The sequence below is a fragment of the Plasmodium malariae genome (assembly GCF_900090045.1).
Source record: "Plasmodium malariae genome assembly, chromosome: 6".
Lineage (NCBI taxonomy): Eukaryota > Apicomplexa > Aconoidasida > Haemosporida > Plasmodiidae > Plasmodium > Plasmodium malariae.
Window position 1 is genome coordinate 177,873 of NC_041780.1, and position 206,996 is coordinate 384,868.

At 26.9% G+C, this 206,996-nt stretch overlaps 34 protein-coding genes and 2 non-coding genes across 36 annotated transcripts in view; 11 read left to right on the top strand and 25 right to left on the bottom strand.

Annotated features, from left to right (window-relative positions):
* Positions 1–13,820, bottom strand: part of PmUG01_06013100 (conserved Plasmodium protein, unknown function) — a gene marked incomplete at both ends in the record, with an annotated part of 20,812 nt that extends 6,992 nt beyond the window's left edge. The window contains 3 exons of the mRNA XM_029003697.1: positions 1–5,489; positions 5,688–12,930; positions 13,620–13,820. The exon at positions 1–5,489 is cut by the window's left edge and continues 5,710 nt beyond it. Coding sequence (XP_028859790.1) covers positions 1–5,489; positions 5,688–12,930; positions 13,620–13,820 — 12,933 coding nt within the window. The remainder of the gene's footprint in view (positions 5,490–5,687; positions 12,931–13,619) is intronic.
* A 2,867-nt stretch (positions 13,821–16,687) lies between these two features.
* SEA1 (schizont egress antigen-1, putative) lies at positions 16,688–24,441 on the bottom strand (the record flags this gene model as incomplete). Its single annotated transcript, XM_029003698.1, is given in 6 exon segments — positions 16,688–16,727; positions 16,899–17,023; positions 17,176–17,271; positions 17,639–17,694; positions 17,896–24,115; positions 24,130–24,441. 6 exon segments carry the CDS (start codon positions 24,439–24,441, stop codon positions 16,688–16,690), a joined length of 6,849 nt encoding a protein of 2,282 aa, XP_028859791.1.
* A 2,577-nt stretch (positions 24,442–27,018) lies between these two features.
* On the bottom strand, positions 27,019–33,093 carry PmUG01_06013300 (conserved Plasmodium protein, unknown function; the record flags this gene model as incomplete). Its single annotated transcript, XM_029003699.1, has 1 exon — positions 27,019–33,093. One exon carries the CDS (start codon positions 33,091–33,093, stop codon positions 27,019–27,021), a length of 6,075 nt encoding a protein of 2,024 aa, XP_028859792.1.
* A 6,698-nt stretch (positions 33,094–39,791) lies between these two features.
* Positions 39,792–44,738, top strand: PmUG01_06013400 (RNA-binding protein, putative; the record flags this gene model as incomplete). Its single annotated transcript, XM_029003701.1, has 3 exons — positions 39,792–41,271; positions 41,435–42,997; positions 43,147–44,738. 3 exons carry the CDS (start codon positions 39,792–39,794, stop codon positions 44,736–44,738), a joined length of 4,635 nt encoding a protein of 1,544 aa, XP_028859793.1.
* Positions 44,739–46,673: 1,935 nt separating this feature from the next.
* Positions 46,674–47,636, bottom strand: PmUG01_06013500 (conserved Plasmodium protein, unknown function; the record flags this gene model as incomplete). The annotated part of the gene is made up of 2 exons (XM_029003702.1): positions 46,674–47,218; positions 47,399–47,636. 2 exons carry the CDS (start codon positions 47,634–47,636, stop codon positions 46,674–46,676), a joined length of 783 nt encoding a protein of 260 aa, XP_028859794.1.
* Positions 47,637–48,286: 650 nt separating this feature from the next.
* Positions 48,287–50,700, bottom strand: PmUG01_06013600 (conserved Plasmodium protein, unknown function; the record flags this gene model as incomplete). The annotated part of the gene is made up of 3 exons (XM_029003703.1): positions 48,287–48,349; positions 48,686–49,400; positions 49,595–50,700. 3 exons carry the CDS (start codon positions 50,698–50,700, stop codon positions 48,287–48,289), a joined length of 1,884 nt encoding a protein of 627 aa, XP_028859795.1.
* Positions 50,701–52,556: 1,856 nt separating this feature from the next.
* PmUG01_06013700 (stearoyl-CoA desaturase, putative) lies at positions 52,557–55,638 on the bottom strand (the record flags this gene model as incomplete). The annotated part of the gene is made up of 2 exons (XM_029003704.1): positions 52,557–54,320; positions 54,544–55,638. The coding sequence occupies 2 exons, from the start codon at positions 55,636–55,638 to the stop codon at positions 52,557–52,559; spliced, it is 2,859 nt and encodes a 952-aa protein (XP_028859796.1).
* A 2,143-nt stretch (positions 55,639–57,781) lies between these two features.
* PmUG01_06013800 (conserved Plasmodium protein, unknown function) lies at positions 57,782–58,350 on the bottom strand (the record flags this gene model as incomplete). Its single annotated transcript, XM_029003705.1, has 2 exons — positions 57,782–58,065; positions 58,269–58,350. 2 exons carry the CDS (start codon positions 58,348–58,350, stop codon positions 57,782–57,784), a joined length of 366 nt encoding a protein of 121 aa, XP_028859797.1.
* Positions 58,351–59,482: 1,132 nt separating this feature from the next.
* On the top strand, positions 59,483–59,998 carry TCTP (histamine-releasing factor, putative; the record flags this gene model as incomplete). Its single annotated transcript, XM_029003706.1, has 1 exon — positions 59,483–59,998. The coding sequence occupies one exon, from the start codon at positions 59,483–59,485 to the stop codon at positions 59,996–59,998; it is 516 nt and encodes a 171-aa protein (XP_028859798.1).
* A 1,527-nt stretch (positions 59,999–61,525) lies between these two features.
* On the bottom strand, positions 61,526–61,667 carry PmUG01_06014000. Its single transcript, XR_003751934.1, has one exon. It is a non-coding gene; the product is annotated as an uncharacterized ncRNA (small nucleolar RNA).
* Positions 61,668–63,268: 1,601 nt separating this feature from the next.
* PmUG01_06014100 (WD repeat-containing protein, putative) lies at positions 63,269–66,703 on the bottom strand (the record flags this gene model as incomplete). The annotated part of the gene is made up of 12 exons (XM_029003707.1): positions 63,269–63,349; positions 63,437–63,494; positions 63,571–63,652; positions 63,849–63,936; positions 64,025–64,114; positions 64,219–64,379; positions 64,600–65,239; positions 65,391–65,464; positions 65,579–65,664; positions 65,768–65,919; positions 66,106–66,221; positions 66,418–66,703. 12 exons carry the CDS (start codon positions 66,701–66,703, stop codon positions 63,269–63,271), a joined length of 1,914 nt encoding a protein of 637 aa, XP_028859799.1.
* Positions 66,704–67,298: 595 nt separating this feature from the next.
* Positions 67,299–68,357, bottom strand: PmUG01_06014200 (conserved Plasmodium protein, unknown function; the record flags this gene model as incomplete). The annotated part of the gene is made up of 1 exon (XM_029003708.1): positions 67,299–68,357. The coding sequence occupies one exon, from the start codon at positions 68,355–68,357 to the stop codon at positions 67,299–67,301; it is 1,059 nt and encodes a 352-aa protein (XP_028859800.1).
* An 8,821-nt stretch (positions 68,358–77,178) lies between these two features.
* On the bottom strand, positions 77,179–77,258 carry PMUG01_06014300.1. The gene has a single exon. It is a non-coding gene (tRNA).
* A 3,518-nt stretch (positions 77,259–80,776) lies between these two features.
* On the top strand, positions 80,777–83,443 carry TopoI (topoisomerase I, putative; the record flags this gene model as incomplete). Its single annotated transcript, XM_029003709.1, has 1 exon — positions 80,777–83,443. The coding sequence occupies one exon, from the start codon at positions 80,777–80,779 to the stop codon at positions 83,441–83,443; it is 2,667 nt and encodes an 888-aa protein (XP_028859801.1).
* A 492-nt stretch (positions 83,444–83,935) lies between these two features.
* Positions 83,936–85,291, bottom strand: PmUG01_06014500 (conserved Plasmodium protein, unknown function; the record flags this gene model as incomplete). Its single annotated transcript, XM_029003710.1, has 1 exon — positions 83,936–85,291. One exon carries the CDS (start codon positions 85,289–85,291, stop codon positions 83,936–83,938), a length of 1,356 nt encoding a protein of 451 aa, XP_028859802.1.
* A 2,219-nt stretch (positions 85,292–87,510) lies between these two features.
* SIP (stripes inner membrane complex protein, putative) lies at positions 87,511–88,566 on the top strand (the record flags this gene model as incomplete). Its single annotated transcript, XM_029003712.1, has 3 exons — positions 87,511–87,690; positions 87,848–87,953; positions 88,115–88,566. The coding sequence occupies 3 exons, from the start codon at positions 87,511–87,513 to the stop codon at positions 88,564–88,566; spliced, it is 738 nt and encodes a 245-aa protein (XP_028859803.1).
* Positions 88,567–89,748: 1,182 nt separating this feature from the next.
* PmUG01_06014700 (peptidyl-prolyl cis-trans isomerase, putative) lies at positions 89,749–92,076 on the bottom strand (the record flags this gene model as incomplete). Its single annotated transcript, XM_029003713.1, has 1 exon — positions 89,749–92,076. The coding sequence occupies one exon, from the start codon at positions 92,074–92,076 to the stop codon at positions 89,749–89,751; it is 2,328 nt and encodes a 775-aa protein (XP_028859804.1).
* Positions 92,077–98,663: 6,587 nt separating this feature from the next.
* PmUG01_06014800 (conserved Plasmodium protein, unknown function) lies at positions 98,664–107,302 on the top strand (the record flags this gene model as incomplete). Its single annotated transcript, XM_029003714.1, is given in 2 exon segments — positions 98,664–106,295; positions 106,310–107,302. The coding sequence occupies 2 exon segments, from the start codon at positions 98,664–98,666 to the stop codon at positions 107,300–107,302; spliced, it is 8,625 nt and encodes a 2,874-aa protein (XP_028859805.1).
* A 2,291-nt stretch (positions 107,303–109,593) lies between these two features.
* PmUG01_06014900 (conserved Plasmodium protein, unknown function) lies at positions 109,594–113,194 on the bottom strand (the record flags this gene model as incomplete). Its single annotated transcript, XM_029003715.1, has 7 exons — positions 109,594–109,659; positions 109,871–110,004; positions 110,218–110,415; positions 110,575–110,800; positions 110,956–111,239; positions 111,463–112,713; positions 113,083–113,194. The coding sequence occupies 7 exons, from the start codon at positions 113,192–113,194 to the stop codon at positions 109,594–109,596; spliced, it is 2,271 nt and encodes a 756-aa protein (XP_028859806.1).
* Positions 113,195–114,191: 997 nt separating this feature from the next.
* On the bottom strand, positions 114,192–115,217 carry PmUG01_06015000 (conserved Plasmodium protein, unknown function; the record flags this gene model as incomplete). The annotated part of the gene is made up of 1 exon (XM_029003716.1): positions 114,192–115,217. The coding sequence occupies one exon, from the start codon at positions 115,215–115,217 to the stop codon at positions 114,192–114,194; it is 1,026 nt and encodes a 341-aa protein (XP_028859807.1).
* Positions 115,218–116,567: 1,350 nt separating this feature from the next.
* PI4K (phosphatidylinositol 4-kinase, putative) lies at positions 116,568–122,984 on the bottom strand (the record flags this gene model as incomplete). Its single annotated transcript, XM_029003717.1, has 4 exons — positions 116,568–116,657; positions 116,949–117,037; positions 117,322–117,637; positions 117,948–122,984. 4 exons carry the CDS (start codon positions 122,982–122,984, stop codon positions 116,568–116,570), a joined length of 5,532 nt encoding a protein of 1,843 aa, XP_028859808.1.
* Positions 122,985–126,079: 3,095 nt separating this feature from the next.
* PmUG01_06015200 (conserved Plasmodium protein, unknown function) lies at positions 126,080–128,461 on the top strand (the record flags this gene model as incomplete). Its single annotated transcript, XM_029003718.1, has 7 exons — positions 126,080–126,165; positions 126,392–126,610; positions 126,905–126,961; positions 127,089–127,436; positions 127,555–127,631; positions 127,920–128,194; positions 128,327–128,461. The coding sequence occupies 7 exons, from the start codon at positions 126,080–126,082 to the stop codon at positions 128,459–128,461; spliced, it is 1,197 nt and encodes a 398-aa protein (XP_028859809.1).
* A 300-nt stretch (positions 128,462–128,761) lies between these two features.
* Positions 128,762–131,270, bottom strand: AsnRS (asparagine--tRNA ligase, putative; the record flags this gene model as incomplete). The annotated part of the gene is made up of 2 exons (XM_029003719.1): positions 128,762–130,602; positions 130,994–131,270. The coding sequence occupies 2 exons, from the start codon at positions 131,268–131,270 to the stop codon at positions 128,762–128,764; spliced, it is 2,118 nt and encodes a 705-aa protein (XP_028859810.1).
* An 891-nt stretch (positions 131,271–132,161) lies between these two features.
* PmUG01_06015400 (conserved Plasmodium protein, unknown function) lies at positions 132,162–133,355 on the bottom strand (the record flags this gene model as incomplete). Its single annotated transcript, XM_029003720.1, has 1 exon — positions 132,162–133,355. The coding sequence occupies one exon, from the start codon at positions 133,353–133,355 to the stop codon at positions 132,162–132,164; it is 1,194 nt and encodes a 397-aa protein (XP_028859811.1).
* A 3,251-nt stretch (positions 133,356–136,606) lies between these two features.
* On the top strand, positions 136,607–145,761 carry RNAPI (RNA polymerase I, putative; the record flags this gene model as incomplete). Its single annotated transcript, XM_029003721.1, has 3 exons — positions 136,607–145,025; positions 145,244–145,360; positions 145,661–145,761. 3 exons carry the CDS (start codon positions 136,607–136,609, stop codon positions 145,759–145,761), a joined length of 8,637 nt encoding a protein of 2,878 aa, XP_028859812.1.
* A 1,544-nt stretch (positions 145,762–147,305) lies between these two features.
* PmUG01_06015600 (conserved Plasmodium protein, unknown function) lies at positions 147,306–148,093 on the top strand (the record flags this gene model as incomplete). The annotated part of the gene is made up of 2 exons (XM_029003723.1): positions 147,306–147,530; positions 147,854–148,093. The coding sequence occupies 2 exons, from the start codon at positions 147,306–147,308 to the stop codon at positions 148,091–148,093; spliced, it is 465 nt and encodes a 154-aa protein (XP_028859813.1).
* A 1,070-nt stretch (positions 148,094–149,163) lies between these two features.
* On the bottom strand, positions 149,164–151,208 carry LRR2 (leucine-rich repeat protein, putative; the record flags this gene model as incomplete). The annotated part of the gene is made up of 5 exons (XM_029003724.1): positions 149,164–149,360; positions 149,507–149,957; positions 150,291–150,453; positions 150,847–151,018; positions 151,133–151,208. 5 exons carry the CDS (start codon positions 151,206–151,208, stop codon positions 149,164–149,166), a joined length of 1,059 nt encoding a protein of 352 aa, XP_028859814.1.
* A 956-nt stretch (positions 151,209–152,164) lies between these two features.
* On the bottom strand, positions 152,165–156,862 carry SMC4 (structural maintenance of chromosomes protein 4, putative; the record flags this gene model as incomplete). Its single annotated transcript, XM_029003725.1, has 1 exon — positions 152,165–156,862. The coding sequence occupies one exon, from the start codon at positions 156,860–156,862 to the stop codon at positions 152,165–152,167; it is 4,698 nt and encodes a 1,565-aa protein (XP_028859815.1).
* A 4,869-nt stretch (positions 156,863–161,731) lies between these two features.
* Positions 161,732–163,964, top strand: PmUG01_06015900 (soluble NSF attachment protein (SNAP), putative; the record flags this gene model as incomplete). Its single annotated transcript, XM_029003726.1, has 5 exons — positions 161,732–161,879; positions 162,137–162,259; positions 162,654–162,831; positions 163,020–163,098; positions 163,596–163,964. 5 exons carry the CDS (start codon positions 161,732–161,734, stop codon positions 163,962–163,964), a joined length of 897 nt encoding a protein of 298 aa, XP_028859816.1.
* A 917-nt stretch (positions 163,965–164,881) lies between these two features.
* On the bottom strand, positions 164,882–175,173 carry PmUG01_06016000 (conserved Plasmodium protein, unknown function; the record flags this gene model as incomplete). Its single annotated transcript, XM_029003727.1, is given in 2 exon segments — positions 164,882–168,261; positions 168,276–175,173. The coding sequence occupies 2 exon segments, from the start codon at positions 175,171–175,173 to the stop codon at positions 164,882–164,884; spliced, it is 10,278 nt and encodes a 3,425-aa protein (XP_028859817.1).
* A 4,349-nt stretch (positions 175,174–179,522) lies between these two features.
* On the top strand, positions 179,523–180,347 carry SSB (single-stranded DNA-binding protein, putative; the record flags this gene model as incomplete). Its single annotated transcript, XM_029003728.1, has 1 exon — positions 179,523–180,347. One exon carries the CDS (start codon positions 179,523–179,525, stop codon positions 180,345–180,347), a length of 825 nt encoding a protein of 274 aa, XP_028859818.1.
* Positions 180,348–182,109: 1,762 nt separating this feature from the next.
* On the bottom strand, positions 182,110–186,486 carry PRP5 (pre-mRNA-processing ATP-dependent RNA helicase PRP5, putative; the record flags this gene model as incomplete). The annotated part of the gene is made up of 1 exon (XM_029003729.1): positions 182,110–186,486. One exon carries the CDS (start codon positions 186,484–186,486, stop codon positions 182,110–182,112), a length of 4,377 nt encoding a protein of 1,458 aa, XP_028859819.1.
* A 2,248-nt stretch (positions 186,487–188,734) lies between these two features.
* On the bottom strand, positions 188,735–189,523 carry PmUG01_06016300 (conserved Plasmodium protein, unknown function; the record flags this gene model as incomplete). The annotated part of the gene is made up of 1 exon (XM_029003730.1): positions 188,735–189,523. The coding sequence occupies one exon, from the start codon at positions 189,521–189,523 to the stop codon at positions 188,735–188,737; it is 789 nt and encodes a 262-aa protein (XP_028859820.1).
* A 2,450-nt stretch (positions 189,524–191,973) lies between these two features.
* RCC1 (guanidine nucleotide exchange factor, putative) lies at positions 191,974–199,476 on the top strand (the record flags this gene model as incomplete). The annotated part of the gene is made up of 1 exon (XM_029003731.1): positions 191,974–199,476. The coding sequence occupies one exon, from the start codon at positions 191,974–191,976 to the stop codon at positions 199,474–199,476; it is 7,503 nt and encodes a 2,500-aa protein (XP_028859821.1).
* A 354-nt stretch (positions 199,477–199,830) lies between these two features.
* Positions 199,831–201,733, bottom strand: PmUG01_06016500 (transcription factor IIb, putative; the record flags this gene model as incomplete). Its single annotated transcript, XM_029003732.1, has 4 exons — positions 199,831–200,667; positions 200,875–200,955; positions 201,174–201,366; positions 201,681–201,733. 4 exons carry the CDS (start codon positions 201,731–201,733, stop codon positions 199,831–199,833), a joined length of 1,164 nt encoding a protein of 387 aa, XP_028859822.1.
* A 2,214-nt stretch (positions 201,734–203,947) lies between these two features.
* PmUG01_06016600 (triose phosphate transporter, putative) lies at positions 203,948–204,979 on the bottom strand (the record flags this gene model as incomplete). The annotated part of the gene is made up of 1 exon (XM_029003734.1): positions 203,948–204,979. The coding sequence occupies one exon, from the start codon at positions 204,977–204,979 to the stop codon at positions 203,948–203,950; it is 1,032 nt and encodes a 343-aa protein (XP_028859823.1).
* Between the last annotated feature and the right edge of the window lie 2,017 nt (positions 204,980–206,996).

Consider the following 206,996-nt stretch of genomic DNA (forward strand, 5'->3'; position numbering starts at 1 on the left):
TTTGTGATAAATTTTAAAATTACCAATTTTTTCTATTTCTACTGGGCTAGTATAGAACAGGTTAAAGAGCTCTTCTTTCTTTTTCGACAAACTGTCTGACTTCTCTCCATTTATTATTGATGTATTTCTCGACTTAATTATTTTCTTTTTTAAGTAATGACTAAACATATTTGTTACTTCATCCTGGGTATTTATAAATTCATAGCTTTCTCTATTTCTGATGAAATGCTCATCTCTTAGATAAGAATTAATATTCGTGTAAGAAAATTTTAAGTAACACTTATTTGTATTTTTAGGATGATAATAAAATGATTCGTATGGTTTTATTTCTACTATGTTATATCCCCTCTTTTCAAACGTCTTGCCCTTTTCAAGCTTCTCATCCTTTTCAAGCTTCTCACCCTTTTCAAGCTTCTCACCCTTTTCAAGCTTCTCACCCTTTTCAAGCTTCTCATCCTTTTCAAGCTTCTCACCCTTTTTGTCTTCTTCCTTACCTTTTCCGTTCTCTTTCACACTGAGTGGTTCGTTGTTTTCCCCTTTTTCCAGGAATCCCTTTTTCGTTTCCTGATTGTCGTCTTTTTTGTCCACTACCCCTGACCTGCTTATCTCTCCCCTCCTCATACAGCCTCTCATATTATGACCGTCTGGATAACCCTGTTCCGTTTTCCCCCCCTTACTGCTCATTCCACATCCATATGTATCACCATTGTCGCTGAAGTCACTAGTAACAATGTTGATCTTTTCCGTCGGTTTGTCATTCGATCTCATATCCTTTTTGTGTAAATTTTCCAGTGAAAAGGAGTAATCATTAGAGAAACATTTTTTGTCTTTTTTCGTTATTTTGAATTCTTTACTAACTTCCTGTACATATAAGATTCTGTTTGTATTATTTACAATGGTATATCTGTTGTTCAGAGTGATCGTTTTGGTATTATAAATATTTCCATTTAAGATAATACTCATAGAGAGAAAGATGTTTTCCTTTTTATTTTTACTTGTAAGAATAATTTTCTTATTTAAACAAACTTCATTAATTTTTATTTTTTTTGATATAAATACTTTATTATTACATGTTATTTCAAATATGATTTTACTATTTTCTATATCCCCAAAAAACATACTGGACTGTTTACTTATTTTCTGAGTATTTCCATTGGACTTCACTATTAAATCTTTGTCTAAATTATTTTGAAAAAAAAAGGAAGAATAAATTAACAGCTGCAAAACATTACTATCAATCATATGCTTAAAATTATTTTCATAATTTACATTTAGAACATCTGTTTTTTTCCTGAACGTTAAATTTAAATAAAAAAAATTGGGAATTTCTTTACATAGCTGTTCATAATTTTTTGATTCTAAATATACATATTTTTTATTATTATTTGTATACTTCTTTTTGTTTCCTCTATTACTCATCCTTAACAAATAACTAAACTTAAATTTTTTTTTTTTATATATAATATTATTTTCATTGTCATTAATATACCCTATGTGCATTTTTATTTTTATGCTCTTGTCATGGGCACTCGTTAACTGTTGTAGTTGAATTTTTTTTGAAAAGAAATTAAATACATAATTCTTATTATTAAAAACGTAAAAAAGTTTTATATAATCTGGTATTATATCTAAATATTTAATAGATTTAGGTAATACTACTTCTCTTTTTATTCTCTTTATTTTCTTCTGCATGTTATTTAAGTAATATTTTTGGCAATATCCTATTTTTATCTCTTCGTACATAAAATTATGAATTTCAAAAATGTAGTCTATAAATATGCCAAAGGAGTATATCTTATTCACTTCTAAATTTTTCTGCTCACAGATTATTGTGTTGCTGTAGTTACTTTGCTTTTTCGCAGTGAAAATAAGCTTGTTCTTATTCTTCTTCACCTCTTCGTCCTCCACACCGCTCAAACTTATTACGCTGTTACCCAAGTTAGCGGTATTAACCAAGTTAGCACTGTTTGTCATGTTTGCGGCATTAGTCTTTTTTTCCATGCTTGTCACGTTTGCGGCATTCCTAGCGATACTGCTTCTTATATTTCTTGTGGTGCTCCTCACGTGTGAACTATTTGCAAGACTGGCTAAGCTAATCTTGTTCCTTCCCCTGTCATTGAAGTTGTACGCGGCAAGTACAAGCTCTCTACTGCGTATGCTCTTTTTACCTCTGCTTCTCCTTTTCCCTATGTCGCACTTTATCATACTGCTTAACGTCGATCTCCTCTTGTTGCGGTACAGTTTGCTCAGGTATCTTTCATTCACCTTGTACCTATCCACCTTCAGCAAGACTTCATTAAAATTGCCGCTGCTACAGCGATCATTGCAATGGTCAACGCTGTTACCATTCTCGTCATCGTTCCTGTTGTTGTAATTACTGGTGGTATAATGTACATAACTGTTCAAGAGCTTGGACAAATTTCCGTCCTCGCTGTTTGGACCCCCTTCAAAGGGTTTCAGATCACCGCAGTTATTGTTACTATCATTTTTGTTGGTACTACAGCAAGCTTTAATATTGCCTCTAACAGTGTCAACACTGTAATTGGAAGAAGGCTCTATCTTTGCCTCTAACCCTCTGGGCAAGTGCTCCGCCCTCTTGTGCTTCCCATACTTGTTACCCTTGTCATAACAAATAACCTTCATCGTTTTCAACTTCAGCGTCTGTGAATAAATCTTATATTTTAAGAAATCAAAAGAATGCCTACAAATAATTTCTTTTATACTTGAGTTACTCAACAATTTCCTTGCACCACTTTTTATTAAAAAATTAAAAACATCAAAATAGGATTTTCTGTTCTTTTCAAATATATGCATATAATAATCAAAAAATTCTTTTTTGACAATATATATATAATTAAAGTTTTTATTATTTTTACTCTGAATTTTTTCATTGATATATTTTTCTAATTTTTTTAAAATCTTCTTCATTTTTGCTTTATTGATTTCTTTGAATTTGTTTAAATTAACTGAATGGATTAGCTGTTCATAAGTGAATGAGTTTTTTCCCTTGAAATTTGAATATTTCGACACATTCATGTAGCTATTTCCAGAATTGATCTCATACTGTTTTAACTTTATATTATTAGATGAGATGCTCTGAAAATTGTCCAAATGAGTATTATTACATTGGTTGCTACTACCATGTATAGTGCTAACAGGATCTATATGTCTGCCATTCGTCTTAATATAATTTGCATGCACATGGTGATCATAATAAATTAAACTTTCGCTGTTGTGTTTCTTCCTTCTTTTACTTCGAAAACTTAGTTCATTATTCCCTGAAAAGTTGTCAATACCATTGTATTTATTTTGCGTGTTCATATTATCTGGGTATACATACTCCTTATGGTTCTCCTCCCTTTGATTGTTCTTCTCTGTCTCTTTCCTTTTCTTTCCTATGCTGTAACTATCATTACGACTTGGTGAATGTCTACTACTGTCAAGGATTTCCTCTGAACTGTTTTTTCTCTTCAAATAATCATACAAAATTATAATAGGAACAAATGAAATAAGTGGAAGATAAAATTTTTCCCTCGATTTTATAGTTGTAACACCGGTACTCAAACTGAATGTTTTTATAAAATCAGCGCTTTCAATCTCATGTTGATGATGGACATTACGTTGCTCAGTAAATAAAAGAAAATAATAAAGTACAGGATGAAATAATAAAACAAAATTACTATTAGTAGTATTGTTAATAAATAAGTTTGATGAAAAATATATAGACACAACTCCCTTTTCATCAATATTCGTCTGAATGTATAACTTGATAAAGGTTTTGAATGTTTTGTTTCGAACTGAATGTTCATTGTACATATCACAATTAAGATCATATTTTTTTATGGTAATTTTTTTTTTCTCATTTTTTTTCTTAAGTTCATATATAATTGGTAGGAATCTAATATCACAAGTATTCTTATTCCTTTCAATGTCTACTATTTCAAATATATAATTAAAAATTTTAATGATAACTACCAGTTCGCATACTTCTCCATTTTCGTCATTAAGTAACCCTCCATGTTCATTATTATGTAACTCATAAAAAAAATATTTGTTTTTATTTTTATTATTATTTGAACTATTGTTCTGTATTTTATTTCGTAGCGATTGTTTAAATCTAACGTTAATTGAAATACCCGTGTAATTATATATTTTAGACGTTATGACGTGGGACAGGGTAAGTTTCTCCCCTTTTCCTTTGCCCCTGTTTATGCTTACGTTCCATTTTTTTTTTTTATCCATTTCGCGTATTTCATTCATTTCACTCATTTCACCCATTACGCCCATTTCACTCATTTCACCCATTTCACCCATTTCACCCACTTCACCCATTTCACCCACTTCACCCATTTCACCCACTTCTCCCATTTGATCTTTTTTCCTTTTTACGATTATCATATTATTTAACGTGAACGTGTTGTGTCTGCTCATATGTGCATGCTTCACAAAACCAGATGAAGGGGTAACCAACGGCATGGTACCATCAACTAAAGATTTTATAAGATCAATGATTATATTCTTACTCTTGTTCGTATATAAAATATTTATATATGATGTTTCTAATTTAAAATTTAAAAAATTCATTTTCTTTTTACAATTTTCAAAGGTTAAAAATAACTCCATTTTTTCCAACAAACTTTCATATACAATATTGTAACTATCATACACATCCATACTCAAATGAAAATTTAAAAAATTATAAATATTTATATCTTTTTCAAGAAACAACTTCAAGTTATATAGACTGACTACTATTAAAGGCATATTTCGATTACTATTTCCATCGTAAAAATTTAATCGAATATCATCAAGGAAATACTCAAATAGTAAGTCGTCCATCTGGTTGTACATGTAATACAGCAAGTCCATTATTGCTCCCTTGCCGTTGTTGCTATCTGCGAGGTTTCCATTTGTAATTACATTGCTATGGATGCGGTCATTTGCATGTACATTTCCACTAATCACACCAATACCACCATCACTGATATTTCTAGCATTAGGACAACCTCCACCTTTCACATCCACGCTACTACAACAGCTCAAAAAGTAGGAAAAAGTATTATAAGATATAATAATATTTTTCAAAATTTCATTCGAAAAATTTAAAATTATATGGTCATTGTAAAAACTAATAATATCTCTTGATTCATCAGACTTTTTCATACTTTTCCTATTCGAAACAGCTGAAAAATATGTATTTAACGACGTACATCTATGTTCAAGGTTTAGTACCCCGTTCATATTTCCACAGCTAATATTATTATTTCCTTCATTTTCCTCATTTTCACAATTTACTTTTCTTTTTATGTATATTTGAAACCTTAAATCATTTAAAATCGTCTCGTTATTCTTCTCCTTATCATTAAACGTTAGAACACATATACTGCAATTTTTATTCACTTTGTGTTTGTAAATGTTTATCGAAGGCATCATGAGTTTGCTCCCCAAATTTCGCACCTGTATTGATTTTACGTTTTCTGATTTCTCTGCTGATTGGGAGGGGGGAAAAAAACAAAAACAGCATTAGACGTATATATAATTACACGTTAAGCAGTTAAATGTGCACACTTATACATCATGCATACACAGTAACACATCGTCCATACACAAGAACAAATCAAGAATGCACACATGAGCCGAAAACAAAAGAGGCCATGTTTTCCTACCGTTCTGTGATCTATACGAACAGGAATAATGAAACTCCAAAACGGGCAAAAGTGATAGGTACGAATTGTTTTTTAGGTTGTCATAATAGGTATACTGAGAGATAGAAAGGCTGTATATTGGGACACACACTCTATTATTTTGTAAAAAGATATTATAATTATATTTGACAGTTACCTCATCCAGTTTAGTATTCTCATTCGAGGTATTATTACTAGAAGAAGTAAAATCTGATAAATCTCTAATTTTTTGAAATTTTCTATTTATTTTATTAAACCACGTAATTAAATTTATAAAATATAAATAATCTATAATGAATTCTGTATTAATTAAATGGAACTCTATATTTTTAATATTTTCATTTTTTTTTGTTTTAACTCGTGTTTCTTCCTCTTCGTCGTCCTCCTCTTCATTATCATCATCTTCTTCTTCTTCCACTTCGATATTATTACTATTACTAATGGTGTTATTATTATTATTATTATTATTATTACTATTACTAATGGTGTTATTATTATTATTATTATTATTACTATTACTAATGGTGTTATTATTATTATTATTATTACTATTACTAATGGTGTTATTATTATTTATATTATTATTTATATTATTATCACTGTTAATATTACCATCACCCTGCCGATGCTCCTCTCCATTACAAATCTCGTCATACTCCTTATTTTTGCTGCGTATCATTAACGTCGTTGAAGCACTGTTCTTAAAAACATATGTCGAGTTGCACTCACTACTTCTCATCGCATCACTACTTCTCATCGCATACAGACTATGTGTTGTACTCAAATTTGGAGCATTACTAAGGATGACATTAACATGTTTCAGTTTCTTGACATCCTTAACCTTAATTTCGAATTCTGTGCGCCTTTTATTTCTTGTAACCGATTCTTTTACTTCATTTCGCGCAACTTGAGTGTTGGCAGCAGTAATGCCTACAGTAGAACTATCAATAGCAGCAATGCCAACAGCCGTAGTTGTAGTCATTGTGCCATTGGCACTACCTCTATCATTCTTCTCTTGTTTGTCGTCCAAATCGTGGCCGTGACTAGCTCCTTGAAGATCATTTTCACGCATACATACATTCATCAAACTGTTCGTACCTCCACTTTTACTTGGATCTCCCCCACCTACTATTTCATCCATATCCTCGAAGCAACTCCTATATCGATCATTTCTGCAGTCACGTAGGTTCTCTTTATCTTTGTTATTATCATTATAAAGACTATCCTTATTTGTAATTTCTTCTTCATCATTAGCAATGTATTCGCTCTTTAACTCTAAATGAACATCCTTTTGAATATTTGCAGAAGGTACCTCTACAGTGCTCACTTGGGCATACTTGTCATCTTCCACACAACAAGTTTTCCCCTCTGTACTGTCATTCAACTTAACAATTAAACTTTCTTGTGCTCCCTCCTTTTCGGCAACCACCTCAACAGACTGATCGCCCCCCTTATTATCATTCTTGACATTACCATTCTCCGCATTAAAAGTAAAATAATCAATGTTCAAATTTTTGTAATAACTCGTATTCAAAAAATCAATGTTTGTACTGTTCTTCTTATTACATTTATTTATCTTCATCCTTTTTCTGGGTTCAACTGCTTTTTCCGAGTAAAGATTATACAACGTTTCATAGTCATTTGTTGTAAACTGTCTAACGTGTCTTAATTCTTCGTTTTCTTGCTTTTTATTTGAAAAATAATTTTTCTCTTTTAATGCTTGATTATCTATGTTACGTTTGTTTTTACAATTTGTACGAGTAGTATTCGGTAGACTGTTTCTTGATGAGTATGAAAAAATGAAGCATCCATTATGTACTAGTTTAAATATTGTATTATAAAAATAAATTCCATTATTTATACTCATCCTTTTTTTCTTATCAATTTGTTTTGACATCTTTTTATTTATCTTATTTGATAACGTTTTACTCTCCATGAGCGAGACAAAGCCATTACCAATGCCATTGCCATAACCATTGTCATAACTATTACTACAATTATTATGACTACTATTACTATTATGATTATTATTGCTAATGATGTTATTGTCCTCATTTAATAAACAATTAAGAACGCTAAACTTTTTCATGTTAAAAAGGAATGTTAAAGTGTTTCCATCATTATATATGTACAGTAAAATGTCCGCAAGATGTGCTGAAACCATGCGTTTATTTTTTTTATAATTATTCAAATGCACTTTTATCTTGTTTACAAAACATATTATTTCTTGCTTTACTCCATTACATGACTCACTATTATTACTATTACTGTTCTTATTACATGCTCTTACGTTATGTTGCTCTTCTCTTTTTTCATACGAATAGTAGTTCACCATGCTTTCTGTGCATTCCCTCTTTTTTTCTCCTTCCGTCTTTGGAAGATCTGTCTTTACATTTTCACCCTTTCCACTTCCATCCTTTCCATTTCCATCCTTTCCACTTCCATCCTTTCCACTTCCATCCTTTCCATTTCCATCCTTTCCACTTCCATCCTTTCCACTTCCATCCTTTCCACTTCCATCCTTTCCACTTCCATCCTTTCCACTGTCAACTTCTACATTCTCCAACCCTACACTCCCCACATCAATAACAGACTGGAATTTTTCATGAAATACACCAACATCTTTGTCTTCCTGGCTGAGTGCCAACGTGCATTTATTTTTCATCGTACTTTCAAAACAAGTATCACTTTCTCCCTTCTCGTTATACTTATGAACAAAGCTGTTTTGTCGTTCATTACAATTATTGGGATGATTGCCACTGTCACGTTGATTAACACTATTATGATGATTTCTACTATTACATTCATTACCACTATTATTATGATGATTGCCATTATTACAAGCTTCTCCACCCTGAGGGGTCCACTTTTCATTTTTATTATTTGTAACTGCATTATCTAACAGTATTTGTAACGTGTTATAACTACGTATATCAATAGTATTTAAGTTCAGATAGTTCGATGCTTCCTTGTTTTCAAACTTTTCAAAGATGTTATCTATATAATTTTTATAATGGTAATAAAAATAAATCAATTTAAAAATTATTTTATCATCTATGTTAAAACTTAAATAATGTTTATAATTACTATAAGCAAAAGTTAACTTCTTATCATTTCCATCTTTAAAGTTGTATGTTATTTCATCTATATACAGTTTTTGTGGTTTTAATATATATTTTTTATTTGCTTCGTTTCTTTGTAATAGTATTGTTTGAATTTTTTCATTGTTATAACTCTTAAGAATAAAAACAGAAAATTCAAAACTTATCCTTTTCTGTTCAATTGTACTTATGGGACTTTCCTCCCCCCCAGTCTCTCTCTGATTTACTTCTTTTTTATTATTCACATTCTCATTCATGTGTTCTTCTATATTCATGGTACTGTTGGACTCTATATTTTCCATGCCCACCTCGTTCTTTTCACTACCAAAATTGTACCTCTCACCGCGGACTTTGCCATTATTACTATTATTATAATTGTTATTACTATTATTACTGTTACTATTACTGCTACCACTACTACCACTACTACCACCATTGTCATGCCTCTTTTGAGGCCCCTTTGACTCGCAGCTATACAAAGCGCTGTACTTGCTACCGCTATTGAGATTATCGCCGATGTTATTGCCTGTATTGCAGTTACCACTGATATTATTGCTTCTATTACAGTTACCGCTAATCTTGTTTCCATTAACCTTAATCCCACTAACCTTACTTCCGCTATCCTTTGCGATGGGGTTTCCCCTGGATAAGCCGTCCTCTCCGGTGGTGCTGAAGCTACAGTATGCATTGCCCATGTTTGCCCTTCTGACCGCCTCTATATCATCTAACTTGTTATGTTTCAAAAAATCTTCATAATATTTCCTATATTTCATTGTCACTTTGTTATCATCATACAAATTACTGTCAAGCTGTACATTAGTTCTAGAAGTATCAATATCATTCGTGTTGTTGCTTAAATTTAAGTTGTTCCCCTTCAGATCATTTCCTTCTTTCATACTTCCCCAACCTCCACTAATATCATCGGTGCCAAGTTGTGAATTAACTAACACCTTTTCATTCATCTGATTAATATTTCGATTGTTACTTCCTCCATCATCATGACTATTACTTATTTTTTCATAACAATTGTTGTTATTTCTTCTTTCACTATGCTTGTCTGTACCACCTCTACTCCTTTTGCTTTCGCTAATTTCGTTGTCATAATACACAGATTCTACCTCGTTAGCCGATATGCTACAAGACGAAGAGTCAAAGTCAATGGCAGAACAGCTTCCTTCATAGTCGAACTTTTCTTGTACATCTTCAGCCCCTTTATTCATTTGCTTATACTCAGTTATCATCATCAATCTGTTAAGATGAGTTCTCAAATTAGTTTTTGTAAAAAAAAAAGAATTTAAAAAAAAATTTTTTAAACGTATTAGAAGAAAGTAATTTTTGTTAATAATAATATTAACATATATATTGTTCATAAAATGTATATTCATATCTACAAAATTTTTTTCTGATGCTATGTATAATTCTTTGCAATACTTTTTCCCTAATAAATAATAATAATAAAGACTCTTAAAACTTTTTATTTTCTTTTCTAAATCTATAGTTCTATAGTCATAATTTAAATTCAAAATATTATATATTTCTTTTACACTTAGGGTAACTATTATGTTTTTATTACATTTTATATACATTTTACTTTGAGAAGTATCAAATATTTTATAAACAAATAGATAAAAGGAAGGCTCTCTAACCGAGTCGTTTGACGATAATGATGCTTCTTGTACATATGTATTCTTTCCTTGGTTGTTATTATTTAAATATATACTATCCGTTCTTTCATCCATGATATTTTTTATTTTCTGCTTGTCTTTATTTTTCGTTTCACTTGTTTTTATATTATCGCTAGAGAGCGTGCTATTCGCTTCGTTCTTTGTAGGGACCACGCACTCGCTGCTTTGGAAGGAAGAAATATTAGCATCATTATTACCGATAGCACCTTTAGCAGCATCAACATCATTTGTTGTATTGGTATTGCTTGCCAGATTAACATCACTAAGCAAATTGACACTGTTCATTCTGTTTATACTACCAATTGCACTGTTACACAGGTTCATGTTGAACAAGTAGTTTTTGCTTTTTCTTTTTGTTTTTTTTAAACTCTCCCTATTTTTATCATCTTTTTTGCCTCTTTCTGATATGGTGTTACCTCTTATCAGTTCTAAGAGAGGATATTTCTTATCTTTATAAATAAAAAAAAGGCTAACATCGTTTAGTAATACATGATAAGCAAAATCATTATTAATATATGCTTTAACTATATGTTCAAAATGATTTACATTTAGTTGAAGAATTTTATTAGTTTTTCCAAAACTGTATATATTTAAACAAGCTTCCTTAATAGTAATTTTAAGGCTACAATTAACTGATATGTCTTTGGTCCGTTTTGTAGATGAATTGGTAGTAGTAGAAGTAGCAGTAGTAAACTCTCCTCTTCCCTTTGTTGTTTTTTCTACTAGCTTCTTTAAACTTGAAATGATTTGGAAACTATGTGTGTATTCAAATTTTTCAATAAAATCTTTATCGTATTTTTCTTTTTTTTTCTTTTTATATAATTCTCTTTTATATATTAATATATCCTTTATCTCAGGTATATTTAACCACTCTTCTAAACTAAGTCCATTAACACAACAGCTGTACACAACATAATAATTTATTATTTCAAAAATGTAATTTAGTTGTTTAAAGGATAATCTAAAATTTAATTTATCTATCTGTAACTCAAAATTCATGTATTCATTTTCTCTTATATTTATATTCTCTTCCAAAACGTCAATTTTTTCAATGTGACACTCGTTTTTATCTCGAATTCGGTAGTACATACTTCTCTTACTTATTTTATTCCTCTTATTTCTTTCATTCATTTTGTTTCTTTTCTTGTTCATTTCGTCTTTTAATTGTTCATCATCTATAATTTCCGGCACTTTTTCACTATCCTGTGCTTTCGTAATGAAACCCTTTGGTATATCATTCTCAGCGTAGTACGGGTTACTGTTTTCATCTTCCACATGGCCCATATCTGTGGGTCCACCCTTGCCACTGCCATTAGTACTTCCATCGATGTTGTTACTCCCACCGATGTTGTTACTCCCACCGATGTTGTTACTCCCACCGATGTTGTTACTTCCACCAATGTTGTTACTTCCACCAATGTTGTTACTTCCACCAATGTTGTTACTTCCACCGATGTTGTTGCTCCCACCGATGTTGTTGCTCCCTCCGACGTTATTACTCCCACCAATGCTGTTATTCCCACCAATGCTGTTATTCCCATCGACACTGTTACACCCATCGACGCGGTTACACCCATCGACGCTGTTACTCCCGCCGATTTGAGTGCTCCCTCCTGCAGTGTTCTTAATTTTTTTTTGTTCTATTGCTTCTAATGCAGAGTTGTTGTCGCCCTTGCTCTTCAGTTCTGCATGCAACTCTTTATTCCTTTCTTGAATTTTTTCTTTTGTTATAAATATATTTTGAAAAATATTCTTATCTTGTTTGATTTGTTTACATTGAAAAAGGTATTTATGACAATGAGAGCAAGTTAAATCAAAGTAATTGTTTTTTTTAAAAATAAATTTTGCATTGTTGTAAATATAATCCGTACAATTACTTATACAAAATTTAGTACTGAATATAATTCCAGGGATAGCTGAAATGATATATTTATTTTTATGTAAATCATTACAAACTTCTTTTATTTTATTGTACATTTCTTCTTCATTAATATTTTTTTTATTTTTTTTTTTTTTCCTTTTTTCCTTTTTTATTATTTTATTTATTGCATATTTAGCTTTATCATCTTCCATATAGAATATAATATCAACAAATGAAAACTCTTTGCATATCTTATTTCCAAAATTATGACTCTTAACGCTAGTAATATTTTTTACAAATAAACCTACAATATTTTTTTTCTTTTCTGAGCTCTCTAATATTATTTCCACATTTTCAATATCAATAGACATATTATTATACAGTTCATACAAAAGATAATTTATTCCTTTATTTATTTTCTTATTTAAATCATTTTCATTATTATTAATATCTTCAATTTTTAAATTATTCTTTTTTGCTTCTTTTATTCCATTTATTTCTTCATCTATATTGAAGTCATTGAAATTCTTTTCGTTCACAACTATAACAACATCGCTTATTTTTAACGTCGCTTTTTGAAATAGGTACAACAAGGGGATCTAAAAAATGGTCAGTAAATACGAGGCATAAGAGCACGTAGATGAAGACGTTCAAGAGGAGATGAAAAAAAAAAATAATAATAATAATAATAATAAGGAAAAAATTTATATTACGAGATAAAACTAAACATATCTGCTGCAAGGCAGAGCATGAACGAAGTGGCTGCAGCCATGCAACAACGTAACATGGTAATGAGAAAGCGTAAGTATAGCTGAATAAGCAGTTTTGAAAAAAAATGTCTACGATGGTAGTATTGTTTCCAAGCGTGTATATATACATATACACACGTATATATATACACATGAATATATATACACATAAATATATATACACATTAATATATATACACATAATATATATACACATTAATATATATACACATGAATATATATACACATAATATATACACATGAATATATATACACATTAATATATATACACATGAATATATATACACATAAATATATATACACATATATATACACATGAATATATATACACATAAATATATATACACATAAATATATATACACATGAATATATACACATAAATATATATACACATAATATATATACACATTAATATATATACACATTAATATATATACACATTAATATATATACACATAAATATATATATGTGTGTTTTTTTTTTTTTTTTTTTTTTTTTTTTTTTTTTACTACCCACCTGTAAGTCTAGCGAACGGATGTATCCATACTTGATGGTATAAGGCAGATACAAAAAATTACAGAAATTTTTTTTAATTTTTACATTTTGTAAATGTACTTTTCCTCTTATCAGAGATGTCTGTAACTGCTTTTCTTCAATATTTTCAAAAAAAGACGATAATAAAAAGTTAACTATACTTTTGTACAGTGCCTTTATCATTATTTGAAAAGGTTATACATTGATGTATTCGTTGGTGTGTATCTGGGTGTATGTCTGGGTGTATTGTCTAGGTGTATGTCTGGGTGTATGTCTAGGTGTATTGTCTAGGTGTATGTCTAGGTGTATGTCTAGGTGTATGTCTGGGTGTATGTCTAGGTGTATGTCTAGGTGTATGTCTAGGTGTATGTCTAGGTGTATGTCTAGGTGTATGTCTGGGTGTATATTTGTATGTCTATATTCATATGTAATGCTTTTACATATCTGTGCACGTTAGTTCATGCTACTACGTAATAGTACGTGATGGTACACGCTTGTGCATGTTATTATATATCAGTGCGTATCGGACTGTATCTGTACATGTCTATACATATACACAAATTACGTCAAAAAAAGGAAATAGCGAAATACGCAAATACTTAAATAATGTAATGTGAAAATTGTATATACCCTTCTTCTATTTTACTCTTTTTGTTACTATTTTAGACATAATAAAAAAAAAAAAATTTCTATATTAGCATCTTTAAATAGAAAACCTTATAAATCAATGGTACGAGTAATATGCTTATGCATTTATGCATATATGCACATATAGAGATGTATTTTATAATATAGGCGAAAGAATAAGCAAGCTGTATAGCTTTTACTCTCTGTATATTTTTAATTAACAAATACATGGAAAAAAAAATTTAACATATGTATAAATATAAATATACACATAAAATTGTACGTATATTTACACATACGTATCTGTGTACCATATACATATACCAATCTATGTATATTTACGCACACATATATAAACATGAATCGTTACTAAATATATGAGTTTTAAAAAAAAGGAGGATATACTATTAAAAAATTTTAAATGAAATAAAAACTTTTCTAAATAGTAATTAAAATGGAGTAATAAATTATGCAAATCTGTAACTGCTTATCAGAACATCAATATGTTACATCTATATGTATATATACATATATATATATATATATATATATAAATATATATGCACATGTTTACTACACGCACAAGTTTACTATACGTACATGTTTACTATACGTACATGTTTACTATACGTACATGTTTACTATACGTACATGTTTACTATACGTACATGTTTACTATACGTACATGTTTACTATACGTACATGTTTACTATACGTACATGTTTACTATACGTACATGTTTACTATACATACCTGTTATTATACATACATAAACACTGTACATACATATATAAACACATAAATGTACGTTACGACGTTACTTCTATGAAATCTATATATAATATAATAATAATATATTGTAAAATTTCATAAAGAAAAAAAAAAATAAATTAATAAATATAATAAATAATTAAATGAATAAATAATTAAATGAATAAATAATTAAATGAATAAATAAAGTAATAAATAATTAAAGTAATAAAATAAATAAATGAATGAATGCCATCTACAAAATTTTAAAAAATAATGCATTACTTTTAAATTATATTTTCAAATAAAGAAACGGGAAACAAATAAGTTTTCAATTATTTAAAATGACGTAATAATATTTTTAAACTAATAAAAAATAATTAATTTTTTTCAATAAACACGTTGAAAAGTTAGAAAAATAAATAAAATGATTTAATTTACAGAAATGCATTATTTAATAACACGTTATTGTAATATTACCTATACGTATGTACATGCAATAATGTACGAGTAAATAATATTATATATGTATATGTATACATAGTTTTTTACATAATGTATATATACATATATATGTTATACGTACCTATATAAACTTATACATATATATATATATATATATATATATATATATAACGTTTTTTCCACTCCCCCTTTTTTCAGAATATAGAAAGTTGTTACCTCTGTTGTGATATAAAACAAATATTACAATATTAATGAAGTTTTAATGTATATAATTAAATTTATGTAAAGTTAAATTGCAACTAAAAAAAAAAAAAAAAAAAGGGGTAAAACGTAGAAAAAGAAAATTTACGGAACAATTTTTTTTTTTTTTTTTTTACAATTTTTATGGTGTGCATATATATATATATGTGTATATATATATATTTCTCCCTCAATTACATGTATAATATATACGTATACATATACATATATACGTATACATATACATATATATGTTTACATATACATATATACGTTTACATATACATATATACGTTTACATGTATATGTATTATATATATATATATGTATACAAAAAAGGAAAAAAAAAAAAAAAAAATTTCGATGGAGAAAAAAAAATGTATATACACACATTCTTCATATTTATAACCGCGTATAATTTTATCATTTTTTACCACATTCTGCTAATATAAATATATATATATATATATATATATATATATATATATATACAAATATATGCATATAACTAAATTATGCTTTATAATTACATATAGACGGGGCTCCCCAATTTGATGATTTTCATCACATATTCTTATCTTTTTCATATTATTTATCATGTTTTTCACTTTTTATTATTATTAAAAGGCACATATATATATATATTCAATCAAAACGAGCACCTATGCCATTCAATGTTAAGTACAATTGTCTATTCTGAAAATAAAAATTCAGAAAAAGATTTATCAAAAAGCGTAAATTGTTATGTATATGTAAATATATATATATATATATATTTTTTTTTTTTTTTTAAATGCAATTTCCAGTTCTTTCTTTTTTTCCTTCTTTCCCGTATTGACAGGAAAACTTCATAGAAAACTTCCAAGATGACAGTTAAATGTAAACACCGAAAAATATTCGTAACAGGATATTAAACTAATATAACTGTTCTGAACAAAATATGAAAAAAATAATTATGTGCCTGCTCTTCACTTTTTTACTGGACAGACGTATAAAATACACTCGCATCTGGAAAAAAAAAAAAAAAAAAGAAAAAAAAAAAAGTACAAATAATTACAACACCAATGACAAATAGTAACAACTAATAATAATAATTATAACAGTAACAACGTGAAGCGAACATCACAAAGTACAGTTTATATTTATATTCATTTTTCCACCTCCCCCCCTAATTTATACCTGCTTTTATTAATAGCTAAAAAGTTTGAAAATGGAGGAATGTAAAAAAAATCCCCTATCTCATAGCATCTTTCCTGATTCTTCAAAAAGATTTTTATTTTTTCCCCCTTGTCGATATACCCTACCTAGAATTCAAAAAAAAAAAAAAAAAAAAAAAAAGAAAGAAAGAAAGAAACATATGGTAATGTAAAAACAAACAAATAAATATACAACCAAATCGAATGAAACGCAATTACTTTTGATGAAAAAAAAGAAAAATATATCGTTTTGGTTATACCAAATCATTCTGATAGGTAAATGAACAATACTGTCCATTTAGCTCCATCCTAATGCAGTACAAATTCAGGTCTAACTTAAAACCTCCAAGCAAACTCTGAAAAATAAATATATAATAAAATAAAAAATATATATATATATATAATAAAAATATATATATAATAAAAAAAAAATATATATATATAATAAAATAAAACAAAAACAAAATAAAACAAAATAAAACAAAATAAAACAAAATAAAACAAAATAAAAACCATTTAACGTGTGTTTGCTATATAACTTATCACTCCTTCCAATTTATCATTTATATGCTCCGTTTTTTAGCGACTCCTCCACATTTATTTTTATTGTTACTGTTATATTTTTATTGTTACTGTTATATTTTTATTGTTACTGTTATATTTTTATTGTTACTGTTATATTTTTATTGTTGCAATATTTTTATTATTGATATATGCTTAAACCTGTTGGACGAGGGGTAATCCTGCGCATGGGTGTAATCGATCATAAAAATGTAATCCTTAAAAAAAAAAAAAAAAAATTAAAATTAACACTAAAATTAACATTAAAACAAAAATGTTCACATACGCAAATATATAAGAATATATGCACATACAAATAAAATCGCGTCTAACGTACACACTTAGTTATATGTATCTGACTCAATATGACAACTGTGTATTGTTCAAAAGTTAAAATACTAACAATATAATAATAGTACCTGTTACAAAACTGTTCTGGGAACATACTAGAGAAATATCTACTTCGTTTACACAAGCACCTTTTTGTTGTTTGTTCGCATAATACTTTCTTGATAGAATTCCTTCTTCCCCTTTTTCCATTGCATATCTTATTTCTTTCTTTTTAAAAATAAAACCTGCTAACAATTTTGTAGGAGATTTCTTAATAATGCTTCTACTGTTTGTGTTGCTGCTATACGACTTCTTGAGTGACCTTTTGTTTGTATATTTATTTTTGCGGTCCGCACTTGGTATTTCTACAGCCGCTTCTACCTCTGAACCCATATTTTCTTTCGAAATAACGTCATTTATTAAATCACTATCTACACTACTATTTTCATTTTCACTCTCATTTACACTGGAAAGTATTCTTTTTTTCTTATGTGCCGGGTTAATATCCTCATAATAGTTTTCCTCTGAACTCATTTTATTTATATAACTTCTGTTCATATAATTTTTATTTGTTTTTTCTAGAAATGTCATATATAAATTATGTCCACTCGTGTTTTTAGAACTACTACTACTACTACCAAATGTGTTCTGGTCTCCTTCATAAGGTAGAATCGTGCCAACTGTGCTATCACCATTATTTCCATTATTAACTGGTATAACTTCATCAGCGCTCTGCGCTGCATCCTTTCCACATATAGAGGTGACCACAGTTTGTTCTGCACTATTACTATGCATGTGCACATGCAAAATAGTTCCATAATAGGTTGCATAATTTCTTGCATAATTACTCGCACTTCTATTACACTCTTCTGCATTAAAAAAGGTCTTTTCGCTATATTTTAAATCCTCATCCCAGTGCTCCTGAACATTGTATTCCTTTTTTCCCTTTAACTGATTATCCTCACTATCATTTAAGCTCTCTTTTGCATTTTCTTTTGCTTTTGTATTTTCTTTTGCTTTTGCATTTTCTTTTGCTTTTGCGTTTTCTTTTGCTTTTGCGTTTTCTTTTGTTTCTTCTTTTTCTTTTATTTTCTCTTCTTTTGTATTTTCTTTTTCTTTTAATTTCTCTTCTTTTGTATTTTCTTTTTCTTTTAATTTCTCTTCTTTTGTATTTTCTTTTTCATTTTCTTCTTCTTGTTTCAACTTCTTCATCTTCATCTCTTTCTTTTTTGCCTTCTTCTTACTTATGTCCTTGTTTACTCCCTTAAATTCGTTTTTCCTTCCCCTATCTTCCTTTTCTTTGCCTTTTTTCCCCTCATTATTTCTTTTTTCATTGGAGATACGAAAATTTAAATTTAATATGGATAGCTCTTTGTACATTTCATCTATTTTGCTGTCTTTTTTTTTTTTTTTTTTCTGGTTATTCACTTTTTTTTTGACTTTTTTCTTTTTCACCGACACGTTTACCTTTTTCTCCGCCCGTTCAGCCTCATCGACTTCTGCCTCACCTTCTACTGCTGCTTCTGCTTCAACCTCTTCTACTGCTTCTGATTCAACGTCTTCTACTGCTTCTGCTTCAACGTCTTCTACTGCTTCTGCTTCAACGTCTTCAAATGTTTCATCTTCTACTTCTACTCCTTCTATCTTTCCGTCATCCATACAATTCGAGTTATTGTCGTTCGAACAATTCATCTCTTCACTCACGTTTGGTTCGTTTCCATCTGCAACTACTGATGCTTTATCCACATCTGCTATATGAGCTACTTCCATATCCGCATCACCTACACCGTTCACATCAAGGAACAAATTTCCCTCATTCGAAGGAAGACTATCACATGCTACATCGTCATTTAATAATCTGTTTGTCCCTTCTTCCTCATACATATCATTGTACACTTCGTCATTTGTAGCTACATGCTCTATCATGTAACTTCCATCCGTTAGAAGATTAGCATTGTTGAATGTATTAGCATCGTTGTTCATATTAGAATCTTTACCCTTACCATTATTAACGTGTTCAGAACATCTACTTCCACCAATAGCCGTACTGTCTTTTTTAACATTTTGGTAGAATAAAATTTCTCCTTCCCTTTTGTCACTGCTTTTTATTAATTTTTTTTTTTTTTTTTTTATATAATTAATGATATTAATGAATTTACGTTTTTTTCGTTTTTTCCACTTTTTGTTATCATTAAGATTAACAGCTCTATTGGAGAATCGATTAGCTCTGGGTAGATTAGTATTTTTATCAGCATCATTGCTATTACTCCCCTTCATTGATGCTTTGTATAATATATTATTTTTATATTGCATATGTGTTCCTTCCTTATTGCGATTAACATGATGATAATGATAACGATGACTATGACGATAATAATCATCCTGAGTGGTGTTACTATTTGTTACATCGTTTAATCTGTTGGTGTACCCGTCCTCCTCTATAAACACATCGTCGTTTAATATCTTTCTTCCATAATAATTACTGTAATGCTGTTCATTCATTTCTTCCATATTAAAATTTTTTCTTGAACGGTTTTGTTCTCTTAAATAGATTTTCTTATATTTAAATGGCCCTATAATATGAGGTGATAGATCATCTATATTTTTACATTCACTAAACCCTATTACATCTATTTCCCCTGTTTCTGGATTTCTTTTTGTGAGTTCTCTTTCACCTATCCAGTATCGTAGCGTTTTGATTCTATTTCTCTTTGGGTACCTCCTCTTTCTATTATCCTTATCATGGTTAAGTGATGCTCCGATACTCCCTCTTGGTATTTCCTTTTCATTTATCCTTTTTAATTTTCTTTTCACTAATATTACCTCTACACTTTTTTTCCTTGGTGTTCTGTTTGTATTTCTCGAAACGTCTAGGGGGAAATCCGTCTGACACTCCGTGTTTTTCATTAATTCGGGAATTTTGGGAGGGCTGCCACTGTCGTAATTACTATTCCTATTACTATTCCTATTACTGTTCCTATTACTGTTCCTATTACTATTACTGTTACAGTTAATGTTAAAGTTGTTATTATTATTGTTCTCATACTGAGAGTCATGCTTAGCGCCATACTTCGTATCATACTTAGCATCATGATCAGTACCGTGATAATTATTATTCCCACTGATATCACCCACGTTAAATAACGAATTGCTATCCATATGCACATTAGACTCATTAAGATCCGATAGCTTAAGTTCTGAATCTACAGGGGCATCATTACCACTAGTATTATCTATCATATCGTTGTTCACATATGCATCATGATCCGCACATTCATCATTGTGCCAAAAATTAGCATTATTGTCTTTCGAGTTTTTCTTCGACTTTCTCATCATTTCATTATCAACATGGGTAGTATTTATGACAGCATCACCTCTTCCATCATCGCAGTCATAATAGTAATCATTTACATGAACCGAATCGAGCAAGTCAAATGCTCGTTCGTCCCCATTATTACTCATATTGTTCATATTGTTTATATTGTTCGTATTATTGTTATTATTATTATTACCGCTATCCTCTTCATTGTTTATATTTATCTGGTTAGCCAAATCAGCTTTCAGCTTCTCCAAAAAGCTTGCAATTTCCTTGTCATCACGTACATCTATCTCTTCGTCCATTGTATCGCCATTTAGCGATAACTTCTTGTAATTCTTTTCCACCGAGTCATTATTCGAATGGTTGTTATCATCCCCTTCTTCATAAGTAATAACATCCATATTATCAAGGCATTCCTCCTCATTATTCAAACTACTATAAAGGAATATATCTTTTTTTAATAAATTTTTCGAAGATGTAAAATCATAAGATTTTAGATTCTCCAAATCATGCATCTTTAAATTATACAAATCGTACATGTCATTTTCTAGTAGTTTTTCATATCCTCCACTTATCCCCGCTTCTGATACTCCTGATATATCTTCCTCAACCCCACAAGGGTAGTTTAAGTCCTTCGAATGGTCATCATTAGCATCAGTGTTTGTGTCTACATTATGGTGTGTATCTTTCCGGGGAGTTCCTTCTTCTTGACAAACACTTCTTTTCTTTTGCTTCTCTTTTTCCTGGTCCAACTTTTCACTACTACATTTCAAACTTTTGCGATCATCAGATATTTCCATTTCGTCCTTCTTCAACGCTTCCTTTTTTAGATCGTTTGTACTTCCATCTTCTTTTGCACTGTTCATACTAAAAGATAAATTTTCAAGCTCATCAATTGTCAACATAGTTTTTTCATATTTTTTAATTAACAAGTCAAAATATTCTTTTTCTCCTTTACTATTTGAAAAACCTTCCCCATGTTCACTTTCTTCACCTTTAAAACTATTTACGTGGGGTACTAATTCATCATATGTATTACCTAACTTCTTAGGGATAGATAAGTCCAATGAACAAAATATATCATTACCTAATCGTATTTCTCCTTCTCTTAAATTATCATAACATTTATGGATTCTGCTCTTTTCCCTCCTATCATTGCTACTTTTGCTACATTTTAAGTCACTTCTAACATTATCAAAATTCTCATACACATGCCCCTCCTCACCAATCACTAAATCATGTTTTTCTAAAGATTTGCTCCTTTCTATCCCTTCTAAATCATCATATACGTTATTTTCATCTTTTCTTTGTTCAGTATTATTTAATAAGCCTTCACATGATATGCTACTAATTATATCAGCACGACTCTGATATATTTCTTCTACACTTTTTCTCTTTAAGTATATGTTATCATCTGCACAGGTTCTTCCTCCATTATCTTCATCATTTCCAGTACAAGAATTATTAAATCTATTTGGGACATTAACAACATTAGCAGAGTTCTTAGCTGTATTACTGACTTCTTCCATATGAGATGGATGCCAATTTATGCTGTCATCATACACTTCATCAAGGGAAATCCTTTCTTTTGGTTCGAATATTTGGTACGGATAAACATCATTTTCAACATGTTCATATATAAAATTTGCATCTTCATTCCTTAGATTTTGTTCCTTCTTTTTCTTGTTGATCTGTGTAGGTAAAGGGATAACATATTCACCTTCTGCTGACTGTTCCTCATAATTTCGCAAAGAATAGTTACATTTGTGTTCTTGTTCAATTTCGTTTTTCTCATAACTCATTATATTTTCTCTTCTTGACATGTCTCTATTTACATAAACATTGTTAGGTGCAACAGTTGTCGTATCATTATTCATATACTCTGAACGGACTACCTCATTTGATAATAACATTTCTCTTCGTTGAGAGTAGCCATATGCGTAATGTTCATAACGAGGATGATCAGCATGGTGATGACGATACTGATCAACATGATGATGACGATGCTGATCAACATGATGATGATGATGCTGATCAACATGATGATGACGATGCTGATCAACATGATGATGACGATGCTGATCAACATGATGATGACGATGCTGATCAACATGATGATGACGATGCTGATCAACATGATGATGACGATGCTGATCAACATGATGATGACGATGCTGATCAACATGATGATGACGATACTGATCAACATGATGATCACTATCCTTAACATCATCATATGAGGACACAAATATATGATTTGCGCGTTTTCTATTTTTTTTTAAATAAAAATTTTTTAAAGATGTTCTATCTTTTAATGTAAGCTCTTCTAATTCTATAGCATGTGAATCGAAATCAGACGTGTTATCCATGACATTTTTATTTGTCTTATGTTGTACCATGTGGAGAGGCATTTTCTTTCTATGCGCATTACTACTATTTTTATTAATTATACGACTGTGTATATTATTACGGAAGAAATAATCATTTTTTTTTTTTTTTCTGCAAGGCTTGAAATTATTACCATCATTCAGTTGAGTATTGTACGGATTTATCTCTTTTCTTTTTTTTAAGACATTTTCATGGTACCTAATATTATCGTGCCATCCTCTCTGACTATCACATGAATGGCCATATAACATATTACTGCTATGTTTTTTTTTTTTACTCCCAAAATTGTCATATATTGCTAGAAAAATATCATTATGATCAATATGTTCAATGGTAAGCTTCCCCTGCTTTCCCTTTATATCTCTTACTTTTTTTAAATTATGTGTATTTATATCTGCAATACTTTTGCAACATATATGATAAATTCTTTCATTCAATTTCTTCTGTATATTTTTATTATTTGATTTTGCCATAGAGAGTATTCCTTCAAAATTGTTTATCCTATTTTTATTTTTGATAATTATTATATTAATTTTTTCTTCTCGTGAGTTTTGTTGTTTCGTCTGTTTTTGCCCTACTTCACGCGTTTCCCCTATATCTTCGTTTTTTTTTTTTTTTTTTTTTCCCTATTCTTTTCTGTTCTGTTATGTTCTAAACTATTATTATTTTCCTCTTCATTTTTTGAAATAATTGTCGATGCCCCATCATCAATATAACTCTTTACGGAGCTTTTTTCTGAGTCTTCTTGATTACTTTCAAAATTTTGTAAAAGGGGTGGAATTTTATATTCACAATAATTATTATGCTCATTACAACTATATGAGGATTTACCATCAATCTCTTCCGTATAATCAATTAGTTCATTTATATCACATCTGTTTATGTAACAGAACAAGTCCAAACCATCAGGACATTTATATTCCGTCATGGTTTCATATTATTATCTTCTTTTAAAAAAATATCATTACAAAAAACTATTTCCAAAGGTACATACGGGAAATGAACATGGAAAATTGGCATGCAAAATAAAAGGTGAAACGTAGAAAGGTAAAAATTAAGAAGTAAAATATGAGGAAGTAAAAAAAGGTGACAAAAAATAGTGACATAAAAAATGGTGACATAAAAAATGGTGACATAAAAAATGGTGACATAAAAAATGGTGACGTAAAAAATGGTGAAGTAAAATAAAAATTGAAAGAATTTCCACTGATTTTTTTTTTATTTTATTTTTACTTTTAAATAATGTAAATTACTCTGAGGAATAATTAAAAACAGTATTATTGTACGGGAATATTTAAAAATAAAAAGAATAAATTGATAAATAAACTGATGGATAAATAAATAATAAATAATTACACAATAAATGAATAAATTAACAATAAATAAACGGCATATGAATAAAGAGGAAATACATAAATTAATAATAGAATAAAAATGGGAAAAAAAAGAAAAAAAAAGAATTACTCAGTTGATAATTCCAACAATTGATCGTCGGATAAATTTCTTTCCTTTTTTTTGCAGAATGAAAAGGAATAACACCCCAAAATCCAAAAGATTCGTATGTTAATTTTTTGTGTAAAGGAAAAATATTGAAATACGTTACTTTTTTTTTTTCTTTGTTATAAGTGTATGTATATATATATATATATATATATATATATATATATATGCGTACATACTTAAGCATAAATATTCATACATATACTTGAATATATATATATACGTGCATATATACATATACGTGCATATATACATATACGTGCATATATATACATATACGTGCATATATATACATATACGTGCATATATACGTGTACATATATAAATACATGTACATACATAAATACATATTTATTATATACATATAAATGCGTATACATACATAAATAAATACATGTACATAAATGTGCACAAGCATTATACACCCCCATGTTCATGGTATAGCTTGGCAATTATCTTTCCAGTACCAGCACAATGCAACATTTTTTCTGAACAAAAAAAGAAAAAATCAACAATTTTGGGAAATAAAAATTTGTTATATTATATTTTCCTTTTATTTTATTTCTCCCTTTACCTTTATATTTTTTTCACTTTATTTTTTCTGTGCTTTACTTATTCCTCAATTTATTTTTTTTGTTTTTGTTTTTCCTATTTTCCCTTTTTTGTCCTTTCACGCTCGTAGTATTGCGAATTTTTTATTACACACACATATATATATATATATATATATATATTAGTATATTAGTACATACTTATACACATTTACATACAGCTACCTGGCATAAACTTTTGTGAGATAATTCAAAGTGTAAAATTTGCAAAATAAACACATATATTATTATCACAGTCTGGATACCATATAATCAATAAAAAAAATATAAGAAAAAACTTGTATTTTTATTATTAGGCATTAAAATAAGAAAAATATACCAATTTAAATAATCTTCGGTTTTTGATGTTTTTCCCCCCTATTTTTAATTTTTTTTTTTTTCAAAATGTTAGTTAAAATTAGTCAAAATAAAAAAATTTAGTATTACTTTGTTTAGTTGTTTTTCCTTTTTTTCATGCAATTATTTGATTTAGGAGTTACTCAGAGAGCACAATTTTCACAAATACAAGTTGTCTAGTTTTTTTCGCTCTTTCGTTAAAATGTATTTAATTATGTATGTGTAAGTGTACGTGGGTGTATGTATGTGTATATAAATGCACTTCTGAGATACGAAAAAAAAAAAATATATAAAACTTTTACTTTATTTGTTCACACTTTTAAAGCAGCTATTTTTTTTTTTTTTTTTTTTTTTTTATAGGCAAAACACTTCAAAACATTAACTGTTCAGAAAAAAAAAAAAAAAAATTTTTTTTATTATACACCGTTCATGCAATTTTGCTGGGAATAAAAAAAGGGGAAATGTTTCGCTACGAGATATAAAGCGTATGTAGATGTTATCTGTACATATCTTTAAATATATATATATATATACATATATACATATATATATACGCAATACCACTTAAATACACATGTATGTGTATTCCTACAGTATGTTATTATCTGCACTTGCAGGAAACAGTTAAAAACGCAAACAGGTACATTCTATGGCTTTTATAAAATACATTAGCTCCAAAAGAGCACAAGTATTTTTAATGGTTACTTTCATTTCCTGTATTTGTTATATTATACATAGGACGTATTTGCACGTGAGTATTTTTTATAAATATATATATATATTTATTTATTTGTGTATTCATTTATATATTTATTTAAAAATATATCATAACAATATGCTTTCACGTTTATTAAAAAAAATAAGGAAATTTACCAAAAAGCTTTCGGGTGAGCGTTATGCGCTTTAATTTTAAAAAAAATGGGCGAAGAAGCGGAAAAAAAAACATAAAAATTGAAGAGCAATTTTTTAATATTATATATATATATATATATATATGCGTATATATACATATACATATAAACAAATACAATGTAAGCTGTACTCACTTAACCGTGAAGTTAAATTTTCGGGTAGCTATTGTAATACATATGGTCCAAATCGTTTAAAAGCAATTCCTCATTGTTCCTGTGATTATAATTATTTCCATAAAATTTACATAAATTATTTATTAAATACATATTTTGGCTATTTATAAAATTGGTGCTATTATTTTTTGCACCTCCCATATATTCATATGCGCTATTTTGCAAATTATGAATATATGAAATTAAGTTATTCTGATAGTTCATAATTTCTTTGTTAAAATGGGTAAAATTGTTGTCAAATTTAAAATTTTCATTATTTTTATTTACAGTTTTCTTCAGCTGGTATAAATGTTTCTTCTGGTATTGTGCATCATGCACATTTTTAAAATTGCCATAAACACTTTTCACTAAATTTACATATGCTGATTCAGCATTACATTTTTCGAAACATTTTGTGTTTCCCGGATTTATATCAGCATTAAGGTTTGCGCTTATGTTTGTATTCGCGTTTGTATGCGCGTTTGTATGCGCGTTTGTATGCGTGTTTGTGTATGCGTGTATATATGTGATATTGTTTTTTTTCTTTATTTTTTTTTTTTTGCTAGCTTTTTTGTTTTGATTTTCCGTTTCATTTGCAGTTGGATCATTTGATATATAGTTATTTTGGTTATTAAAAAATTTTAAATTATTTCTTGCATTGTTCAAAAGATGATCAGTAAACATATTTTTACTACTACTATAAGGAATGTTTTGATGCTCACTATTATTATATCTCACGGGGTAATTATAACTGGTAAAAGCAAAGTTACCATTAGTTCTGTTTAAAGTATTTTTCCCATCTTTTATTAACACTTTTTTATTGTTAGTAATGGAAGTGGCAATTTTATTATTCCTTTCTGAATAATCTGCGAATTGATGAAAAATTTTATTATCTCTGTTAATATTATTATTTGAAATGTTTTTCAAAGGATCTCTTCTTGTTTTCACAATTTTATAATTGCTTTTTTTCCTGCTGTGATCTTTTCCTTTTATAGTACATACTTTTTCCTCATTAGGATTGTTGTTATACTCTTTTTTTTTGTCATATGTAAAAGGATAATTTTTATTTTTCCCTGTTTGTAAAATATTATTACTGCTACCAAGGTGATACATCGATTTTAAATGTGTGCCTTCATTGTTATATGTTTGATACATCGCTTTAACTTGCGCGTTATCAATATTACTACTATTTAGAGTAGTATGCTTTATATTTTCTTCCTCCTGTAATAATTTCTTTTTTAATTTTCTGTATGTTTTTTTTTTTTCTTTTTCTTCTTCAACAATATAATCATATTTAAATTTCGAAATTATATCATTCTTATACATATATTTAATTAAATAGAAAAAAACTCCTCCATCGCTTCTTTTCCCTTGTTTATTAACCAAATTTATACCACCGTAATTCTGAATCAAAATTGTTTTTTCTAATAAACTTAAAGAAATATATACACCTAAGGCATCAACAACGCGTCGTATTTGATCTCTATTTGGTTCCTTCAAAATTGTGCTAATAGTTGTTGTCAAAATATCTTTAATCATTTTGTTGTCATTATAAAACTCTTTCGGATCCATTTTATTTTCATCACTGTCTCCCACTGCAATATTTTTATCATTCACGCAGTTTATTTCTTCATTACTTCCTCCCATTGTATCATCTTCATTTTTAGTTGTCTTCTCCAGTATACTACGTTCGCTCGGTTTGCGCTCACTCTGTTTATGTTCGCCTTGAGTGTTTTCATCCTGCCGTTTTTCCTCCTTTTCAATCGCTACACAGATTTTACCACCATCCTCTTTCTTGTCAACTTGATTATCTGCATTTACTGCACTCTCTGCATTTACTGCATTATCTGCATTTACTGCATTTACTGCATTCTCTGTACCCTTTGCATTAGCACCCCCTTTACCACTGCAGTCACTCTCAGGGTTAATCACATCCAGATCATGCGGATTAAAATTTTCATTGATATATTTCGTTAAGAATTTTCTAATAGATTTAAACTTCTTTATTCTTGCTATATCCAAAGGGCTCATATTATAAATGTCTTTTTTCTGAACGAAACTTCTATTTTCTACTAGAATTTTTACATTTTCTAAAACACCACCTAAACAAGCTGCATGTATAGGTAATCTATTGTGAACATCAAAAATATTAATATTTGCTTTTTCTTCATAAATTAAAAATTTTACATAATCTGTATTATTTCTATAACATGCATAATGAAGAGCAGTTCTATTCGACAAATCTGTGTCATTGATCTTTGCCCCAAACTTAAGAAACATTTTCGTTATTTCTTTGTTTCCTTTAATGGCTGCAAAATGTATACACATACTGGCCGTAGTTTTCCCTCTATTAGGTGACAAGGAATGAGGTAACAATGCATGTATGTTAGCACCATTCTTTAACAATAATTCTGTTATGTCTTTATGCATTTTTGTAACTGCAATATGTAAAGGAGTCCAATGTTTATAATCAGATATATTTACTTTTGCTCCATTTTTTATTAACAATTCACAAATATCATAATAACCACCTGCACATGCATAATGTAAGGCTCTTCTTCCAATTTTATCAAAATAGTTAACATCAACTTCTTTTTCTAGACACTTTTTCACAACAGTTATATTGTCCAAATAAGCACCATGTAGCAAAGCTCTATTTATATCTGGCAAACTTAACCCAGGTGGTATGGTCACATTCATTTTGTGACTCTCTTCAAATACGTTACTTGTATTCTCTTCATGTGTTTGCTTTTTAGAAGAGTCTTCTTCATTCTCTTTTACTTTGACAATGATATGTTCAAGAAATTTCCCCTCGTAGGACTGTACATCGGCTTGAGCATCGACCTGAATGTCAACCAGAACATCTGCTTGAGCATCGTCTTTTATATCAACATGAATATCAGTCAGCCCCTCCTTCTTCTCACTCGATTGTTCGTTCATTTCCCTTCCTGCTAATCGTCCTTCCACGTTTTCACTTATCAACATATTAAACTTGTCATATTCTTCAATTATAACTTTGCTGGAGTCGTCTAAGATATGTTCGATGTCCTTTTCCAAGGACTGCTCATTATTATTATTATTATTATTATCACTTAAAAAAGGAAAATTTTCTTTTTCATCTTTTTGCAATGTTGCAAGTGTATTCAAATTTTCATCATTTATACTCATTTTAAAAATATTGCTAAGTTCATCAAAATTTTCATTAATATTATTTAAAGAAAATTCATTTAAAACATCCATCAAATACTTATTTCCATAATATTTTACACAATAATCTATAAACTTATGTATTTCATGATTAACCTCAAAATTTCTTGTCTGTTCTTTTTCATCATTTATATTTGTAAGAATATTTTCTTTTCCCCTATTTACAAAGTTATGGTTATTTTCACCTATGAAGAATTTTCCGTTAGGGCCATTTCCTCCTACATCCCTTTTGTTTTTATTTCCATTTGGCATATTGTAAAACAGGAAGTTGTTATCCTTGTTATAGTACTTGTTCTGAACATCTGTGTAGTTGTAATTTGCACTGTTCTTGTCTTTGTAAAGGTGTGAATACATTCCGTCATTCTTCATTGCATTATTATTTACTTCAGGCGTGCGATAGTTCGCTTCGGTTTCATCCATATTATTGTAGTTTCCATTATAACTTCTAATACCGCTAACACCTCCAATGCTGCTAACACCTCCAATACCGCTAACACCTCCAATACCGCTAACACCTCCAATGCCGCTAACACCTCCAATGCTGCTAACACCTCCAATGCCGCTAACACCTCCAATGCCGCTAACACTTCTAATGCCGTGAATGTTACCTTTTAAATTATTCCTTTTTCTACCCCAATTCATGTTATATTTACTTGAACCCACAACACCATTTACACTCTGCTCAAGGTTACCATCTACTTGTTGCAAGTTTTTTCTTACATTATAGTAATAGCCTTTTTTCCTATTACCTTTATTAATGACTACCATGCCCTCGTTATTTTCATATTTAAAATTTTTACCACCTTCATAATGTACATGGTTGCTAATTAGGTCAGCCTTAGTCATTCCTTTCTTCATTTTATGAATATCATAATTGTCTTTTTGCAATTTTTGTAGTTCTGCATGCATTATATTTTTATCTAATTTCGCACTTAAGCCGCTAGTACTATATACATTACTACTAATGGTGTTCTTCTTCTTTTTTTTCTCATTATTATTATTACTATAACTGAAAATATTTTTGTTACCCATATTATTACCAATACAGCTCTGAATTTTGTTACTGTACATATTTTCATCAATATTGTACATCCTCTGCAACCGAAGTATACTTTCCATTAATATGTTTTTTTGATCATTATTTCCATAGTACATGTTACTTATATTTTTACATTCTCCCCCATCCATATATGGTAAATTATTGTACTCGTTTAAATTGTAAAACGTTTGAGCATTATCAGATAAGTAATTTAAATATGTCTGATTATTCATGTCGCTGTTATATTTCCTTTCGGTATTTTTTGACAGCTGTAGTAAGCTCTTTTTGAATTGACCATACATTAAGTTCATATGATAGTTACTAGGAGCATGTCCACTAGTGTCTACATTTTCGTTTGTGTTTACATTCCTGCAGAAGTTGTTATTTAACTTTTTGGAGTAAGATCTATATATATTATTGCCTCCACGAATTGTTTTTCCGAAATTTTCATTTTTTTCTTTATTTATATTACCACTTACTATATTATATGTTTGATAATTAATATTTGCGCCCTTGGTATAATGTTCACTTTTATTTTTAAAAGAATTTATTTCCCTATTTTTTATTATTCCTTTTTTCAAATTTTGACACATTTTCGATACTTTGTTTTCCTCCTTTTTTGCATCAACAGTTATACCATTGCACAAGTTGGTTCCGCTAACATTTTCCAGGACAGTTCCTTTTTTTTTCCTTTTTTTTTTTTTTTTTTTTTTTTTTTTAATTTTACTATCAGCATTACTACTAATTGCGGTGGTAATACTTGCATTTTCGTTCATAATATCACTGCGAACTTCTGTAATATTATTGATATTTCCAATGCTTATGTTTACATCTTTGCAAACTTGTTTAGTACTTTCGATGAGTTGATTATTATTTTTTCCTTTTTCCGTCGCTTTTTCTTTCCTTTTCTCCTTTTCTATCTCCTTCTCTGTCTCCTTCTCTGTCTCCTTCTTTGTCTCCTTCTTTGTCTCCTTCTCTTTTTCGTTCTCTTTTTTGTTCTGTTTCTCGTTATCCTTCCCTTTTTTTCTTTTTTTTTTCCCCTTCTTTTTTTTCGTGTTAGTTTCGTTACACACATTTTTATCAACAACTTGCTCATTTTTGTTTATATTATTCGTATCTGCTTCTTTACCATTTTCAGCTTTACTCAAAGAAACAATATTATTTACATTTTTTTTTTTTTCTTGTTCGCTTGACTTAACCTTTTCCTTATTATTCATATCATCCTTCTTTACATTCTTATCAATTTTTGTTATCCTCTTTTTAAAATACGTACAATTCGTAGGGGAAAAATGTTCATAACTGTAACTTTTGGTCGACCAAAAATTGGTATAATTCACTTTTTTACTATTATTATAATAATAATAATTATTATTACTATTATTATTACTATAGTTACTATGATTATAGTAGCACTTATCGTAGTTTTCTTTATTTTGAGCTTTATATTTACTGTTAATGATGTTGTCCTTTTTAATGCTTTTCAAATCCATTGAATTATTAGCTTCATTTCCCTTATAGTTGTTATTTTGTCTGATACTGTTACTACTTGTGTTATTTCTACTGCTAATGTTAGTACTTATGGTATTATTCCCACAGATCACATTAGTACTTCCGCTATCATTATTATCTTTCTTGTCCTTTTTGTCGTCTATCTTACTGTTGTTGCTTCTTTCTTCTTTATCATTTCTACTGTCTATCTTAAAACATGATGTGCCATTTTTACTACAATTGACAACTGTAGTAATACTACTACCGCTAGCATTGATGCACTTGTTTACCTCTTTTTTGTTAGTTTCTTTCTGTGAATTATTTTGTATGTCCATCTTCGAAATATATTCTTATTTTTCAATATGCTTACTTTATTTGTTAAACGTGGGGTATTGTGTATTGGGTATTATGTAATACACGCTTTTTGTTACGTACTATTTGGTACTTTACACGTACTGTATATTATGTCCTCATAACGTTCATATCATTTAAAAAAACACACATTTGTACGTATACATATATACATATGTGCAAATAAGTAGTTCTCAATATATTTAAGCTCTTTTGTAATGTCCTTTCTTTCTTTCTTTCTTTCTTTTTTTTTTTTTTTTTGTTTAATTAGAAATGTTCAGAAATGTTATTTCGGAAAAAGTTCTATTTATTTCATGAATTCATTATATTTTTTTATTTTATTTTCCAATTCCATGGTTCAAAAAAGAATTGTTTAAAATAACGATGGTGAAATATCGTTTTATTTTATAAGCGCGCATGCGAATGTATATGTATACATTTGTTCATGTGACCATACATGTATATATGTATATATCCATATGTATGTATACGTATGGATATGTGTACAGTTCGCCTTTTTGTATTTCTTAAAAACGTTTTAACAAAAAAGAAAAGAGAGGTGTTAAAACAAAATGCTATATAGCTAAATTTTTAATTATCAAATAACCTGAACAGTTCATATTTATACCTTTCAATATAAATGCACATTTTCTAAGTTGCAAAAAAAAAAAAAAAAAAAAAAAAATTCAATGAAAAAATTAATCCCTTATTATTCTGACGTGTTTTCAATTGTACATATATATATACATATATGTATATATATATATATATATATATATATATATATATATATATATATGTATATATATATATATAAATATGCTAACCTAATGTGTGAATATTACCAATACTTTTTTGTGAAAAGTATTTTTTTTTTTTTATCTTTTCATAAAGAAATATTGAAATATAAGTAGCATTTATGTGTTGGTCGTATTGTTTAGTAAAATTATATATATGTATATAAATATACATATATATGTAAATTATTTTTTTTTTCGCTTTAATAACTTTTGTAAGTTTTTTTTTTTTTTTTTTTTTTTTTGCATGTACGCTGGAAAATATTGTTCATAAGTTTTTGATAAAAAAATTGTATTTTTAACTCTTTATATTAAATTTGTACCACAATGTTCATAAGGAATATGCTTGTTCCATAATTAATTATGCATGTATATTTTTTTTTTTTTTTTTTTTTTTTTATCTATTAGAAATTAAGAATAATGCTATTTTAGCTGAGAAAATAATTTTACATGTGTAATTATATTTATCCAAATATATTTTTGAGAATGCGCTTTTTTCATATTTAAGCTTTGTTAATTATGTATATTTCCACTTTTTGTTTGATTAAAAGAATAGGAAAATTGTGAACTTATAAATGTACGTATATAAATAGATTGTACATATACTTTAATCGCAGAGATATATAACCTTCTTGGACATTTTTCAGCGATCTCCAAAAAAATAAGAAAATAAGAAAATAGGAAAAACAAGCATAAGTAAGAAGAAGTAGGCAGAACGGGAAAACATATTAATAACTTATTTATTATTTTTGTATGTAACGTTTCATAAGTATTCCTGCTAAGTTTGAGGAGTACAACTTATTTAAAAGTAAATGTTAATACCGTTCTATATAAATTCATAATAAAGATACCGTAATTTTTACGTTCGCCTTTCCATATAATAAAACTTTTATTTCATTAAACAAGAAATTTTTTTATATATTATATAATAAAAATACTGCGTTATAGTAACTAGTATAAAACTACTATTTTTAATATGCTTAACGCGTTATGTATACCTTGATTAGTCATAAATTTTAAAGTAAAATAAATTTAAAAAAAAAAAAATAAAAACACAACAGTACAAGCATAAAAGACCACATATAAAAAATATCATACATAGATCGAACTAATGGCTAAATAAAAAAAATTCCGCGTGTCATTGTATGTATATATATATATATGTATATATAAAAGTTAAATTTATTTTTTTATAAAACGCGTACAAAGGTATTTTTTACAATTGTATAAATACCGACTGAATAGTGTATGCATAATATATACTGTTGTTTTCTTTAATGTTTGCAAAACATATGAATTATGTACATATCATGTGCTTACGTGATAGTAATATATATAACATATGCTAATGTGTACAAAAAGTTTTAATAATAAATCGAAAGCTCTATGTAAGTACGAGCTCCTATATTTATAGACACAAAAATCGAAGGGTATTAACATGCCCTTTAATGATATAAATTTTTTTTTTTGATTAAAAGAATTTGTAATATTTTGTTATTTTCAAAAAGCAGCAAACAGTAAATGTCGTTATTTTAACAAACGATATTAACTATTTATATCTGAGACATAAGCACATAAACTAAAAAAAAAAAAAAAAAAAAAAACACACCAGTTCTTGAAATACTGTGTGTTTTACTTTTAAATTTTGCAAAAACATTCAAATTTATTTTTTAAAGCAACAAATGTATAATTAAAATTTTAAAGAAAATATAGCTTAAAATCTTGCATTACATAAATGCAATTATTATTTAAATTTTTACAAAATAATTGTTTGATAGGAAAGAAATATTGTATAAATATGTTATTTAAAGAAATTTGTCCCCAATTGTGCATATATATAAATATATTATATATGCATGTATAAACATGTGTGGGCAATATAACACATGTGTTCTTTGTGCTTTGTACTGTTTTTAATTCGCGATAATAAATAAAAACCATAATTTAAGAAAAAAAAAAAAATGGAAACATTAGTATAACATTTGTAAAAAATTTTACATAAAAAAAGGTAGCAACTACGGGTATATAGTGGTAACATAATTGTTCATTAATTTTAATTTGTTCTTTTTCTATTCGGTTGTACGTTTATATATATAATATTTCCGCTTCAGCAAACTTTTATTATAGCTGTTTTTTTTTTTTTTTTTTTTTTTTTGCAGAAATGAAATTGTATAGCAAGCTATAAATTTGTTTCCATGAAAATCTTGTTCTTTTGCTCTGATGTTATATTGACGTTTAAAAAAGAAAATAACAATTGTTAAAAATAAATATTTAAATAATGGTGTTATTTTTCCACTACGAATATTATAAAATCGATTTTTCACAGTTATTCATACAAATATGTAAGTATAAAAATATATAAATAAGTACATGTATTTATATATATACATATGTATAAATGTACACTTGCAGCATATACCCTTACGAACTTTTATTTTTTTTTTCTAACTTGCAATGATGATAGCATAAAAAATATGTGAAGGATACTCAGAATTTTTCAGAGTATTGAAACATAATAACGTAAATACTGTAATAAAGTTTTTTAAATATTTATTCCCCCTTTTTTGGCATTAATTTTTTATATAAAAAAGTTAAATTCCAAAAGGAAGAAATACTTATTTTACATATACGATGAATTAATAAAAAGAGAAATATAAGCACGCTGGTATAAATAATTACGACACGCAACTATACCTTTGTTCCATTTTAAAATTGCATGCTTTCACAAAAAATATTTTAATTATTTAGGGATTGTCATATCAAGAACAGTGCAATATAGTAATTTTATATCATTTATTTTTCTTTAACCACATTTTACATCTTTCGTTTTTAATAAAATACACGTTGAAAACATACATTACCATGGTACGAAAAAGAGCATACATACATATAAATATATATCTACGCAAAATATGAAATAATCGGTTTGAGCAAAATGTGTCTTAATATGTTTAAGTGAATTAATCTTCTTTCTAAGAACGTTTTGTTAAGCATGTATTATAACAATGTGTTCAGTTTATCTGCATTTCTTGTAATTTGTGTTTTTTGACTATTATAAAATATTATATATATTTATATATATACATATATGAAAAAAAAAAAAAAAAAAAAAAAAAATTAACAAAAAAGTTGAAATGTTTAAAAAAAAAAAAAAAAAAAAAGCTCGCTATAATATAATGGCAAACCAATCCAACTCCTTTACATTTTTATTATTTTTTTTATTAAAAGATGGTTAACGCATTTATTCTATAAATATATGACAAATATATTTTAAATAATTTCTTTTGTTTTATAAAAAATCTTATTTTCATAATATGCTCACTTTTTAACCACCAGCTGTTTGTGAATGAATATATTTATATATGTACTCGCGTAATCATTTATTCGGGAGCAACTAATAAATTAAGTTGCACGATAGTACGGACAATTTATAATTTAGTGGTAATAATATATACATAATTTCGTTTAATGTGGAATCATGTTATTATACCTATGACACTTCATATATCATCAATTTTTATATGTTTTAAAATGTATGTATTTTTTTTTTTTTTCTCCATAAATCTTATAGCCAAGTGAATATACGCGTATGTGAATATGTATGTATAGCGGACGTATATATATATATATATATATATATAATACATATATTTAGCACATATATACAATACATACATAAGAATAATACATACATATTTTGTGTATTATATATATACACATAATCATACTTTTGTATGCCATATGGATTAATGTATATGGCATAAAATCAAAAATCTGTTTTAGTAAACCTTAGCATATATGTTATTTTTTGCTTTTATTTTGAAAAGTTTTTTTTTTTTTTTTTTTTTTTTTTTTTTGTTTGCTATATATACATTTTTTTATTCTGTTGTATTTTTAAGTACATGTACAAACATTTTTTATTTTACATTAAAAACGTGAAGGATATAACCAAAATAGAATATATATACGTATATATATAAATGGAATGATTTAATTTAATTTACTTTTTTTTTTTTTTTATCTTTTCATTTAATTAATTATATATATCAATGTATATTAATTTATGTTAATATATGAGAATATATGTCAATCCATGTTAATACATGTCTATACCTGTAAATAGATGTTAACACATGTTAGCAAAAATTAGGATATTATGATATGCTTTTGTATATATCAGTTAATGTTATTATTTGTTCTTATATGTAAATATATATCAACATGTATTATTTTATATGAGTACAAGTTAATATTTGTTTGTGTATGTGCTTTGATATTATCTTTGCTTGAAGTTCCTAGGAATAATCTTTTTGCCTGTATCAAACTTGCATTGTATGTAAATAGATATATACATAAAGATATATATTTATGTTCTTTTTCATTTATCTTCCCCATATGTAAAATGCGATTATGTATACATACATATATATATATTTTAACTTCGTTTTTTCTTTTTTCTATTATCTGTTACGTATGAAAATGAAAAAATAAATGAGTTTAAATTAATAATAAACCAAGCAAAATATAAAATTCGTAAGTTATTTGCAACACCAACGAGAAATAAACATAATGTTTATCGACTTTTTTATTTTGTTTTTTAAATGTCACATTCGTAATGTGAAATGTATTAAAATACATATATTTATTATAAACATTTGTAAACCCTTACACATGTTTATACACTAATATATTTATATATACATGTTTTATATGCATTTAACTTTAGAGATTTACAATTTTTTGGGAGTTTGATACTTTTCATAATTCTACAGAGTAGACCTTTTTAAGTATTTGCAAGTATAATTATATGAATATCTATATATATAAATATACGTGTATGTAGATATAAATATGCATATATGTAGGTACATATGTATATATATATATATATATATATATATATATATATATATATATATATATTTATGTATCTTTTTTATTTTTTACAAATTTAGTTATAGTTTTATTTGTTAAAGTTATATAATGTCTTTTTCTTTTTTTTTTTCATTCTGCTACCACTTCATTCATTAGTAGCTATTTACTAATTATCCTTAATATATTGCATATATATATATATATAGCATTTATGACGTATATGTATTTATATGTATAATCAATTCCTTACCTTTATCATGTGAGAGGGCCTCTCATCTCACACATACATTATAAAGAATAAAGTTTTTATAAATTAGTGCACGCAATGTGGTTGTTTTGTATTGAACTTAAAATATAAACATATAAAAATACGAAAAAATGAATTAATTTGTTTTTAATGACGTTAAGGAGTGTGCATATATACTATACAGTTTATTTTTACACGTCCACTCAAATACAGTGGTTGCCTACTTATATGTATCCCTCATAAACAATAGAAGAATAATGTCAAGAAAAATTTTAAATATTATAATAATATTTTTTTTTTTTCTTCACAAATATTATAAGTATTGTTATTCATGAAAGAGATTTGTAAAAAATTAATTATTCATTTTCTTTTGCTAATATTTTAGAAATATGTGTATGTATGTATGTATATGTGAACGTATATGTAAACGTATATGTAAACGTATATGTAAACGTATATGTAAACGTATATGTAAACGTATATGTAAACGTATATGTAAACGTATATGTAAACGTATATGTAAACGTATATGTATATATAAATTAAACTGTCTAACGAATCACTTTGCTTATACGTATTATGAACTTTTTCACAACCCTTTCCAAATGATTACAAATGTATTTATTATATACACATTAATGCATTTATAAGATATCATGGATTCTTTTTTTTTTTCTTCTCGCATCCTCTCTAATCCTTTCTTTTAATATCCCCTTTTTTTAAATATTCTTTTTTTTTTTTTTTACCAAAAATATTATACCAAATGAACACAGAACATAACAATTCATATTTTAAAAAGTTGTACTGTAAAAATAATACCCCTTGTAGTATTCCAAGAAATTTTAATTTAGAAAATGATGTATTAATAAAAAAGTTGGAAGACAATCATGAAAATACAGCTAATAAGAATAATTTTAATAAAAATTTAGGAAATTTAATTTATAATATCTCCAAACTTATACTTGAAAATACAAATAAAAATAATACAGCGCCTGCTGAACCGAATTTACCACTAAGTAAGGATAGCAGTAAAAGTAATAGTAATTGTAATATAAATAATAGTAACAGTAATAGTAATAACAGTAATAGCAGTAATAACAGTAATAGCAGTAATAGCAGTAACAACAACAGCAGCAGCAATAGTAACAGCAATAGTAATAATCATTATAGAGAAATGAGCGATGCACCTGTTAGAGTTTATATTGATAGTTCAGAAAATAATAATTTATTTGTTATTGATGAAAAAAAGGAAGTTCATCAAATTTTAAACAACAGAACAACGGATTATTATAAAAAAGATGGGAAATTCAAATTTTTAAATAATAATAAATACAATGCTAATACTGTTAATTCTGTCACTAATGTGTTAAACGGTAGCATTAAAAATGATAATTCAAAAGGTGCAGAAAATAAATTCAACTTTTTTACGCACACGAATACCTGTAGGCACACTATTAATGAACAAAAGGGAAATTTTATTAAATACAGTCCTAACAATTTAGTAAACATGCCAAAATGTGAGGAAGAAAATTATAAAAGGGAAAATAATATTTTTTCGAATTTTCATATCAATGATACGAAAAATGGTGCAACAAATGAAGCAATAAATGGCGTAATAAATGAAGCAATAAATGACGCAATAAATGGCACAAAAAATGAAGCAAAATATGATCCAAAATATGACCCAATAAATGGCCCCAAAAATGGTGCAAAACTGGATTATAAAAATACGCATCTTCCAATTTATCAAAATTTAAATTACACAGAAGAAGAAAAAGCGGTAAAAAATTATAAATTACAAGATGAGAATGGGCCCCTTCCTATAAAAGAATACAAAGGGAATAATGAAAAAATGAATCATAATAATATGGACAACCAAATTATTAAAGACATTATAAGTAAATCAAATAATAATTTTAAAAGTATTGTAATAACCAATGTTTTCCTTGGGAATATACCACCAAATATAACGGAAGAAAGGTTAAAAAATGTGCTGGAGATATTTGGCTATATAATTCATATTGAGTATAAATGGTCTATCGATAAATGGTCATATGCATTCATTTATTTTATTGATGAAAAATGTGCTATAAATGCAGTTAATATTCTAAATCAGAAAAAATTTTTTGATAATTCCCCGAATCATAAATTAATATGCTTTATTGTTTCGAAACAAGTTCCTAATCAAAATACCTTGCATTATAGCAGAGCAAACTTTTCCTTGTTAAAAGATGGACCTCCAGGTACACAAAAAAAAATTATTTCAAAATGTTTATTTGTTTATTCATGTTCTTAGTAGGAACGCAATTTGGATTTATAATGTTGTCCCTATATATTATGAGCATATTGTTGTGAACATTCATCTTTTTTTTTTTTTTTTTTTTTTTTGTTTTTTTTGAATTTAAGGTGCAAACTTGTTTCTGTACGGAATACCGCTAAAGTGGACAGAGCTGAATTTAATACAGCTGGTAAATAAATATGGGCACGTTGTAGGGTTGCGAATTCCATACATTAATAATGATAATGATAAGAAACAAGGAAATCGAGGTTTTGGTTTTGTATCATATGACAATAAAAAATCATCTATTGAAGCTTTTGAAGAGCTATCAAAAATGTATATTCATGGAAAGCTCTTAAAAGTTCAATTAAAAAATGGTGAAGAGCATTTATTACCTGCCAAATTAAAAAGTATATATAATGCTAATAAGAATAAAGTGAAAGAAACGAATAATGCAAAAACTGCTCAAAGTTTAGTAAGTACAACTGATACTTTAAAAACCCTTAATTCCATAAATTCTACAGATATTAAAAAGAAGCCTAAAAACAACAAATATACTGGCAGTAATAACATAAAAACTACAAATTTTATAGTACCATATAAAAATAAAATAATTAATGAACCAAGTAATAGAGATACTAATAAAAATACTCCTCACGGTTCTACGTCTGACGCTAATTGTTCAATCGATTTAGTAGATAATGCATTAAAAAACAATTTTTCACTAAACAGTTCAAATGATTGTGATTTCCCTTCTTCCAATTTTTCAAACTCAAATTTTTTTAAAAATACTTCGTGTAATCTTCATAAATATGATACAGCAAATAAAAATATTAATAACCATATTCCAAATTTTTTATATAATAATATTTCAAGTAATGTATCTAGTGAATTTGATAGAGATAAAATATGTTTATATGACTCCAGTGAAGGCATCTATGAAGCTAATAGAGCAAGTAACGCTTATGATACGTGTAACACAAGTAATTTGAATAACGCGAAGCGCATATTGAACAACGTTTGTTTAGATTTCATAAATAAAGGTGAACATACGAACTCAAATTCAGGTGAAAATATAAGCGCAAGTGTAAACCCAATTAATCTAAAAAACGAGAATAACTATTTGAACAACTCTGATAACAAAAGCAACAAACCAAATATGAACAATGAGATTTCAACATATGATTACATGATATTCAATAAATTCGACTATTTTAATGTATGTGTGGATAACAACAACTTAATAGAGAGAGGGAAAAAATTTATATGGAAAAAAAGAAATATTCAGCCTGTAGAACAGATAGGAAAAAATATAAGTAAATCTTTTACGTATCCAAATAAAGCAGAAATAAAGAGGTATCACCCGAATGTAAGTAGTAGCAATAGTAATAATAGCAATAGCAATAGTAATAATAGCAATAGTAATAGCTATATTAATAGCGATAGTAATAGCTACATTAATAGCAACAGTAATAGCTACATTAATAGCGATAGTAATAGCTACATTAATAGCTATATTAATAGCGATAGTAATAGCTACATTAATAGCAATTGTAATAGTAACTGTAATAGTAGTAACTATATCAATAGTAATAGCAATAACTATATTAATAGCAATAGTAATAGCAATATAAATAGCAATAGTAATAGCAATATAAATAGCAATAGTAATAGCAATATAAATAGCAATAGTAATAGCAATATAATAGCAATAGTAATAGCAATATAAATAGCAATAGTAATAGCAATATAAATAGCAATAGTAATAGCAATATAAATAGCAATAGTAATAGCAATATAAATAGCAATAATAAGTACCCTAGCAACACCTTTTTTGAAGACAATACTCTTGATAAGAATCATATTACTAAACTAAATAATTTGAAAAATAAAACTTATAACATGCAAAAAGATATAACCTTGTGCAATTCAAATGAAATACAAAATATTAATGTCAATGTGTGTAATAATTTTTTTGTGAATGATGTCAAGATATTTCCACCTCCAAATAATGAGATGAATACAACTCAAAATGTGCAAGCTTATAAAAATGGTAATTCCATTTATCCTTTTAAAAAAACAAAAAGTGGAATGCAGTTGTGTGATAAAAGCAGAAACATAAGTTCTTTTTTAAACGAAATTTGGTATAATAGTAGTAACAATACTGGCAAAAACGATATGCATATTAATAAAAGAGATAATGTTTACAATGATGATGAAAAGAGCAGCAACAGTAAAAACAGTTGTAACAGTAGTAACAGGAATGGTGGCAGTATTCATAGCAGCATCAACAACAATATCAATAATATCAACAACAGAATCAATAACAATATCAACAACAATATCAACAACAATATCAACAACAATATCAACAACAATATCAACAACAATATCAATAACAGAATCAATAACAATATCAATAACAGAATCAATAACAGCATTAACAACAGCATCAGTAACAGTAACGATGATATCAAATATAACTATAATGCGCAAGATGCTCAAACAAAAGAGATGACTAATCTTAACCAAATTAAAAGAGATTTTTTCTCTAAAAAAAGTGTAAATAATTGCGACAACGATGAAAGGGAATATAACAGTAGGAATTGGGCAAACATATATAACAATAATTTTAGTATTAATTTTGAACATGAGGAACTCCGCAATGTGTTCACGAATAGTATTAGCAATAATAGCAGTAATGATAATAGTAGTAGTAGTAGTAGTAGCAATAATAGGAATAATAGGAATAACTACAACGATAATAGCAACAGCAGCAATGGGAATAGCAGTAGTAACAATAATAGCTTAAAAAATATGCAGCTCTTTTTCACCTTTTTAAACACATACGCAAAGGAACACTCATTAAATATAGATGATTATGTTAATAAGGAAAATATGCAATTGCATGAAGTGCTAAATGGTAAATATGACAATCAAGTGGATAAAAAAAAATTAGATTATTTATTAATAGCACATCTATTAATAAATAAGGAAAATAAGAAACAAAATGAAATACAAAATGAAAGACGAAATGGAATACATAATGAAACACAAAATAAAATACAAAATAAAATACGAAATGGAACACAAAATGAAAAATCACTTGAAAAAACGAACGATAAAGAACAAGAAAATTATAACTCCATTTCTCGTTTAAAACAAAGTGAAGTTGGTCATATGGTGCATTCAGGAAATACCGATATATGTTGTTCTAATAATTTGAACTCAAGTTTTTACGAACGTAAGGGCCCATGTAAAAATAATATACTTGAACAAGTAAATGCAAATTACGCAGAATACAATAACGACAAAATAGATCGTTACTTAAACGATATATATATGTATGGTGATTATATGAACAAGTATAGTTATGATAAATCTATGTTTACTAATGAAATGAATAATGATGATAAAAACATTAATAAATGAAATGAAACCATGTGATAACAACAAAATAACAAGTTTATTTTTCCAATTTTGAGAATAGTACTACTAATATATATACGTTATATCACAATAATAATAATAAAAAGATGATCATAAGAAATGTCAGTAAATATTATACAAATCAAATGTCAAAACGTTAGCAGGGGTTTCTTTGTATTATTACTATACAGTAAAAACATGGAAAATAAATAAATAAGTAATCAGGTAGATGGGTGGATGAATAGATGAATACATAAGTAGACAAATAGATGGATAAATAAATGCTTAAATATATAAGAAAAACAAAATGAACGTTCCTCTTATGTTAATTACGTAATTGCACATATTGGTAAATCATTTTTTAAATTATTAAAATGTGAGTTGTAATACTACGAGAAGAATATAGTTCTATGTCTTATATTACGCTATGTCATTATTAAAAAATTTTACGGATTATGTAAAATTATACATGATTAAAAATAGGCCTGACTTCGTACAATATATATATATATATATATATATATATATATATATATATGCATACATACATATGTACACACATATGTACACACATGCGTACATACAAACACACATACAAACACAAATACAAACACACATACAAACACAAATACAAACACACATACAAACACACATACAAACACACATACAAACACAAATACAAACACACATACAAACACAAATACAAACACACATACAAACACACATACAAACACACATACAAACACAAATACAAACACACATACAAACACACATACAAATAATTAAAATTTATGTAGATGATATTAGAAAAATTCCACATACGATTTTATAATTATTAATATATTCTTAAGTGTAAAGCTACTTTAAATATTTTAGTGTTTAATTTTTTTAAATGAATATTACACCATTATATATGTATATATATATATATATATATATATATTTTTGTGTATGTGCATATGCGCGCGCATACGTTCCTTATTTGCTTAGCAAAATATGTCCAATTTGTCCATTTTACAAACCACATATTTTCTCCCCTATTTTGCCCTCGAGACATATATATATATACATTCCTTACGTTAATAAAATATGTATTTGCATATATATATATATATTTGTATGATTTAAAATAAGTGGTATTATATAATATTTTATAATATTTTATAGTATTTTACAGTAATTTATAGTATTTTACAGTAATTTATAGTATTTTACAGTAATTTATAGTATTTTACAGTAATTTATAGTATTATACGGTAATTTATAGTATTATACGGTAATTTATAGTATTATACGGTAATTTATAGTATTTTATAGTAATTTGTAGTATTTCATAATATTTTATAAATAAAATAATATATTTATTCATATGTGATTGTGGTACATTTGTATTTATTTTTTAATATTATTTAAAACTAACATACAAAGGGTATCCTAATTTTATATTAACGTGCTATGGTATCATATATATACATACGTGCACATTCTGCAATACTAGTTTCAATTATGAATTTATAATAACATACATGTAACCTGTTTACATGATTAATTTTTATATTATTTGTGAAATATTTTTAAATGTTATGCTTAATTTTTATTTCCTTTTCCTTTTCCTTTTTTTTTTTTTTCTTTTATTAATCTCTTCCAAATATACGTAGAAAAGGAAAACTTCCTGCTCGGAAATAACCCGTTTTCGTATTATTTATTTACTTTTTTTTTATTTTGAAAAATGGTTAACTTTCTTAATGTTTTTAAATTTATATTAGAGTTAATTTAATAAAATAAAAAAAAAAAAAAGGAACAAGTAGTGAAGAATGAAGCATAAGACGGTTAGAATGAAGCATAAGCGGTAAAGAATAAGGAATACGGAATAGGCATATTTTAAATAAAACATTTTTACTCTTTTTTTATCTCTTAAAAAGAAAAAAAAAAAAAAGTCTACTCCTCAGCCTTATTTTTTGCGAAGGTTACTTCTACAATGTCTTTTGAATAAACAGATCTACCTAGATCATTGTGAATAATTCGAGCAGTAAATTTAAAATTTTTATTATTATTAACATAATCCAAAAAACTATTTGAGCCTGCTCCGTCTTCAAATCCAAAATAGTACGACTTGGTGCCAAAATATGCTTTCCCATTTTTTTTCATATTTTTTTTCAAAACTTTTAAAATGCTATAATAATTTTCTCTCCTATATAATATTTCATTTCCAATAATAAAATCAAAAGAATTCAACTCCATTTTTTTTAATGTTTTATTTAACTTATTCCATGGTTTATTAACAACTGAACATGTAATGTCTTCACCGCTTATCTTCATATAGCTCTTTTTCTCCCCTAACTTTTTTTTCTTTAGTTTTATATTCAAATTCCTTTTTATATTTGGTAATAAAATATCATTAATTACTTCTTTATTTAATTCTTGAAAAACGACGTTTCCCTTATCCAGCAAAATTTTTATTCCAGTGAGACCGTGTCCGCAACCTTAAAAAAAAGGAAGTAATAGATGTGAAAGAAGTTAAGAAAATAGTGAAAGAAGGAGTTCAGTAACAACAAAGGAAGCTGCGAATGAAGCCACTTAATATCACATAAAATTTAAACGAATTTAGCTCTAAAGTCAACGGAATACGTTACTACATATAACGAATTTAGTTTTATATTTACCTAATTCCAAAACATTCTTATTTTTAAAATCGAATTTTTCTCTGTGCAAGAATTTCAGCATGTCCCATGTACATTCCCATATTGTGTATCCCCCCTCGTACATGTTTTCTTTGACCAACTTTTTTTTTTTTTTTACATCAATACATCGATTTTTTAGAATTAATGAACTTTCTATTTCATCATTTTCTTTAGTTTTTTGAAATTGTTCCTCTTTATTTAAATAATAAACTTCATACATTTTTATATATGAGGTACATAAATGAAGTTAAAAAAAAAGTTTTTCAAAATCTTCTTTTTCTATATCTATATCTATATAGATATATATAGTTTATTATTTTGGCATATATGGTTTTTAAAAAATGTTTATTATCAAATTAAAGGTTTTTAAACAAAAAAAAATAAAATGAAGTAAAATTAAACAAAATGAACTTTATTAACAAAAGAATAATTTAAAATTAATATAAAATGGGAAAAATAAATAAAAAATAAGGTAAAAAATAAAGTAAAAAATAAAGTAAAAAATAAAGTAAAAAATAAAGTAAAAAATAAAGTAAAAAATAAAGTAAAAAATAAAGTAAAAAATAAAGTAAAAAAATAAAGTAAAAAAATAAAGTAAAAAAATAAAGTAAAAAAATAAAGTAAAAAAATAAAGTAAAATAAAAAAAAATAACGAAACGTACACAACAATAAAAATAATCCCTTTATAAGTGGACGTATATGCTATCACCTATGCATATACGAATATGCACATACGTACGTGAATATATATTTATGTACATATAAATAAATAAATATATATATATATATACATCTTCACAACAATTAATATTTCCATCTGTTTTAATAGGCTATAAAAGAATGTACACTTTTCGTCGAAAAAACTGCTCTTTACAACATCATATTTGAAATATTTAGAGGACTGCGATCAGCGTACTTTTTTCTTACGTTACCCTGAAAAAGAGAATATTAAATACGGATAGAAAATTTTACGTCGAAAAAAAAAAAATTATATAATTGTATATGCATAATACAATCGCACATATATATATATATATATAATGCACACATATACATATGACACATATGCAAAAGAAGATACCCAACTTGTTTACGCCACATGCTCACTATGATATATTAAAAAATAATGAACTTTAAAATAAATTAAAAAAAGTAAACTCTTTCCAGCTTTCAAAAATAGAAATATATAAACTTCATTTAACACTTTTTTTCTTCTATTTTTGTTATTTTTCAACTTTTTTTTTTTTTTTTCTTTCCTATTTATGTTACTTTAAAATTGTCAATTATGAGCCATTGGTCGCTATCCGAATTATTGTCAGATGAAAATTTAAATAAATTAGTTTTATTTTTTTTTTCATCATCCTTATATTTTTCTATCTTCATGCTTTCCTCTCTAAAACGAACAATCTTTTTTGACGATTTTACTTTTTCCTGTTTATTCTTAAATAATAAATTCGTATCGAAATAATTTTTTTTCTGAGATTTGTTTAACTTGATATCTATATAAGCATCCTTATCATTTAAATATAAATGAGATAAGCTAATAGTATTTAGGGAATCTAATGATATATTACAATAGTAAAGTAAACTAGCACATGTTGTTAAAAAGGAAAGAAGTAAAATTATAAAAACATTTTTTGACATATGCATTATAATATTCCATATAAAATATCGTTTACTAATTAAATTAGACAAATTAAAACAAAAAATATATATATTAATTATTGTTGATTCTAAATTTAAAGGCGCTTTTTCTATACATAACAGTAATATGGGAAGGGCTAAAATTTTAATAGATATATTTTGAACTATTATATTCAATAAAAATAAAAATGGACTTACATAAGTCTCACTATAATACAAAAAAATAAAGCTAACTATTTTAAGAAAGACATTAAATAATATTGTTATCATTGCATAACTTCTATAGCACATCTTATTTGTATATAATTGAAAAATAGCAATTCCTATTAATTTTGAAGATCTTCATTAAGGGGGGCGGGGTACGGGAAATCAGGAAAAAAAAAAAAAAAAAAAAAAAAAAATTAAAAATATTGAAACGATTGTCATAAGATGGGGATGACGATGTTAAAACTACAATTATGTACATTAACACATATGCATTCATGTGGCATATTTCCACATCAGCATCTGCTCTTGTATGTGTTTTGTTCTTACTGCGATACGAGTGGGATGTAATTAATCAAAGATTGGGGCCACCTGTAATTCTGAACACCGTACTGTAGCATCGAAAATTTCATATCAACAGAAGAATTAAATAAAACTATGAGAAAAAGTATTTTAAACAAGTTTTCATTAAACAGTATTTTCCTTAAAACGCGAAGTTGCGATAATAAATCTACAGTATTTTTTACATTTATATTTCCATTTTCACTCTTTAATATTATATTACGTTGTACTTTAAAATCATTGCTTAACAAAAGCGTTTCTTCGCTAGATATACAAGAAATGACAAATATAATAAAACTCTTTAAAATTAAAAAAAAAATACTTACTTTGAGAATATAAATATAATATAATATAAGAGAACAAAATATCTTAATACACATCATATAAGATATATAAAATATTTTTTCAAAGTGCGTTTGTTTCCTGCACCTCTCAACTACTACCCCTTCAAATACACATGACGTTAACAACATATTAGTAGATATAAAAAAAATTGTACTTAAGTAAACATAATAATTTATCTTCTTATTAAACACATATATAAATAATAACAATAAGGTTGTCATAAGCTCACTTAAAATCACATAATATTTTCTATTTAACGGTAAATACAAGAAGTTATCTACATAATGATTTTTACGTAAACTACTTTTTTTTAAATATTTAGACCGTAATAATTCATCTTTCATATATTTTCTACAAACGATTTTTAAAAATAGATATTTTCCGTTACATACTGCTCTGTTACAATGGTATAACAAATCCTGAAGTTGGCTGTAAAACTCATATATCTTTCTTGACAAAAAGGAGAGTATATTATTTATATTAAAATATACACTATCCGTTAAAAATGCAAAAAAAGGCTTTAAGAAATACAATAGTATTAATATATTATATATTTTTTTTCTAACATCTTCAGTTACTTCTGCTTTAAATGTTGTACTTAATATATAGTCATTGTAACGTAAAAATAGTATATATAAAAACTCGCTCATAAAAAACAGGGGGGAAATATTTCTCATTAACTGTGTTATCTTTGAGTCATCATATGTCCTCTTAAAAATGTTTTTGTTACTATCCAAAGGTTCCCTCATTTTTTCTGCTCATTTTTAGCTACAACTATATAGCATATATATATATATATACATATAAATTCATATATGCATAAATACATATGTACTATATGTATATGCATACATACGTACATACAGTACTTTAGATGTGTTTCTCACGCGTATTTTACTTCTATTTTGATATGTACTTGTTTAAAAGAAAAGAGAATATATACATACGTATATATATATATATGAAAACATCAACAAACTTCGTTTCATATTATATTTATTATAAACACAAGTGGTATATATACAAGCACACAATAAATGTTTATTTATTTTTTTTTTTATTTTTTTGGTTAATAATTCATCGTAGATGTTATGTGACGTTTTAAAAGAAAAATACCAATGTAAAAGTTTTTTCTTTTTTTTTTCTCTTATATCTCAGTGAATTTCAAAAAGCGTTTCTTCTGATAAATAAGAGCAACTGTCACAATTATATTTTATTTAACACTACTATTTTGTTTCTTCATTCTCTCTTTCCTTTTTTTTTTTTTTTTTATATATTTTATTTTTGAAAATGGAAAAAAAGGTTGATTTAAAGATATATATATATATATATATATATATATAATGTTACAACGTTTGCATCATTAGGGGCACACCTTTATTTCAATTAAAAGAAACAAAGGAAGAATAAGTATGTTTAATAAAATAAAACAAAAGTGATTATATATCAGGAAACAAAGCAAAATGAATAAGCTTTTGTACATTTTTGCGAATACGAAAATTTGGCTTTTGTTGCAAATTAAAAAAAAAATATATATATGTATATATATATATATATATAATATATGTATACCTTGTATATACATATGTACATAATTGTATATTGTATTATGTATATATGTGTATTTCACATAGGCACTGTATATTTTAATATATAAAGCAGCTTAAAAGCTAAGCATCTTCATATCATGTATTAAAATAAAAAATAAAAAATAGGAATAATTTTTATTAAGAAAAAGGAATAAAATAGAAAATAAAAAAAAAAAATAAAAAAAAAAAATAAAAAAAAAAATAAAAAAAAAAATTCTTTTTTATGAATGATGTTTTATATATCCCTTTCTTTAAATTTGTTATTCATCACTTTAGTGTTTATTGTAACAATGGATTTAAAAGACTATTGAAATAATACAGAGAAGTCCAGAAATATGGGAAAATGAAAAAAAACAAACAGGAAAACGGAAAATGCATAAAAAACATATTATAACGTATGTATATTTATATATATTCTTATATGCATGAATAAAAGGTATGGGGGTGGGGCCCTACCTAATGTGCAAATGTATACATCTATATATACGTATATCTACATATATCTATATATATATATAAATATATATATATGTACGCGTATTTGCTGTGTTTTTCAGCCTTCTTTTCAATATATTTAGAATTAATAAAAAAAAACTTAATCACTTTACGTGCTCATCTTTTTTTCGTATCACTTTTTAACGTTACTCTCATTTTTCTTTTTAAACAAATTAAGGAAAAAAAAACAAAGGAAAATGAAAATAAAAAATAAAATGAAATGTAAAATAACACAAAATAAAGTATAATACAATTCAATAGAGTACAATACAGTAAAATAAAATAAAATGATGTACGATTAAGTAAAATATTGTACAGTAATAATCTACATTTTTCTGAACTTGTCATATTTTTATGAAAATTCCAAAAAAAAAAAAAAACATATACGTATACATATACGTATACATATATATATATATATATATATATATGTAGCTAGGTCGCAAAACATTTTTCGAATGCTGGTAAAATTTACACATTTTTCACTGTTCACTGTTCGCTCCTTAAGCCCTTAATTTGTATCATAAGAATTGCTTGAGAATTTCCATAAACTTGTCATTGCGAAAGGAATTGTACTGATTCAATGTTTTGTCAAAATGCTTATACATTTCTTTTGATCGATAACTTGGTATTTTTGAGTTTATAAATTCCACAATATGTGTATAGCACAAATGATGATGTATAAAATTTATGAAGAAGAAAACCATTTTATACAATTTTTTCTGACTTTGATAAATTGAATTATTTTTTTTCCATTCAAGTAAGGACTGAAAAGCAACATAATTTAAAACACTTATGTCTAGGTCTTTTGTATCCATGTCTACATTCAAAAATGGTGGGTTGTTTAATAAATAGACATAGATTAATAGCCACATATTAAATACAAAATATGGAGCTATAAAAAATGTGAAAAAATAAAAATAGCCAAATACGTAGGTGACCATTCCATATAGTACTAAGAATACTGAAAATATAAATGTGTACATATCAAAATATATAGGTCCTTTTAAAATTTTAAAAAAATCTTCATTCAATGATTTTTGCAATGATTTTCTTGTTTTTTCTGAGCTGTATGGTAGTACAATAAAAGAAGATATTATACTACCAACGAAATTATTGCAAAACGCATTTTTAAATAGCAATCCTCTTTTACACTCATAAACCAATGAATAAAGACTAGCAAACATAGTTCCCATCGGTAGAGCATATAAAATAAAATGAAAAAATATAAATAAAGAAATAGAAAGAAATATACTGTTCCTCTGTATATGTGAAAATTTTTCTGATATATTTGAAAACATAGTTCCATTTCCATATTTATTATAACAATACCACACATGAATTAGAAATATGCCAATCATAATTATAATATCACTAAGGAAATACAAAATATACCGAAAGGTCGAGATATTTATATAATCATTACAACGTATTTTAAAAGATGTCATTAATTCAGTTATATAGCTTGTATCTTCTTTTTTCATTAATTCATTTTTAATATTCTCACTTAATAATTTATTTCTCTTTTCTAATTTTAAAGCTTCTCTTAATCGAACTTCTTTACAAATATTTTGTGCAGTTTTTAAATCCCATACTAATCCCAAATGATAAAAAAATTTTATTACATACTTAGTTGGATTTATACTAAGAATATAAAAATTTTCATTCATAGCATAACAATATGGAAATACATGATGATAGTTATGACAACCCTCTCCAAGTGCTACAATTGATGTAAAAATATTATTAGAAGCTTTTATATCACTATTATAAGGTCTATGACCAAAGGAGTGAGAAGCACTATTAATTGACCACGTAGCATGTAATGTTATGATCCACCTGAGTGCTCCTAATATGAAGAATCCATCCCAAAAACTGTTATACATATAATAAGAATATATACCCGGTATAATAAAACAGAAAAAAAAATTAAAATATGGATCTAATTTATGTTGTATTACGAGAAGAGGATTTTGTAATAAATCATCAATATAAATTTCTTTTTCTTTCTCTCTGACATATTTTGTTTTCTGATATAATAACCATCCAATATGACTATAAAAAAAACCATATCTTATATTATGAGGATCATATTTGGTATCACTATATTTGTGGTGTAAACGATGATTTTTTGCCCACACTATTACACTACCTTGATTTGCAAAACTGTTCAAAATTATAAACAATAATTGCACAAAGGAACCAGCCTTAAACGCTCGATGTGACCATAAGCGATGTGCCCCAAACGTTATTCCAAAGCCGTTTATCAGGTAAAAGATTATACACTGCAAGGGGGCGAAAAATAAAAAATATATTAAAAATATAAATTGTAGAATATAAGGTGCACAATATAAGGTGCAAAATATAAAATACAAAATGTAAAACAAAAAAAAATATATAATGGAAAGTGAAATGGGTAAAAATTAACAAGTATCCAAATTTTGGAGCAAAATAAATCCGCATATGCAAAAACGAACAGAAACGAAACATAAAGGACAGAGGAATAACCTGAATGAACAAAGACCTTCCATATGCATGGTAATATATTTTTACAGCTCCAATTAACGCAAATATATGAAAAAATAAAATAAAAGTAAACAAAGAGGATCTGAACTGCTTATGATAATTGTATATATAACTTGCAAAAGACATATATGTGTAATACATATAGAAGACGATAGAAATGGTTGAAAATTGCTGTATTAATTCTGAATTATCATCTGACGTATATAACAATTTCGTAAAAAATAAACTTATCCAAATCATATGTGCAATATTGAATGCATGCGCTATTCTATTTAATAATTTCACATTTGAATTATTTTTGAAAAAAATTGACGCAAAAGAAAGCAAACTTTTACTTAATTGTAAAGTTAAATATATTTTTATGATAGTAAAATTTTGAATAAACTTCCAATAAAAATAAAAGAAGATTACATAAAATGTTTGTAATGCAAAAATGTATATTCCATAAATATTTGCATTTTTCTTATTATTTCTTTTTTTGAGCTTCATATTATTTTTTTTTTTCATATATTCTTCTTCTTCTTTTTCTTTTTTTTCAATTTCTTCTATAATTTCTTTTTCTTTTAGTATCCCTTTATTTTCTATTAGGCTTTGTTCACTCTTTAAAATTTTCTTTGCGATGTTTTCTAAATGCTTTGACGTATCTCCTATTAATTTGCACTCATATTCATTATCTTTTTTATTCTCATTACTTAATTCATATTTATTTACTATGTTCTTTTCTTGGTCGAATGGTTTTCCATTTGATCTTTTGCTAAATTCCTCTAAAAAATTACACAGCTGTATAATATTATACACATGAAGTAAATTAATACTTAATATAGTGTTTAAGTTTAAATATTTCAAACTAATTAAAGAAATAATAGAAACCAAAACACTTTTGAAAATTCTTATGAAATGAATAAATTTGTCTGAAAAATTATTTCGGAAGATATAGAAGGTAACCAAACAGGTAACATAAGTCAAGTATATTACTCCCACATGTTCAGCATTCAAGTTCCTTTCGCAAAAAGCCTCCCACATATCTGTCGCCATTTCATTAAAATTTGTTGGTACGTACTTAGCGAAGTAATTCATTGATATCATGGTATATTTCTTAATTTTTGATAGATGTTACACTTTAAAAGTGTATTATCTTCATCCATATGTAAATATATGTTTATGTATGTATACGATTGTATGGGTATATATGTAAGTGCAAATTTATATATATGTAACCTAAATGTGTTGGTATAAATTCTTAAAACTATTTTATCCTTAAAAAATAACTTTATATTCTTTTTTGCAAACATGAAAACTATATAAAGTTATATTAATCATTAAATCATTAATTTATTTGTTGTAAAAACTTACACTTCAAAAAATATGACTGTTTAAAAAAAAAAAAAGAAAAAAATGGAAAAAATGAATATAATTAAAAATTTTTTTTTTTTTTTTTTAACTATAGCTATGAGCACTAATTCTGCAAAATTTATGAAAAAATAAAAATTTTTCATTATTACATTAAATTAATTGTATTTTATACGATAAATGTTAATTATTAAAAGTTTGGTTATTTCTTAAGTGTAACTGCTATTATTTTTTCCACTTTGTCTTTAAAAAAAAAAATAAATAAATAAATAAAACAACAAAACAGTAAAGCAATAAAGGAGTAAAGCACTATAACAATAAAAACAAACCAAAGAATTTTTTTTTGAAAAACAGGCAAATTACTTTTATGTAAAAATGGATGTATAAAAAATTTCATATACAAGTGTGTATATACAAGTATTTACTTACAAGTACTTCCATACAAGTACATACATACAAGTACATACATACAAGTACATACATACAAGTACATACATACAAGTACATACATACAAGTACATACATACAAGTACATACATACAAGTACATACATACAAGTATACATACAAGTACATACATACAAGTACATACATACAAGTACATACATACAAGTACATACATACAAGTACATACATACAAGTACATACATACAAGTACATACATACAAGTACATACATACAAGTACATACATACAAGTACATACATACAGTACATACATACAAGTACATACATACAAGTACATACATACAAGTACATACATACAAGTACATACATACAAGTACATACATACAAGTACATACATACATACATACATACAAGTACATACATACAAGTACATACATACAAGTACATACATACAAGTACATACATACAAGTACATACATACAAGTACATATATGAAAGTATGTAGACGCATGTAAGTATGTGCACGCACATATGCATGCAAACAGATGTATTATTTCTTAGCGAATAACTGCCTGTTATATTGCAGTTAGTTCCCTTTGTGCTATATTGAGGGATTCCTTTTTGTAATTATTATTTTATGTACTCAATTTTATTGTATTTTTTAGAAATTTATCTCTTTACATTCATTTCCTTGGCTTCTTTAGAGAACTTTTATATTAACACAGAACACAGTCTTTCACTATTTTTTTCGATTTTATCAGCATGAGTACATATAAATACTCATTTGAATATGTACAATATACATACATGTAAATGCATAACAATAACAACAAGGTTATAGTGCATCCTCTTTTAAGCTGCTAACCAATAAAAATTTCCAAAAAAAAAAAAAAATTAAAGAGTGTAATTTTGAGCATTTATTTCTTATAAAAATATTTCCATTTTTACAATTATAGCAGTAGTGAGAATAAGAATAAATGTTTATTTATATATAAAATTATGCTCTTCTTTAAAATACATGTTTCCGCGAAAAACGCTAAAATGTTAAAGTTAAAAAAGAAATTAACTTTTTGGAAGTGTAATGATATTTTATTGTATTATTATTTTTTTTTTTTTAAGTTCTTTAACTGACCTGTGCAGGTTTTTTTTTTTTTTTTTTTTTCGTTGTTTCAAAGTCTTTTTATGAAAATAAAAATATTTAACTATATATAATGAATAAGGAAGATACACAATAGATCAATGAACTAAATCATTGTATATTATCTTGGATAAAAATTAAAATTATAGACATAAATTTTGTTTCAATAATTTTAAATACAAAAAAAACAACAAAACAAACAAAATAAAAACAAAAAAAAAAAAAAAAAAATTAGGCAAAAAGCGCGTCTAAAAATGCATTATATCTACGCACATGAAAAGAAGATATAAAGCTACTACTTTTAGTAAGCAAAACAATTGTGCATTTTTATGGAACAATTTTATTTTTTAATTCTTTTGTTTCATTAATTAACAGATCTATTAATTTCTTCCTTAAATTCATTGTTTCTTGAAGCTCTTTCACAAAATTACAATGTTCTTTATACATGAATAGTAATGTTCTGTTTATTTTTTCATTTCCTTTTAAAACAAAATTATTTAATTCATATGTTTTATTCAGGTCAACGTGTAGGTTATATACGGAATTAGGAACTGGAGTAATATCTCCTAAGAAGTCACCTCCTAATGATATGCTCTTTTTTCCTTTTTTGCCTATATTTCGTTGGAAAGAAAAGAAAAAATAATAAAGTAATATAAAGTGTCTAACGCTGCGTATATTTTATTATTTTTATTTACAACTCCGGAAATTTGAATAGCCTTATAATAGTATTATAAATTTGCAATAAAGCAATAATATAATCTAAAAAAATAATAAAAACAGTAATTCGGAAATTATTCTTCTTTATGTTTTTTACCCTCCTTTTTCAATTTTGATTTGCCATATACTTTACTATTTAGTAAAGCGAAAATTATAATTATAAAAACAAATATTTTCATTTTGATATTTAATAACAGAAAAAAAAAAAAAAAAAAAGGTATGGTGTCCTATGTATTATAAATATATATCACAATTATAAATTTTGATTGTTTTTATAAAAGCACAGCCCTTATGGCATTTTACTCTTTTAAAGTATAGTTAAAATTGTTTGTTAATGTAACATTTAGTTTTTCCTCTTAACATTTAAATAATACCATAAATAAAATGTGTGTAATTTTTGCTGATCTGAGGGTATATATGTAAAAATTGACAAAACTTTGTTTATTCGTATGAGTTGGTTATAAGCGGAAACAATACACGTAAAACAACGTGTGGGTATATAAATAAACGTATAAATATACTAATGTTATAATTATATTTATAGTTTTAAAAAAGGCATATATTTTACTTTTTCCAGTAAAAATATTTTCCTCCTTGTGTAATTATTACTATTAATTATTACAAAAATGTATATATGTTATATCTTTATTGTTATTTATTTTCCCAACTATAATTACATAACAATTTATGCGCTTTGCCTAATCAATCTTTACTGTGTATTGAATTAATACTACTGAATAATGAAACGAAAAGTAAAAGTAAAACTATAAAAAAAAAAAAAAAAAAAAAAAAATTATACGTAAAATGTATTACTACTGTTGTCAGATGATTATTGAAAAAAAAAAAATTATAATATAATAATTTATATATGTATATATACAATTATATATAGTATACTTAATAATGATTGCATATTTCATATATCGTATATATTAATATATTGAAAAAAAACATTTTCAATTTTGATATAAATTATTGTTTTTTCTTCTTTCTTTTTATATCTTATTTATTTATTTTTCTTTTAATTTTTTTAATGCTACGAAGTGTATAACTTTGTAATTTATTAAATATACATACGTAAAAAAAAAGATTATACATATATATGTATATTTGTTATTTTTCATATATTTTATAAGATTCAAACCTTAGTTTTTTTTAAAAAGTGTTTCATTTTTGTCTTGTTTTTTAAAAATATTATTGATATTTATTGTTGTATAAACTTATAATTTATATCGATATATGTCCATGTATATATATATATATTTATATACACAAATATTTATTTTTTTTTCCTTCATTATATAACGCAAAATGAAAGTATATAAAGATGTTTTCACAAATGACGAAGTATGTTCCGATTCATATGTTCAAGAAGACCCATTTGGAGTGGCAGAATTTCGTGATATTGCTTTTGAAGTAAAATCAAATAAAAGAGTAAAAGGAAATGAGGATTATGGTATAGCTGATAATAGCGAAGAAGCAGCAGATGGAATGGGAGCTGATGTGGAACAAGTAATTGATATTGTTGACTCGTTTCAACTAACTTCCACGTCACTTAGTAAAAAAGAGTTCAGTGTTTATATTAAAAATTATATGCAAAAGATTCTTAAATATTTAGAAGAGAAAAAACCTGACCGCGCAGAAGTTTTTAAAACGAAAGCTCAACCATTTATTAAACATATTTTAACAAATTTTGATGACTTTGAATTTTACATGGGAGAATCTCTTGATATGGAGGCAGGTTTAACTTACTCGTATTATAAAGGAGAAGAAATAACTCCTCGTTTTGTTTATATATCGGACGGATTATACGAAGAAAAATATTAGATACAAGTAATATTATTAATAAACTGAAGATGTCAAAATAATGGAATACTATATTCATTTTGGTACATGAATAAATAAATGAGTATTTCTTCAAGTTAAACTGCGGAATATATATTATGTAGAAAAAAATTAAAACTCCTCCCTTGTATATTTAGATATATATATATATATATGTATGAAAAAACAGCCAATTTTGTAAATATTATATTATATAGTTTTTATAAATTATCATGCATAAACATTAACATATAAAAATGTTTTGGAAAAAGAAATTAATTCACTTTGAAGTTTTTTTTTTTTTTTCTTTTTTTTAATATCGTCTTGCGCCATTTTTTTTTGCATTAAATTTAAGGAAAAAACACAAATAACAGATTAAGTTGAAACAGAACAATAAATTTCAATCCTTTACTATATATATATATAAAGCTATTATCAATTACGAGATTGAAAAAAGAAGATATAAGAACAGACAGTATATGTCATAAACAGTGAACATACTAATATTATTCACCATACAGTTAAACACATTCTTTTATATAAAAACACTGGGTTACTATTTCCCTATTTTAATACATTTAAAATTTCTACAAATGCATTAGTAAAAATGTTTTGAATATAATAATCTTAACGAGTACCATTTTCTTTTACCATGTAAAAGATAAAGTAATATACTAAAACAGACATTACTATTTTTCTTGTTCTTTTTTTTTTTTTTTTCTCTTTTCCATTGTTGTACATACATGAGAATAAAAAATTAATATATAAATATACATTTTCAAAAAAAAATAAAAACATTATAAAGTATTTCCCACAATTAAATTACAATTATCAATTCACTAACTTGCTTTATTTTCCTAGAACAACGTTTAATACGTCTCACAACATTAATTGAACAAGTGAAAGCTTTAAAAAAAAAAAAAAACATTTCTTTTTTTACATTTATTTTTATTTAAAAACTTATAAGTTTTCATTTTACCTCTATTTGTGTAAAATAATACTATTACTTTTATCATAGGTAAAATTAGGTAAACTTTATATATAAAAATTCTTATTTTTATTAAAGAAAATTTTTTGTTAACATATAAACTATTTTAAACTAATATTATTCCTTTTTCATTTTTCATAATATCATCTTTATCTTTTTATTTAAATGTGTAAGTATAACAACAATGTAGGGAAATACAATAAAAACTACTCCATTTATCAAAGAAAATACTATCCAAGGGTAACTGCTCGTTACTGATGTATAATATATATATAAACTAATGCTGTTTATGCAAATCTACTTTTAAAATTAAAAGGAATTAATTAAGCATACAAGTATATATATATATATATATATATATATATATAACTAATAGTTGAAATGCCTAAATGTTTTCAATTATGCAATATCTTTTATTTCCTTTTTTTTTTTTGTGTTAATATATATACGTATATTGTTCCCTTTTTCTTTTTATGACCTTAATGATTTTTTTATATAAAAAATATGCATATATTATATATATTAATTTTAAAATAAACGAAAAAGCTCAGCTATCTTGCGTTTCTCATCCTAAATTATTAAAAAAAAATTTAATAATATATTTATCAGATGGTAATATTCACGCAATGTTTTCTTCATCGCCTTAATAGTCGTATATTAACGCTGCAGTCTCCGGTAAAGAAGACGACGAAAAAAAAGAAAAAAGAAAAAAGAATAAATTAAAAAAAAAAAAAATATATTTATTTTTCGTAAAAAAAAAGAAAAAACTTGACACCAAAGTGACGGGACCAAAAGGTGTAATTTTTTTTTTTTAAATAAAGAAATAACATATATTAGCTACAAATAAAAAAAATGTTCTAATTTATATATAAATGAATATTATTAGTGCATGCATTGTAAGTATATATATTACGCATACAACTTATATATATATAATATGCACATATGTATATAATTAGTTGGATATATCAAATGAAAGCTAATATAAATTTATTTTTACCTTATTAACGCATTTCGTTCGAAAGCATAACAAAGTAAAAAAATAAAAGCCAAAACTATTGATTATATTTATTAAACAAATTTATTTGAAAAATATAGCTACAATTAAACAAATATTCTTAAATTAAAAGAAAATTTGTGTTTTCGATAGTTGAGTTATACATATATATATATATATGCATATGTATACTTTTTTATATATATGCACAATTGATTAATTAATTTGCATATTAAGAGGAAACCGTTTTTTAGTGTTTCACGTATATATAATAATATATGTATACTTTATGCACCATGAATTAAAGAAATCGAACGACCATTAAAGAGTAATGAAAGATACATTATAGTATTCATGTGTATATATATTTATATATATATATATATATATGTATAACTTTTTATCTTTTTACCTTCGAATTTCCGCTTTTACAATATCTTAAAATTATTTTGTTCCAAGTATATTTAATAAATTTTTTTGTAAAAATTACAGAGATAAAATAAATGAAGATGTATAATACTTTTATGTAATAAATTATTTATCGAAAATATAATTTCAGATTATGCATTGTTATTTTTTTATTTTTTTTTATACCATTACATTTTCTGTTATAAATTATTGCGTTGTACGAAAGAAGCTTGTTCAGTTCAACGCGTAGCTACTGTTTATTAAAAGATGAACTAACCTTCTTTAAATATATTTAAATCTGTATAACGAAAAAATGTATATTAGCTGATAACACATATCTGAGTAAGGTTATATTATTTTTGTTTATATAATATTTTTTATTTGCAATGTATCGTTTCGTCCATGAAGCATAATTATGAACGATATGTAAAATAAAACTCAAAGCCAAACAAATGTTTTGTTGTAACTTTAAAAGTTTTTCATTTTGATATTATATCATACACCTGGAAAAAGTGCATTATGTTTTAAAAAAATTTTTTTTACAAATTCACAAAATTATCTGCATACAAATATGTACTTTAAATGTAACCGTTCGTTTTTAATTAAACTGTGAAGCATTTTATGTATTAGTAAAAAGTTTCATGTTTCAAAAAAAAAAACAAATACACTTTTTGAATTTTTTTTTTATATATAAGCATTCTTTTTTTTTTTTTTAATGAATGAAATAAAATCTTTAAAAATTCTATAAATTGCATATTTTATCTCATATGTATTTTGATGTTTTATTTTATTATTATAAAATTATCCAAAAAATAATTTTAAAAAAGTGTTTTGTTTATATATATATTTTAACTTTTTGCTATAAAAAGATATGTTGAATTTATTTCTCCATTTGTTCCCAAACGCAAATGTTTCCATTAGACAACGAACAGTATAGTTTGTTATTTTCTAATATAACGTTCTAAAAAAAAAAATTAGAAAAAGTAAATGTTTTAAATCATTATAAAAATGGCATTTTTTTTTTTTTTTTTTTTTCTTGTTTCTTTACTTTTATTGGAAACTCATGCTTTAATGCCCTAACAAACTTCCTTTCTGTAATGTCAAATCTAAAAAAAAATAAGAAATTAAGAATTATAATCCATAATTATAAAAAATTTATACGTTAAACTAAATTTATTTTACATTTTTATTGTGTGATCTTCGGAAGCTATAAATAAATATTTATTGTTATTATCCATTGGGCATTTATTTGCACTTGATGGTCCTAGTTAATAGTACAACAAAAAAAAAAAATTAATAATACTAATAATAATAATGTAATGAAAAAAAAGATAGAAAATAAAATTAAATGAGTACATGATTAATATGTGTAATATACAACAACAAAAAAAAAAAAATAAAATAAAATAAAATAAAACAGTAGAAAAATAAAATTAAGAAAATATGTTTAATGTAAAAACCTGCGTCTAGATTAATGAGACATTTATTCGTTCGGATGTCCCAAATTTTAACAACACCACCAGAATCACAAGAGTATATCCATTTTGCCTGAATATAAATGTTTACATTATTAATTTTTTATATTTTTCTTAGAAAGTATTAAATTTTTTCCATATTTTATGATTTAATTTATTACATCTGTGCTGAAATTAGAATAGCTGCATGGAAAATGATGTCCATAAAAAGTATTTTCGCACAGTCCACTTCTCATATCCCAGATTGATACCTACACAAAAGTGAATACATATTTTTCTTTTTATTTTTTTATTTTCTTCTCTCTTTAAAAAAAAAAAAAAAGAATTAATATAATAAAAATATATTTCGAATTACCGTTTTATCAACAGATGCACTAACGAGGGTACTAAAAAATGGATGAAAATTTACACAATTCACACTATCAACGTGCCCTCTTAAAATTTGTCTTTGTCGTAAACTATTCATATCAAATATTCTAATTGTTTGATCCATAGAGGCAGATGCAAAAAAATCACCTATGAGATAAACATTAAAATATCAGCTTGATATTACGTACGTTTGTCTTATGTATATATATACGTGGGTAAAAATATATGTATATGGATATATAAGTGAATACGTATTTATACTTGCTGGAATATAAACATCCTAAAATATTCTTACATTGCAACTATCATATATTCATATACATACATATGCAGATTCAATATTGTGTTTTTTTTATTTGTTTAAAACCTTCATAATGAAATGATAAACTCCATATAGGTCCTGTTGAGTTTTTAAAAGTATGAACACATTTTTCTTTAATCATATCCCATAATTTTATCTTAGAATCTCCACTACAAGTACATAAAATATTCCCTTCCTTATTAAAGCAAATATCGCCTATCCATTTTTTGTGAGCTTGTGAAGCCATCACTAATTCATAATTTGTTGCACTCCATGTTTTCCATTGTCCATCATCTCCTCCAGTTGCTAACAAATGAACTTTATTATTATATGCAAGACCTGACACTGCATTATTATGAGCATTAAAAGATTTTTCAATATTTAAGGAGAAAATACATAAATTAAAATTTTCTTTATCTTCATTTTCATTCATTTCACAAGGGGCACTTTCTTTATTAGGCCAAGGAGTATCTTCTCTTTTGGTGTCTATTTTTCCTAAATCTTTTTTATCCCGTTTTGAAGTAATATTCTGAGGTACATTATTACTGCTCTTTTCGTGGATGGAGGAAATATTAGCTATTGAAGAATCTGATTTACTACTTTCTAACAAATCTTTCAATCTTTCGATATACTTATTTAAGCCTTCAATTTTAGTGTCCCTTTTTTCTTTTTCCAGGACAGCAAGCATTTTTTCCTTAAGCACAGACTTTAAAATGGAAAAAAAAGTAATGCATAACGAACGTTACATATATAAATATATGTATATACACTATTTATATATGCCTTTGAATTTTTAATTGTTTAAAATTTGGTACTAATACTTTAGATTAAAAAAGAGATTTAACTTTTGCGCATACTTCGTATTTGGTTCTTATTTCCTCTACTGAATTTTGAAATTTTTCAATTTCCTTTTTTTGTTTCTGTATTTCTTCTATTAAAAATAAAAATTATTAATTTAAAATTATTATTTTTCATTGAAATAAAAAAAATGTTTTATTATTAATCCATTATTTAAATAGACTGAACAAATTATTTTAGTTATTACTATTTAGAGTCTCCTTTTCTTGTAGAACTCGCTTATGATGCATTAAATAGTAATCTCTTTCTTTTATTGTTTTTTGAACTTTTTTACTAACATAAAAAAAAAAAAAAGTTAGAATGTAAAAGGTTAATTATATGTAGAATGATTTAATAATTCTTTCTTTTAAATTTTGTTTCTACTACAAACTATTACTTTGCATCTTCCAGAGAATTTTGAATTTCTTTTGTAAATTTTTCATGATTCAAAAAATCATTTCTTAAAAGCTCATTTTGGGTAAATATATCTTCATGTCGTGTTTTCCTCAACTTATTAATATCATCGCCAAACTTCTTCACATATTCCTTCTAATGTAGAATAGTTTTAATATATGTTTCTTCCTTTTCATATTTTATTATTCTCATGCAAAAAGACATTTGGTCGTCATATAATAAAAGTCGAAAAAGGATGAAAAATGAATAAAGAAAATAATTGTAACTAAAAGAAATTTAAAAAATAAGATGAATACATAAAAAACAATATATGAATGCAACCTCAAACACTTCAAGTGATTCCACGAATTCGTGCTCAACCATAAAATTGTATATGAAAGATAATGCCATAGACACGTATTTTTCATCAATTGGAAACGTTTTTGAGTTCTTTTCTCCTTTGAAGAAGTATAAAGAAATATGTGACATATAAAAACATGTTAAAAGAATTATATTTGTTGTATACTTTTAGATGTTTCATATAATACTAAACTAAGTATAAACAATTATATATATATGTATAATACATATATTTTTAAAAGTTAATCTGTGCAAAATATATTGTATAACATTAAAAAGAATGTTTGCACTTGCCTGAAATTAATTCATCTTTATTAAAACTTGATATATTAACTACTTTAGCATTTTTCAATAACTTTTCAAAACTTTCTGAATCATCACTATCAGATTCTAAGTTTGAGTCTTCTTCGTACTTTCTATTATTTTCATCAGTTTTCCCATCCTCGGTATTGTCGATATTTGTTTCTTCGTTATCTGTTATTTTTTCTACTAAGGATGTTGCATTGTATTCATCATTATCTATTTTGTTTTTTATCTTCTTTTTGTCCACTGAAATATTTTCTTTTTTTATGTCTACCATTTTATAACTAATCTCAAACTGTTATACTTATTTATGTGCTATAAAATACTATTAATTTATGCAAACTTGTATTTTTATTTTTATAATAATTTATTTGAACATATATTTTTGCTGAAAATATATATATTTTTTTTTTTTATAAATAATTTATTCTATAAAAAAAATGTACATATATTTACCCATTTTCCTACTGCATTCCGCTAATAGAATATTATATAAATATATAGTAACGTTTTACGAATTTATACATTTTATTAAATATGTTTATAATTTTTTTTTTCTTAGTTTTATTTTCGAAATTTCCAAATTGGCAAATGCCAAAAAGAGAATGTACTTATATGTTTTCTTTAGAAAAAACAAAAGAAATGAATGCTACACAAAAAAAATAAATAATTCATAAATTAATAAAAAGATAAAAGAAAATAAAATGTGTGCAAAATAACATAAATGAAAAAAACAAGACTATTACTGTAAAAATAACATATCACTAACGGAATAAATAAAAAACAAAATATTTAAAAAGCGAAAACTTAGATATAGTTTAAAAACAATTAGAAGATTTATATAACAAAATAACAAGTGTCATTTTTAAATTCTATGTCTTATCACATGACATTAGAAATTGACAAGAAAAACTATTTAAACTTAAAAAGCAAGCACCCATATAGTTTTTTTTTTGTTTCTTTATTTTCTTGTCAAATAAAGGATTTACATGGTGAAAAATACTAAAATGTTGACTTGAACCATTATCTATTTCATTATTTTGTTTTACACTTTTTTCTATATCTTTTTTATGATAATCTGTTAAAGACAAACATTGATTTTTTTTTGACTTATCTTCATAGTTAATATGCAAAATTTCCATATCACCTAAATTCTTATTTAGCTTGATATTAGAATCATTATAAAATTTAATATTGTCCTTTAAATTATAATGTTCTGTCATTATACATGTATTATTTTTCAATATCTCATTATTTTCACGTCTTATTTGTGAATTTGCAATTTTTTTATTGAACTGGGCACATTTTATACCACTGTAATTAGTCATTTGTATCCTATTTGGGTATGGGTTATTTACAATGGAATTACTGTTTTTAGATTTTGGAACAGTGTTCATATGTTCATTTTTAAATGCATTGTACATGAAGTAATTAACATACTCTAAATTTTCATTCACTTTACCTGTGTTAGTATTTTCTAAATTCGAATATGTTATAGGCATTTTTCCTTCAAAACATATATTCTTCAAAGATTTATGCTTAATGTTATTTTTATATTGAATAGAGTTATATGATCCCACACAATTTTCGCACACGCTTGTCTTATCATATTGATGTTTTCGATCCTTATTATTTGAACTTTTGTATGTACCTTTCTTATTTTTTGATTGTGTTTTTTTTCTTAAAGAGAAAAGATTACTCGCGTTTTTTGAGTTTGCGTTAATGACATTAATATATCGTGTATCTACTGTACTTAATATGGTTAAAATGCAGCTGTTCATTATGCAGTAATTGTAATAAGAAGGAAGTACAATCCTTTTATTTTCTGGAACAATTATAGCTTCATTTTGTTCTTTAGATAAGTTACTTTCATTCTTTGTTTTATACATGTCACTAGATAATTTTTTATTCTTAAATAGTTGCAAATTCATTTCTTTATATTCTTTTATTCATGAAGTTATATATGTACATATTTTATTGATCAACATAAAAAAGCATATTTTGAAATGTTAATAATGAAATTGTGAACAAATATATATATATTTGTCATTTAAAAAAAAAAAAAAACGATTATTACAAAGTATTTACAGTAAAAACATAAATGAACAAACAATTTCAGACAGGAACGTGAAACATTTTTTTTATTAATAACAACTGATTATTTTTGAAAAAAAGACTTAAAGGAATAACAAATTAAAAAAAAAAAAATGATTAAATTTTTTTATTAAATATTCATACACATACACGTGTCATGCATATTATGAGAAATTTTTTTCGTATGTTATATATTTGATTTATTGTAAAAAAACACATAATTATATATTTCCATTTACTAAATAAAAATATTTTAGAAAAGTTCTTAATAAGACTTCAGAATATAGGACAAGTATTTACTTCTAATAACTATGTTCAAATGAAAAACTAAAATTTCCATTTTTGTTTTTATAATGTATACATAATTCACTGTTGTTTATAAATTGATATATGCACATATTTTCGTGCACATAGGCTGAAATGTATTTTTCCTTTTCATGTTAATTTAAATGGAAAACAGTATTTATTTATGAAACGTTTTTATAATTATATATATTAAATGCATAATATTAGTAAGCATTCTTTAATTTTAACATACTTTCAACAAGAAAAATATATACATAATATTTTTCTGACTATAGGAATGATATTTACATTTAATGAGAATAACAACATATGTAATATGAAATGCAGATTTCTATTTTTGCTTATAAAGATGAAAGATTATATAGATTTTGTTAACTTGCTATCTTTTTCTTTTTAAAATTGTTATTATAGGATACTTCGAAAAATTTTAAAGTAATTTCTAAAAACTAAAAAATACAAAATATTTTTTCAAGTTTAGTATAGTGTAAAATTGTTGTGAAAGCACATAATTTAAAAAAAAAATTTTAATTTCATCTATGCTTTACAGGGTTAGTAAATTTATATGTGTGTTTCTTCTATAATACAATTATTCTGAAAGGAGCATACTTTGAAATACTAAAAGAATACTTTATAGTTCATATATGTTTACATTTTTATAAATTCATTTTTTAATTTTACACTTCTGAAGGAGGGTTATTTTTCTGTATCATTAAAACTGAACCGAAGAAAACATTACTTTTTTGAAGGATAATAAAATACTCCTCTATTGATATATTCATTTTTTTTTTATATCTATAAAGTGTTTCCCTTTTTAAAAATAAAGGTCCTATATTAAGTTAGACATACACAAACGTACATTTTGTTTGCAATTTAATATAAATTATATTTAAAATAAAAACAATTTCTTAAATACTTTCTATAATAATAATCTTATCTATTAAAAGAACAGTACTAACTGTACATTGTAATTTTTATTAATTAACAAACAATTTTATGTAAAAGGAAGAAGATTTCATAGGTTTACTTATTACATGTAATTACAAAAATAATAATATCAAAAAGACATTCATTCTAAATGCTTACATATAAATATGTCAATATAAATTTTTGTTATATTAACATAGAAGCTTTAACATATTCAAAAATATATAGACATGGTGGAATATTTCTTAATCAATTTTTTTCCATAATATATTAAGGCTACATCCAATTACATTCTTCTCCTTAATAATATAATTAAATAATTATTATGTACTTATAATAAAATAGCATAATACTGCTCTAATTATGGTTAAACATCTCTATAAATTAAATGATACACTAAATATCTATAATGCATATATGGTTTATATATTCATTATTAATATTTTTACTTATTAAATATGTTTATATAATTAAAATTCATACACATAATAATTTTTATTACACAAAAATAAAACATATAATAAGTTATTTTACACAAACAAATTATTTATTTCATCTATTTATTTAAATTAATACATTAATTTAATTATTTTGATTTATAATAAATATTTAATTTAATTATTTAATGAAAATATAATTTATTTATAACAATTATTATTATTTAATTATTTAATAAAAATATAATTTATTTATAACAATTATTATTATTATTTAATTATTTAATGAAAATATAATTTATTTATAACACTTATTATTATTTAATTATTTAATAAAAATATAATTTATTTATAACAATTATTATTATTTAATTATTTAATAAAAATATAATTTATTTATATATATAATTAATTATATTATTTAAAATTAAATAACTTATTTATAATATATATCTATAATTTAAATATTTAATAAAATGTATAGAAATTCAATTAAATTGTTTATTAATATTTAATTATACTATTTAATAAAATATAATTATAAGATATATTTCTAATAGAGTTGTATAGTAAAATATGATTGATAATATATATTTAATTAAATTATTCAATAAAGTGTAATTTATTTATATATATTTTTTCATTTAAATCATTTAATTAAATATATTTTATATAATATATAAATTAAAATTAATTATTCAAATAATTATTTATTAATTATAAAATATACTATAAAAGTAATTTAAAAATATATAATATATATCAATATTTTTTGCTTAGCTTTGTAATATTTAACTAAAATGAATTAATTATTTAATTAATTAAAATAATTAAATATAAATTTATATATTTAAGTCATATTTTATTTATATGTTATAATTATAATTATGTCCATTTTTTAAATTATTTATTTTAATTGTTAATTATATTATCTAATTTATTTTAATAATTTTATTAACAAAACATTAATTATTATATTTTTTTTAAATAAAATTGTATTTAAATAACTAATATGATGGCTTTATAATTACAATATATTTTTTATTTAATATTAAAATTAAATTATTTTATTTTTTTATAATCATTTATTTAAATAATAAAAATATATTCTTTAATGTAAAATTCATATATTAATGATTTATATATAAATGTTAATTATTTAAAATAAGATATTTTATTTAAAAAAATATATTAATTTTAATTCTATTAATATATTTCTTTATATAAATTAACTATCTTAATATTATGTTAATAAATATTTTTATTTAAATATACTATTTTATTTATTTAATTATATATATATATATATATCATTTATTTCAAATTAATTTTATACACAAATACTTTTAATTTATGAAACAAATATTATTTTTAATAATAAAATTAATTAATTAAATATACAAAAACCAATTATTATTAGTATTAATTAAATTCAAATAAATTTAATTAATATTATATAATGATTTAAATATATATATTACGTATATATTTATATAATTCTTATTTTAATTAATTTTATTTAAAATACTGTTAAATAGCTTTTATAAATTTATTTAATATTATATTATTATTACTATTATATTAATTTATAATAATATAATTATACACTTATATTTTATTTATATATAAATACAATTTGTTAATGTATATAACTTTAACATTTTATTTCTTCTTTTTATATATCAAATAATATATAAAGAATTATATTATATGTTTTAGATTATTTTTATTATATAAATATATATAATTATATTTAATTAAATATATTTAAATGTGTTTATAAATAAAATTTAATTTTAATTTATTCAGAATAATTATATTAATCATTTAATTAATATTCTTTAAATTTATATTAATATTTTATATTTATAAACTGTATTAAAAAATTTATTACTTATATTAATTAACTATAAAAGAAATATTAATATTCTTATTTTACTTAATTTATATGATACATCTTGAATTAATTTTTAATTTTATTATTTATTTATTACAGTTTTATTAATTAATCATATTATTTATTTTTATTATTTTCTAATTTATTTATATTTTTATTATTTATCTATTTTTATTGATTATTTATTTAAATTATAATTCTTATTTTAATGAATTAATATATATTTATTAATTATTTGTTTTAATTAATTTATTTATTTTTTATAATTATTAATTTTTATTATTTATTTGTTTTTATTATTTTAATTTATTTATATATTATTTTTATTTTAATTTTATGTATATTTTTGTTAAATAATTCACAAGGTAATGGATTTTATTTTTTTAAATAGAATAATTTAATATATATAATAAAATTATATTATTTTTATAAATAAATTTTTTTTTTAGTTTGTATTTATTTATAACTTTATAATTTGTGTTTTACTTTTTTTTTTATTTTAAATTTATTATTTAATATTAATTTGTTATATTATTGTTAGTGTATCTTTTTCATTCTAAAAAATTTGTTTGTAATATATATATTTTTTTTATTATTATCGCCTTTTAACTTTGTGTATAGTTTTTTATTTTTTTTAAATTTTTACAATGTAATACAAATATATGCTACTACATTCATTTAAGAGATAGTATACTGCATATTAAATTATTGTCTATTTTATATCTCTATTGATGTGATCTCGAATTAATAAATGCGTATAATACATTATTAGACAAGTTCTTTAATGTCTTTTTGATATCATTGTTATATTTTTACAGTATAACAATATTACAATGAATCTATTAAGTCTTTTACTTTTTGGATTTGTTTTAATTTTTTGAACTAGTGTTTATTTTTCTTTTCCAAAATTTTAAGATAGGCCATTTTTTGCTTTGTCAATGTATTTCCCTTTGTAAACACTTTTATATATTTTTTTTAATGTATATTTAACATATTTTACTATTTGTAACAACTCAGTCTTTGTTGTGTAGAGTTATAAAAGCAACTGTAATAATAACATAATTATGCTATATTTGTTATGATATTAAAAGTGATCAAATAATTGACTAAAATCTTCAATATATAATAAAAAAATAAAACAACTGTTTACAGAATAGTAGTGTTTTTTTGTGCAAAAAAATGTTATATGCATAATTTGTATTATTCTTATAAGAAACATATAATTACATGTGTCTAGGACTTCAGTAATATTAATAAATGTGTAATATAAAATTTTTTTTTCTATTAAATGTTTAGAAAACAGTAGCTATCAGTATTCTGAGGAACTCCAAAAGAGTTGATATAAATAGAATTACGTAAAAAAATTAGTAAGCATCAATTAGAGTATAGAATTATTTTTCATATGAAAATTCAACTTTTTGTCCATTAGCATTCAAAAACAAAACAACTTGCAAAATATAGTTTATAAAAAACATTTTTTCTAATAGTTTTATATAAATTGTATTAACTTTTAGCTGCAACTAAACATTAGCATAAGATAGGAAAAACGACATTCAAAATATTTTTATAAAATTATTTGCAAATACTTTTTACACATTTATCTGTATCTTGAAAAACTGTAGACAATAAAATTCTTGCAAAAAATTAGCAGAATGGAAGCCATATATAAGAAAACTAAATTTTTTTACTTCATACCAATGCAAATAATTAAAAACAAAGAGCCTTGACAATGAAATAATTAATCAGTATTAACAATTAGAAGCATGGTTGTTAGGAAAAAAAAATTATGATATTCCTGTACAACATTATTTATCAATTACAACCATTTAATTACATTGTGCTATCTTAATATGCGCGAAATATAACATTTTTACACAAAATTTTTTTTGATTCATTTCATAAGTCATAGATTTTTGTAAAAACAATTTTACCATTCTTTGGATTATTTTATCTATATCGTAACAATGAATATATACATTCAGTATCTTTTATATGTGCTCATACATTTCAACCTAACATCTTAATATTTTGCTGTAATAAATATATATGCAATTTTAAAGAAATAAAGAAAACTTATTCTGAACTTATAGTTTATATTAGGGTTTTTCGTATTACTTAGTAACATCTAATATAAGAAAAAAAATTTTTTTAATAAATATTTACAAAAAAATATTTTTTCGTTTTCTTTTCGTGGTGTATGATAATGCCTCTTTTACTGAATATTAAAATTTATCAAATTCCATCTCAAAGAGATTTTTCCAAATGAAATATATTTTAATGACAAATTTTTAATGTAGCAAGAATGTACTACCTTAATGAAGATAGTATAGAATTGCTTTGTTCTATATTAAATATATAAATGTTTACGTCTTTTAGTTTTTCTGAGTTCGATTACCAATTTTATCTATAATTAGAAATTATTTTTATAAATTTTAATTTTCTAAAAGATATATTTTTACCTTTAATAGAAATATTTATATATAAATACATTCATTTGGGGCATAAGAATTTCGAGGAAAACATAGAATTTATTGAAGCAATTTAAATGTATGATGTGTTTCAAAGAAGACACAAAAGAATATGATAATGCTTATATAATTTAGCTTAAAAAAAAGGGAAATAAAATACAACTTAAAAAAGAAGAATCATTTGCCATCTCAATAAACAAAAAGTTTTTTTTTTCTAATATAGAAAATAAATTTTAGTTTTATACAATTTTGTTTTTCTGTGTTTGTTGTGAGTAATTTATTGAGCTTTATTATTATCTACAAACAGAAACTCAATTACATGTAAATGTTTGTATTAAATCTTAATATTATATTAAATAATTATTACAAATACATATAGTAATTGGATAATTATGCATTTAAAGTCAAATAATTTTCATGGTAAAAATTTTCAGTTATTCTAAAATGCGAATTGAAAAACCCACAAAGATATAAAATTAGAATATACATTTTTTGATAACGAATTATTTCACTGATATAATTTTACCTTAAATAATCTATTATGATATTGAACAAAAAAATACATCTTCATTTTAAATACACCAATAAATTTTATTAACATCAGATAAATAAGGATGTAAAATTATTTGTTTATTTGTATTATTATAAATTACAATATATAACAGTATGTTAACTAATTTGTAGAAAATAAGAAAAATTATAAACTGTTTTGGAAACCAGAAAACAGTAATAAAAAAGATTTTATTAAATTTTTATCATGAACACTTTTTTTAGCGCATAAATTATTATATACTAAGGTAATTATGTAAAAAGACATTTGCCAATGAAGATGAAGAACATATTGAAATACTAATAAATTCGCAATTGTCCAGAATTAATAATATTAAGATGAGCCAAAAAAAATTAACGTGTATCTTTTCTTTTGGCAATTCTGCTAAATATTTATTGTATAATGATATTATATTTACATCTATATAAATATATTATAATATTTATTTATTTAAAGCGTTAATTGAAATTCAAAAACCCATTTTAGGGGTTTTAATACAAAAAGCAAAGACAATAGAATTATATTTATTAACCATAATTCAATTAACAACATATAAAATAAAGATGTCACTTATATTCTACAATATGATATAGGAGAGTTCAATATATATAGGTCTTGTTCATTTTGAGTTGTTTCATTAATGGTTGAAACTCTATGTGATATGTTACTTTGTATGGAATTATAATGAAATATCTATTTTGTTTCATATTAAGAAAAAAAGAATAATGCATTTGATGTTTTAAAATATAGCTTACGATCTAAGGTATAATAATATATTATTTTAATATGTTTTTAATTTTTTATTAAAGGATAATCCCTTTATATAGTAATGTGTAAAAATAATAAAAAAAAAACTAAAAAACTTTTTTATCTTTATGAAATAAAATTGAATGATTACATTTTTTCTATAGTACAAATTTTGTTCATTTTTAGAATATCCATTATTTTACTGTTTTAATAATGCGTAAAATAATATTTATACAAAATATAATTATTCTTTTTTCTGAAATATAAACAACAAATAACTGTTCTTGTACAAGCGTCCCTTTAGTATATATCTATAACTTCCACATTGACCTAACATATAATATGGGAATATATTAGTGTGTCTATATTCTCATTTATTCGATAATATTTTTAACTTCTAAAAAGATCGGTATTTAAATGATCAGAATACTACTGTGTGAAGGATAATATTACGCATATCATAAATTGTGTTAAAATAAACTTTTAATCAGAATATTATATTTAAAAAAATGATTATTATAGCCTTTTTATATATAATATAATTAGAAGAAGTACAAAAATTATGCTTCTATATATACTTTAATTATATAATGTCATAGTCTCAATTTGTTTATTCTCTTAATTCATTCAAAACAAAATTTATAATATGATTTCTAATTTTTTGAACACAAAACATAACTTACAGAAAAATGTATTACGCTTAAAGAAAGTATATCTATAAGCACAAGTTATTTTAAATGTTAATAATAATAAAATGAAATTCCAGCTTATATGTTATAGAGTTAGCACTTTTCCTTAGTATTTCATATTTAATATCAGTTTGACCTTGTGTTTGTAAATTATAAGCATATCTATTTCGTAGACTGCTTTAATGTTCTTGTTTTACATGTTAAAAAGTTTTAAAGGATAATGTATTATTATTATTTATAAAAACTGATATAACAGAATTCTTATATAAAGTATATTAAAAATTAAATTTGAAAAATTATTTATGGTAAATAAATCATCTTGTGTACTGTTACAATGACAGAATATTCTTCTTTCATTAACTATAACTTATGTAAAAATGGTAAAAAAAAATTTATATGCAGTTTAAAAATAGTTTTACAGTTTCGATTTATAGAAAATAACTCGAAAAAGGTCTACAGAAAATGTAAAAATTTTATATACGTGAGTTTAATATATATTTGTTTAAACATATTATATATGTTGATTATTAACATTTTTTAGCTTATCTTGTTTTTATATATTATTCACAATTTATTTAAGTTTTATTTAAAAATTTATAAGAAAATTTAACGATAACTCTCTTATAGTTTCATAGTATTTTGTCAGGAGTGGGGTTCGAACCCACGCCCTTACGGACAGCGGCCTAAACGCTGCGCCTTAGACCACTCGGCCATCCTGACATCACTATTTAGTTGTTAATAAGAAAATTATTGTTACAATAATATGCTGTATAATGTGGAAATAACGTTAGCTATATGGTTTTAGTATGTTAAATTTAATATTTAATCATTATGTCTATAATTTTATCATTTTATTTTTCTTCTACAGAAACATAATGTTATATGTATTTATACTTTAAACAGTTTAATATATATTTTATTTATATTAATATGAAACAATTAAGTTTTCTTAATAATATAAATTCTTATTATTATCTATTGATGTAAAAAAAAAGGAAAGCAAAACCTAAAATTTTATGTTTTTTCCAATGCTTTTGAAGGAGGAAAATTTTTTTTCCTTTTTCCATGAAAGGGAAATTTATAGTATCTATTTTATTACTGTGCTCATTTAATATTCCACGGCAAAATTTTCTTAAAATTTCAAAAAAAGTAAATAAATATAAAAGTTTCAAGTGTCTAAAGTAATAGTGAATCCAATAAATATAAGGTTTAATTATATTTAGTACAATTATGAGTGAAACATAAATAGAATGAATATAATACCTTATAAAATCTCTATGTATAATAATATAGAATCCATAGAGTGGAAGGTTATCCAAAATATAATTTATTTATAGTATTTTTCGTATAATAATATATTTAAATATTTTCTGTTTTTTAATATATATTTTTTTCTTTTATTGTAATAATTATCGACAATTTATATACACTTGAATAGTTTTAAATATAAAATGTCCAATATATGGTGAGAATTAAAACTTAGTTTTAAAACACCAGATATTTATACATTCGAAAAAGATTTGTATCCTATTAATTTATATATGTATAGAAAAGGAAAATTTAAATATTTATAACAAATGTATTTTTATTTAATTTTTTTTTCATCTTTTAGCAGTATTCTAAAAAACAGTTTCAAAAAGACAAAAATAATAGAAAGAAAGTACTAAAATTATCATACGTTATATGACAACACACTTTTTAAAAAATAAGATGTCCATATCTTGTTATTCTAATAAATTTATATCACCATTTTAATAGCATTAAATGAAAACCACACGCCTTCATTCATAAAAAAAACTGCATTTGTAGTTTTATATTTACAACATATATTTAATTGAGAATAATTAATAAAAAAAGTTCATATTATATATAATAAATTAAAACGGAAAGCCCATATAATGATTCTTTTAATACAGAAAGAAAAAAATTATTATTTTACTATCGTATACTTCTAACATTCATAAGTTCGTTGATTTTTCCCTTTTTTACATTTGTTCGTAATATGGGTTATATATCAGAATGTTACTAGAATGTTTTTTTTTTTTTATAATACATTGTAGCTTTCTTATACAGGTATTCGTACAAATATGTATGTATATAAATATATATAGGTATGCATACATATATAGGGAAGGAATGAATTCCAGTAGGCTCATGAATTCCATTATAATAAAGTAAAACAGGAGGTTCTTTACTATTTTATTATGTTATTTTTTTGATATATATGAAAAAGATGATTTACACATTTTTATCTATTAACTTTGAACATGAACAGGAAAATATGTCTTTTATAAGGAAAAAATTGTAACATTTGAAATTACGGAATGCTATAAAAGTAATATTTTTTAAGTAGTTTTGGTATATTAAAGACATTAGTCATATTTTCATAATGAAAATTAATACAAACGCATTTTTAATATAGCCTAATATAATTCAGTTTTGATTAAAAATAAGATATCATTTTCTTATTTTAAAATATTTAATTTTTTATTTAAAATTGTATTTTAAAAAACTTTCCATATATTTCATTTGCTTAAACATACTATCATTCGTGGAAATGATTTTGTTGAAATATGTAACTAAAACTATTGGGAAATGGAATACTAATTTTGAAAAAAAAAAAAAGTAAAAAGAAAGAAAAATCCAAACAAGTATACATATAATATGTAATATAATAATTAATCTAAGGAAAAATCTGTTCATTATAACAAAAAAAAAATAAAAATAAAAAAGCAAACCTTTATTTTCATTAATATACCATGTTATAACTTAAAGATAGCATAAGAAAATTTTGATATTAATTATATATAATGCGCATTTTTTCTTTTCATTAACTTCTAAAACATGTTTAAAACAAATAAAAAAGGAAGAAAAAAAATTAATAAAACAAGGTAAAACGTCAACATTAAAAAAAAATTATTCTGCGTAAAATTACATTTTGAAAGATAAATATATGCATATATATGCTTATATGTATATATATATATATAACATATAATTTAAAATAGAATGACGTAAATTAAGGACATGCTGTGGCTTTAATAAACACAATTTGATGCATTTTAAATTTTTTAGTATTATCATATAATAATATATTTTTGCACATCTTAATTCAAAGAATTTTTTTTTCTGATTTACTTTTGTAAAAGGTCAGTTATTATTATAATTATTAATATTTTCTTTTTTAACAATTTTATTTACTATGGACAAATGGAATTTATTCACTAAATAATATTGAATAAAATATTTAACTAAATTGTTTTAAAAAGACAATCTAAAATCTATTATTTATTTAAAAAAAATAAAAGAGGTAGCATCAGGCTAAGCGGGATTAATAAGTACGGATAAATTTTTAAAAATTACACTATTTAAAAGAAATAAAAGATTTTCATTATGTACAATTAAATTGCTCATTTCTGTTTTGTTTTATATCTTTTTAATATCTTTTTTTTTATTGTGTCATAATAAAAGGAAATTATACATATATATATATATATATATATGCATACATGATAGCTTTATTTTTTCCTTTAAATACGTTTTAAGAGGAGAAACATTTAATATGTAATAATTTTTCCCTTTCTTTTGTAAAATGCTGTATATATGTATTTTATGATTTATTTTGTTTTTTTTATTTGTTATAAATAAGCCATTAATATTTCAAAATCATTCCCAAAAAAAAAAAAAAAAAAAGAAAAGAACGCCCTTACTTTTTACGTAAAATTTTGTCAAAATTAATATATATATTATGAATAAAAGAAAAGAGAGAAAAAGGAAAAAAAATAAAAGGTATAAAGAAAAGATGAAAGGTGTGAGTTTATGAGGAACATTTTACTTTATGCATGTTCTAAATCCTTTTTGGTACCATTGCTCTATTATGTATCATATTATGAATAAATTACTTTTTAATTAATAACTTATTTTTTGTATTTTTCTCTAATTTGAAAAAATTATTTTTAATTATAAACATAGAAGCATATAGCATATCATTTTTATGTTGTGTTTAAAATTGTTTGTTTATTTGTGACAATTTGTGGATTGCGTATGAGAGTTAAAGATATAGTTAACCTTTAACCCAGTAGTTGTTTGAACTATATATATATATTAACAATATAGTAAAAGTACATCCTTTGAACTGCTTAAAGTAAGTCACATACATATATATATATATATGTATATGTTATATTTAAAAATTGTTTTTCCCCTGCTCTCTTATTTTCTTATTTTTTTTATAAAAAATGGAAATAAAAGAGAATGATCATGGAGACGATGACAACACATCGGATGATGATCTATTAATTGACAGTATTAAGAAAAAACAGTGTTGTGTTAACATATTTGACCAAAAACCAATAAACGAAGGTAGCAAAAATGAAGACGTCATATCTGAAAAGGTTATAGCAAATAATAATAATACAACCCATGTAAAGAAGGAAAATGATGTTGTTGTTCAAAGTGTGAATAAGAAAGAACATATAAAAGATGATGTAAAGAAAAATCCAAAAGAAGAACACGACGTTCTTCAAAATGAGGGTGTACTTACTAAAACAAAAAGCGCATCTCATTCTAGTGATGAAACAAATAAAATTTTGAGCGCAGTAAATAAAAATGAAGATGATAAAAATAAAGAGTTATTAAAGAGCAATAGTAAAGGAAGTGTGAAGGTAAAAAATCAAGTTAGCAAAGTAAAAAAAGAAACAAATAAAAAACCCAAAAAGGTACTTAAAAAATCGGAAGAAAATTTTGAACCAATAAATAGATGGTGGGAAAAAATAGATGTCCAGACGGATCTACAATGGCAATATTTAGAACATAGAGGAATTATATTTGCGCCACCATATGTAAAACATAATATTCCAATTTTTTATAAAAGTACTAAAATAGAATTAAATGAGAAATCAGAAGAATTAGCTACCTATTGGTGTAGTGTTATAGGTAGTGATTATTGCACAAAAGAAAAGTTTATATTAAATTTTTTTAAAACATTTATAAGTACTTTAGAGAAAAATAACATTATTAGACAAGAAAATGAAAATAAGGTAAAAAAAGGAGATATATCAAATTTTAAATTTATTGATTTTATGCCAATTAAAGATCATTTAGCTAAATTAAGAGAAGATAAATTAAATAGAACAAAAGAAGAAAAAGAGGAAGAAAAAAAAATGAGAGCGGAAAAAGAATTACCGTATACCTATGCACTTGTTGACTGGATTCGAGAAAAAATTTCAAGTAATAAAGCAGAACCTCCAGGTCTATTCAGAGGAAGAGGAGAACATCCTAAACAGGGTTTATTAAAAAAAAGAATTTTTCCAGAAGATGTAGTAATTAATATAAGTAAAGATGCACCTGCGCCTCGGCTTTATGGTAATATGTGTGGACATAACTGGGGAGATACTTATCATGATAATAAAGTAACATGGTTAGCATATTACAAAGATAGCATTAATGACCAAATAAAATATACATTTTTATCCGCACAATCTAAATTTAAAGGGTATAAAGATTTAATGAAATATGAAAATGCAAGAAAGTTAAAATCTTGTGTTCATAAAATTAGAGATGATTATAAAAACAAAATGAGAAATAAAAGTATTTTGGATAAACAGTTAGGTACAGCTGTTTATTTAATAGATTTTTTAGCTTTAAGAGTTGGAGGAGAAAAGGATATAGACGAAGAAGCAGATACCGTAGGTTGTTGTAGTTTACGAGTAGAACATGTTAGTTTTGCTCATATGGTACCTATTAAAAATGAAAACGTAACTAATAATGGCGAAAAGGATAATGATAAAATTAATAGAATACCATTACCAAAAAATTTAGATGATATTTTGGAAGTAGATTGTTATATAACTCTGGATTTTTTAGGTAAAGATAGTATTCGCTATTTTAACACAGTAAAAATTGATAAGCAAGCATATATAAATATGATCACATTTTGTAAAAATAAAAGCAAAGAAGAAGGAGTATTTGATTATATAAATTGCTCAAAATTAAATGAATATTTAAAAGAAATTATGCCAACATTATCAGCCAAGGTTTTTCGTACATATAATGCATCCATTACACTTGATCAGCAATTAAAAAGAATAAAAGAAATTAATGGGAAATCAGATGATGATTTGTTTTTATTTGATGATTCGGATATACAGAAAAATAAGAGGAGAAAGTTAGGAAACGTAAGTTCTCCTACAAGTATCTCAAGTGATATTAGTGATTCAACGCAAAATGAAAAAAGTAATCCTGTTGAAGAAGATGTAATAAATGATAGCACATCATCTAATAATAAAAACATATTAAAGGAAAACAATGCAGAAGACAAGAATTCGCCCATAGAGGTAGATGTTTCGAATGTTAATGATCTTATTAACTTTTTCAATAATGCAAATAGGGAGGTTGCTATTTTGTGTAATCATCAAAGAAGTATTCCGAAACAACATGACACAGCAATGTCAAAAATAAAGAAACAGATAGAAATTTTTACCGAAGATATAAAAGAATATAAAAAATATCTGCAATACTTAAAAAGAGATAATAATAGTAATAATAATAATAAGAAGAAGAATAATAATCAAAATGTTGACAATAAATTTACCTTCGTTTCTAAGGTTGTCACGTTAGATGGAACCTTAAGACCGAACAAAGTGAAGGATAACATGAAAGAAGAATCTTGTAAAAAAAAACTTACTGCTCTTATCAAAAAAGTAGAACTTTTAAAAAATCAAATGAAAGTAAGAGATGATAATAAAACAATTGCTTTAGGAACGTCCAAAATAAATTACATGGATCCAAGAATAACTGTTGCTTTTTGTAAAAGGTTTGAAATACCAATAGAAAAAATATTTAATAGAAGTTTAAGGATTAAATTTCCATGGGCAATGTTTGCTACAAAAAATTTCTGCTTTTAAAATTTTTTTTTTAAATATGAAGTTTTAGAAAGGGCCCAAGTAAAAATAACCAAGGAATAAAAGCGGTACAAATATTGCAAACCTCTGCTCTGCCATAAGACAGTTAAATGGTGTTAATGTGTATATATGTGTTTATATATATCATGCATATTTGAAATGTATATTTTATTTTATTTTTTTTATATGTGCAATATTCACGTATCATTCTCTACACAAGAAGGAAACTTCTTCCTTTTTCGTGAAAATAAATTTTGAAGTTCCGCCAACACATGTTCATAGACATACATATATATATACATGCATGTTTGTATGTGTCATTAAAGACCTATCCAAAAAAATAGTTTTAAAATAACAGAAAAACAAAAAAAAAAAAAAAAAAAATAATTAAGGTTAAAAGTACAATCTCTTATTTGCACATGCGTACAATATTTTTAATTAGACAAAATAATGTACAAAAAAGGAAGTAATAATTTGCTACTGCTATTTATATTGCTAGAAAATTTCCAACTCAACATGCTCATACAAATACATATTATCAATAATGACGCAGTCTTTTTCACAAGTGAATATAATTACATTTCCTACGTTAAAATTATTTAAGATATTTTTTAAAGAATTTTTCTTTTTCTCATCAAGTCTTTTTTCTATCTCATATATAAAGGTTGAGAACAGTTGCAGTTCAAATACCAATTTATTTTTGCAGTGTGTACATGTCATTGTTTTCTTCTTTATATGAAACTTTGTGGACTTATACATGTAAAGAAATTTCCCATTGTATGAATATCTTAATATTTGGTTATAATTTTTGCTTAAATAAGAATAAAATTTTACGCATCCATTAAAATCATTTTCAAAACTTTCTTCTATATTATTAATATCATCTATATTATCATTTTCCTTGTCTATGTATTCCTCATCTTTCATAAAGTGTTTATTATGTTCATACGTTTCATGCATCTTTTTAGCTTTTTCATATAAATAATCCTTTCCATATTCTTCATCATCCTCCACTATGCATATATAATAACAGGGGAGTTTAAATGCACTGCTTCCGGTAACTTCATAAATTTTAGGATTCAATTTATCATCATGTTTATTTAATTCATGTACATTATCATCCATTTTACAACTGCAATTTATTAACTTGTCATATTTATTATTAAAATTTTCATAGGTATTTATTATATTACTGCTGGTCATACTACTATAACCATTTTTGTATTTTTCATTTATACAATTTAAGCTCTCCCTTATGGAATTACCAAGGAAAGAATCATTTAATTTTTGATCTTTGCTACTTTTTGAAAATAAGGAATTCCAATCAATTAGTTTTTCTTCCTTAGAATTAATATATTCTATATTTACGTCTTCCTTTTTTATATTTTCATTAGTGAAATTAAAAACACATTGTTTTCCTTTTTCCTTAGTACTACAATTATTACTATCAGTGTCGTTAAAAAATATTGAGTTATGAACACCATCTTTCTTTACACTCTCATTTTGATACATGTCCAACATCTTCAATTTATTTTTTTGCTCTTTTTCTTCAATATCATTATTTGAGTTGTCACATACCTTTTTCTTCCCTTTAATACATACCCAACTATTCTTATTCACGTTACATTTCGTACTATTCATGCAGCAAAAAAAATACAGTACTCTTACGTATTCGTCATATGATGTTGATATTTGAAATAAAAATGTTAAACTATTTTTACATATGGAACATTTCAAATTTAAACCTGTTGGTTCTTTTCCACATAACCACAGGGGATCACCCCCGAATTTTGAATCATTTTTCAAGTTAAAATTATTGTCGATTTCATGTGACAACAGTCCGATATACATATTTTAGTTGTCCTCAATTCACCAATCGATTTTTTACTTTTCTTGCTCTTTTTTGCTATTTTTGATTTTAGATAAATTTTAACAGTAAAAACTCATGGGAAACCAAAATAACAATAACGATATAAAGGGATAAGAAAAGAAGTAATTTTTTTTCCATGGGTGAGTTTTTCATTGCAGATTTGCAAATTAAAAGCTTTTTATGCATTACTTAGGAATGTAAAAAAAAAAAAAAGAAAAAAGAATTTGTTAATTTCGTATCTTTTTTTCTTCGCTAAAAATTATACCAAAAAAAAAAAATAAAAAATAATAAATATATCATCTTTATTTTATATGTTTTTCTCATTATTTTTTAAACACTTTAATCTGTTTCATGCCCGTTATACGAGTATTTTTTATTAGTGCAAATATTGTATGAGAATACATAATAATTTAATTTTATATATGATGTTGTTCATAGCTACCAGCCTTCGGCAATCCGTAATTTAATTAAGAAAGGTATTAATAAGTAAGAACAGATAAGAAACATAAAATAATATTATATTATTTGAGTGTATTACCATATTGTTTTTATACCCATGTAGTAAGGAAATAATTACAAATCACAATATGACATAATATGAAAATTGAACTCTCTCAATAATTAGGAATAGTTGTTCCTTTTATAACTTTTTTTTTTTTTTTTTGAATAAAATAATACATTTATTTAAAAAGAAAAAAAAAAAAAGACTTATAAAACTTAAAAAATTCGTAAAAATAACTTTTATAAACAAATATTTTTACACGTCACACTAATTATTTATTGATATTTTGGAATAGTACTTTTAAAAAACCGTATATTAAGAAAGATTACCTTATATACAAAATTTTATGCAAAATCATGTTCTATTGTTATATTGAAGTTTTTATTCTTTTTAAAATAATATATTTTCCCTTTGAAAAAGGGTCATCTTTTTAAAACTCGAATTGTGAATAAAGTGCAAAGGAAAATAAAACGTAAAAAATAAAACATGAAAACTAAATAGTTTCAATATATATTTTTTATAAAAAAATGTGTAGTATTTTTTCACTTATATTTTATTCTAATAAGAGAGCTTTTATGACTCCATAACCTTCAATACAAAGCATATTTTTTAACTGAATGAAATAAAACATAGATAATAAAAAAAATAAATATAAAGAGGCTTTAATTATGTTCGCTTATTTATTTTTTTTTAGAAAAAGCTTATTAAAACTTTATGAACTTTAAATTATAAAAAAAAAAAAAAAAAAAAAGAAGCAATATTTATTTGCAGTGTCCAAAATACACATATTTAAGAAATATCCTATTTGGTTTAATGAAAGCCTTTTCTAAAAATATGACTACGTTGTTCATTATTATAAAATTAGACCTTAGAAACATACATGTATGGATAATAATTTTTTTTTTTATTAACAGTTCAGAAAAAAAAAAAATGTGTAATGTATTTTCAACTTATTCACGTTAATTAAAAACTTCTTTCGAGGATTAACATTAAAAATAAACATATATTTTAAAAGAGTATACAGTTATTTGAAAAAAGTTAGCTGTACATAATATACAACTTCATGTGTAGTATTTTTCTATTGATCTATAATAACAAATGTGTATACATTTTACCAAGGTACCAATTTTGTTTTATATATATATATATATACAAAGATAATATATAGAACATTTTTATGTATAATATTTAGGACTTATAATAGCATTGCAAAAACAGAATTTTTGTTGCTATCTTTACATTTAAAAATTTATGATGTAAATAAAAAAAGAAATGATGAGAAATGTTAAAGAAAGGAAATTTTTTTTTTTTTTTTTACATTTTGCTTTGAAGTGAGTAAATGTAAACGTTCTGAACATGCAAGGAAATAAGTCTAAAATGATGGACTATAAGCATATATGAATATACATATAAATATATATATATATATATATATATATATATATATTTTTTTTTTTTTTATAAATGTGTTAAAAAAATTATTTATGTACAAAAAAAAAAAAAAAACAGATAAATGAAAAAATTGCAGCTTTATAAAAAACTTCTAAAAATTTAATTATACTGAAAAGAAAAAAAAAAAAGAAAAAAAACATGAATCTGCATATACTCTTTTATTTTAATTAGATAGTAAAGACTTAATTCAAAAAATAAATATTTATACTGGGCATATACATAAAAACATACAGAAGATTTTGAAAAATGTCCAAAATTTTTAGTGAGTCGCACTCCCATACGAAAAATAATTCCGATGAGAAATCAAGAATAGAAGATGACTTAATATCAAACTCAGGAAGTAATTCAAGTTCCATTAAATTAAATAGGAAAAGCGTTTATAGTAAAAATTCTAACGTTCAACAACTACTAGCAAGAATAGCTCAGGTAAAAAAAGGGGCATATTAATAACATTTCAAATTGAGACCTTATGTGTGTAAAAATATGAAGTGAAAAATGAAACATGAAATAACTAGGGGGTAATTATTTATATATGTATATATATAGGTATACGTATGTATATGTATATTTACACTTTTTACAGGAAATTGATGAAAGAAAGCCGAGCAATGTAATACACTTTATTGTTGATTTTTTATGTAAACACTACCCGAAGCATTTACATGGTTTTGAGGCTGTATGGAACGGAGGTTTTAATTATTTTAACATATTCATAAACATATTATGAAAATTGTAGATTTTGGAGCTACAAAAAAATTTCTCTAATACATTATTTTATTTTTGTCCTATTTTGTTTAATTTTATTTAATTTCATTTCACTTTTTTTTTTTTTTTTGTTCTATTTTTATAGATCCTGACTTGGAACAAGAAAGAATACTGGTGGTTGAATTTTTCAAGCATCAAAAATTACCAGTAGAAATATCTGTCCATTTTATCAGTGCTGGATTTGACACAGTTGAAACTTTATGTACATTATCTACGAATTCCCTTGATGATGTAGAAAAATTTAATAATATTAGATGGTTACCTGGACATAAAATTCGATTGCAACAAACCTTTAACGATATTACTAACAGAGTTAGAAATTTCAAAGAACAAAGAGATACGTTAGTAAAATCTCTGAAACAAGAATTCCTAAGTACATCATCTTTACTTAATTCTATTATAGTTCCAAAAAGAGTAAATCCTATGCTTATGCCAATTCTTCCGCGTGCAACTTCCCCATTTAATGTTTCTACTAGAACAGGCAATTATTTAACAATAGGTAAAACAATACCTACTTCCCATATTTTCAAAGGGTAAAGGGGAGTTTATTCATTCATTAAAATGATATATTTTTACTTGGCAAAAAAAAAAAATATATATTTATCATTTTATACTTTAAATAAGGAATATCTCATTTCATATGTTGTATATTGGCGTTAAATATATATATATACATACATGTTTCACGGAAAATGGGATAATTTTAATAATTTTAAAAAGCATGTTTTTATTTTGTTAAAATATATATATATATATATATATATATATATATATATATATATATATATATATATATATATATATATTTATTTATTTATTTTATTTATTTTTTTTTGTGAGTTTTACAATGTTACATTTTTTGTTAAATAAAAATTAAAAAGGGTATTAATTACGAATAAATGATTCACAAACATGTGTTTGTAAGTATTTGTCTAAGTACGCACATGCATAGAGATCCCCATTTTAAGTAAATTTTTTCCTGTACAAAAATTGCCTATTCTTTATTGTGTTTTAGTGAAATACCTTTTTTGATGTTTTACATTTTGTAGTATCGTTGAGTTTTATGAATAAACGCTTTAATAATAAAAACTTGTATTTATTATAATTTTGAATCCCGTCAAACTCCTTAAGTTGTAGTGGCTCATATACATTTATTTATTTTTAATAAATGCTGATTAATTATTTTTGATTTCCACATAATTAAAAAATATATATATTTTTTCTTTTTTATTAATACTTCGATTCATGTGAAAATGGTTTTGTTTCCATTGAATAAATGATTATACCGTATTATTAAAAATGGTAACTATGCCCTTTTTTCTTTACATTGAAATGAGTATAAATTTCAATTAAATAAAAAATGTGTAACAATTTATACTATAAATGAAAAGTATGACTCTTAGATTTCTTCTGTAAAAAGGTGTGTAAACGCAAGTCGTTTATATAGCAAATTATTTGAAGTGTCCAAGAGAATATTTACTTAAAACAAAAAAAAAAAAAAAAAAAAAAAAAAGAGCATATTTCACACACACATATAATTAAAAAAAAAAAAAAATTTTTTTTTGCAAAATACTATAAAATATTGTAAAAATATCTATTTTTGCACACAAAAGCGTGTTTACATAAAAAAAGAAAAGAAAGTATAAACATACATATATTCATACGGTACATATATATATCACACATGCAGCACACACATTTGATAAATATAAAAAACGATTAATGGTTAATTTTTATGTTTAAAATTTTGATATCCTCTAGGGGTTTGTCCTTCTTATCAGTACGGACTTTTTCTATATCCAAAACAACCTTAGTTCCCTGAGTTACTTTACCAAAAACTGTGTGTTTAAAATCAAGCCAGGGACAGGGGACAGTAGTGATAAAAAACTGGGAACCATTAGTATTGGGTCCACAATTTGCCATTGATACCATAAAGGGTTTGGAGTGATTGAGATGATCGAAAAATTCATCTTCAAATTCATTCCCCCAAATACTTTCTCCCCCTGTACCATCACCTGTGGGGTCACCAGTTTGAATCATAAAATGTTTGATAATTCGATGAAAAATACAATTATTATAATATCCATTAATTGAATGAACAGAAAAATTTTGCACTGTTTTCTTGCATTCTTTATGAAAAAAGGTAATATATATTTCTCCCATAGTAGTATAGATGACTGCACTTTTCGGAATTTTCGTGTTATTTTCAATGTTTTTTAAAGGTGCTGATATAAAAGAGTTTAAATCATTTTTGCTTGGTTGTTCATTATATATATCTCTTTCATCTAGTTCATGATCATTTAATAATTTTTTTGTAAAAATATAAAACCGACACTTTTTATATACAGTGCAAAATAAAGCACAATCAGATATGTTATTTTCATTAATATATAAAGACTCATGAATATTATTATTAATTTTGTTAACGGGTATTATTTTTTGATATAAGGAAAGAGACAAATATCGTAAATTTGTTTCGTTTTTTCCAATTATGTAACATAACTGATTAGTTATAAAGTTCACAACTTTTATACCAATAAAAGTGGAATATATAATATATTGATTTGATTCATCAAAAGTAATCATATCTAATTTTATATTTTTACTTTTTATATGTTTTTTTATTTCTTTCTCAATAAAAAGCCTTTTTCCAAAATCTAAACTATCAATATGTAATTCCTTTTTTAAAGGGTCATTTTGAGCCGTTAAATACATTTCTGTGCTTTCATCATATACCCTATATAACTTCATAGTTTTAAATTTATATATTCGTAAGAAATAGTTTTCAGATAAAATTGCCATAAATTCCCCATCTAAACTAATGTTTATGCATAGTGCATATGTTTTATATTTACACAATTCGTATAAATCAGTTTCACTTTTAAAGGAAAATTCTAATTTTTTTATCAGATTGTATCTTTTATTTGATATGTTTGTGTCTTTTTCATCACTTCTGTCCTTTCTCATCTCAGCACTTGTTGAAGCAGTAGCTGTGGTAGTAGCAGCAGTACTAACAGCAGTACTAGAAGTAGTAACAGCACTATCAGTAACAGTGCTATATCTGCTACTTTCATGATCGTACTTGGGGAATTTAAAATTTGTTACATCCACTATATCAATAAGTCCACTATTATCGCTTAGCACACAAAGGTTGTACATTTTATTATATCTTATTATTTCAATTATCCTAGAACTAAAATTTATTACTTGTGTGCATATATCACTTTCGAACGGTTTGTAAATATATATGCACGGTTTTTCATTTGATGATATAGCTACTTTTACCGAAGCAGAAAAAAGGGATGAAAAAACAAATTCTCCAGTTTTGGGGAAGAAATCCAATTTTATTATTATGTTCATATCAAAGCTACTAATATCAAATTGTTTATATGTTTTGTCTTTTGATAAACTTCCTAATAATTCTTCATCTTCTGAAATAAACAAACAAATAATTTCATCCGAATGAATTTTAAAATGTTTTACAAATTCGATGGATCCTACATTTTTATACCAGAATTTTATTACTCCATTAGCACTTCCCGTAACTATATATTTCTTTTTATTACTTACAAGGATGTGTGTTACAACATCCGTGTGCATGTAACTTACTTCGTAATTTTTATTAGTTGGGATATTCTTTAAGTATATATCATTGTTTATTTTTATTTTTTTTATTTTTTTTATTTTTCGTGTTTCTTCAATTTTTTCAATATTAATTTTTTTTTTTTTTTCTCTATTTCTTCTTATACCTTCAATTTTTCTTTTATGTGATGATGTATTCTCTTCCTTTTTTGAATGCATACAAAGAGGAGATTCCTTTTCCGCATTCTTTAACGCTTTCTCACTTTTATCAATATCATTATCATTATCATCATGTTCATCGTCCCTTTCTTTGTCGCCTTTGCCTCTGATTTCCTCTAAGGGCACTGGACCAAAACTACCATCACTAGATTCATCACCTGAAGAATTAAGATCTTTTTCTTCTTTTTTGTTATGGGTCGTAATTTCCTTCATTTCCTCCTCATTTTCTTTTTTAAAGAATTTCATAAGGGTCACAAGGATAAATATATATATATGTATATATTTTATTCAAAATAAATCTTGAACTGAGAGAAATCAGTCTCATTCCTTTTAATTAACGAAACAAGTTTAGAAAAATTTATCCATTTTTCGTGTACTTCTTGAATGCTATTTTCCCATCTATATAGAACAAATATATCTTCATAAAAAATTAAGAACAAAAAAGGAACATTATTGCATCACTAATTTATGAAGTTGACGATTTTTACTTAAAACTTATGAATTTAAATGCAAAATTAGCTAATTGAAAAGGAATTTATTTAAAAAATTAAAGTGAAAAAAACAAAATAAAAAACAAAGAATGCTTTCTTAAAATCCGGAAATTTCATCTCCAAAATGTAATTTAAATGATTTTTTTATAAATAACGAAAGGGCTAAAAAATGGAAAAATGAAAGAAAGGTTTGCTTTTGGCGGCATTTAATACGTTATGCTTTACGTATATATATATATATATATATATATATATATATATATATATATATATATATACATATGTAGTATTTGCTTATATATGCAGCATCTGTTTATGTATGTATGTGATAGGACATTTCTCAATTGCTCAGTGGATACCTCTTGTTTTTCAAAATTCAGTATAATTTTATATCTTTCTTCTTTTTTATGTCATTCGTTGTTATAATCATTAGTAAAAATATATGCACTCATATGGATTAGAAGAGGACCAGCTTAAAATTAAGGCTACATATTGAAAAAAAATTAAAATCTCAAAATATGAGGATTTTTCATTTTTTTTCCTTTGAAATTTAGAACGTATAAAAGATTATGTAGCACGACAAAAGTTAATAGATGTAGATTATTTCGTTTTAAATGGACCCGGATTAAACTGTTTTTTGACGCTTTGTTATTTATATATGCATACGTTTTGTAAATATGTACATATATTTATGTACATATTTATACGCATATATATATATATATATATATATATAATAAACAATTTTCACCTCCCATATAGTGACAGATTTATTGCTCCTTATGTCTTTACCGTGTTCAAAAGTTCTGTGCATACAAACTAAATCAGTTAATGATGAACTACGAACAATTCATATAATAATATTTCTAAGAACGCACTATTAGAGATGTACTGCTTTTTATTTGTAAAGTGGTTTTTCATTTTATCGTAATTGGAACATTTTAACTTATGTGATAACGTAAATTTTTAATTTTGTATGTACAAAAAAAAAAAAAAAAAAATTATTTATATTACCAGAATTTTTCACAAATAATATGCATATAAAGCTAACGGATATTATACAAATGACATATAACATGCACGAAGACGTATTTGAATGTAATAATTTTTAAAAATTTATTTTTGTGTAAAAAATAAATTGTCTTAAAATATGATTGTTCTTGTATAGTTCTTTTTTTTGTAAAAGATGTACAATAATTATCATTTTAGATTATCCCTAAATTTTACGATATAAAAAGGGAAAAGCAAAAAAAAAAAAAAAATATACATACCATAATTCTTAGTGTTTAAATATGCTTGAAAAAAAAGAAAAAAGAAAAAAAGTAATACAATTAATTGTACATACGTTTACAAAAAAAATTCAATAGCATTTATGACTAAATAGTAATAAAAAAAATTTCTGTAACTCACATTTTTTTTCGTTGTTTTTTTGGTGCGGCATACGGTAACTTTGCATTTGCACTCGTGGATATGCATACGAACATATCACTTAGTATATATGCATATATATTATTATACATATATATATATTATATGTACATATATGCTACTTTATGGATATACATACACAAATCTGTTTATATATGAAATCATGCATATTTATATTTGCACACGCGTACACATAAGAAAACGCAAACTTACTATATGTAAGATTTTGTAGCATACTTTTTCTCCAATAATATGTGAAACGCTCGACACTGTTAGTGTTTCATTTGTTCACAGCAAAAAGGATAATAATATAGAAATAAATTTACAAAAAGCAATTTTCTGATGATATTTTTCATTTAGCACAATCTTATAATTTAAAATATTCTCTCTATTTTCATGTTAAAATAAGATAACACGTGTGAATGGATTTAATTTATAAAATTGTGTATATACATAAATGTAATATGCACATACAATTTCATTTGATATTTATGAAGGAGAAAATGTACTCTTTTTTACTATATGTATTTATATATATACATATATATATGTTTGTACGTAATGTACAGTACAATTTCGCCAGGATATTTTAGAGCTCCTTGTTATTTTTTCTTTCAGCAAGAAAATTATAACTTAATTTTAAGGATTATAAAAATGTGCATTTTGGCGTATGCACATTTATGTATATATTGTCTGTTCTCAAATGTAAAAAAAAAAAAAAAAATTGAAAATATGAAATTATATATCATTAAGGGGAATATTATATAATTTCATTTTTAATTCTCTGTTAATTTTACTTTTATTATCGTATTTTTTACGTGTTTGCACTTTTTTTATATGTGAACATATCTCTTTTTGGAATATAAGTTTGTTTTTACGTTTTTTTGTTACAAAATTTTTATGTGTATATTTATATATACATGTATTATTTGCTATTGATTATATTGTGTAAAAAAAATTCTAGCATATGTTTGCTATTACAAATGAAAACGCTATAAAATTGAATCAAAAAAATATACACAAAACTATGAACATTTTTTATTTTCTTTATGTTCCTGAATTGTACATGCAAAAAAAGAAAAAAAAAAAAAAAGGTGTATTAATGTGCAAGCATTGGGTTATAAAAATTATATATAGTTATCAAATAAAATATATTATAGTTATTTATTCGTACAATATTCATGCACATTTTTTATTTTGTTATTCAATAACTTTTTTTTATTCAGCTTTTTATAATACATTTTATGTGAAGACATGTAATATATTTAAAATTTTCACTTATCTTTTAAAGCTTTTATTTCACATTTTTATTAAATTACTACTTAGTTTTAATATATTTATGTATAAAATATTAATATGCATTTTTACTGTAATTTTTACATGGCCATAGTTTCCTTGATATTTTGCACCTTGTTGTTCAGGTAAAAAATAAAAATATATATATATTTATATATAATATATATAAATTTCTTTGCACACGCTAAACAAATTGGTTGGAAATATGAAAATAAACTAGGTAAAATTGATACATGATCATTATTCATACACTTTTATAAATAAATGTAAAATATATATATATATATATATAATACGTACATATATTTAAACATATGTATGCAATATTATTATATGCATTTCTTATATATATATCCGTTTTACAATTTTGCTATTTTTACTTGTATTATTCATACATTTAAATTTAAGTGTATAACACATTAAATATTTATGAATAAAAAAATAAAAAAAAAGTGAAAAGTATGATCCAAAAATAGTTTTTGAAAATACAAAAAGTTTGAAAAAGGGAGAAAAATAATTCTGAATGAGGAAATTTTTTTTTTTTTTTTTTATTTTAAAAATTAAATATTATTTACATGTACAGAATAATTTAAAACATCTTTTCTTTTCTTTTTTTAAAATGAAACATTTTCTTATAAAAGTATGTATTACTTTTTGTATATAATTATTTTTAAACACCATATTATATAAATTGTTAAAGACATATAAATAATATGAAGCACTTCACCAGGAATACATTTTTATGAAATGATATAAATTACATTTTTTCCTTTTTTTCTTTTTCTTTTTATTTTTGGCATAATTTTTTTTCACCTTTTTAATGTTTTCAATTTTAAAAAAATCAAAATATAGCAACTTTTGTTTCATGAATTTTATAGTATGATAAATTTTTTAATAAATATTCTGAAAATACGTTAACCATATTGACATATATATTTATATATATATACGCATTTTTACATAAGCACATAAATAAGAATTTCTTTTTCCTTTTTGATCTTTAAAAAAATGTGTTGATTACACCAATATAATTTACTAATTTTCATTACCTTTTTCCAAATAATTTATGAAGACATTGCGAGAGAATATACTATGGGGGCAACCCCAAAATAATTTAATTTCCAACAATATTACATATATTTTTTTATTAATACTACTTATTTTTATTTTTTTAAAATGTGTTTTTTTCTTTTTTAGATAATTTTATTTCTTTAATAGTTATGAAACGTAAAAAACATGCAAAAGTACATGATGTATATATGTATTATTACGTATGGCTATCTATATAATTTTTCTTTATATGTATGTGTATAAGTGTACTTATATATAGTAAAGAATAACTCATTTTTGTTTATACATTATTATATATAAATACGTTTTTCCTTTTCCACATTTTTGTCAATTGTATCTGTGAATATATCGTAGAAAAAAAAAAAAAAAAAATAATAATAATATTGCTGCAAATATGTGTTTTTAAAAGTGTTGCAATTAGATATAAATTTTTATGTTTTCTGTTTTATATGTAATACACCAAGCATACTCATAAATGTTTGCTATATTTATTTTATTGTCAGTTTATGTTCATCTTTTTTCTTTTTTTTAAAATAAGAATTTTATTTAAATTAATTTATAAATGCATTATGATAATATAACATTAAAAAATTTGTGTGTCAAATAATTTTTTTTTTGAAGAAGTGTAATAATTATATATATATATATATATTATACATACTATGTTGTAAACTACTACATTTTCAATAATTTTTTTTATATATTTATGTAATACATAAAAATGTTGAAAAAATATAAAAATATAATTTATCTGAAATTTTTATATAAGTATATATTTTTATATATAAATTTTAAAAATAGTTATTATGGTCTTGTAAAAATTTATACTTTTTGAAATATGTATACATATTTATATTATCATCTTTCCAATACATACCTGATGGTGATATGCGCATATTTGTCTATAATTCTTTATATTTTATTTTTTGTATTGTGACATGTTATTTTGTATGTTAATTGTAAAAAATATTTCAAATATGTTATTGTAATTATGTATGTGTATATATATACGTATGTAAACATTTTATGGTTTTATTTTTTATTTAAAAAAAAAAAAAAGAAATCATAAAACGTATTAAAAAATTTTATGTTATTGTTTGTGATGAAATAAATATTAACAATGACAAAAAAACATATATCTGAGATGTATTTTTAAAGTGACTTTTTAATATTGTTTAATTATTTAGGAAGAAGTGAATAATTTTAAGCCTAAAGAATTATTCAGAGTATACATATATATATATATATATATATATATGTATGTATGTATATAAATATGTGTATATGCATATAAAGATGTATATGTATATTAAGATGCAGAAATATGTGTATATGAATAAATGTATATAATAACAAATGAACACATATTCATTAAATTTTATTTATATACATAAAAATTTGTTATTTATTAAGTATCACATTTCTTTGAGCAAAATTATTATCGGCATGTAGAAATAACATTTGTTGTTTTTGGATATTCATTTATAATATTTAATTTTTAATATTTTATTCTTTTTTTTTTTGTTTTTAATTTTTAACAAATTTACTATTTATTTCGATTTACATCAAATTATTTTTTTCTCTACAATTATATGTACATATGTGTATACGTATATATAAATATATGTAGGGTATTATATATATATATATATGTGTGTGTAGGGGTATTCATATATATGTGTGAATGTATGAGTGTATTTATATATGTGTATGCATAATTTATACCTTCTTATTTAAAATAAAGAGGTTACGGCAGATAATATTTAATTAAAGATAATGGAAAAATAGAAATAAAAAAGGATTAAAATGTATTAAGATTTTTATGTATTTTAGAACAAATTGGGCTTATAAAAAATAAGAACAAAACAACAATAACAAAAAAAAAAAAAAAGAGGAAGAAAAAGAAAAAAGAGAACACTACTTATTTTTGGTATGTTAGAGTTATTTTAATGTAAATTAAAATATGAAAAATATTCTATACTTCATTTAACTGTGTATTAATTACTATTTCTTTGTTTTATGAGTATAATAATAGATTAATTCTGTTATAATTAAATTACGAGATTTCAAAGTTTTCTTTTTCAAGATTATAAAAAAATAACATAACAACATACATTTTTTTGTATATATAAAAATATGTATATGTATGTATATACATATATTTAAAAGTAATTAAAAAGTAAAAAGTTGAAAATGACTAATTAAAACAAACAGCATAAAAAAAAAAAAAAAAAAAAAAAAAAAAGAAAAAGAAAAAGAAAAAGAAAAAGAAAAAGAAAAAAAAATATAAAAACAAAACAAAACAAAAATAAGGAAAAATTAAGAATGATAAAGAGTTTATATTTTTGGAAACTATATACTCACATATATATAATATATATATATAAGTATTTTCCATTTTTATGTAGTGTCCCACTTTTGTTTCCTTTTTTTCTTTTTTTTTTTTTTAAATGGAAAAAGCGCATTTTTCTGTAATTTATACATATTAATTTGTGTATTTGTATAAGTTTAAGTGTTTTTCTTTTCTTTCTTTTTTTTTTTTTTTTAATGGTAAAAAATAATAATAAAATGGACAAGAATCAGTTATTGCAGAAATCTGAGAAAGCCAACTTTTATAATTCAAAGATAAAAAATAAATCCAACGAAAATATAACAGACTGCAAAAAGGAAAGTAATATATTACAAAGTGATGTTCTACAGAATGTTAATTTACAAGGCAAAGTGCACATAAAAAAATATGTTGAAAAAACGACTAAATTATATAATGTGGAAAATAGAAATATAATAAAAAATATATCAGAAAATATTGAAGATGCAAATGATACGAATGTGAAGAGTGAGCAAGAAGAATTGTCACAAGGTAATTTCAGTGCCCTTTCGGAAAAACGTTTTGATAATAACAATAATAATGGTAATAGCTATCATAATAGAAATGGTAGTGGAAGTAGTATTAGAAACAGCAGTAGCAACAGCAATAGCAGTAGCAATAATAACGTATTAAGTATCGAATCAGGGAGTTGTAACCCTGGGAAAGTTGAATTTGTGGAAAATAAAAATTTTAGTAGCAGAAAAGATAACATTGAGAGCAACATTACACATTTCCATGATACTGGCGTTGCAGAAAATAATGAAATCACGAGCAAGTTGAATGATAAGAATTATTGTAATAATAAGAACTTTACTAATAATAACACATATTATAATATGATGTGTAAGGATATAAACTATGTTTGTAATTCAAACACAGGAACTATTAATCAAAATAAGAACAGTCACAACCAAGCTATTAATGATATAAATAAAAAGAGTAACTATCATACGAAATTTATATCAGGTAGTAGTTCAAATTTTGATGGGTTAAATAATTCGAATGATAGAAATAAAGAGTATTCCTCTCATCATACAAATAGTGAGCATATGAATAATGTTAACTTTATTGATAATGGTAACAGTAGTAGTAGTAGTGAAAAGTTAGGATGTATGTTGGAGAATACGGAAGAATATAGAGAAAATGTACAACATTACGATAATATTCAAAAGAGTTCGACAAATTGTAGTATAACTAACGAAATGAATAGAAATGAACAAAAAAATAAAAATTACCAAATGGGTGAGAATGAGAGTAAAAATGACCAAATAGATGAAAATGATATTATGCTAAAATCATGTTTTACCGACTCCAATAAAGTTAGTAATTACAACTTGAACGAAGAGAATGAATGTAATAAAGAAGAAAGTTTATATGACAATATTAAGGATAGAGTTTCTGAAAAAACTTTTTCATCATCTACTGATTTGAAGAGGCTCAATTCTTTAAATAATTCAAATAATTCGTTTATTTTTTCAAATAATATTCTAGAGGGAAAATATAATAATAATAATAATAGTGCCAATTGTAATTTTGAGAAAAGTAGCGAAAGGGGCAGTGAAAGGGGAAACGAAAAATATAGCGAATATGGTGATAATGACAAGATAAAGGGAAAAAATGAGAAGAAAGGAATTTGTAGCAACGACTCCTGTGTTGTTAGTGCAACTAAGGAAATGGAAGCGTGTTACAAAAGTTACAATAATAATGTAAATAATAATATTATAAATCAGTCCACATTTACTTTTTATGATAACAATTTAAATAGTAATGAACTAATGGCAAACAAATTACAGACATTAAATGAAGCAAAAAATAGTTCAGATTATAACACACATTCTGAACATGATAATAATAATGAAAAGAAATCAATGCTTTTTAAAAATTATGATTTTTCAGTTTTTGATTATTTAGATAATTATAAAAATATTTACAACAATGATAGGAAAGATAATACCCTTAGCCTTTTAGAAAAAGTCGATTCTAATTTTAAACTATTGAACACAAGTATAAATGAAAAGAAACATATCATAATAGAGGAGAATTATTACAATGCAGAAGAAGCAAAATTTTTTAATAGTTTTCTTAATGACATTGCCAAAAATGTTAGTGAAGAGAGAGAAGGAAAATATTTTAGTACCGAGGATACTATGTCCACACATATTTACAGAAACAGTAATATCATTGATAGTAGTATAAAGAACAATGTGCACTTGACTCATTTGAATAATATAAGGGAGTTGTATGCAAATTTTGATTCAACTTGTAATAATTTTAAAAAGGAAAAACATGGATTTATATTTGCAAATGGTTTAAATAAATGTGGTAGTGATTTATTTAATAAATATAATGATGAACGTAGTCATGAAGCTTTGAATGGAGATACAAAAGAAAGTGTAGAAAAAAATAAAACATATGATAGTAGCTGTCATAATCAATTGCTTAATAATCATAACAGAGATTCACAAACTAATGGAAAGGAAATAAATAAACAGAATGAGAGTTTTCAAAATTATGAAAAATGTAACTCAAGTAATGCACATACATTCAATAAGGAGGCTTCAAAATTTGTCAGTTTTAACAAAAACTTAAATTATGTTTTAATTAGTAAGACAGGAGAGGAGGAGGAGGATTGTTCCGGAAAATGTGTGTCAAGATACATGGAAAGGTATGTAGCAAATGAAGTAGTAAAAGAACCAGAAATCAAGGCAGCAAATGGTAACACCTTTTTCCAGGGGGAAGGGTTCAATAGTGGCAAGGATGTATACCATTTAACGAAGAATGGGAATTATACTGGTGTGAATAATGATAATGATATTAACTACAATGTTGATTATGATATTGACGACGATATTAATGGCAGCATTAAAGCCAATATTAACGACAACATTGACGACGATGATGATGGTGGGGATGTGGACATGATTAATAAAAATAGCAAACTAATGTCAATTATTGGAAATAGAATCATGGATAGTTTAGAAAACATGGATGCCGGTGATGCAACGGATGCATTATATGAAATAATGATTATGAGAAATAACAAACAGAGTACTTTTCATTGCATTAATTCTATGGATGATTCTTTAAATACAGCTGATAGAGAAATTGATAGTGAATTATATATTAAGCAACATTTTGTAAACTCAAAAAATCTACTTTATAATAACTCTTACATGAAATGTAATAGAGATTACGAAAACTGTTTTGATAGAAATGAGATTGTTCGTGTTAGTAGCTTCAACAATCCAAGTAATAGTAGTGTCAATCAAGGGGAACAAAGAAATATGGAGTACAGTATTACATACAATCGAGTCTCCAGTAAATATGATAGTGAAAATGATATCAATGATTGTCATAGAAATGGAGATGAAAAAGAAAAAGACAAAAAGTATTGTGAAAAGGATTGTGAAAGGGATAACAAAAAGAACGATGAAATAAACGTGGAAAGAAATATAAATTACAAAAATAGCGAAACAACTAATGTAAGTTTTAGTGTTCTCGATAACAATAATATCATTAAAAGCAACGATAATATTAAGTTGTTAGGTAAGAACTTTATAAAAGAAAATACGACAACTGCAAATAGTGAACATAGTGAACGTATTAAAAATGTTGATGATGGAAAGGATGCGAAAAATGATAAAACAAACTTTGATTACTTATTTGATCATGTTATAGATAGTAATCTTAATTTATTCTTAAACAGTGAAGAGTTAAATTATGATAATGTGTTATATACGAATAAGGATTCGGGGTGTAGCAATAATAACAATAACAGTGGAAACAGTAATGTAAGAAGCAGCATAAACTACAATAAACATAGTTATAACAATAGTAACATTAAAGATAGTAATAGTAACAACAGTAACAGTAACAATAGTAACAGTAACAACAGTAACAGTAACAATAGTAACAGTAACAATAGAAACAGTAACAATAGTAACAGTAACAATAGTAACAGTAACAATAGTAACAGTAACAATAGTAACAGTAACACTAATAACGGTAATAGCAGTGATAACAACTACAGTTATACGAGTGACATACACAATTTTTTGAGACAAGAAAATTTAAATAAAGCACAGAACAATGTGAGCAATAATTTATATTACTGCCCCAACAGCCCCAATGTGAGGGTAAATGCAAATATGAATAATAACTCCTTCATGAAATATATAAAAAATTTTTTAGAAAATAATTATATAAACGACCAAAAGAATTACATAGACTTATACTATAAAACAAAAGAAAATAATAATAGCACAGGGGAAAATGAGTTCCCTGATGCAAGTAAGGAAAATAATATGAATCTTACCATAAATAATATTTATAAAAGTAAAGACGTGAATGTACATGGTAGTAGAAATATGAAATATGTTGATGGTGCTTATTTCCATAACAAACAAAGTGTCAGCACTGCTAATACGAGCTACGATTCATGTAGAATTGGTGTATCTAACACCACTAATGCAAATAGTGCGAATAAAACGAATAGTGCAAATAAAACGAATAGTGCGAATAAAACGAATAGTACGAATGGGGTTAATAGTATGCTCATTGGTGGTCATCATCTTATCAGAGATTTTAACAATCATTCACAGGACATTTTCGATATGGCAAGCATTAAAAGTACTAAAGCTTTTGCTGAAGTGCATAATAATAATAGTAATAGTAATAATATAAGTGGTAACAATAATAATGGTAATACTTATTATTGTAGGAGTGGTATGCCTCGTTTGGACGATGCAAATGTATGCATTAAAAAAACAGGTGCTCTCGATTACTCCAATATTTACAATTTAGTTCATGATATAAAGAATGACGAAGATGAGCATGCCTCAAAGAGCAAGTTGAATAGTAAACATCCGTTAGAAAGTGATTACTGTGGCGGCATATATAATAATAATAGCAGTAGTAATAATACAAACAGTAATAACAATACTAGTAATAGCAATACTAGTAATAACAACACTGGTAATAACAACACTAGTAATAACAACACTAGTAATAACAACACTAGTAATAACAACACTAGTAATAACAACACTAGTAATAACAACACTAGTAATAACAACACTAGTAATAGCAACAGTACTAAGAATAGTCGTATAACTAATGGTAGTTATTACCGTATGAACGATCTAAAGAAGGAGGGAAAAAATATGAACATTATGAATATTCTAAAGACAGAGGGGGGTGATAGCCATATACATAGACGGGGTAATAATGTTACTTCATTGCAGCTACATGATGATAATAGCAAGAGTAAGTTATGCATTAGTAAGCACGAACACTACACAAACGATGATAATGATGATGTTGGTAATGATGATAACGATACATCTATATATGTAGGGAAAAACATAGATGTAAATGCACAGGAATATAGCATGAACTGTACAGAGGATATTAGTGAGTGTAATTTGAACAAATTAATGGTTAGTGATTGTAGAAATGCTACTGTTAATAAGGTAGGGTTAATGGAAAGACGAAATAATTTAGTAGAGGGGGAGACTGCGCGTACTTACAATAATAATAACAGTAATAACCATAATAATAGTATTCATAATGACTGTAACAATAACATTACCAGCAGTAACATCAATGATAGTGCAAATGTGCAAGGGACTAGAAAGTATTACGAGAACATAAAAAAGGACAACTTCAGTACCATGCACAGCGTTTTTCAAAAATGTGTATTATCAAAAGACAATGAGAATATAACTAATTATGAAGATAGAAATGTAAAAAATGAAAATAGATGTAGTAACAACAATATAAATGATAATCAGTATAGTACTATTAAGATAAACGATGAGGAGAAAAGGAAAAATTTAAGTGAAGACATTATGTATAACGACAGTACAACTGTTGCAACTTTTTTGAGTGAACAAAATTTGGGGAAAATTATGAGTAAAGAGGATGTTTATATTAATGATGGAGAATTAGTAGAAAAAGAGGAACAAAAAAGGGGGGGGTATAGTCAAGAAAGTATTAACCTAGAGAAGTATAACAATGATCCTGATAAATATAGCATTCACCCTGATAAGTATGACAATTTCGATGTAGGCCATAATTGTACTAAGCCTACTTCTACAAACCTTGAGCAAGGTAATGAAAAAGGGAGAAAAGGATACGAAGATACACAAATGAAACAAGTAGTTTGTACAGTAGAAAGTAATAAGGAGAACAACTTAATAAATGATGGTTTACATAATTATTCCTTAGGTGGTAAAAATACCAAGATTGTTAGAAGTTGGGACAACATGAGCAATATGTCTAATATGAATAACTATCTAAGTAACACTTCAAGTAAGAACAATAACGAAACGTTAGTAAGAAACAGTCTAATGGATGAAAAGATGATTGATTTTATTCTGAAAAGTAATGGAAAGGTAAAGGATGCAATGAAAGATAATAATAATGAGAAAGGTTCAATATTTCAAGGAAACTTAAATTCTATTAATTCGGTTAATTGTTTCTTATATGGGGTGTTACCAAATAGTAATAGTGATGCTAATAGTGTTATTGATGGTTCCCATGAGGAGGTACATAATAATGTTGTCCATATTGACAATGTTGACAATGTTGATAACGTTGATAACGTTGATGAGGATGATTGTAAGAGTAATGCTATTAATGATAACGCGTTAAACGTCCAAATAAGTAGTGTAAACATGAAGGATAAGGATAATAGTAGCTACAATATTAGCACTTGTAGCAAAGCAAATAATAGTACCACAAGCAACAGTGTAAATTGTAATAACTCAACCTGTAACAATAATAATGATGGCCAGAAAATTTTCTTGAAAAGAAACTTTGCCAATGGCAGTACAAGTAACACAAATATAAGTGGAGACTCGTATGATTACACAATGAATATGACGAAAAATATGAATATAAAAAAGGACACAAACAATAACAACAATAATAACAACAGTAGCAATAACAAGAATAACCAACAAATGACTAGCTTCTCTAAGAAATCAAGTAATTGTATTGAATATTTTGACCATAGCCACGTAGAAGTAAAAGATTCTGGTTTCAAATATAGTGCACAAAATGATTTAGAAAATATCACAAATAATATGAAATTGAAAAGCATTTACAGTTACAATGTAAATAAAAATACGAACATTACCAATGTTTATAATTATAATTCTTTCCATTATTTAAATTATAACAATCATTTAGGGAAAGGAGATAAGAATAAAAATAAACACCAACATCCACATCAACCTGTGAGAAACTGCAACGAAATGAACTTAACGAATAACTACGATTTGAGAGTTAAAAGCGGACCTAATAGCAGTTTAAATAATGGCATAAATAATAACTGCAATAATAGCGACAATAATATAAGCGATAGGGGAGATGATGGTGGAAATGCTATCAGTGTAAACATCCGAAATGATAGTAGCAGTACTTTGAATAACTCGAGTAATGCAAAAAAAGTCTCTCCCTTAAAGGTAACAGCGGATTATAATTACGTTAAAAGGATATCTACAAGGTGCATATCCGATAGTTCTGTAATGGATCCACAAAACTTCAATAACCTGCATCTGAGGTTGAAAAATTCAAATTTTCCGAATTATATGAACAACCCTCCAACTGCGTATAGTGGTAGTAATAATAATAATATTAATAGCGGCAGTAGCAGAAGTAATAACAGCAATAGTAATAACAATAATAATAACAATAATAATAACAATAGTAATAACAATAATAATAACAATAGTAATAACAATAGTAATAACAATAGTAATAACAATAGTAATAACAATAGTAATAACAATAGTAAATTAACAATAACAATAGTAATAACAATAGTAATAACAGTAATAATAACAATTATAATAACAATAGTAATAACAATAGTAATAACAGTAATAATAACAATTATAATAACAATAATAATAACAATAATAATAATAATAGCAGCAGCAGCAATAACAATATAAAATATAACAGTAAAACAAACGATGAGAGCAGTGGAAGCAGCAGTATAATGGAGAAGTTAAAAGTATTTGACAAGATGAGATACGATATGAAATTTACGAATTACAATACCATTTATGATAATAGTGTAAAAAATAGAGATAAAATGAGTGCGAAATATAAAGTTTTCAATAGTAGTTGCAACAGTAATAACAATTATAATAACCACAATAATGGTAGCTGTACTACCTACACGAGCAGTAACCACAGTAACAACTACAACAACAGTGGTAGTAGCATATTGGATAGTCGAAGTTTCATGTTGTATGATGATAGAGAAAAGCTATCCAAAGAAGGAAATAAATATACGGACAGAATGAAAAATATGAATTGTAAAAATTATAATAATTTTATGAAAAATGGCTACATACAAAAAGAAATAATACCATCAGATAATTTTTTAGTTATTAAAAAATACACTGCTAAGTATGAAGTGCAAATTGACCCGTTCAATGGATTTGATATAGCTAAAAGAATAATAGGTTTAAAGGGAACAAATATGAAAAAGATATGTATTGATACGGATTGTAAATTAAGACTAAGAGGTAGAGGATCAGGTTATTTAGAAGGAGAAGAAAAAAAGGAAGCAAGTGAATCATTACATTTGTGTGTTTCATGTCAAAAATATGATCATTACATATTAGCTAAAAAATTAATAGAACAATTATTGGTTAAAATTTATATGGATTATGATACTTGGTTATATAATCATGGTAAGCCTTATGCAAATTTAAAACCCAAAACGTATGAGAAATTCATCCCTCTGTTTAAGTTTCAACAAAACCCTAACTCTAAGCAGCAAAATGTAAATCAGAATTGAAGTAGTAACAAAATTATGAGACGAAAAGGGATTTGAGGGGGAATTTTCACCACAGTAATTAACATTTGCATGTACACGTATATGCATACATGTATATACTCGCGCATGTGTGTACATACGCGTGTGAACGGAATTAAAGACGTTCGTGTATTTTACATATATCCATGCCCTACACATATACATACATACATATATGTATATATATATATATATATATATATATATATACATTTGCGCATACACATTATGAACATTTTTTTACCGGTAAAAATGATTTACTAAATTATGATCTTGTGATTAATGATTCTTATTATATTTCTTTTTATTACATTTAAAAAAAAAAAAAAAAATAGTTAACAGGAAAGAAACAAATTATACTTTACAGCATATCTCAGTACACATGATGATAAGAGAATGGTGATAGAGTGATGATGTGATAAATCAGTTCTTACATCATTTTATTTTATTATTATAATTATTTTTATTTTTATTGTTACCATTTTTATTGTTATTATAATTTTTTTTTTCTTTTTTTTTTAAGTTAACATATTAGGCTTAAACTGATTTATTCTGTCCATCCTACACAATTTTTCATTTTCATATACACACATATATACACGTACATACATACATACATACATACATATTTGCACACACGTATATATATGTGTGTACGCACTTAAAATCTTTAATAATTTATTAAAATAAAGAGAAAGAAAAAATAAAATCTTGCTATTTTTATGTTTATAATTGATTATGCTTCTTTTTATTTAGCACTTCTTTTCTTTTATATTTTAAACATGTTTATTGGCATTTCTCAAATTAAGCATTTTTCATTTTTATTATATCATTAGATGAAAAAATGTTAAATGTATATGTAGGTATATATATATATGCACATATCAATATATATATATATATATATATATATATATATATTACACTCTTCATATTTTCATAAAATCTTCAGCTGTTTTTTTTCTTTTGTCAAATATATGTATATGCATATGTATATATAAATGTATATACACCTAAGTTTTACACGTTAAATTTAATTTCCTTTTTTTTTCCCCCTACTTTACACATAGAACTATTTTTATCCTTTATTATGTATATATATATATATATATATATATGCACAATTTACTTTTTATGAGTATATAATAATAAAAAAAAAAAAAAAAAAAAAAAAAAAAGAGCTTGCATTTAAATTTTTTTTTTTTTTTTTTCCTTCTTTTTAAAAGATGAACATATTATTATCTACACATAAGAGGACGCTGCATTTTACCATTTTTTTATTTTTAATTAAATTTACTTAATTTGAGAAGCTTGTGTATGTTACATATTGTTTATGTGTACGTCTGTGTGGATAATATACATATATGTATATGTATATACATATATGTATACACATATATATATATAAATACACTTGTACGTTTGCGTTTTTTGGTCAATCTAAATGTCATTTTTAAATACAAACTTCTCTTTGTGAAAACAAACTGGAAGTAACAAATTAAAAAAGTAATTCTGGCTTACACTTTCTTACAATTTCGTAATTTAAATTTTTTGTTTTGCTCTTAGTTTTAACCTAGTCTTAGTTTTAATTATTATACTGAATGAATTAGAGTAGGCAATACAGTGATGTATCATAAATGTCTTTAATATATACTCTACACAATTATGTACGAGCAATTGTACATATGGACAAATGTCCAAATGCAGGAAGTGTTTGAATGTTTAGGGGAGAATATGCTCACTACATGTTTTAATGATTGCACATTGAAACATTTTCATGATGCAGGTAAAACAATAGATCTTTTTTTTTTTTTTTTTTTTTTTTTTTTTTTTTTAGATTTGTATTTCCTTATATGTAAAAAAATGACAACAAAATTGAAGATTTTTTCTTTCACAAAAGCAGTTCCTACGTTGATGTAATATGCGTTAAGTTAAATTTACGAAAAAGTAAAAATAGTAAAAATGGAAAAAATAGTAAAATAAAAGAAGAGAAAAACACTTTTCCAATGTTAACATTTTTGTAAAATTTAAAAGAAACATACTTTGTACAAATTGGTAAAAATAAATGCCCTAAAAAAATATATTCGATGGAGTAGTGAAATTATCGATAAGGCGTATGAAACTAAAAAGGAAAGTAATATATAACATAAATATAAAACATAAATATATATATATATATATATATATATAATGTGTTATTCCTATTCAAGTGGCTAAAATAAAGAAAGAATGTAAGTTTCTTTTTCTGTTATAATTATGTGTACTTGATTATTTTATGAAGAATTGACAACTTCACATTCTTTTACTTTGATCACTTCACTCAATATATTCATTGTCACCTGAGGGCGTGGGAATACGTGCGTTCACATATATATATATATATATATATATATATGTATATATGTATATATGTATGTATGTAAGTGTGTATGCATATATAGATGTATAAGCGCATACATAAATATACGTACGTGCATATAAAACCATAACACATCTCACTACGTGCTACTTCGGGATATGGTTCCCCCAATGCCTATATATTTGTTTTACTTGATTTAAAAACTTCAATAGAGTTATTCCATATGTAGTTATGCTTTCCATTTGAGAAGGATATTTCTTATTTATTAATGAACTTAATTTATTTAGCAAATTGCTCGTCTCATGCAGCTTGTCTATTCCTTTTTCTTCAAGGCAGCACAACATAGCGGTTATTTTGAACATACATCATACATGTGCATATAATACATATATATATATATATATATATATACACAAGTGTGTGCACGTATGTAACTGCTTATCCCAGTATATACACATATACATATGCTTCTACATAGCTATGTATATGTATGCATAAGAATGCCCAAGCATGCTGAGCATTATTCCTGTAGAGTTACCTTGAAAGAAAAGCACTGGATTAAATGATGTTAGCTTGTCTATAAAACTTTGGTTTATATATTGTATTAATTTTCTCCATTCGTAATCTTGTATAGCCTTGTTTGAGAATGTAGAAGGTAAAAAGTTATATTCTAGTATTATGTAACAACTAAGTAAGGTTAGGAAGAAGTTTTTGTTGCATTCAATTTTTATTTTCCCTGTAAAAAAATAAAAGATATATTTTTTTATTTTTACACATTTTTACATTGACACTTGGCAGTATTTCTTTTCTCTCTTCTCTTTTCACTTCAATTTGCTTAGTTCTAAGATAATACGAATGAAAAAATGACAAAACTATGTTTTAAATTTTGTTATACTGATTTCCCAGATTTTTTCTCTCCGTTTCTGAATTTTTTTTTCAATCCATAGAAGAGTCGACATGTGTTTAATTAACTCCGGAGATTTATCATAGTAATAATGGTGCTCCAACTTATTTTCAAATTTTTTTATGACTTGTTCATAATTTACGTTTCCTATTTTGTCCATTAACTTATCAGTGAGTCTCCTTTCTTCCCCGTGTTCGCATTCGATCATGTAATTAACCTGAATATGCAAAGAAATTTTTCCAGTTGAATAAACTTTGTTATGGATGCATAACATATTTGTATATATACTTATACATATATGTAAATGCACATACATATATATATATATATATATATATATATATGCATTTGGACAAATTTCCTGTTCCTCACCTGCTCTTTAATGCTCTTCCTCTCATATATTAACATTCGGGTAATTAAAAAATAGGAAAGGTGGGTAAGGCTGATAATATGCCTTTTATTTATTTTTTTTATACTACCTCGATTATCTAAGCACAAACACATTTCTACTTTTTCACGCTTTTTGAAGTCTAGCTTGGGTCTATTAAGACCTTTATTTTTCTTTATTTCTTCGCTTTCTTTATTGTTTTCTTCATCTGTTAATTGGTTATTTCTCTCACTCTCTGAATTTTTAACTTCCCCATCTTTGTTACATTCTTACCAAAATGGGCAATCAAAAAAAAAAAAAAAAAGAAAGGAAAAGAGAAGAAAGCAAAAAAAGATGTAATTCACATGGGAATGAAAAGGAGTCTTTTTTTTTTTTTTTTTTTTTTTATTAAAAGGAAGCGTTCAGGTGTACATTTTGTGTGTTCATGTGTTTGTGTGTATTTTTTTTTTTTTTTTTTTTCTAGCTATATTTTATTTTTACTGTGTCCTTACCATTTGCAGAGTATCCCTCACAATTTGTGTTACTTCCTTTTTTGAAGTTATGAAAAAAGCTTTTTTTAAAGGCATATAGTTCTCTCAAAAAATGAAAATCGTAATATGTGTAATATACGATAGGAATAAAAAGGAAATCTCCTGGTTTCATGTAGGAATATAAAAACGAATTTTGTCTTTCCATTATTTCATAAATATATATACAACTATACGTAAGATTCATATGTAGCATTGCAAGTTGTTCCTTTTCAAAATCTTCCTGTTCGTTAGTAATGGCAATTTCTTTTTTTTCCTGGGAATGTGTTAAGTGTTTATGGTTACCCCGTTCTTTTATATTAGTGCTACTGGTATTTTCTTTTCCATCCTCTGTATCACTTCCGTTCCGTTCTTCATCACTCCCGTTTGCTTCTTCATAATTTGTGCTCCATTCTTCATCACTCCCGCTTGCTTCTTCATCATTTCTTCTCCATTCTTCATTACTCCATTCCTTCTCTTCATCCCCTGTCGTATCTCCTCCTACCTGGCTACTTCCCGAATGATGGTCCTTCATATCCTCATGATCAGAATTCCCCTGTGCACTGCTTATATTACTTCCTTCATGGTCATACTTAGAAGAAGAAGCATAAGAAGAAGAGCATATACTTTTTTTCATTCTGTCTATACTGCTTCTACTTTCATAGAAGGGGTTAATAACAGGAAATAAGTTTTCATTTGAATCGTCATATATAAAATTTTCTTTTATCATATTAGGAAAGAGGTAATTTGTTTCAAAAAGAAAATTTTCTTCTTTTTTTGCAAGAACTGGAGTAAACATATTATTAATTTCTTTTTTATCAAATAAGACTGTTTCTTTTAAATCGCAATTTTCGCTTGTATGTATAAATTTCAGGATGATACTCGCATTTCCTTTTCCTTTTCCTTTTTTATTTCCATTTCCCTTTACATTTCCTCTTCCTTTCTCACTTTTTTTATATATTTTCCCAACGTACACATTTTCCACCTCAAAAACGTTTTTGATCAAATTTAAAAATTTAGAAAATTCTGCATAATCATCGAACAGGTTGTTTCCCTTACTATTTACAAACTCGTATAAATCTTTTACTTTTTTTTTTGTGAAGTTTTTACTTATCTCATCATGTATTTTAATATTATATGAATATAATTTTTTTTTGAAAATTTTTTTTTTCTTTTTTTTCTCTTCATTGAAGGAGGCAATATTTTGTAGGTGTTTGCTAATAAGGGTTAGCGGGTCTTGGTGGGAAATATTACAAGGCGAAAAAAAAAAAAAAAAAAAAGAACATATCATACATATAGAAAAATAAATGAACATATATATGTATATATATATATATATGTATATATATATATATATATATATGTATATATATATATATATGTATTTATATATATATGTATTTATATATCCGTATGCGGACTTGCAAAATAGCTGCAAATGCAGAAGTGATTCCTACGTGTAACAATAACAACACAATAAAAAAGACAAATGCATAAAAAATTATTTAATACTAATTATTACTTCTTCCTTTTTTGTGAAGCATAAATATTCAACATGAGTACTAGATGAAACGAATGTGAGACATAAATACTTAAAATTCTTACCTTCAGTGTCCGTCTTTATGGTTAGAAACAGCGCTTTTGCCAAATCATATCCAACATATTTTTTAATGTACTCTAAATTTTCCTCATTCTTACTTTTTATTTTTACTTCCATTTTTAAAGTGTGTATACACACAAGGGGTATATAATAAAATAATAATTTAAAGAGGTGCTTTCTGATGATAATTTTATAAACTTTAGATTGTTTCTTTCTAACGTCATATTATAAATGCGCAGTTATGTTATTCTTTTTTCTCCATGTGATGATGGGCTTTTGTACGTACCTTTTTATTACTCTTCGCAGTTGAATATGTATACATGCATATATGCATACATTTATACATATATATACTTGTATACATGTCGCAATTTTTCTTTTTTTCCCCACTCTGGTATGTATAACAATTTTTCGTTTTTCTTTCCTATCGCTTTGGCATTTACATTTTTTATTTTACTTTTTTAAAAAAGGGAATTTCGCAAAAATAAGACAAACAAGTAGGGAAAAAAAAAGTACACACACGCACACACGAAGAAGCATGAATATGGGCTGAGTATGTGGACATATAAATAATACTATGCATATGCATATGTATATATATATATATATATATATATATATATATATATATTCAAATGGGGTATGTTTGCGCGTATTTTACTTTATATTGGATGTTTTAAAGCGTACGCATACGCAGAAATAACAAAATGGTACGAAAAATAAATCAATGTAAAGACACATTTTTATTTAGAAGATATAGTATGAAAAGGCAAGAAAAAAAATGAAATGGAAAGAAAAAGGACAAAAGGGGACAAAAATGAACACAATGGGAGAAAAAAGGAACATAATGGGTACATAAAAGAACATAGAGAGCCGTAAAACAATGTAATTCGATGTAAACAGAATGGGAGAAAACTCATCTTATGCTTATTTTTCTTTTCCGTGAATACTGTAACATTGCGCTTTTTTTCCCATTTGTAAAGGGCTTATTTGTAAAATCTTTTGGGTATAGCTTTTTACGCTTGTATAGATATGTGGTTTGGTTAGTCAGTCAAAACAATACATGACTATTTGTGAGTGTTTGCAAATGCTTGTGATTCTTTTTGTAGGTGTTTTATGTGCCTAGTTCCCCCTTCACTCGCTTTGCTAATTTTTCCCATTTATGATACGACCAAGAAGTGAGCAAAGTTTGATTTTTTTTTTTTTTTTTTTTTTTTATTATTTGTTTATTTGGGCCATGTATTATAAAGCTATCATCACTGTCTTCTTGTTCAACATGTTGTTGAAGAGACTTTATACATAAGATGTTGTTATCATCTTTATAAAATTCTACATGCCCCTTAGATACAAGTAATGTAATTAAGAATAAACGAAAAGTAGTTTCATTAAATCCATTCATTGGGTCACAATCAATAATAAAGTGTAAAAAGTTGATATGTTTGTTTATTTTTTCAAGTTCACTTAACTTATGTTTTAATTTCATTGATTGTTCATAAGTTTCAAGTTTTATTTCAGGCTCATTGTTATCACATGTATACTCTTTTAATTTTTTATAACCACTGTGTAGTTGTTTTGTCCTGCTGTATACTTTCTTTTCTTTTATTTCTATGTTAAATGTATTTGAATTCGTAAAAAATAGGTTTAAAGGAATAGTATCATAATTAATCGTGCAAAAAGAGAATGTTTTTACGCTAAAATAATGAGAAATTTTAGCAAAGCTTAATATTTTTTTCTTATCTTTGTCATTATTGTCATATTGTTTTCCTCCTTCTTTGTCATTGGAATAATTATACATTTCATCATAACTCGGAAAATGCTCATTAAAATTCTCATTAAAAGTGTCTAATATTAACTTTAGTTTTTCTTTTAACGAAATAGTACTTAACCCTTCTGCTTTAAAATTAATTATTTTAGATACTTGTTTTCCATATTGACATGATTTTTGTAATTTACTTATTTTATTATCCAAATTCATTACAATTTTTCTGTCAGTTTTTATTACTTTCTTTAATGCATTATTTTGTTCAGGTTGTATCAACTCGTCAACATTCAATTTGTCTATTTCATTTTGAATGTACAGCTCATCAATTTTTCTACTGTTGCTTCCTCTTTTTTCTTTCGTTCCTTCGCTTTCCGACATTGTATCAAAGCGCCTTCACCCCAGCGGGCACGCACGTGAATATGCACAAATGTGCGTAAATACGTACAAATATGTACAAATGTGCGTAAATACGTACAAATATGTACAAATATGTACAAATATGTACAAAAACGTACAAATATGTACAAATATGTACAAAATGTACAAATATGTACAAATATGTACAAATATGTACAAAAACGTACAAATATGTACAAATATGTACAAATATGTACAAATATGTACAAATACGTACACATATGCATAAATACATACAAATACGTATATGTATATATAAATATATATAGTTACATGTATAGTTACCTATACAGTTACATATATAGTTTCTTATACATTTATATTTGCACGTCAACCTCGAAGCAATTTCATTTTTCCGTGTTATAATTTTCTTTTTTTTCTTTTTTTTTTCTTCAGAATTGCTTTTTGCGTTAAAATATTTCGTATGATTAATATGTACTTCGAACAAGTTGTAATTCCCTCACAAACTTGTGAGTATTGCACATCATTATTACAGTAGCAACGGGGTGGGTCTTTTCAAGTAATCCACGACTTCATGCCATTATTTTTTCAAATAAAAATGTTCCATTTAAAATTTATACACGCGCATACATACATAGATAGATACACATGTATGTACGTATGTACGTATGTATGTATGTATGTATGTACGTATGTATGTACGTATGTATGTACGTATGTATGTACGTATGTATGTATATATGTATTTATGCATGTACATGTGCATGTACATTTACGCTGAAAAAGTTTAACCATAAATGTGACAAAAAAAAAAAAAAAAAAAAAAAAAAAAAATTTACATAAAGCTTTTAATTAATAAAAAGAATTATATAATATATGGCATGCATATACCAACTAAAAAAGCAAATGTGAAAAATGAATGAAGAATTAAAATGGGGAAAAATTAAAAAAAGGGATGTACGTGTAACATTTATGCGCATATAATACATAGAAATACATATACACACAAAAGCATACACATATACAAACGCATATATATACTTGTACATATGTACACATGTGATACATTATATAATACGAACAATGGCACATGTGCATATCAAAATGAAAACATAAAAAGCAAACAAAAAATAAATAAATAGAAAGGTGGCTGATAACTTTTAATAAACAAAATCGTTGGAGCCATAAAGCGGCTGTCAATTTAATTAGGAGCTATTTTTGGCTTCATTTTAACGTTTTCCATTTTTATGCCTATATTTCTGGGTTTTCCATTTTTACGCTTACGTTTATCATTTTTTTTCTCCTCTTACGATGTATTTTAATTTTTTTAATATATAGCATTTTGAAAAGTTACATTATTCCGTTTGTTATTCTCTGAAAATAATCATATTGCACGCTACGAAAGTTGTTAATCGATGCTTCAATTAGCGCATTGATTCTCTGTATGCACTAAAAAAGGGGAAAGAGGGGGGGAAAAACAAAATAAAGAAATAAAATAAAGAAATAAAAAAAAAAATTACAAAAATATGTTTAAAAAAAAAAAAAAAAAAAAGGCATATGGCAATAAGCAAAAATACAAATTTAATACACATTAAAAGCAGTACATAATATGAAATTTTTTTTTCAGTATTTAATATTTGCTCTCGAGTGAAGTTATGTGCATAGTTACATATGAACATGTATACACACGCACACACACATATATATATATATATATAAGCCTCGACTTACCATATCAACGGTCAGGTTTGTCATAAATCGTTCCTTCAGAGAGTCTAAGCAAAACTGCGTGCCGCCAGCAAAACAAGGTATTTTCAGAGCTGCGGGAGGACGAGAGCGTAATAAAAAAGGAAAGGTAGTACATGAATGTGGTTGTAAAGAGAAAAAAAAAAAATAGGTAAACATGAATACGCAAACATGAATACGCAAACATGAATACGCAAACATGAATATGTAAACATGAATACGCAAACATGAATATGTAAACATGAATATGTAAACATGAACACCCACATCCACATATACATATACGTATGTACGCGTGCACGTATAAATGACTCGGAAATGAGGCCACGAACGCGCCCGATGGAATAGCAGTACCAACCTGGCATCATCAACTCGACGAAAAGAATGATCTCTTCCGAGTGCTTTCGAGCTTCCAAGAAGCCGCTAACAATAAGTCGTCTGAAATATTCATAGTTATCTGATTTTTCTCCATCCATAATGTCTAAATATTCCTGTGTTAATTTGAACGGGGATGTTTCGAAATTGACATTACCAGGGGAGTTTGTAAGCATATATCCATAATCTATATGTATTAGATGACCATCCGAGTCTAGCAACATATTTCCATTGTGTCTATCTTTTACTTGTAGTAAGTACGAAATGAGTGAGTAAGCCGCATGGCTCTCGATGAAATTCTAAAAAGGGAATAACACACAGGAATATATAAAAAAAAAAAAAAAAAAAAAAGCATATGTAGATCTGTTAATAACCACGTATATACACATGAACATGTGCATGGAAATCGAGACACGATGGCCACGTAGTTCGACACAGAGACGGTAAATAACAAAATGAGGCAACTGCCAACACGAAATGCTAGCACAAAATGCCAACACAAAATGCTAGCACAAAATGCTAGCACAAAATGCAAATACGACTGCTGATTCAAGTGCCAACTCATATGACGGAACAAATAACAGCCACATGCACATGATTAATCCCTACCTTTTTGGCCTCAAATATATAATCGGCAAAAACAATGTTGAAGATCGTTGATATACTATCTGTTCCAAATTTTCTCTTCAAGGAGTCGACTGAACAAGTATCATTAACATATTCAATGATTCCAGAGTTAGAACCTGTAACTAATATTTCATATGGTCGTAACCATAAGGGTAATCCAGCATTATCAAAAATAATTTTAAATTGTCTTATTAATTGAGAAGCTAATAATTCTTGTCTTAAATCATCACCTCCTTTAACTATTACACATTTGAGATCCCAACTTTTCAATTTTCCATATGGTGATACTTTTCTAATTTTCTTTTTTTTTTCTTCAAATAGTTCTCCCCATAACAATCTTTTTATTATTTTGCAATTCTTTTTTTTAAACTCTTCATTCATATAATTTTCCGGTTTGAAATATTCACTTATGTCCAGTGGGTTACTTGGGTATTCCACCGGGTAGTAGCTGTGCCTGCAAGGGGGCATGTTCCCACCGTCATTTTGGTTACTGCCACAATTGCTATTGCTATTGCTGCTGTTACTGTTACAATCACTTTTAAGATCTCTTTTATGGCCACTTATACCACTACTGGCATCACTCCCACTGGCATTATCGCTACTGCTACTGCTACTGCTACCACTTGTAGCCGAGGGTTTGCTCCTCCTTTTGTCTTCCTTCTGCCCGTACGGATAACCATTCGATCCATCATCTACAACTGTATCACTACAACCAATTAAATTATTTTCATTTTTCCTTTTCAGCTTTTCATATGTTACATGCTGATATAGATTTTTTTCTATCAAAATGTCATTCAAACCACTACTTATGCTTTCTACAGACGTTTTAATATTATTACTAGTATTTTCACTAGAGTTAATTTCACATTTTTCTGAACTATTATTTAAATAACTAGGCATAGAAACAGACCTTGAGTTTAAAATATAGTTTTTCTTAGCTCCTAAAGTAGTTGATATATTATCTTTGTTTGCTGTTTGAAAATTTTTCCTTCTTCCAACACTCCTTTCGGCTTCTGCCTTTTCTCCATTCTCACCATTATCATGGTAACTATCATAGTAACTATCATAGTAACTGTTATCGTAACTGTTATCGTAACTGTTATCGTAACTGTCATCTCCTTTTAACCCTATACATCTTTTTATAAGTGAAATATTCTCCTCTTCATTTAAACCAAAAGATATTAAGTTTTCCTTCCTTAAATCGTTCACTATACAATTGTATGTATATATATCATCCATTTTTAGTGCGCTTAAATCCGCTACACTGTTGTTGCTACTGCCGTTGATGTTACTATTACTACTATTGTTATATTTATTTTTTATCTTTTCTTTTTTCTTTTCCCCCTTCTCTCCATCCTTTTCTTCATATTTGTCTAAACTGCAATTACGGTTAACAGTTACGTCCTCTTTTGAGCTATTAGTCTTTTTCTTGTTAGTCTCCTCTCCTTCTCTGCTCTCTCTTCTTCCTATACTTCCTCTTCTCCTTCTTCTACTTCCTTCCTCTTTTTCATAATCATACAAACTACACTTTTCGTCATAGCACCCATAATTTTTCGAAAATAAAAAATTTCTCGACAAAAGGTGACTTCTTTTCAACTTGTCCTCCTTTTCTTTTTCGTCTTCTTTTTCGTCTTCTTTTTCGTCTTCTTTTTCGTCTTCTTTTTCGTCTTCTTTTTCGTCTTCTTTTTCGTCTTCTTTTTCGTCTTCTTTTTCGTCTTCTTTTTTGTCTACTTTTTTGTCTACTTTTTTGTCTACTTTTTCGCCCTCCTTTTTGTCTACTTTTTCGCCCTCCTTTTTGTCTACTTTTTCGCCCTCTTTTTGCCCCTCTTCCTCTTTCAGTTTCCCTTCCTCATTATCCTCTTCTTCGTCCTTTTCTCTCCCCCCACTTGCATCTTTCCCATCTTTCCCCGGTTGCCTCCTTTTATTCCTTTCAACGAGGAACATCTTTTTGGTTGAATAGAAAATATTGTCGGAAATATGGCTAATATCCTCGTCCAAATCTGCAACTTCAAATACTAGTAAGTATGGGGCTCTCTTCTTTGAAAAAAATATTTTACATTCTTCATGACTAAAGTGTAATATCTGTAAATTAGTATATCTATAACAGTTCTCAGCTATTTTGTTATCGCTTTTATTGCTACATGATGACCAAGATAAGCATTCTAAAGGTATGCATAATCCTGTCATGGCAAATATATTCTCACACGATGCAACAATACACCTTCTCATAAGCATCCAACTGTTTAATGAATAAACAAATCTTTTCAATAACTCATTTCTTAAATCTATATCTGGTTCAAGAGGTAACAAATTAGAAACAGAAATAATTAAATTAATAAAATTGTTTAAGAGACTAAAATAATCACATCTTCTTTGTTTCATAAAAAACTGCTGTAGTTCTTCGATCATATCAAAACTGTATTTAAAATCAGGAAGAGAGAATTTCGAAAAACTTAAAGGATTACCTAACTTAGAATAAGTACTAGGTAATTTAACTTTTGCCCTTGCTATAGATAATGGGCCAGAATTTATAATATAACATGCAGGTAATCTAGGAGATGATATAAGTACATTCATATCTTTTTTCTTTTTTGTAACAGTAATTCTTTCTCTCAGTTCATATGTAGGTCCTTCCCCTCTTGTCACATCCGTAGTTTGTACTTGGTTCTTTTCAGTATTACTATTATTTTTCAAAAGTTGTTCATCATTCTGCTTTATGTTAAAATTACAATTTTTTACGTATGCAGGATACAGATCTTCTACTCTTTTTTCCCCACGTACGTTAGAACCGATGTAATGATTACAATTATTGTCATTATATAATTTGTTTTTACTAATATTTCGCCTTCTTCTTTCCTTTATAACAGCTTCTTTAAAATTGTGCATAAAAGACATTGCTCCTTTGTCAATAGGGTTACTTTCAATTAGATTTTTCAGAGCATAAGAATTACAAGAATTATTCAGGCATTTATTATACATTTTTATTTTATTTAACTTTTCATTGATCCTTATTTTTCTAATAATAAATTTTCGTTTGAATAGAAGAGGGTATGCCAAATTAAGTAAATATGATTGTTTATTTTCTTTAAAATTTTTGCATTCATTATTTAAAGGTTTACAATTAACTACAGCCATTTCTATTTCTTGTATCATTCGTTGAGCTAAATCTTTATACTTACTAGAGTTGTCTTCTACTATGGAATGGTATATCCAGCATAATTTCAAAGCAAAATGCATGGATTTACTTGCTTTATCTAATAAGAAACGATAAAGAGAGGAAGATTCATATCTCACAAGTGATATCTGACTTAACTGTGGTAGATAAAACAAAATGTCTTTATACTTTCTTTGTGTATATAACGAATTAACTAAGTATTCATGTACTCCTACTTCTTTTCTGTCATATAAATACCTTATATGTAGATGTGTATCAAAATATTCACAGCGGAATAGTCGTAATAAGCTACCTTCTTTCAATGTGTTCTTAGAAGCTCTTGCTTTATTTGAATCATCATGTTTATTAGTTACGACTTGTTCATTTTCGTTCCTGTTATAGTACTCACGTTTGTCATTATTTAATTCTCTCCATTCACTTTTATTTCTTTCTTCTTGACCTTTTTCATTCATATAATTTTCCCCTTTTTTTATTTCATTTATTATCTTAGGGATGGAAGAAGGAGATTCCTTAAAAATTTTTGAAATGCTCTCTCTAATTTGTTCCTTATCCTTTCCCGCACGACCATCACTGATGGGGCTGCTGGGGATTCTGCGGCTACTACTGCTACCACTGCTACCACTGCTACCACTGCTGCTATCTCTGTAGCTATTGCTATTTCTATTAAAGTGTTTGCTTTTTTTTTTTATTTCTTCGCTTTGTAATTTTTTTTCATATAACTCAATAATTTTGATGCTCTTTTTATTATCTGACTCAACGATGTTCTCTTTTTTGTGTACTCTCCTCCCCTTGTCACTACTTGAATCTTCATTATAATTGGAACTACCAGGACTGATTCGTATCCTCATGGGGCCCCTGCTCGCGTCTTCTTTTGTATTTTCGTCGTTATTACCCATCGGAATCCTTACATCTCTAGGGGAGCCGTTAAAATTAATTCTGCTCTTTGTGTCCTTGCCCGCGTTCCTGAGGGTACCTCCATTTATGTTATTGCTAGTGCCAGAATTATTAATGTCATTTCCAGAATTATTAATGTCATTTCCTGCATTATTAATGTCATTTCCTGCATTATTAATGTCATTTCCAGAATTATTAATGTCATTTCCTGCATTATTAATGTCATTTCCAGAATTATTAATGTCATTTCCTGCATTATTAATGTCATTTCCTGCATTATTAATGTCATTGTCAGAATTATTAATGTCATTTCCTGCATTATTAATGTCATTGCCAACACTGTTGGCGTACATAGCGTGACATAGTGTCTCCCCTCCTTCAAGTTCTCTCCCCCCAATATTCTGCGAACAATTTTGATTATCTTTTATACTGGAGTGTACGAGCTGTTCTTCAATAGTTACAATATTTTTTTCACTACCATTATTATTTTCTTTTTGCTCTTCCAAATGACTGGTACCATTACTTGGTTTATTATGTATGCGAGATGTAAGCGAATAATTTAAATCAAAACTTTTATTGTTATTACATGATTCCTCTTGAACAATATATTCACAATTTTGTAAATTTTCATAATGTCCCTTATTTGTATTATTATTGTTTTCATCTTTGAGCAAACATTTGTCTTCTGTATTTTTTAAAGGAGTATGTGTCAGTTCAAGTTCATCTCTATACATGGGTGTATTATTACTATGACTGTAAAATGTTTTATATATTGTTTCACCTATTGATGATGTTAATAATTTCTTTGCTTCATAATATATAGATTCCCTTAATGCATAACCTTCTTTTTCACCTTCACCATTTGAAGCTTTGTATCCTTCATTCTTTACCCCTCTTTCTCCTTCATTCTTTACACCTTTTACTTCTTCAATGTTATTCTTTTCCCTCATCGTTGTTTCTACTATTCACTTCTATCGGTACTACTACCAGCTGTACTTCCGGCTGTACTTCCAGCTGTACTTCCGGCTGTACTTCCAGCAGTACTTCCAGCAGTACTACCAATGCTAATGATAATACTAACTCCAATGCCAATGTCAACGCCAGTACCAGCACCAATAAGTGCTACAGTTTTTATTATTATTTATTTTACCTCCCTTTTTTCTTAACAAATACGTACGAATTAATAAAACACTTTTACTACAAAAGATATACTGATTAAGTTTACCCTTATGTGTGTATATGTTTATTATTATTTTTTTTTTTTTCCTATTTTTTAGAAATATTATGTATTCTCTTCATTTACACATGAAATATGTAAAAGTTATGGTTTAAAGACTGCGTTATCTTTCATATTGCTCTAATTAGGATTTCTATAAGTTTTCTCTTTTTAATTATTCTTGTTCTTTTGTACTGTTGATTGTTGGTATTTCCTTTTGTCATTATTCATATAGTTTTTGCTCAGTATTATTTTGTGCTTTTTTTGCTTTGTACATTGTTCTTTCAGTTTTGTATTTTGCCTTCTCTTTTTTATCTTATCTTTTTGCCTTCTCTTTTTTATCTTACCTTTTTGCCTTCTCTTTTTTATCTTACTTTTTTTGCCTTCTATTTTGCAATTTATTTCTTATTTTTATTATTATCTTTTACTTCTTTGCTTTTTCCTTTATATTTTTATTTCACATTCTTGTTTTTTCCTTTTCCTTTTATTTTTACTGCTCGTTTTTGTTTCTTCTTTTAACTTTTATTTTTTTTCCCTTTTTTATTTTTTTTCCCTTTTTTATTTTTTTTCCCTTTTTTATTTTTTTTCCCTTTTTTATTTTTTTCCCCTTTTTTATTTTTTTTCCCTTTTTTATTTTTTTCCCTTTTTTTTTTTTTCCCTTTTTTTTTTTTTTCCCTTTTTTTTTTTTTTCCCTTTTTTATTTTTTTTTTATTCTTTTCATTTTTGTTTTTCATTTTTATGTTCTTGAGTTCACATATTTTGTTCATGCCCCTCTGCCTATTTAAGTATTGATCAAACGAAAACATTGGAAATATGGTAAATTATGGTCTTACAAAATTTAAAATAAAAAGGTAGTAGAGGGATGGAAAAGAAAAGAATTTCTATAAAAAATATTGCTTTTTAAATATGCAAATTTTTTTAATTTGGTTTTATTCCAACTGAATATAACTTGCTAAAGATAAAACTGATCTTAATATTCCTTTGAAATTTTGTGGATGTTTTGGCCTATATATACGCATGCACATATTATACGCATATACCCGAACTCATATCTATATACATATGTGTAACACGAAACATATATAAACAATTGCGCCCCTTGGACCTTACTATATTTCGCGTTATATTTTTTCATGTTCTTAACTATATGTACCTAAATGCTATTGGATTAGTGTTGCATATGATTAGGCTTTATTAGTATTCTCAAAAATAGATACCCCAAATAATAGACACTCAAATGTGTAGTCAGTAGCATAAGCACATGAACAGGTAAGGTAGTACGGACGCGAAAGTATTAGGAAACGTATACAGAAATAGTGTATAAAAAAATATCTGAATATTACATGAATAATGCATGAAAAACACATGAAAAATTCGTATATACATGAACATATTCTTTCCGCTCTCCCTGTCACCTACATTATTCTTTTGTTTTTTTGTTTTTGAGCAAAAAAATGCATTTTGAATGAAGTTGCTCATTACGTCCATATTATTACCCTTCTAATTCTTTATATCCCCCCATACATACATATATACACACATATATACACACATATATACATACATATATACATACATATATACATACATATATACATACATATATACATACATATACACATACATATACACATACATACATACATACACACACACACACACGCAAAGTGTACATGTAAAAGAATATACATAAGCCTATGAACAATAAGACAGGTTAGAGTTATGCCTTCATTTAGAAATGTATTTCTTTTCTTTTTTTTTTTTTTTTTTTTAAAGTAACCCTCTTTTCCTCTCTACGTTTTTATAAAATTTAGGAACACTTCTTCGAAAAAATTAGTATAACGAAAAGTAAGGAAGGACTGCATTAAATTATTTGCCATTTCATTGTTATAAAACTGTTATAAGGTTTTTCTTTTTCTTTTTTTTTTTTTTTTTTTGTATGTGTAATATCGGTTTAACCTGAAACAACAAAAAATTGGTATCTTCCCATAGCCCTACTTTTTAGTTTATGAAATAAGAAAAATGGGGAAACACTTAATTTTGAGAATTTTCAAAGAGTTGTTTCAATAATAATAAAAAAGATAAAATAAAATGGAGGAAAATGAAGTATACAAAGTAAACAAAATAAAGTAAATAAGGTAAAGCAAGTATTTCCCTGTTTAGGTTTTTTCCTTTTCTTAGTAATTATTTTTTTATATTAATATTTCAAAAAAACGGCGAAAATTTTGTTATGATATATATTAACACAAAGTACGTACACCACCAGAGCCGCGTATATAATATGAAGAAGTAAACATGCATAGATATATGTATGTTCGTTCTTTTCCTTAAACAGATTTGCAAATTTTTTTATTAAAATTCTTTTTCTTTTTTTCTTTTTTAAAATAAAGGGTTGAAAATGTACTTGCACGTTTAAAATTTTTTTTGCCCATTTTGTTCATTTTGTCCATTTTGCCCATTTTGTCCATTTTGCCCATTTTGTCCATTTTGCCCATTTTGTCCATTTTGACCATTTTGTCCATTTTGACCATTTTGCCCATTTTGACCATTTTGCCCATTTTTCCCATTTTTTGCCATTTTTGTTCTTTTTTTGCTTCTCTGTTCCGTCATTGTTATCTTTCTGTTTTAATGAAAGTTTGTTGTTGTTATATTTTACTAATCATCTAATTATTACTTATTTTATTTTTTTTTTTTCCCCTCTCTATATATGTACATATATATATGAATATATATACATTTATGAATACATACATATATGTATGTACTAAACAAGTTTAAAAAACATTTGTTGCCTTTTTTTTATCACTTGAAAAACGTTAAGAAAGAAAGATGAACCCTTATATAGATCCTTCATTAGTTTTTGCAAATATAGATGAAGATTCCGTTAAGGAAACCAGCAATTTTTTAAATAAAAAGTAAACAAAGAAAAATTTATTCTTCTCCGAATAAGTTTAAGCAGCGTATTAAGCAGCTTACTACATAATATGACTACTACTTTTTTTTTATTATAATTTCTGGGGATGAATGTTTCAAGAGCTATTTGCGTGTAATTGCTGTACTACACATCATATATATATATATATATATATATATACATATAAGCATGCGTCTATATATACACACTACGCACATTCTCTATAGCGAAACTTTAGACAATTACCTTAGCTTTTACTCGTCACAACACATGTATTGTGAGCCATTGAGCGAAAGTATAAATAACCTAAAAAACAATATAGAACTGAATAATGAACATAATTTCATGGAGTCAGAAGTTTTAAATAAAAATGAATTTTATGATATTAGTGATAATGTTTTCAGCAATCTGGGAAGAAGTCATTTGAGCAGTTTGAACTCTTTAGAGTAATACCCTTTATTTCAGTTTTTGATTCCCCATCATTTTTGAGCGTATATTTTGGGTTTACTTTTATGTTTGCAACTATGCTTACAACTGTGCTTACACTTTTGCATGTTTTCCATAAAAAGATTGCAATCCAAAAGATACCTACATCAACGTAGTTGTGTTTAAAGAAGCGTAATACTAACAGTACACGTCTTATCTTGTCGTATCTTGTCGTATCTTGTCATATTTTATTTTATGTTTTCTTTTTTTTTATTATCTTTTTCTATATTTATACGTCCCCCCCCCTTCGAAAGGAGCGAAAACGGAAATACTACATCCGAAAATGTTCTTGAATATGTTCAGGATTTCAAGTAATATTATTTTACCAGTTTAATCATCCCTTCATCATTTATTCTCGACCTTATATATATGTTCATAACACTTACCCCACTCCTTCCCCTTTTTGGTAAATAATCAATTTTTAAATTTATTCTCTAGTTTAAGGCACAGTGCACAGTATTACGAAATTGAAAATATGAAAAGTTTTGAAAATAATGAAAGAGCAAAATTGCCTAATTCAAGGGTTACTCAAATTGTTGAGGGCAAAAAAGAAGGGGGAGCAGCAAAAGAAGAGGTACTAGCAGAAGATGAGGTACTAGCAGAAGATGAGGCATTAGCAAAAGATGAGGCATTAGCAAAAGATGAAGCACTAGCAGAAGATGAGGCATTAGCAAAAGATGAAGCACTAGCAGAAGATGAGGCACTAGCAGAAGAAGAGGTAGAAGCGAAGGAATGTTCCAAAATTAAAGAAATAGATTTAACATTTCAAAATCAGAATAATTTCAGGTACATATATATGAACATAATTTTTTTTTTTTTTTTTTTTTTTTCACTTTCCCTTTCATTCGAAATGGCAAAAAAAAAAAAAAAAAAATACATTTTTACTTTTATATTAATTATACAGTTGTTCAAATGAAGATGAAAATAAAAAATACAATTCGTCCTCAAGTGAATCCCTTAACTTTCCCTTAAGTTGCCAGCGTATAAAATAAGATCGTAAAAAATTAGCTTTTACATATAATTTTTGAAGTGTATAGTTCATACATATTTTAAAATTTCGCCCTGAGTAGTTAAATGTGCACAGGCACTTGCAAACGCAGAAATATGTATACTAGTAAATATTCTTATGTACACATATACATTTATGTGTTTACATTTTTACGCGATTACACTTTTAAGCGATTACACATTTACTTCTTTACTTATTTACATCTCTACTTCTTTACTTTTTTACCTAATTACTTATTTTTTCCCTTTTGTACGAACCAGCCGAAAATAGCGATATGATGTATGACGAATGTGCCTTAACAAACGACTTTTTTGAAACAATTGAAAATATAAATACCAAGGTTTTTGAAAAATATAACAATTTAAAAGACGTATCTGAGAATTTAATTGACATCATAAATAGAGCAGACTTTGAGAAAAGGATTAATAATTTACTAAATTTAAATGATAAAAATTCTCACCTCATTGACAAATTTAAGAAAAAAAGCGAAGATTGTATTCGTCAATGCCGCAAATTCGAAACGACGTCCGAAAATGTAAGAGAATTGCTCAAATTTTGCAATATATGTACATGTGAACATATGCATATACATATATATATATATATATATATATATTATTTAGCTGATTCGTTCATGTTTTTTTTTTTTTTTATTCATCCTTTATAGCTAGTTGGTGAATGTATTAACACATTGGCAAACAGCAGCATATGCTATGCTGAGTGGGTCTATTTGCATTCCTGTAAGGTTGACCCAGTTGACAAAGTCTTAGATGAAATAAAATTATTTATTCAAACAAGCTAAACAGAGAGCAAAAAATGTTAATAAATAATTGTTTCAATTCGACACAAATATATATGCACATGCACGTGTACATGCAAACATGTACACATTTCACTTAAAAAAAAAAAAAAAGTTCCCTTTTTAGGATATGCACAATTTTTGGAAGTTAAGAGTTTGACTCATGTAAATTCGTACAAATGTACATATACATAAACACAGACATATGCATATGTATATATATATGTATACATGTATGTATATGCATGTATTAAATTTTTTTTTTTTTTTTTTAAAAAAAAATCTCGTTCTCTTGTACATGTACTACATGAAAAGCGAATTTGGGCACCTGGGAAAAGGAACAATATCTCGTATATTATTAATTGAAGAAATAAACATAATTAATCTATCAATACCTAACCCAAAACCTGAATGAGGAATATTTCCATATTTCCTTAGTTCTAAATAAGGGTCATATAACGCGATATTTAATTTTTTATTTTGCATTTGCTGCTTTAAAGTATTCAAATGAATTTCTCTTTCAGAGCCTCCTACAATTTCACCAACATCAGGAAAAATTATATCCATACAAGACACCGTTCTTTTATCTTCATTTAATTTCATATAAAAGGGCTTAATATCATATGGATAATTTATTATAACTACAGGAGATTTAAAATATACATTTGTCAAAAATTTTTGCTCTTCAAAAGATAAGTCGTTACCACATGATGATAAATTAGATAGTCGATTTTCCTTTTTGACAATATGTACTGCTTCATCATATGTAATTACAACAAATTTTTTGTTTAAAATGTCTTCTAACTTCTTTTTTATATTTTTATCATGATTTTCATTTAAGTATTCTATATCATCAGATTTATATAAAGCAAACTTAATCATCTCTTTTATATACTCTTCGGATAATGAAATAATATTATTTAAATTAGAAAATGCTAGTTCTACTTCTAGCATTAAGAATTCATTTAAATGTCTAAAGGTATTTGAGTTTTCCGCTCTAAATGACTGATTAATTGTGAATACATCTCCCATAGAACAACACAGACATTCTAATGTTAGTTGACTGGACACATTTAAGAAACATGGTTTCTTAAAAAAATCTTTTTCAAAAATTTTGTTTTCACGATAATTTTGATGATGCAGAGGATGAGAAGGAGAAGGATGATACTCTTCTTCATTTGTATTGTTACATATAGTTTGTGGTGCTCTCCTTATTTCGTTATCCTCTTTTTTTTCCTCTTTACTCTCTCCATTTAACAGGGTGGTTGCGTAAAATAATTTCCCTCCCCCTTCACAGTCATTACTTGTTAAAATAGGCGTATTAATATATGTACAGTTTTTTTTTCTAAAATAGTTAAACGTTTCAACAATTATATCAGATTTTAATCTGAATATGCTACTATACAATTTTGTCCTTGCCCTTAAATGAGGGAAATTCCTTAGGTATTTTTTGGTGTGATATTTTTTTGATATCATATAGTAGTCTGCCTTATATTTGCATCGTTGTGTGCATTGGCCTTTTTCACTATTTTCAACAAAACTGCTATCACTGGGGCTCTTTTTTTGTTGGCTGCCTTTTATATATGCGCTTCTAACGTTTGGCTTGTCATCCGTCTTACTCCTACCATTGTGTACTTTTTCATTGCTTTCGTTCTCACCATTTTCGTTCTCACCATTTTCGTTCTCACCATTTTCGTTCTCACCATTTTCGTTCTCACCATTTTCGTTCTCACCATTTTTGTTCTCACCATTTTCGTCCTCACTATTTTTGTCCTCACTATTTTGGTTATAGTTGTTTTCCTTTTCGTTTATTTGCTTGAACAGTTTTACATAATGTTCTTTTGATGAGTCATATACGCACAATTCTACTTTCTGCTTTTTCCCTATGGAATACTTCAGTTCGCCTAAGCATTCTATAGCATCATCTGTTGATGTTTTTAAAACTTCTTCATAATTTGAAATACTTGCATCAATTACCACTTGCAAGTTTTTAAAATAGGAACCATCATTGATATCAATAAAAACAAAGCGATTTTTTCCAACAGTTCTAACTGATTTAATCCATCCGTATATTTTGAAATACCCCCGTATTTCAGTGTCGTTGAATTCTATTTTAAACAGGTCTTTTATTTTTGTTCTCTCAACTGAGGAAACGGAACAGCAAAAAACAAAAAAAAAAAAACAAAAAAAAAAATTATGTACGTTCATAAAATTAGGAAATTAAGAGTTGCCGAGCACAACATTTACACACACATGACATACGTAACATGTAATGGCTAGCTGCTTATAATGGTACAAAATGGAGTTTTTTTTTTCTTTTTTTTTTATTCATTTATTTTATTCATTTATTTTATTCATTTATTTTATTCATTTATTTTATTCATTTATTTTATTCATTTATTTAATTTATTTACTTATTTATTTTATTTATTTATTTTATTTATTTATAATTATTGTTTTTAATTAATTTATTTTTTCCTTTATGTTCGCTTTATTGTTGTCCGTCTTTACTATTTCTCGAACAAAACAGGTAACACTTAACCCTAGGTTTATGAAAGAAAAAGCTGCTATTTAAGCCCCTGTTAAATGTAGATATCATTTTAACGTTATTCTTTAAAAAAAATGAGTTGCTCATAAACTTTCTGCTTATTTTCCATCCCTTGAACATTAACTTACATTTCCTGAACAAGTCATGTGATAAGCTTTTCTTATTTTTTATTATTGTTTTGTTTTTTTTAATACATTTGGCTAGTAAAGTTAAAAGTGCGATTAAATGGATTAAATGAATTATATAGATCAAAGGAATTCTCATTAAAAAAGTAGCATAAATGAGAAATATGCAAAGTTAAAAAAGGAAGTGCTTTATTATGTTACATATCGATTATTTAATTATAATTCAATTTTGTAATTTTATAGGCATATTTTACTATCTTTTTTTTAATTTTTTTACATTTTTTGTTAGAGAATTTTGCCTCATTGTTCCGCTTGAACATGTCATACGTTTTATTCTTATTTTTGTAAATTATACATACAATTGGGCAAAAAAAAAAAAAAAAATAAAAATAAAAATAAAAATTACTAAATAAATAAATAAATAAAAAATAATAAATTAAAAAAGATATTTTATTCTAAAATTATTTCTGGTTTACCTAAACAGTTATTTGCATGTATGCACGTAAGTTACTGTTTACTTTTAATAATAGGAGGTAATTTATTAAACACATATGAACAGATTAAAAGAGGATAAACAACATAAAAAAAAATAAAATAAAATAATAAACAAAAAACAAATGCATATTTGTTTCCATTTGGGAGAAGAAACATGTACAGTTTTAAAAATAAGTTCTTTTTTTTTTTTTTTTTTTTTTCTTTACACGTATGAAAAAACAGTTTATTCAACAAAATACATAAAATGTATGGCAAATATGTATGCAAAATTTGCTACAAAAAATGTGGTAAAAGATACGCTAAAAGATGCATCAAAAGCACCAAAAAATACAAAGGGGGGAAATAATGGCAGAAACAAAACAAAAGCATAAGAAAAAGTACAACAGAACAGGAAAGAATAATTAAAAATGGAAAGATACACATGTGTACACGTTCGTATAAACATATATATATATTAATGCAGATAAATGTATATAGGTCATTCCACACACACACACACACACACACACGTGTGCATGCGAAACCACGTGTAACGCTATGAAACAAAATTGTCAGGCATCGCATAAGGTGAAAACACCCTATAAATTTTTCTTGAGAGAGCTTTACCTAACTTTCTATCCCCGTAGGAGGAGCTTACAACTAAATCTTTTAAGCACTCTTCATCATTTATTTTTTTAAAATGCATAATCAAATCAAAGGGTGTACTGAACACTTCAGCTATTTTTATGGAAATGTCTTCAGATATACCGCTTATTTGCATTAACTGAGATGTCCATGTAGAATAATTTTTATTTTCATTATGGTTAGTATTTTTCAAATTATTCTTCATACCTGTTGGTTTAACTTTGAAAAAGGAATTCAGTTTTCTTATTTTCGATTGATACAAATATTTACAACATTTAAATATATATTTATGTAAATTAATGGTGTTTTCCATTTCTACTGCATCCACATGATAACGTATTAGTAATGCCGCAATGAGGCTATCGAAATCTTTATTATTAATTATTATATCTTCATTCTTATTTTTCTTTTGCATTTTTTTATTTTGCTCATTATAATCTGTTCTATTTAAAATTTCTCGAATACCAATAAATATACATAGAATTCTTACATTTATGTACTCTTTTTGTAACTTTTCTATTTTAAAAAATATGTTTTCCTTTTCATTATTGTATTGATACTCTAAATAATTTTCATCAATAATTAATAATATTAAAGCGAGAAAGGAATATTTCTCATCAAATTTAGTGAGGTCTTCTTCTGAACAAGTGATATCGTTGTTTTCATAAGGGCCTAGGCCATTATTATTATACTTATTATTCCATTTATTACCGATGTTGCAATTGCTGCTACTATTACAATTGCTGCTACTATTACAATTGCTGCTACTATTACAATTGCTGCTACTATTACAATTGCTGCTTCTATTACAATTGTTAGTAATACTACGATTACTGCTATTGTTGCAAATATTATTAATAATTTCTTTTCTCTTTTCGTTAATCAACGCGAAGTGGGATTTATACGGATAATTTGTATAAATAAAACACGTGTTGTCAAAAAAGGTTGGATGTTCATCTATTTCAAAATTTTCAAAATTTAGCATTTCGCTGTATTTTGTATCGTTCTTATCATTCTCTTCCTCATTTTTTAAAAACAATTTTAAAGCCTCGTAAATTTTGCTTCCTTTTAAGTCCTCACTAAAAATTATTTTTATCTTTTCCATTTGGAAATAATCAGTCTTTTTTTTTTTTTTTTTTTTAAAAAGAAAAGGCTAATTTTTTGTTTTGTTTTTCTTATTTTCTCATTTGTGATAGACAGATGGAGGAGAAGTGATATTATTTTTTAATAAATTTGGCAGGTAAATATGAATGTGTTTCCTTTTTTTTTTCACTTTTTTGTGCTCTTTTTTTTTCCAACTTTTTTTGCAATTTTACTTTTTATTTGTGAAGCAAAATGTTCAGATAACACATTGTCAAAAAAAAAAAAAAATAAAATAAAATAAAATAAATATAAGTAGTGTATATATATATGTACATATACTTAAAACATAATTTAAGGGGTACCTTTTTTTGAACAATGTTGCAAAATAAAACAGTAAATGTTCGATGTGTTTAACGTACCAAGTGTAGCAACATTTTAATAATACAATTATTACGTCCAATTTATGAACTTGTGTGCTAATGTTTCTCTTTAGCAAAAACCAGCAGCATAATAGTGCAAAAAAAAAAAAATAAAATAAAATAATAAATAAACACACAAGCAGATAACAAACAGATAAACAAACAGATAACAAACAGATAACAAACAGATAACAAACAGATAACAAACAGATAAACAAACAGATAAGCAAATACTCAAATGCACATACGAACAAATATGCGAGTGCATACATAGCATTTTCAAAGCTATGTATTACATTTTTTTGGGAAAAGTGTTACATTTGTGCTACGCCAAGGTGTGCAGTCATATTATGCTTTTTTCTCATTCATCCATGTAATAATTGCTCTTTTCATTTTTCCTTCTATGGCATATTATTTCACGTATTAAATGAAGCATTGCGTTTGTACCTAGGTACGTATTGTATATATGAATATATATAAATATGTGCACATCCATATATATTCATATACTACATTAACGTTAAAGAACATTCATTGTAGCTACAAAAAAAAAAAAGAAAAAAAAGAAAAAAAAGAAAAAAAAAAGAATGAATGAACAAACGACATGATTTGTTCCCCTCTTAACATATTTGCTACATCCTATAAAATTAATATTTGAAAGTTTCTCCTTATCGACACACACAGTAATATTTAAAAAGTGCTTATTATATATAAACAACAACTGCGTTAGCTGCTTTCATTTTATAATCGTGTACAATTCTTATGCTACGAAAAAATAAAAAGGGCCAATGGTAGACACTGCAGCATATTTTCATTCAACTTTCAATGGGATTAAAAGGAAAATGGTGGAGAGTCGAAAAAGGTATATATTCATTTGATTCAGCAGGGCGTATGCATGCATACATACATACATACATGCGTGTATATATATATATATATTTATGTCTGTATACATAAATATGTATATACTTAAAACGTGTACGTAATAATATAAATGTATTTCCACTCAAATTAACAAAAAACAGATCTACTTTCAAATGAAGTTATCCTCAATAAGATATTGTAAAACAATGATAAATGTGTATTTTATTAAAAAAGGGTGCTACCACATGGTGGTTTATATATTTATGTACGTGTATGTATCTATATTTTTTTTTTTTTTTTTTTGGCTGATTGCTAATTCTTTCATTTGTACTAGCTTACTAAAAAGAAAACTCTAAAATTTTTTTGTAATCATATATTTTAGCATATATTATGACTAAACGAAATACATTTAGCAGCGCTCAAATATTATGAATTATCTTTTTTATTTCACCAATTTAGTTATATATATATGTATATATATTTTTTTTTTTTTCTTTTTAGTTTATTCGAAAATATTGGCTCCCTTATCCTCTCTCAAAAATATAGAGGTTAGACGTTATATATATGTATGGCTCGAAATTGGAACTATTGCTTTGAATGGAAAAAAAAAAAAAAAAAAAAAAAAAAAAAAGGAAAAAAGGAAATAGGAGGTACCAAATAGAAAGTAGTAAAAAAATTAACTAAATGTACAAATGCATTAATTAAAAATACCATAAACCTTCTGAATACTTTAAATGAAGAAGAGTTCTTGACAGTATTTAAAATTAATTTTATGAAAGAACAGGTGTTCTTGTTTTATGCACAACAAAAAAGTGTATAGAAAAAAAAAAAAAAGTGAAGCTGAATTTTATATATTTTGCGTTACAGGAATTTTTGTTTTTTTTGCATGTTTATATTTTTGTTTTATTGTTATTACATTTTTGTACATATAAGGAAATGTATACATATATGTAAGTATAATTTAATGAACAGATGTACATAATATATGCATATATATAAATACTGATGTTCCAATTACGATTTTGTTGACGAGCTCCTGGTTAATTGGAAGGCCAACGTGTTCAATCTCGTGGCTTATATATAATTATTTTTACGTTATATATACATATATATATACGTTGTTTAATTTTTTTTTCTCTCCCCCCCTTTTTTATATTTATTTCCTTATTAACTATAGCAAAAGTAGAATTAATATGTTAATATTTGCTTAGTCTTTATTTCGTTTATTTTTATTTTAATAATTTTGTTTTATTTTAATAATTTTGCTTTATTTTGATATATTTTGATATATTTTGCTTTATTTTGATATATTTTGATATATTTTGCTTTATTTTGATATATTTTGATATGTTTTGATATATTTTGATATGTTTTGATATATTTTGTTTTAATTTTATATTTCATAGAAAAAAAAAAAAAAGAAAAAAAGGAACATTATATTTATAGGAACTTTTACGTGATATCAGTGTTCGAACAGTTACGTACAAATGCAGGACTAAGTATGCTTCATCAATTTTACAAATATATGGACATGAGTATATATATATGTATGTATAACATAAAGCACCATACATATGTACATTTATAGTTTATATACAAATGCATATGTACGTTTTTGTACAATTTTGTACGATTTTGTACGATTTTGTACGATTTTGTAACGATTTTGTACGATTTTGTACGATTTTGTACGTTTCTTTTTTTTTTTACTTAATTTTTTCAGTAAATTTTGAAAAAACGTAATGACTGTCAAGATGAAATTTTCTCTTTAAATTTTATAAAGGAGCAAAAAGAAAAAATTAACGAATAAGCAAACGAGTGAAGAAGCGAATCGAGAAGAAGAGTTCGCAACCCACTGATAGTGGAGTACGAACAAGGTAGCCTCGAACGCCGGACGGTACCGCGTGTAGCGTGAAAGGTTAGAGGATACAGTTCAAAGTGTAGAGGAAGCGGTGGAAAGGAATTTTGCTCTTTTAAGTTGTTCGTCAAGATGATTCAAGATATAAACAAAGTCATCTGCTCCGAAATAAAGAGTGTGGAGCTAGATATACTAAGCAGCCAGGAGCTGAAAAATATTTCGTTTGGTAAGTTTGAGAATCAATTGTATGATTATGAAAAAGGGGGAAAAGGAGGAGTGGTAAATACATTACGATATGATCCGAGATATGGTACAGTGGACAGTAAACAAATTTGTTCCGTTTGTTATGAAAAACATGATAACTGTTTTGGTCATATAGGTCATATAGATTTTGCATTACCTGTATTTAATCCATTATTTTATAAAGATTTACATGAACTATTAGGTTTAGTTTGTTTTAATTGTTATAGTTTTTGTTATTCCGAGGATATAATATTTTTACTAAAACACATTTTTCAGTTAAAGGCATTAAATGAAATTGAAAGTACGAATAAATTTGTGTGCAAAAAAAATAGCAATTTTACATATATAATAGATGAAATAGATAGACTATACAAAAAAATATGCAAAGATTCAAGTATATCTATGGAGGATATTGCTGAAACGATATGTCAGGATTATGTAAAAAGTAAAGAAAAGAAAGGAAATCATGGCGATGAAGGCGGTAGTGCTGTTGCTGATGATGATAATAATGATGATGATGGTGATGATGATTATGATAATAAGAAAGAACAAATAGTGAGTAAATTATTCAACGGAATAGACGAAACGAAGGAGGAAGAGGGAAGGGGACAAATGGGCAAATACCATGTGAAGAAAGAAGAAGAAGAAGAAGAAGGAGTAGCAGAGGAGGAGGTAGACATTAACATGTTAAAGGAAAAAATTCGAAAATATAAATTTGATCCGAATAAATTAGCTTTCCAGGCTAATTATAATTATGAGGAGTATCTTATTTTGAATAAAATGATCAAAATCTGTATGAAGAAAAGATCAAGATGCGCAAATTGTAAATTTCATAAAAGCATAACAGTAAAAATGTCGACTAATAAAGACACTATAGATTTTGTAGGAATTCATTCTAATAGTACCTTTTTTAGAAAATACATGTTTAAGAAGGAAAAAATTGAAGAGGACAATTTGGACTTAAATGAACATGCGGGGGGAGATGCAGAGGAGGAAGGATTGGAAGGGATGGAAGGAGTGGAAGGATTGGAAGGAGTGGAAGGATTGGAAGGAGTGGAAGGATTGGAAGGATTGGAAGGATTGGAAGGAGTGGAAGGATTGGAAGGAGTGGAAGGAGTGGAAGGAGTTAACGAAGCGAAGGAAACTTTTGAAAAGAAGAATAAACAAATTTTCAATAACAGTTATGGGGGAAAATCATCTAGAGATAACAAAAAAAGTGTTGCAAACAAAACAGGTATAAACGAATTTACACAATTGACTGATGCGTATAATAAGCTTAAGGCAAAGGAAAAGTGCACTGTTCGCCTATTCAGTTTTCAAATTGTAGATATATTGAAAAAAATATTTGTAAAAAGAAATAAAGAAGCTTTAGATTTATTATACCCATTTACAAAAAAGAATGGGTATAAAGTTTTTTTTTTATATAATATGGGAATTAGTGCAAATAGGTTCCGACTGATATATAGAGGAGTACATAAAAGAATGAAGATGATAAGGAATTTGTATAGATTTAATAGTTATGTAATATTATGTATAAATGCTAAAAAAGAAATAAATTTTGATAATATATTAGAAAATAATAAAAAGGAATTAGGTTTATATAAAAGTATATTTAATTTTTTTTCCTTAAAATTTAGATATAAATTAAATTCAGAATTGATGGATAATGATACAGATATTACCAAGTCTGATTTCTTAAAACATTATTCATTATTTTATAGAAATAAAAGTTCATATATAAATGTGCTTTTTACAAATTTACAAATAGCAGTAAATACATTTTATGATAGTACAATAGCACAAAAAACTCGTAATAAAAATATTTCAAATATAGGTTTAAGAGAAATATTAGATAAAAAAGAAGGTATTCTAAGAAAAAGTATTATGGGTAAAAGAGTAAATAATTGTGCTCGAACTGTTATTTCACCAGATACATTTATAGAAACCAATTACATTGGAGTTCCACTTGAATTTGCAAAAGCATTAACAATTGATGAACCTGTTACTGAACGAAATTTTGAATATTTAAGTAAATTAATAGAAAATGGCCCCGATATATATCCAGGTGCATTAAGTTATAAAGATACCAAGGGAAGAGTATTCAAATTACCTCATAATTATGAACAAAGATTATATATCCTAGATCTTATCAAAAAGTTTTACCAAAAAAATAACTATGGATTCATAACTGTACATAGGCATGCACGTGATGGAGATATAGTCATTATGAATAGACAACCGACATTACATAAATATTCTATCATGGCTCATTTTATCAAAGTTTTTGAAAAAGAAAAAGTGTTCAGATTAAATTATGTTAATTGTAGTTCATATAATGCTGATTTTGATGGAGATGAAATGAATTTACATTTATTACAAACCCCATTAGCTAGAGCAGAAGCTACTCATTTGATGAACTCAGACTTTTTATTTACTAATTTTAAAGATGGCTCACCATTGAGAGGGTTGACACAGGATTTTATTCTAGGTGGATTACATTTAACTTCATTGGAAACGTTCTTGAACTATGATGAATATTGTAACTTGCTGCAATGCTCGCTTAACTGTCTGCTTTCACAGAAGAACGCCTTTTTCTTTAAGCAGAAAAGAGGGGTAGCAAACTCCTTGGTAAATGGCTCGCGAAGTGGCAGTATGATTAACATCCACAGTGCGCATAATGACAAAGACGATATTGGAACCAAGCCACAAAATGGTCAAGATACACCTAAAAGATTCAGTGGAAACATTCTTAAACTGAACAATTACAGCTACCTAGACCCCTATGCAACTGTCTTAAATAGAACAACGTTCAGCATAGTTACAGAAGGACCGGCGATACTATTTCCAAAGAGATTATGGACGGGTAAGCAATTAATAACTAGTATATTGAAGACAATAATTGATAGAGTTGCTATAGAAACATATAACAGATATGGAGAGAACGAATTTATGAAAAATTATAAGGGAATAAATTATATAGCTAGTGCAAAAACTGCTGCTGATTTATGGTCCTTTGACCCAAATAATGAATGTGAAGTTATTATTAGAAATTCGGAACTACTGCAAGGGGTATTGGACAAACTACATTTTGGTGCTAGCTCGAATAGTTTTGTACATTTATGTTATGAACTATTTGGACCTAAAACTGCTGCTGTGATGCTTGATTGCTTTGGTCGTTTATTTATAAGCTTCTTACAAATGCGTGGTACAAGTTTAAGTCTGTATGATTTTATTTTAAAAAAAGAAGCTAAACAAGAAAAAACAAAAATTAAAAGAAGAATATCTTTTACAGGATTTTATTTACAAAATTTATTTGTTAATTCGATTGCAAAGTCCTTAAATGTGGATATTAATGATATGAATTTTTACAGTAAAAAAAATATATGCACAGGTCAGGAAAATAAAGATTTAGTTGTCAGTAATTTGTATGACTTGTACAGGAAAAAGGAGGAAATTATAAAAAATTGTGAACAAGTAAGGTCAAACAGGTTGGGACAAAATAGTTGTACAAATGAGAATGAGGAAAAAAGAAGAACACCATTAGAAGGGGGGAGAAATTTTAAAAGGAAAAAAATGATTCAAGATTGTAATGGTATATTTTTGTATGATAAGAATTCAGAAAATGCTGAGGTGAAGTACAGTTACACAGATACAGCAAATGACGATAGTGTTATACTAAAAACTGAACAGAGCATGGCCATAAATGAGGAACCTTATTTTATTGCTCTATTTAATAAAGAAATAGAGAGAATCTTTTTGCAAAGCGAGGATTATGATGTTGATGGTGAAAAGAGTTATATCAGTAGGGATAATGAAAAAGGATACAATAAAAATAGCACGTCGAAGACGGGAAAAACTGCTCAGTCCCTTATTGAGTGTGCACTTAAAAAGATTAATTCAGACATTTTAGAAAAGTACGTGAATAGTAGAAGCAGAAATGGAAGCAGTTTCAACGATTTGGATGCAGTTCCTTTGGAAGAGACGGACGAAGAGAAACACGCGTTTCTCCTGAATGTAGTAACTCATAGGTTATACAACGCGTTGAAGGAGCCATCATTTTTTAGGAGTTCCAATTTTAGAGGAGACAAAATAATGAGAGTAATTGAGAAGGTTCTTCACTTTTTAAAGGAAGCAGAATGCAATAAAAAACTAAAAGTGTACATACTATTTGAGCTTTTTCAAAATAAAAATATTCTAAAGTATTTCCCTTCACTTGTTAATTATGTATATAATTTTGAATACCATTTGAGTGATAAAGAGATATGGAAGACTGTTCTGAAAAATGTATTATCAAAGGAAGCGGGGGAACTGGATGAAGAAGAGGAGGGGAAGGGTTGCTATAATTCTCCTATTAAGGGAAGAAATGCATGCGATGAATTATACAAAGAACATCTTAAAAAAGAAACAAAAGAACATAAAATTAGAAGGATATGTAAAGAGTTTTATGAACATGTGCAGGAAAAAGGGAATCCTATGGATAATAATAACAATAGGTATTATGTAAATACAAATTTTAGCTACAATAGTAATGGGGAAATGATAAGTGATTGTAATTATGTCGGTGCAGATGCAGAGGGAATGTTAGATCATATGTATGATGAACATTTTTTAAAGAATTGTTTCATATCTAGTATGCCGTCCTTTATACTGAATGATGATATATGTAATTTGTCCTTTAATGGGAAAAATCATTATTATGAATATTATGTAAATAAGAAAGAAGTGGAAGAGGATTCTTATTTTAGATTTGATAATATGAGGGATATATATTACAAAACTGAGTATCTCATAAATACATATTTTCCTTTACAAAGGGATGAGTTTGATGGTTTAATTGACTCCTTATCTCAACCATATTTATGTCGTGTATCATCAAATACTAATAGTTTAATAAATATGAATAATTTGATAAATAAATTTTTGAATAACGGGTTTAGTAATATGATTTTTACTGGAGCAAAAGGAAGTAAAGTTAATTATTCGATGATATGTGGTATGTTAGATCAACAATATTTAGAAGGTAAAAGAGTACCTAGAATGAAATCAGGAAAAACACTTCCAAGTTTTCATAAATATGATTATGGAGCAAGAGCATGTGGATTAATTACAGATTGTTTTTTAGAAGGATTAAGACCACAAGAATATTTTTTTCATTGTATGTCAGGAAGAGAAGGATTAATAGACACAGCAGTGAAGACAGCCAAGTCAGGTTATATACAAAGGTGTTTAATAAAATGTATGGAATCAGTGATATTACATTATGATGGAACTGTTCGAAATGAAGATAATGCGATCGTTCAGTTTTTATATGGAGAAGATGGAATAGATCCGTCAAAAACTGCGTACTTAGATGTAACAAAAGATTTAATATACAATCATCAGTTATCATTTAGTAAATATATAAGTCATGGAATAAGTAAAAAAATTGTGCATAATGAGGAGTTATTTAAAATGTGTAATGGGGATAGTAATGATAATGGTAGTGGCAATGGTAGTGATAATGGTAGTGGCAATGGTAGTGGCAATGGTAGTGGCAATGGTAGTGATAATGGTAGTGATAATGATTATAATATTAGTCATAATAGCGATAGAACAAATGGCAGAAGAAAGAGACAACATGAAGAACCGCTGATAAGCACATATAATCCGTATACTTACATAGGTGCAATATCGGATAAATTTGAAGAAAAGATTAATAAATTTTTAATGAATGATATAAGTTTATTAAACAACTATGATGACTTACCAGAAAATTTTGACTTGCTTGCTTCTACTCTTATGAAATCAAAATATTATAATTCGTTATGTAGCCCAGGTGAATCTATAGGGATTTTAGTTGGACAGTCTTTTGGTGAACCGGCTACTCAAATGACTCTAAATACATTTCACTTAGCTGGTACAGAAAATGTAACAATGGGAATACCTAGATTGAAAGAAATTTTTCTAACTTCCAAAATCACATCAAAACCTATGATATATGTTCCTATTAAAATCGAATTAAATATAGATGATCCTGATAAAATGAAAAAATATATTACCAGTGTTGCTGATAAAATTTTAAGCTCTTACAAAAGTATACAACTGAGTGATGTTATATATGGCATAGGGGTGGAAAGAAAAATTATTCTAAAAGATAAAGAGAAAAATACGCAAGTGCATTCGATAAATTTGTCCAAACTTGAACATAGGAACAGTAATAATGAGTATATCTCCAGTAGGTACAATAATGAGTATGCCTTCAATGAGGACAGTCATCCCATTAATTGCAATTACAGTAATAAGAACTCATTTGAAGATGATTATTTGGATGTAGAAAAAATTATGAATGAGGTAAAAAAAACAAACTTAAATTTTGATCTAAATAAAGAATGGAATTATGAAATCATTATTCAATTTGAAAACCTTCATCATTTCTGTACTGTTAATAAACATATTACTATATCTTCTATACTTTATAAAGTGGTAAGTCTTCTTCTAACATCTGTACTTAGTAGAATAGCAGAATCCATGAGTGTACACAATTTATATTCAGTCAATGCTTTGAATCATGAATATTATGACGAGCTATTTGATTTCATTAGTAGCAAAATGAGTGAAGAGTTTAGTTACCTATATGATGAGATTGATTATAAAAATGATGAAGAACAAATAAATGCAAAACTAAAATTCATGTCCAAAGGTGAAGACGAACATAATGATACAGGTTATTTACGAAGTAGTACCAAATTTAAATCAAAAGAAAATTTTGATAGTTCAATAAAACCACAAAAGAATAAAGAATATTCTAATATGGATGAAGATAATATTTTCTATGTTGACACTATGAATGATAGGATGAATGATGATCAGTCCATTGAAGAGGAAAGCAATTTTTTAGCAGAAGAGAAGGGAACCACGTCCGAGGGTAATGTCGATGGACAGGGGGGGGAGGTGGATTCACGCAGTGAGAAAGGGGAAGAAGACACAGCCACCGAGGACGAGAGGGAGTACGACGAAAGTGAAGATGAAGAGGAGATCAGCAGTAGGGGGGGAGACGATAAAGCAAGTAGTGATGACGATGATAATGCAAGTAGTGATGACGAAATGGAAGAGAAGGAGCAAATAATAAACAAAGGGAAAAAGACACTAGAGAAACGTAATAAGGGAAAACTCGGAAGGGAGAAAAATCCCCCTAGATTGAGAAGAAGCAGTAGTAGTAGTAGTAGTAGTGGTGGTGGTAATAATAGTAGTAGGAATAGTAGTAAACGTACCAAGTTTGATAAAGAGAGCAAATGTAAACAGAGTCCTAGCGAATTTGCATATTCACAGGAAAACAGCTGCATAAGTAATAGAAGCTCAAGAAATGCTTCGAAGTCTTTGGAATTGTTGTACAACACCTCAACAACTGTAAATTCTCTTTCGTCTGAAGCAAGTGTTACACATAATATATTAGTAGATGAAAAATCAGATGAGTTCATTAATATGAAAGATAATAAAATGCATAATCATAAAAAAAGGCAAAATAATGAAGAAAATAAATTAAGAGAATATAAAAAAAGATCGAAGATAAAACGTAAAGAATTTTCAACAGTTGAATCAACGTCATTTGCTTCTTCTTTATCATCATTAGCATTATCAGGGGGATCTACACAAAGTGAAAGAATAAGTGAAGAGGAAGATACAGAAGCGGGAGATGACGACAGTGAGAAAGAAGAACATATTATTGCAAAAGATTTTTCAAAATATTCGTACGATTATAAAAATAACATCAACTTATCCAATTCTGAAAGTGAATATGAACAAGAAGAAGAACAGAACGATTTATCCAAAAATAATATTTATGAACCAAGATATGTTAAAAGCATTGTTGACAAAATAAAAAGTAGTTTACTTTGTTTTATAAAAAAAATTAGCTTCTCTCCTGTTACTTGGACCTTGAAACTTGAAATTTCGTGGGATATCAACTTTTTCCCATATTCAATAGATTTTTTAGAATCTGTAAAATACGACATTTCGAAAGAAATTTTATTCAAAATTAATGATTTAAATAATCCTAAAATATTAAAAGGAAAAGACATAACTCATAGTGGTCAAGAATATGAATTACAAATTGAAGGAAAAAACATTTATAAATTGTACAGTATTAAAGATAAATATATTGATAAAACAAAATTATACTGCAATGATATTTACGCAATTGTAAAAACTTATGGTATTGAAGCTGGAAGGTTATGTATAACGAAAGAGTTGAAAAAAGTTTTCGAGGCATACGGAATTTCAATCGATTTTAGGCATTTATCTTTTATTAGTGATTTTATGACCCATACAGGTAAAAATGGGGAAAAAAAAAAAAAAAAAAAAAAAAAAAAGCTCTAAATTGGACTTTCACCTTGCATGTTCATGCATTTTTGTGTACATATTGCACAAGTTAGAGAGAGGATATTTTTCAGAGTTTTCAGTGTTAGCTACATATGTGCATATGTGTGTATACGTGTGTGCATTTCCCCTTTGCATACAACTGTTACTCAATTGCTGCCTCTTTTATAGGTGACTTGAAGCCTTTTAACAGATATGGACTGGGCTGTTTTCGTAATGTTCTTCAGAAAATGAGTTATGAATGTGCAACCAACTTTTTAGAACAGGGTTGTGTACATAAGTCAATTGGTACGAGAAGAAATAAGATATGTTTTAAATACATACGGGGTTTTATATATATATATATATATATATATGTATGTGTGCATATTTTTATATATATGCATGTGTACTTACGCATAACAGAGTTTTCCTTTATTTGATATATGCTTAGCGCGTGATGCCCATCTTTTTTTTTTTCTTTTTTTAATATATATTTTTACGTACAGCGTTTATGTGTATGGAAGAGAAACATACGACACATACATAAATGTATTGTATACTCATAATGACTGTTTCTCTTTTTTTTTTTTTTTTTATTTTCCATAGATTACTTATCAACGGCTTCGAGCAGCTTATTTTTTGGAAAACCCATAAAAGTAGGGACCAATGTAGCTGATATAGTAGCATGTATTGGGGGAAGCAACTGATTACAAATGTAAATGGAAGGAAAAAAAAAAAAAAAAATGGATGGAGCAAATGAAGCGTTGCAGAAATGAAGGACATAAATATATGTTATCTGTAGCTTTCCCAATATTTTTATATATAAATTATTTGTTTATTTGTGTGCATGTCCATTCATCAGCCACTTATTCTTCCCCTTATATTTTATTTATATATTATCCATTCATATTTATTATTCATTCCTTGTTTATCACTTGTTTATCACTTGTTTATCACTTGTTTATCACTTGTTTATCACTTATCACTTGTTTATCACTTATCACTTGTTTGTCATTTGTTTATCACTTGTTTGTCATTTGTTTATCACTTGCATGCCACTTGTTTATTATTTATTTATTTTTTTTTAACATTTAACAGAAACTTATAAATAATAAACTCATATAAATAACATAAATTGATATATTGAAATATCATGTATGAATTAGCAAATTTGTCCCATACAATATATTAATGAATATTAATGAAAAATAAAAATTAAATAATTTTTCGCCAGTAATTTTAAAACTGTACGGGAAAAAACAGAAAAACATAAGAAAATTCATAAAATCCGAATAAAATGAAACGATTAAAAAAGGAAAGAGTTGAAATGAAAATTGAAAAAAATAAAAATGACAATAATAATATTATGTAAATTTATATAGCGAATTCTAATGGTAAGTGAAACAGTAATTGCTATTCAATTTATTTTATTACTCTTTTTTTTATGCACTAATTAATTATTCACGCTTAGATCGAAATCAATTTCTTTTTCATTATTTTTAAACCGCTAAAAACACTAGCAAACTTTGAATTCTTGAAAAAATCAAGGTATTAATTAATGAAGAGGCAAAAAAGATAATAATTTTTCTTTTTTTCTTTTTTTTTATTATAATATATTATACATGTGTTAGTGGAAAAGCATAACGAATCATCGCGGATATGTATTTTTCGTGAAAGTATTTAATGTTTTTTCACATACACAGATGTATATATTTATACATATATGTATATATATATATATGAACAAAGGTACATGTATATACATATTTTTTATATATATATTTTTTCTTTTGAACAGTTTACATACGTATTATATTTATACATGTATGCATAATATATAGTACATATTAGTGCTTTTCATGTTACCACAATTTCTACGCGTATTTCCTCTGATGCCCATTAACTTTTATGTAATTTTGAAATACATAGAAAATATAACTTTAAGGCCAATTAAATGACTAGAAGAAAAAAGAAAAATAATAATAAAATAAAATAAATTTCAACTCAAATTAAATAGAGAAGAAAATTTTTTATTACATATGCATAAATTAGAATATAAATATACAGTAAAATTTTCCGCTAATTGAAAAAAAAAAAAAGAAAAAAAAAAGGACATACATACTCTTTAATTTTTATAAAAAATATCCAATATAGGAGACCCATTCATATATATATGTATATATGTATAGATTGTGTGAATGGATGTGTGTATTATATTCTTTTTATTGAGCATAAATGATAGCACAAAAAAATGGCTAAAAAAGGATCTAGGAAAAATAAAAACAAAAATACTGAAAAAGAGGATGCATTAGAGGAGAATAAAGAAGACGATGTAGCAGGAGAAGACGATCAAAAGGAAGATACACGAGCGGATCATCAGAATGATTCAAAAGTCAGTGAAACGAAATATAACAAAAATATTATTGATCCTAAAATGTACAACAAATTTAAAGATGATGGAACCTTTTTAGAACAAGTTCGTAAAGAAAAAAAAAAAAAAGTTATGAAAAATAGCATTCTTATTCTATATATATATATATATATATATATATATATATATATATATATGTACGAAATAATAATAGTGGCATTACATGTATGTTTGTATTCTTTTTTTTTCTTTTATAACGTTATTGTAATGTGTTTCATTTTTATCTCATTGGATATATTTGATTGACTTGAACCTATCTATGTTTAGAGCACGTTCGATTAATGAATATATATAGTTTTTTGTTTTTTCCTTTTTTATTCTTTTTTTTCTTTTTTTTTTTTTTTTTTCTAATATTCTTTTCCGTCTAGGTGCTAGCACTACAAAAAAAAAAAAAAGTTAGAAAAATAAAAGAATCTGAAGCAACTGATTCTAAAAAGAAAAGAACAAAAAAAACAGATCAAGAAGAGGAAAAGGAGAAGCATTCTGAATCAGATGTTGAAGATGAACGAGAAATAGAAATAAAAAATGAATACATTGAAAAAATAAACAAAATGAAGGAAGAGGGCTTTTTTACGGATAAGGGAATAGGAGCAGGAATGGTGAAGTAAAAAAAAAAAAAAAAAAGAAAAAAAAAAAAAAAGAAAAATGGAATAGAAGACAAAATAGTAGTATTCTTTGATGTGGACATGTGTTCCTTTAAATTTAAAAAATGTATGAAAGCTAATATATAGAAGTTTTTTTTTATTTTTCGAATATGATTTATTAAGAGGTAATGTTTGGAAATTGCAAAATTTTATTTTCTACTTTTAAAGCATTATTTTGCAAAAGATTTTGTACGTTGTAAAACTATTTCATTACATGCTCGTGTATGTCTTTTCCTTTCATTCACATTTTCTGCTTTATTTTACGTTATTTTACTTTGTTATATTATTATTATATTTATTTTATTTTATTATTTTATTATCATTTTATCATTTTATCATTTTATTATTTTATAATATATATATATATTTTTTTTGTTTATAACTGAACTTATTGCCATACCTCTTTCTCTGTAGTTAATTTAATCGTTGACTATTTTAGTTCTTCTCGGTTATTATTTTGAAAAATATGATGAGGAGAAAAATGAAGCAAAAAAATATATATGTAGTTTCAGTTTGATTTAACTGTTCATGAGGTAGTAGCATTTTCCACATTATATGCATAATGTAGTTAATCATCATATATGGAAGCTGATATAAAGGAAGAAGTAAATATATCTCCTTTCAAGTTTTTTTTTTGTGGAAATTATTTTCATCTTTATCTTCTTTTTCTTGTGTTCTTTACTGAACTATTTATTCTGACTTGTTCATATAAGCGGTGAACAATATAATGAAAGCACATAGTTGTAAAAAAATTAAAATAAGGAAATGTTAGGGGTTCCATTCGTTTAACAAACTGCACGAAATACAGACACGCAAAAGAATACCTGAAAGTGTACAGGTACCTTTTTTAATTTCGTTAAATTGAGTTACACGTACTCTTACTTTTATTTTTTATTTTATTATTATTATTATTATTATTATTATTATTATTATTATTATTATTATTATTATTATTATTATTATTATTATTATTATTATTTTTTTTTATTTTATTTTTTTTTCGCAAAAATATTACTGTAATAGCTAGCTATTTTTTACACCTTTTCACTTTTGGCTAGTAAAAAGGAATGAAATTTTTCGGTTAAATTTTTGTACTTATCTATTTTTTTTTTTTCAAATATTTTTTTAAGTTCGTGTTCTTCTTTTGTCCCTCTTTTCAAAAATATTCTTGCCAAGCAAACATCTTCTTTTTTTATTTTTTTATCATCGAGGAATACAAGTCTGGGTATGTCTGTGATGACAGGAAGGGAAACACACACGTGCGTTTGTGTAGATGTGTATACATTCATATAGTATTTATGTGCACATTCACATATCGAATATTTTATAACCATTTTGCACACATTTTTTAGCAAAAAAAAAAAAAAAAATTCTTACTTGCAATCAAATATCTCGAAACGTGCCTAATTTTATTTGAGAAAGGATTATTTTTAACGAATAAAGTTTTTAATTTTTTTACTTTTTTTAATAATATGATAAACTCACATAGAAAGAAAAATTTTTTCTTAGTTAATGCATCCATGATTTCTACATTTTGATGATATTTCACATAATCATAATTTTCGTTTTTATTTACTTCTTCATGAAAATTTTTATAAAAATTAATGAATTCTGTAAATTTGTTTTTACTTTCATTTTCACTAGGATAAGTTTCCATTTGTTCCCATTTTACTTCATTTAAATAAACCCTTTTTTCATCATCGTTGTTACCTGACTTGTTAATGTGGTCATGTGAATCAGGAATATCCTTATCGTTGTTGAAGTTTAAGTTATTGTTTGAAAGGTCTAGATGAGTGAGGTTTTCCAGATTTGCTATTTCTTTTATGTCCTAAAGAGGATGCAATAAGGATGATGCACGTGTTGCTGTTTCGGTACACACATACGTATATATAATGTAAATATATAGATATGCAGACAAATAAACGTGTAAACGTAAATACATAGATATGTATATATAAATGTATATATAAATGTATATATAAATGTATATATAAATGTATATATAAATGTATATATAAATGTATATATAAATGTATATATAAATGTATATATAAATGTATATATAAATGTATATATATATATATATATATATATATATATATATATGCGCACATTTGCAAACACTCTAGTGTGCTTCAGGACAAAACGTGCAATATATTACATCGATATTTTCAAGCAAATTATTCGATATGTTTAACGTCTGCAATGATTTCAAGGGTTGCAAATTGCTGATTTTTTTTATCTTGTTGTTGGACAAATTTAAAATAACTAAGGAGCTACACTCAATGTTCTCTATCTTGGTGATGTCATTGTTTTGCAAATACCTGAATAGGGCAGGCAAATAAACAAAAAAAAAAAAAAAAAAAAAAAAAAAAAAAAAAAAAAAATTAAATAACAATATAATAAAATACAAATAATATTGTGTGCATTTGTAAATGCGCACATGTAGATTCATGAATGTCACTACTTCTTGTTGCACAACTCCTATTAGTTGCTGTAATAACCTAGCACAGATGTTTACAAATAATTGCATTGCTTTTACACTTTTATATAATACAACTATAAATTATTCAAATAGTGGGATATATGAAGAATGAATTGAAGTAAATATTGGAAGTAATAAATTACAAGCAACTAATTGCCACTAACTGTTACTACTTTTGCCTATTTTTCCATAATTTTTACTAATTGTTCGTGTTTTAATTTTCTTTACGCACAGCGCCTTTAAGTTTGTCAGGGCATTTAAATTATCTATTTTTCGTATACAATTATTATTTAAAAATAAACATTTTAAATTTTTAAATGTCGATAGTCCGTCTATATTATGAAACCCCTTCATGTGCAAATAGAGAACTTCATTCAACTCGTCGGTCTCGTATAAATTGTTCTCTGCAAGGAAGTGAGTTAAGTTGACAATATATAAGAACAATAACATATCTATACACATTAATATTTACGTTTGTGTAATAGTAATGAAGAAAAATAAATGATAAATCCACCAACCGCTGCATATTTTTTTAATGTCTTTGTAGCACATCAACGATTTGCTTCCTTCGACAATGGTTCTTTCATTTTCCATCGTTTTCTCTATATTCTTTTTATTTCAAAAGTAGATACACGTGTGTATGTGTGTGTGTATATGTACGTGCTCCTGTACGTAATGTGCTTTGTGCGGGAGCGAAAAACAGACAAAATTTTAATTAGTTTTCCATGTAACTATGAATGAGCAACGGAGAAATTTATCTCGGGCGATAAGCGAACAATCTAATACATATTGAAAGCACACACACAAACATGTACACATGTATACATGTTCATATGTGTATATATGTATATATGTATGTGCGTATTCCCCCTTTTGTGTAAGATTAAAATTTTTTATTACCATGTTATGGACGCTGAAGACAAAGTAGTGAAAAAAAGGGGACGCATAAAATATAAAAAAAAAAAATAAATAAAATATATATTTTATTGGAAACCCTTTTCTCCTATATAAGGGGAAAAAAATCGTGCATAAAATTTCAACTTTCGATTAAAAGTTAAAAAGTTAGACAAATAGTTTGGTGAGCTTTTTTTGTGTAGCGAAGGAGACACTTGAAAAATTAGAAAAATAAATCAAAGAGAAATGGAAGAGAAATATAAAATAAATCAAAGTGAAATCAAAATGAAGCCATAAAGAAATCAAAAAAGGAATCGCTTTCTTTCTTCCTTTTTTTTTTTTTTTTTTATGTAAAATTATTACTTTTTTACTATAAAAAAGTTTAAAAAAAAAAAAAAAAAAAAAAAAAGAATTTCTTTTAAATATCTCAAGTGTATGTTTTGAGGCATTATTTAATTTCATAGGAATGAAATTTAAAGCAAAGAACTTGTTAATGCATGCTGCTATATGCGCATGTGCATGTGTGTGTTATATATATATATATATATATATATATATGTAAATGTATATATAAGTACATATGTATGCAAGCGCACACATTTTAGCTATCTCTTTCGGACTAGGATTATAGCCCCAAGGAATGTCCAAACGGACGATTAGCTGCTTTGGTCCTCTTGAAATTTACTAGGGTTGAGGGTTATGCATTTGGTTATGTCATTGGTCTTATAAATGCCAATCATCCTATCACAAAGTTCGAACATTTGATTCCTCAAAGAAATTACAATGAACTGAGCATCATTCGTTTTTGTTTTTATGTAATGTGAAATTATTGAGACATTCTTAAAATCAAGAGCTGCATCTATTTCATCCATAAAATAAATAGGATTTGGTTTAAAATAGTGAAGAGCAAAAACTAGAGCTAATGAGCTTAGAGTTTTTTCTCCACCTGACAAATTTTGTATATGCTTCCAACTTTTTTTAGGTGGTCTAACAGAAAATAATATTCCTTCATTAAATATTTCAGAGGAGTCAATAATTTCTAATTCTGCATCTCCACCTATTGCTATCATCTGATACATCTCTTTTAATTTGGATGAAATGATATTGAATGCAACTAGGAATTCTTCTCTCCTTTTATTACATAAACTATCATATACTTTTTTAATTTTATCTTTTTCTTTTTTAGATTTTTTAACATCCTTTCTTCTTTTTTTATAATCATATAGTTTTATATTATAGTCTTGAAAAATTTTTAAGTTTGGTGCTTTTTTTTCTAGTATATGTATTTTATTTTCAAGTTTTGTTTCAATTTCTTTTTTATTTAGTACTTCTAGTTCTTCATCTTTTATATTAACATAATCATATTTATTATCTATTTCTTGGAATTCTTGGTTTTCATCATACATATCTTCAAGCTCCTTTAGTTCATTATCTTCGTCATCATCTTCTTTCCTTTTCTTCTCCTTCCTGTTCTTCCCCTTTTTATTCATATTCTTACTCTTATTCTTATTCTTATTCTTATTCTTATTTTTTCGATTTTTCTCATTTTTCCTCTTTTTTTGTTTGTGCGGGTCCTTTGTCTCATCGCTGTGATATATTCTTCTCTTTTTTCCCTCTTCTGAGTTTGTTAAGCACATTATTTCGTGGCCACCCTCACTTGGTTTGAGTTTTTCTTTACTACCTTCTCCCCCTTCGCACTTTTCTTTCTCCTTTTGTTCCTCATCTCCCGTGCTTTCCTCATCTGCATCCTTATCTTCCGCTTTTTCATCATCGTCCTCCTCTTCTTCATCATCGTCCTCCTCATCTTCATCATCGTCCTCCTCATCTTCATCATCATCCTCCGCTTCTTCATCATCGTCCTCCTCATTTTCATCATCATCCTCCGCTTCTTCATCATCGTCCTCCTCTTCTTCATCATTATCTTCTTGTTCATCTTCGTCCTTATCCGAGTGTGGACTGTCAGCCCTTTGGCTCGCTGCCCCACCCGCATGGACGTTTTTGCCATTTTTCACGTGGGAGAGCATATTTTCTCGTATAATTTTGTCAGATTGTTGTATGAGGTCCATATACTCATCAATCTTGGACTGGTAATATTTCCTTTTATCCTTAAACTCTTCGATTTCTTTTTGAGTGTGCTTTATTTTGTAAACAATATCGACATTTTCTAAATCTTTTTTAGAAATATTTTCATCAATGATTTGTTTCTTTTTTTGATTTTCTTCAATTTTCTTTTGCATATCGTTTAGTTGTTTTGATAATTCTTCTACTTCTTCATATATGGTACATCCTTTAGTTTCAACATGTTTTAGTTCATTTTCAAGCTCTTTTTCATTATTTTCATATTCAACAATTTCTTCAGTAAATTTAATAATATCTTTTTCTCCTTTTTCTAAATTAGCTAGTGCATTCACTTCATCATTATTATATTTTTGTAATTCATCTTTCACAATATTTAATTGTCTTTCTGCATTGATATATTTATTTTTAAGATTTTTTTTTTTTTCTCCTCCAACATTTTGTAGCTGTTCGTAGTATTTTTTTACTTTATTTTCTTGAGCTTTTAGAATAATTTCAATTTTACTTTTTTCATTATTTTTTTCTTCAATTAATTCTTTTAAAGCATTTAACTCATTTTCTTCTTCTTTCGTTAGTTGAGGTACCTCTGAATTTTGCAATTGTTCATCTATATCTTGGAGTTGTTTTTTGCAATTGTCTATTCTCTTTTTTGTTATTTCGAGTTTGCATTCATTATCTTCAATAAACGAGTTTAAATCTTTGATATCATTTTGTAATATACTTTTTTGTGTTTTCAATTCATCCATATTCTTATTCAGTTCTTCTACAGTTTTTTCCACTTTCAGCAAATCTGATTCATCGTATTCACTCGTTTTAATTCCAATTCCGGTACTACTATTACTATTACTACCATGATTGGAAGCACTATGCCTATTTTCTCTTCCACTTTTTAAATGTTTGCTTAACCCTCCTCCACAGATCCTACCATCGTTTTCTATTAATTCCCCATTAAGTGTTACTACTCTTTTTTTGTGGGAGTACCCTATAACATGTGCTTCATCTAGACTATTTGCTAGTAGGGTCTCTTTTAAGGCAAAATAAAAACAAATTTTATATTTCTCATTTTTAAATTTTATAAAATCGATTAGTCTATGTACATTTGGAAGCAGAGGTGTATAATTCTCTTCATTCTTGAGCATCGTTTGCATTAAATTTTTTTCTAAAATGGATAGCGACAGAACGTTTACTCTTCCTAAGTTATGCTTCCTAATTTCTTCAAATAAAAGAACAGCATCATTTGGATTTTCTACAATAACAAAATCGGAGCAATTGTTTCCTGCTATTAGAAAGGCTTTTTCATATTTTTTATCTATATACCCTAGGTCTCCTAACATACCATGTATATTTTTAATTTTTGTTTTTTTCAAATTATAGATAAACTCATGTAGCTTATTTGTTGTTTTATCTGTGACTACTTCTTTTTTTATTGTTTCATATGTAACTTGTTCTTTTATAAGAGTAGAATTTAATTTTTCTATTTTTTTTTTCAGTTCATCTATTTGTATTTCTTTATATTTCACCATTTTTTTTTTCTCATCTTCTAATTTTAACATGTGCTTTGATTGGATATCTTTCTCTTTTAACTCGTTTAAAATTTTGCTTTGTAAATATTTCAAATTTTCGATATGTGTTAAGTATTCTTTTTGTTTCTTTTCTATGATATTACATTTGTTTGTACATTCAGATGTACTTTTAATCAAATTATCATAATAATTTTGTAGAGGAGCTAACTTCTTTTCCTCAATAGAATATATGGTATTAATTTTATCTGTGTCTTGTTTTATATCTTCATTATATTTTTCTAATTCTTCTTCACATTTTTCTAATTCTTGTTCTAATTTTGGTAGTTTATTTTTTTTTATTTCGTTTGATTCTTTTTGTTTTTCTTGTATTATTTTTTTATATAATGGTATTTTCTTTTCTTTTAGTTCCTCCCTTTTAACATACAGATTTTGCATTTTTTCAACGATAACTATTAACTCTTTTTTAATATTTTCATCATGAGTAGTTAACTTTTTAAATTCATTATCAGCTTTATTCTTCTTTTTAATAATTTCTTCTTCTTCATTTTCTAATTTTGATAAAGCAATATTCATATTTTTTCTTTCTTCTAATAACTCTTTATATTCCTTATTATGATTATCTCTTTTTTCTATATATCCATGTAATTCATTTTCTTTGTTTACCATTAGTTTAGCTAGCTCATACTGTTCTTTTTTATAAATTAGTATATGCAATTTATATGTATATTTTTGTAAATCCATATAATATTTTGCTTCTTTTTTTGGTGTAACCAATTCCTTTAATTCGTTATATACATGTTTTAATCTATTCACCCTTTCATGATAAACTTCTTCAAACTTTTCTAATTTTTCAAAATTTTCGTTGATACTTTCAATATATTCATTTGTTCCTATTATGTCTTCCAGGTATTCAAGAAGCCCTTCATCATTTTTATTGCCTTTTGGGTTCATTTGAGCGATTTGCTCTACTTCCCCTTGTAATATTAAAAATCGATTGTTGTTCAGATCAATTCCCTTTTTGTATAACAGATCCACCACTTCCTTTTGATTTACAACCTTGTCGTTTATTCTGTACTTAGATTGATTGTCGATCGTGGCTTCTCTACTGATGATGAAATTTTCACTCTCACTTTCAGCGCTATTATCACTTTCGTGTGTACTCTTTTCAAGGGGGCCTAACGTGTTATCCTGACTATCTTTAAGTCCCTTTTTACTTTCCAGGTGATGTTGTTCCCCCTGTTGATGCTGCTCCCCCAGTTGATGCTGCTCCCCCAGTTGATGCTGCTCCTCCGCCCCTTCTTCCTCATCCCGAATCGTCTTAAAATAAATGGAAACCTTCGTGTATTCATTATTCATCGAGTATTTGGAGTTATGTATGAGATCACATAGCCTGTTTTGCCTTATCTTTTTTGCTCTTCTACCAAATACAAAAAGCATAGCATCAATGATATTGCTTTTACCACTACCATTAGGACCTACTATACAACTAAATTTTTTATAAAAAGGACCTATTACCTTTACACCTGAATAACTTTTAAAATTTTCTAAAACTAGTTTTTCAATTATTATTCTTTTCCTATTTTTCATTGTATTATCTATACACAGCAAATCTTCCTCCCCTACTTTACTATTCACTTTACACAATGTGCTTTCCTTATCTTCTGCATTTACGATACTCAGAATTTTTGAATTACTTTCTTTGCCGTCCTCCTCACTCAGGTAAATGTTCCCACTCACCTTTTCGTCATCCCGCATTCTGCAAAGGTGCCTTTGACCTTGTTGAGTCAAGCGCGCGTATACGCGTGCGTTAACTGTTATGTGTGCACTACGCGAATATTTCTGCGTGTATATTTAACGCTTTTACGAACTTTTTAAGCTGATGGGCAATGTACTGTACTATGTTGAATTTGTGTATTAATTTGCACATTTACTCGTGTTTGCATTTGTGTCTATATTTGTTTTTGCATTTGTGTCTATATTTGTTTTTGCATTTGTGTCTATATTTGTTTTTGCATTTGTGTCTATATTTGTTTTTGTATTTGTGTAAATATTTGTTTTTGTATTTGTGTAAATATTTGTTTTGTATTTGTGTAAATATTTGTTTTGTATTTGTGTAAATATTTGTTTTATATTTCTGTCTATGTTTGCGTTTGTGTTTGTATTTTTTTTTTTTTTTTTTTTAGAGCTTCACCTCTTAGCTTCTTATCTTCCCCCTTCACTATTTGGCTTTTTATTTTTGATTCCTCTTATTTTGTCAATATTTTAATTTCCTTTCTTCTTTGACCATTTTCATTTCCCCTGTTCTTCCTTCCAGTTTGAAAGAGATGCGCGTAAAAGCATGCGCATTCGCACAAGGGATGCATGTGTATGTGTATGTGTATGTGTATGTGTGTGTGTATTAGTGTGTATTAGTGTGTATTAGTGTGTACAAGTATGTATAATTGTGTATAAGTGTGTGTAAGTGTGTATAAGTGTGTACATATGCATATGCACGCGCTCATATATTACGTTTCCTTAATAATTCGAAAAATCGAGCCAACTTTTATTTTATTCACCTCATGATGTTCATAAATTTTATAATTATTATTGTACCTTTGATACTTTATTAATTTTTTCGATGTCTTGGTTGATTTTTCAAAAGTCTCTATGTAGTATATTGCCTCCCATGCAGCAATATTTTATTTATTCTTTTTTAATACTATAGATATAAAGCAAAATAAGAGGGGGGAACGTGAGAAAAAATGGAAAAGGCGCGAAAAAGGTGTGGAATAGGAATGCAAAAAAATGTGGAAAAAGAAAAAATAGGAAAAGAGTGCCAAAAGATTTAAAGAATAACAGAAAAACAAATTAAACAAAAATGGTATGTGTATTTACATATGTACATGAAAAATACAAATAGGAAAATATTTAAGCATAAATATTTTCAAGTAAAAATTATTTTCACTAATGTCAGCAGCTAATTCAAAGGAAAAAAAAAAAAAAAATATATATACATGCACTCATATATTTACTTGTATATATACGTATATATGTACATATATGCGAGTATAAAGAAATAAAAAAAATACAATGGTTGACAGAGTGTGTTGCACTGCACTGTTATACTTTTAAAGTAGCTACAACTGCTTTAATATTTTCATCGTATTCCTTTTTCAAAATTGTCATATATTCCTTTTGCAAAATTGTTATGTATTCCTTTTGCAAAATTGTTATGTATTCCTTTTGCAAAATTGTTATGTATTCCTTTTGCAAAATTGTTATGTATCCTTTTGCAAAATTGTTATGTATTCCTTTTGCAAAATTGTTATGTATTCCTTTTGCAAAATTGTTATGTATTCCTTTTGCAAAATTGTTATGTATTCCTTTTTTCTTAAAAAATGTATTAAGGTATTTTCTCTGTGTGTGCTTTGTATTTCTAATGTTTCAAACTTTTGCAGTTTTGTATAAAAAAAAAAATGTTCTTTATGTACTTGTGAAGGAATAATACCTGTCAAATTTTTCAGTATTCTTTTTCCTTTTTTCGAACTTTTGAAGTTTTATCTCTTTATATTTTTTTTTTTTTTTTTAACAAGAAACTTGGCAGAACGAAGAAGTTGAAATATTAACAGAGGGCGTTATGAAAGCGTTCATTCTTTTGTTTTATTCCTTTTTTTGTTTTATTCCTTTTTTTGTTTTAACCCTTTTTTTGTTTTAACCCTTTTCTTGTTTTAACCCTTTTTTTGTTTTAACCCTTTTTTTGTTTATTTGTTCTTTTTTTTCTTTTTTTTGAATATTTCGAATTTAAGCATTGTGCATGTCTAAAGTGTACTAAAAGAGCAAACAGTTTAAATAACAGGTTTTGCTTTGTTCTTGCCTAGTACATATACTTTTTAACGTGCGTGCATGCATATCTACATGGGCATATATTGCTCATACATATACCTACTATCGCTCCCTTTTTAAATATTTTAACAAAGTTACATTTTCGCCAATTTTTAGTTATAATGTGTTAAAATATTTTTGGATTATTTTTTTTTTTTTTTCATTTTTTCATTTTGATTTGTGACAGAGCGGTGAAAAGGTGTAGTACATAAATATTTAGTTCAAGAATAAAAAATTAAAATTTGACAAGAATAAGTGGGAAAAGAAAAATAGGTGGTATTTGCAGTTACGTAGTTATTCAGTTATGCATTTCTTAGGTTTTACATATTTGCAGCTTTGCTTTTTTTTTTTTTTTTTTTTTTTATTATTTTACTTTTTTAAGATGATCAACTTTATGCTTATGTTGTAAGATGTTCCTTTCAAAAAATGAAGTTTGTAACGATATTTCACTATTTTTTTTTTTTTTTTTGTAGTTTGTTTTTTATCCATTTTTTTACATTATATTTTATGATTAGCACAGTAAAATGGACCTAATTTTATTTCATTTTATTCTATTCTGCTTTACTTTACTTCATTTTTTTTTTTTTTTTTTTTTTTCCCTCTCTCTTTTGTATCACATTATAGCATCTTCTTTGCCTTAATAGTCCTTTTAAATAAAAAATTTTTTTGGTTACAACTGTTCAGAATAATGCGCACGAAATTTATTTTACATGTGTCATTATGCTTAACAAAAACTGAAATAACAGCTTTTGTTAACTCTGTTTTACATTATAACAAGTCTATAATTATTTTGGCTATACCATACATATATTTTGCTATCTTTTCGTATTTTTCTTTTTTCTTTTTTTGTACTTATAACAGTCGTTTAGAATTTTGCTAACGTTCCACGGACGTATTTGCAATGTGCACCAAGTTATTTAACAAACAGGAGGGCATATTAAGCGCGTAAAAATGGGTATACATGTGTATGTGTAGTAAATGTGTATGTGTATATGTATGTAAATGTGTATGTGTATTTGTATGTAAATGTGTATGTGTATTTGTATGTAAATGTGTATGTGTATTTGTATGTAAATGTGTATGTGTATTTGTATGTAAATATATATATATATTCGAAGCAGTAAACATATTTACTTTCATTCTGACAGTTTGACTGGGGGCATTTCCCAAAAGGGAAGTCCGCTTAACATACCTGTGTGACAAGCTGATGAAGTTTCAAACACGTAAAGGTGGGAAGTAGGGAAGGGGAGAATATATAGAACAAAAAATAAAATAAAAAGTAAAATAAAATAAAGACTACTAAAATGGTTCCCATATATTATGTATATGCATATATATACATAAATATGTATATACCAAATGTTTTAACTCCAAATTTGAGAAAAAAGGGCAAAAATAATAATATATCCGTTGGTCGAACATTGGTAAAGCATTGGTACCATGTAAGCACATGAGTATATATATTTGTATGCATTCTTATGTATACTTGTTATTATGCTATATGCACTTATGGACCTTTTAAAAAAAAATTGCTAACCTGACAAAGAACAAAAAAGCATACACAACAAAAAATAAAATGAAATGAAATAAAATAAAATGAAATGAAATGAAATGAAATAAAATAAAATGAAATGAAATGAAATAAAATGAAATAAAATGAAATAAAATGAAATAAAGTGAAATAAAATAAAATGATATAAAATAAAATGAAATAAAATAAAGGGGTAAACACTGTTATTTAAAAAAAAAGGCGAAAGAGCTTGATCAGATAAAAAAAAAAAAAAAAAAAAAAATTAGTCATATAATTAATAAAATCACCACAAAAATGATTAATACGTAAAAAGCAACGAACAAAGAAAAAAAAAAGAAAAAAAGAAAAAGAAAAAGAGAAAAAAAAAAGTGTTATATGTGTAAATTCATATGCTATTCTTTATATAGCAAAAAAGAGAATAATGAGAAGTTATTACAATGCAAAATTACAATAAAATATGTAACTGATTCTAAATATAATAAGGTCCTGCTAATATTATGTATACATAAGTACATACATACATACATACATACATACATACATACATACATACATACATACATACATACATACATACATACATACATACATACATACATACATACATACATACATACATACATACATACATACATACATACATACATACATACATACATACATACATACATACATACATACATACATACATACATACATACATACATACATACATACATACATACATACATACATACATACATACATACATACATACATACATACATACATACATACATACATACATACATACATACATACATACATACATACATACATACATACATACATACATACATACATACATACATACATACATACATACATACATACATACATACATACATACATACATACATACATACATACATACATACATACATACATACATACATACATACATACATACATACATACATACATACATACATACATACATACATACATACATACATACATACATACATACATACATACATACATACATACATACATACATAGTTTTATGACTTGAAGGTTTAACAATTTTTCGTGTTTCATCGGTCATCCCTTCTCCACGATATTATACGTACGTTCAAATGTTTATGTATGTATGCTCATATGTGCTCACATTTTTATGGTAAATGTATATGCGTGAATGCTTTGTCAAGTTTTAATGTTGATGTTTTAAAAATATTTAATAAAAAGCAATAATGGAGTATGAAGCAAGGGAATTAGAGAAAAAGGCAGAGCAACTAAATAAAAAAGGTTTTCTATCGTCTTTTTTTGGAACGGATAATACGGATGAAATAATAAATTGTTACAGTTTAGCTGCGAATAAATATAAACTCTCTCACAAATGTAAAATGCATTTTTTTTTTTTTTTTTTTTTTAAATAAATGAAAATATGTTTAATCAGTATTGAAGCTTCAATTAGCAGCAAATATGTCTATTTCTTAATGCCTTCTAATTGTGACATATTAGTGCATTCTATGGGTTAAGGAGTTCGTGTGCACATGTACATACTCACATACGTAAATACATACATATATATACCCAAGTATGTATATGTGCACGAACGCCTACACATACCCTTTTGATAATCTTTCTATCTGTAGGGAAAGAGGCAAGCTCTTGTATTTTAAAAAATGCGTTATTACATAAAAACAATAACGAGACCAGCTATTGCGCCAATGCATATTTGGAAGCAGGGAACATAGCCAAAAAATACGATAAAATGGGTTACACATATGATACTATATAACATAGAACAACATAAAAGAACAAGACATTACACAGCATAACATGGCATAGCATAACATGACATGACATGGCATAACATGACATTACTCAATATAACATGACATTACATAGCATAACATGACATGACATGACATAACATGACATGACATAACATGACATGACATGACATAACATGACATGACATGACATGACATGACATGACATAACATGACATGACATAACATGACATAACATGACATGACATAACATGACATGACATAACATGACATAACATGACATGACATAACATGACATGACATAACATGACATGCCATTTTTGTTATGTATTATTAATTTTAATGGAGTATTATTTTATTTTATTTTATTTTTTAGAGGCCGTGAAATATATCGAAGAAGCCGTTAATATGTACGCAGCTATTGGCCGGTTTTCCAACTGCGGAAAATGCGAGAAAAATATTGCAGAGATATACGAAGACTTATATGATTATAATAACGCATTGGAATATTACAAAAAAGCGGCTTATTATTTTGAAATGGACGAGTATTCAAAGTAATAAATTGAGCAGAACAAAATGACAAAAAACGAATAGTCGAAAAATAGACGAAAAAAGTCGAAAAATAGACGAAAAAAGTAGAAAAACGGACGCAGAATTAATGAAACAATTCTGACATCCTCATGCGAAAATGCTTCACCCATGCATTACTCTCAAATGTGCCATTTTTATTTGCCTCTGTTAGGTCAATATATACCCAGTGCATTGTGAAATATGCCGAGTTAAATTCGCAGTATAATTACGAATATGAGGAAGCCATATCAGTTAAAAAAAAAATTATAAAAAATAGAATAAAAAATAGAATAAAAAATAGAATAAAAAATAGAATAAAAAATAGAATAAAAAATAGAATAAAATATAAAATGAAATATAAAATAAAATATAAAATAAAATATATAAAATAAAAAATATAAAATAAAATATAAAATAAAAAATAAAGTAAAAAATAAAGTAAAAAATAAAGTAAAAAATAAAGTAAAAAATGAAGTAAAAAATAGAGTAAAAAATAAAGTAAAAAATAAAGTAAAAAATAAAGTAAAAAATAAAGTAAAAAATAAAGTAAAAAATAAAGTAAAAAATAAAGTAAAAAATAAAGTAAAAAACAAAGTAAAAAATAAAATGCACTTAAAAGTATTCCTATATACGAAGAATTATGCACACTATAAAAAAATGTACATGTACGTGTGCATGCTAATATGTATGCACATACATATATCCTTATGCATACACAAGACATACATATCTCTTTACCCACATATAGATATTCGAAAAGGAAGCGGAAAAGGCCCTGAAAAGTACACTGTTGCAGTATGGCGCTAGGGATTACTACATAAAAGCAGGAATTTTACATATTGTCACTGGAGATTTAGTTAATGCAAAAATTTCCATAGATAAATATTGTATGAACGATCCGCGTTTTTTAAATTCGAGAGAAAAGAAATTTTTGGATAATATTATGGAAGCAGTTACAGAACAGAATATAGAAGATTTTGAAGAAATTGTTCATGAATATGATCGAATAACCAAATTGGATAACTGGAAAATTCATTTTCTTTATAAAATAAAAGCAAAGTTAAGTGTTGAACCGAATGTTGAATTAACAGCAGATGGTGTCGTAGATTTAACTTAATTTGGCTGTAAAAGGTATAAGTGGTTAGAAAGAAAAAAAAAAAAAAAAAAAAAAAAGAGGAATGGGAAGGGGAAGAGGAAGAGGAGAAGTAGTAACAGATTTAGTAGTAGTAGTATAAGTAGTGGTAGTGGAAATTCACAATTTTATGCGCTTTCCCAGATTTAATAATAAGGCTTTAATTAATACACGAGCAAAGATTTATACATATATATGTATAGTATATATATATATGTATAGTATATATATATATGTATAGTATATATATGTATATGTATAGTATATATATATATATATATATACACACATGTGTGTATGTAAATTTTTTTTTTTTAACTACGCATTATATGTTTTTTTTAAAAAATATTTCCAAAGTATTTCCTTTTGTTTTGAATTCATATTTTAAACTTATAAAAAATATATATCTTTTTTTTTTTTTTTTTTTTTTCTTCATTCAAAAACCTTTAAAAAACTTTTAATTAGTTTATAAATTAAACATATTTATAATATTCCTGCTCATTTGTCTTGAGAATTAACAGATAAAAAAACAAAAAAAATTACAAAAAATACAAAAAATACAATAAATACAAAAAATACAATAAATACAAAAAGTACAAAAAGTACAATAAATACAAAAAATACAAAAAGTACAATAAATACAAAAAGTACAATAAATACAAAAAGTACAATAAATACAAAAAATGCAATAAATACAAAAAATACAAAAAATACAAAAAAGCAATTAAAGAATGAAGGGATATACACTACAATCATATTGCACGATCATCGCATTTCTTACAAAAAAAAAAAAAAAATATAAAATAATGCAAGTAACACAAATGACACAAATAAAGTTGGCTTAGAAAAAAATTACATAATGGGAAATCCGCATTTAACAACATATTCACCATTTTTGTAGTTTATACTTTTTCGAAGAACTCGTTCTGAGCATACATTTTCTCCTTTTCATTTTCCATATTATTCTTTTTCAACAATTCTAGGTATACCTGCTGCTGCTCTTTTATTTTTAAGAGACCTCGTTGTATAAGTATTTGCTCTTGTAACTTCTTTTTTAATTCTTCATTGTTTTCTTTACAATATCCTAATTGCTTCTCACTCTTGACCAAGTGTTCGTGTGAGTTGCTATTGTCATATCCATTCTTATCACAACCATTACGATCATGTCTGTTATCACAGCTGTTGTAATCAAAACTACTGTCTTTGTCAATCCTGCGGTTACTCAAAACTGCATCAGACATTGTCTTTTCGTTGAGATCTTTCACAATTTTGTACGTGGCTCCTTTATGTTCATCCGCATAAGAATATTTATAATTGTAATCATCATTAATTATATCACTGTTTACAATTTTATTATGAGGAGGAAATTTTTCACTATTAAAATTTTTAGTCGATATATCTGTGAATAGTATATTTTTTTCGTTTTCACCATTTACGTTCCTAGATGATGAAATGAAGCTTTCTTTTAATATTTTCATTTCATTACATCCACTTGCTTTATTATTTGAATTAGTTTGAAATGGACTTCTTTTCATATTATAATTAGAGTCATAATTTTCTACTACTCTTAAGCTATTTTTTGTATGCAATAATTCAGAGTCGTGTGACATTTTTTTGGATGACTGAGAGAATGAAAATATTTTACCTGAACTGTTGTTCAGGTAATTAAAAGCATTACTATTTTTATTCGAATTGTCAAAATCCATTGCACTTTCTGAGGGGCATATGCCTTTTTCAATTTTACCATGTAGTATACTGAGTGTTGTATTGCGATTGTCTGTTCCTGTTTCGCCTATGCGTTTCCGATACTCAACGTTGCTGCTACTTCGGGGGTAACAATTTTTATGCGCTTCTTCTTCTTCTTCTTCTTCTTCATTCTCATATTCTTCATTATCTTCTTCTTCTTCTTCATTCTCATATTCTTCATTATCTTCTTCTTCTTCATCATCCTCGTTTTCTTCATCATTTTCTTCTTCTTCATCATTCTCATATTCTTCATTATCTTCTTCTTCTTCATCATCCTCGTCTTCTTCATCATTTTCTTCTTCATCATTTTCTTCTTCTTCATAATCTTCTTCTTTTTCATTATTCTCGTCTTTTTCATCATTTTCTTCTTCTTCTTCTTCATCATCCTCTTCTTCTACTTCTTCTTCTTCTTCTTCTTCATTATTCTCGTCTTTTTCATCATTTTCTTCTTCTTCTTCATCATCCTCTTCTTCTACTTCTTCTTCTTCATTATTCTCGTCTTTTTCATTATTCTCATCTTCACCCTCTTCATCATCTTCACCTTCATCATCCTCGTCTTCTTCTTCTTCGTCTTCTTCATAATCTTCTTCTTCTTCATTATTTTCGTCTTCTTCATAATCTTCTTCTTCTTCATTATTCTCGTATTCTTCATCATCCTCGTCTTTTTCATTATCCTCATCTTCACCCTCTTCATCATCTTCACCTTCTTCATCATCTTCACCTTCTTCATCATCTTCACCTTCTTCATCATCTTCACCTTCTTCATCATCTTCACCTTCTTCATCATCTTCACCTTCTTCATCATCTTCACCTTCTTCATCATCCTCGTCTTCTTCGTCTTCCTCTTCAACTTCTTCGTCTTCTTCATCTTCCTTTTCAACTTCTTCATCCTCATTTTCTACTTCTTCATCCTCATTTTCTACTTCTTCATCCTCATTTTCTACTTCTTCATCCTCATTTTCTACTTCTTCATCCTCATTTTCAACTTCTTCATCCTCATTTTCAACTTCTTCATCCTCATTTTCAACTTCTTCATCCTCATTTTCAACTTCTTCATCCTCATTTTCTACTTCTATTTCCGTTTCCACCTCTTCCGCTTCTTCTTCATCTCCTTTTATTTGTAACTTTTCTATTTCCTCCTCTTTTCCCTCCTCATCATCCGTTTCTCTTTCCCCCTCCCCCTCTTCCTCCCCTCTTTTAACCTGCCTGTGTTCTTGAAAATATTTCAAATGAAATGGCGAGTTGCTCAAACAAGATAAACGTCCTTGAGATGTTTTACCTTCTTCTATATGTCTATTCCATGAACTGTCGTTTACATCTACTTTGTTTCTTTTCTCGTATGGATTTACCAAGGTGTTAATTCTTTTTCGTTTGAGGATGGAGTTATCTGTTAGTGTTTCTACAGCGAAGTCATAATTTTTGCAAATTTCTTCATTTTTGTAATTTTCTATATTTATCAGTTTGTTGTAATCCTTAAAATTTTGATCAAATGGAGGAGTAGAATAATCCCCAATATATTTTATTTTATTTATATTATTTTTCATTTTCGAGCATTCAGAAGAGTTAATCTGATTATTATGCACCAAGGCATGTTTACTAATAATTTGTTGTGTATGCAACTGCTTATTCGTACATACACTGAGTGGTATAACTTTTCCTTCATTTGTAAAATTATTGTTCATAAAAATATTTTGGTTGAACGGTTCTTCCATTTTATTTGATGCCATTTTACCCGATAAGTCAATGGACTTCCTCTCTGATATATCTGTTGAATATTGGTCTTGGTACGTTTCGACTCTACCTTTTTTTAGTTCTTCATAATTCAGATGTTTAGGAGTTACTTCATCATATTCATGTGTGGTTTCACTACGTTTATCCGCTTCTTGTCGAGTGATGCTACTTTTACGTACTTGTTGGATGCCACTACATCTGTCCGCTTCTTGTCGAGTGATGCTACTTTTACGTACTTGTTGGATGCCACTACATCTGTCCGCTTCTTGTCGAGTGATGCTACTTTTACGTACTTGTTGGATGCCACTACATCTGTCCGCTTCTTGTCGAGTGATGCTACTTTTACGTACTTGTTGGATGCCACTACATCTATCCACTTCCTGTCGAGCAGCATTTGCATCTATTGTAGTGACACTATTGTAGTAAAAATCTTTGCGTACATGATCATTTTCCACATTATGGTTAGACGTATTTAACGAATTTCCACTTAAACATTTTTTCATTTCGTTTTGTTTATTTGTATTAATAAGTTTATCTTCTCTGTTACAATAGTGTAAGCTATTTCTGGACACAAGTATTTCTTCTTTATCTTCGGAAATGCTTCTATTAACGTTAAAATTAAGAGGGTTGGTCTGTAAGAAATCCGTTTGATCGGGTTGAGCCCCTCCAGCTGCATGCCCATTAGAATTTTTGCTAATACTATGGTTATCATCACTGTTACAACTACTTCTGTTGCTATTGTAAGTGCTACCTCTTCTCTTGTCGTTATTGTAAGTACTACCTGTACGCCTATCGTTATTGTAAGTACTACCTGTACGCCTATCGTTATTGTAAGTACTACCTGTACTCTATCGTTATTGTGAGTACTACCTGTACTCCTATCGTTATTGTAAGTACTACCTCTACTCTTGTCATTATTGTGAGTACTACCTGTACTCCTATCGTTATTGTAAGTACTACCTGTACTCCTATCGTTATTGTAAGTACTACCTGTACTCCTATCGTTATTGTGAGTACTACCTGTACTCTTGTCATTATTGTGAGTACTACCTGTACTCCTATCGTTATTGTGAGTACTACCTGTACGCCTATCGTTATTGTAAGTACTACCTGTACTCCTATCGTTATTGTGAGTACTACCTGTACTCCTATCGTTATTGTAAGTACTACCTGTACGCCTATCGTTATTGTAAGTACTACCTGTACGCCTATCGTTATTGTAAGTACTACCTGTACTCCTATCGTTATTGTGAGTACTACCTGTACTCCTATCGTTATTGTAAGTACTACCTCTACTCTTGTCATTATTGTCACTGTTACTTCTACTCATGTCGTTATTGTAAGTACTACTTCTACTCCTGATTACATCGTTACCCACATCGTTTCCGTTCTTTACATAGGGTAACTCGTTCACGTGATAAATGGCGCTTTCCTTGCTCAGAGGAATAGATGAAGGACTGTATGTATTTCTTTTTTCCGTTCCTTTTAAGTTTGAAAAAGGGAATGAAATGCCGATGTTGTTGTCCCGCTCCTGATGCCGCTCTTTTCTGTAGTTTATTCCCATTCCTTTTCCCTTAGTAGATGTGGTAAGATGAATACTATTATTTGGAGAGAATATCGTATTATTTATGCCCAAAATGGTACTTTTACTTGTACCATTTTTCTGTTTATATCTTACAAAAGGAATTAATGAATGATGAAAGTTATGCCCTTGTGCGATGGGGATAATTTTTTTATTTGCTTCTTTAACGGCATTGTATGAATCATTTTTCCACGAATTCAGTTGAAGTGCGTTTCGATAATTTCCCGTTGAACAAATAGGCGCATTACTACTTACCATTTTCGTTGTTCCATAATTTGAGCTGTGTCTAAACCAGTTCTGCCTCTCATTTTTGGTTCCCTCACGGTCGCTATTAACACTGCTATTCGAATTGCTGTTTCTTATGACATTCGCATTATCACGTCTATCATTAACACTGCCATTTCTTCTACCATTACTATTATAACCTATTCCGAAAAAGCTTAAAATCATGCTAGCATAAGATTTTTTACAGTTATTCTTTTCTCCCGAGATGTTAGAAGTAGAATCTTTGCGTAAAACGTTTCCGCTCCTTTTATGTACATTTGTAGAAGCAGCATTACAGATTCTCGAATTTTTTTCCGTTCCTCTGTAGATGTTCATGGTGTCCCTTCGATAATTTTTGCTACCATTTTTATGATAGTTCGTATAACCCCGATTATTGCCATCGTCCCGATCATCTACATAACCCCGATCATTTCCATCATCCTGGTCATCCGCATAACCCCGATCATTTCCATCATCCTGGTCATCCGCATAACCCCGATCATTTGCATCATCCCGATCATCTGCATAACCCCGATCATCCGCATAACCCCGATCATTGTCATCTCCCGGATCGTCCTCATCACTCCTATCGTTCTTGTTGCCCAAACCTTCACCCCCTTTTTTATCTTCTCCCTTCCGCTCAGTTACAATATCATGCTTATGAGAAAACGCACAAACATTCAAACAGTTGTTCAGAGGACTACTCTGTAAAATTTCATGCTTCATACCACAATTGAAATTTCTCATTCTCATACAATTTGAGGTTGTTCGATCACCTGCAAAATTTATATTATGACGTTTGAAATAATTGTATACATTTTGGAAAACTTTGTTTGTTACAAGATGACTAGGATGTTTGGTTAGTCCTTTCCCCGTGTTCGTAGAAGAAATGGTAATATCTTTACCACTCGGGTAAGGTAAGTACTGATTTTCATTTGTATTTTTCACAAAATTGACATTGTTGAAGTATAATTCATTTGACGAGAAATTATTTGCATCAACCAGTTTTGTTTGTTGTCTATTGAACTCATTAATATCACTATCCGGTTTGTAAAGATTATAGTCACTTGTAAAGAAGCGTACCTTATTCTCTTTGTTATCAATGAATGGTGGCTGATTTTTCATGTGAGAAGTAAATGATCGACGATCTTTGTTCTCTGTTCCTTGTTCTGTCAAAATGTTCAGAGCAGGGTCCTCTTTACTGCCATCCTCTTTTTTACCCTCATTTTTAGAAAAATATTTCATGTTAGAATCATCCAAGGGTGTATTACAATTACTAAGACTGTGTATGTATTTACTTTCTAAATTAAACCAATCTGTATTTCTTTTATGCACATTGTATACTTCATGAGTACCATTATGGACGTAACTCTTTTTTTTAGAAAAAGAATTGACATCATTCGTAAGGAAAATATTGTTACATCTAACTATAGGAGAGCAGATAGGATTTCTTATATCAAAATGGTTCTTACTTATACAACTTGTGTTGGTAATTTGACTACATTCTTTTGTTCCACCTTTAAGTGATATATCTTCATTCAATTCGTAAACTTCCTGTATTTCATAAGAGTTAAAATTTTTTCTGTTTTTATCTTGTATCTGATCTAATTTTAGTTTCGGTATAGCTATTTTATTTTTTATCATTACAAAATCATTATGAAAGGCTGGAATGGAAGACGAATTCATTTTTTCCTTTTTTTTATGCTCCTCCTTTGTAAAGTGTGTGGGTAAAATGGGATAACTATAAGTTGTCGATCTTCTATTCATTTCATCTTCGTTTCCTTTATTTATTGAATATACGTCATTGTTAAGCGGTACATCGTTAAGCGGTACGTCGTTAAGCGGTACATCGTTAAGCGGTACGTCGTTAAGCGGTACATCGTTAAGCGGTACATCGTTAAGCGGTACATCGTTAAGCGGCACATAGTTCAGCAGTGCACCGTTGTGATGTGTCTTACACATATCGTCATATTGCTTCTTACACATATGATTGTTAATGTTTTCCTTACCATCCTCACTACTGTTATTATGACTATACGGTACTTCATCAATCCTTTTAGTTTTCATAGTGGGGTGCATATATGAATGCTCATCCTTATATGAATTGGGACCAGTGGTTAGACTACTCTGCTTCCTTGTATTTCCATATATACCTCTACTATGGTTAATATTGCTTGTATTAAATATTTTTTGACATTCATTGTTTAAAATTTGTTTTTTGAAAATATGATTTCCTGACTTGTTTACATCTACAAATGAATTGTCATTATGATATGTCATCATGCGTTTGTACAAATCATTTGTATTGTTTCCTGAGGATATGTTATACCCACTTATAGTACTCTGCTTTTTTAATCTTTTCACCTTCTCTGTTTTGCCAGAAGAGAATGGAGAGTACCCATCTATACGCGCTCTTGCGCGGTTTAGCGGTTTTATTTGGTTTTCCAAGTTGTCCTTAACTTCATCTGCTATATAGTCCGCTTGTTCGTCCAGCAATGCATCCGCTTCTTCATCAGCCGGTACTTCGTCCCCTTTGGGTTCATCTCCTTTCCCTAAAAGAACATTATTATGGATGCACATACTTTTTAAGCAAGAAATATGTTCCGCTTCTTCCTCGCTTGATGTTGCTTTAAGCTTTTCTATGCATTCTTTTTTTCCCCTATTATCAAGGTCATCATTCCACTCCTCTTCAACGCAATCTTGTTCATACGATTTTAAATTAGTGGTGCTTTTCTGTGAATTACCCATATGCGTATTCAAGCAGCCCATTCTGCTCTTTACACCAGTAAAAAAATTATGATCGTTTTCTAGATGGTTATTACTATACCCATTGCTATAACTGTGTTGTCCTTCTTTCTCATTTTGATTTCCATTTTGGATTATATCATAATTACCTTGACTTCTAAAAACATTTTTAACCCTTCTGTTATTCCCTTTTCTGAATGGGTTATTAATACTTATGTTATTACTATATTTTTCATTACCTGACTTGTTCAGGCTACATAAATTATCACATACATTTTGCTCATAATTATATGAGAAATTATTATTAAAAGTAGGACATTTGTTCGTATTTATATTTGCGCAGTCATTAGAGGTATTGAGTTTTTTACTTTTACTAATTAAAAAATCATCTGGGATAAGTAAGAACTGCTCTTCCTTCGTATGTATGTATCCTTGTTGTGTTACAGGAAACTCGGAAGAATAAAATTGACTCTCTGTATATCCTATGGCTTTGTCTCGTTTAGGAACGTTTATTAGTATTTCAAAAATTTTGGGCGCATTTTCACCGCTATTTTTTCCTGACCCATTCTTACTATTACGATTGCTACTATAATTGCTACTATAATTACTACTTTCATTACTATTATCATTATTATTATCATTATTATTATCATTTCTGTTGTACTTTTCAGAATCTTCATAAGTTTTGTGGTCTCTGATTTTGTCTAACGGCATTTTATCTTCCTGTTGTAGGGAAGTCTTCGGCCTGTCAGTAACCTTGACTAGCTGCTTCGTAACAACATGTGGACTTCTATTTCCATTTGGGCTGCTACTACCATGTGTACGCTTAACGAGATGAGTACTAGGGTAGATATTAGAGGGACGAGGTTGATCCTCACTCATATTTTTTGCACATACCCGACGTGCACTATCGATATGCACATCCCATTTTTCCCCCCAGTTTTCCTTGTCGTTTACCCCTTCTCCTCTAAACACTTTAGCGTAGTAGTCATTACCGCAATAGAATCCCTTTTTGTAGTAGACATTGTAATCGTCCTCTAGATCGTCGTCTGAAAAAGTATCGGTCAAGTTGTCCACGTTATTGTAGTTTCCATTACAGTCTTCCTTTGACTCACTTTCATATAAAGTTCGTTCCTTAATTTTTTTTTTTTTTTTTTTTTTTTTTTTATTACCCCCTTTCGCATTATTACAATGGGTATGTTTTGAGGGATATGTCATCGAACTATTCTTCCTTTTCAACTTTTGGAAATGAACGTCTTTCGAGTTACTATAATTTCTTAAGTTTTTAATCCACGAGTAATTTTCATTTAATGAGTCTATATGATACAAATCGAACTTTTTATTTATTGAAAATTCTTTTATATCTTCTACAGAATTATCTTTATTAAGTATGGATTCCCACAATCTGTCGAACACCATATCGTTATTTTCTTCTTCCATGTTATCGTTACTCTGAGCTTTATTCGACCAGTGTACCATACCAATACCACCAATACCACCAATACCACCAATACCACCAATACCACCAATACCACCAATACTGCTAATCGCGCTAACGTCTCCAATCCTGCTAAGCTGTTTTAATTTTTCCCTTGTAGTTTTGTTACATTCCGAAAAAGCTCTCCTTGAATTGCTAATAGTGGTACTCTTCTTATTCTTCATGCTATTAGCTGCCTTTTCACTGTATCTTCTTTTCTGTAAATTTTTTTGAGCACTCAAAATTTTAATAAAGGAAGAAACAGTGTGCCTCTCGAAATTTGGAATGACCTTATTTGTATGTGGTTGAATTTCTTTTTTCAATTTAAAACATCCCTTTCCTAGAAAGTTTTGTCCTCTGCAAGTTTCATATACTAATTCAGATATATTAGTAAAATTACACGTAGTTGATAATTTCTTTAAATTTTTATCATCTACATTTTTTGTCAAAAGGTTGTTATATTCCTTTGTGTCACGTCTGGTAGACAACTTATCATTCACTTTAGAATTTATGTTTTCAAATTTTTTTTTTAATTTTACAGGGGAGTTATTCATTGGTATATCTTTTGCTAATTTTAATTGTGTGTTTTTCATATTCATATTTGAATTAGTCTTCTCCTTTTCCGATAAGCACCAAAAGGAGCTACGTTTCCCTTGCTCATTATTCGGGTGTTCCTTATCGTTATCATAGAAATAGAGGCACCTGCCCTTCCCACCGCTGTTCATACGGTTGTTGTTATTACGTCCATCATTGCTATTACATATACTATTATTATTACTATTACATCTACCAGTACTATTACATCTACCAGTACTATTACATCTACCATTACTATTACTTCCACTACTATTCCTATTATTTTGAGGACTATTGTCATAGAACTGACCCTTATAATTCACTATTCGCGGCGGGTTCACGTTTTTCCCTTGTCTTAGTTTGTTCTCTTCACGTAGTCTACTAATCTTCGTCATTCTTTTTCTATTCCCTCCACTGATTACAAATGGTTGTTCTTCAATGTAAGGGACAGGATGTTCCTTTTCAATTTCCCCTTTTGCATCTTCAACAAAGGTAACACTATTTTTCGTATTTACAAAATTAGACAAAGCATTATACTGTTTTGCTGTTCCTTTGGTAAATGTAATATGCCTATCCTTAAAAATGATTTCACTGTTTTTCTTTTTTTTTCTATCTGGTACAGTATGTGAACGAATAGTTTTATTTGAATCCTGTTTTGTATGTATACTCTTTCTATGTACTACTTTTTCATTTGTGCTACCATTACATGATTTTTGTTTTAAATTTTTTATATACTCCTTTTTTCTTAACACTAATTCATCAGCTGATTTTTGATAAATATAAGGAACATTGCTCCAATTTTTACATTTTCGAATTTTTTCAATTTTATCAATTTCCACTTTTAGTAGATATGTTGCTGCTGAAAGAGGTATATTGTTCAGTCCTTGTATTTCTTTTATCAATTTTTGACAATTTAAAAAATTATTAATTAACGTATTTCTCTGTACCATATCTATGTTGTCCTTACTACTATACTTTGTTGATATACAACTTTTCGCTCTTTGTTTCTTTTCCTCTTTTAGGATGTCCCTTTTATTTTTAACTAACTCGACTATATTATTATGTAGACTCATCTTGGACTCATGAGACGGCTATGTTCATCTATACGCGAAAGGGAGGGGAGAACGCATGTATTTACACATATACAAATATATACATATATATATTTATACATGTACATTTTAATACACCTATACGTATATTTTATATTTTTCTCCCCTCACCCTTATATATGTGAGACAAGCATCAGAGCAAAGGTTGAATGGTTACTCCTCGTAAGGGGGATCGTTAGGAGGTGCACGCTTAAGAACTGTTGACAAGCACAGGCATATAAAAAAAAAAAAAAGAAAAAGAAAAAAAAATTCAATTTTTAAAATACGAACAGGAGAGAGAAGTAACACATGTTTATTATTATACTGTGTTCAGTGTTTCCTTATTTTGGTATTATCCCTTTTATATTATTAGTGTTTTGGCATTATTTTATTTTTCCCCCTTTTTCTCTTCTACCTTATACACGAATAGCCGTAAGCAGCACATAAACAACCTTGCAGACTATATCTTGCAGGGTTAGCGTTAAAAAAAGGCAAACAGACAAAAGAGCAGAAGAGCAGAAGAGCAGAGGAGCAGAAGAGCAGAAGAGCAAATTAACAAATGAACAAATGGACAATTGAACGAATTGACAAATCGTCAGATAAGACACAAATACGCAAACGCACGAAAAATACTAGCGTTGTAATGGTACTTGTTCAAATTACAACTAATAAAATGTGTATCCTTCCCAAATAAAAAAAATAAAAAAAAATTTGCATACACATGATACACAAATAATAATATTTATATGAAATACTTTTTCAATTTCAGTAATATTTAAAAATTAAAAAAAAAAAAAAAATAATAATTGTACATGGTAAGTTTAAATAAAAAATTAAAAAAAAAAAAAAAATAATAATTGTACATGGTAAGTTTAAATAAAAAATTAAAAAAAAACAAAAAAAAAAAAAAAAAAAAAAGAAAAAAGAAAAAAGAAAAAAGGAAAAAAAAAAAAAAAAAAAAAAAAAAAAAATGTTTACTCTTAGCATATGGACATATGGACGGGTGTACATATGCCTTAATGCACTTTTTTTTCTTCTTTTTTTTTCTAATTACATTTTGAATGGTAAATGTGTTAAAATAATAGTTTTTAAAGGATGCTCCTGTTTATTTATGTACTATTAATACTTCTCATTTATATTTCTCATCCATAATTTAAATTTGACTGGTGAACAGAATAGACAGCAAAGGGAAGACTGTTACCGCAGGGGTAATACCAAGAATAGCACGAATATATAGTTTTAGTGTTTTGGTGTTTTGGTGTTTTGGTGTTTTGGTGTTTTGGTGTTTTGGTGTTTTGGTGTTTTGATGTTTTGCTTTATTTTGCTATTTTACCATTTTATCATTCTGTTATGTTGTCATTTTTCCATTTTGCATTTATTATTATTATTTTCTTTTTTTTTTTAATTTTTGTATATACAAGTAATGAAGATACGGCCTCAAATAAAGGCATAAAAAAAAAAAAAAATTAATCCGTGAAATATACGAGTACTCGCGGACATAAGCAACGAATGAGTTGGATTAGGGTATAATGAAAACAGCTCTCATATGTAATACATTTTTTTTTTTTTTTTTGAGCATATTTAACCCATTTTCTTAACTTCTTTTGTTTTGTACGTATGTACATGTGTATATATGCGTATATATGTACGTATATGTATGCGTATATATGTACGTATATGTATGTGTGTATGTATGCGTATATATATTCGTGTATGTATGTGTGTATATATGCGTGTATGTATGTGTGTATATATGCGTGTATGTATGTATATTCGTTTGCATATGCGCATGTACGTATAATTCTGTCACTTTCGTACTCATATGGATACAAGTATTTCGTAAAGGAACAAATTCAACATATTTATTCTCCCGCAAAATGAGAATGCACTTGTTTGCAGTTTATAAAAAGGTATACAGAGAGGTAGCCACATAGATATATATGCATATGTTTTACATTTACATATGTTTTACATTTACATATGTTTTACATTTACATATGTTTTACATTTACATATGGCATACATAAACATATGGCATACATAAACATATGTCATACGTACACATATGTCATACGTACACATATGTCATACATGTATATAAGCCACATATGTACATAAGTCATATATATATATATATATATCTATATATACATATATATGTACATTTACGTGTCGCCTTAACTGTTTTAGCTGTATCATTTTGTACATATTGTTAAATGCTCCTTACAGTGAAGAAGACATGACAATAAAACGCAAGAAATGGTAAAAAAAAAAAAAAAAAAAAAAGGCTTAAAGTTCAATGAAAATGGAGCACAATTTAAAAGGGCGTTACAGGTAATGTTCGTAATGTAAGAACAATGTATGTAAAATATTAGTTAAGCATAATCAAAAACAAGAACAAGAACAAAAAAAAAAAAAAAAAAGAAAAAGATAACTCGTATGAATGTCCAATATTGCTAGTTAAATGCACTTCTTTTGAAGGGGGTAATCTTGTAGTTGGCGCAAGAGATTGTAGAGAAGAAAACAATACTCTATTTTGTAACATATATGCACATGCACACGTACATACATATATACATACATATATACATACATATATACATATATATATATACAAAGTCACATGCCCATGTACATATGCAGTATCAAAAGAATGACTGAGAATTTGAAAAACAACTGCGTTAAATAAGCTTAATTAAGAGCACAACAATATGCTTAGGTATTTCTTAAGAAAACTATTTAAGGTGAAGCAAAAAAATGGCATACACATGATAATACACGAAACGGGTATTTTAAATACTTAGGAAAAAAAAAAAAATATAGTTACACAAATGTGCTTAAAAGGAAGGAAAATATCAACATGTGCATGTGCAAATAAAATTTTATAAACATGAAAACATTTTTTTAAAGTGTGGTCTATTTCAAAATAAAATATACAATTTTTCTGAGACTGTTCATCCCTACAAATCCTCAATTATATCATGTAAGAAAAATACAAGAAAATATACATATAATGTTAACTGTAATATGCTAGCCGTGTTAATTATGTGTTATGTGTTATGTGTACCCGGTTTGTCCTTTGTAAAATGTGATAAGGTGGAGGGGGGGGTATACTCAAAACGAAATTCGAAACTTCATTTTGTAAACGTATCCAGCGAAATGGGTTAAAAGAGTTACTCATGAAATACTCACTATTATATCCGCTTTAATTTAATTTTATTGTTTCGTTTTTTTTTTTTTTTTTTTTTTTTTTTCCTTTTTTTTTTTTTTCTTTTTTTTTTTTTTTTTTTTTTTTTTTCCTTTTTTTTTTTTTCCTTTTTTTTTTTTCCTTTTTTTTTTTTTTGTTTATCTCAAATTGTAAAAAAAGGAGCATATAAAAGTAAAAAAGGGAAAGCACCTTTAAATAATTTAAACGAAACAAATTTGTTAATGCTGAACAAATTAATAGGTGTGGGTGAGGTAGATCAACAGTTATAAGCTAGGTGCAAAAGTACGATTATGTAAGTATGTATGTATGCATTGAATGAGCATAAAAAGGAAGAAATTAAAGGTTAACGGGTTTATAAAAATAAATTAAAGGCCAACAAGGTATGCACCTATTATTATATACTTACAAACATACAAAAATAAATAAACATGCATATGCATACATATACTTACATATAACCCAATAATGTTTGGCTTTTTTTGTATGTAAAAAGGGAGAGTCCTTCAGAAGAAAATCGGTGTTATGCCTTGTGTTATTCATAATTTAACAAATTTATAAAAAAAAAAAAAAAAAAATGTTACCCCAAATGAGCCATAGCCATTTCACTGTTATGCCTTATATTTTAAATCATCGTTGAATGGCTTATTGGTTTCATTCTACCACAGATATGAACTGCGTATATATAAGCATATATATGTACGTATGTATTTGTATATGTATATATTTATGTAGCTCTATCACTGTGCATATTTTCAATTTTTATGGTTATTCGTAGAAATTAGAAAAAGAGAGAATGAAATATAAGAAAAGCGTAAAGAAGGATAATGGTATAAACTGAAGATTTCTCTCGATTTAGTTGTTTGTACCCCTTCTCTTTTTTTTTTTTTTTTTTTTTTTATTTATTTATGCTTCACCATATCGTTCTTTGGCATCAGCATTGCTGTAGATATCATAGAGGCAAATATATATATTTATATGCACAAATATATAAATACATGTACATATGTATATATGTGTAACGCATGTATGAACGTGCCCCGGTGTGCTTATATATGCGCGATATAGGTTAACGTGAACCATTTTAGTGCATACTTGCATTATGCCAATAAGTCTGACATAAAGAATGAAACTTTTACTTTTGGTGAGTATAATATACATAAATTATTTTTCCAAAATATGGGGTTACATAAGTACAGTAAAAATACACAATTTGAATAGCATTTTAAATAAGAGGATAATAAGTACTCGTAGGGTTAATATTGTAAAACTCAATTTACAAAATGACAACAATAATTATGATAATAATAAAAGATTTTTTAATAATAGACCAGTAGTAGGTGAAAAATCACTAAATAAAATTACCTTAATTGGACGAGTTGGATGTGAACCAGACATAAAAATTTTAAATGGAGGAGATAAAGTAGCTACGTTTAGTTTAGCAACAAATGAATTCTGGAGAGATCGAAATACAAATGAATTAAAATCGAAAACAGATTGGCATAGAATAGTTGTTTATGACCAGAATATAGTAGATCTGGTGGATAAATATTTAAGAAAAGGAAGAAGAATATATGTACAAGGGTCATTACATACAAGGAGATGGTTTGGTAATGATTTAAATAATCAACCAAAACAAATAACTGAAATAGTTTTGTCCTATAACAGAGGAGATTTAATATTTTTAGATGATAGACGTAATTTTATGACACGAAACCCACCAAATATACAATATAGTGAAAATCAAAATATAAATAATGAGAACATAAATAAAAATTCAAATAACAGTGTGGATATTATGCCTCAAACGGATGATAACAATAAAAGTGATAGCCCAAATGATTTTGCACACGCCCTAGACGATGGTGCTAATAACTTTGAGGGGATGGATGAAGACCTTGACAAGGAGGGGATATACGACAAAATGAATACTCAGGAGTTCGATGAGTAATCGGGGGAGAAAACCCACGTGGATATGTGTACATTAGGATGTATGTACATGGGTATCATGTAGCTTGCTTGTTCATATTTTTTTTTTTTTTTTTTATTTGCACCCTCACTACAGCTAGCTTATAACAATAAAAAAAATGCACACATTTCCGGCTTGCATACAACTTGTGTGTGTGCATTTTGTTCACCATTTAATTTCCAAAAATTTGAATAATGCAGCAGCTAAATGTTATGCAAGAATAAATGTTTGCGTCAATGCCCCTTTTGTTCGTAAATTAATGTTCCTGTTAGTAAGTTAAATTTGATACATAAACATATGAACATACATAATTTTTACCATTTTTTAGCGCGAAAATAATTATGTACTGTTCATAAAAAAATAACTTTTTAGCTAGCACCTGCTATGCGGAATTTTCTTTTTTTTGTTTTTTTGCTATTTTTATGTTCCTATGCAAAAATACAAATGTAAACTAAAATTCGTGTATACGTATAGAAGACATGCGTATATGTGTATATAGATATATGGCTTCTTCCCCTTTTTTTTTTTTTTTTTTGTCTCAACTGTGAAGTATTTTAAAAATTTTAAGCATAAATGTTTAAAAATGTATGAGCATGTTTAAAAATGTATGAGCATGTTTAAAAATGTATGAGCATGTTTAAGAATGTATGAGCACGTATAAAAATGTATGAACATGCATAAAAATGTATGAGCATGTATAAAAATGTATGAGCATGCATAAAAATGTATGAGCATGTATAAAAACATATGAACATGCATAAATATGTATGTGAATGCATAAAAATTTATGTAAATGCATAAAAATTTATGTAAATGCATAAAAATGCATAACTATCTTCTTAAACATTTTAAAAAAACAACATTATTGTGTTGCCATAATTTGGGGAAAATAACTTTTATAGAATTAGCACAGTCGTTGTGCCTTCCTTGACATACACACACATATAATTACATGCAAACTCTCACTGATCTTCACACATGTGCAATTTTATGCCTATTCATTAGCAATACAGTTTCGACGCACCTATATGAACGTGTTAAGGAAAATAAGGAGAATTAGGAAAATATTTTATTAAAAATGTTTGCAAAGAGTTAATGTAATTATGATAAAACAAAATGCAACGTGTTATGCACTTTCTTATTGCAAAAGTATGCAATGTTCAATGGACTTGAAAAAACTCAAAAAAATAGGTAAATGGATAAATAGGTACATAAATGCGCGGATAAATAAATGAACAGATAAATAAATAAACGGGGAAATAAATGAGTGGGTAAAAAAACAAATAAGTTTAACATGACAATTCTTCATAAATGCACATGTACCTTAAAATATAGATCTGTAATTAAAAAAAAATAATAAATAAGGCCTATTCACAGTGGCATAACCATATGTACATAACAACAAAAATGAAAGCATGAAAAACGTGTTAATCGTAGAAAGGATTAACAAATAGCATGAAAATAACACAAAAGAGTAACACAGTTCGTTAAATGTTTGTAATATCCCGCTTTTTTTTTTTTTTTTTCCTTTTTTTTTAAGAGTTTGCAAAAACAAAACAGTAACCCCCACCCAGTTTTTTATTCACGCATGAGTGCCGAGTGTAAAACTTATTCCTCTCTAAGGTGACAATATCCAAACATTCACTTGCTACCCCTCTTCGACTGTTAATGCTTATCTTGTTGCAGTGTTACACTATGTCAATTACATTTCTTCAACCCTTTTTTTTGGGGGCTTGAAAGAATACTAACGAAAGGCACTATATACAGCACTTGTTTTCTGATTTTTGATGTTACATTTTTGCATAAAATCATTAAGAAGAGATGTGAGTTCATTTCGAGCTATTTGTACTTGATTGTATGTTGATGCAGTAATTTCTATGTGTAGTGGTTTAGTGTCTAGTAAGAAATTGGTTTTATTTGGTTTGGATGGGTTAGCATATTGTCCTTTAATTTGACAGCTAGCTCCTGACATATCAGCAATTCTTGCCAAAACATCGCGATGAGAAATTTTTAAACGAACATGTTGTGGGTAATCATTAATGTAAAATTCTTCTAAAATTGTGTTATCCTCTGTAATATATGTATGTGGTAAGTAAGGGGAATATTTCTTCATATTTTTTGTTCTGATAACATTTAAAAGCATATTTCTTTGAATACTTTCATTTCTCGATTCCATTTGCATTTTGTTATTTATTAATTTTTTTTTAATATCCTCCTTGGTTTTGTTAAATGTAGCTTGCCTTTCTTTTTCATCCTTTATATGTTCTGTTGCTTTTAATGCTTCTTGCTCTGCAGCCTTGTCAATATCATTCTCCTGGGATATATTAACACTCCTGTAGTTGTTTTGATGATGTGCAATAAAATTATATGTTTTCATCAGTTCGTTTATTTTTTTTGCTTTCAATGATAAGTTCATTGTGTCGTTCATCTTTATTCGTTGTATTTCTAGTTCGATTTTTTTCATCTCATTAGGGTCCGCGTTAAGCGGAGCGTTATGGTTAGACTGCGTGTTATGGTTAGGATGCGTATTATTGTTAATTGGTATGCTACGGCTAAGTGGCGTGTTAGGGGAAGGTGGCACTACAGCGTTAGATGGCATATTCACATTTTCCCTACTCGAAGTGTTTTCTACATCCCCGTCGGAGGTATACACATCTACATTGTCCGCATTTTCCTCTACTACTAAACCGAGCTCCTTTTTGGCAAGAGCTTTGTCTAATTGCATCCTTGACTTTTCATTAGGTGTGAACTTGTATCCCTTTCCTTTGTATCCTTTTTTTTTTTTAATGTCTACGGAGTTACTATTTGCATATTGTTGAACCATGGTTTCAAGTTCAGGTGGTATATCTATTGTTTTATTTAAGTAATAAATATTATTTTTAATTAAATTATAAATGTCATACGCTTTTGAATGTTCATTAGGTGTAATAAACGTGTAAGCATATCCTATATTATTAGATCGTCCTGTTCTACCAATCCTATGAATATAATCTTCTATATGATCTGGACATTCATAATTAATTACTAGTATAATATTTTTTATATCTATTCCTCTCGCCATAACAGAAGTAGCAATTAAAATTTTGTTTTGTTCATTTTTAAAATTCTGTAAAGTACATTGTCGATCTGCTTGATCCTGCCCTCCATGTAATACTAACGTTTTATAATCATATTTGAATAATTCTAAATATAACACATCTGCTTCTAACTGTTTATTAACAAAAATAAGAATTAACCCATATTTTACCCATTCACCTAGTAATTTTAAAAGTCGAAAAATTTTTTTAGATTCATCCAGTACTTCAACAAACTGATAAATATTATTATTCGTTTTTCCCTTTTCTCCAACTATTATTTCTATAGGTTTATATAATAATTTTTTTGCTAAGGTTTGTATATAATTCGGAAACGTAGCAGAAATCATAGCTGTCTGTTTATCCTTTCTACAATTATTTAATATACTATGAATCTGAGATTCAAATCCTAAGTCTAACAAACGGTCTGCTTCATCTAATACAACAAATGATACTCTATTCAAATTAGTTACTTTACAATTACTAATAGTTAGTATATCTATAATACGACCTGGAGTACCTACTAATATTTCTACTCCTCTTTTTAAAGTATTCAATTGCTTTCCTATATTGGAACCTCCATATACTGCTAATATTTTTAAACTAACAGAATCGCAATATACTTTTGCTTCATTTTTTACTTGTATACTTAACTCTCTTGTAGGTGTGAGGATAATACCTATAGGTCCATCATTTTTTCTCAAAGGTGGTTGATGTAAAACATGTCGAATTAGAGGAAATAAATAGGACAAGGTTTTTCCACTACCTGTCTCAGCTATAGCTATAACATCTCTACCACACATAAGTGCAGGTATAGTTTGCATTTGTATGTTGAACATTTTTTTAAAATTTTTTTTTTCTAAAATGGGTAAAATTTTTGAAGGTAATCCACATTGATAAAAGTATTGCACTGGACGAGGACAATTTTTACCCCTCACAATTATATTTCCATTATTTTTTCTAAACATGTCAACATCATTTTCTTTCATATTTGTTATTTCACTTACTTGTACATAAATATTTTTTTTTATTGGTAAATACTCAATTTCGTCATGATTGACCTGTAACACTTTCTTGTTAACCTTTTTCAAACTATTCGTTTCACAGTTGAACTCGCTGTCGTCACTTAAGTCTTCATTTGAGTTTTCCTCTGTATCGCTTATTACTCCAATCTCCAGCTCCTGCTTCTTTTTTGCGCTCCTTTTGTCATCCTCTTTTCCTGCTACACCATTTTCTGCTGTAACTTTTACTTCCTTCTCATTTTCTTTCTTCACATCGTCCTCCGCTTTTTTCTTAAGTGCCTCGATGAACAGTTTGTGAAATTTTTCATCTTCCTCATCCGATGCATTTTTCATTTGATTTTCTTCACTAGAAGCATTGTTCATTTGAATCCTACTTTTGTTCATTTCCTTATCACATATTTCTTTCTCCTCAGTCCTATCAGCTTCATTAGAATTATTCGCATTGTCATCCTCCCCCTCACTTTGCACTTTTTCAAATTTGTGTCTGTTCATATGGTAGCTATAAATTTCGTCTAACGTTATGCACTGATTAGCTCTTATTTTTCCGTCCTCCTCCTTATCATCCCCCTCTTCCATATTTTCTATTTCTAAATTTTTCATAAACAGTTCTAATGGGTCTTCTCCCTGTTCCACTTCTTCTTCATCTTTTTCTCCTAGTCCCTTTTCCCCATTTTTTTTTATACCCATAATAAGACCACCGTCCTCCTCACCTCCTCTATAACGATTTTCATCATTCAAAATGGTCTCGTCCAAGGATATATTTCTATTAATATTCGTCCCGTCTTCCTCTTTCCTATTTAACATAAAAACCTCTAAATGTACCTTTTTGTGTGCACTACTACTTGTAGTGGTTAACGAAAATTTTGTGCCTTTCCCTGTTTTCTCATTCCCTGATTTTTTTATTTTTTCCGCAAACAGCTTTAGTCTTTCTAGTCTGCTAAGTTTATTAGGATCCTCCTTTTTTTCTTCATCCTCTTCCGCATTTTCTTCTTCACCTTTTGCGTGCTCCTTTACGCGGTTTTTACCCCCACTCATCTGTTCTCTGCTCCTTTCTTTTCCTTCTTTTTTTTTTTTTTCCTTTTGGTAATCTTGCTCCTCTTGTTCCTCTTCCTCCTCATCATTCTTACTGCTTACCCCGTCGTAACTATCTCTTTTTTTTTTTTTCCTTTTTTTTTCATACTCTCTTTTGCCATCGTGTTTTCCCCTTACTGTGCTATGGGAATCACTCCGTGCATAGCTGTAGTGATGTTTTTTCTTTTTTTTTCCTTCCTTATCCAAGTCCTTTTCTGCTCTTTCTTCTTCTCCTCTTTCTGTTCCCCTTTCTTCTTCTTCTTCTTCTTCTTCTTCTTCTTCTTCTTCTTCTTCTCTTACTCCTTTTCCAATTTTCCCCCTTTTGTAGTATTTTTCCCGTTCTGCTGAGCTACTACCACTGGAGTAGTTGTCACTACAATGAGCCCCTTTTTTGTTGTGTTTTACTTTATTATTATTTTTTTCTTCTTCCTCTACCTCCTCTTTTTCTTTCCCTTCGCACTTATGTGCATACCTCTTTTCATCCATCTCTTCCATGTTACGTCTTTTCCCTCTTTCATTTTTTTGGTACTCATACTTATCCCCCTGAAATTTTTTTTTTGTTGGGGATTCTACATGTTTTGAACTAATTGATGATAAATCATATGACTTGTTATGCTTGTTATCATTTGCATAAACGTTCTTGTATTCCTCATCACTACAATGGTTATATTCTTTCACTTTCATTTTTTTATGATTTTCTTTTAAGCTATTTTTTCTCTCTTTAATTATTTTCTCTTTGTAATATTCACTGTCCCTCTTCCTATAACTTTTCTCCTCTTGATAATTTTTATACTTTCTCATATCTTCATCATCTATTTCTTTTTCTCTCTCACTTTTGTCATAGCTTCTTTCTCTTCTTTTTTTTTTTCTGCTACTATTGTCCTTCTCTTTTGCTTTATAGTAATACTCATCGGAATGCTTCCCCATATTTATCGGACTCTTAAACGATAACATTACTGTTTTTCAAATTTAAAAATAAAAACAAATTCTGCAATTCTGCAATTCTGCAATTCTGAAATTCTTCAATTCTGCAATTCTGAAATTCTTCAATTCTTCAATTCTGCAATTCTGCAATTCTTCAATTCTGCAATTCTGAAATTCTTCAATTCTGCATTCCACCGTTCGAAAAAGATTTATATCAGTGCAGCTAATACGGGCAGGTTTTTGTCGCACTTAAGTGTACATGTTTGCACGCACATATATGTACTTGTTTGTCGCACTTGCGTGTACATGTTTGTATGTACCTATTTGCACGCGAGTATTTAAGTATACATTTGTACTTTTATAGTGCAAAACTAAAATAAAGCATCAACATTCATAACAAGCAAACGAGGAAAAATGAAAAAAAAAAAAAAAAATTAACGTCAAAAAGAAAAAGGGGAATAAATACAAGCAATTTTTTTTGTTATATTTGTCACACACATTTCATTTTTTTAGCGAATTTTAGCAAATTCGAAATGAAATTTTGTGCAAGGTAAAACACTAAAAAAGAAAAAAAAATAATAAAAAAAATAAAATTAAAAGTAAAATTAAATAAAATTAAATGAAATGAAATGAAATTAAATGAAAGAAAAGAAAATAAAAGAATATAAGTAAAAATAAAAAATAAATTAAAAATGGATGTTGTGCTATATATATACATATATATATATATATATATATATATACATACGTATGAAGAACGTTTTAAATAATTCCCTGACGGACATACTAATTCCGGAGTTCGTTAATTTTGCTAAAAAAAATTTTACTTGGTATTAAAATAATAAAAAGGAGGAAAAAATAGAATAATACAGTAACATAGCAGAACAACAACATAACAACATAATACCATAATAATAGTACGTTCTCATAATTTACGTAGATAATACGAATGTTTATATACATAATGTTAACAGTTGTATATCACGCTGTACAAGTATGATGTAGCAAACCTTGTAAGTACAATGTGGGTTCTTACAGTAAGAAATAGAAGGAAAGGCGTGATACAACAGATGTATGTGAGTTCATACTCATGGCAGTAATGCAGTATATATACTACATTAGTATATTTTTAAAAAAATATCATTTTGATGTAAGATATTTTCATTTTTTACATTTAATGTGCCGAAGTGCTACATTTATCAAGTGCTGTACTATTTTTCATTCCGTTTTCCCTTTTTCCCTTTCTCCCTTTCTCTTGGTTTCCCCCCCCCCAATATACCTGCATTCACGTTTGCCATAGTAGGAGCGTGGTTCATTGGTCATAGTAATATAACGATGTTGGTAAGAAGGAAAAGAAGAGCAAACTTCGTTAAAGTAGCAGCCTATATGTGTTAACAATTTAGAATGATAATAATGAATGGACCTTTTTGTTTTCTATATTTCCGCAAAAAAGGGAGAAAAATGAAAGCAGGAAGGGACTGCGTTTGAGCAGTACACGTATATTATATGTATATATGTGCGCACATATATATAAATATTTTACGTACACATATATGTGTGTGTTTACCACAGAGTTATCTTTACAAAACGAAAATCAATAAAGCTTGTTTGTATCAGTTAAAAATTTAAAAGAAGGATGAAACAAGGAACAAATTAAAAATAAATAAATTTTACACAAAAAATAAAATAAAAAATCTGTCATCTCTGTTTCATATAATCATAATAGTTCATTAATTAAAATTAAAAAGAAATAATAAAGCAGGATAAACGGACATAACTGAAGGGGGGCAACAAATAAAGGTTTATTACGGGTTAATTATTTAACGGGTGCGTAAAAACGCACATACCCCTTTCCGCGCGTTCGGTGAAGTGCATATGTACATATATATATTTGCGCATACATATATTTGTGTACATATATGCCGATTCTAAAATTTCCGGGAAAAATTAAACGCGTGGTTAAATGATGTGCAATAAGGCAGAGATATTCTTAACTTGTTTTAAATAAAATTAATAAATTTAATAAAATTAATAAATTTAATAAAATTAATAAAATTAATAAAATTTAAAAAAAAAATAAAACAGTTTCTCCTTGCACTTTCAGAGGTTTGTCTATTTTGTACTCACTTTGTTCAGCTCACTATTTTAAAAATCTTTATGTTTTGTTTCTGTTGTTAAAATTTTCCTCCTAACAATAATTTCTGTAACTCAAAAAAAATTAGCATTTGTTAAAATTCCAAACTTGAAGAGCGGCTTTTGTTATGCTTTTCCTTTTTCCTTATGTAATCATTCTCTCTTTTTTCCTTTTTTTTTTTTTTTTTTTATCGTCTTTTTTACTTCTGACCTTTACTTTTTTGCAATTTTTACTGTCTTCACTACTACGACTATCTTTTACGTTATGTTTATGTTTTTTACTCTCATAATATTTTTTGTGTTTCTTCTCCTTCTTCTCTTTCCTTTTTTTACGAATTTCCCATTCTCTATGTTTGCCATCACTGTCGATGTAGCTGTCGCTACTCTGCTTGAGTTTCTTACGTTTACGTTCGTCGTGTTTGCTTTTTCTTTTTTTGTGTTTCTTTTTGCTCCTTCGATGGTGGACGTTACCATGGCTTCTTTTGCTTCCGCTTCCGCTTCCACTTCCACTTCCACTTCCACTTCCGCTTTCACTTCCACTGTCAACTTCACTTTCGCTGCTTATAAGACCCAAATTTCTTCTTTCCTTTAAATCGTCTTCCTCATTTTCCTTTATATCCTTCTGAAAATTATGTTTCTCCAAGTTAAGAAAATTCCTGCACTGGTAAGGTAAATGACCAACATAATTGCAAAGTGTGCAGGCTCCAGGTATGGTACTGGAAACATTACCAGTTAGCCTTGCCAAGTTAAATAAGTTTTTTGCCTTTTCATTTATTTCTTCATTTTTTATTTCTTTCTTGTTATTTAATTCTTCAATAGAAGCATACGGATCATAACCAACAGAATTTTTCCAAATTTCGGACGTTTTTAAGGAAGCTGAAACAGGAAGTCTGTTATCAGCGGGCATTCTAACTCTTCCTGACTTGCTAGGCATTTTTTTTTTTTTTTTTTTTTTCCTTAACTGGTCATAAATTTCATATGGTTATGTATGTGCGTATGAGTGTGTATGTATGTGTATGTATGTGTATGTATATGTGTATGCATATGTGTATGTATATGTGTATGCATATGTGTATGCATATGTGTATGTATATGTATGTTTGCACTTATGCTGCGCATTATGAGAATGGATGGTAGAGGTAAGCCCAAACGTATGTAAATTACATATTTGTAAAAAGGGGATGACAAAAAATAAAATCAGAAAAATACTAAATCTCAATACAGAGGGAAAATAAATAGAAAATAAATATAAAATAAATAGAAAATAAATAAATAAAAAAACAAGAAACAAAAATATATAAATAAATTCGTAAAAAAAAAAAAAAATAAACGAAAATATATAAATAAATAGGTAAAAATAATATCAAACCCCCATTAAGAGAGAGAAAAAAAAAAAATTATACTAAAATACTGAAATAATACAATACTAAAATACTGAAATAATACAATACTAAAATACTGAAATAATACAATACTAAAATACTGAAATAATACAATACTAAAATACTGAAATAATACAATACTAAAATACTGAAATAATACAATACTAAAATGCTAAAATACCACAGTACCACGATACCACAATATATAAATGCATACATAACATAAATACTCCTAACAAAATTTCGCCCGTATGTAGGATAAAAATTTATTTCCCGAAAAAAATTAATTCCTCCTGAAGAAATTACTACTTTTTATTTTAACTTTCCATCTTCAACTGTGTAAGAACAGTAACTTGTATGTTCTTCGTTTTAGTACTTCAAGATTTTCGCTTTCAAATTTTTCTTTTTCCACAGCAAAAAGGAAGCTGTTTTCCCTTATCATTCCATCCAAAATTTCTTAGTTTCGTATATATTTTTTTTCAACAAAATGCATATATACAACTCTTGTGGAAATGTTCTCTTCATCATCAGTATTTCAATTAGCTGTACAAAATTTTGTTAATATAAAGGTCACGTATGCCAATTATTGCCAGCATGATTATATAAACATATATATACATATAAATATACTTATATATGTAACAAAGGTAACACTACTAGATAGCTTAAATTTCTTTGGCCTCCAAAAAGAGTATTCGGTTGGGTATTTTACGGAAGGTTTACAATATATACATGCATACATAAATACATACACATATATATACACGTATATACGTGTAAAAGAAAAAATTGTTTGCGAATTAATGGAAAATTTAAAGTAAAAATAAAATAAATGAATTACGCACAATTAAGCAAAATATAACAGAATAGGGCAAAACTGAATGAAATAAAACGATTTTTTTTCGTATTATTTTTTATGCTATTTTCAGTAATATACTTGCTCATATGTACAATGAAAGTGCATAGAAGAAAATGCACCCAAAAAAAAAAAAAAAAAAAAATTTTGATTTCACCACTTTTGATAAAGACATATATATACTACATATTATGCTGGTTTTAACTCGAAGTTAAAAAAGAAAAAAAAAAAAAATTAAAACAATTGAGAAACAGGTTGAATTACTGCCTTTTCACGTTTAGCAGAAACAGTTCTGCATTTTTTGGTGTCCCTCCTAAAATTATTATTATTCTATTGTGCATTCGTTTTTTTTTGTTTTAACTTTTTTGTAGCTCATATTTACAACACCATTATGAAACCCATTTTGCCGCTTTTCTTTCAACTCCTTTTTCTGCTCATTTGTACTAATTTTTGCTCATTTGTACTAATTTTTGATCATTTGTACTAATTTCTACTCGTTTGTACTAATTTCTGCTCATTTGTACTAATTTCTGCTCATTTGTACTAATTTCTGCTCATTTGTAATCATTTCTACTCGTTTGTACTAATTTTTACTCATTTGTAATCATTTCTGCTCATTTGTACTAATTCCTACTCATTTGTACTAATTCCTACTCATTTGTACTAATTTCTGCTCATTTTTATCATTTCTCGCTTTGAGGAGCTTTTTCCAGGGTTTTGCACGCTTTGACAAAGCTCCGTCTAGCTTCTGCCTTTTCTAGAACTTTCCATTTTCTTCATCTCAGTTGTACTCTTTAACTCACAGGGGGAAGGGTGATTCCCGTTTTTACAGAAAAGTTTTATCCGTTTTAATACGAATATAAAAATTAAAAAGAAGAAAAAAAAAAAAAAAAAAAAAAAAAATATATCATATATTTTCTATATTCCTGGTACAGTCATACACGTAAAAAGAAATACATATATATATATATATGTATATGTATATGTATATATATATGTATATATATATGTATATGTATATGTATATGTATATGTATATGTATATGTATATGTATATGTATATGTATATGTATATATGCTTGTGGATGGGTAAACGTACCTGTGTTGACACATTCATGTAAGCGTATAAGACATATCAAGCAAAGTATGAACAAAGAAAATAATGACACGAACGAAGTACATAAATACATTTTTAGCTTTTGCCCTAAGGTGAGTTCGGGGTTAGACCACTATGCGTGCGTCGGTAATTTTAAGAACAAACCAGCAGCTTATTGTTGGGGAGGAAATACAAGCAACCAGTTAGGTATAGGGATACACACTCGATATTGTAATAAGCCTACAGTTGTAAAATTCTTTGAAAATTTTATAGTGTCTTCTATATGTTGTACTAATTATACAACCTTCGTTTTAGTAAAAAACAATATAAGTGACAATGGGTGTTCTATTTACTCTTTTGGAAAGGGAAATAATGGACTACTAGGTTATAAAAAAAAAAAGAGTCTACTGAAGAGTACTAATATAGCGATAGAAGAAGAAAAAGAAAATAAAAAAAAAAAAAAATTAAACAAAATAAATAATAAAGTCAATAAAGCACTTCTTAGTGCATTTGGGGTTAACACGAAAAGAGAAACCTCCTCTTCGTCAAAAAGTAGCCTTGACAGCTTGCTAGATTTTGACATGGATCGAATCTCTAGCATTGCAGGGGAGAACACAGGTTGGGACAACAGCTGGGGGGAAAGCAGGGAGAAGAAAATAGGCGGTAGGGGGAGTGATTGCAGTACCAACGCGCTTATGCACAGGGGGAAATTCGCGCATGAAGAAAAGGAGGAAGAACAGAACGAGATAAACAAAAATAGCAATGTAAAATACGAAGATGGAAGTATAGACGTCTCTATGCAGATCATAGAGGGGAATGAAGCACAGGCGGGGAAAGGGAAAATAATCGAGAAGGACGAAAAATGCAAATCAGAGCGAAGTGTTAATTTTCAAAAAACGAACAAACATTATGAAGATAAAAAAGGTAAATTATATGAACGAAAGAATCTTATCGAAACTGAAGAAAAAGAAGATTGGTTCACTCCGTTTCCTATTAAAATAAAATTACCTGAATATACAAAAATAAAATATATTTCTTGTGGTGATATGCATACCCTAGCTATTTCAACGGAGGGATTTTTATATGGGTGGGGATTTAACAATTTTGGTTGTGTCGGAAATGGAACAAATGAAAATGTGTATGAACCTACACGAATATATTTAGAACAACATAAGGAAGAAAAAAATAAGAGTAATATAAACTGCGAAAGTTGGTATAGTACTAAATACAAATTTTATGGAAATAACAGAGAAAATGGGAATATCTATTACAATACAGCAGTTATTCACTGTTCTGCTGGGAGTAAACACAGTTTAGCTTGTTCACTCAGTGGTGATATGTACAGTTGGGGGTATGGTGGGAATGGAAGATTAGGAATAGGAAATATTAATAGTTATAATAAACCTCAACTAATTAATATATTTAAAAATAGAAAAAGAATTGTGTATGTATGTTCAGGTAAATCTCATTCTGGTTGTATAGATACTGATTATAATGTATATACATGGGGGAATGGAAAATTTTATAAATTAGGGCATGCTAATAATGATGATGATATATTATTACCTAAAAAATTAGAGTTTTTTAATCATAAGAAAAAAATATTCATGTTAAGTTTTGGCTGTTTTAACTCATTTGCATTAAATATTCATGGTGATGTTTTCATATGGGGAACTTTCAATATTTCAAATAGTCATACTTCTTATTATACTTGTAAAATACCAAAGCAAATAAATACTAATTTTAAATGTGTATATCTTCATGCTTCTACATATATAGCTTTTGGTGTAACAATTGTTGGGGATTTGATTATTTTTGGGGGTATGCAAGAGAATGCCAATTCCCGTGTGCTAGAAAAAGAGCTCAACTCCGATTCGGATGAAGATCTAATGCACTATTTGGTAAACGAAGACTGCCAGGGAGAATTCGGGGCCAATGTGGCAAGTGGGATGGATCTTGGAATCGCTAGTGCTAGAGGTAATTGTGGCATTGGTGTTAGTGGAAGTGGTAAGAACACTGGATGGGGGAAAGGAGCGAGGAAGGGGGTTAAGACACTTAGCTTACTGGCCAAGGAGGAACGCTTCCCCATCATGTACGTCAAGGAGTTGAGGGGAAAGGTTCACATAAGGGATATATTAAACGATTTTTATAAACTAGATAGGCTAACCTACTACCAGAATAGGGTTATAAATGCATTATATGGCGGTGATACTGCTGCTACTGCTACCATTGGTGCTTCCGCCAACTTTTATTCCTATGGAGGGGAATACTGGCCAGATAAGTGTAATAACCAAGTTCTGTTTGAAAAGAATGAATTAGTGATAAGATCTAGGGTAAAAATAATTGACGGAAGTGACTATTTCAGTGTGTTTTTGATAGAAAGTGGGAAGGTTTACGTATCAGGAGTTAACAAAGATGGAGAACTAGGGAATGGGGAATATAATTTAAAAAAGAAATTTTCTGTACCTGTTCATGTAGAAATATGTGTTAATAAGATAATAAAAATAGCATGTGGAAATAACTATGCATTAGCTTTAAACGATATAGGACATGTGTATGGTTGGGGAAAAAATGATAAGAGTCAATTAGGTATAGGAGTAATAAAAGATTGTTATGAACCTATTCATATAAAATCATTAAATAATGTTATAAATATATATGCAGGATATGATCATAGTGCATGTATAGTTAATAATTCTTTCATACCAAACAATGGAACAGAATTACAACATGGGGAATTATATGTATGGGGAAATGCAGAGAGTGGTAAGACAGGATTAGGATTAGACTACACAGAAGGATCTATATTATTGCCTCGAAAAATTAATTTAATGCATAAGGTATATAAATGTTCGTTAGGCACTAGTCATAGTTTATTCTTAACAGATAATAATGAATTATATGTATGTGGCAGTGCAAGTAATGGAAAATTAGGATTATCAGAGAAAATACATTACATGTTAAGTTACCCTAAAAAGATATCTTTAAATGAATATATATATATTAAAGATATATTAGCTGGTGGGACCTTTAGTATGTTATTATCTATGGATGGTTTTATATATATATGGGGAGAACTTTTAAAAAATATTATATATTATGATGCACCTACTTTATATAATCAAATAAATAATGTCAAGATGATTGTAGGGAAATATCAACATGTGTTTTTCCTAACATATGACAATAAATTATTTGGACTAGGTAATAACAACTATTTTCAAATACTTTATGATTCAAAGAAGGAATCATATATAGATAAACCTAAACTGATTCCCTACTTCTTAAAGGAAAATATCGACAATATCTTTTCTGTTAAAAACGCTACATATACTCAGCTAAGTAATAACGATATATATGCATGGGGATATGCTCAAAATTGTCATTTAGGAATAGGGTACACGCAGTTAGTATATATTAAAGACCCCAAAAAAATTATTAAAAGTTGGTTGACCTATGAAGAGCAGGAGATGCAAGGTAATAATATGTACAATGATGATATCGACAATAATGATGAGAAGGAAAACAGTGAAAGACACTTATATCGAAACTACAACGAATATGCAAATGAGATAAATTTATTAAAAAAAAGAATTGAAAGAAAAGAAAAATTCTTTAGTGATAATATTTTGTACACTCCTTATTATGAACAAGAGATAGAAAAGATGATTTATGAAATACAGCAAATGTCTAACATGATTAATTGGGAACGTATTCAAATACTGTTAAAAAAAGAAGAGTATTGTAGTAACAGTATTAATTATATCAAGTCTTATGAAAAGGACTTAACTGATTTGTATAGTAAACATATAGAGTTTCTTTTAAAATTAAACTCCTATGAAAAACTATACAATGACCTTTATTTGAATTATCAAAATTATGTTCTTTCTAATATAGCAAATATGAACGAACCATTACCTACTATTATTCACACACAAAATACGCACATCTTTGATCATAATAGGGTAAAGCTCCAAGAATTTATTTACATTATACAGCAACAGCCTATGTATATGATCCTTCTATGCTTAATACATAACCATAAAAATATAAAGAACGTTAAAAAGTTGTCCTACGAAAAGCAAAAAATGGAAGCCGCACATTACTTGTTCGGTTATAGTAACAAAAGTATTATTGCAAACAAGGTGAATGATCCAAATGGGGAAAGCAATGAGACAAACATTGGCATAAACTACGGCGCAAACAATGAGACAAACATTGACATAAACTATGGCGCAAACAATGAGACAAACATTGGCATAAACTATGGCGCAAACAATGAGACAAGCATTGGCATAAACCATGGCGCAAACAATGAGACAAGCATTGACGTAAACTATGGCACAAACAATGAAACAAGCATTGGCGTAAAGTATGGCACATATAATGAGACATACAATGGCGTAAATAATGGTGTAATCACTAGTCGGACTAAAGGGGAAGATACCATGATGAACTACCTATCGAGAAAATCTAGTCTAATGAATCATTCCTATGACTATGATATACATGATGAAAGGAAAAAATGCTACATACAACAATTGAAGGAGAAATACTCTTTTTATCAAAACAGTACTTTTATTATTTGCTCTTTTATATTTGATTTATATGCTGATTTGAAATGCCAAAGGATTCGTAATATCTTTACCATTTTTCTCATTAAATTGGGTATAGAAGAAATTAAAAATTGTTTACACATTGATTCTTTGTACAAAGTAGAAACGTCCATATTTTTTCTCTTAATCAAAATGCTTTTCATGAAAAATGACTTCCTCCTTAATTTCTCTCAATGCATTGCAAATATGAACAACACCAACTCTTTCGTTCGTTTATTAAACGAAATGTCGAGGAAGGAAAAAACTTCCAGCCAATTTGCAGGAAACACCGATGTTCCAACTGTTACTCCCCCAACTGAAGTACCTGGGGCTAGAACTTCTCAACCCCCCATCATTGTTCGGGAGTCCAGTTCAGCAGGACATAAAAGCGAAGCTAATTGCAATGGTAAGGACTATATTGCGGCGGATTACAGTAATGCTGATTTCAATTCAGCACACTACAATACCGCAGTAAAAGACGAACGGACGAACGTTGCCACTAGCAGAAGTGCTAATGAGGAGGATAAGGGTGAAAGGAAAATAGTTTCATTTATTGATGAATCAAATGATGTGAAGGCAAAGGAATTTTCTACATTTATAAAAGGTAAAAGTCACGAGGACAAAACTTTTGTTTTTAATAATTTCACCCCCATTTCGTATCCGTACAATAGTAATATAACAGGTTTAGAGAATTATGGAAATATTCATCCAGATGGACATAATCCTTTAGATGACATGTCGGAGAAGAGGGTATTACATGGAAATAAAAATGATGGTAAAAAAGATATTCTTGTTGAAATAGATTTTGTTCATGCTTTTAAAGAATTATGTAAAATTTTCAGAAATATAAAATTTCCTGACATGTTCAGGATAATTATGAAAAATTTATTTAAATATTTCGCTATGTATGAAAAAAATATAAGTAAAGACAATAATACACAGAATAAGATATACTTTTTCAATGATGAAGATTATATATATCTACCTTTTTTTAATTTATTACTTATGGCTGTTGTAAATCCTATATTAAAAAATGTAAACAAGTTGGTGGAAAAATTTTTTTTCCCTCCTCTCCCATCTCATGTTACAAGTATATGTAACAAGATATGTGATATTTTAGAAGTCTTATATTTAAATAAATATCAATCTTTAACTAGTTACAATTTAAAAGAAAATTTCCTGTCTGTAAAATTTATTTTTGAGAATACTTTCAACTCTTTTGTATATGTAATAAATGATCTATGTAATACAAATGAAGATATTTACGTGAACATGTACATAAATTTATTTCATTACCATTTGAATAGAAAATCTTACTATGTGCAACTAAAAATTTTTCAGTTATGCCATATATTTAATCTATTTTTTCGGTATCAGAATTATTTACTTCTTTCCTTTAATGATCCCGCCATAGAAATTGTTAATTATTTTTACACGTACAAATGTGAGGAGTCGAGGGTTAAAGAAGTTGACCATGTGGAGGAAGCAGGAAGAGCTGACCGTGGTCATGTAAATCCAAGGCATGAAATGGTAATCAAAGGAGGGGTGAACAAGGAACGTGCCCAAAGTGAATGGAATAAAAGTGAGGGAAAAATAAGTAATGAGAAAAAAAATTTCTTGTCAAAAATTGTAAGAAATGGGATTAAGAAGCTTGTCAATGCAGGAAAGTCCAACCAGGGGCAGAAATTTGATGGAGAAGGGACGCCTAGAGAGGGGGGAAGGGACGGAGGAGCACAAGGGGATAATAATAAAAAGAGGGGATTGGGAAACGGGAAAAAATTAATTTTTAACGAAGAGGAAATAAACTTCTTTATCAAATGCAAACTAGTGTATAACATAATGGTAGATATTCGTTTTCTGTTAAGGGAAAAAAATATGAACGTTTGCGAATTTACAAAAATACCAATGCCTCAATATATTAGTTATCGAAAAAAAACATGCATAACAAATAACGAGTATTTATTTTCCATAATTCATCGATATAATTATAAGAAGGATAATATATACCTTATATCTGAATGTTTAAAGAACTGTCCATTAATTGAGCAGTGTACTGATACGAATAATTTAATATTAAAATTAAAATCATTGAGAATGTATTATATGTCTTTACAAGACCAGAAAGAAATAAATTTGGTTCACTTAATTAACAGAGTTGTTGATATATTTTTATCAAATGAAATGATATATGTAGACTTTTGTGAGCACTTCCCTCCCAATTTATATATAAACAAATTTAATGATTGTAATTTTAGAAGGTCTACATATAAAGATGAATACTTTAACATGATGCAGAATACATATGATAAAAGCTCTTTCTTTCAAGTCAAGTGGAGAAATGTAGCTACACAAATATGTATTAACATATTAATGAAAAAAAAGCATATGGTATATTTAAAAAAATTGTATGAAGAACAAGCAAATATTGAACAACTAATTTTGGATTATCAGTTTCAGATGAAAAAGAATATACAAATTTTAAAGAGAGCAATCATTTTCGCATCCAAATTATTAATTGAGAAACCCATATTATTATATGCGTCTCATTTTGAAAAAACTATATATTTTATTACTTTAAAAAAGATAAAATATTTTAGAAGAATGAATAAATTACCTTATGACTTATCAACAATACACACATTTAGAGTGAGCACTCTGATAAAGAATTCGGTTCTTACAAACATAAACGAAATGCTATATCCTGTTATGGATTACTTAACTGTTGACTTATTCTTTGACTTAAATAATTTTATCAAATTATCTCTAGTGCTAACAAAAGATCGAAGTCGAAATGTTATCAACGAGCATATACTGACAAGCAGTGACATATACAGAATGTGCATCTCCTCTCCCTTTATTTTGTATTCCTTTTTTAGGTACAACAAAAATTATTTGTGTACTGTTAATGGCTTTAAATTTGTCCACCTGCTCCAGGGTTTGGCGGCGGACCTTTACTAGTTTTGTCATTGCGCATGTACATATATGTGTGTATATGTGTGCGGACATTTGTGTATATATGGATACGTACATGCATGTATATATTTGTATGCACGGATAAACACATTTAGTCGTTAATAACAGATATTTTTTTTTTGTGTTTTAAAAAAAAAAAAAAAAAAAAAAAAGTCGCCTGCCTTCTGGCTGATATTTGTTTGTTGGTTTCAAGCTATGCATTTTTTTATACACTTGTTTGTAAGCTCTTCAAGTAGTGCAACCTACTGTTACGTGTTTGCAAGTGATCATAGCTACTCGCTACTCGTACCAGTTTGCAAATCTCTTTTCTTTTCGAACAACTTGAAGATTGACTACGTATTAATTGTCATCGTTATTATACGTTTCATAATTTATATCCTCATAGAGAACATTGTTCAAATCCATCTCGATGTTTTTTATTTCGGTTATGTGACTAATATCAGCTTCGTTGTATATATTTGCAGCTAGCTCTTTTTCATTTTCGTTTCTTTGGCCATTATTGTCCATTTTGGGTATTTCGTCTCTTTTTCCATTCTGATTGTCCTTCTCCAGCTCGTTTTCACCCTCCATGTTATGGATGATGTTGACTAAGTACTCATCGTTTTCGTCGTTCTTATTCTCCCACTCAGTATCCTCATTCCGATAGCTGTAGTTTTCTATGCCTTCTGTCATGTCCTCCATTTTGTTATGTTTTTTGTCCTGTTCATTTGTCAGTTCTGTTGGAGACTCAGTTGGAAACTTAGTTGGCGATTCACTGTTGCCCCCTAGTTGGTCCTCCCGCTTGTTATCTCCTTGAGTATTTTTCAAAATGCTGTGATTAACATTTTCTTCCTCTATTTCTCCCTCCTTTTTTGCTATCTTTTCCTTTGCAATATTTTTAATAGTTGTTTTTTTCAAAGGCTTGTTCAAATATTGCGGAGGAATGTATTTAATTTTTTCTTTTTTCTTGGAAAATATTTTGAATTCGTCTTTTAATTCATCATTATTGTAAATTTTATCACAAAAGTATATACATCTTATTCTTATGCTAGCATTTATTTGCATATCAATGGTTTCAACATATTTTGTTTTGAACGCTTTTTCTGTATATTCCTTTAAATTTATTTGAATTATATTCCATCCTTCGTTTAGGACCATGGGCATGGTGCACCACTTGTTTGAAAGCCTTGTGACTGTCTAACAGTTGGCAAGCGTGCGGGGTAGGTTAAGAAGAGAACGCATTAAGTTGTGTGTGCATTATTAAGTGAATGAGTTTATAAATTAACGCATTAAGGTGTGTGTGCATTATGCAGTGAATGAGTTTATAAATTAACGCATTAAGGTGTGTGTGCATTATGCAGTGAATGAGTTTTAAAGATAACACAGTCTTCCTGTTCGCCCCACCTGGAAATTAGAAATTCTAAATGTTCTTCTACACCTTTTGTCATCCATGATACTAATTCTGAAGGAAAAGTATTTGTTCATCTGAAAAAGGTGAAATTGCTTTTATGTGTTATGCGAACAGGTAGGATAAAAGAAGGTGCTTATAAATGAGGGGGGGATGCAAGCGAGGGATGCACACAAGGGGGTGCGGACGTGCGTATGCTTCTACAGTCCTGCATGTGTGCATGCATCAGATAGACTCAAGCACTTATCGTCCGCTAGCTACAAAAAAAAAAAAAAAAAAAAAATTCGAACATTACATTTTTAACTATGAGAACTATAATGGGTAGACTTATGGCCAAAGATTTAAATTTTCCAGGTGCTGTGTATATATAAGAGTCAGATGTATTTTCGGATATGATTTCAATTGCACTTAATTTTATTGCATCATCTAAAACTTTTCGGACGCATCCTTTCTTCGTTTTTGTTTTCCACAACTCCAAAGGCTTCGAGCTGTATAAAAGTAGTAGTCATTTGTAAAGACACAGGGGTAAGGAGCGCGTTGTTCCTCATTACTGTTACGGCTGTTACCATTTTACTTTATTTTATTTTATTTTATTTTTTTGACAACTTGGCACACCGCATTCGCATTGCTGCTAAATGGTATGCAGTTGTATAAAAGTTTTACCTCTTCTGTACTTTTGCAGTGTTACTAATGCTATCACTGCTATTACTAATGCTATCACTGCTGTTACTAATGCTATCACTGCTATTACTGATACTGGTGATGCTATTATTGTTGCAACTGATGAGCTATTATTTTTTACCCCGCGCTTAGCAAAAGAGAAAGAATATTCGCCTGGTATTTATTTCTGTACATTCTTTAAACTGATATGTGTAGGTATGCTTATGTGTATATGTATGGGCATATGCATGTGCATGCATATGAGTAATATTTGCTTGTGCGTACCTCTTATGTGTATACGATGCTATTTTACTTATATTTTTTAGTAAGACATCTTTAATTATATATATATATTGAGAAGTCTAATTATACATTGAGTAATGCATTATACTTGTTAAAGGTACCCTTATGGGTTTGTACACAAATTTAATCCCCCACAGAGAAACAAAAAAAAAAAAAAAAAATAAATAAAATAAAATAAAATAAAGAAGCTGAAGAAAAAATTGAAGAAGAAAAGGAGGGTCAAAAAAGATGGCAAAAAAGAAATCGAATTATAACTATGACACAAAACGTATGAGAGTCTTACCAAAGAAAATACGCATACTGTATCTATTTAAAAAAAAATGTGTCTACATAAGGCATAGATAACTATGTATTCATTTTTTTTTTTTTTTTTTTTTTATCATTAGTGAAATTTTACCAGTAGGCACAAGTATATATGCACATATGTATGTATGCACATATGTATGTATGCACATATGTATGTATGCACATATGTATATATGCACATATGTATGTATGCACGTATGTATGTACATTTTCTTGCTTTTCCTTATGCGCGTTAAAAATTGTAGAGAGCTAAAAAATTAGGGATAACCCTAATGCCGTTTTTGCTCTCGTTATTCTTTGTCCCTTTAAAAACACTTGCAAAGGGAGATGGAAAAAAAAAAAAAAAAAAAAAAAAAAAGGAGCTGTTCTTACATTGCAGTTTCTCAGCTTCTATAAACTGTTTCTTTTACCACTGTAACAAAATTTGTAGATATATTTGCAATGTGGAATAACTTTTAAAAAAATTAAAATATTAATGAATAAATAAATATATGTTTTATAATCATGTGAACACAAAATAAAGGTATGTATACTGTGCAAAAATATTGCAGCAATACGTTTGTAAACATTTCGGTCGATGGTATATTATCATCAACTGGAGTATTTTTTTTCCATTTTTTTCTCTATTTATATATATATATATTTACATATTTACACATAAATGCAATGGTAAAAAAGGCAAGGTAAGTAAAGCTAAGCTGTGGAAAATACAATATAATGCATTTGATTTTTTTAATTACATAATTACATGCATAATTTGAATAAATTTAAAAAGGGAAAAAAAAAAAAAAAATCTATAAAGTATGTGTGTGTATTTATATAGAAAAAATGCTGTAAAATAGTCATATACTTAAACAAGTACTGTAACACACATATATATGTATATGCGTACAAGTACCCACGAATGTATATATATATGTATGCGTGTATGTATATATATATATATATATATGTGTGTGTATATTATGTATATAAGCATACATATATATATTTATATGGTGGGGGGATTTTCTTAAAAAAATAAAAAAGTTTTTCCCCTGTCGCACCCATGCATTGTTGATACACGTGGTGGGGAGGGCACAGACACACATATATAAATACGTGTATTGATAAACAAATAAATAAATATATAAACGAAAAAATAAAAGAATAAATAAACAAATGAATAAACAAATATATAAATGAATAAATACAAACACACATGATGCACTATAACATGCAATGTGTGTTAAGTTTTAAAAAAAAAAAAGGTCAAATATTAACAACTATTTAAAAATTAATTTTATAAAAACTATCTAAAAAACATTAACAGACAAGTGGTGAGATGGCGAAATAGGAAAATATCCTTCGCGCATACATACGTGCGCATGTGTGTATACAGATACATACACATATTCACGTATGGAAGTATATATATATATATATATATATATATATATATATATATATATATATATATATATATATATATTATATATATATATTAGTCGAATATACATATTAATTTCAAATGCTGTTCTTTATAAGTTTTTTTTTTTTTTTCCTTTTCATTTCTCCTTTTTGATATATTTAAGGTTCAAACTTTTCGGGTGCATTTTTTGGTTGGGTCGTGATTTCTCCTCCTGTACTAATGCACCGTGCATATGTATATGTACAGGTACATGCACACGCATACATGTGTGTATATGGGTGTATATATGCATGGACATATATATCCACAGAGCACAACGTGCGCGCAAAAGAAAGGGTCAAAGTCTAAAAAATAAAAAATGTTAAATTGCCAACTCCTCCATATCACTTCTAAAACACTGAATAGAGGAACGCACCAAATAGTGCGACAGCCGATCCAATGGCACCGAGTACAGTCATCTGTGTTTGGAAAATAATAATAGAGGATACGATAATAACAACTCGCTTTATAGAATTTGCTACAGCATGGGTAACTTGGTTTACCTTTTCTAAACAAATAAAAGCGACTTCGTTATTTAAGTAATACCATACTCCACTTAAAAGGATTTTTAAAGCAATTTCATTAAAAGAATGGGATAACTGTAAATCTTTATGGTTAACTAAAAAATTGTATGATGCCTTACCCTCAAATAATAAAACCAATGGTAATGACATAAGAGCTGAAATAATAGTAATTAATGCATATATATTTGAAGCATTTAAATTTTCACCCAATACTGATTTTTGTGCCATCATTTTTTTTGCAAATATAGATCTCATAGATGAACCAAAATTAGAAATCGTTGCACAACAAAATGATAACCAAGTAAAATGTAATTCTTTCATAGATGCACATATAACTCCCCCAACAATAATAAACAAAGAAATATATTTATTAAATTTTAAATACTGTTTTAGTAATATTATTGATAACACGGCTGTAAATACTGGTTCACATGCTTTAACAACATGTGTAAAAGATACAGTCGTTGAAGACATAGACATAACGGCACCCAAGTGAACTAATATATGGCAAAAACTTTGTATACATATATTTTTTATGAACAAGTCATATGAAAAAATTTTTGGTACTTTCTTAAATCCTGTTATCCAATATATAAATATAAACATCCATCCTGTAAATAATTGAACTGAACTAATAAGCCATGGTAATTTTATCATATTTAATGCTTTTTTATTATCCACATTGTACATTACATTTAATGCATACCAGGTAAGAAATAACATTAATAATTTTATTTTCTCATACAATGCATAGAATGATCCTCTGCCTTTTATAATGTTATCTGTCTGCTTATCTGAATACGCTTCATTTATAGTAATAGGGAAAGTTCCATATTCGTTTTTCTCGTTATCTTTCATTATTACCATAATATGTATTGTAGAAACGTTCTAAAGTGCTTAGTGTCGTTATACAGTAATGGGCTTCCTGGACTGTGAAGAAGGATGCGGCAAGGCCTGATAGCGAGTATTTGAAATACAAACGCGCCAATGTAGCACATGCGTGTGTGTTTGCGTGTGTGTTTGCGTGTGTGTTTGCGTGTGTGTTTGCGTGTGTGTTTGCGTGTATGTATACGTGTACGTATATACGTTTACTTACAAATATACATACATACACTAGTACGAGTAGGTGTTCCTTTACGTGTACGTGCACGAGAACCTATCCCGATGAGCGCTATTCAATTGATTAAATTTTATGTAAAAATAATTAAGAAAACATTAAAAATTTAATGTACCCCTCTACACGTTTTGCGTTTATTGGTTTAACTTGTCACTTGTGAGAAGTTTATATACATGTGAAGCACATCAGTATTTAAATACTAAAAAAAAAAAAATAAACAAATATAAACTCAAATACATATATTATGCGTATATATATATATATATATATATATATGTACATATATATGTACACTCGTTACTTGCATAAAAATAAAGTATATGTTACATTATACAAGTAAACTTCATAAGTTAGTACTGCGTACAGCTCGAAGGAGTTTGTTCGTACCGTTCAGTTTAAAGAAAAAAAAAAATATATATATATTATTTGATTAAATATGTCATAACTATGTACATAATTTTATGTTTATAATTATATGTATAAATATATAAATGTAAATATATATATATAAATGTAAATATATATATATACATAGTACATATGTATATGCGCAATGTGCCGAACGTATTTATTATACACAATTCTACTATTAATATAACTGCTTATAAGCGTATATATATTTATTTGCTAACAAGGCTAAAGCATGCACTGAAAAAAATAAAACTCAAAAGAATGAGTCGTTAAATGACGATGCTTCTCTCACTGCATTACGTTCGGTTATACGATGCTTCAACATTACTACACAAGCAAGAAATAATAATAAAGTATGTAGAATAGTTATTCGTGCCAATAATAAACGTCAGGGCCACCTTGTTTTCTCGCAAATACAGTAGTAAGGAAGTTCGTACATGTACAATACATATGTACATATATAAATCTATATACATAAATATATCTATATATATATATATATATATAGATATATATATATATACACAAAAAAAAATATATAAATATAAATATATATATATAATATTTACATAATTATTTATTTGCTGAATGCTCATTTATCTGTTTATATGTAATTTATTTATTGGTGTTTCATTTATTTGTTTATTTTTCTGTTTGATTGTTCATTTATCTGTTTATTTGTTTAAGTACCATCTATATATATATATATATATATGTGTATATTAATAATTGTGGGGGGCTTGCCGGAATTCGAAAAAAATCCAAGCCGTGAACACAAGTACTCGAGTACGAATGAGCGCTTAAACAAATGTACAGTACAACGAAATATTTTTTTATTTCTTCTTTATATTTATAATTTATAATTTATTTAGTTTTTATTTTTTCGCTTTTATTTTTTCTTTTTAGTTTTTATATTTTCGCTTTTATTTTTTCTTAATTTTTATTTTCTCTTTTTCGTTTTTTCTCATGCGTTTGCCAGAGCAGGGATGCATCAACCAGTTAAGTACAAAAAAACAAAATTATCATCTTGGGGCTATAACTATAAGAACGTAAAAATATAGCAATATATATATATATATATATATATTTATAAATGTAGAATATTATATGAAGAGCAAAAAGTGCTTCAACTTCAATGCATTTTTGCTGCCATAGAGAACAGTACAGATCTTTTCTTTAGGTTAGTATAAAAAGGAAAAAAATAATATACCCTATAATTTAGTACCTAAGTAGTAAAACATATATTTTTATTAAGAAAATAGAAATATTTGTGTTTAGGTTGACATAATAATAAACAGATGAAAAATGTATTACTTGCTTTACTGTTCTTTTTTTTTTTTTGAAGTA